The sequence below is a fragment of the Scyliorhinus torazame genome, chromosome 4 (assembly GCF_047496885.1).
Source record: "Scyliorhinus torazame isolate Kashiwa2021f chromosome 4, sScyTor2.1, whole genome shotgun sequence".
Classification (NCBI taxonomy): domain Eukaryota; kingdom Metazoa; phylum Chordata; class Chondrichthyes; order Carcharhiniformes; family Scyliorhinidae; genus Scyliorhinus; species Scyliorhinus torazame.
In genome coordinates this window covers 176,566,418-176,842,160 of record NC_092710.1, presented here as the reverse complement: position 1 = coordinate 176,842,160, position 275,743 = coordinate 176,566,418, and the positions used below count along the sequence as shown (strand labels likewise).

General features: G+C 48.9%; 1 protein-coding gene across 3 annotated transcripts; it reads left to right on the top strand.

The window, feature by feature from the left end:
- The first annotated feature begins 41,448 nt into the window (after positions 1 to 41,448).
- On the top strand, positions 41,449 to 235,320 carry LOC140410610 (cytosolic 5'-nucleotidase 1A-like). 3 transcript variants are annotated; one of them, XM_072498912.1, is made up of 6 exons: positions 41,449 to 41,784; positions 41,876 to 42,043; positions 56,481 to 56,610; positions 80,078 to 80,200; positions 89,226 to 89,401; positions 234,936 to 235,320. In XM_072498912.1, exons 1-6 carry the CDS (start codon positions 41,629 to 41,631, stop codon positions 235,251 to 235,253), a joined length of 1,071 nt encoding a protein of 356 aa, XP_072355013.1. In that variant the 5' UTR covers positions 41,449 to 41,628; the 3' UTR covers positions 235,254 to 235,320. The 3 variants fall into 3 exon arrangements, with proteins under 3 accessions (XP_072355013.1, XP_072355015.1, XP_072355014.1); XM_072498914.1 differs by lacking the exon at positions 234,936 to 235,320 and adding an exon at positions 93,649 to 93,796 and having other exon boundaries at positions 41,454 to 41,784; XM_072498913.1 differs by lacking the exon at positions 234,936 to 235,320 and adding an exon at positions 168,373 to 168,766 and having other exon boundaries at positions 41,455 to 41,784.
- The last annotated feature ends 40,423 nt before the right edge of the window (positions 235,321 to 275,743 follow it).

Here is a 275,743-nt window from a genome sequence, read left to right as displayed (position 1 = left end):
GTATTTTTAGGACACAGTGGTAATAAGCATTCAAATCTTGCGACAAGCAGTGGCCATGATGCATGATGGGATTTAAGCGAGCGAACGTGCCCATGTTTTTCAGACAAACAGAATATAAAAAAGTAGTGTTGTCAGCAATACCATTCTCAGTTGAGTAACAGTTCTCATCAGTGTCCCCAATGACAATCCATGGTGTAAATACGAACCAACTTTGGCATCCTGCCCCTGGATGAACAATGAGGGAGGCAGGAACTGGCTGCGACACGTAATATGGGAAAGTCAGAAAAACAACTTTATAATGGACACAGGATCCCAGTAAACAACAGGTGACAGGATGGGTTAAATCATGAGCTGATCACAGTCATAATTTTGCTTAGAGTAAATTTTACTGGTCAATATAAAAGTGACAGCTTTAAGAATTGGATCAAGTCCCACTGGGGTGGGCTATTGATTTTTGGAAGACCTATAATCGGTGTGTTTGTACCAGTGTCAGGCAGAGTGATTTTGGCATTGATCCAGATCTCTCTCTCATGTAGATGTACCAAGCTTGGAATAATAAGAGGACTTCCGGTTGCGGCGATGCGGAGCTAAGCCGCATATTTCGGCAGCTCCCGCGACAACGGACTTTCGGGCTCTCCAGAGGAGCCCCAACTGAACTTTTTTGAATTGATCCCGTGTGGGAAGGTGCAGTAAGGTCCCCCCTTACGACATATGGCCGAGATCAGCGGTGGAGCGGCGAAAAAAGAGGCTCTGGAGCAGCGGCAAAATCGAGGGGGAAAAGCAGGAGGGCGGAGAGCAAGCAGCATGGGGGCCGGACCAGCAGGAGTTCCTTAAGCACAGGGTGGAGGAGCTGGAAAAGGAGGTGCTGGTGCCAATGCTGTTGGCGATCGAGGGGCTGAAGGAGACCCAGAAGACCCAGGCGGTGGAGCTTCGTGAGGTGAAAGATAAAATGAATGACAATGAGGACGAGATCCTGGGCCTGGCAGTAAAAATGGAGGTGCATGAGGCGGTGCACAGGAGGTGGGCCGAGAGAATGGAGGTCCTGGAGAACAGGTCAAGGAGGAAGAATCTCCGGATTCTGGGTCTTCCCAAAGGAGTGGAGGGAGCTGATGCCGGGGCGTATGTGATACGATGCTCCATGTGCTGATTAAAGCGGAGGCCTCTCCGATCCCCCTGGAGCTGGAAGGGGCTCACTGGGTCCTGGCGAGGAGACCCAAGGCTGACGAGCCGCCAAGGGCGATAGTGGCAAGGTTCCATCGCTTCGCGGACAAAGAAAGTGTGCTGAGATGGGCCAAGAAGGTGCGGAGCAGTAGATGGGAGAACGTGGTGATCCGAGTTTACCAGGATTGGAGCGCGGAGGTGGCAAGGAGGAGAGCTGGCTTCAATCGGGCCAAGGCGGTGCTGCATAAAAAAAGAGGTTCGGCATGCTGCAGCCTGCGTGACTGGGTTCCTTATCAGGACCGACACCTTTATTTTGAAACGCCAGAAGAGGCTTGGACCTTTATTCAGACGGAAAAACTATACTCGAGCTGAGGGGATGTGGTTGTAGGGGGAGATGTTGGTTGTATATGGGGTTGTAAATATGGGTAAAGAATAATTCATGGGTGGGATGATGGATGGGGATGTGGGTAGAGTTCTGGTTCAAATTCCTAAAATTTCCCTTTTTTTTTCTTCTGTAGACGAGATGATGATGATGATGGGGAATGTGGGCGTCGGTGCTGGAGGGAGGTGAGACGCCTGGGGGACTGAAGGGTGCGGGAGACGCGAGCACGGGACTGGCCTAAGATAGGAGATGGCTAGTCGGTGGGAGGATAACCCCCCCAATCCGGCTGATCACGTGAAATGTGAGAGGCCTAAATGGGCCGGTTAAGAGGGCCTGAGTGTTCGCGCACCTAAAGGGACTGAAGGCAGACGTGGTCATGCTTCAGGAGATGCATCTGAAGGTGGCAGACCAGGTCAGGTTAAGGAAGGGATGGGTGGGACAGGTGTTCCATTCGGGGCTGGGTGCGAAAAATACAGGGGTGGCAATACTGGTGGGAAAGCGGGTGTCGTTTGAGGCCAAGAACATAGTAGCGGATAAGGGAGGCCGATACGTGATGGTGAGTGGTAGGTTGCAGGGGACGGAGGTGGTACTGGTCAATGTATATGCCCCGAACTGGGACAATGCTGGATTCATGAAATGGATGTTGGGGCGTATTCCAGACCTGCAGGTAGGGAGCTTGATAATGGGTGGGGATTTTAACACGGTGCTGGACCCAGCATTAGATCGCTCCAGATCTAGGACGGGGAAGGGGCCGGCTGCGGCCAAGGTGCTTAGGGGGTTTATGGACCAGATGGGGGGAGTAGATCCGTAGAGATTTGCCAGGCCTTTGGCCAGAGAATTTTCTTCTTTCTCCCACGTACATAAGGCCTACTCCCGGATAGATTTTTTTGTTCTGGGCAGGGCATTGATCCCGAAAGTGGAGGGAATGGAGTATCGGCCATAGCCATTTCAGACCATGCCCCGCATTTGGTGGAGTTAGAGCTGGGGGAGGAGATGGACCAACGCCCGTTGTGGAGGTTGGATGTGGGACTGCTGGCAGACGAGGAAGGGTGCGGGGGTGCATCGAAAGGTACCTGGAGGCCAACGACAATGGGGAGGTGCAGGTGGGAGTAGTATGGGAGGCGCTGAAGGCGGTGGTCAGGGGATAGTTAATCTCCATCAGGGCTCATAGGGTGAAGAGAGAGGGCAGGGAAAGGGAGAGGTTAGTGGGGGAGATTTTAAGGGTGGACAGGAGCTATGCAGAGGTTCATGATGAGGGACTACTCAGGGAGGGACGAAGTCTCCAGACGGAGTTCGACCTGTTGACCACAGGGAAGGCAGAGGCACAGTGGAGGAAGGCACAGGGGGCGATATATGAATATGGGGAAAAGGCGAGCCGGATGCTGACACATCAGCTCCGTAAGAGGATGGCAGCGAGGGAAATAGGCGGAGTCAAAGATGGCAGGGGAGCTACGGTGCGGAGTGCGGGAAAAGTGAATGAGGCTTTTAAGGCCTTTTACGAGGAACTGTAAGGTCCCAGCCCCCAGGGGGAAAAGAGGGGATGCGGTGATTCTTGGACCAATTGAGGTTCCCAAGGGTGGAGGAGCAGGAGGTGGCTGGTTTGGGAGCGCCAATTGGGGTGGAGGAGCTGGTTAGAGGACTGGGGAGCATGCAGGCAGGGAATGCCCCGGGGCCGGATGGGTTCCTGGTGGAGTTTTATAGGAAGTATGTAGACCTGTTAGCCCCGTTGCTGGTAAGGACCTTCAATGAAGCAAGGGAGGGGGGGACCCTGCCCCCGACAATGTCGGAGGCGACAATCTCTTTGATCTTGAAGCGGGATAAGGACCCACTGCAATGTGGGTCGTAGAGACCGATCTCGCTCCTTAATGTAGATGCTAAGTTGCTGGCAAAAATGTTGGCCACGAGGATTGAGGACTGTGTCCCGGGGGTGATTCACGAGGACCAGACGGGATTCGTAAAGGGTAGGCAGTTAAATACTAATGTGCGAAGGCTCCTAAATGTGATAATTATGCCATCGGTGGAGGGAGAGGCGGAGATTGTGGCAGCCATGGACGCGGAGAAGGCATTTGACCGGGTAGAGTGGGAGTATCTCTGGGAAGTGTTGAGGAGGTTTGGGTTCAGGGGAGGGTTTATTGGTTGGGTTAAGCTCCTGTATAAAGCCCCGATGGCGAGTGTGGTCACGAACTGGCGGAGGTCGGTGTATTTCCGGCTGTATCGAGGGACGAGGAAGGGGTGTCCCCTGTCCCCTCTGCTGTTTGCATTAGCAATTGAACCTTTGGCCATGGCGTTAAGGGTGTCGGGGAAATGGAAGGGGGTGGTTTGAGGGGGAAAGGAACATTGAGTGTCGCTGTCTGCAGACGACCTGTTGCTGTATGTGACGGATCCAGTGGAGGGGATGGTGGAGGTAATGCAGATCCTACGGGAGTTTGGAGATTTTTCGGGCTATAAGCTCAATGTGGGAAAGAGCGAGCTCTTTGTGATCCATCCGGGGGACCAGGCAAGAGGGATAGACGACCTACCGTTGAGGAGGGCGGAAAGGAGCTTTCGATACTTGGGGATTCAGGTAGCTAGGAGCTGGGGGGCACTGCACAAACTTAATTTGACGCAGTTGGTGGAACAGATGGAGGAGGATTTTAAAAGATGGGACATGTTGCCACTCTCGCTGGCGGGTAGGGTACAGTCGGTTAAAATGGTGGTCCTCCCGAGATTTCTTTTTGTATTCCAATGCCTCCCAATGATGATTACTAAGGCCTTCTTTAAGAGGGTAAGCAGAAGCATTATGGGATTTGCATGGGCGAGCAAGACCCCGAGGGTAAGGAGGGGGTTCCTGGAGCGTAGCAGAGATAGAGGAGCATTGGCGTTGCCGAATTTGGCTGGTTACTATTGGGCAGCCAACGTGGCAATGATCCGTAAGTGGGTGATGGAGGGAGAGGGGGCGGCGTGGAAGAGGTTGGAGATGGCGTCCTGCAAGGGAAAGAGTCTGGGGGCGCTGGTGACGGCACCGCTGCCGCTCTCGCCGACAAAGTACACCACGAGCCCGGTGGAGCCGGCAACGCTAAAGATCTGGGGGCAGTGGAGACGGCACAGAGGTGCGACGGGAGCCTCGGTGTGGTCCCCAATCAGAGACAACCATCGGTTTGTCCCAGGAAGGATAGACGGGGGGTTTCAGAGCTGGCATCGGGTAGGGATCAGAAGAATGGGGGACCTATTCATTGACGGGACATTTGCGAGCTTAGGGGCGCTGGAGGAGACGTTTGGGCTATCCCCGGGAAACGCTTTCAGGTACATGCAAGTGAGGGCGTTTGTGAGGCGGCAAGTGAGGGAATTTCCGCTACTCCCGGCACAGGGGATCCAAGATAGGGTGGTTTCGGGCGTATGGGTCGGAGAGGGCAAGGTGTCGGCGAGAAACCAGGAGATGAAAGAAGAGGGGGAGGCTTTGGTAGAGGAGCTGAAGGGTAAATGGGAAGAGGAGCTGGGGAGGAGATTGAGGAGGGGCTATGGGCTGATGCTCTAAGTAGGGTTAATTCCTCTTCCTCGTGTGCCAGGGTTAGCCTGATACAATTTAAGGTGGTTCATAGAGCGCATATGACGGGGGCGAGGCTGAGTAGGTTCTTTGGGGTGGAGGACAGATGTGGGAGGTGTTCAGGAAGTCCGGCGAACCATGTCCATATGTTTTGGTCATGCCCGGCACTGGAGGAGTTCTGGAGGGGAGTGGCGGGAACAATATCTAAGGTGGTGAAAGTCCGGGTCAAGCCAAGCTGGGGGCTAGCACTATTTGGAGTAGTGGACGAGCCGGGAGTGCAGGAGGCGAAAGAGGCCGGCATTCTGGCCTTTGCGTCCCTAGTAGCCCGGCGAAGGATCTTGCTAATGTGGAAGGAGGCGAAGCCCCCTAGCGTGGAGGCCTGGATAAATGATATGGCTGGGTTTCTGAAGTTGGAAAGGATAAAGTTTGTCTTGAGAGGGTCTGCACAGGGTTCTACAGGCGGTGGCAACCGTTCCTAGATTATCTCACGGAGCGTTAGATGAAGGTCGGACAACAGCAACCCAGGGGGGGAAGGGGGGTTTCTCTGGGGGGGCATTTGAGCAAGAAAACACATGAATGATCCGGAAACTGACATGTACAGGAAGAATCCAATGTACAAAGTTCTGTATCTTATTGACTTGCCATGTTCATGTCTTGCCACGCGAGTTCTCTTTCTCTTTCTTTTCTTTGTTACGGGGTGGGGGGGGGGGGTTGTTTGTAAGGGGGAAAGTATTGTTGAAAAATTCTTAATAAAAACATATTTGAAAAAAAAGCTTGGAATAATAAAGCCGTCTTAACCAGGTTGATGTGTGTCTGCAGATCTGTGTGTTCAGCTGAGCTGTAACTGAGGGAGGAACCCCATGTAAAAGCTAGCTCAATACTCGGGGCTTGGAAACACTCCTACAACCACCCTCTTGGGGCAGCACGGTAGCACAGTGGGTAGCACAGTTGCTTCAAACCTCCAGGGTCCCAGGTTCGATTCCTGGCTTGGGTCACAGTCTGTGCGAAGTCTGCACCTTCTCCCCGTGTGGGCGTGGGTTTCCTCCGGGTGCACCGGTTTCCTCCCACAGTCCAAAAATGTGCAGGTTAGGTAGACTGGCCATGCTAAATTGCCCTTAGTGTCCAAAAAGGTTAGCTGGGGTTACGGGGTTAGGGTGGATGCGTGGGCTTAAGTAGGGTGCTCTTTCCGAGAGCCAGTGCTGACTTGATGGGCTGAACAGCCTCCTGCACTGTAAATTCTATGAAAAAACCTGCATAGATCAAACTTCTACCCTCTAATAAGAGTCGCTGTATCATTGATACTATTTAAAAATGTTTTCTGCCATGTGAAAGAAAATGCAATACGTATAATCATGTTAGCTCAGGGTTTTTCAAATTCAGGGCCACGATCCGCAGACGGATTGTGCGGCGTGTGTGGGAGCGATCAGTACTGATGTTGCCGTGGTTGTCCAGATCCATGGGACAAGCGCCAAACAGCTGATATTGGGTTTTACATCAAGAATTATTGAATGGAGACACATTAGAGTATATGTAGTCTTCCGGCCAGTAGTGGCAGCAGAGAGCAGGTCACACACCCTGGATGTAGAATTGACATGAAGTGCCATCTCGGTATGTGCTTTTAGGGTCAAAGCAAGGAGCAGAGTTTCAATTTTTCAGCTGCTGGCAAGCAGCGCAAGTGAACGGTGAAGATCAATGGTTTCTTAAAAGTAAGAGACAGCCAGAGATTCAAATAGGCAATTCACTTATTGGACAGGATCTCACAACCTCATCTGCTGGAGAGAGCTGCGCAGCAGAGTCCAAGGCAGGACCGAGCAGTGGTAGCTTTAGAGCTCCAGAGCCTTTGGTTGACAGTCCTAAAAAATAAGCGTAACTTGGAACAAAGATGTATAAAGATGGGTTTCTTGAGGTATGTTTTTTCCAAGTGTGACAATACAAAAAAGGAGGCAAAGTCCATGTGTGTTCTATGCAAGGAAGCAAATGAGAGAAGTTTCAGAATTTGGAAGAGAACCGGTGTATGAAAAATTCCTTTCAGGTTGAGACCACAGAGTCAGTTGTTAACTTAGAACTGACTCCAAATTAAAAGACTATGCTGCTGCAGCTTACCTGGAATACCACATAAAAAATGTGCCAAAAGCCCATGAGGTTGTCAGCATTCTGGTGTAGCATCTTGCAGGAGTTTCCAGTGCTGAGTCAAACACACATTTTGGTGCTATTTCCCTTCATGCCAAAATGTGAGAGATTGGATTTTCTGTTGTCATAAAGATGAAGATGGCAAAAAGAACCTGGCTGAACTCTGCACCTGATATGCGCACTTTTGAACTGGATTCAAGGAGATCATGAGGACAAAGCAGGCTCCCCTTTCACATTAAAGAGTAAGCGAACATAGCATGTGTCGCAAAGGTCAGTCAGCATATGTAGCGAAGGTTGGCCAGTTGCCAAAGGTGAGTTCCAGGAAATAAAGTTTGAAAAACACAACTTGTTACAACAAACCAGAAACCACATTAAAGAGACAACCTGCTATTACAGGTTCTTGAAATTGTCATTCATTCTCACCTGAATGGAAGAGCTACTGTGTTGAAACTCAGCCAAGCATTGATAATGGCCACCGCTGTCCAAACAATAGATTGCTCTCTGTAAGGAAAGAGCAGCAGGTGTCCATTTCAATTTCAAAGCACAATGCTTGTCCATCATTGTAAGGGAGCATATGTTAAATCTTTCCCAGGTATAGGGTTTCTCCACATCCCCTCCAAGTGTTTATTTTATTCCCCCAAGTGTAAGGTTCCCCTCCCAGTGTAATTGATTTTCTCCAAGTGTACTTTTTTGCTCGAAATCTAGGCTTCTCTCTCCAAAGTATTGTCTTTTCCAGTGTAGATACTTTTCAGTGCAGATTATTTTTCAAGTGTCAAAATGAGTTCAAAAAAAACATTTAGAGCAATTAAAATCACAGTAGAAAGGGTGACAACAAAGGCTGACACAACATATCTTTTTACATGTAGAGAAATACATCACTGTGGTCAATGGAAAGGACAAATCACCTTTAAAAGACAGATCCCCAATGGTGAATCACGGCATTAAAACACATCTAAACTACACCACTTAATAGTGACATTTGGAGTTGTGAAAATACTCCACACTTATCTTCTTGAATATTCCAGATTCCTAAACAGACTTTCTATTTTCTTCAAGAACTCTCAAACCAACTACGCTTTTAAATCTTTGCACCATTAGACAAAAGAAAGGCTGAGAGAGGAAATCTGACTTCCAGATCTCAGTGGGGCAAGTGTGTGTATTGCACAGTGGTCATTAATTTCTCACAAAAATGCCAGAGGAAAATGTTGTGTTATGTACTCTGGGGTAACACAGGCTGCAACTGGATGCAGCTTTAACCAAAAGATACTCCAGACCTTGAAGTTGGTTCAATCTGATTTATTGAACCAGTGACACAGTTAGCACAGTTCTCTATGAGTTAGACTCTCTGCTAACCTAAGTGTGGTTACTCTGTCAGACTGAACCAGACTAGCTCTTAGCCACGTGCTGGAGGTGTGATACTGTACATACACCCTGACTCACTCTGTAGATGTTCATCAGTGGTAAGAGGCGGAGTGTGAGTGCCTCGTGCCTTTTATAGTGAGATACCACCCCTGAGTGTCCTGCCTGCTCATTGGTCATGTCCTATTCTCTGTGTTCATTAGCTGCCTGTCTGTGCCTGTCTGTATATTATTATCTGCATGTCTGCATATCATGACATAGAATCATAGAAGTTTACAGCATGGAAACAGGCCCTTCGGCCCAACCAGTCCATGCCGCCCAGTTTTTACCATTAAGCTAGTCCCAGTTGCCCGCACTTGGCCCATAACCCTCTATACCCATCTTACCCATGTAACTATCTAAATGTTTTTTAAAAGACACAATTGTACCCGCCTCTACTACTACCTCTGGCAGCCCATTCCAGACACTCACTACCCTCTGAGTGAAGAAATTACCCCTCTGGGCCCTTCTGAATCTCTCCCCTCTCACCTTAAACCTATGCCCTCTAGTTTTAGACTCCCTACCTTTGGGAAAAGATGTTGACTATCTACCTTATCTATGCCCCTCATTATTTTATAGACCTCTATAAGATCACCCCTAAGCCTCCTACGCTCCAAGGAAAAAAGTCCCAGTCTATCCAGCCTCTCCTTATAACTCAAACCATCAAGTCCCGGCAACATCCTAGTAAATCTTTTCTGCACTCTTTCCAGTTTAATAATATCCTTTCTATAATAGGGTGACCAGAACTGCACACAGTATTCCAAGTGTGGCCGTACCAATGTCTTGTACAACTTCAACAAGACGTCCCAACTCCTGTATTCAATGTTCTGACCAATGAAACCAAGCATGCCGAATGCCTTCTTCACCACCCTGTCCACCTGCGACTCAACCTTCAAGGAGCAATGAACCTGTACTCCTAGATCTCTTTGTTCTATAACTCTCCCCAACGCCATACCATTAACTGAGTAGGTCCTGGCCTGATTCGATCTGCCAAAATGCATCACCTCACATTTATCTAAATTAAACTCCATCTGCCATTCGTCGGCCCACTGGCCTAATTGATCAAGATCCCGTTGCAATCCTAGATAACCTTCTTCACTATCCACTGTGCCACCAATCTTGGTGTCATCTGCAAACTTACTAACCATGCCTCCTAAATTCTCATCCAAATCATTAATATAAATCACAAATAACAGTGGACCCAGCACCGATCCCTGAGGCACACCACTGGTCACAGGCCTCCAGTTTGAAAAACAACCCTCTACAACCACCCTCTGTCTTCTGTCGTCCAGCCAATTTTGAATCCAATTGGCAACCTCACCCTGGATCCCGTGAGCTTTAACCTTCTGCAACCACCTACCATGCGGTACCTTGTCAAAGGCTTTGCTAAAGTCCATGTAGACAACGTCTACTGCACTGCCCTCATCTACCTTCTTGGTCAACCCCTCAAAAAACTCAATCAAATTTGTGAGACATGATTTTCCACGCACAAAGCCATGCTGACTGCCCCGAATCAGTCCTTGCCTCTCTAAATGCTTGTAGATCCTGTCTCTCAGAATACCTTCTAGCAACTTACCCACTACAGACGTTAGGCTCACCGGTCTGTAGTTCCCAGGCTTTTCCCTGCTGCCCTTCTTAAACAAGGGCACAACATTCGCCACTCTCCAATCTTCAGGCACCTCACCTGTGGCTGCCGATGATTCAAATATCTCTGTTAGGGGACCCGCAATTTCCTCCCTAGCCTCCCACAATATCCTGTGATACATTTCATCAGGTCCCGGGGATTTATCTACCTTGATGCGCTTTAAGACTTCCAGCACCTCCTCCTCTGTAATATGCACACTTCTCAAGACATCACTATTTATTTCCCTTAGTTTCCTAACATCCATGCCTTTCTCCACCGTGAATACCGATGAGAAATATTCATTCAGGATCTCACCCAACTCTTGTGGCTCTGCACATAGATGCCCTTGTTGATCCTTAAGAGGCCCTACTCTGTCCCTAGTTACTCTTTTCCCCTTTATGTATTTGTAGAATCTCTTTGGATTCTCCCTTGCATTATTTGCCAAAGCAATTTCATGTCCCCTTTTTGCCCTCCTGATTTCCCTCTTAACTCTATTTCGACAATCTCTATACTCTTCAAGGGATCCACTTGATCCCAGTTGCTTATGTACGTCATTTGCCTCCTTCTTCTTTTTGACCAGAGTCTCAATATCTCGAGTCATCCAGGGTTCCCTACTTCTACCAGCCTTGCCCTTCACTCTAAAGGGAATGTGCTTACCCTGCACCCTGGTTAACACATTTTTAAAAGCCTCCCATTTACCTGCCAACAGTCTCCCCCAATCTACCTCTGCAAGTTCCTGTCTGATACCATCAAAATTGGCCTTGCCACAATTAAGAATTTTAACTCTTGGGCCAGACCTATCATTCTCCATAGCTATCTTAAAACTAATGGAGTTATGGTCACTTGTCCCAAAGTGATCTCTCACTAGCACTTCTGTCACTTGCCCTTCCTTATTTCCCAAGACGAGGTCAAGTTTTGCCCCCTCTCTAGTCGGTCCATCCACATACTGAATGAGAAATTCCTCTTGAATACACTCAACAAATTTCCCTCCATCCAAGCCCCTAATGCTATGGCTGTCCCAGTCAATGTTGGGAAAGTTAAAGTCCCCTACTACTACCACCCTATTATTCTTGCAGCTATCTGTAATCTCCTTACATATTTGCTCCTCAATTTCCCGCTGACTATTTGGGGGCCTGTAGTACAGTCCTACCAAGGTGATCTCTCCCTTCTTATTTTTCAGTTCCACCCATATGGACTCAGTAGGCGAACCCTCGGATATATCCCCTCTAAGTACTGCCGTGATGTTCTCCCTAATCAAAAACGCCACTCCCCCTCCTCTCTTACCTCCTGTTCTATCCTTTCTATAGCATCTGTACCCCGGAACATTGAGCTGCCAGTCCTGCCCCTCCCTTAGCCATGTTTCAGTCATAGCTATAATATCCCAGTCCCACGTGCCCGTCCATGCCCTGAGTTCATCCGCTTTGCCCGTCAGGCCCCTTGCATTGAAATAAATGCAGTTTAATGTAGACCTTCCTTGCTCTCTGCCCTGCTTTCTCAGGTCATGCTTTACACACTCTCCCTTCCTGCCTTTTGTTTCTGTCCCCACTGACTTCCTACATCGGTTCCCATCCCCCTGCCACATTAGTTTAAACCCTCCCCAACTGCACTAGCAAACACACCCCCGAGAACATTAGTTCCGGTCCCACCCAGATGCAGACCGTCCGATTTGTACAGGTCCCACCTCCCCCAGAACCGGTCCCAATGTCCCAGGAATTTGAAACCCTCCCTCTTGCACCATCTCTCAAGCCACGTATTCGTCCTAGCTATCCTGTCATTCCTACTCTGACTATCACGTGGCACTGGTAGCAATCCTGAGATTACTACCTTTGAGGTCCTACTTTTTAGTTTAACTCCTAACTCCCTAAATTCAGCTTGTAGGACCTCATCCCGTTATTTACCTATATCGTTGGTGCCTATATGCACCACGACAGCTGGCTGTTCACCCTCCCCCCCCAGAATGCCCTGCAGCCGCTCCGAGACATCCTTGACCCTTGCACCAGGGAGGCAACATACCAACCTGGATTCTCGTTTGCGTCCACAGAAACGCCTGTCTATTCCCCTTACAATTGAATCCCCTATCACTATAGCTCTGCCACTCTTTTTCCCGCCCTTCTGTGCAGCAGAGCCAGCCACTGTGCCATGAACCTGGCTGCTGCCACCTTCCCCTGGTGAGCCATCTCCCCCAACAGTTTCCAAAACGGTAAATCTGTTTTGGAGGGAGATGACCGCAGGGGATCCCTGCACTGCCTTCCTACTCTTCCTCTGTCTGTTGGTCACCCATTCCCTATCTGCCTCAGTAATTTTAATCTGCGGTGTGACCAACTCACTGAATGTGCTATCCACAACTTCCTCGGCATCGCGGATGCTCCAAAGTGAGTCCATCCGCAGCTCCAGAGCCGTCAAGCGGTCTAACAGGAGCTGCAGTTGGACACACTTCTTGCAGATGAAGTAGTCAGGGACACCAGAAGGGTCCCTGACTTGCCACATCTCACAAGAGGAGCATGACACGGGACATCTCCCCTTTTAAAAAATATTTTGTTGGCACATGGGAACATACTTACATGTGGTGGCATATATTAACATATTTACATGCGGTGGCATATGTGAACATATTTACATGTGAAGACAGCTGTCTAATGTGAGAAAACAGAACATAGCAAACAAAACAAATGTTCATAAGTCCAGTCTCTGGGACTTGCTTCTGATCCTTGTCGACTGCCGGCGAGGTGGTGGTGGGGACAATGGCGCCTTGACAGGTGGGATGGAAGCCTGGCTGGTGGACTTGCAGTTCGAGGTATCAGGAGGTGGCAAAACAACGTATGGAAACGGAGAAGAAAGTGGTTGCGGGCAGGCAACCTTGCGCAGTGCCCGTCTGTTTCGTCACGCAACAGAACCATCAGCCATACGTACAACATACGAGCGGGGCTCAGCCTGTCGAACAATGACAGCTGGAGCAGACCAGCCACCATCCGGTATCTTGATCCTGACAGTGTCTGCCGGGGCTAACATGGGCAAATCAGTGGCATGAGCATCATAGCCCTGCTTTTGCTGGTTTCGGAGCTGCTGCACCTTCTGCAACACCGGGAGGTGATCCAGGTTGGGCAAGTGTATGGCTGGAAGTGTTGTCCGCAGGTCCCTGTTCATCAGGAGTTGAGCCGGCGACATGCCAGTAGACAGTGGGGTCGCCCTGTACGCAAGCAGCACGAGGTAGATGTCAGAAGCAGAATCCGCGGCCTTGCAGATGAGCTGTTTCACAATGTGCACCCCTTTTTCAATCTTCCCATTGGACTGCGGATAGTGTGGGCTGGAAGTGACATGTTTGAAATGGTAGGACTTGGCAAACATAGACCCCTCGTGGCTGTTGAAGCACGGGCCATTGTCATCCATGACAGTGATTTGAATACCATGCCTGGAGAACGTCTCCTTACAGGCCTTGATGGAGGTCCGAGATATGAGGTCTGAGAGCTTCACGACTTCAGGGTAATTGGAGAAATAGTCAATAATCAACACGTAGTCATGACCATTCACACGAAAGAGGTCGATGCCAACCTTGGATCACAGGGAGGTCTCGATTTCATGCTGCTGGAGCGTCTCCTTGCTATGCGCTAGCTGGAAGTGTTGACAGGTCGCACAGTTGAGGACCATATTCGAGATGTTCTGGCTAATACCGGCCAGTAGACAGCCTGCCTGGCTCTGCGTCTGCACTTCTCGATGCCCAGGTGTCCCTCATGGATTTGGCGGAGCACCAAGCTCTGGAGATTGAGTGGAATGACAATCCGGTCCAGCTGGAGGAGGAGACCATCAATCACCGTCAGGTCGTCCTTTACATTGTAAAATTGAGGGCACTGCCCTTTCTGCCAGCCATTGGCGAGGTGGTGCAGGACACGCTGCAAGAGGGGGTCTTTGGCTGTCTTCTTGCAGATACGAACCACCTTCTCATCAGACGCCGGGAGGGTGCTAGCACACAGCTGCACCTGTGATTCAATCTGCCAGATGATTTCCAGTGGTTCACTAGGCAATGTGATGGAGCGGGACAATGCATCAGCAATGATGAGCTCCTTGCCAGACGTGTACACTAAGTCAAAGTCGTACCCTCTGAGTTTGAGGAGGATGCGCTGCAACCGAGGCGTCATGTCGTTCAGGTTCTTGTGGATGATGTGGACCAGAGGCCTATGACCCGTCTCGACAGTGAATGTCGGCAGGCTGTAGACCGAGTCGTGAAACTTGAGAATGCCAGTGAGAAGACCCAGGCATTCCTTCTCTATTTGCGCATACCTTGTTTCGGTGGGTGTCATGGCCCTCGATGCGTAGGCTACCGGTGCCCAGGATGAAGTGTCATCGTGTTGAAGCAGCACCGCACCGATGCCATCCTGTTGAGATCTTCGTCTCCCTGTCTGGGTCGAAAGATGCCAAGACGGGTGCAGTGGTGAGCTTGGCTTTCAGCTCCAACCACTCTGCCTGATGTGCTGCCTTCCACTCAAAGGCAGTGGACTTTTTTACCAGGTTTCGTAGGGCCGGGGTGTGTGAGGCCAGGTTTGGGATGAACGTGCCCAGAAAATTGACCATGCCCAGGAAGCGCAGCACCGCCTTCTTGTCTTCAGGGACCTTCATGGCTTCGATGGCCTTGACCTTGTCTGTGTCCGGGCGCACGCCCTGCTGAGAGATCTTGTCACTTAGGAACTTGAGTGTCGACATGCCAAAGCAACATTTGGACCTGTTCAGCTTCAGCCATTGGCATGGACACGGCGGAATGCCTGCTGGAGACGGGAAACATGCTCTTCAGGGGTCGTGGACCATATGATGATGTCGTCCATGTACACACAAACCACTTCAATGCCCTCCATCATCTGCTCCATGATGCGATGGAAGATCTCCGATGCATGGAGCCCCGGGAACAGCGCGCAAAATGGCCACTTTCATCACTGCTGCATCCGGGAAATGGCCTGCACACCCTCTGCCTTGTGGGAGGCAAGTTTCTAATTTTCAGCCGATTTGTACTGGGCATAGCGATTTCTGGCGTGCTCATGCACTGTGCATGTTTCAATCGTAACTGGCAGGGTCATATGCTTGATTTTCAGTAGATGCTCTCTCAGAGAATCAGAGTGAACTCCAAAAACGATTTGGTCGCTTATGGCGTCAGTAATATCACCAAAGTTGCAGGACAGCACTAGCAGGTGGAGGTTAGTTAGGAAGGAGTTGCAAGATTCACCTTTACCTTGTAGACGCTGTTTGAATATGTAGCGCTCGAAGATTTCATTGGTGTCCACTTCATTGTGACTGTCTAACTTGTCCAGGATGGTCTGAAACTTTGTCTTGTCCTGGCCTTCGGTGAAGTGAAAAGAGTTGAAGAGTTTGATGGCTTGATCACCCGCTGTTGAGAGGAGAAGGGCGATCTTCCTTGCATCGGACGCACCCATGAGGTCTGAAGCTTTGATGTACAGCAGAAACATTTGTTTGAATGTCCGCCAGTTGGCACTGAGATTGCCAGAGGTCCTGAGCCGGTGAGGAGCCTGAATCTTCTCCATGGTGCCGGGATACATTTGCTGGTCATCACGGAACGGACTGAGGTAAACCACCAAGATTAAGCAATCTCCTGTTGTGTTATGTTCTCTGGGATAACACAGGCTGCAACTGGATGCAGCTTTAACCAAAAGATACTCCAGACCTTGAAGTTAGTTCAATCTGATTTATTGAACCAGTGACACAGTTAGCACAGTTCTCTATGAGTTCGACTCTCTGCTAACCTAAGTGTGGTTACTCTGTCTGACTGAGCCAGACTAGCTCTTAGCCATGTGCTGGAGGTGTGATACTGTACATACACCCTGACTCACTCTGTAGATGTTCATCAGTGGAAAGAGGTGGAGTGTGAGTGCCTCGTGCCTTTTATAGTGAGATACCACCCCTGAGTGTCCTGCCTGCTCATTGGTCATGTCCTATTCTCTGTGTTCATTAGCTGCCTGTCTGTGCCTGTCTGTATATCATTATCTGCATGTCTGCATATCTTGACAGAAAATGACGCAGAATTAGTAATACAGGCGAACATTGAATTTCCTCCAAAAGCATGGCTATAAATATGCCTCCGTACCCAGATGAAAATTCTGTGAGTTGCATTAGAAGAAGCAAAAACCCTGCCAGTAGAATGGGTTATCAAGGACTCCCAATGGTGTGCTTGATAAGGACTTTGCTGCAACTCAGTTAATCCACCAAAAGGGAGGGATAGGGGACTACCATATAGAAATGGAGTCATGGTAAATGGCAAGGAAACAGGTACAAACTTTCAAGGTGTAGCAGACTCCTTTGTGAACCATGTATTTTTAAAAATTACTTCAGCAGAGAGCGTGTGGACAGGGCAAACCCCTAATCCAGCTCCTTGCCTGCTCCAAAAACCAATTCAAATTGAATCCAATTGATTCAGGAGGCTTGTCTGCATTGGATGCAGTCAATAACACTCTGGCCTTGGAAACAGAACCCTAGCCTGCTGTTTCCACTTGTCCATGGCAGCACGGTAGCACAGTGGTTAGCACTGTTGCTTCACAGCACCAGGGTCCCAGGTTTGATTATTGGCTTGGGTCACTGTCTCCGTACAGTTTGCACATTCTCCACGAGTCTGCGTAGGTTTCCTTCACGTGCTCCAGTTTCCTCCCACAAGTCCCAAAAGACGTGCCATTAGGTAATTTGGACATTCTGAATTCTCCCTCTGTGTACCCTCACAGGCGACAGAATGTGGCGACTAGGGGTTTTTCACAGTAACTCCAATGCAGTGTTAATGTAAGCCTACTTGTGACAATGAAGATTATTATTATTATTATGAGGAAAGTGGTTGAGCAAACTCAGCATTAGTCTCCTGCTAAATGCAGGCATGAACTGCAGGACTATCCCGATGATAGTTCAGCCCTTTGCTTCTATGCCACTAGCTCCTTCAGATTATAAATGGAAATGTAGTGTGTGTTGAAGACTGTTGCAAGAGATAACATGACTCTGACAGGACTGGGTGGCGGGGAGTGCTACAGGTATAAGAATCAGGCCTCTCAGTAACCAACACACAATATGGGAGAGGAGCCATGATGGCCATGCTTCTAGCTTTTGCTGCTCAGGATCAGCTGACATCCAGATACAATGGAAATCAACCAACAACTGATAACTATAGCGTCAGAATAATGATTTGTATATGGCAAGACACAAGGATCCAATGGCAACCATCAACACAATAAAGAATAGGACAAAGGCATGCCAAGATAGTTACTCGGTCTGCGTTCAATGATTTGATTGCTGTGTTCTGGAGCATGGCCTGCATCACTTTTAATTGTTTATATTGACAAATGACTGCCAGTAAACTAGCTTTAATAATATCAGTCTATTTTCAACAAACATCATTTCAACCACATGTTGTCTCGATCCTGTACTTCCTATTTGGAGGATAAAAATACCTGCAAAACAGACCTCCTGTCTGCTTTCATATCCATTTATACCCTTAGCTAGTAAAAAATCTATTGACCAAGGTTTAAATTAATAGAGCTAACATCTACTGTTCTTTTTTTAATGGGAAAGAAGTCCAAACTTTTACCAACCTTTGTGTGAAGTGTTCCTAATGTTTCCTCTGAATACCTTAGCTTCAGTTTAAAGTTTTGTCCTTTCATCTGAGACTTTTCCCGACTGATAAAAGTCTCCCTATTTATCAAATTCCTAAACCTGTTAAAATAAAATTGCTTTGACCTTTTTACAATCCAATGTATGCAAGTCTAGTCTGTGTAATCAATACTTTTCCTCGTAATAGTTTTCTTTTCATTTGCAATTCTATCCCTCTGTTTGATGAGACTCCATTACCCTGGACAATCCTTTTTCCTCTAACATTGTTGCAACTTTGATATCCCTTGCAAGTTTCTCTCCACAGTCCGATTTTCAGTTCCTATCATTTTCTCATCTTCCTTTGCATTTCTCCTGTAGCCATGTAAAATGGCCACCTGCAAAGGACCATGGGAATTGCGGTCAATTTGGGACACAGACAGGTACACAGCCTCGGTGTATTGTGCAAAGAAACCAGACTTGGCTGAAACTTGTATCCATTAAGAATCGATCACCATTTCTCCCAGGACAATAGAGTTTGAATCAAGGAGCTACAACAATAGAAGACTAACCAGCGCCACCCCCCCCCCCCTTATTTGGAAAGGCCTATGTGCCTGCCTGGGACAATGATAGCTGGGTCCTGCAGTAAGGACCGCCCAAAAGGGCACGAAAGAGACAAAGGATAAAAAGCCCTGCGCACTAGAGATCTGTCTCTTTTGGGGCCGGCCTGTGCGAGACCAACTGCAGAACAACCAAGTTCAAGGACCCGCGACCATTCCTGAATGACGAGCCCAGCTGAGACGAACCCAACAACTTCCAACCGACCACGTGGACCCGGATAAAGGCCTTATCTCGCACAATGCTGGTCACTCGAAGTTAAGTCAAGGTCATCTTCGTCGTCAAGTATAGTTTAGTACAGAACCGCGTGTATTATTGCATAGAGACACAAATCTTGTGTTATTAATAAACTGTGTTTTTGAACTAACATTCTGGTTGTGTGGTCATTTGGTCAATATAAGAAACAGCTTATAGTTCACATAAAGGGTAAGAAAAGGCAACATTTATTGGCGACTCTGATGGGACCTCGCTTAGAAGTGACTCTGTTGACTTCCGGTAGCGGCCATGACCTGCTAGGTAACGCGGATGGCAGCTCCCGCCGGGATCGGTGTTTCGGGCCACTAAAAGGAGTGGCGGCTGCAGTTAACAGGAGGGACCGGCGTGGGAACAGACGTGGGAGAGCCCCCCACCGCTGGTGCATGGAGAGGACCAGGAGCGGAGCCGGCAGACGCGCGAACCCGGGGAAGAAGGTCGAGAAGGTCCGGGAGGACAAAATGGCGGCCAGAGACGATCGGGAGGTGAGTGCCCAGTGGGCCAGAGAACAGCAGGAGCTCCTTAAAAACTGCTTCATGGAGCTGAAAACGGAGATGCTGGCCTCCATGGAGAGAATGGTGGTGACCAAAAGGCGCAGGAGAAGGAGATCAAGGAGGTGAGGAGGAAGGTGGCGGAGAACGAGGATGAGATCCTGGGCGTGGCGGTGAAAGTGGAGGCGCATGAGGCGCTCCATAAGAGATGGCAGGAGAGGCTGGATGACCTTGAGTGCAGATCTCGGAGCCACAATCTGCAGATCCTGGGCCTTCCTGAAGAAGCGGAGGGGGCGGACGCGAGCACGTACGTGGCCACAATGTTGGGGACGCTGATGGGCGCAGGGGCCTTCCCGCGGCCCTTGAGCTGGATGGGGCGCACAAGGTTCTCGCCAGAAAGCCGAGGGTAAACGAGCCACCGAGGGCGATGGTGATACGGTTTCAGCGCTTGGCAGACAGGGAGCGAGTCCTGCGGTGGGTGAAGAAAGATCGGAGCAGTAAGTGGGAGAATGGTGAGATCCGAATTTATCAGGACCTGGGAGCTGAGCTGGCGAGGAGGCGTGCAGGTTTTAACCGGGCGAAGGCGGTCCTCCACGGTAAAGGGGTGACGTTTGGGCTCCTGCGCCCGGCGAGACTGTGGGTAACATACCAGGACAGGCACCACAGGAGAAGCTGGACCTGAAGTAAGGGACTGTTGTATGGGGGTGAAATGTGCGGGTGGGGAGGGACCGAGGGGAGGACGGCGGGTAAAGCATAAGTTTATGGGCATGTCTGCCCTAGTTTGGTTGGGGGTTTTGTTGTTTGTTTTGCTTGTTTCCAGGTGTTTTGTTTTCCAGGTGTGCGGTGCTAGGGGGTGGGACGGGCTGTCCGGTGCACGGGGAAGCCCCAGATGGCGCTTGCCCCTCTACCCTGTGGGGGCGGGAGGGTAGGATGGCCCGAAGGAGGCAACAAGTTAAGGGTTGGTAGATAGAGGCGGGAGCGGCCAGGGTCAGCATGGGTGAGCTGACTCACGGAAGCACAATGGGGGGGGGGGGGGAAACCAGAGCTAAGCAGAATCTTGGCTGGGAGGGGGGGGGAGGAGGGGTGCTGCTTTGCTGACTGAAGGGGAGCCAGGTGAGGGGTATGAATGGAGAGGCGGGCGAGGGGGCCACCGGGGGGAGAGCTGGAGGAGGGAGGCGGGGGCACGCGGTTGGCCGAAAAAGGGAGATGGCTAGTCGGCGGGATGGGGGGGTGGTTACCCCCCCGACCAGGCTGATCACATGGAACGTGAGGGGCCTGAATGGGCCGGTCAAGCGGTCCCGTGTGTTCTTGCATTTAAAGGGGTTGAAGGCAGACGTGGCCATGTTGCAAGAGACAGGAGGGCTAGAAGGGGTCACGAAAAGTCTTGGCAAAGAGGGTTCAGGAAAATTCCAAGGCTTTTTACGCGTACATAAAAAGCAAGAGGGTAGCCAGGGAAAGGGTTGGCCCACTGAAGGATAGGCAAGGGAATCTATGTGTGGAGCCAGAGGAAATGGGCGAGGTACTAAATAAATACTTTGCATCAGTATTCACCAAAGAGAAGAAATTGGTAGATGTTGAGTCTGGAGAAGGGTGTGTAGATAGCCTGGGTCACATTGAGATCCAAAAAGACGAGGTGTTGGGTGTCTTAAAAAATATTAAGGTAGATAAGTCCCCAGGGCCTGATGGGATCTACCCCAGAATACTGAAGGAGGCTGGAGAGGAAATTGCTGAGGCCTTGACAGAAATCTTTGGATCCTCACTGTCTTCAGGGGATGTCCCGGAGGACTGGAGAATAGCCAATGTTGTTCCTCTGTTTAAGAAGGGTAGCAAGGATAATCCAGGGAACTACAGGTCGGTGAGCCTTACTTCAGTGGTAGGGAAATTACTGGAGAGAATTCTTCGAGACAGGATCTACTCCCATTTGGAAGCAAATGGACGTATTAGTGAGAGGCTGCATGGTTTTGCGAAGGGGAGGTCGTGTCTCACTAACTTGATCGAGTTTTTCGAGGAGGTCACTAAGATGATTGATGCAGGTAGGGCAGTGGATGTTGGCTATATGGACTTCAGTAAGGCCTTTGACAAGGTCCCTCATGGTAGACTAGTACAAAAGGTGAAGTCACACGGGATCAGGGGTGAGCTTGCAAGGTGGATACAGAACTGGCTAGGTCATAGAAGGCAGAGAGTAGCAATGGAAGGATGCTTTTCTAATTGGAGGGCTGTGACCAGTGGTGTTCCACAGGGATCAGTGCTGGGACCTTTGCTGTTTGTAGTATATATAAATGATTTGGAGGAAAATGTAACTGGTCTGATTAGTAAGTTTACAGACGACACAAAGGTTGGTGGAATTGCGGATAGCGATGAGGACTGTCAGAGGATACAGCAGGATTTAGATTGTTTGGAGACTTGGGCGGAGAGATGGCAGATGGAGTTTAATCCGGACAAATGTGAGGTAATGCATTTTGGAAGGTCTAATGCAGGTAGGGAATGGTAGAACCCTCAAGAGTATTGAAAGTCAAAGAGATCTAGGAGTACAGGTCCACAGGTCACTGAAAGGGGCAACACAGGTGGAGAAGGTAGTCAAGAAGGCATACGGCATGCTTGCCTTCATTGGCCGGGGCATTGAGTATAAGAATTGGCAAGTCATGTTGCAGCTGTATAGAACCTTAGGTAGGTCACATTTGGAGTATAGTGTTCAATTCTGGTTGCCACACTACCAGAAGGATGTGGAGGCTTTAGAGAGGGTGCAGAAGAGATTTACCAGAATGTTGCCTGGTATAGAGGGCATTAGCTATGAGGAGCAGTTGAATAAACTCGGTTTGTTCTCACTGGAATGAAGGAGGTTGAGGGGCGACCTGATAGAGGTCTACAAAATTATGAGGGGCATAGACAGAGTGGATAGTCAGAGGCTTTTCCCCGGGATAGAGGGGTCAATTACTAGGGGGCATAGGTTTAAGGTGAGAGGGGCAAGGTTTAGAGTAGATGTACGAGGCAATTTTTTTACCCAGAGGGTAGTGGGTGCCTGGAACTCGCTACCGGAGCAGGTGGTGGAAGCAGGGACGATAGTGACATTTAAGGGGCATCTTGACAAATACATGAATAGGATAGGAATAGAGGGATACGGACCCAGGAAGTGTAGAAGATTGTAGTTTAGTCGGGCAGCATGGTCGGCACGGGCTTCGAGGGCCGAAGGGCCTGTTCCTGTGCTGTACATTTCTTTGTTCTTTGAGACGCACTTAAAGCTCGCCGACCAGACGAGGCTCAGGAAAGGATGGGTGGGACAGGTGATTCACTCGGGGTTAGACTCAAAGACCAGAGGATTGGCTATTTTGGTCAGTAAACGAGTGGCATTTGAGGCAGGGAGCATCATGGCGGATAAGGGGGGCAGGTATATCATGGTGAGTGGCAAGCTGCAGGGGGCCCGGGTGGTGTTAGTGAATTTATATTCCCCGAACTGGGACGATGCGGACTTCATGAGGCGCGTGTTGGGTAGGATCCCGGACTTGGAGATAAGTCACCTGATTATGGGAGGGGACTTTAATACGGTCTTGGATCTGAGCTTGGATCGTTCCAAGTCCAGAACGGGAAAGAGGCCGGCGGCGGCCACGGCCTTGTGGGAGTTCATGGGCCAGATGGGGGGAGTAGAGCCCTGGAGGTTTATGCGGCCAAGGACAAAGGAGTTTTCCTTTTTCTCCCAATGTCCATAAAGTCTAGAATAGACTTCTTTGTGTTGAGTAGAGCGTTAATCCCGAGGGTGGAGGGGATAGAACACTCGGCCATTGCGGTCTCGGACCATGCCCCGCACTGGGTGGACCTACGACTGGGGGCGGAACAGGGTCAGCGCCCTCTCTGGCGACTGGATCTGGGGCTGCTGGCGGACAAAGAGGTGTGAGGGCGGATAAGGAGGAGTATTGAGAATTATGTGGGAACGAACAACACAGGAGAGGTGACGTCACGGTGGCAGTGGTTTGGGAGGCTCTGAAGGCGGTCATTAGGGGAGAGTTAATCTCCATTAGGTCCCATAGAGAGAAGAAGGGGAGGGCGGAGAGGGAGAGACTGGTGGGAGAGATACTTGGGGTAGACAGGGAGGTACACGGAGGCCCCAGAGGGGGCGCTGTTGAACGAGCGCTGGAGTTTGACCTGCTGTCCACGGGGAAGGCGGAGGCGTAGCTGAGGAACGCGAAGGGGGCAGTTTATGAGTATGGGGAGAAGGCGAGTAGGATGCTGGCACACCAGCTGCGCAGGAGGGAGGCGGCCAGAGAGATTGGGGGAGTGCGGAATAGGGAAGGCAACATGGTGCTGAGCCCAGAGAGGGTCAATTAAGTCTTCAGGGAGTTCGACGGAAGGTTATACAAGTCGGAACCCCCCGGGGAGGGGGAAGGGATGAGGCGGTTCATGGACCGGTTCAGGTTCCCAAGGGTGGAAGCAGAGCGGGTGCAGTGACTGGGGGCCCCGATTGGGTTGGAGGACGTAGTCAGGGGGCTGGCAGGCATGCAGACGGGCAAGGCCCCGGGCCCGGACGGCTTCCCCGTAGAATTTTATAAGAAGTTCTCGGAGCTGTTGAGCCCGCTCCTGATGAGAACCTTCAATGAGGCAAAGGAGAACGGGACCCTCCCTCTGACAATGTCGCAGGCATTGATCTCGCTTATCCTGAAGAAGGAGAAGGATCTGCTTCAGTGTGGGTCCTACAGGCCGATATCGCTCCTGAACGTGACTGCCAAGCTGTTGGCAAAAATTCTGGCAGCCAGAATAGAGGACTGTGTCGCAGGAGTGATTGGGGAGGACCAGACGGGTTTTGTTAAGGGCAGGCAGCTGAACGTGAATGTGAGGAGGCTCTTGAATATTATCATGATGCCCTCGGAGGGGGAGGGGGGGCTGCGATGGACGCGGAGAAGGCCTTTGACAGGGTGGAGTGGGAGTATCTGTGGGAGGCGCTAGGCAGGTTTGAATTTGGGGAGGGATTTATAGGGTGGGCCAAGCTGCTGTATCAGGCCCCTGTAGCGAGCGTGTCCACAAACCGGCTAAGGTCGGAATATTTCAACCTGCACCGGGGGACGAGACAGGGGTGTCCTTTGTCCCCGTTGTTGTTTGCCCTGGCAATTGAGCCGTTGGCCATTGCGCTCAGGACTTCGGGGGATTGGAGGGGACGAGTGCACGGAGGGGAGGAGCACCTCTACGCGGATGACCTGCTGTTGTATATTTTGGACCCGTTAGAGGGGTTGGGGGAGGTCATGCGGATCCTGGGGGACTTTGAGAGGTACTCGAGGTATAAGTTGAACGTGGGGAAAAGTGAGCTGTTCGTGGTCCACGGTAGGGGCCAGGAGGAGAGACTGAGGGAGCTCCCGCTCAGGATAGTGGAGAGGAGCTTTTGGTACTTGGGGTTACAAGTGGCCAGGAACTGGGATGCCCTGCACAGGCTCACTTAACCCGGCTGGTGGAGCAGATGGAGGGAGAGTTTAAAAGGTGGGATATGCTCCCGCTTTCCTTGGCGGGACGGGTGCAGACTGTGAAGATGACGGTTCTCCCCAGGTTCCTCTTCGTATTTCAGTGCCTCCCCATTTTCGTCCCCAAGTCCTTCTTTAAGCGGGTGAATAGGATTGTGACGGGATTTGTGTGGGCGAATAAAACCCCGTGAGTCAAAAGGGTATTCTTGGAGCGTAGCCGGTGGGCGGGGGGGGGGGGGGGGGGGGGGGGGGTGATGTGGCCATGATCAGGAAATGGATGATGGAGGAGGGGGCGGCGTGGGGGCCGTTGGAGGCGGCGTCGTGTAGAGGCACCAGTCTAGGGGCACTTGTTACGGATCCGCTGCCGTTCTCGCTGGCGCGATACACTACTAGTCCGGTGGTGACGGCGGCACTGAGGATCTGGGGGCAGTGGAGGAGACACAGGGGAGAGGAGGGGGCCTCGGTGTGGACCCTGATTCGGAATATCCACAGATTTGCTCTGGGTAGGTTGGCTGGGGGATACCAAGACTGGTATAGGACAGGTATTAGGAGGATGGGGGACCTGTTTATAGACGAGACTTTCCCTAGCGTGCAGACGCTGGAGTAGAAGTTCGGCCTATCCCCGGCGAATGTGTTCAGGTACCTCCAGGTTCGGGACTTTCTTAGAAAACAGGTGGGGACATTTCCACTGCTACCCCCGCATAGGATTCAGGACATGGTGGTGTCTGGCATCTGGGTAGGGGAGGGGAAGGTGTTGGACATATATCAGGAGGGGCAGGAGGTGGAGGAAGCCTCAGTAGAGGAGTTGAAGGGCAAGTGGGAGGAGGAGCTGGATGAGGAGCTGGATGAGGGCCTGTGGACCGACGCCCTGGGCAGGGTGAACTCCTCCTCATCATGTGCCAGGCTCAGTTTAATTCAGTTTAAGGTGGTGCATCGGGCGCATATAACGGCGGCAAGAATGAGTAAGTTTTTTGGGGTGGAGGACAGGTGCCCGAGATGTGCAGGGAGTCCGGCGAACCATGCCCATATGTTTTGGGCATGCCCGCCGCTTAAAGGACTCTGGCAGGGGTTTGCGAGGGTGATGTCCAGGATTTTGGACACTCGGGTGAAGGCGAGCCCAGCGGTAGCGATATTTGGGGTGTCGGAGGATCCGGGAGTGCAGGAAGCGAAAGAGGCCGAGGTACTGGCCTTTGCCTCCCTGGTAGCCCGGAGACGGATCTTGCTAATGTGGAGGGACTCGAAACCCCCGGGTGTGGAGACCTGGGTTAGCGATATGGCGGGGTTCCTCAGCCTGGAGCGAATAAAGTTCGCCATGAAAGTGTCCTTGATGGGGTTCTCCCGGCGGTGGTAACCTTTCTTTGACTTTCTAGGGGAGCAGTAAGTGTCAGCAGCAGCAGCAACCTGGGGGGGAGGGGGGTGGGGGGTTCAGGTGGGGGTACTGTTGATATAATGTGAGTTGGGCATGGAGACAAAAACCCACCTTGTTCTGTTTTTTTAAAAAAAATTCTGTTGTGTAAGTAGTTTCACTGTAAGCTTTGGGATATGTTTATTGTTATTTTTTATTACTATCTGTATTTCTATTTTTGTTATGTAAAAACGCTCATTGAAAAAACTTTAATAAAACATTTATTAAAAAAAAAGAAGTGACTGTTACTCCGAGGGATCCCACAACTTTGAATTAAATTGGGGAACGAGAACGAACCACAAGAGTAAGTTTCATATCGACCAAATAACCGAATATCTGAAGTGTGCACGAACCTCATGCGTAACGAACAAGGAAGGGTGAGGTAAACTCGTCAGACTTGCATGCAAATCTAGAGGGATTGTGAACCGGAATATAGCCATAAGCGGTACCTGCTGTTCGATCGACTCAATATTTCCCTCTGTTCCAAATTTTAAGTAGAGAAGAGATGGCAGCGCAGATGATAGAGAAGATGATAAATCTGCAGCAGCAACCCGAGGTCGCAGTAGCCGACAAATCAGAGCAGTGCCCCATTTGGGAGGATGTGTTAAGAAAGTATTTAAAGGGGAAAGGATGGCCCCTTTGGTCGGACTTTTGTGCAAACACCGAGATAGGTCCAGAAAAGATAGGACAGACTTGGTGGGAGGATTTATGTAAGGTATATAAGAAAAATGCAGTTAAGTTCTGATAGCCAATGGCAATAGTGTGCTGCTTGGCACAGTTGCGAGGCACCGAGAAGGTCGTCAAGACGCTCCGCAGACAGTTAGTAGAAAAGGAGGAAGAGAATGAGGGAAACAGTAAAGAAAGTGAGAACATTATTGAGGAACTCCGGGAGAAGTTAGCCGCTAAGGTTAGGGAAATAACCGACGTTAAACGCGCCCACCAGTCTTGCACCTTAGCAGCTTCCAGACCCAGTACGACAAGGCCTATCAAGATACACAGCGCGCAGTCTTGATAAGAGAGGAGACCGAACACCAGGTCACCCAATTAACAAAAAAATGCGCCAATTTACAGGCAGCTTTAAGAGCGCTCCACCAGTCCACTAAAGAACAAAGACACAGCACCATTGACCACGTTAAATGCCAGCGGAAGATAGATAAGCTCCAGTTATTACTTTCAGTTCAGAATGGTTTTATGTGTGCCTTCGGGACAGACGAGACAGGTGAGGAAGAGAAGGCAGATTGGGAAGCGTTAACTGAAAGCGCGCAAATGTATGTTAAAGGAACGGAAAGTCAAAAACAGCCGCCACGCATCCCAAAAAAAAAGGCACCGGCAGCTCCGGCTGCACAGGTCGCACCAACCCCCACAGCTGCCCCGACACCCATGAATCTGGTTACTACAAAGAGAAGGATTAGAAACCAAGCAGGTCAAGATATCACCTACATCACCCCACTTTCGGTAACTCAGTTAATGGACGCTTGCAGTAAAATTACTCCATTTCAGCCCACCGCAGACCCGCATAGTTTCTTTGAGGAGGTGCGCCAACAAAAGGTGATGTACGGATTAGATGAGAGGGGGGAAGTTAAATTGATAGTAATGAGCCTCAGCCAGTCGGTAAGATCAGCTTTGCCTGACCCCCAAAATGTAGGAGGAGGAACCCTAGAGGAAATGAAGGCCGCAATATTAGATGCTATCGGATATAACAAAGGGGAACCGGTAGAGGGTTTGAACAAATGCAGGCAAAAGAAAGGGGAACATCCGACCGCCTTTGCCGGTCGCCTCTGGATACATTTCAAGGCAGTATACGGAAACTTAGACCGCGCTCACCTCGATGAGGAAGACACCACTAAATGGTCCCGTACATTAGTTTCACATGTCACTGAAGCAGGTAAAAGGGCTTGCGCGAATTATGACCTGGCAGATACCACGCATAATGAGATTTGGGTATTTAGATGCCTATCCATGGCATGGGAACAGTTACTTCAGGATCAGATGGACCAGAACAGAGGCCACAATGTACCCAGTCAGAACTAGCCAGGAAACCGCATAGATAAATGAAAGTAGAAGAGAGGAACATTACCCCAGAGAACAGTACCCCAGAGCATAAGCCCCAGCCCACACACCACGAGGTTCATGTTACAATTGTAGACAAGTAGGACATTTTGCCCGCGATTGCAGACAAAAATCCCCCACACCACCAACGACCCCAACAGCCCAACCCCCCACCCAGAAACAATAGGCCAGACCACGATCGCCAGCCGCGACAGCTAGAAGGCAACACTTGCCACATGCATAACATAAACGCCCGTTCAGATAACCTTGCTTATAACTCCCTAGATTGACGGTGTCCAGAGTCTCCAACATGGGTCTGTGACATGTGCTGGGATAATGTCGGAAGACCAGTAGTCACAGGCACAGTCCGGGGACAAGCAGTTGAATTTATTTGGGACACAGGAAGATCCCGAACCACACTAAACTCTGCAAACCTATTCCAAAAAACACCCTGGCCCACCATAGATACCATCACACTCAGTGGATTCACAGGCCACAGGCAAGAGGGATACATCACAGCCCCTATATCCGTCCAAAGAGGAAACGTAACCACTACCCACCCCGTTGTTCCAGTAGACCTACCCCCGACTGCGGAAATATCCTAGTGTTATGGGCCAGGTTTAGTGAACCCCAAAGTGTATCATGGAGTTCACCTGACCCACAACTTTTAATAGGTTGTGGTATGGGGAGCACACGGCCCACTCTACAGGTGTGGTACAGCAGAAATGGAAAAGTATTTTCTAAAGCAAAATAATGTTTATTCTATGAACTCAAGTTAACCTTTTTAAAACATAGTGAACATCTTAGCAACAAATAATTCAAATACAACCCCCAAAGAATACAATTGTAATCCTTAATAACTTCCCAAACATCCAGAAGACAGAAAAAACACATTTTAACAGAAGTACATTAGGTTTAGATTCTCTACTGTGAGCACTTATTAGTTATAAATCACCAAAAGATCGATTTACGTTCTTTAGATTACAAAGGGAGACTCTAATACCCCTTCTGGCTGTGACTGCAGCTATCCAGCTCTGAAAACAAAACTAAAACACACCCTGCAGCAAACAGCCTAAAACAAAAGTAAAATGCTGACAGACAGCCCAGCTCCACCCCCTCTCTGACATCACTGCAGTAATAAACACCCATTTTTAAAGGTACTCTCACTACAGATACTTATATACACACCCATTTATAAACACCCATTTCTTAAAGGTGCTCTCACATGACACTAGGCATAGACTTTATGAACTCACATAACCTCTCCTTCGACCCCATAAACAAGTGTGTCTGGCAAATGTCCAAGATAGCTAGAGCCCCCGCCACGCTCTCAGTAGGAGATTACAAAAACAGGATTTGCTCAGTTTGGGACTATTGGTTTAACCCTTCAGCAATTAGCACAGACGACACCATTAGATGGGTATTAGCCACACACAAAGGTGTGTTTGCCCAACACAAGGACGACTACGGGCACATTCCAGGTACGATTATGATCTCAGGTCCCGACCCCAAACCACAGAAACAGTATGGATTTCCACAGCAGGCTGCGGGCAAAATTTTAAAGGTAATTAACAGTCTGTTAAAACAAGGAGTGATTCGACCCATAGCTTCCACTAATAATGCCCCGATTTGGCCCGTAAAGAAACTCACCATTGACTACCGCGAACTAAACAAAGTTACCACTTTAGCAGCACCCACCGTTGCCACGAGTCCCGCGATCATGCTTAAGCAGGGAGTGCAAGCAAAGTATTTCACCGTGCTGGATATCAGCAATGGTTTTTGGTCCATTCCCCTAGAACGAGTTTGCCAGGATAAATTCGCATTGACTTTTCAAGGACAACAGTACATGTGAACATGTCTCCCCCAAGGCTTCCATAATTTCCCCTCCATTTTCCACAGACAGCTAGCTGCTGGTCTTTCCAACTCCTCCCGCTCCGAATGCCTAATTCAGTATGTAGACGACCTGCTCCTGCAAACCGATACCAGGAAAGAGCACGTAGCTCTATTGGCCGAATTACTAACCTTGCTCCAGTCCATTGGATGTAAGGTAAACCCCAAAAAGGCACAGTTATTGAGGGAAAAGGCACTTTATTTAGGCACTACTATGACACATGGCAAACGTGAAATTGAACAAAATTGACTCCATTGTGAACTTGCCCCTGCCCCGTAATGTAAGTGCCCTCTGCTCATTTCTAGGTTTAGTGGGATACTGCAGAAATTATATAGATAGTTTTGCCACCAATGCCGCCCCACTCTCAGAGCTTCTGAAAAAGAACACCCCATGGAATTGGCTTCCCCAGCACACAGACGCCATAGACGATTTAAAACTCGCCCTAGGTACAGCTCCCGCTTTACAAGTCCCCGACCCCGCCTTGCCCTACGCCATAGAAGTAGCAACTACCGACCGAACCCTCTCAGCAGTGCTCCTGCAGGAACGCCACGACCGATTAGGACCGGTAGCCTATGCCTCTAGAGTTTTAGACCCCGTAGAACAAGGATTTTCTGTCTGTGAATGACACTTGCTTGCAGTCTTCTGGGCAGACCAGTACTTTGCCTACATTACAGGCCTCAACCCAGTCACGATATTAACTGAGCATACTCCCACCCAACTGTTGTTAGACGGCAAACTAAAGGATGGCTCTGTTAGCCAGACCAGAGCAGCTCGCTGAACAGTCTTATTACAAGGCAGGGACATTTCAGTGAAACGCACCAAGACCCACACGTTCTTAGCAGACAATTTACAATATGCAGGGACCCCACACGAATGCCAGATAATTGCAGCCACACAACCCACAGGAACCTTTGATCCCAAATCATCACAGCCACATGTAAACAGTGAGACACAAAGTTCCCAAGACACAGAGGACACGGTAAAGATCTATGTAGATGGCTTCTCCACTGGTGAGGATGGAGTAAGAATCAGAGGATGCGGGATTTACATGGAGGACTCACCGGGACGCTCACTAGAAGAGGTATCTTTGAAATTACCCGGCCAATTTGGTTCGCAGGCAGCCAAACTGGCAGCCATAGCTTATGTAATTGATCAGCCAGACTCCTTTCCAACACCTGCGGACATACACTCTGACAGCTTGTATGTTTGCAACAGTCTAACAGAAATCCTTCCCCTATGGGCATCTCGAGGTTTTGTATCTGCCGACTGAAAACCCCTGCCCTCCGCCTTTCTCCTGAAACATATTCTTAAAAAAGCCACCGGTCGCACATACGGCATCATTAAAGTAAAGAGCCATCACCGCACCATCACCCCACCCCCCCAACCCCTTCCCCGGGATCACAAGGTCGACACCTTAGCTAAAGCTGGATCACGCACTGGTCACTTCTGGCTACCCCCGAGTGTGAACAAATACATTCAATCCAGGTCTCCCAAACCAATATTGAGGATTTATCTCAGGCACAGAAAGCAGACGACTCCCTCAAACAGATACTGAACGGCACCTACCCAGCCCCCTATATTAAATGGAAGGACACACTCACAATACAGGACGGAATAGTGTTGAAGGACGGAATTTATGTGGTCCCCACCCAAAACAGAAACCAGTTAATCTACCAATTCCATGACAGACACGGACATCAGGGAATAGACACAACCATTGTCCATTTAAGACCCTTGTGCTGGTGGCCCGAATTAAAAAGCGATGTCACACATTATGTTGAGAATTACCTCATTTGCGCCCAGAACAATCCAGAACATTATGCAAAGAAGGGGCAATCAAGACACACCCGACCTGTAGAAGGCCCCTGGACAAATCTGCAAATTGATTACTTTGGTCCCCCCCCCCCCAGAAAAGGTTTCAAGTACGTGCTAGTCGTCACAGATACATTTACAAAATGGGTCGAAGCATTCCCCACACGTTCAAACACAGCAAAGGCCACCGCTAAAATTTTGACCCAACAGATCTTTACGCGCTGGGATCTTCCACGCAGCATTGAGTCAAATCAAGGTTCCCACTTCACCGGCAGAGGAATGCAAAACGTTATGACCATTTTCGGTATCAAACAGAAATTCCACATAGCCTACCACACCCAGTCCAGCGGCATACGCGCATGAACCGCACTTTAAAAACGACCATTCGGAAGACGGTACTGAAGAGCAATTCCACTTGGGACATGGTACTACCCTTTTGATGCACAATCAATTACTCTCGAGACAAGGTGAGTCATAACTAATAGGCTTTAATCAGCTAGAACTGTTCCCAGCAGCTTCGATACAGAAAGTGAAGGCTGCTGGGACGGCATTGGTTCTTATACCCCACCTCTCAGGGCAGAGCTATGTACGTTAGCCAATGGTAGACTCCTAGGTCTAGCCAATGGTCATCCACCTCTCAGGTACTGCAATACCTGGTATTATCACATTCACCCCCTGTTAAATAAGAACCCAGCGGGGTGTTGGCCAGCATTACTGTCGCCTTTTGCATGGTAGGACCAGGTATGGAGGTACCGTGATGTTGAGGGTAACAGAAGAAGTGTTTATGGTGCAGCAATCAGACGATCGGGTGGCCTGGTCGTCCTTCTGGAGTGTCTGGGCATCGGCGATGATCCTGGTGGGGGCCCCGGCGGTTGTGGCTCCGGGAACGTGGTGTCTTCCTCCCAGGCAGCTTCGTCACCCCTAGGCGGCGCTGTTGGGGCGAAAAGTGGGCAGGGGGAGGGGCGCCTGTAGGGGGCGTTGGTGCCTGTTCTGCGTTGGGTAGGGGCGGCGGCAGTACTGAACCTCCGGTCAGGTGCTGCGTGGAGCGTGGGGGTGGGGGCAATGGTGCGGGTGCGCGTGGGGCTCCGGCGGGCGCCAGGTCCCGAAGGGAGACCGTGTCTTGACGGCCGTCGGGGAATGCTACATAGGCACACTGGGGGTTGGCATGCAGCAGGTGGACCCTCTCGACCAACGGGTCCGACTTGTGCGCCCTCACATGTTTCCGCAGCAGGACGGATCTGGGTGTCGCTAGCCAAGTTGGGAGCGAGGTCCCGGAGGAGGACTTCCTGGGGAAAACAAGGAGACGTTCGTGAGGTGTCTGGTTTGTGGTAGTACAGAGCAGCGGCCGGATTGAGTGAAGGGCCACTGGGAGGACTTCTTGCCATCGGGAGACTGGGAGATTACTGGACCGAAGGGCCAGCAGGACGGTCTTCCAGACCGTTCCGTTCTCCCTTTCCACCTGCCCGTTTCCCCGGGGGTTGTAACTGGTCGTTGTGCTGGAGGCGATGCCTTTGCTGAGCAGGAATTGACGCAGTTCGTCGCTCATAAAGGAGGACCCCCTATCACTGTGAATGTATGCGGGGAAACCGAACAGTGTAAAAATACTGTGGAGGGCCTTGATGACGGTGGTCGTGGTCATGTCCGGGCAGGGGATGGCGAATGGGAACGGGGAGTATTCGTCAATCACGTTCAGGAAGTACGTGTTGCGGTCAGTGGAGGGGAGGGGGCCTTTGAAATCCATGCTGAGGCGTTCAAACGGACGGAAAGCCTTTATCAGATGTGCTCTCTCTGGCCGGTAGAAGTGCAGTTTGCACTCCGCGCAGATTTGGCAGTCCCTGGTGACTGTCCTGACCTCCTCGATGGAGTACGGCAGGTTGCGGGTCTTAATGAAATGAAAGAAACGAGTGACCTCCTGGTGGCGTCAGGTTTGCAATCCGGGGTGAGGTTCGCAAACAGGGAAGGCGGGTCGACCTTAAGGGTCGCGATGCCGCAGACAGTAAGGGGGGGTATAGGGCTGCCAAATTTAAAGGGCAGGTTTTGTAGGTGGCACTGGAAATCCAGCCCAAGAAGGGTGGCTGCGCAGAGGTGCGGCAGAACGTACAGGCAGAAATTGCGGAATTCCCTGCCTTGGACAGTGAGGTTCGCTAGGCAGAACCTATTTATCACCACTGCGTGTGACTCGGAGGCCAGGGAGATCCGTTGGTTTACGGGATGGGTGACAAGAGAACAGCGCCTTATCGTGTCGGGGGTGGACAAAGCTTTCCGTGCTCCCGGAGTCGATCAGGCATGACGTCACGTGGCCGTTGATGGCGATCGTCGTGGTGGCTTTCGCTAGCGTCCGGGACTGACTCTGGTCCAGGGTAACGGAGGCCAGCTGCAGCAAGGGGGTGTTCTGGTCGGGCAGCGTGGAGTCGGATGTGTTGGGGGCTTGAGGCCCCATCCAAGATGGCGTCAGCCAAGGGTCGCACATGGAGTCCGGGGATGCCGAAGATGGCGGCGGCGAGGGACAAAATGGCGGCACCCACCCATCCAGCGTGGTGGCCGGGGTCAAAATGGCCACGGCCGTGGGTCGCACGTTGCCCGGGGATAGAAGGGCGGCGGTGGGCCTTGGATGGCCGGGACCTGAAAAAAAGGCTGCCGATAGTCGCCGGAGACCGCTGCCACGGCGCGGGCCTGGCAGACCGCGACATAGTGGCCTTTCTTGCCGCACCCTTCGTAGGTGGCGGTGAGGGCCGGGCAGGGCGCGCAGGGATGATTCACCTGGCCGCAGAAGAAGCAGCGTTGGCCGGCGGTGAAAACGGGCCGCCTTGCCGCGCAGGCCTGCGGGGTTAGCGGGAAAGTCTGGGGGGCTGCCACGACGGGGTGCCTCGCAGCCCAGGGGGGCGCCGTGCATCCGGGAGCAAATGCCAGTTCGTTTTTGTACACAACGTCCATGGACCCTGCCAGGGCCCGTGCCTCAGTGAGGCCCAGTGTGTCCATTTGAAGGAGCCTTCTGCGGATGTCGGGGGAAGTCATACCTGCCACAAAAGCGTCCCGAATTAAAAGTTCCGTGTGCTCGTTCCCCGTAACTGCTGGGCAGCCACAGTTTCGGCCCAGCACTAGTCGTGCCCGATAGAAGTCTTCCAGTGTTTCTTCTGGGCTCTGCCTTCTAGTTGCCAGCAGGTGACGGGCGTAGACCTGGTTCAGAGGATGGATGTAATGTCCTTCTAGCAGCTCCATAGCTGCAGCATAGTTCGCCGCCTCTTCGATCAGAGGGTAGATCGCAGGGCTGACCCACGAGCGTAGAAGGTGCATTTTCTGCCTTTCCGTGGGGGTGACGGCGGCCGTGTCGAGGTAGCCCTTAAAACACGCCAGCCAATGCTTGATAATAGCAGCGGAGTTGTCTGCGTGGGGGCTGAGCTGAAGGCACTCCGGCTTGATGCGGAGATCCATCCTTTCAGAAGTAATAGCTGATTAAATTGATGCACAATCAATTACTCTCGAGACAAGGTGAGTCATAACTAATAGGCTTTAATCAGCTAGAACTGTACCCAGCAGCTTCGATACAGAAAGTGAAGGCTGCTGGGACGGCATTGGTTCTTATACCCTGCCTCTCAGGGTGGAGCTATGTACGTTAGCCAATGGTAGACTCCTAGGTCTAGCAAATGATCATCCACCTCTCAGGTACTGCAATACCTGGTATTACCACACCTTTGCTCTCATGATTATCAGGAACACAGTTTCCAGTTTCACAGGTTTCACCCCCCACACCCTTATGACAGGGAGACCCATGAAAGGCATTGAATATTTATTAGGGCTCAATTTGGCGGATCCCGCAGTAACTGCTCACCCACGAAAAAGCAGTCCAACAGGTCACAGTAAACATTAAAGCTACACAACTAGCTGTTGCTGTCCGACTAGGCGCTAGGAAAAAGCAGAGTAAAGCCAGCTTTGACAAAATGGTTCATCCCACAGAGTATGCAGTCGGCCAGCAAGTTATGATCTCGTTGTACAACTCCAGCTCCTTCCTAGCCCCTAAATTCGCAGACCCCTACTCCATCTCTGACAAAGTAAGCCCCGATGTGTACAAGATAGCGTACCCCAATGGTAAGACTGGTTGGTTCCACATCAACCAACTCAAACTCTACGGATCACAATGTAGTCACGCCCATGACTTAGCCTTGGTGATGGGAGAGGATGACGCTCTGCCCACTGACGACTCAGCCCAATGCCCACTCCAACCCTCCCCCCGTCAGGACGACATTCTCCCCTCGACTCTGCCCATAATCACAGGTTACAACCTCGAACTTGACTCTGATGAGAGCCTCCCGGATTTGATTGCCATCCCTAGCGACCCCCCCGCCATCAGCTACCCTAGCCCCCGGAATGACGCCTTGGGTTTTCTCGACCTCTTGTATGACCGTCCCCGCCCAACGACTCTTCCTACACCCGCTCCCAGCAACTTTGCTTCCACTTCCAGTTCCCGACTACCCACCACCACACAACAACCCCGATACTCCCTTTTGGCACCGTGACAATTCCTACAGGTTGGTAAGACATAACGATTCGGACCACCAACAGGCCTACGCTACTACCGCCTGGAATCTGCAGACACGAGTATGGCAACCAGGAGAAGGTGGTGATTTAAGCGATGAGCCCCTTCTGGGAAATGATTTAACCGAACTGATGCACGCAAATATTTGAGGTGTCCAGGTGATGAGAAATGGACACTGCCTAAGAATTAAGGTGTCCACATTTCTGATGGAGCCTGCCTGTCTTCTTGTTTTTAACCTCCTCTTCTTTCCAACACATGGTTTTAATCTATGTCGGCCCGACACTCGGTTATGCAGTTGTAATTACTCCTCTGATTCAACCGTCAGACACGGTCTACTGACCAATGGCAGTTGAAGGCACTACAATATGACTACAAATTCTTCCTGTTCATCCCGGTCACCCAGGTGGGGAGTCACGGCACTGATCCCCGCCCTACCTGAGGGTCCCAAAATTAACCGGTCAATAAGGCTCGGGAATAATGGCACTAATCCCTGCCCTACTTGGGGATCCCACCCATTCTTCTCCCGCAGCGGCCCACAGGCACCCCACGTTTTTCATCAGGCTCTCTGGAATGGTTTACTACACCCTTTGCTGCTTTGGGCAGGTCTTGAATCTTCCTTTCCGCTCCAAATCTAAACCCTTCTTTCTTCCACTGTTCTTTCAGGCACCTTCGGGTCACTTCCTAAGCCACTGGGACAAAACTCTATACAACTGGCCACCCTGAAATTCAGCTGGTTAAGCAAAGCCTCAACCTCCCATGGTTGCTAGTAAATATGGAGAATGGGCGAAGAAAGCATCCACCCACTCCTCGCATCGACCAGACAAGCTGTGAGACACTTGAATACTTGAATTTAGACACTTGCATTTGTACCTCTCCAAATTTAAAAAAAAATGGGGGAGTCACACACAGCAACAATCATAAAGGGAAATTGGAACTAAGAGAGAGAGACTAACACACACAGATATTACCCAATGATACTGACATGACACTATGCTTGATTCCCTAGGATTACATGGAAACCAGACACCGCAGGATGAACCCAGCCCCCATGATCTCCGTCTGGATAATTGCCGTACTTACCGGACTCCGAGCACAAGATACCCAAGACTTTCCACAGCCCGGCGGTCTGTGGTATCGTCCCCCAGATGCAGGGGAATGTGAGAGTGGCACCCTATGCGTGCGTAAGAACACAAGCATCATATTTGGGTGCAATAACCAACGGACAATTTACAGAAAGCCCAATGGGTCCACATCAGAATGTTACATTCGCACAACTGGGAAAGGAGATTGGTGGGAACCAACTAATGAAGGGTGCCCCAAATAAATTGGATGTTTAAAGAGAAGTGCAGGGAATACATTCGGAATTGGACAAAATTGCCCCGGGGCACCCACTAAAGGTAATTTGGCAATATACATAATTAGAGTAGGAACTAAGCCAGCCCCGAGCGACACCACCCCACAGACCACCTTCAGTCAGGTTACCACAAAACAACTGTTAGAGATAGAGACCGAAACCCCCACTTGGTGGGAAGGCATTGCAAAATGGAACCCACTCTCATACATAATAGAGACCCTCCTCCTGATTTCAGTAATCTATAGTGTAGTCCTCACATTCAAACTCTGTAAATGGAAGGCAAAAGCATCCCGGTCCCCTTATATACACAGTTCAACCCCCCTTCTTTGGACTTCGATAAAGCTGTCATAAGAATGTACAACTTACAAAAACTGTGATAACCGCTGCTAAATGGACCCTTTGTACTTCTGTGCTGATGAAATGTGATAGGAGGAAAGAATGTGGTGCTGCGGTTTACGTTTGTAGATTTTGTGTTATAGATAATTCTTTAGGTAAAACCAGCAGCATGAATGTAGCATAGAAAGTTTAGTTAGCAACCAACCGTTTAGTATGAATTTAAGTTCAATTAATTTATATGAATTTAATTTGGATATATAATAGTCAGTTATAGTGAATTGTTTTAATGAATGTATGTAATATTAATGAATTAGGTAAAATTGTGCAATACATTTAGGACAGAGTAGAGTAGGACCTGAACTGACTGACCAGTGGCCGGCTTGATAAGGTAGACTACAGGATCAAGACTGTGGTCCACCACGCTTCGCATTCAGGATCAAGAGGACGGAGTGCAACCAGGTAAAATGGCCACCTGCAAAGGACCATGGGAATTGTGGTCAATTTGGGACACAAACAGATACACAGCCTCTGTGTATTGTGCAAAGAAACCAGACTTGGCTGAAACTTGTATCCATTAAGAGTCGATCACCATTTCCCCCAGGACAATAGAGTTTGAATCAAGGAGTTACAAAAGTAGCAGACTAACCAGTGCCACCCCCACCTTATTTGGAAAGGCCTACGTGCTTGGGACAATGATTGCTGGGACCCGCCCAGCTATTGTGGTATTGCCCCCTAATTGGCTGAGATCGATGAGGGTGATTGAAAACCCTATCAATCCATTGGACCTGGAGTAAGGACCACCCAAAAGGACGTGAAAGAGACAAAGGATAAAAAGCCCTGCGCACTAGAGAACATGTCTCTTTTGGGACCAGCCTGTGCGCGACCAACTGTAGCAGAACAACCAAGTTCAAGGACCCGCGACCATTCCTTAAGGACGAGCCCAGCTGAGACGAACCCAACAACTTCCAACCGACCACGTGGACCCGGATAAAGGCCTTATCTCGCACAGTGTCGGTCACTCGAAGTTAAGTAAAGGTCAGCTCAATAGTTTAATACGGAGCCGCGTGTATTATTGCATAGAGATACAAGTCTTGTGTTATTAATAAACTGTGTTTTTGAGCTAACATACTGGTTGTGTGGTCATTTGGTCAATATAAGAAACAGCTTGTGGTTCACATAAAGGGTAAGAAACAGCAACACTGCCAAGGGCGTGGAGCTTTTTTTGCTCACTCTGAAATGAAAGGCATTTGAGAATGCTTCTGCTTGGTTTTGAGCAGGGTGAGGCAAATGCAATAACCATTACACTACAGATGCACTGCGCTCCCAAGGAGTGGAAGGTAGACTGGGGTAAACTGGATTAATGATATCAATTACCATGGGTTTCTGAGATGTGTTTGAACCCTTTTCAGGTCAACTAATTTTTAAAAGGTCACTCCTTAAAGGGGCACTGACTGAAACAAGGAGCAAAGGAAACTTAAAAACTCAAACTGTGATTAAAAGGGCCCATAAAAGCACAGATTTTCTTCTTAAATTGGCTTAATTGTCTTTGCCTCTAACTGGAGGTTGTTTGGAATAACGAGAGCTCCATTATATAGGTACACTGCATTCTATCAAGATACCACAGGGATCAGTGTTGGGACCTTTGCTGTTTGTAGTATATATAAATGATTTGGAGGAAAATGTAACTGGTCTGATTAGTAAGTTTGCAGACGACACAAAGGTTGGTGGAATTGCGGATAGCGATGAGGACTGTCTGAGGATACAGCAGGATTTAGATTGTCTGGAGACTTGGGTGGAGAGATGGCAGATGGAGTTTAATCCGGACAAATGTGAGGTAATGCATTTTGGAAGGGCTAATGCAGGTAGGGAATATACAGTGAATGGTAGAACCCTCAAGAGTATTGAAAGTCAAAGAGATCTAGGAGTACAGGTCCACAGGTCATTGAAAGGGGCAACACAGGTGGAGAAGGTAGTCAAGAAGGCATACGGCATGCTTGCCTTCATTGGCCGGGGCATTGAGTATAAGAATTGGCAAGTCATGTTGCAGCTGTATAGAACCTTAATTAGGCCACACTTGGAGTATAGTGTTCAATTCTGGTCGCCACACTACCAGAAGGATGTGGAGGCTTTAGAGAGGGTGCAGAAGAGATTTACCAGAATGTTGCCTGGTATGGAGGGCATAAGCTATGAGGAGCGATTGAATAAACTCGGTTTGTTCTCACTGGAACGAAGGAGGTTGAGGGGCGACCTGATAGAGGTATACAAAATTATGAGGGGCATAGACAGAGTGGATAGTCAGAGGCTTTTCCCCAGGGTAGAGGGGTCAATTACTAGGGGGCATAGGTTTAAGGTGAGAGGGGCAAGGTTTAGAGTAGATGTACGAGGCAAGTTTTTTACGCAGAGGGTAGTGGGTGCCTGGAACTCACTACCGGAGGAGGTAGTGGAAGCAGGGACGATAGGGACATTTAAGGGGCATCTTGACAAATATATGAATAGGATGGGAATAGAAGGATACGGACCCAGGAAGTGTAGAAGATTGTAGTTTAGTCGGGCAGTATGGTCGGCACGGGCTTGGAGGGCCGAAGGGCCTGTTCCTGTGCTGTACATTTCTTTGTTCTTTGTTCTTTTGTTTGACAGACTTGATGAAGCAGCTGGTTTATTTGCTCCTACTGTCCTTAATCACCCCTCAGCACACTAACATTCCAAATCATTTATGTGAGTCTAAACAAAGTGCACCGCGGAGGAAATTTAATAAACTGATTCAGTTAATAGTTTTCTGTTGGAAGTACAGTAGAGTTCAGTGAATTAATCCCTTTAATTCCTGAATCAAACATTAAGAGATACGTTTCAACAAATGATTGGACGCAACAAAAAAAAACGTTTTACCACAGATTAAATCCTTGTACTGGTTACTCACTTGAGCCAGTTATATCATAAAATGGTTAAAACAATAATTATTTTAAAAAGACAATTATGCATTCGACCACCAGCCCTCTCAATGCACTTTAGAGGCAATTAAGTACTTGTGAAGTGCAGTCACCCTTACTCCCACATGATGTCATTGGGTAGTACAATCATAATCAGATAATTTGTGTGGGATAAATATTGGCCAGGACACGATGATTAACCCCCTTACTCTTTGTGGAATATAGTGCCATGGGATAGTTTCCATCCACTCCAGCAATGCAGTCCAGATACAAAACGTTGGATGCGAAAAATGAAAGTATTTTATTGAAAAATGGAGGTATAATTCTATAAGTATAAGCAATGAATACAAAACACATAAAAGTAACTTATCATTGGCGAATTTCCAATCATTTTCATGAATAAAGAATGTATGGACGCTGACGGTACATTCCAGGAGTAAGGCTTGCAATGGTCAGAGGCAGATAGCCGGGTGAATCACACAGCCCCACACTCTTACCCAGTGACTCGGAGTTACAGACGTGTCCACCGCCTTTTCTTGTGACAGGGGCAAGTGTTTGTGACGCCGCCGTGTGTAACTTGTTGGAGGAGCGGCTGGGTGGGGAGGCACAAGCCAAAAATTCACCCCTGACACACGCGTTTCCGACGTTAACACGACTCTGCTCCATCCAGCCGCCTTCACTACAACTGCAGCGCCTCGGTTGATGACTTGGGAGGCAACAAGGGGAAGCGAGTTAAGATGAGTGACACAGGCCTCTACGCTCTTGACGACTTAAACATTTGCGCCGTACCCATACCAGAAGGATCCTCGTCAACGAAAAGGACCCGAGGAGCAAATGCATCGACCAAGCCACCGTCCGATCGGGACAGAAATCAACTGCAAGTACAGTTAGAGGTGGGGCAAAGTAGCTGTTAGATACGTGTGTACAACTGGGGGGGAAATAAAAGAGTTGAGAGAAACATCTAAACCGGTTTCTTGTTTTCAGAGCAAGCCTCACCAGGCCATCACCATCGCAGTGTCCTCCAGGACACTCTTTAACATGGCTGATGAAAGGGCCATCTATGAGTCTGACGGGCTGGAGTCTTATGTGAAATACCAACTGGACCACGAAAACGAACCACTCAAGAAAGGATTAGCCTTCGCCTTAATGAAGGTAGGACTCCAGCGTCCTCTTAGGACCCATCCTGGTGCTGAGCATCCCCTATTGCTGAATCAGTTTGATACATTGTAAGTAGATCATTGGAAACAAATATTACTCAGTAACAACTTTCCTCCTTGCCAGCACAACGTGCATTTTTAGCTCCGTGAAGAAAGCTTTCAGAAACAGGTTGAGCATATTTTGTGGGCCTGTGGTGCCTTTGACAGTCATTGACTTTGCATAGCGTCCAAGATTATATTTAATCTGGACTCCAGATTAAGTATAATCTTCATCTCAAGGTGGGTGAGAGGGCTATGGTGATCAGACATAACTCCATTCCCATTTCAAAATCATACATCCTGTCCTTTGGATTATTCATAGTTAACATGCAAAGTCTGCATTAATTTTGGAAGCATAGAAATACCGAGATTGTTATAGAAATCAGGTCGTGGACTCTGCAGTTCTTCTCCAATCACATGATACCACAATAATGAGGTTGTTAACAAAACATTGCAATCAACCTTTCCTCAAATAAGAGGACCAAAAATGTGCATAATACTCCAGGTGTGGTCTCGCAATGCCTTGTATAGTTGCAACAACACTTCCTTACCTTTCTACTCTATTCCTTTAGCTATAAATGCCAATATTTAATTTGCTTTCTTTATTATCTCCTGTACTTGTATGCTCTTTTTCTGTGACTCATGTCCCTCTGCAACGGAGCACCCCGAAATCGCTCCCCTTTTAAATAATCTGTTGCTTCCCATTTTTCCGACCAAAATGCATGACCTCATACTTGTCCACGTTAAACTCCATCTACCACATTTTGGCCCACTCTCCTAATCTATTTATATCCATTTGTCAGGTTCGTAATTCCTCTGCGACGTATTGTCCCATATATTTTTGTGTCATCTGCAATTTGGCTATAGAACCTTCTATCACTGTATCCAAGTCGTTTATATAGATTATAGATAGCTGAGGCCCAAGGGATCAAAACCTGTGGCACTCCACTTCTTACATCTTGCCATCCAGAAAAAGACCCGTTTATCCCAGCTCGCTGTCTTCCGTTCGTCAGCCAGTCTTCTAGCCAAGCTAATAAATTCCCCCTAATCCCATGAGATCTAAACTTGTGAATTAAACTTCTGTGCAGCACCTTATGAAATGCCTTTCAGAAGTCCTGATATACTACATCTACAGGATCCCCATTATCCACTTTGCCTGTTACATCTTTGAAGAACACTGACAAATTTGTCAACCATGATTTGCCCTTCATAAATTCATGCTGACTGATGGATAGCATTTTCACTTTCCAAATGTCTTGACATTATTTCCTTAATAAATGATTCTAACAATTTCCCAACAACAGATGTTAAACTAACTAGTCTCTAATTTCCCACATTCTGCCTCCCTCCCTTTTTGAATAAGAGCGTTACATTAGTATTTTTCCAATCTAGTGGAACCTCCCCCGTGTCCAGGGAATTTTGGAATATTATAACCAATAGATCCACAGTCTCCACTGCCACTTCCTGCAACACCCTAGGATGTAGGCCATCAGGCCCGGGGGACTTGTCTGTCCTCAATCCCAATAGTTTGTTGGGTACCGTTTCTGTATTGATGTTAATTGTTCTAAGTTCCACCATTTCTATTACCTATATGAATGGTATTCGTGTCCCCCACCGTGAAAACTGAGGCAAAATATTGATTTAACATCTTTGCCATTTCTGTGTTCCCCACTATTAACTCTCCGGTTTCATCTAACAAAGGACCAACATTCACTTTAGCAACTCGCTTCGTTTTCTGTGCTTATAGAAGCTTTTGCTATCCTTTTTGGATATTTTGCACTAGTTTTCTTTTGTAATTTACCTTAGCTCTTTTTATCACATTTTTAGTATCAGTTTATGTTTGAAAGTTTCCCAATATTCCAGCCTGCAACTGGTCTTTGCAATATGATATACCTTAGTTTTTATCTTTATATTGTCCTTGACCTCCTTGTTTGGCCATGGATGTTTTTACCCCTCTTACCATCTTTCTTCCTCACTGGCATATATTTTAGTTGTGAGAAATTGATTATCTCCTTGAACAACTGCCACTGGTCATCAGCTGTCCTATCTTTTAGCCTTTCTGTCCACTGTACTCGGGCCAAACTTGTCCTCATACCTATGAAATTTCCTTTGTTTAATTCCAGAACGCAAGTGGAGGACCCCACTTTCTCACCCCCAAACTGAATTTTGAATTCTACCATACTATGGTCACTACTCCCTAGAGGATCCTTAACTATGAGGTCATTAATTAAACCCTCCTCATTACACAATTAAATTTAGTTTTCTGGGTTTCTTTGCAGGTCCACTATGCCCATCAAAGTCAACCCCCCCCCCCCCTCGCCCCAACCTTCCTCACAAGGTCACACTTCCCCTTTATGCTTTCCCCGGCCCCGCAAACAAGGCCCTCAACCCCACCACCCTCTTCGCCAGAGCCTGCCAACTTGACCCTGGCAAAATCTCTTTCCCCTACCCTCCCAAACTTGGTGTCCAATCTCAGCGATGATTTCCACTGCGGACTACCTGCAGTCCCAACAGTGGCCACTGCTCCTGCCTGGCCTGATGAGGCCAGCAGGTCCCTGAAGCAGAACTTCCAGTTCCTAAGGTGTAGAAATCTGGCTCTTCCAGCATAAAACAGCTAGTTGACAGTCAGATGGCAGCAGGGCAGCCAATTCTTCCCTGGGTAACCTTTGTTCCAATTTTTTACCAGGAGTGGAGGTACTCTGAGAATCTGAGGGATCAGGGTGTGAATCTCAAAAGGCGAGTATGCAGATACAGAAAGTAATGAAGAAAGCTAATAGAGTGTTACCATTTATTGCAAGAGGAATTGAATACAAAAGTAGATAGGTTATACATTAGTTATACAGGGCATTGTTGAGACCACACCTGGAGTACTAAGTTTCGAAGAATGAAAGGAGATCTTATTGAGGTCCGTAAGATGGTAAAGTGGATTGACTGGGCTGATGTAGAGTGGATGTTTCCCCTTTTGGACCATCTAGAACAAGAGGCTATTGTTTTAAGCTAAAGGCTGGCAGATTTAAAACAGAAATGAGGAGGAATTACTGCACTCAAAGAGTCGTGAATCTGTGGCATTCTCTACCCCAGAGTGTAGTGGATGTTGGAACACTAAACAAATTAAAAGTAGCAAATTTGCATAGTCATAGCAACATAGAAAATAGGAGCAGGAGCAGGCCATTTGGCCCTTTGAACCTGCTCCACCATTCATTATGATCTTGGTTGATCATCCAACTCCATAACCTGTTCCCACTTTCCCCCGTATCTTTTGACCCCCTTCACCCCAAGTGCTCTATCTAACTCATTCTTGAAAACATACAATATTTTGGCCTGAACTACTTTCCATAGTAGCGAATTCCACAGGCTCACCAATCTCTGGGTGCAGACATTTCTCCTCCTATCAGTCCTAAATGGTCTACCCCGTATCCTCGTACTGTGATCCCTGATTCTGGGCTTCCCTACCATTGGAAACATCCTTCCTACATCTACCCTGTTAGAATTGTATAGGTTTCTATGAGATCCCCCTCGTCCTTCTGAATTCCAGCAAATAAAGTCCTAACCGACTCAATCTCTGCTCACCGGTCAGTCCCCACATCCCTGGAATCAGTCTGGTGAACGTTAGCTGCACTCCCTTTAAAGCAAAAAAATTCTTCCTCAGATAAGGAGACCAAACATCACACAATATTTCAGGTGCACTTTTTATACACTAAGGCCCTGTATAATTGCAGCAAGGCATCCCTGCTCCTGTGTACCCGAATCCTCTTGCTATGAAGGCCAACATACCATTAGCTTTCTTTACCGCCTGCTGCACCTGAGTGCTTACTTTCAGTGACTAGTGTACGAGGACACCCAGGTCTCGTTGCACATTCAGATAATCCGCCTTCCTGTTTTTTCTACCAAAGTGGATAACCTTCAATATCCACATTATACTGCATCTGCCATTCATTGGCTCACTCACTCAACTTGTACAAATCACACTGAAGCATCTCTGCATCCTCCTCAAAGCTCACCCTCCCACCCAGCTTTGTGTCATCTACAAATTTGGAGATATTGTGTTTAGTTCCTGCATCTAAATCATTAATACATATTGGGAATAGCTGGGGTCCGAGCACTAGACACTGCCTGCCATCATAAAAAGACCCGTTTATTCCTGCTCTTTGTTTCCTGTCTGCCAACCAGTTTCTATCCTCCCGATACACAAATCCAATATGTTTAATTTTACATGCAGATCTCTTATGTGGGACTTTGTCGATAGCCTTCTGAAAGCCCAAATAAACTATATCAATTGTACCCCCTCATCAACTCTACTAGTTACATCCTTGAAGAATTCCAGTAAATCTGTCAACCATGATTTCCCTTTAGTAAATCTATGCTGATTCTGTCCAATCCTGCCACTGTTTTCCAAGAGTTCTGCTATTAAATGTTTTATAATGGACTAATCTAGCATTTCCCCCACTACTGACAAAGGCTTACTGGCCTATAATTCCCTGTTTTATCTCTAATACCCTTTTTAAATAGTGAGGTTATATTAGCTACCCTCCAATCTGGAGGAACTGTTCCAGAGTCTATAGACTCTTGGAAGATGACCACCAATGCATCCACCATTTCTCGGGCCACTTCCTTAAGTACTCTGGGGTATAGATTATCAGGCCCTGGGGATTTATCGGTCTTCAATCCCATCAATTTCCCCAGTACCATTTCCCTATGAATATTAATTCCTGCCAGTTTCTCCCTCTCACTAAACCCTGTGTTCCCCAACATTTCTGGTATGTTATTTGTGTTCTCCTTTGGTGAAGACAGAACAAAAGTAGGTATTCAGTTGAACCATTTCTTTGTTCCGCATTATAAATTCCTCTGTTTCTGACCATAGGGGATCTACATATGTCTTCACTAATCTTTTTCTTTTCACATATGTATAGAAACTTTAACAGTCAGTTTTTGTATTCCCCGCAAGATTTACTTGTAGTCTTTTCCCCTTCTTAATCAATACCTTGGTCCTCCTTTGCTGAATTCTAGTCTGCTCCCAATCCTCAGGTCTGTTATTTTGAATGCCGCTTCCTTGGATCCAATACTATCTCTAATTTCCCTTGTAAGCCATGGTTTGGCCACCTTTCCTGGTTTACTTTTGCGCCAAATGGAAATAAACAATTCTTGCAGTTCACCCATGAGCTCTTTGAATGTTTGCCATTGCTTATCCATCTTCATCCCTTTAAGTAACGTTTCCCAATTCATCAGAGGCAATGTGCCTCGTATCATCCAAGTTTCCTTTATCAAGGTTCAGGACGCTAATCTCAGAATCAACTATGACCAAGAGCCCTAACACAACTAGATAGCCAATTATTACTTTCTTATTACACAATACCCAGTCTAGGATGGCCCGTTCTTTAGTTGGTTCCTGAATGTATTGGTCCAGAAAACCATCCCATATACATTCCAGGAATTCCTCCACTATATTATTATTATTACTAATTTAATTTGCCCAATCTTTCTGCACATCAATGTCACCCATAATTCCAGATGTTCCTTTATCAATTGCATTTCTAATTTCATGGTAAATGCCATTCCCAACATCACCACGACAGTTTGGGGATCTATATACAACCTCCACTAATCTGTTTTGTTTCTTTTGTTTTTCTCGGCTCTATCCATTCAGATTCCACATCGCTGGAGCTAATATCCTTCCTCACTATTGCACCAATTTCCTCTTTAACCAGCAATGCAACTCCATTGCCTTTTCCTAAATACTGAATACCCCTGGATGTTCAGTTCCAACTCTGGTCATCCTGCAGCCATGTCTCCATGATTCCTTCTCTATCATACCCATTTACATATATTTGTGCGACTTATTCATCCACCTTACTGCAAATGATCCGTGCTTTAAGGCACAAAGTCTTAAGGCTTGTCTTTAACATTACTTGTCCCGTTCCCACTATTTTTCACTCTGGCCCAGTTTGATTCTGGCCATTGATTACTCTGCCTTCACTTTTCTTATTCCCCTTACTGTTCTTGTCCTTGATACCCTCTCCTCTGATTCTTTGCGTAGGTTGCCAGCCCCCCTGCCATTTTAGTTTAAACCCTCCCCAACCACTCTATCAGATACTCCTCCAAGGACATCAGTCGTGGTCCTGCCCAGGTCCTCCCCCAAAATTGGCCTCAATGTCCCAGGAACCTGAACCCCTCCCCATCACACCATTTCTTTAGCCAAGTATTCATAGGATATATCCTGCTATCTCTGCTCTGACTAACACGAGGTACTGGTAGTAATCCTGAGATCACTACCTTTGATGTTCTACTTTTCAACTTACTTCGTAAATCCCTATATTCTGCTTTTAGGACTTCATCCCTTTTTTTTAACCGATGTGGTTTGTACCAATGTGTAGCACGACCATTGACTGTTCACCCTCCCCCTTCAGGATGTCCTTGTAGCTGCTCTGAGACAACCTTTCCCCAAGCACCAGGGAGGCAATACACCATGGGAAGCAATACACCATCCTAGTGTCTCCTTTAGTTTTCGGCAACATAAACTCCAATCTATTCACCATCCAATGTAATTCCCTATAGCTATTGCATCCCCACACTTTTTATTCCTCGCCTGCGCAGCAGAGCCAGCTGTGGTGAAATGAATTTGACTGTTGCTGCTCTCCCCTGAGAGGCCATCCCCCAACTGTATCCAAAGCAGTATCTGTTTTGCAGGGGAATGGCCACATGAGATTCCTGTACTATCTGCCTCATCCTCTTGATTTTCCTGAGGTTCACCCATTCCCTTCCTGGCTGTGGACTCTTAGCCTGCGCTGTGACCACCTCTCTATATGTGCTATCCACTACACTATCTACCTCACAGATACTCCGCAGTGTCTCCAGCCGCTTCTCCAGCTGCGATACCCAGAGCTGCCGCTGGAGACACTTCTGCACACATGTTGGCCCCGGGTACTTACAGTCAGTTTCCATGAGATACATGAACACAGGAATTTATATTGTTATGATCACCTAAGAGAGCAATCACATTTAAAAGATATTTGAATTCTCAGTGACCAATTTAACGGAATAGCATGACAATATTTTAAGTTTAACACTTTAACACACTAAAAGCAACAGTGAGCAAACATTGCTTAGCGGGCAACTAATACTCTAAACACCGAAAATATGTTAGTTAATGCCTTCACGTGACCAATAACTCCAATCAACATATATACTTTCCACAGATTGGCAGTCTTTTCAGGAAACAGTCCAAAGTCACTTCCAGCTTCGAATGGACTGCTCTCCATTTTACTGAGTTGTAATGTCCAGTAAAATAAGTAAAGTCGCCATAGTCCCAGATGACCATAGGCTGCTTTCCCATTTGAGAGGGAGAGCTGACTGGTGGTTATTTAACCTGAGGGTTATCACACCTCAGGCGAGGGGCAAAGTTGAGAAAGTGGGCCTTCATGAATAATCTTAGTCAGTACATGATGTGGAGATGCCGGCGTTGGACTGGTGTGGGCACAGCAAGAAGTCTTACAACACCAGGTTAAAGTCCAACAGGTTTATTTGGAATCACTAGCTTTCAGAGCGTAGCTCCGTCTTCAGGTGAGTGAAGGGGTGGGTTCCACAAACACATATAAACATATATAGACAGAGCCAATGATGCAAGATGACACTTTGGATGCAAGTCTTTGCAGGTAATTAAGTCTTTACAGGTCCAGATGGTGAGACTGGAGAGGGGAATAATCACAGGTTAAAGAGATGTAAACTGTCTCAAGCCAGAACAATTGGTAAGATTTCGCAAGCCCAGCCCGATGGTGGGAGGTGAATGTATTGAGACATGACTCCAAGGTTCCGGTTGAGGCGGTACTCATGTGTGCGGAACTTGGCTATCAGGTTCTGCTCGCCGATTCTGCATTGTCGTGCATCCTGAAGGCAGCCTTGGGGAACGCTTACCCGAAGATCAGAGGCTGAATGCCCTTGACTGCGGAAATGTTCCCCGACTGGAAGGGAACATTCCTGCCTGGTGATTGTCGCGTGATGTCCATTCATCCGTTGTCGTAGTATCTGCATGGTCTCGTCAATGTACCACGCCTCGGGACAACATTCCCTGCAGCATATGAGGTAGACAATATTGGCCGAGTTACACAAGACTTATTTACCTACAAAGATTTGCATTCAAAGTAGCATCTTGCATCATTGGCTCTGTCTATATATGTGTGGGTGTAACCTGCCTCTTCACTCACCTGATGAAGGAGCTAAGTTTCCAAAGCTAGTGTTCCAAATAAATCTGTTGGACTTTGACCTGGTGTTGTAAGACTTCTTACTTAGTCAGTACAGGAACTCAACCCATGCTTTTGGCCTCCTTGCTTTGCATCGCGAACCAGCTGGCAAGCCAACTGAGCTAAACGGCGTCCATCAAGAAGAAATCCCTCAGACTGATGAGATTTCCTGAACCGACTATCAGCAACAAGGCTCACGCTGGTGGTTCCTTCTGGCCTCTCCAGAGGAAATTTGTCAATGATATGAAATCTCTGCAATTTCTTTCCTATTATCCAGAGGTCAAGCGTTCATTAGCATGCTGCCTGGTAGCTAGCAGAGAACAGTTTTTCCCTACTTCTCACAACTGGTGCTGGTTTGCTGTCTCCCCCTGCACTGACCCGTGTCACGTGAGAGTACCCTTTAAGAAATGGGTGTTTAAGAAGTGTACCTTTAAGAAATGGAGCTGCTCATGTTACTGGAGTGATGTCAGAGTGTGGGTGGAGCTGAGCTCTACTCCTGCTTTTTTTTAGTTTCAGTTTGAGAAGAGCTTGGGTGTGTCTATGTTTCAGGGAGCTGCATCTGAAGTCTGCCATCCAAAGACCATCTTAATCATTTGGTGAATTCAGAATTCTAAATGATTTCAGTATTGAATGTAAACCCTAATGTTTAGAGGTTTGTTAAGTTTTTGGATGTTAAAAGAACAGCTTACAGATTACTTAGTATTGTATTCTTTGGAGGTGTATTTTAATTGATGGTTGCTAAGATGTTCACTGTATGTTTCAAAAAGGTTAACTTTAGTTCATAGAATAAACATTGTTTTGCTTTAAAAAATACTTTTCCATTTCTGCTGTACCACACCTGTAGAGTGGGCCGTGTGCTCCCCATACCACAATCTAGTAAAAGTTGCGGGTCAGGTGAACTCCATGATACACTTTGGGATTCTCTAAACCCTGGCCCATAACACCCGCCCCCCTCTTTCTTTGTTCCAGTTCAAAGTCTCGGAGACAGAACATCTTCACATCTTCAACAACAAGAACACCTGCTTCTGCTTTTGTTTGAGGCTTTATGCATTTCAGTAGCACCTGACCTGGGTCCCCATGGTAACAAAGCCACACAGGGTAGAACTTGTAGCAAACCGCATGACTCAATTTGTTACTCTATTTTACCATAAATTAAAGAAACCATTTGTAACATAACCCCCTTATAAAACCTAATTCGTAACAATGTGGACATTTCAAAGAAAGAATAGATGATATGATTTAAGCTGGTGACTGAATTATGTCTATACATTTTGATCCTCACTCCTGTATTATATCAACCAGGGGAAGACACATTACATGTGATATCTATCTAACTTGTCTCTCATTTCTTATGTTGCTTTTTCTCATACTATCCTTTTAAAAGTGAAATAAAGGGGAAGTTGTTCAGGTTGTTCTACAAATGTTGTAGCAAGAAATGGGAAGATGCTCACTGGATGGATATAAGAAAATGTAAAAACATGCTAATAAGTTGATTACAAAATTGAATGCGCAGAAAGAAACCGAGAAACAAATGTTGTGTTTCGGGCTATACGTTAAGTTAACTGGTGAGTTGCAGAGAAATTGTGGCTCTCAGCAGCTCTTTGCTCTCATCCCTACCTCCTTTTTTGTTTCTTTATCCTTTCATGGGATGTGGGCATCACCAGCAAGGCCAATATTTGTTGCCCATCCCTTGAACCTCTGTGGATTCAGAGTTACATGTAGGCCAGACCAACTAAGGACAGTGGACTTCCCACCCCAAAGGATGTTCATGAACCAGATAGGTTTTTACAACAATTAATATCAACTGTTAGTTCCAGATTTTTATTGTATTCAAATTTCACCATCTTCCGTGGTGGGATTCAAATCCGGGTCCCCAGGTTACTAGTCCAGTGACAATACCACTACACCACTGCCTCTCCTTACACCCACTGCAACCCTCACCCCTTCTTGCATAGAATTGGATAGAATGTTATAGCACAAAAACAGCCACTTGATCTGAAAGTCTATGCCAATGTTTATGCCCCACATAAGCTTCACTGACTCTCCAAAGGCGACATGGTGAAAGTCTAAAGGCCTTCACCCTCAACTCTCCTCTCCCATCTGTTCCCCTCCAAAGAGATTTTGGTTGCTTTCAATATTGAACTTGATTGTACTTTTAAACAATACATCATACGAAGATTCGGAAAGACAATCTATCTGTCTCTCTGCGCAAAGGTATCAGCAATTTTATTGCAATAAAATACAGTTGTAATAGCTATGGATTTTCTACTTGCTTTAAAATTGAACTACTTTTTTAAATAGAACTAATTTTGGAAAACGATACTGTGGACGAAATTTAACATCATCACACTCAGTTTTTCAGTGTTATACCAATATTGGGACGGAAGCAATTTTGTATTGTAATGTCCTTCAACCAATCTCCTTCCAAAATGCTGCCAAATTAGAAGGTGGCAATTTCTATAGACGCAGGCTACCTTCCTGAAACAGACCTGGTTAAACCACACCTGGAATACGGCAAATAGAACTGAGCAGCCGCACCTTAGGCAGGATATATTGACCTTGAAGGATTGCAGCATAGATTTGCTAGTATGATACCCGGACTCCAAAGGTTAAGCTACAAGAAGAGATTAAACAAAATAAAATTATATTCTCTAGAATTTAGAAGTTACGGGATGATTTGATTGTGGTGTTCAGAACATGAAGGAGAAAAGTTAGAATGAAATAAATTATTTTTGCTAGGTTAAAATTCTAGTACCGGAGGATAACCTAAAAAACAGAGTAAAATCTTTCATGGAGTTAAATTAGGTAAACATCTTTACGCAAAAGGTAGTGGAAATTTGGAATTCTCTTCTGCAAATGACAATTGATGATCAATTATTAATTTTGAAACTGATGTCCCATCCAGGAAACACCAGCCTGGTTACTTTATAAAACGTTGTAGCTGTTACAAGGGGGCATAACTATAAGATTCAGGGTGGGAGATATAGGAGGGATGACCGAGGTAGGTTTTTTACTCAGAGAGTGGTTAGGGTGTGGAATGGACTGCCTGCTGTGATAGTGGAGTCGGACACTTTAGGAACTTTCAAGCGGTTATTGGATAGGCACATGGAGCACACCAGAATGACAGGGAGTGTGATAGCTTGATCTTGGTTTCGGACAATGCTCGGCACAACATCGAGGACCGAAGGGCCTGTTCTGTGCTGTAATGTTCTATTCTATGTTCTACTTAAATGGACAAATGGCTGAGTTGATAAAAGGGCTGTCATTGGCCACATAGTTTCTGAGCAGTTTAAACATGAACAAAGAATAACACATAAAACTCCTGGAATGTAACACTCCTTGTATTGTATAAACATTCCAGCCAAACCAAAACAATGGATTAGAAGACAAAATGTCTGCACCAACCAGCTATGAACAAAGGCAGAGCTATTTGTGACGCCTTATCTCCAATGTTGTAATGGTTCCACAGTTACCTCCTTAAAATTCATTGGGTTTTAACAAGGGTGCCTCATTAGTTGAATAGTATAACTCAACACCACCCTGTCACATGACCGAGACAATGAGCTGTTTGAATTCCTTTAATTATACAGCTTTTGAATTTTATCTTTAGCTGTGGTTTAACCTCCAAAGAGAACTGGACTCCAGACTAACACCCTGCCTTTGAACCCCATCTCTGTAGCGATATGCATAAGCAATTGTACATGAAAAAGTTTGACCTCCAACCACTAGGTGGCAGGCAAGTCATACCTTGTGACACTGTAACCTAGGGGGAGTCTGTAGGAGAAGTCGTCGTGGTTAGTTGTGTTTGTGATTGTTCCAGTTTGTTAGTATTAGTTTCCAACCCACAGTTTGTTATACAATGATAACTTCGACTAGTCAAAATTAGATGTTCTTTGGTACGCCGACTCAATCACTTTCACAGTACTAGAACATAACAATCTCTCTCCAAGTCTGATTTCCAGAAAGAATCCTGTATTTCCTCCACAAGAGTGAATTAATTTTCAGAATACAAGAATACTTTGCTACATCTTCAACAGACTCAAACTGCACTCGAGTTGCTACAGGACCAAGACCAAGAATGCTGCCACATAAAACCACCTGAAAGAGCCTTCATTTGGCATTGACTTATTAGACTCATAACTCTTATTTTTATCACGGGCTTAATAATAATAATTTTTATTGCCACAAGTAGGCTTACATTAGCACTGCAATGAAGTTACTGTGAAAAGCCCCTAGTCGCCACATTACGGCGCCTGTTCGGGTACACACAGGGAAAATTCAGAATGTCCAAATGACCTAACAGCACGTCTTTCGAGACTTATGGGAGGAAACCGGAGCACCTGGAGGAATCCCACGCAGATACGGTGAGAACGTGCAGCCTCCACACAGACAGTGACCCAAGCCGGGAATCGAACCTGGGACCCTGGAGCTGTGAAGCAACAGTGCTAACCACTGTGCTACCATGTTGCCGCTTAGCTCTGGACTCCTGTCTTTCTCTGATCCTTCTTTTATTGTATGAATGCAAAAAGGAGCAGATGTTGTAGAAACCCTTACCCGTGCCTTGTGTGTGTGTGTATATAAAACAAACCAACGTTTTTTATTTTACCTTGTCTCAAGTTGCTGTGGGATTATTAATAGAGGATTGGATCACTCCATAGACGAAGGATTGGGGAAAATATGCCAACATTTTAAAAGGGAGCTATCAAATATCAACAATACCTTTCTGTTTGCGGATGGGTCGTGAGAGGTGAAATCTGGGCTGTTTAAATCAATTCCCCGCCTGTCCACAATACTGAGATTGATAGATTTTTGTAAACCACAGGCATTAAGGGTTGTGGGCAAAGTCGGGTTTATGGCGGTTTAGGTTACAGATTAGCCCACGCATTGACTGACAGAAAAGTTTTGGGAGACCAAATTATCTATTCCTGTTCCTGTGTTCCAGTAGGTATCTTGCCTGGGGTCCAAACACTGGTTGTAGAAATCTGTTTGAAATAGATCCATAAACGTACTTGTCCAGCACTCTCTCCTCCAAATTGCTCCAGGTCTTAAGCATCAAACAGCAGACTATAAATGGACCACAAGACACTCCTTTAAGTTAGGACTGGCTTTTCTTATAGTTTTGATTTGTGTACAAACTGGGCAGCAGTAATAGTCTTCTTGGTTCCTCAAACATACTGTGGCTGTAGCCACATTAGGCTCTCCCCGCCCTCAGTTTGACACCCTGTGCTCCCTCCTCTTCCTGCACTTCTCCAATACCTGTAGGCTGTCTTGATGCCAGGATGGCTGACTGGCAACCACAGTTCACCATTTTATGTAAATGAGACCCGAGGTTCAATTCATCTAACGTCTCCAGCTGTGTCATTTTGTGCCAGAAATTGGTTCAAGTGAATTACTCCCTCTCTATCTCTGTTAGCTTAACGTGCTTTTCAAAGTTTATAGAAAACTAAAAAAGTTGTGTAATCAGTGCACATTTTCATTATGTTTTGCACAATCATACAAAGCTTGTGAATACAAAATTTGCCTCTAGCTTTTCTTCAGATAACATGTTGGATGGAGCTTTGACATTCAAACGAAAAGCCCTCAACTCAGGCTAACTGGAGAGGGGCAAAAATATATCCTTGCCAATGAAGTTCACATCATGAGAATATGTAAGAAAAATAATCAAAACAACTTAACAAAAACCGTTGGAAGCTCAATATAAATATTTTATCTATTCAAATTTCTGCCGCTGTGGCATCTTGGGATGCTGGATAAATTTCAAATAGTCAGTTTGTAACTTCTGAATTCAGCTGATAGTGTCTTAACTCAGAGCACAATCATTGGGTCTGACTGAGATTTTAGGAGGAAGCTGTGAACTTCAAGTTAATTCCCTGATAAAGGCATCAAGAGGCACAAAGGACAACACAATTGGTAGATGGTAGAACTTTAGGGAAATAATTCAGTGTTACCGAGTGGGAGATAACTAATAAAGCAACAAGAGTCTGTGGACAGGAAAATTCATGGGAAAATGTGGATGTAAGAAATTACAGTGAGGAAAATTTGATATAAAAATGTGACTTAAAACTTGGCAGGAAACTTGTGTGAACATAAGATTTGTTATATGTATATCTGCTATCTAAATTATATTGGTATAACTGGAAACCTGTATGTTATTCCTAGGCACTGGAGACAGTTAACTTCCGATTACATGAACTTTATCCTGGCAGTGATGAAATATTTGACATAGTTCTGATGACTAATAACCATGCCCAAGTAGGAGTGAGGCTGATAAACAGCATCAATCATTATGGTATGTATACTGTAATATGCCTTTTTTACAAATAGTAACAATTAATGCCAATAGTTTTATTCTATTAACTTTGAGTAAAAACCTCAATAATAAATTGGTGGAAATTGGCTTTTCTTAAATCACATATAGATAACCTCAAGACAAGAACACAATTTATAAATGATATTCAATTTGTTAAAGCAATAACAAAAAGCAATCAGCCATTCATGACATAAACCATTATCAATTCTCAGGCAGGTGACAAACCACTTAAGTTTAAATCTTCGAAGTGTTAATGCAGCCCATGAAGAACAGAGCATCAGAAAATAATGGCAGTTCTGACAGTAGAGAAAAGTAGATATTAATGACAAATTGCTTCAAGCTTTACTCGACAATGTAATGGATTACTAGCCAATGGCATAATTTATTTGGTTGGTGGAAAATGAACCATAAATAAGCAAAGTATTGGCATTTATTGCAGTAGATTGATGAAGTATTAATCCCACACATGCAAAATGGATTAATTGGCCTCCTTCTCTGCTGGGAGACTCAAAAATTCTACTGTTAGGGTCGTAAAAATTTAGATGAGGCTAGGAAAGAGATTTTGGTCTGGGCATATAAGAAGCCAGGAGCTAAATTTAAAAAAAAAACAGAACCTCAAAGTTAATAATCTCTACCCGAGCCATGAGCAAATTGGCTTGGGTAAATGCAATTCAGGAGTTGAAGCATGGCTTCAAGGCCGATGTGGGAAGAATGGGTTTTGATTCATGGGCACTGGCATAAGTATTGGGGGAGCAGTGGAAGCTGTACCATTGGGATTGTCTTCACCTGAATCGTGCTCAGACTGGTGTTCTGCCGAGTTGTATAACTAGGATGATGGGAGACAGGTCTTGGAACTAAATATATGGGGGAAGAATCACGTGGGGGAAGATGTGGTAGATTAAGGGAAAGGCCAAGTTAATAGAATAAGATAGCAATAAAGGGTAATGATAATCAGAAGATGTCAGGAAGTTAAAGAGCATACAAACATAAAAGCGCAGCAGCAGATAAGTCCAGTATTTGCAAAAATGATAAGACAGAACTAAAAGCTCGGTATCTGAATGTGTATAGCATTTGTAATAAAACAGATGAATTGACAGCTCAAATGTAAATAAGAGTATGTACAATCTGCTAGCCATTATAGAGACAAGGCTGCCCGGTGACCAAAGCTGAAACCTACCTATTGAAGGATACTTGACATTTTTGAAGGACAGGAAGCTAGGAAAAGGTGGTGGGGTTAATTAAGGATGATATTCGCGTAACAGTGTGATATGAGCTTAGTTCTGAAGATGGAATCATAGAACTTACAGTGCAGAAGGAGGCCATACGGCCCATCGAGTCTGCACTGGCTGGGCAGCACGGTGGCGCAGAGAATAGCGCTGCTGCCTCACGGCGCCGAGGTCCCAGGTTCGATCCCGGCTCTGGGTCACTGTCCGTGTGGAGTTTGCATATTCTCCCCGTGTTTGCGTGGGTTTCGCTCCCACAACCCAAAGATGTGCAGGGTAGGTAGATTGACCATACTAAATTGCCCCTTAATTAGAAAAAATGAATTGGGTACTCTAAATTGAAAAAAAAAAGAGTCTGCACTGGCCCTTGGAAAGAGCATCCTACTTAAGCCCAGACCTTCACCATATCCCCGTCATCCAGTAACGCTACCCAACCTTTTTGGACACTTAAGGGTAATTTAGCATGGCCAATCCACCTAACCTGCACATCGTTGGACTGTGGGTGGAACACCCGGAGGAAACCCACACAGACACGGGGAGTACGTGCAGACTCTGCACAGATAGCAACACAAGTCGGGAATCAAACATGGGACCCTGCACCTGTGAAGCAACAGTGCTAACTACTGTGCTACCATGCCGTAAAATCAGTTTGGGTAGAGATAAAGAAAATAAAGGTAAAAAGTCACTTGGTGTTGTTCATTGAATACTTTCTTGTCAAATTGCTACTTCCAAAGTGTATCACCTAACACTTTACAGGGTTAAATTCCATCTGCCCATTTGACCACCCCTTCTACACCTTCCTGTAACTCAAGACATTCAATCTCACTGTTAACCACCTAGCCAATCTTTGTGAAATCTGCAAACTTACTGATCCTATCCCCCACATAGTCATCTGTCGTTTATATAAATACCGATTAATAGGAGACCGAACACAGATCCCTGTGGTACGCCATTGGACACTGGCTTCCAGTCACCAAAGCCACCTTCTGTCATCACCCTTTATCTCCTGCACCGAAGCCTATTTTGTATCCACCTTATCAAATTACCCTGTATCCCATGTGCATTTGCTTTCTTTATAAATCTCCCATGTGGGACCTTGTCAAAGGCTTTGCTGGAATCCATATAAAATACATCAGCTGCACTACCCTCATCTACACACTTGGTCACCCCCTCAAAACATTCAACCAAATTTGTTAGGCAAGACTTCCCCTCCAACAAAGCCATGCTGATTATCCCTGATCAAATCTTGCTTCTCCAAGTGGAGATAGAAAGCCTGATTGAATGCCCACTTCATGCCCAAATTGGGACGTGCTGAGGCCGTTAAATTTTGTGAGAGGCTTCTCACGAGATTTGTGATGCTTGGAACGCCTCGGAAGCTCTCATGGGATCTCGCAAAACATCGCAATCTGGATCTCACCCTCGCTGGGCGGGATCCAGATTTACATAATTAAGTGAGCAGTTAGCCTCACGGGCATCAGGAGACAGAGTAGTAGGGGAAGGGAGTTTCTCAAAATGGAGAACTGTGACCAGTGGTGATCCACAGGGATCCGTGCTGGGACCACTGTTGTTTGTGATATACATAAATGATCTTGAGGAATTGAACTAAAGAAAAGAGCATTAGACTGGGATGACCAGTTAGAATAGTGCATTCTGGACATTAATTCGGGTTGCAAGGAATGAACAAAGAGATGGGCAAAGCATGGCGAGAGGGGGAGGGGTGGCTCTCAGGACTGGCTCTTTGCACAAAGGATGCTACAAAGGATGCTGGGAGGCAGAGGCCCAGAGGAAGGAAAGGAATGTATAATGAGCCTATAGAATCAGTGGCAGTTAGATTATATGACCAGGTCAAGGAAAGGGCCTATCGGAATCTTGTATTTGTGTATGTGGAACTTGATACTGCATGAATGTGAATAAACACATGGGTTGATTCTCTTTGTTCACTCGCTCTGGAAGTTTCAAGAGACATGGGTCTCCTGCCTTCATCAGAGCAATGCAAGTTATTTGAAATAAACGAAAGGAATTTCTAAATCCGAACTCAGCTTTTGATTGAGAGCAGACTGGACAGAAAGAACTCAATTACATCATTTGGTTGTGGCGGTGGGATTTCTACAGGCGACCACCGGTCATCTGCGAAATTAGAATTAAACTGATCTCGGACGGAGAGAGAGGAAATGGGCCCACGACGTGAGTAGCTGGAAAATGACCATGTCGGTTTTCCTCTTTATCGTAGTCTGATGCCGTTTAATCACTTGCACATGGTCAGGTAAGGTCGTCTCGACGAAATCAAAGGTCAGTCTGGCGGATTAGAAAACTAATTTCAATCGATATAGGTACGATTGAGGGCTATTAAACTGAGGGAATACGAGGGGACAATTCAGCTAGGGCCTCAGGGAATGTGCCTCGTAATTCAGTTTGCATGTTGAAAATTAAAATTGGTTGTATTGAATTACACTTTAATTCAGTTAAGCACGTTAACGGGTTGAGGGAATGTCACAGACAATTCAGTTAAGACCACTGAGGGAACGTTCTGGAGACAATTCAATGCCGTACAATTAGAATTGACTAAAGTTGGATTTTGTTAGGGGGAGATATGTCTTATGAGTGAGAAAGTTGGGAGTTGAATAGCCACTAGGGGGAATCAAAGACTTGGAAATGATTAGGGAATTTCAGAATTGTGTTTTCTTGGCAAATTCAAACTTACTGTCTAGTTGGTTGAAATGAATGAAAGTATAATGATTTGAATTCCTTTCGGTTGAGTGGAGATCTCGGTGGATGAATGAGTGTGTGTGTTTAATAAGAAGTTGTGAACTTCCTCGAGTATACCTAGTTTTTAAAATGTTGTGTTTTGCAAAACGGAGTTGCACATAAATTAGGAGGTATACAGGGACAGTTAACAGTGAGATTTAAAATGGGGTAAGTATTTGAAAGTTCTTTAGAAAATCAGTAATAATGATTAACATTGTGGAAGTTATTTAGAACACAATTCTCAGGAAGTAAACAAAAAGCAAAATCAAAATGTATAAATTGGGATTTGTAAATGATTAGTTGAACTCGGCATAGTCTTGGCTGCTTAAAAAAAAAAGAGGAGAGAACAAAGGAATCTAAAATTGAAATGCGAAGACTAGGCATTCGGCGAATTGAGTCCATGTGCTCCTTTGTTAGAGGCAGCCATAATGTATCTACATTTAAAAATTTTGTTCGGTGAGTTCCAAATTTTTAGAGATTTCAGTATTTTCTCTGTAAACTCACTACACATCAGATTTAAGATTTGAGGATTTTCATATAGCAGAGACTATGGATTTTTAAACTTTATTTTAAGATTACACAGGGGGAAAGGAAGATCCCAGTAGAAAGGAAGAAGGCCATTTTAGAGATGCCCAAACCCCAAATCAGTTAAAGAGGGGTTAGGCAAGTACTGGGGACTATTTGTCTACTGTAGGGCCTTGGTGTATAAGCACTCAGAACTTGAGGGGACGCTGCAAGCACTGACCCCAGGGATGTAGGCAGTACCGAGAGCAGGTAGAATGGGGACTGTAGCAAGATAACGCTTTCAAGAAAAAATTAATTAAACCATGCCCTTGTGTTAGATATGGGATAGTGGAGAGGGGCATTGTAGCAGTAAGGGGCTAGAAACACGGGGACCAATGAGACCAGTATTAGGAGGTCGTCGGTGGAAGTGATATGGCACAGCTCCACTGGGTCCTAGTGCCCGCTGAGTTGCAAGAAAGTCACTAGCAGCAGAAATGAAGTTTAGAATGGTAACTACATTGCAGGCAGAGCTTTAGGGAATAAAGATAGGGGACCGGAGCTTAGATTAGGAGTATTACTTGCAGGATCAGGAAATGAGAATCTGATGGCAGGGAAAGATTAATAAAAATAGATGCAGAAATAAAAAAAATTAAGATATTAAAACCAATTGATAACGTAAAGGAAATAAGGAAAGCAAACCTAGCAATAGAAAGAATGACACAGGGTTAATCAGCACACAATTCCAGCACACAATCCAGGGAGACGATACAGGCCGTAAAAGAAATAGCCCTTGACCCAAGGTGCCAAATGCAAGCTGGCGATAATGATCAATGAGTTAGAACAGCACAGAATCATTCAAGAAGTCACATATGCATCAACGAATAGCCCACTTCAGGTAGTTAGCAAGCCTGCTGGTACATTTAGAATGGTAACGAATTACAAAGCATTAAATAAGATCACAAAAAGAAAAAAAGAGAAGGATAAACGGTATTTAATAAATCCACAAACTACATTGGAGAAGGTGGCAGGCAAAACTTATTTAACTAGTATAGATTTAGCCAACGGATTTGGGAGTGTTCCGTAAGACCCAGACAGCAGGGAAAAGACAGCATTTACCTTTGACACTAAACATTACGTATACTGTAAATTGCCACAAGGATATGTTAATTCCCCAGACCACTTTCAGGCAATAGTAAGGGAGTCGATTAAAGATGATTTGGCTTTAGTATATATCTTGATGATGTGTTAATTGGAGATGATGATCAGGGGGACACATGTTGAAAGAGTGACCAAAATTATTAAAACACTTAATGAAGCAGGATTTAAGATAGGGTTAAAGAAATGCCAGATTGGCAGGAGCGAAGTCGACTATCTAGGGTAGTCAGTGTCAAGGGCAGGTGGGGAAGCCAGTGTTGGGATGAGAGAGAAAGCTGCTAGAATCACAGCGTCCGTTTCACGAAACGGGGGTAAGCAAATCATGGGTATTTTGGGGTATTTGAGACCAGTAGTGGAAGACTTTAGTCTTTATGCTAGACCCATTTATGAAACTTTAAAAGGGGATTTTAGGTGGAACAGTGAAGAACAAAGAAAATTACAGCACAGGAACAGGCCCTTCGGCCCTCCCAGCCTGCACCGCATCCAGATCCTTTATCTAAACCTGTCACCTATTTTCCAAGGATCTACTTCCCTCTGTTCCCCGCTGTTCATATATCTGTCTAGATGCATCTTAAATGATGCTATCGTGCCCATCTCTACCACCTCCGCTGGCAAAGCGTTCCAGGCACCCACCACCCTCTGCGTAAAAACTTTCCACGCACATCTCCCTTAAACTTTCCCCCTCTCACCTTGAAATCGTGACCCCCTTGTAATTGACACCCCCACTCTTGGAAAAAGTTGGCTGCTATCAACCCTGTCCCTATCTCTTGAGATTTGTCCTACTTTCCCGATATTGCTCCAAAGTTTCATCAGTTTTAAGTCGCATAGATCTTATGTATGCTTCCTTTTTCACCTTAGCTAGTCTCACAATTCCACCCGCCATCCATGGTTACCAAATCTTGCCATTTCTATCCCTGATTTTCTCAGGGACATGTCTGCCCTGCACTCTAATCAACCTTTCCTTAAAAGACTCCCACATTTCAAATGTGGATTTACCCTGAAACAGCTGCTCCCAATCCACATTCCCTAGCTCCTGCCGAAGAGGAGGTTGGACCAGTTAAAAACAGCTGTAGCAACATCCGGGCCATTAGAGGAGAGACATGAAGAGGACGATTTGAGCATTAAATTTGATCTATACGCAAATGGATATGGTATGGTGCTTGTTAATCACAGTACTCAGACAGCTATCAAACATTGGCAGGAAATTGGTCAAGGGCTGAACAAAAGTTTTCGGACATCGCAAAATGTTTGGCAGCCATAACGAAAAGGATAGCAGAGACTGAAAATTTATCAGCCGGAAAGAAAATTTATGTCACAAATGAATTTTAGAATTGACAGAGTTGACCAAGAGACAGGGTTGCCAGCAAGGCACGAATACAGCTCGATGGGAAAGATGGGAAACCATTCTTTTAAACCCTGCCTTAATGTTTATTCATAACATTAAAAAGGGACAGAAACTTGATAAATCAGATAGCAGAACAGAGTTGGTAAATGCTTGGGTGGTATATACGGATGGTAGTAAAGTTAAGGAGGACGAGGGACAAGCCAGGTGGGCATCCATTTTTTTAAAATTCAGGAAAGAAAATGGTGGAGAAACAGGGAGTAAAGAAACAGGGAGTAGCGTAGAAAAAAAACTGAGACACTGGATGGAAGAATGGTCACTATAGTATGCAGGCCTTTTTCCTAGTGTAGCCATCTGGGATGGTCACGTCCCGATTACAAAATGGACACTTGCAAAGAATGCAGGGAAAATTGGACAATACTAAGAAACGAGCAAGTGCAATGTCTGTTGATTTAGAACCTTAAGCTCTCAGACAGGACAGAAACTGCTAAGCAATCTCCACACTAATGAGCCATCTCCGGGGACAAAAGGGAAACATTTAGATGCACAATGTTGAGGCAGACTCCCCGGCGCCAGAAGAGACTAAAACAAAGCAGACCAACGGTCACCTAGGACACGCCCAGCAATCGGGGAACCACCCCTCTATTGGAGGAAGATCGATACGACTGATTGGGAAAGACCCAATTAATTGAGACCAAGTTCAAGGCCCGCCCAAAGGCGCGCAAAGCCCTTTTTAGTATAAAAGGTATTCCCCAAGGGAGAATCTTTCTCCTTTGGCTTTGGCTTTCAGCGAAGAGAGAGACCAGCCTAGAAGCTGCATCAGACCAAGTAAGTTCCAAGTCAATGCACGCTACGAGATAGACGCTCCTAGTTGCTACCCTGTAAACAGCTCAAACCAGCAGCCTCAGAACCAAGCAACAGCCATTGTTCCTCTGACTGAGTGGGCACCCGAAGCTAAGTATAGGCTTTAGTAATAGTGGTAGTTTAGTTTGTAGAGTTTATGCATGAGTAGATTTGACTGTGTGTAAATAAATGAGAATTGCTTTTGAACTTACTAACTGGTGTATCGAGTCATTGATCAGTATTCGGTTCTGAACCTTGTGGCAGTGTCGAAAGATACCTGGCGACTCTTGAGCAAAGGTAATTAAACAGAGCCAAATTAAGAACAGCCAAAGTTAGCAACACTAGGAGCAGCAAAAGTAATTTGTACTTTTTAATCAAAGCTGATAGCAGCACGGGGGACGTTGAATTAGAGAATCAGTGGCATCTGGAGCAAAGGAATTGTATCAGAACTAAAACATCCGACCCAATTAAATGATAAAAGAGGGATTATTATAATCCATAGGCAACCTATCGGCAGCAAACAAAGAAATATAATTAGTAAGGAATTGAGAATATGGGATGATAGATCAAGGGCTGTTATAATGGACCCCAGTTAAAATGATTCATTGTGAACATAATGAAACATCGTGTCAAGGATGTGACATGTTCTGTAGCCCAGTAGTTTGGACAGGGAGTAATCATATAAACCTAGGAGAATGGCAGAGATAGCGTTCAGGTGAGTTGATATTTCATTTGGAACAACAGAAATGGGGAAATGCTTCGGCTCCCAGGGAAATTTGGGGAATTCAGTTGTCATAATTGTTTTGTGAAACATCAGGCAACACTGATGATCGAAGTTTGTGACCACATGATAGCTTTTGACCATGGGATGGTGTGATAATGATAATTGTAATTGCTGCAGAGAAAACCAAGCTGACGACAGAGTGATTGGAAAAGGATGTGCAGGATTGTGAAGAAGTGATAAACTTGTGGTACCAATTAGTGAGGGAGTACGTAGTTTAAGAGATGTTGGGATGACCCAGGGACGTAAAATTAACCTAACAGTGTTTAGAGACTGTATCGCTGCAATGATGCCGTGCCACAGGATAGATCATATCCCCAAACCGCTCGGACAAAGGAAAAGGAATGTTTGGTTGTGAGTGGCAGGGGATAACTGCACTTACTAGTATAATGGAATCAGTGGAGTGGGATGTCAGGGAATTGAAACCTGTTAGCAGCATCGATAGGACAGATGATAAAGTGAAAATGTCATGATTGGAAATTACTTTCATAAAAATACGGTCGTAATCAAAATTAAAGGAATTAAAGTACATGCAGTAGCAATATCCGACATGTTTCAAGGAAAGTTTTGACCCGCTTGGATCACTGAGTTAGTAAAAGAGGAGTTTGAGATTCTTCGAGTCTCACTCAGGGGTGCAATGATAGGAGGAGGCTTAACAGGCAATTATCGTATGATGTACGTACATGATCAGGAAAACAAATCAGTTAAAGAAAAAAAAGGAAATTAAATGGAAATCCGGAAGTACTGGAGAGGGCACTTCTGGAACATTCAAACAAGAATAGAAAGATACAAATTAAGGAATAGGGCCCTCTCCGCCTTTGGTTCATTTGGTTTTCAGCTGAAGCAAAAATAACACCGATGAAGAACGAGAAATACACTCCAGAGAAGAATGTTTTAGACAGTATGGGGGGGGGGGGGGGGGAAACTAATGATACAATTGGCTACATATTTGAGGGAATTAAATGACAGAGCCCAGAAGGAAAACCTTACGGGTTAGAAACAAATCAAAATATCAAAATTATTCCTCAATAGTAAAACCTCCGGTCAGACATCTCGAACTGCACGTTAGCTGATGGATGATCTGTGGTCTCCACGGGGTATGTACTATGCGGTGGAGTTATTCAGGGTCTTGGCAGATGGCAGCGACTGACGAGGAACCCCCGCATTTTAAATAACAATAGTTTAGGAATTTTGGCAGCTTGTTGCCACGGCGGGAAATTTGTAACCAATGCAGCAAACAATATGGCATTGGAGAGTATAATAGTTATTACGGACTAAATGTTCTGTAAGTTGTTAGGCACTGTTATCTATGGATTCAATTGGGTTGTAACCCCAAAAGTTGACTGTATTAATTGTGCAAGTGGTGTTATTGCAAAGTACAAAAACAAAGAAACAAATAATGGCAAGTATACACTCCATGCTGTAAGGAAAATGATAACGGACAAAAGGGATTTGAAGAAAACTGAGTATTGTCTCATGTAAACCAGGGCTGGCAGGCTACATGGTTCAGTATAATGTTAGACGTTAGTGTGAGGAAGTGAGGAATAAAAACAGGATTGATTGAAGCTGCTGCAATTCATAAAGCAAGATAATCAGTGGATAGTACATGATATCATAATTTACCATTCCAATGCGAAACGGAAAGCACTTCCTAAAAAAAAAAAATTATAATAATACCAGTGAGGGATAAAAACCTTTTTGGTCGCTGGTGGACTGAGTTGTGTGCTGTTTATAAGGGACATGAGGAAGCTTTTATGGTGCTGCTACCCCAAGGTAATCAGATGCCTTGGAGGTAGTGGAACACACGGATATAGCTATTGTGTTACCTTCCTGAGTAGCGACAGCTATGGTTCACGGTGATTGGACTTGAGGCAAGAACAATACAAAGAGTCTATCGACACTGGTCTGCGGGATGGATGAATTTACAGTTGATTTCCGTACACAGTTTACAAATCATGACATGTACACACACATGACAAGGATCGGGGATAGCTGCTGGTCAGTACAACTAGAAGGGGGATATAAACCCTACAGTAGGATTCAGCTCAGAGTCAGCTCTCATAGCTCGGTCATGGGGTTTTACCTGATGCATGGATTGATAATACTTGTTATTATAATTGTATATTGTATAATCATTGGATGCCTTAATATGTGTTGGAAGATGACTATGGGTCAGGTGATGCCGATAGACTCGGCCCATCACCACTCACCAAGATGACATCCCGTTACTGGCGACCATCAAACCAGAAGGAACCCGGACAGAGAGCCAGTGGCTGTAAAAATGTGATGAGTTTATCATAGAATTTACAGTGCAGAAGGAGGCCATTCGGCCCATCGAGTCTGTACCAGCTCTTGGAAAGAGCACCCTACCCAAGGTCAACACCTCCATCCACCCTATCCCCATAACCCAGTAACCCCACCCAACACTAAGGGCAATTTTGGACACTAAGGGCAATTTATCATGGCCAATCCACCTAACCTGCACATCTTTGGACTGTGGGAGGAAACCGGAGCACCCGGAGAAAACCCAAGCACACACGGGGAGGATGTGCAGACTCCGCACAGGCAGTGACCCAAGCCGGAATCGAACCTGGGACCCTGGAGCTGTGAAGCAATTGTGCTATCCACAATGCTACCGTGCTGCCCGAGTTGTTTATGTACGGAGTGTAATGAATTACGGGACAGTCTTTCAGACCAGACATTGAGGCAGGCTATTAACCCGGGGATGTTTATAATGGACACTGGGAGTTGTATGCCTAACCAAACTCCAAATTTGGATCGAGACAGCAACAGGACTATTGTTGGTCTGGCGAATTGTTAGCACACTTTTTGACCATTTGGGGGAATACCTACCCACACATTTCTCTAGTGATAGAGACCCTTGTGGCAGAGGTGAAAGAAAATATAACATGTCTGTTCTCCGCCTGCACGGAACGGAGGTGTAGCTTAACCCAGACATCAGGCCAATGCACCTGCCACAATGCCACCGGTGTCCCGTTGTCGGCGAGTAGCGGAAAGGAATGTTGGTTAGGAGGCGGCATAGTAGTTATCATAGAATGATAATAGGAGAGAATGAGGAATTGAACTAAAGAAAAGAGCATTAGACTGGGATGACCAGTTAGAATAGTGCATTCTGGACATTAATTCGGGTTGCAAGGAATGAACAAAGAAATGGGCAAAGCATGGCGAGAGGGGGAGGGGTGGCTCTCAGGACTGGCTCTTTGCACAAAGGATGCTACAAAGGATGCTGGGAGGCAGAGGCCCAGAGGAAGAAAAGGAATGTATAATGAGCCTATAGAATCAGTGGCAGTTAGATTATATGACCAGGTCAAGGAAATATGTATTTGTGTATGTGGAACTTGATACTGCATGAATGTGAATAAACACACATGGGTTGATTCTCTTTGTTCACTCGCTCTGGAAGTTTCAAGAGACATGGGTCTCCTGCCTTCATCAGAGGGAGTGTAAGCTTGCAAGTTATTTGAAATAAACGAAAGGAATTTCTAAATCCGAACTCAGCTTTTGATTGAGACCAGACTGGACAGAAAGAACTCAATTTCATCAATCTGGAGGAAGGTATAGATGGTCTGATTAGCAAGTTTGCAGATGACACTAAGATTGGTGGAGTAGCAGATAGTGAAGGGGACTGTCAGAGAATACAGCAGAATATAGATAGATTGGAGAGTTGGGCGGAGAAATGGCAGATGGAGTTAAATCCGGGCAAATGTAAGGTGATGTATTTTGGAAGATCCAATTCAAGAGCGAACTATACAGTAAATGGAAAAGTCCTGGGGAAAATTGATGTACAGAGAGATCTGGGTGTTCAGGTCCATTGTACCCTGAAGGTGGCTGCGCAGGTCGATAGAGTGGTCAAGAAGGCATACGGCATGCTTTCCTTCATCAGAAGGGGTATTGAGTACAAGAGTTGGCAGGTCAAGTTACAGTTGTATAAGACTTTGGTTCTGCCACACTTGGAATACTGCGTACAGTTCTGGTCGCCACATTACCAAAAGGATGTGGATGCTTTGGAGAAGGTGCAGAGGAGGTTCACCAGGATGTTGCCTGGTATGGAGGGCGCTAGCTAAGAAGAGAGGTTCAGTAGATTAGGATTATTTTCATTAGAAAGACGGATGCTGAGGGGGGACCTCATTGAGGTCTACAAAATCATGAGAGGTATCGACAGGGTGGATAGCAAGAAGCTTTTTCCCAGAGTGTGGGACTCAATTACTGGGGGTCACGAGTTCAAGGTGAGAGGGGAAAAGTTTAAGGGAGATATGCGTGGAAAGTTCTTTACGCAGAGGGTGATGGGTGCCTGGAACGCATTGCCAGCGGAGGTGGTAGAGGCGGGCACAATAGCGTCATTTAAGATGTATCTAGACAGATACATGAATGGGCAGGGAGCAGAGGGATACAGATCCTTAGAAAATAGGCGACAGTTTTAGATAGAGGATCTGGATCAGCGCAGGTTTGGAGGGCCGAAGGGCCTGTTCCTGTGCTGTAATTTTTCTTTGTTCTTCTAAAGATGTCTTTGCCGGAGTATCCCAAGGCCCAGGATCGAACAACCTCACCTGGGAGACCTTGCCGTGGCACCGTTTAGCATTGGTTGACTCAAACTTGGACCAGGCATAATGACACCTGGGGGTGGGGGGGTCATCTCCTCGACCATTGGAGGCCCCCAGGTGTACGGGCTCTAGGCAGGGTGGCACCCTGACACTGCCACCTTGGCACTGCCATGGTGCCCAATTGGCATTTCCAGGCTGCGGCACTGTAAAGGTGCAAGGCGGTGTCATAGTGTTTGGACGCCAGTTTGCCCATGCCGGGGATTAGGCCAGGGGTGCCCTGCCATTATGAGGTAGGGTGAGGGGGAGGCTCAAGGACCCCATAACATGTAAGTTGGGGGGATCCGGAGGTCGCAGTGGGGGGGGCGAAGAGATAGGGACGGCATTTATAAATGCCCCCCGATCTCTTCCTATGGCTTGTCAGTGCAGGAAATTAAGGTAGTGCGGCCTTGGCACTGCAGGTGCTGAGAAATATCCTGCTAAACATGCCCAAAATGGGACTTTGGTTCTCATCAATTCAGATGTTCTCCTTCAGAATTTTCTCCAATACTTTCCCAAGCATTGACGTGAGACTAATTCCCTGGCTTACCTCACAGGTCTGTAATTCCCTGTCTTATCAACAAAGACATATTCCATTGAGAGAGAAAGACACTGGTAGAAGGATGGACCAACTATTGGTAACTAAGGACATTAAAGATAGCATCAAATTGAAACAAAATGCAGGTAATTCTGTGAACGTTAGTGGTAGGTCAGAAGATTGGACAGTACTTAAAAAGCAGCAAAGAATTACTTTTTTAAAAGATAGGAGGTGGCTTCAAAAGGCATTCACCTGGGGAGTACCCCTCCAAGGGGAGTTCGAAATTGAGCTCAGCACTCACAGAGTGGCTCTGCGCATTCGGGGGGCGGGGGTGGCGGGGGGGGGGGGGGGGGGGGGTGGCGCAGGTACTGGGTTTTGACTGGGAGCCTACTAAACCTGACTGGGGGCCCACCAGACCTGACTTGAGGGAACAAGGACGGGGCTTGATTGGGGATAAACAGCCTTTCACTTGGGGCGACCAGGCTTTGACTCGGTGATATCAGGTTTTGACCCAGTAATACCAAGGTTTGACTCGATGATACCAGGGTTTGACTCATGGGTCCCGGGGTTTGTCTTGTGGGTACCAGAGTTTGACTGGCGGGGCGAATGGCCTTTGTCTTGAGGGAGACTGGGATAATCTAGAGGTACCGGGGGCCTAGTTTGAAATGTACCTGTGGGTTTACATGTGCTTCCCATAGACCAAATTGCACCGTGGGTCAAATCCAGTAGGTGAGGCAAATATTAAACATCCCGTGACTGTATTAGTGGAAGAAAAACAGGGACAACAATCTTGCCCCAATTAATAGTATCAAAACTGTTACTCATGTCATTCTTGTTTGCACAATTCAGCTTTGTGGTTTCATTCATTCATGGGATGTGAGCATTGCTGGCAGACCAGCATCTATTGTCCATTCCCAAAAGAAGACGATGGTGAGCTGCCCCCTTGAACTGCTGCAACCTGTGTATTGAAGATGCTTCCACATTCACGTTCGAGGATTGAGTTCCAGGATTTTGAGCCAGAAACAGCAATCTATTTCCAAGTCAGGATGATTATGGCTTCCAGGAAAACTTGCAGGTGATAGTACTCCCATTAGCCCGTCCATAATCTTCTGATTCAGAAGTACTTTGTTTTACTTGGTGATACAAGCTGCGGTAGCGAGTTAAAGCGTCTTGTATATGGTAGAAACTGCTGCAAAATGCACTCGCGGTGGAGGAAGTGAATGTTGTATCATTCTATAGTCTGATTCTTCATATTACAATCAAAGCCATCATATAAGGCCTGAAGAACAGCTAGAACATATAGAGGAGAAACATTTAACTGCACTTGAGGATGGTATGATAATATTAATCTTGGAGAATTTAGGGTCAGAGGAATTGAGGGAGAGTATGGAACTCATTCTGTAGCATTTGCTCTTCTGTTTCAATAATGGTTCGGATTTTCTGATCAATAGTATCAGCAGTGAAGATCTCTGCACTGCTTACCTTGAAATAACTGACCCACAAAGATCTAGTAAACTCTGTGGCACACAAAGTAGCGAGGATTAGTGGGAAGCAGAGGATTGGGAAGCCTTTAAAAGCGAGCAGAGGACAACTAAAAAAGCAATAAGGGGGAGAAGATAAAGTATGAGTGCAAGCTAGTTAGTAATATGAAGGAAGATAGGAAGAGTTATTTTCAATATCTAAAAGGTAACAAAGAGGCAAAAATAGACATTGAACCATTGGAAAATGTGGCTGGAGAAGTAATAGAAAACAAAGAAATGGCAGAAGAACTGAATAGTTACTTTGCATCAGTCTTCACAGTGGAAGACACTAGTGGGATGAAAGGTCTGAAGGTGGCTAAATCACCTGGACCGGATGGATTATACCCCAGGGTTCTAAAAGAGATAGCTGAAGAGATTGTGGAGGCATTGGTGGTAATCTTTCAGGAATTACTGGAGGCAGGAAGAGTCCCAGAGGACCGGAAAGTGGCTAAGTAACACCACTGTTTAAGAAGGGAGGGAGGCAGAAGGCGGGAAATTATAGGCCGGTTAGCCTGACTTCGGTCATTGGTAAGATTTTAGAGTCTATTATTAAAGATGAGATGGCGGAGCACAGCTTTGTCAAGGGAAGGTCATGTCTGACAAATCTGTTAGAGTTCTTTGAGGAAGTAACAAGGAAGTTAGACAAAGGAGAACCAGTGGACATGATTTATTTAGATTTCCAGAAGTACTTTGACAAGGTGCCGCAGAGGAGACTGTTAAATAAGTTAAGAGCCCATGGTGTTCAGGGTAAGATCCTGGCATGGATAGAGGATTGGCTGACTGGCAGAAGGCAGAGATTGGGGATAAAGGAGTCTTTTTCAGGATGGCAGCCGGTGACTAGTGGTGTACCTCAGGGGTCGGTGCTGGGACCACAACATTTCACAATATACATTAATGATCTGGACGGTTGCTAAGTTTGCAGATGATACAAAGATCTGTAGAGGAGCAGGTAGTATTAAGGAAGCAGACGGGCTTCAGAAGGACTTGGACATGCTAGGAGAGTGGGCAAAGAAGTGGCAGATGGAATACAATGTGAAAAGGTGTAGGTTATGCACTTTGGAAGGAGAAATGGAGGCACAGACTATTTTCTAAATGGGAAGATGCTTAGGAAATCAGAAGCACAAAGGGACTTGGTCCTTGGTCATGATTCTCTTAAGGTTAACGTGCAGGTTCAGTCGGCAGTTGGAAAGGCAAATGCAATGTTGGCATTCATGTCGAGAGAACTAGAATACAAGACCAGGGATGTACGTCTGAGGCTATGAGGCTCTGGTCAGACCCCATTTGGAATATTGTGAGCAGTTTTGGGCCCCGTGTCTAAGGAAGAGACACCCATGCTGGCCTTGGAAAGGGTCCGGAGGAGGTTCACAAGAATGATCCCTGGAATGAAGAGCTTGTCATTTGAGGAACGGTTGAGGACTCTGGGCCTGTACTCGTTGGAGTTCAGAAGGATGAGGGAGGATCTTATTGAAACTTACAGGATACTGCGTGGGCTGGATAGAGAGGACGTAGAGAGAATATTTCCACTTGTAAGAAAAACTAGAAGCAGAGGACACAATCTCAGACTAAAGGAATGATCCTTTAAAACAGAGATGAGGAGGAATTTCTTTAACTAGAGGGTGGTGAATCTGTGGATCTGTTTGCCGCAGAAGGCCGTGGAGGCCTTTTAAACAGAGATAGATAGGTTTTTGATTAATAAGGGGATCAGGAGTTATGGGGAGAATGCAGGAGAATGTGGATGAGAAAAATATCAGCCATGATTGAATGGCGGAGTGATTCGATGGGCCGAGTGGCCTAATACTGCTCCTATATCTTATGGTCTTATGGTCTTATTCATTTCGCTTAATGCAATGTCAGTTTCATTCTGGCACCAGTTATAGACAATCTCTGCGCTGAGGACTCGGGGTTGATCCCGGCCCCAGGTCACTCTCTGTGTGGAGTTTGCACATTCTCCCCGTGTCTCCTTGGGTTTCACCCCCACAACCCAAAGATGTGCAGGTTAGGTGGATTGGTAGGCTAAATTGCCCCTTAATTGGAAAACAAATTGGGTATTCTGAATTTATTTTAAAAAATAGACAATCTCTGGTGTCCTGGAAAAGTTAAAACATTGGCAAGCTAAGCAGCCAATGAGATTGAAGAGTTCCAATAGACAACAATCTAGGAAGTTTGATTTCTGTGCTGAATGCGTTTTTGAAGACCGTGACAGCATTTCCTATGGAAAAACACGTTCGGCCAAATGGTAACTTCTGAATTTCCCTGATTACATGCATATATGTGGATGTCAAAAGTTGCTGTCAGTTTCACAGAGTAATGACAGTGTTAGGATAATGGGCCAGACCCCAACATTTGTTTTGATACTGGACAAGAACCCAAATATTTTAAAAATTTGTAACACTATGAGAAAAGGATGCTTCATCCCAGGAGTGATGACTCTGACCAATAATATGTTAAAAAAAAGCTTTAATTTAAACACAGAATTAACCACATTAACATCAATGAAAATAGTATTACAATTATCAGTTAAATGGTTCTTAAACACAAGGAAAAACTTAAACTGACTCTCTATATCTGCTACTAACTCCAATTAAGCAATCCATTACAGTTCCAATGTCACTTCTAAATAAAGTTAGCAAACACTTGTTTTTTTGTGTAGACATTTGGAGAGAGAGATCCTTTCAGGAGCAGAACCAGTACACTTCTGCTCAACCTAGCATCATTTGGCAAAACGACTGTTCAATTTAAAATCCTTCTGTGTTGTCAGACACAAATCCTATGGCAAACTGCAAAACTGAAGGCAGACCTGGCTCCTCCAATGAATTACATAATCTATATTCTACTAAGATGTCACATGACCTGCTTAACTAGAACTAAATACAATCCATCATACACTTCAAGGAATCTCCAGCAACCATAACAATAGCCCATTTGCCCTTTATATGTGAATAAGTGAATCATTCATGACTTCAGCTTTTATGACTTCTTAATTACAGCTTTAGCAGATCAACAGTCTGGATACCTTAACTTAGGTTATTTAATAATACTGCAACAAATATATACCTTAACCCAGGTTTTTAATAACATTGCTATATAACAATTTCTACATTCATCACAGCAGCATACGCTGTTGTACTGTAATTTTTCACCACAAGTTAGGCACCAATGTGAGTTTCCACACAAAAGGGTAGGATTTTTTTGGATGCCGGGGCTCCCCAACCTGCTATGTGGAAGGGTCAGTGGGGAATGCATCCCCACTGAATCCAGCTGCCCCACAGCGTCATATAATGCTCCAAGAAGTGCTAATTGGCTGGAAACAATTTTAGCCCTCCCAGTCAGAATGAAGTCCCACCTCCGAGAGCTGCCAGCCATCAGATTATCAGCACCACCAGGGACGGTAGCCACTATTTGGCTGACTGGCAGTCCCATGAGTGTAAGTTCAGGAGCATTTGCGGCAGAGATGAAGTGGTGGCCCAAGAGAGAGGGGTTCATGATGACAAATCAGGTGGGGAGGAAGCACCCGGTGGGTATGGACAGACCTTCGGGGGCACCTGATGTGGAAAGGGAACCAGTGGGTGCAGGCACGCTGCCCTCTCTTCCCTACCAGAGGCACAAACTGGCTGGTCTATCAGGCTTTCCCCAATCCCTGAACTTGTCCCATCAGCTGAAAAATGGAAGCCAAGCAGCCTTAAGCAAATGGGCAAGTAAAATACTTCAATTAAGGTGAGGGTGTTTGTGCGGCCGAGGCTTCACCTGCCCCATGAAAAATTTCAGACCAGTCTGGCAGGAAAGCGGAAGAAAGCCCACCCAGGAAATTTTCAAGGCCCCATTCCTTCCCTACAAACATGCCAACCGGGGAGCGCTAAACTCTACCCAGTGATTGTACCCAAATGCACAAACGCTTTAAAATCCTTATACACGTCTAGCTGAATGTGCCCATGTTCTTCATGGTGGAAGAGCTCACTGGCTTTTCTAATAAGAGTTGAAAGAACCATAAACAATGAAGCACCAGCATCCCAGCACTATACATTCACAAAACGGACAGATTCAGATGGTGTCCGATATACCTTTTTGGTAATGGTGAGAGAGAACTGCAGTTGGTTCACATAATGATGGTGGTGATGAGTTACTGGGAGGAAAGAGCTGTTATAAGGCTTCTATATCACATTCGAAGTGCCTTTAATAATCGTAATATTCATCTTTATTGTCATAAGTAGCTTACATTAACACTGCAATGATGTTACTGTGAAAAGCACCTAATCGCCACATTCTGACGCCTGTTCGGGGTCACAGAGGAAGAATTCAGAATGTCCAAATTACCTAACAGCACGTCTTTCGGGGCTTGTGGGAGAAAACCGGAGCACCCGGAGGAATCCTACGCAGACACAAGAAGAACATGCAGACTCCGCACAGACAGTGACCCAAGCCGGCATACGAACCTGAGACTCTGGTGCTGTGAAACAAGAGTGCTAACCACTGTACTACTGTGCCCCCTAGAAGTGCATGAGAATGCTGGTCTTAGATGGCTTTTTTGAAACAGAGATTGGTAGGCAATTCAATGCATGAAGCAATTCTTTGGTTTTATTTCAGAAACCAGTTGGTGAAGAATAAAACAGGAGCCAAACTTTACATACTTCTATATTTATTTACAGAGGTACAAATTGCAAGAACGTGCCTCCTAACCCAACAACCATTGATTCAGTTTGGGTCTACTTACAGGGCTATGTGCATGATCTGATTGAGATGGTGTCTAGACTGTAATCTGTGATTAAGGAGGTGGTGACACAAGTGGTCTTCAGTAGGGGCTCGAGGTATGCACAAGATGGCAAAATGGGAGCATCTCTCTTGATTGCTCCTAATGTTACATGGGAGAGTTTGGATCCAAAATCCAGCGAGTTATGTTCATGGGCTTTAATTCTTTCCACAGAGATTCAGGCAACCATCAGTGAGTCATAGACTTCCTAAATGTGCAATCTTTACAATGAAGGATCATCATGAGGAAATGTTGTCTGGAAATGGTGTAAACATAGTAGCACAGCAACATTCAGTTAGCTCTTGAGTCAGCAGCAATTGTGCTATCACCTCGCCCTGCACACTGTGGCGTTAGGTACTCTTGAAAGCAATGAGCCCAAATTGTAACCAGCAATGGATAACTCTGGAACTGATGTAAATGTATCTGGACTTATCCTGAATACTAGTAGTGGATTTCCTGTAATTTGCATGTTCTGTTACTCATAGCTACTATGCTTCTAATTAAGGAAACATAACTGCAAGTAGCAACAAGAAGTTCATGATACACAGAGGATAAAACAAGATTTATTGAACCCATGTACACAAGGTTTTGAGTTTTTAGTTCAGAAATGTTCAAAGTAACAAGGTGAACAGAAAATGTGACTTTATTGGAAAAAAAGGCCCAATAATAGTTGTGAGAATGTTCTTGCCATTTATAATTTAAGTAAATATAAGTGATAATTTAGAAATGCCTGAAGTCATCATGACAACCAGGACAGATTGTTATAGCCAAGTCAGTTTGATAAATGTAATCATATTTTACGTTGGGTAAATGAATTTTTGGAGTGCACTAAATCAGGTATGCCACAAAACAAATAAATTCAGTTCTGTGGTATAAAACGAAATGCAGGATCAGGGTTAGACTAAAACGCAAGAAGAGTTAATGTAAGAGGGGGCAATGTTGTACCCTACAGATGAGAGCTGGGTATTTTATTTTGTATTATTTCACCGAATGGGCATTGCATAGGCCTGCATCCTTATTGCCTTTGAGAAGGTGATGTTGAGCTGTCTTCTTCAACCGCTGCAGTCCATATAGTGTAGGTACACCAACAGTGCTGTTCGGGTGGGAGTTCCAGGTTTTGACTTGGCGAAGGAACAGCGATATATTTCCAAGTCAGGATGGTGTGTGACTTGCAGGGGAACCTCCAGGTGGTTGCATTCCAGGTGCTGGTGTTCCCAGGTATCTACTGCCCTTGTCTTAATGGTTGTGGGTTTGGAAGGTGCTGTTGAAGGAGCTTTGTTCAGTTGCTGCAGTGCAACTTGTAGATGGTACATGCTACTGTTACTGTTCACCTGTGGTGAAGAGAGTGAATATTTATGGTGGTGGATGGGGTGCCAAGCAAGCGGGTACTTTGTCCTGGATGGTTTCAAGCTTCTCCCGTGTTGTTTGAGCTGCATTCCTCCAGTCAAGTGGAGAGTATTCCATTTTACCCATGACTTATGCTTGTAGATGGTGGACAGGCTTTGGGGAGTTACTCATGGCGGAATTCTCATCAACTGGCCCAGTTCAGTTTCTGGTCAATAGTAACCTGTGGGAAGTTGATAGTTAGAGATTCAGCAATGGTAATGCCATTGAATTTCAAGGGTTAGAATCTCTTGTTGGAGATGGTCACTGTCAGGCAGTTGTGTTGCATGAATGTTACTTGCCACTCATTCACCTAAACATAAATGTTGTCCAGTTTCTGCTGCAACCAGGTGTGAACTGCTTCAGCATCTGAATAGCCACAAATGGTGCTGAACATTGTGCAATCATCAGTGAACATTGCTAATAATGACTTAAGGATGGAGGGAAGATCATTGATGAAGCAACGGAAGATTGTTGGGCCTAGGGACACTATCCTGAGGAACATAGAATCATAGAATTTACAGTGCAGAAGGAGGCCATTCAGCCCATTGAGTCTGCACCAGCCCTTGGAAAGAGCACCCTACCCAAGCCCACACCTCCATCCTATCCCCGTAATGCAGTAACCCCACCCCACCTTTTTATTTTGGACAATAAGGGCAATTTAGCATGGCCTAACCTGCACATCTTTGGATTGTGGGAGGAAACTGGAGCACCTGGAGGAAACCCACTCAGACATGGAGAGAACATGCAGGCTCTGCACAGACAGTGACCCAAGCCGGGAATCGAACCTGGGACCCTGGAGCTGTGAAACAACTGTGCTACCCACTGTGCTACCGTGCTGCCCGTAAACTCCTGCAGCCATGTCCCAGAACTGAATGATTGATCTCCATCTACCACAACTATCTTCCTTTGTGCTAGATATGGCACCAACCAGTGGAGCACTTTTCCCCAATTCCCGTTAGCTCCAGTTTTGCTAGGGCTCCTTGATACCATACTCAATCAAATGCTGCCTCAATGTCAAAGGCAGTCGCTCTCAACTCAACCCTGGGGGTCAGTTGATTTGTCCCTGTTTGAACCAAGCCTGTAATGAGGTCAGGAGCTGAGGGCACTGGTGGAACCCAAACTGAGAGTCAGTGAGTAGGTTATTGCCAATTAACATTGTCGACAACACCTTACATCACTCTACTGATGATCAAGAGTCGACGAATGGGGCAACAAATGGCCAGGTTGGATTTGCCCTACTTTTTGTACCCGGATATTTTTCCACATTGTCTTTTAGATACCAATGTTGTAGCTGTACTGAAACAACTTGTCTAGGGGCTAGCTAGCTCTGGACTATATGTCTTCAGTAATACCGAAATGTTGTCAGGGCTCATAGCTTTTGCAGTATCCAATGACTTCAGCCGTTTCTTGAAATCATGTGGACTGAATTGAATAGGCTGAAGACTGGCATCTGTGATGCTGGGGACCTCTGGAGGAAGCCGAGAAAGATCATCTGGACTTTTTGAGTGCAGGGGGACAATCTTAACAATACAAAGTAGCAAGCAGTCACGAGGGCTTCGGAAGATGAAACAAAAACATAGATTAGCAGAATTAGCAGACACATGTCAGGTACAATTTAATTTGTTTAAGTGTAAAATAATACATTTTGGGAGAAAAGGAAGTAACAGGAATGTGCACTTAATAAAAATGTTTTGACAGGTGCAGATGCAATAAAGGATTACATTCCATTTGCCTTCCTAATAACTTGCTGTACCTGCCTGCTAACCTTTTTTGCTTCATGTACGAGGATCCCAGATCTCTCGGTACTGCACCATTCTGTAGTCTGTCTCCATTTAAGTAATACTTTGCTTTTCATTCATTGCATGAGTTATTTATTTCGATATGTGCAGCTTGTTTATTGAAGAAATATTGCAATAACGTATGAAGGAGAAATTTCACTTCTTGGTTATTTTATGAAAGATTTGACATATAGGAATGTGATAACACTGGAGGCACTTATTAATTTATTGAACAATTGAAAATAAAGATACAGTTTTAAATGTTTTTTTTAAAATCACTTTATTTCAGGCTTGTCAATTGAAAGATTTTGTATGACTGGTGGAACAAGTCCTATCAATTATCTAAAGGCATATCATACCAACTTATACCTCTCATCAGATCCTATGAAAGTTGCAAACGCATTAAGTGAAGGTAAGGACGGTGAAACAAATGCATCGCAGAAATATAAGTTGTATTTGTACATCGCAAACTTTCAATGCAAAACAACCTATAGCATGAATGTTAAAGAACAACAACCATCATCATTAATCCTTGGAGATCAAAATGATATACAGAAAATACATGGTAGGGCTAGGTGTTATGCAGAATCAACTGTTAGGCCTGAATTTTAGTGGAGTCTGGCCAGGAGGGAGGCTTAAGGGACCCAATTCTAGTGATTCCTCCCTCATTCCCATTTCTGACAATTTTTGCCAGTGCGAATAAGGGCTTGGGTAACTAGCCCGCATGCAGCAATTGGTCCTTGCCTGCACCATTGAGGGGGTGGCCAGAGAGTCATAGATGTTTACAGCATGGAAACAGGCACTTTGGCCCAGCTTGTCCATGCCGCCCAGTTTCTATTACTGTTAGTCTCACTTGCCCGCATTTGGCCCATATTCCTCTATACCCATCCTGCCCATGTAACCGTCTAACTTTTTAAAAGGAAAACATTGTATCCGCCTCTACCACTGCCTCTGGCTGCTCATTCCAGATGCTCACCACCCTCTGTGTGAAGGAATTTCCCTTTTTTTATCTCTCCCCTCTCAACTTAAATCTATGCACTCTGCCCTCTAGTTCTAGACTTCTCTACCTTTGGGAAAATATGTTGACTTACCTTATCTATGCCCCTCATTATTTTATAAACCTCTATAAGTTCACCCCTAAGCCTCCTAAGCTCCAGAGAAAAAAGTCCCAGCCTATCCAGCCTCTCCTTATAACTCAGACCATCAAGTCCTTGTTGCATCCTCGTAAATCTCTTCTGCACTCTTTCTAGTTTAACAATATCCTTCCTATAATAGGGGACCAGAACTGTACACAGTGTTCTATGTGTGGTCTTACTAATGTCTTGTACAACTTCAACAAGACGTCCCAACTTCTGTATTCAATATTCTGACCACTAAAACCTAGCATGCTGAATGCCTTCTTCACCACCCTGTCCACCTGCGACTCCACTTTCAAGGAGATATGAACCTGTACTCCCAGATCTCTTTGTTCTGTAACTCTCCCCAACTCCCTCCCATTAACTGAGAAGGTCCTGCCCTGATTTGATCTACCAAAATGCATCACCTCACATTTATCCAAATTAAACTCCATCTGCCATTCATCGGCCCACTGGCCCAATTGATCAAAATCCTGTTGCCATCTTATATAACCTTCTTCACTATCCACTATGCCACCAATCTTGGTGTCATTTACAAACTTACTAACCATGCCTCATACATTCTCATCAAATCATTAATATAAATAACAAATAACAGTGAACCCAGCACCGATCCCTGAGGCACACCGCTGGTCGCAGGCCTCCAGATTGAAAAAGAACCCTCCACAACCACCACCCTTTGGCTTTGGTCGCCAAGAAAAGTTTGTATCCAATTGGCTACCTCACCCTGGATCCCGTGAGATTTAACCTTTTGCAACAACCTGCCATGTGGTACCTTGTCAAAGGCCTTGCTAAAGTCCATGTAGACAACGTCGACCGCACTGCCCTCACCTACCTTCTTGGTTACCCCTTCAAAAAACTCAATCAAATTGGTGAGACATGACTCCCCTGAGACAGCCATGCTGACTTTCCCTAATTAGCCATTACCTGTCTAAATGCCTGTAGATCCTGTCCCTCAGAATACCTTCTAGCAATTCAACTCTTGTCCTCTGAGATCTGGATTCTCCACTGCGCTCTCTGTCTCCAATATCAACTCTTGTCAGTGATATATGGGACACCATATGATAACCCATCTACCTGTGTTACCGGCCCCAGGAAGGTGTATGCATGTGTGTGTGAGTGTGTGTGTGGTGTGTGTATGTGTGTGTGTGTGTATGAGCTGGTGGATGGCCTGAATGGGTCATATGATAGTGCATCCTTAGTGTCTTTGTACTCCCCCTGCACATAATAGTGCATCCTTGGTGTCTTGTCCTCCTTCTGCACCACCTCCTGTGGGACAGTGGGCCCATGGGAGATTAAAACATGATTTAGAGCTCTAAAGATTGGAAGATCTTAACTGGACATTGTGCATATGATCATATTTTTCTGGCTGCAGACATTAGGTCAGCATGTCTGAGTGTTGCATACCATATGGCTGTGCAATATTTAATTCCATTACAGTTTATGATGAGTACTTTCTGCCTGTAGATGAAAGAATCAAGATGGCAGGTGTGTCACTGCTAGTTCCATTGGTATTTGACAAGGTGTTTATTAAAAGTCACTTTCACAGCCATATTTTTTCCTCAGTCACTGTCTCCGTCTCACCTCACGTGGATTCCAACTGAAGTTCCATCCCTCATATTTCAAAACCACCCAGGATCGCAGGTATTTCCATGACATACAACAGTCCTCGGGCTGTTGTTTCCGCCGCATTCTGAAATCCATAATCGACCCTCTCTCAAGGGTGTCCATGTCCCGAGTTGCTTTTAATTCTTTGTCCCATCTAATGCCCTTAACAAGAGCTTTTTCTCTTCCTTTCAGGTATTAAGGAATGCAAGCTCCAGGAACCGACTGACACAAATGCCCATCTGGATCCTGCACATATTCCTGTCCCACTGACCCCATTCTTCTAATCCCAGTTCATACCATGAGCGGGATTCTCCGAACCCCCGCCGAGTCGGAGAATCGCCGGGGGGCAGCGTGAATCCCGCCCCCGCCAGCTGCCGAATTCTCCAGCGCCGGAGAATTGGCGGGGACGGGAATCGCGGCGCGTCGGTCGGCGGCCGCTGGCAGCGGCCCCCCTTGCGATTCTCCGGCCCGCGATGGGCCAAAGTCCCGCACGTTCTATGCCGGTCCCGCCGGCGTACATTGGAGTTGGTCCCTTACCGGCGGGACCTGGTGGCGCAGGCGGGCTCCGGGGTTCTTGGGGGGTCACGGGGGGATCTGGCCCAGGGAGGTGCCCCCACGGTGGACTGGCCCGCAGTCGGGGCCCACTGATCCACGGGCGAGCCTGTGCCATGGGGGCACACTATTCCTACGCGTCGGCCGTGTAAGCCTCCGCAATGACTGGGGCGAAGGTGAATCCCTCTGCGCATGCGCGGGAATAACGTCAGCAGACGCTGACGCTCCCGTGCATGCGTGGACCCGCGCCGGCCAGCGTAGTCCCTTCGGCCCTGGCTGGCGTGGCGCCAAAGGTCTTCCACGCCGGCCGGCGGGGCGCAAACCACTCCGGCGCCGACCTAGCCCCTGAAGTTACGGAGGATTCTGCACCTTTGGGGCGGGCCGACGCCGGAGTGGTTCCGCCACCCCACTGCGCCGTTTCTGCCTGCCCCACCAATTCCTGGAGAACCCCACCCCATGTATTCAGAATAACCTCTGAACTTACCCTCTGCTGCTGAACATTCTGTACTTAGCAAAGGACTCAGTCCCATCCCCTTACACCCTCACCTCAATGAATTTCAGGCGATGCATGATGCTAAACTCTTCTTCTATCGGGTTTATCTCCGTGCTCACTAACTTGGACAGGATTCCTCCTCTTGTTCAATTGGTCCTTTCATGCTCCTCCAGTATTTTCCCTTCCTATGGGCCCCTCACTCTGGCCTCCTACCTGTGATTTCTTTTCATTGAAAACTTTGGCTGTCTCAATTTTTCTGTTCCTCTCACCCACTCCAACCTCTCTCCTTCTGAATGTGCTGCACTCAGTTCTCTCAAGTCCAATCCTGTCTTTGTTGTCAAACCTGCTGACAAGGGTGGTGGTGTTGCTGTTGTCTGGCGTACTGACCTCTACCTCACTGAGGCTGACTGCCAGCTTCCAGACACTTCCTCCTACCTCCACCTGGACAATGGCCCCACCACCAAACATCAAGCCATTGTTTCAAGGACTGACACTGACTTCGTCGCCTCTGTAGAACTTCCCTCCACAGCTTCCAACCTCATAGTCCCCCAACCCCACACAGCCTACTTCTACCTCCTTTCAAAAACCACAAACAGGACTGTCGTGGTAAACCCATTATATCAGAATGTTCCTGCCCCATGGAACTCCATTCTTCCTCTCTTGAATCCATTCTCCCTCCCCTTGCCCAGTCTCTTCCCACCTATGTTTGTGATTCCTCTGATGTCCTATGCCATATCAACAATTTCCAATTTCCCGACCCGATCCACCTCATCTTCACCATGGATGTCCAATTCCTCTACACCTCCATTCCCCACCATGGAGGTCTGAGGGCTCTCCACTTCTCCCTTGAACAGAGTATCTAACAATCCCCATCCACCACCACTTTCCTGGCTGGCTGAACTTGTTCTGTCATTCAACAATTTCTCCTTTAAATTGTCTCACTTCCTGCAACTAAACGGTTTGGCTATGGGCACCCGCATGGTCCCCAGTTTTGCCTGTTGTTTGCAGGGTATGTGGGAATAGACTAACCACCAATATTTATTAAAAGCCTACCGTCTCCGGCAGATACTTCGACTCCAGCTTCCTGTGAGGACTCCAACTCATTCTCCCAGTTTCTCTGCCTCCGTTGCATCTGTTCCGATAATGTCGCCTTCGAAAACGCGCTTCTGACATGTGTGCCTTTTTCCTCAACTGAGGGTCCTCCCCACTTTGGTGGCACTCAGCCATGTCCGATCCATCTCCTGCACCTCTGTCCTCACCCCTTCCCACCCCCCCTGCCCCCCCTTCCCCACTAGCCACTGCATTCAAAGGATCATTCTCCATTTTCGCAGACGCCGAGACACCTTCCCCTTTAACTCTTACCTCCTCACTGTCCAAGACCTTAAATACTCCTTTCATGTGAAGCAACATTTTACCTGCACCTCCTTCACTTTGGTCTAATGCATTCGCTGCTCCCAAAGCGGTTTCCTCTACATTATGGAGACGAAATGCAGACTGGGTGACCGCTTTGCGGAATACCTTCACTCAGTCTTCAAGCATGACCCAACCTTCCTGTCATTTGCCATTTCAACTTGACATCATGCTCTCATGCTTGCATGTCCATACGAGGCTGGCTGCAATGTTCCAGTTCAACCCAACGTAAACTGGAGGAACAGCACTTCATCTTCTGATAAGGCACTTTACAGCCTTCTGGACTCAACAATCTTGATTGAGTATTTTAAACCTCCTAACATTCCTAACATTAGGAATGATAGTAAAAGTTTCTTTAAAGACATTAAAAACAAACGGGAGGCAAAAGTAGACATTGGGCCGTTCCAAAATGACGCTGGTAATCTAGTGATGGGAGACAAGGAAATAGCTGAGGAACTAAATAAGTACTTTGCGTCAGTCTTCACAGTAGAAGACATGAGTAATATCCCAACAATTCCGGAGAGTCAGGGGGCAGAGTTGAATATGGTAGCCATCACAAAGGAGAAAGTGCTAGAGAAACTAAAAGGTCTAAAAATTGATAAATCTCCGGGCCCAGATGGGCTACATCCTAGAGTTCTAAAGGAGATAGCTGAAGAAATAGTGGAGGCGTTAGTTATGATCTTTCAAAAGTCACTGGAGTCAGGGAAAGTCCCAGAGGATTGGAAAATCGCTGTTGTAACCCCCCTGTTCAAGAAGGGAACAAGGAAAAAGATGGAAAATTATAGGCCAATTAGCCTAACCTCGGTTGTTGGCAAGATTCTAGAATCCATTGTTAAGGATGAGATTTCTAAATTCTTGGAAGTGCAGGGTCGGATTAGGACAAGTCAGCATGGATTTAGTAAGGGGAGGTCGTGCCTGACAAACCTGTTAGAGTTCTTTGAAGAGATAACGAATAGGTTAGACCAAGGAGAGCCAATGGATGTTATCTATCTTGACTTCCAAAAGGCCTTTGATAAGGTGCCTCACGGGAGACTGCTGAGTAAAATAAGGGCCCATGGTATTCGAGGCAAGGTACTAACATGGATTGACGATTGGCTGTCAGGCAGAAGGCAGAGAGTTGGGATAAAAGGTTCTTTTTCGGAATGGCAACCGGGGTCGAGTGGTGTCCCGCAGGGTTCAGTGTTGGGGCCACAGCTGTTCTCTTTATAAATTAACGATCTAGATGACGGGACTGGGGGCATTCTGGCTATGTTCGCCGATGATACAAAGATAGGTGGAGGGGCAGGTAGTATTGAGGAGGTGGGGAGGCTGTAGAAAGTTTTAGACAGTTTAGAAGAGTGGTCCACGAAATGGCTGATGAAATTCAACGTGGGCAAGTGTGAGCACTTGCACTTTGGAAAGAAGAATAGAGGCGTGGACTATTTTCTAAACGGTGACAAAATTCATAATGCTGAAGTGCAAAGGGACTTGGGAGTCCTAGTCCAGGATTCTCTAAAGGTAAACTTGCAGGTTGAGTCCGTAATTAAGAAAGCAAATGCAATGTTGTCATTTATCTCAAGAGGCTTGGAATATAAAAGCAGGGATGTACTTCTGAAGCTTTATAAAGCACTAGTTAGGCCCCATTTAGAATACTGTGAGCAATTTTGGGCCCCACACCTCAGGAAGGACACACTGGCACTGGTTGAGGGGAGATATGATAGAAACATACAAGATAATGAATGGCTTAGATAGGGCGGACCTAGGGAAGTTGTTTCCATTAGCAGGAGAGACTGGGACCCGGGGGCACAGCCTTAGAATAAAAGGGAGTCACTTTAGAACAGAGATGAGGAGAAATTTCTTCAGCCAGAGAGTGGTGGGCCTGTGGAATGCATTGCCACAGAGGGCAGTGGAGGCCGGGACGTTGAGTGTCTTTAAGACAGAAGTTGATAAATTCTTGATTTCTCGAGGAATTAAGGGCTATGGAGGGAGAGCGGGTAAATGGAGTTGAAATCAGCCATGATTGAATGGTGGAGTGGACTCGATGGGCCGAATGGCCTTACATCCGCTCCTATGTCTTATGGTTCTTCATGTTAGGAGGAACATGAAGCACAAACAACAAAACATCTCACAAGTTGTATTAACGTATGGAAATCTTGAAACACACTTTAATAATTATCCAGGATGCATGTTTGCATTTTGCATGACAGTATTGAAGGAAATCATATCAAATATTGACTTAACTCAGACACAGGAGAAGAATATGAGTCAGAGCAACTTACTGACCGCGATTTATTGGCCTCATTGCGCCCGGCTTGGTGTTGCGATGAACCCATTGAGATTCGAGACGTCTCGCGAGATTCAACCAAAACTTGCCAGACATCGTGATCTGGATTTTGCCAGTGCTGGACAAGATCCAGGTCAGCATATGGCTCATTTAAATATGAATGCGCCAGATTGTCCCAATGCCCAGGAACTAACGGCCTCCTCAGCGAGGCCTCGACTGGGCGCCGGTTAGTACTGGCCCATACAAACGTGGACAGTGCAACAGCACCTGCAGCATCTCCCAGGCTATTGGAAGAGGCAATTGGGTGGTCAGCGAGAGGGCAGAGTGGCAACCTGGCTCTCCCTTTGACACCCGGGCACCTCGGCAATGCCACCCTGGGTGGCGTGAAAGGCGGGTGTGAAAGGGCCTCATAAAGATTGGGGGATGAAAGATGGAGGTCCTGAAAGGAGGGGTGGGGGGCCTGACAATGGTAGTGGATAGGCCTGAAAAAGGGGAGCTCTCAGTAACCCCGGAGTGGTGGGTCCTCACTTGGGGGTGGGGGGGTAATGCCCATGTGTGCGGGGGTTGTCATTGTCCGTGGGTGGGGGGGATGAGGGGACCCTCAAGCTCACTTTGACATTGGGGCACCCTTTCAAAATGGTGGCCCGATCTCACCAGCGAGTTCAGCTCCCCATTGCTGAAAACATTTCTGTGTGGGCTTGATGGGGGAAAAACTCCCCAAGGCCCCAAAAGATGTCCCAGTGTAGTTGAATACCAATGTGATTCTCGCCCAAAAAGCTGGCAGGAAGCACCCTGCCAACCTCGCCAAAATGACACAGACATTTTATCGTTAAATTGTGCCCATTATTGTGCAGCACAGAAAATATCAAAGCTCGAAAGGGAAATCTTCTAGTTAATTTCGTGCCAGTCTTGTGATCTATTATAAGTTTTGATGATTCCTCTGCATGACAGAGATTGCACATTCTACTAAAATAAGCCTTACAGTTGCCTGTAGAACAGCATTCTTCAAATTTGGGATATAAATTATCGGGTGCAGTAAACATGCAGTATCAGTCACCATTGCATTCATTTCACAAAAGAAGAGGGGCCTGAAATTCCACATCTGACATACTCCCACCACGGATCCGGTCGCAGTGTTGTGATGTCCTGGGACTCTGTCTCACAGCTGAATTCCTGCTTTCAGTACCAGTTTTCACAGGATCCTGGTCGGTATGTCCAATGAAAAGGAACAAACTGACTGCAGCAGGGGGAAAAATATAGGACTTTCTAAGGGTCGAGGCCTGGATTGTAGCCTTGGCTCTGGAAAAATGATTTTTGTCTGTGATTTTATTGGCCCCCTTGATAAGGGAGCTGATGGGAAACCTCGTGGCATATTTTGTGAAGTAAAGGAAGCTGTCGGTGTGACTCGCAAAAAGTTAAAAGGGGTCCTACTGAATGGAATTCATAGATCATAGATTATCATAGAATTTACAGTGCCGAAGGAGGCCATCCGGCCCATCGAGTCTGCACCGGCGCTTGGAAAGAGCACCCTACCCAAGGTCAACATCTCCATCCTATCCCCAACACCCAGTAACCACACCCAACACCCAAGGGCAATTTTGGACACTAAGGGCAATTTATCATGGCCAATCCACCTAATCAGCACATCTTTGGACTGTGAGAGGAAACCGGAGCACCCGGAGGAAACCCATGCACACACGGGGAGGATGTGCAGACTCCGCACAGACAGTGACCCAAGCCGGAATCGTACCTGGGACCCTGGAGCTGTGAAGCAATTGTGTTATCCACAATGCTACCGTGCTGCCCATTGATTTTCTATTCTGCCACACTGCCCATCAATCATTTCTCATCTTTTAAGCACTGTTCACAAATGACAGGGAGGGGAGACAGTTTGAGTTTTGTCCGATGCAGCCATTTGTATGGGTGAGAAGCACTAAATTCACAAAGCTGAACAGCTTTTTTTCTGTAATTTCAGGAATTGCAGCAGCAACAATGTGCCATCTTGACAAAGATGCTCAGCTTTCTGAGAAGCAACTAAGAGTGGCGTTTGATGGAGACTCCTTTATTCAGCAAGAACAGGAAGATAAATCTATGAAAGGTTATATGCTGTCAGATTCAACCTCTGATCATGAGGCCAAGTCAGCATCCCAGGTATGGATCACTGTTAAACCAGAATTTTTTAGTTGATGAGGGAACTGGGTGATTTGCATAAAACGTGCAAATTTATAACCTGTGGCATTTTAACTTCAAAATTAATTTAAAGGGCTGACTTTATAAGTGTTAGCAGCGAGCCTTTCTTGAACGTTGCATATATCAGGAAATCACAGACAGGCAATACACAATTTTCTGCCCATATTAATGGAGGGTTACAGTTTCCATTTAGAATTATAATCTCATAAAATTGGCTCTCAATTGTCAAAGAATGAAACCAGTATCCATTGTGATTGGGATTATCTGCATAGATGTTTCGATACTTGCACACCAAGGAATGTGACAGTACATATTTAGATTCTGGCGTGTCTGAACTTAGCAAAAAAAAAATTTGCAATATTTCTTGATGATAAATTGATGAGAACATGTTGAGAAAAGTGCATTTCTTATACTTTGAATTTTATGATCATCTTATCAGCAGTTAGCAGTTTATGCATCACATTTTCTACAGCAGCCTTGAGGTAATGGGATGATAACCGAACAGTTAGTGCATTTGAAGTTCCCCTCTACCATTGGAGCCCATTTAAAGTGACAGGAAGTCCATTGCTTTATGTTCATATTGTCATGTGAGAACACCTTTAAGAAATGGATGTTTAAGCAATGTACCTTTAAGAAATGGAGCTGATCATATTACTGAAGTGATGTTAGAGTGTGGGGGGGAGCTGAGCTCACTTCTGCTTTTGGAGTTTCAGTTTGAGAACGCAGCTGGGAGTGCCTGTGTGTTTTGCTGTGAGCTGCAGGAAGAAACACAGAGCTGGTCTGTTGATTTCTGCAATCCAAAGACTATAAACATATTGAATGTCACCTAATGGGCTCCTATTTTTGAAGGTTTGAAGTCTTTTGGATGTTTAAAGGAACAGTTTGAAGGATTATTTAGTGTTGTAGTCTTTTGGGGTTATCTTTGAAGTAATGGGTGTTAAGACATTCAATGTTTGTTTTAAAAGGGTTAACTTGAGTTCATAGAATAAACATTGTTTTGTTTTAAAAACCACTCGTCCATTTCTGCTGCATCACACCTGGTGAGTACGCCTTGTGCTTCCCACACCACAATCTATTACACGTTGTGGGTCAGTTGAGCTCCATGAACCACTTTGGGGTTCTGTAAACCCGGACCCATAACAATATCCGCGGCAGGATTTGAAGGTAAATACATTCATAAACCATTGAAGGTAAATAACTTTGCTCTTGTTCAGGGAACTTAGCTTATGGCTTGATTATAACGATCTCAGTGGTCATTGCAATCTGAATAATTTATCTATGATCAATCATTAGGGCAAATAGTCAGCTATCTTTCACATCTAATATTAATTAGATCAGAGACTGAACCGATTTCAAGTCCAAATTTTAGGAACCATTTCAAAAACTATGAATATTCAATAAAAGCCAAGGGATTTGTCAGAAATATAATTTTCCCTTTCAGTTTTCATTTTTGCTGCTTCCATTCGTGATTGAGTATTTTTCTTTGTCAGTATTTTCTACATTTTTTTCAATTTTCATAACTCCTGATTTCCTTTCCTTTGACCTACAGACCAAACTATGTTTCTAACTAACATGGCGGGATTTTCCGATCTTGCCCGCCACGGGACCAGAAATTCCCGCCCAAAGCCAGCAGACGTTTTGCTGTCACATTTTCTATCCAGCCACAACGATTCCCATGCTGGGCAGGACCAAAAAAATCCTGCTCCATATGTAATCACCAGCACCAAAGCTCAATTATTCTTTTCTGTATCTCTTCTATGCTTTTTGAGTTATTTCTTCTATATTATCTATCACTGCCCTGCTCCTCTTATTTAATATATGCATGATGCGCTTACAAATGGGATGTGACGATTGCCATATATACTAAAATAGCATTGTGAAGTAGAAACATGGGAGCTTTTAAAGGATTCTTATTTAGCTGTATTTTTGAAATCTATTTGAAGTTTAAAATAAAACAGCGATAATTTTCTGATTGTTACCTATGCCATGAATGAACTGGTAGATCAGGTGAAGACTGAGCTTGGTGTCAAGGAAGGGACATTTCATTTCCCTTAATGTTTTTTTTTAACCTGTCCTGAGTTTAACGTTGCTGCTGAAGATGAGATTTCGGAAACATAGAGAAAATTTGTTTTTTACTTATAAGGATAGTCATAGATTTCTTGAGGAAATGAAAGAGAAAATATATATGATTTAACAATGGGTGTCACTTTTGGGGGATGTACGTGCATGCTGTAAGGCAGTATATGTCATGCTTGAAAACAGTATATGTTATCTCAATATTGAAAGGGTAGCAAAGCGGATCAATGCATAATTAACCATATTTGTGTGGGTATAAATGCTTTGAGAATATTATGCAGGATGCGATTGATGCTCATCCAAAGAGCACATTCACCAATAGGATCTAAAAGCAGAAAGTCATATTGTAAATCGGATGGATTTAATTGAGAAGATTTGGGGGGGGGGGGGTGTTTGGCACTTGAGAAAGTTCCATCTTTAAGACTTAAAACACCCCAAAGATTATGGAATTAGTGGCGCATTGACTAACCAGTTTGAAAACTGGCTCAGCAATGAGAAGCTTGTGTTTATAATAAATGGAGAAATCTCTGGGATAAAGACAAATAGAGTTCCACAGGGTGTGGTCTGGATCCCTGCTCTCTATTTATTATTCCTACATGTTTTAGAATGTTTCTGACATTATGACATTGACTACACTTATATACATATCATATAAAGGAGTCTTCCTTTTTCTTTCATGATTTAGAGAAGATTATTTTTGTAATGTTATAACATTTGCTGATATCAAGATATCTGGTAATATCATGAGAATAAATAACATAATAACATTTCACAAATAACATACATAAATATGCAGCATCCAAAAATCATCTGCACCAATTAAATAAGAGATGAAGAAAAGAAAATGTAGATAAATGTACAGTGCTCCATAATGGGGGCTGGTGTAGCTCAATTGGCTGGATAGTTGTTTTGTGATGCAGAGCAAGGCCAACAGCGCAGATCCAATTCCTGTACTGGCTGAGGTTATTCATGAAGGACTCTCTTTCTCAACTTTGCCACTTGCCTGAGGTGAGGTGATCCACGGGTTAAATCACCACCAGTCAGCTTTCCCCCTCAAAGGAAAAAGCAGCCTATGGTCACCTGGGACTATGACGACTTTACTAACTTACTGCATATCGGGTGGGATTCTCCCATTGGGCGGCTAAGTGCCGATGCCGGCGTAAAAACGGGCGTCGGTGCCCGTTCCGGGACCCCATTCTCCGGCCCACGCTGCTCCAGCTGCCGATCCCGGTATGAACGTGGTGCTGCGGGGTCCGCGCATGCGCGGTTAGGCCGGCGCCAGCTAGCACATGCGCAGTGCCCTTCTTCCCCGCGCCGGTCCCGACGCCAACTGGCGCAGGGCTACAGGAGCCGGCGTGGAGGAAAGGAGGCCCCCAGCCAGAGAGGCCGGCCCACCGATCGGTGGGCCCCGATCGCGGGCCAGGCCACTAAGGAGGCCCCCTACCCCTCCCCGGGGCCGGATACCCCCTCCCCTCCCCCCCTCAGGCTGCCCCCGACCCCTTCAACGGCGAGGTCCTGCCGGCTCAGAGGATGTTAGAACGGCGCCGGCGGGACTCGGATTTTTTGTGATGGTCACTCAGCCCATCCGGGCCGGAGAATCGCCACACCGGCCTGTGCCGGAGGGTTGATGCATACCCCGACCAGCGCCGCGCCGACCCCACCGGTGCCGATGGAGCCGATTCTCCGCTCCGCAGAGCATTGCGTCCCGGTGTCAGGGCGTGGCGCGATTCGCGCGGCGGGGCGCTGATTCTCCGACCCGGCAGTGGGTCGGAGAATTCCGCCCATCAAATAAACACAATGAAAGGATGTTTTTGAGCAATTGTAGAAAAGATTTGAGATGTAATTATTGGATCTTCTGGCTGTTACTGTTCATTGCAATGTATTCCAATGACCAGGTTGAAGGAATTGACTGTAAAATAATAAATTAGAGAAACAGATGATGCAATAAAAGCTGACCAAGCAATAATTAGATTAACTATGTCATTGGGTAGAAAGATACATTGGGAATTATTTTTAATACTGATAAGTACACATTTAACATTGGCTGAAAGTGTGAGACATAAATGGGACGAGAAACCTTAGAAACAAGTGCTGGAGCCGTGGTAACTAAATTCTTTTTACTGTTCACACAGAGCTGTTCTGTTTTTGGATTTTATGGGACCAGCATTATCAGCAAGTCACATGAGTATACTTTTATTCCTCATGCATCAGAATACATCTTTAGTTACTGAGTATTTGGGTACTCAGGAATGGCACCTAAGGATCAGACAGAAAGCTCTACCATCAGCTTACTCACCTTCATTAAATCACCGTGTACCATCAGATATGTCTCATGATGAACTCTGGGCTTTTAGCTGCTCTCCTCACTAATGTGTCCACTACCTAGCGAAAGTGATCATTCATAGAAATGTTTTACTCCACCCACTGCTGTGTATCACCAACGTAGCCATCTAACATCAACCCGATGACATACTTGAATTGAAAAGTTCCATTCTATCAGGCTTGTAAGTATTGTTGGACCACAAAACCAGAATTATTCCAGTAACTACAGAATACTACAACTGCAGCCACAGTACCTGTACCTTGCACTTATTCATTGTGCCCACACTATTAGAAGGGGCAGACTGTTTGAAAAGCAGCTGTTTAGGGGTTGGAACTACCTTCCCCCGTGCCCCTAGTCATTCACACCAGTCTATGGCAAAGTGAAAAAAAAGGCAATCATCCTCTTTGTAAATTCTTCTGAATGGTTGGCATGTTGGAACTGTCTGATTTCTGGATAGATTAGGTGCAAGGAACCCAAGGAAGGCTGTCAACATTGTTTATATTCGGGGCAGCATGGTGGCGCAGTGGTTAGCACTGCTGCCTCACGGCGCCGAGGTCACAGGTTCGATCCCGGCTCTGGGTCACTGTCCGTGTGGAGTTTGCACATACTCCCCGTGTTTGAGTGGGTTTTGCCCCCACAACCCAAAGATGTGCAGGGTAGGTGGATTGGCCACGCTAAATTGTCCCTCAATTGGAGAAAATGAATTGGGTACTCTAATTTTTTTAATTGTTCGTATTCAATGTATGCTGCACTACTTTGGTCTTCTGAGTACAATGACGATCAAGGAAAATCACCCTGCATTCTTATAGGAGGAGTAGAAGGAATCTGAATAAATGGCCACAGTCAAGAAAGCTAGTCCACTTGTCCCCAGGACTTTCTTGTAAACGTTTCACTTACTGCTCTACATAACAGGAATTACATTAATTATTATTAATTATTGAAAGCTAAAGTATTTTCCGGCTCTGGCATCATTTTTGCAGCTTGGGGTTTCCCTGATGTCTTGCATGGCAGGGCGGGTTGGATGGCACATGCCCCCGCTATCCGATCAAGGTGTCACATCCACTGTCAAAACAAAGAACGGAAATGTCAAGAAGGGGAGGTGAAGGTCTAGCTCTGAAGTTAGGCAACGCCTTGCTGCACGTCCGCCTGAACCATGACGAGGTCTGAAGGGATATAATGCACACGGCTGATGGGAGGAGGAGACCCAGCATAGAAACAAACCCTGAATGGATGCAATGGCTGATGCCATCAGTGCCCAGGCTGTACAGAAGAGGTCAACAACACATTGGCGCAAAATGATGAATGACCTAAGTCGCTCAGCCAAGGTAAGCAAAGCCTCGGCTGGCCATGAAAACCACAACGAGACCAATAAGTCAGGGTACATGGACCTCAGTGACAACAGTATAGTCATGCCTCAGAACCGCAGTGCAGTGCATCCACTCTGTGGTGGAGTTCCCACTGTGCCTCCTTCATTCCTTCACCTTTAAACATACAAAGAACACTGTATGAAAAGGAAGATGAAGGAAATTGGCTTAGGCGTAAAGGGAGCCAAGTAACTCTGCACATCTGAGCCGCCTTCTTGCATTTGGATGGACTCAGCGCTCTGGAGGGAGCTGACCCACAACACTTTACAGCAATTAGCAGCATGGTTATGCCATGCCACACAACAGTGGGCTATCTTAAGAATGTAAGTATGAGAATTGAACTAAATTGCAATGTAGAAATGGATGCAAGATACAACTCCTCTCAAATCCATCTTCCTTTTGTCTTTGAGCAGGAGAACGTGAGGCACAACCACTGAGAATAGAAGAGAGGAGTGGGTTGTGCTCACATCTGAGGCCTCTCCTGGGTGGAGTTCGAAGACAGGGCAGCTCAGCTGGTTGGCATGGAATGGAACTGGGTAATTGGCGATGAGAAGCTTGGACATTGGCATCTACCCAGTAAGGATCCATCCATGTTTCTGAAATCTGAGGATCAAATGTCCTTCCATGTTGGAGGCAGCTCATGCTGCCTTGCTCGCTCCTTGCTCATCTCCAGCTGCCTCCAGGAAGAGACCAAGGCCTGAGGATGAGGACTCTATGTCAGGCCTCAACAGACTCCCGAGACCAGAGAGAAGTAAGAGAGAGTGAAGAGGAGAGATTCTCACCGACAGAGCCATTGCAGCCGATACCCACTTTCCAGCAGCCCAGGGTGGATATTAGGCAGAGTCTCACATTCTGGTGGTCACTGTACAGAAAGTGCAGCAGGAGGAAGCAGGGTCAGCCAAGCTCCCCAACAATCAGAGGACTGCTGGGGAAGAGGCATCTGCGAGGCCCAAATCCGATGACGAGCCTCTGGAATTGGCCTTCCATCTAATGGTGGTGAGTCAGCAAGAGGCTGAGCAACACGGTAGCATAGTGGTTAGCACAATTGCATCACAGCTCCAGGGTTCGATTCCTGACTTGGGTCACTGTCTGAGCGGAGTCTGCATATTCTCCCTGTGTCTGCGCTGGTTTCCTCCGGGTGCTCCGGTTTCCTCCCACAGTCCAAAGATGTGCAGGTTAGGTGGATTGGCCATGCTAAATTGCCCTTAGGGTCCAAAATTGCCCTTAGTGTTGGGTGGGGTTACTGGGTTATGGAGATAGGGTGGAGACGTGGACCTTGGGTAGGGTGCTCTTTCCAAGAGCCGGTGCAGACTCGATGGGCCGAATGGCCTCCTTCTGCACTATAAATTCTATGATCTATGATAATATGAGGCAGAGGTGTTGGAGTACGTCAATAGAGTGGTGCAAGAGTCGGAGAAGTCTTTCTGCCTGCTCTCTGATAAAGTAGTATCCACATGTGCACAAATTGAGATCTCCATGGGGACCCATGGTGGACGTCCTAGTCCAGCAGAATGCCCAGTTTCTGCCGGAGGTGCATGCAGACCTGCACTCCATCGCTGTAGCCAGGAGTGAGCATCCCCTCAAGGAGCCAGGCTGCGGCCTTCAGGTACCTGAAGTGAGGAGCAGCAGCCATTGGACATCTTCGGGTCATTCTCTCAGGGTTATCAGATGTTATCTGCACCCTCCCAATCCCTTCAGCCGGTAACTGCTCCAATGTCGTCCTCGCCACAGAGGGCGCAGCGGGCCCACAGGAGGACAGCCAAAGGAACCAGGGGGCCCTTCAGACCTGAGCTCTCCAGGGGGCCACCGCCAAATCATCAGTGACAACAGGGAAAACTGGTCATCGGGTTGCCTCCATTGCTGCTACGGATATTGGGGGAGCACATAGAAGGGGTAGGCCACTGAAAATAAAGCAGGATTCTGTAGTGAATGGGAGATTTGGCTGAGCGCCAAATTCTCCGTCCTCACTGGCAGCTGCATTCTCACCCTCCCATCATACCTTTAGCCCCTGTCACTTTGACCATTCCCTTCAACCACGCACACCCTGCGTTCTCTGCCCAGGAGTTAGGGCTGACTCTACCAAACTTTTTCCGTGAGCCCCTTCACCTGGACAGTACCCCCACTTCACGCACCTGGACAGTATCACCTCTGCTTCACACACCTGGATAGTATCATCTCCCCTTCACACACCAGGACAGTACCCACCCCTTTGCATACCTGGACAGTATCACCTCTGCTTCATACACCTGGACAGTATTACCTCCGCTTCACACACCTGGACAATACCCATCCCTTCACAAACCCCCCCCCCACCACAGTAACCCTCTCCCCCACCACACACACACACACATACACCACCTGGACAGTACCCTCCCCCTCAAACACTTGGACAGTACCACCTCACTTTCACAAAGCTGGACAATATACCTCATTACACACCGGGATAGTATCACCTCCCTTTCACACACCCGGACAGCATCACTTCTCTTTCACACACCTGGGCATAGCCGTCCCTTTAAAAGCTGTACCCCACCGTTCACACACCTGGACAGTGTCAATACCCCTTCACACACCTGGACAGTGTGCTCCTCTTTCACACACCTGGATAGTACCCGCCCCCTTCACACATCTAAAGAGTGACACCTCCCTTCACACACCTGGAGAGTGCCACCTCCCCTTCACACACCTGGAGAGTGACACCTCACAGAGCTGGGCAGCACCTACTCCTTTGCATACCTGGACAGTAGCACCTCTGCTTCACGCACCTGGAGAGTGAGCCTCCCCCCCCACCCCCATGCCCCCACACCACCTGGACTGCACCCACGCCCGTTCACATTTGCACAGTACCCACCCCCTACACAGACCTGGAAGTGTCATAATATACACCAGTATATCATGGTGCAGACACACACACTGATGGACACACAGCAAGACCAATCAATACACACAACACCACAGCCAATCACCAGTTAGAGCACACTCACTACAAAGACAGGGGGCATCAGAGTTCCCGCTCATTCGGGATGCAGCCCCCTACAAGGACAGAGCTCACAGCTTACAGCACAGATCCTCACCATGTGCTGAGTGCATAGACTGGTTAGGACAGGCATAGGTCTTTAGTTTAATCTAACATCATGTTAACTCACAGTGAAAGTATGTTCAACAGTTTTTAACTTAATAAAATAGTGTTGTACTATTTTAAGTGTTGGTAGCCCGTATGTGTTCCACGGATCCAGAGCACCCAACACTTCAGGAAGTACCCACCTTTGTATGCCTGGCCAGTACCGACGCCCCCCCCCCCCCCCCCCCCCCCAACCACCTGGACAGGACACGCCCCTTCACACACCTGGGCAGTCCTGCCCAACCCCTTCACACAGCTGGGCAGTGTCTGCCCCCCTTCACACAGCTGGGCAGTGTCTGCCCCCCTTCACACAGCTGGGCAGTGTCTGCCCCCCTTCATACAGCTGGGCAGTGTCTGCCCCCCTTCACACAGCTGGGCAGTGTCTGCCTGCCTTCACACAGCTGGGCAGTGTCTGCCTGCCTTCACACAGTTGGGCAGTGTCTGTCTGCCTTCACACAGCTGGGCAGTGTTTGCCCCCCTTCACACAGCTGGGCAGTGTCTGCCCCCCTTCACACAGCTGGGCAGTGTCTGCCGCCCTTCACACAGCTGGGCAGTGTCTGCCCCCCTTCATACAGCTGGGCAGTGTCTGCCCCCCTTCACACAGCTGGGCAGTGTCTGCCTGCCTTCACACAGCTGGGCAGTGTTTGCCCCCCTTCACACAGCTGGGCAGTGTCTGCCCCCCTTCACACAGCTGGGCAGTGTCTGCCCTCCTTCACACAGCTGGGCAGTGTCTGCCTGCCTTCACACAGCTGGGTAGTACCTGCCCACTCTCCTTCACACAGCTGGGTAGTACCTGCCCACTCTCCTTCACACAGCTGGGCATTGTCTGCCTCCCTTCACACAGCTGGGCAGTGTCTGCCCCCCTTCACACAGCTGGGCAGTGTCTGCCCCCCTTCACACAGCTGGGCAGTGTCTGCCTGCCTTCACACAGCTGGGCAGTGTCTGCCCCCCTTCACACAGCTGGGCAGTGTCTGCCTGCCTTCACACAGCTGGGTAGTACCTGCCCACTCCCCTTCACACAGCTGGACGGTACCTGCCCACCCCCTTCACACAATTGGATAGTACCTACCCCATCCCGTTCAGACACATGGACCCTCCCCCTCCCTTCAGATGCCTGGACAGTGCTTGACCCCCCCTTCATACACCTGGTTATTAATCCCCCTCCTTCACAAACCTGGACATTAATACCCTCCTTCATATACCTGGAAAATATCCTCTCTCTTTCCCCTACCGTCCCTTCCCACATCTCACAATCTAAAACATGTCTGATAATGTAACACAGGAATATTTAATACAGTAAACAAATTATTGAAAATAATTTTGAGTCACGGAACTCTACATAAAAATATATTCTGCTTCAAGATTGTAAATGACAAGTTCTGCATATGTGGACAACTGTGTAAGAAACCTGAAGTATCAATAAATTATGAAGTAAGTGTAAATTGTTACTTTTGTTATTCCTCTAAAGGCAGGGACTATGTTGAAATAATAGTCGCTTATAATAGTCGCTTATTGTCACAAGTAGGCTTCAATGAAATTACTGTGAAAAGCCCCTAGTCGCCACAATCCGGCGTCTGTTCGGGGAGGCCGGTACAGGAATTGAACCCGTGCTGCTGCCTTGTTCTGCATTACAAGCCAGCTATTTAGCCCACTGTGCTAAACTAGCCCCTGGTCATGTGTCACCGTATGTTTATTTCTGAATAGTAAATAAGGGGACATTGTTCATTTTGAAGTGGGAGCTCAGATTTTCTCTGGGGGCAACTTCCTTGTTCGCAGTGTGGTGGTACAGTATAGGACATCTGCTCATCCATGTGTAATAAGGCTGATACTGCAGTAATTCCAAAGCTGCATTTGAATTATTTGATGTGCTTCAAATGTTGGTGCTACTAAGTGTTTGAAGATCACCAATTTTAGTAATGGGAAGTAACACTACTGCAGGATTTATTTCAAAAACAGAGAATGCTGGATAAACTCAGCAGGTCTTAGTCATCCAGACTCGAAACGATACCTCGGTTTTCTCTCTCTATAGATGCTGCCAAACCTGCTGCATTTTTCCAGCATTTCATGTTTTTGTTTCAGAATCCAACATCCATAGCATTTTGCTTTTATTACAGGATTTTATTGTCAGCCTTGGCCTTTAGTACTCTCACTTCCAGGTCAGAAGTTTGTGGATTCAAGCTTCATTCAGGAAGCCATAGTACATTGTCTAGACTGAATATCAGTTCAGTACAGACAAGTGCTGCACTGCTGAATGTGTGTTACCTTTCAGATAAAGCTGAGGTATGTGTGAAATATTCCATGGCTGTGGTAGTCACCACTGTTTGTATAATAGTTGTATTAGAGGTAATACGGTAAGGCTCCTGTACTACAGGTACGGGGGTAGATCCCTGCCTGCTGGCTCCGCCCAGTAGGCAGAGTATAAATGTGTGTGCACACCAAGCTGCTCTCATTTCTGGAAGCAGCTGCATGAGGCCACACATCTCTGCTTAATAAAGCCTCGATTACTCTCTACTCTCGTCTCGTCGTAATTGATAGTGCATCAATTTATTAAGCAGAGATATTACAGCGATGGAACTATGCATCAAGTCAGATCACCTACAGCTGCACCCTCAAGCAGCCAAAGCCACGTCGGCCTTTGACCACTGGCTCGCTTGCTTCGAAAGCTACCTCGGATCAGCGACTGAACAACCCTCGGACGCATAGAAACTCCAGATCCTGTACTCATGGGTGAGCTCCGAGATTTTTGCTTTTATCCGGGATGCATCCACTTACCCTGAAGCTATGGAGCTTCTGAAAGGACACTATATCCGGCCGATCAACAAACTCTACGCCAGGCACCTCCTGTCCACGCGGCAGCAACTCCACGGTGAGACATTAGACGATTTCTGGCATGCCCTGCACATCCTGGCGAGGAACTGCGACTGCCAGGCAGTTGCGGCCACTGAACATACAGAACTCTTAATCAGGGACGCTTTTGTTACGGGCATGGGGGTCGGCGTACATCCGGCAGCGCCTATTAGAAGGGGGTACGCTCGACCTCGCGATGACCAGGCAACTCGCAAACTCGCTAACGGTAGCCTTCCGTAATGTACAGTCGTACGCCCCCGACCACACGGCACCCTCATGGACATCGTGGGCCCCACCAGCGGCCGCTCCCAGCCAACCCCAAGCCTGCGCCGCGCGGCAGCCAGCCAACCCCGTGGGGCCCAAATGCTATTTCTGCGGGCAGGCAAAGCACCCCCGGCAGCACTGCCCGGCACGGAGTGCAATCTGCAAGACCTGCGGGAAGAAAGGACATTTCGCTGCTGTGTGCCAGGCCCGGCCGATCGTTGCTGTATCTAGGCCCAGTGTTCCTGCACCCCCCGCGTGCGGCCCGTGGGCCCCACCATCTTCCTCCCAGCAGACCATGTGCAGCCCGTGGGCACCGCCATCTTTAACACCGCCCGCCATGTGCGCCTCGTGGGCGTCGCCATCTACGGCGCCATTTTGGACGGCGCCTCAAGCCCCCAGCTCGTCGGGCACTTCATCTGGCCGCTCATCGCCTGCCACCGCCGCCGACCAGCCTGGGGCCTACCAACACCAACCGCAGCTCGCCTCCATCATGCTCGACCAGTCCCCGCCGCACAACCTCGCAACCGTGACAATGACCGTGAAACTCGATGTCCACAAGACATCCTGCCTTCTTGAATCCGGGAGCACAGAGAGGTTCAACTACCCCGCTACGGTAAGGCGCTGCTCCCTCACAGTACACCCCATTACCCAAAGAATCTCCCTGGCCTCCGGATCCCATTCCGTGGAAATCCGGGGGGGACTGCATCGCCACCCTCACCGTCCAGGACGTAGAGTTCAGCAACTTCCGGCTCTACATCCTCCCCAACCTCTGCGCTGCCCTGTTACTCAGCCTGGACATCCAGTGCAACCTCCAAAGTCTAACTCTAAAATTCAGCGGACCCCTACCACCCCTTACCGTTTGCGGCCTCACGACCCTTAAGGTCGACCCACCTTCCCTGTTTGCAAAGCTCACCCCGGATTGCAAACCCGTCGCCACCAGGAGCAGACGGTACAGTGCCCAGGACAGGACCTTTATCAGGTCGGAGGTCCAGCGTCTACTGCGGGAAGGCATCATTGCCAGCAACAGCTCCTGGAGAGCCCAAGTGGTAGTAGTAAAGATTGGGGAGAAACACAGGATGGTCATTGACTACAGGCAGACCATCAATCAGTACACGCAGCTCGACGCGTGCCCCCTCCCACGCATCTCTGATATGGTCAATCAGATTGCACAGTACTGGGTCTTTTCTACAGTGGACCTGAAATCTGCCTACCACCAGCTCCCCATCCGCAAGGCAGACCGCCAATATACGGCGTTCGAAGGAGACGGCCGCCTTTACCACTTCCTTAGGGTTCCCTTCGGCGTCACTAACGGGGCTTCGGTCTTCCAACGTGAAATGGACCGAATGGTTGACCGGCATGGGCTGAGGGCCACCTTCCCGTACCTCGATAACGTCACCATCTGCGGCCATGACCAGCAGGACCACGACGCCAACCTTTTCAAATTTCTCCACACCGCCAAACTCCTGAACCTCATGTACAATAAGGAGAAGCGCGTGTTCCGCACCAACCGCTTAGCCATCCTTGGCTATGTTGTGGAAAATGGAGTTCTAGGGCCCTACCCCGACCGCATGCGCCTCCTCATGGAACTCCCACTCCCCCACTGCCCCAAGGCCCTGAAACGATGCCTGGGTTTTTTCTCCTATTGTGCCCAATGGGTCCCTAACTATGCGGACAAGGCCCGCCCACTCATCCACTTCCCAGTTTTCCCCCTGACGGCTGAGGCCCGCCAGGCCTTCAGCCGTATCAAGGCTGACATCGCCAAGGCCACGATGCACGCGGTCGACGAGACCCTCCCCTTTCAGGTCGAGAGAGATGCATCGGACGTCGCTCTGGCCGCCACCCTCAACCAGGCAGGCAGGCCCGTGGCATTCTTTTCCCGCATCCTCCATGCCCCTATATTCGGCACTCCTCTGTCGAAAAGGAGGCCCAAGCCATCGTAGAAGCTGTGCAGCATTGGACGCATTACCTGGCCGGCAGGAGATTCACTCTCCTCACTGACGAACAGTTGGTTGCCTTCATGTTTGATAATACACAGCGGGGCAAGATCAAAAATGATAAAATTTTAAGGTGGAGGATCGAGCTCTCCACCTACAATTACGAGATTTTGTATCGCCCCGGGAAGCTCAACGAGCCCCCAATGCCCTATCCCGAGGTACATGTGCCAGCGCAAAAGTGGACCGACTCCGGGCCCTACACGATGGTCTCTGTCACCCAGGGGTCACCCGGTTCTTTCACTTCATAAAGGCCCGCAACCTGCCCTACTCCATTGCGGAGGTCAGGGCTGTCACCAGAGACTGTCAGGTCTGCGCAGAGTGCAAACCGCACTTCTACCGGCCAGACCGAGCGCACCTGGTAAAGGTCTCCCGCCCCTTTGAACGCCTCAGCGTGGACTTCAAAGGGCCCCTCCCCTCCACCGACCAAAACACGTACTTCCTGAACGTGGTCGATGAATACTCCAGATTCCCCTTCGCCATTCCATGCCCCGATATGACATCTGCCACGGTCATTAAAGCACTCAACACCATCTTCGTCCTGTTCGGTTTCCCCGCTTACGTCCACAGCGACCGGGGTTCCTCCTTTATGAGTGATGAGCTGCGTCAGTTCCCGCTCAGCAAGGGCATTGCCTCGAGCAGGACGACCAGCTACAACCCCCGAGGAAACGGGCAGGTGGAGAGGGAGAATGGGATGGTCTGGAGGGCTGTCCTGCTGACCCCGCGGTCTAAAAATCTCCCAGTCTCCCGCTGGCAGGAGGTCCTCCCCGATACGCTCCACTCCATCCGATCACTACTCTGCACTGCGACTAATGAAACCCTCCATGAACGTCTCCTTGCCTTCCCTAGGAAGTCCACCTCCGGGGTTTCGCTCCCAACGTGGCTGGCAGCTCCAGGAGCTGTCCTCCTCCGCAAACACATGCGGCTCCACAAGGCGGACCCGTTGGTCGAAAGGGTACAACTGCTGCATGCGAACCCGCAGTACGCCTACGTGGAGTACCCCGACGGCCGCCAGGATACAGTCTCCCTCAGGGACCTGGCACCAGCTGCATACCCACCCACGGCTCATCACCACCCGATTCCCCCTCCGATTGCCCCAGCGCCATCCCCCCTCCCCCCAGCGCACCTCACTACAGCCCCCACCCCAGGATGATCCGTCCTCCCACTGGTTCCACTCGGGGATGAAGATGAGGACATCAAGCTCCCGGAGTCACAGGCGACCAAGTCGGCGCCTGCATCACCACCGGGACCGAGGCGCTCACAGCGGAGGATCAAGGCACCTGACCTGCTAAATTTGTAAATTTTCACCAGACTCTAACCTTTAAATCCTCACAAACCTGTAAATAGTTTTCCACCACCCCCGCTGGACTCTTTTTTAACAGTGGGTGAATGTGGTAGTCGCCACTGGTTGTATAATAGTTGTATAATAGTCTGCCACGGTCATTAAAGCACTCAACACCATCTTCGCCCTGTTCGGTTTCCCCGCTTACGTCCACAGCGACCGGTAAGGCTCCTGTACTACAGGTACGGGGGTAGATCCCTGCCTGCTGGCTCCACCCAGTAGGCGGAGTATAAATGTGTGTGCACACCGAGCTGCTCCCATTTCTGGTAGCAGCTGCAGAAGGCTTAATAAAGCCTTGATTACTCTCTACTCTCGTCTCGTCATAATTGATAGTGCATCAATGGCACTATTTGAAGCAGAGTTGGGGAGCTCTCTGCGTCCTGATATCTTGCCAATTATCTTATTACTGTTTGTGAGATCAGGGCAACCTGATAATGTGAAAGATCCAAAATAAAGGTAAAACCCACAGCCTTTCTTAAACACATACAGCAGCTTAAAGTTCTGAGTATTAGCAGAAAACTTTGTGCTGGTGATCATAAATATCTGCTTCGTACTATGTCTATCACACTCCCAATCCCCATCATTATTTATGTTGCCTAGTGCAGATCTGGGTTACTCCTGCAAAAGTTCAGGGGAATAAATCCCTTCTTGGAATGGAGATACAGAGTACACTGAAGTGAGTAACTTGGAGCTGGAAGAGATAGTTGTCAAGGTGATGAGTGCAACCTCCACAACTCACTCACTGCTACTCAGCACAGGAAGAAGTTTAATGATGTTATCAGATTAGACAAGTTGAGAGAAATCATTCATGATTCTTAAGAATATATTTTACTAAGCAGGTTGATTACAATGACCTCCACCCACGCTCTATTGGTATACTTCTACCGTGTCCATGCCTCTGCGGGAGCGTAGTACTGCAGCCTTTATCTGCAAATGTTCCTTCACTCACAACGTTACAGATTTTTACTAAGTTAAGAATTGCTAGTAGACTTTTCAGTGGAAACCACACAGTCTTGAGGCACACCGAATAGATCATCTTCTTACTCCTTCAGTTCTCTGTTCTTGACAATTATTCACTAAAGCACAGCAAAGTGCCAGGGGTTGAGAGAAGGGGCAGGCCTTGAGTCTACCTCTGCTGGAATATGGAGTGAGGCCCGTGTAGTTGTCATTAATCTGATCCACATGCCAGCCATAAGCCAACCAAGCTAACTAGTCCACTGTCATTTGCATCGTTACATGCATGCACCCCCTTTTGCATGGAAACTAATTGCTTGTTGCAATTATGGACAACAGGCTGATATCAGAACTTCATATTCTGGTAACTGGAAGTCGTTTAGCCCTTTTACTTGGACTGAATAAAAATTAACACTAGGGGGAGTAGAGTCTAACAGCTTTACTTACCTCAACAAAGCTTAGATTTAAAACAAAGCCAGCTTGAATAAAAAAAACTAAAAAATTATTTTATCTGAAGATATTGAAGAGTTCAGCACCAGTGGATTCCTGGAAATATGTCTGCTGTCTTCTGCCCATTAGTTGATGTTGAACTTATTGAATATTATTTTGACCAGATATGGCGTGAGACAAAAGTATTGTAAATGCATGAGGGGACAAATTCAGGTAACTATATTACTCAATGTAACCAAAGGTGTACATGAGAGGTGGTGCTCCTGCATATGTTTATTCATTCCATGAGACGAACGTATATTTAGCTGGCCTAGATGAATAGTTTTGAAGGAGATTTGCCTTTATTTTGGATCTTTCACATTATCAGGAGGTCCAAACTGTGGCAGCTCAGTTCTGTTATTCTCTGTAAACCATGGTGGATGTGTGTTCAGTGCTGCAGTCAACTCGGAAGCATGTGGCAACTCCAAAATGAGCTGCCTTGCTTCTTCTGTCCACCATCAAGGAATGCAGTGGAATGCAGTCACATTTTCCACCTTGTTATTATCAATGGTTGCTGCCACAGTTGCCTTGGATGTCAGATTAGTCGGGGCGGTTCTTCAGGCCCACATGAGGCTGGAGCTGGAATACAGCCAAATGTCTCTCATTGCTTCAATGATTAGATTGATGTTATTTGAGCAGCTGTCCAGCAACTAAGCGGTGGACACAATACATAGCCTTGCAGGTGTGTGCTGCAATTTTGACAATATTAGTGCCCTGTTGCAATCCCCCTTAAGTGCCTGCATGTCTGACAGTGATTTGCAATATCTTAGGTATTTTTTGTTTATTCGGATTGCACTTTTGTTCACCTGGAATTGATGCATTTCTACCCTACTATTCAGGATAGTTTGAATCAGCCTGTTTTTGTTTGGAGCACAAAACATGCGGATAAGTGATTTGGCAACTCCTTTTGTGTATACCCAACAGGCAGCTGATGTGTTCTCTGTCGGGTCAATGAATTCATAACTTTTCCAAATGATGGGAAAGACACTTAATTTTTCCGAGCAGTTTCACTGGAATCCTTTCAACAGCATGGGCTCCGTTCAACAACATGTTTGCTTTTGTAAACAGAAAGTGGTTCCATTCTATAAACCTGCAACTTGTATGTAACCACCATCAGATTTGCATCGAGCGGGATAAATACCAAAAAATTGGAAGCTGCCACCATCCATTCATGTTGCATTCTCTGTATTTTTATGTGTGCCTGGAAAGGGACCCCATGGAGCAGGAGCAAGTGAAAGGATCATTAATAAATATGCAGGAAATGAGACTGAACCTCAGCATCTGCCAGTTTCACTTAGAGCATCAACATGGTTTGAAAATCCTCCAGTGGATACTTCAGAATCAAGTCTCAACAGTTTGAAACCTTCACCCCAACTATTTGTACATATGTTTTCCTCGGACCAGTCCTACCTAACATAATAATATTAAAACTGTATCTTACCTATTCAATCATCCTGAGGCAGGAAAGTCCAACAACACTAAGAAAATCTAAACATTGAGTTCAAGTGAAAACACACATAACTTGTTCACAAAAAATAAATGCTTTTTCTGTGGTTTCTTCCCCTTGATGACGATGTAAGATGAGGTCCTGTTTCTAATTTCTGAGTGTTCTTTCCAAACGATAATAGAAGAAGGAAGTGAAGAGGCTGTCTTTTTCCCGAGGGTCTGCAAGAAGCAGAAGGTGGGAGGATGGGGCACAGTGATTCCTACATCCTTCAGCATGCTGGAAGATTTTCCGCTGGCTGAATATGCCAGTAATGTTTTTGTGATAGCTGGCTCGTGCTGTTCATCTTCTGGTCTTTTGAGGGAAGTGTTTGTGCGGTATGGACAATGTGTTATCATGGGAAATTACTTCACAACGTGCCTGTATTCGCTTATCATGCTGCCAATGTTGAGTAGTCGCTCAGTGACCACAAGGTTGCTGTTGTAGAATTCCTGTGCCAGCGTACATTTCTAAAGATTCCCCAGCATGGAGAATCCAACAAACAGTTGTCTTATGGTAGATGCCACATGCTCCTTGGCTGACTCCAGCTCTGTGAAGCAATCAAACAACATTACACAAATATAGTAGTGGACTCCTCCATTCTCGCCAGCTGATGCAGCAAAGATTTTTTGCACCCTCAATGAAGTAATTGAGCCGAAAAGAAAACTTCACTCACTAGGATACCCATCCACCTACAGGCAACAAGATCGAACACCACGACATGCCTGGTTTGTTAATGAGCGTGAGGAAGTGGAGGGCGTGCAGCAGTAGCTCATACAGGGGACCCCTTACTGCAGAGTGGAATGGCATGATGGGAATTTCCACGAGGAGCTCAGGTTGTGGGCTGAGGTTCCTGAGGGAGGTTTTGGAGTCCTCGGCCAATCTGAAGTTCCATCTGAATGGGGGTCAGTTCCGATGGTCAGGTGATAGTTAATGCACCTGGCGGAAGGAATACTTCGCTAGTGTATACCATCTGAGAAGGGGCTAAACGTAAAGATATCTCTGAAGAGTCTGAAGGTGGAAAGTCACCACATGGGAGTGAAGGCACATCACGTACCTGACTGTCCTTCCTAAGTGGGCTGGCTCTCTTTATATGTGCTCTTAGTTCTTAATCAGACAATGCATATCATCCATGTGTATTTTTAACAACCTAATCAACCGACATTAACAGGGTCCACCATTTACAAAGCTGAAATTGTTTTGTGTGATGAAATACTCACCATCTTTCTGTATTGGTGCAGGTGCGATAACAGTCAACAAGCTTCGCACCATCCAGAATCAAGCAGAGTACTTGACTGGCACCCTTACCAACCAACTCTTACCAACTAACTCTTATGAACCACCCTTAGCAACCACCACTTGAATACTGTGGCTATATTAAGTGGGAGGACAGACACACCAACATCAGTGCCCTCTCACAAGCAGCCATCACAAGCATTGAGGCTATGACCATCTGCCATTAGCTTTGTTGGGTTGGTCACAAAGTTCCGATTTCAGATTCCAGGCTCCCAAAGCAGGTCTTCTGTCAGCTCAGTCAGTGCAGATGGACCAGAGGAGGACAGAAGAATCGCTTCAAGGGTGTGCTGAAATCGAACGTGAAGAAATACATCACTGACAACAATTCCCAGATTGAACCCGATGGCAGCAGAGTCTGTGGGAAGGATCCCAGCATTTTGAGACTCAATGATGGCAAAATAAAGAGGAAAATGAGAGTGGTGAAATGAATACGGCATGAACTGATGATACACAACCAGGCATCTCACATTATAACATATACCCAATATACCAATAATATACTATATACCAATCCTAAATTGGCCTCACCTTTGGACACATGGGAGATAATCAACCTCACTTGCAAGTAGTAGCTAATACTGTTGGAATAGTAGTTATTATCTGCATTACTGCTGTAATTCACCAGTCTTACTTCAAAAATACTTCTCACAACCACAAACTCTTACCACCAAGAAGGATAAGAGCTACAGGATCATGGGGACATCAGCAAGTTCCCCTTCAAGTCATATCCCACCCAGACTTGCACAAATAGCGTTTTGTTTTCTACATCATCAGGTCAAAATCTGGAATTCGCTACACAAGTCTTTTGAGAGCAGCACCAGCACAGGATTGCAGCAATTTGAAGAAAAGTTCCATCATTATCTTCCCAGAACATAATTTGAAAACAGCGGGCCCACCCATCAGCAGTATGTAAATGAAGGAACTTTGGAAGACGTGGGCAGATACCAATTCCATGCAGAAAGTTGGAGTGCGCCAGGGCTAATGCTGTCACATCCTATTACAGAATTTCAGATCCTTTCTAACTTTCAGCAGCTCCTACTGGATCAATCTTATTAAACTCCAAGGAGCCCTGACATAGAGAACAATCCCAAATCATTTCTGTCTGCTTGACTGTTTCTGAATATTTAGGTTTTCCTCTTCTGTTTTCTCACTGACATCTGGCAAATTTAAAATCCCCACGATAATATATTCTACATGTACAGATCTCCATTTGTGAAAACGTTTCCCTGTTTATTCTTTCCTCCTGTTTAGGACATCTGTAACAACAATCTTCTTTCCTTTATTATCCTCAATGGTAATCCACATTTATTCCTGTATTATTCTTTCTGTGTATGTTAACTCTCCTGTTACTTTGTAATGCCTGTCCCTTCTGTAGACTCTGGTATTTTAATCTCCCTGTTAGACCTTTTGGTTCCCCTTGGTTAATCCAATTGAAACATACTCTGCTTTTAGCAAATATATTGTCAAGCCTGGTTTTATGGCCAGGATTAAATGGAGACTGCTGGATTGGATAGGTGAGCGACCAGTTTGGGGGATTGTGGGGCCCATGTCTGCCGATTGGAAAACCGACACCCATTTAGTCAGTGGTGGGAATGTGCTGATGCAGGGAACATGCCTGCTGGCTAATTAGTCTTATTAACAAGTCACTTAAAGGATGTTATCACTGAACCCACCAGGAATTAGCAGTGGCTCAGGGATTCTTCCAAAATCTCACAGAATCACCTGTGCCTCCTGACTATCAGATTTGCCAGTGCTCTCTCGGGAGGTTGGAGGGGCCGGGGCGTCCATCTTTCAAAAGCATGCAGTATCCAATCAAGGGACCCAGCATCGGGAAGGGAAGTGTCTTCTCAGAGTCACCCGCCAAGTCTTGCATTTTTTTAATCTTCATTTTTATGTGATAGAGACTTCATTGACAAGGCCAGCATTTGTTGCTCATCCCTAATTTCCCTTGAGCAGGTGGTAGTGATCTGCCTTCTTGAACCCCTCTGCAGTTCATGCCGCGTAGTTACACCCACAGTGCTGTTAGGGAGAGAGTTCCAGGATTTTGACCCAGCAACAATGAAGGAAGGGCAATATTTTACCAAGTCAGGATGGTCAGTCACTTGGAGGGGAACATCCAAGTGGTGGTGTTCCTCTGTTTCTGATGTCCTTGTCCTTTGAGATGACAGTGGTTGTAGGTTTAGAAGGTACTGCCGAAGAGACTTTGGTGGGTTCCGGCAATGCATCTTGTACACACTGCTATCTCTGCGTCGGTGGTGGAGGGAGTGAATGTTTGTGGAAGGGGCGTCAATCAAGCTGGGCTGCTTTATCCTGGATGGTGTTGAACCTCTTGAGTGTTGTTGAAGCAGCACTCACCCAGGCAAGTGGGGAGTATTCCTTTATACTCCTGGCTTGTGCCATGTAGATGCCATGTGGATAGGCTTTGGGGGGTCAGGAGGTGAGTTACTCGCCGCAGGATTCCTAGTCTCTGACCTGCTCTTGTAGCCACAGTATTTGTATGGCTAGTCCAGTTCAGTTTCTAGTCAATGGTCACCTCCAGGATATTGATAGTGGGGGATTCAGTGGTTGTAATACTATTAAATGTCAAGAGATGATGAGTTGATTCTTTTTTATGAGAGATGGTCATTGCCTGGCACATTTTTGATGCCAGGTGTGTGATACTTGTCAGCCCTAACCTCGATATTAGACCAGGTCTTGCTGCATTTGCATATGAACTGCTTCAGTGTCTGAGGAGTTGTGAATGGTGCTGAACATTGTACAGTCATCAAAGAATATTCCTCCATCTGGTCTTATGTTGGAAAGAAGGTAATTGTTAAAGGTGATTGTGCCTAGGATACTACCTTGAGGAACTCTTGCAGTGGTGTCCCAGGTCTGAGATGACTGACCTCCAACAACCACAACCATCATCCTTTGTGCTAGGTATGACTCCAATCAGTGGAGAATTTTCCCCCTGATTTTTATTGACTCCAGTTTTGCTTAGGCTTCTTACAGCTGCCTCTGGAGTTCAAATCTTTTGTCTGGGATTGGAGCAGGCTGTAATGAGGTCAGGAGCTGAGTGACCCTGACGCAACCCAAACTGAGCATCATGAGCAGGTTATTGCTAAGTAAGTGCTGCTTGATAGCATGGTTAACATCATGTTCATATTCAGCTCTGAATCCACTAGATAGCTTTCACCAGCCCCTCAGATGACATTTTGTTCCTCCAGAACCAGAACTTTGCTTGGTGGCAGCTCCAAGCTTACTCCTCAGTCAGGAAGTGGACACCATCCCTTCATAACTCCCGGAGCGGCGTCCGCTGCTCCGGCACTCGAAACACGGCACGCCACGGCCGGCGCGGGTCCGCGCATGCGCCTGGGTTGCCGTCTCTGCACCGGCCCCTGGGCAATATGGCGGAGTCCTACAAGGGCCCGGCGTGGAGGAATATAGGCCCCTCCCCCAGGAATTAGCCCGCCCATGATCGGTAGGCCCTGATCGCGGGCCTGGCCACCGTGGAGGCCCTCCCCAGAGTCGGATCCCCCCCGCTCCCCCACCAGGAAGGCCCCCGCAGCCAGAACTCCGAAGTCCCCGCCAGGTAGGATCATACGTAACCCATGCCGGCGGGACTTGGTGGAACTCGGCGGGCCTTCGGCCCTTCGAGGTGCGGAGAATCGCCGGGGGTGGCGCCTTCAACGACCCCCGGTGCGGTGGCGACCCCGGGGGCACAATTGCCGACGATTCACCGGTCGCCGGAGAATCGGCGGCCCGGCATCAGAGCGGCGTGGCACGATTCTCGCGCCCCCCCGGGCGATTCTCCGACCCACTGCATTTCACTCCATTGACTGTATATCCTTACATTATCTTTGTCTAACAGACACTTCATGCTGGTCCATACTCAAACCTATCACACTCATAGAGTACAACAGTGTTGAGCACTGTCATTATTTACTGATTTCCTTCATCATGTGAATGTTTCCCAAACCTTCAGTACATTGCTTCACAGTTTTATTTGGCAGGCAGTTCATTGCAGAAATCAGCCTCACCCTTCCATAGCACTGAGTACAGTACAAATGTTTATTCGATTCCATGAGTTCTCTGTTCAAAGGTAGGTGCATGCTCAGTGTCTTCTAATGCTTCATCCTGATCCAATTTATAGGCAGTGTTTGTCAGTGATGGTTTTCCACTACCTTCCACTCTCAGAGATAGGGTGAGAAGGCAGGCCCTAAATCTACCTCAGCCTGAATCGAGATCGAGCCCACGTTGTTGATATTGTTCTGAGGCACACACTAGCCAACAGAGCTAATCACCTCTCTCCCCTATCGTCACAGAGAGATAATGGGATTTATTTCATCCTATGTGCTATGCCACTGTAGCTCTGATTTTAAAGCAGTCACTATTTTTAAAAAAAACCTTTTGCTTTGTTAAAATTGATCTAACAAGGAACAAGTTAATTATGAAAACTCCCCTTCCAGCCTGAGTCTTCCTATAAAATTGTTTAAAATCAACACTAAAGAATATGAAGCAAAATAAACCTGACAAAACTCTCTGTTTTAGGGGGTGGGGGGTACAGGGCCGTGGGGGGGAGGTGAGGCGAGATCAGCATTTTCTAGTTATGAGCATTTGTGGTGAACTATTAAAAAATGTCATTTATCTGCATAATATTTTCCCTGATGATTCTGCATTGGGGTAGACAGATAGAAAATTGTACACAAGGGAAAAATAGCACTTTTCTCCATATTTGGTTATTTCCATCCATGGGTGGCCTGGTCTACGGGTTTGCTTCTGTTGCCAGAATGGAACAAACAGCTTCTTTTTGTCAGAAGTATCCCTTGAAACCACCTTAAAACCTTGGTATGACTTTAATGGAGATTTATTTTCTGAGATATGGTGCATTTTATAATAGTCAGTAATTTTGGTACGTGGGTGGCCTTGTCTGTTTGCTATGTTTTGACATTCAGTGGGAAGCAACCAGCTTTTTCTTGTTAAAAAACATCTCTTGAAGACCAATCAGTATACACAACTATAGTCTGCTAAACTAGTTATTGGGGTCACTGTAAGGGCTACGTTTGATTTTATATGTGAAATCTTTTCATTGGATGAATTTCATGAACTGTTATCTGTTAAATCACTATTTTACTCTATTTAAAATAGTTGAGTCTGATTTTTATTAGGTAGCTACAAATGAATAAATATCGCAATGGCTTATAAAGCTATATTTATGTTTAATCGTAGTCCAATCTATTTGCAGCAGTTTCACATCCAAAGGTGAAAGGTTTCTGGAAGTCTTGATTAAAGAGCTAGTTATATATGCTATCTTTCTTTCATAAAGGATAGTTAATCTCTTTTGACGTTGCACATGAAGGGATAGATTGTGACTTTGTGCAAATGGTGTAGAAAATGTTATTGAGAAATTTTCAACCCATTTTATATCTCTCGCAAATTTTATTTTGATTAATTTTTAAAAGAAATAAAAACTGGGGGAGGACATTTAAATTAAACATTGATACACTATCAACCACTTTATGCTATTGTACTTCCGAGTGTCAATTCAAACTGTAGCCTTCAGGTGAAGCAAGCAAGGCTAGAGGATAGGAAATACTGGGACTTGGGGTGTACAGGAGCAGTTTTGTCTCTGTCCTTGCTTTCACAATTTATGGTAAATGCCTCTATTTTCACCATGAATTGTCTGTGCAAATTTTTCATTCAGTAAATATACCCCCATTCAGAGTGGTAAGCATTGCAGCATATAAATTGTGGTGGGACGATGAGATTTGCTTTTTTGGTAATTTAAGGGACCATGGAAAGAGGCATAGCAATGGAGTGTATCTGGGACCTTGAGCAGTGTCGCAGTGCTGATACTGTTCTGGAAAACTCTTTAAAGCATAGAAAGGCAACAGCTAGGGCAACTAACTGTCTTGTACTTGTCCCCAAGACTGTCACGCTACTTGGGGGACACAATTTCAGGTATAGTTCAGCAACTGAGTTTTGCAGTGGTCATCCAAACAGTATGGAGGGAGGTGGTGTTACTTGGAAAAAGCAGCGAATGACAGTAGGGGTCACACATAAGTGAAAGTGTGTGGTCAAATCACATTATAATACTTCAGAAAGTGAAATTTTAAAATGCTTTAAATGAAACTTTCTTTGACTTTGAAAAGGACTGTGAAATGCCAGCCTCTACATCTAAGAGTACTTCATTTTTAATTTCTTCAAATGTTAATAAATGATCAAACAGACCACTTTGACATGGATGGTACTGAACTTCTTGAGTATTCTTGGAGCTATACTCATCCAGACAAATGGAGAATCTTTCAATACACGCATTGGAGAGGGGATTCCCTGGGACTGCTAGCTAGCAGTGGGATTCATGAAGACCCATTGAATCAGTCATTGGGCAAAAACGAGTTTCACGCCGCCCATCAAGCTTGTTACGAGTCACCCGGCGTGCCCAGCTGGACACGATGGGTTTCCCGCCTGCACCTGGCATAAAAATACAAATACGTCATTAAACCTAATTTTAATATCATTATCATGCAAGACTCTTGATTTGCCTGCCTCCTGGAATGCTCCTGAGTGCAAGTCCTGAGAAACAGGTAACTGGTGGCTGGCACTCTGAGGGAGCACAAGGGGGTGAATACTCTCCCTACACTTGCTTCCAGGGTGCCGAGGAGGATCGGGGGAGGGGGGGGGGGGGGGGGGGGGGGGCTGGACGGGCTCAGGTTGAGGGTCAATTTACTTAGCAACTTACAGGGTGTGTAGCAATTTTCAGGATGTATCAAAATGTTTCACCGCCTATAGATTCCTTTTGCAATACGCTTGTTATATGGGTGAACTTTGCAGTCAATTTGCATGCAGCAAGAGTACCCACACACAAGTGACCAGCAAATTTGTTTCTGCTGGTGTTAGTTGAAGGATGACTGTTAGCTGAGACTATTGGAGAACGTTCTCAAAAACATACCCTGGAGCTTTTCTGATAATCCAAAAGCGCAGGCAGAGTCTCAGTTCAACTCAGAGTGCAATGAAGCATAAAACTTACCCTGAGACATTCTGTCACTATGTCACACCAATTCCAGATTCAACTATGGGAAGTGACAGAGGGAAACATTGAAACAGTTCTGTATATACCAGCAGGGGCAGTCAAATGCTGAGCCTTCCTCGGGTGTTGAATGTTGTTCTGGGAGGAGGCGGGGTGGGTAGAAGTGCTCCTTAAATTATGAAGTTAAAAGCCAATGAAACTAATTGCATAGGATTAGGCCAGGAGTAAAGTCTAAAACTGTATGGTATGAAATGAGTCTCACAAAGTGATTGTATGCCTAAAAACGTTGAATCATAAACTGCTTGGTTTTGGGTGCAAGACTTCACTTGTGTAAAACTGGCAAGAAGAGGACACCCAAGCAGATTCCTGATGGAAACTGAGGAAATGTTGTCTCAGATGATGATTTTCCAACAAGATATGAAGACAGGTGTTAGGACCCAGATTCTGGGCATATTTAAGGAACCTTAGGCTAAAGATTGGCCTGTACATGTTTTGGGTGTTGCCAGGGAGGTAGGTGTGGTGATGTGCATCAAGGTAAATGCATGTAGGCTAGCTAGACACTAGAGGGAGCACCAGAAACATCACACAGACACACACTCAACCAATAGATCAGTTAGATGGGACACGACCAATGGACATTCACGATACACACGGAGGTGAAACGACCACAAGAGGGCATTACACCAACCCATATATAAAGGACACCACACACATGATCTGCCTCTTTTCAGTGGAGACAGTCAGTGAGTAGAGACACAGGGTTGATTCAATATTACACCCACCACGTGGATTGCAGCAACTGGTTAGTCAGTCTGGGTAGCTATAGTAGGATTAGCAGTAGTGTCGAGTAATAGAAGTGTAAATAGTTTAATAAACGTGTTGAAGTTATCTCCACGTCTGAACCTTCCTTTGTCAAGTGCACCACAAGGAAGCCACTTATGTTACACCGACAACATAACAAATCATGGTACCAGGACTGAACTGTTTCAATCCATATAGCCATACCTCAGCGTACAGTGACAACCAGCAACAATACCCAGGCAAGATGTTTGAGATCTGGGTTCCGCAGCAGCTCCAGTGCCATGGCGATCTCCGCGAAAACTGGCGGGTATTCCGGCAAATGTTTGAATTCTTCGTGGTAGCAGCTGACCGAGAAGACTTGGCCGATGCGGAAAAGACAGAGCTTCTCCTCACCATCGCCGGTGCCAGAGCAGAAGAAATCTTTTAAAAATTCAAGTTCTCCAAGGGGCAAAACAGGAGCGACTTCCAGGCAGTCCTGGACAAATTCGGCAAATACTGTGAGGAAAACACACTCCAACCAGCAACAAAAGGTAAGAGAAGCGCCAGTACTCACCACGAGGCCGAGATCCCGGAGTAGAGAACAGTTTTGATCGGCGGCCATCTTTCTAATGTGACTGCACTTGCACAGTTGCGCGAGAAGCGCACAGAACGGGAAGATCCGTTTGCGCATGCGCGAGATGGCGCATGCGCAATCACGAAAAAGGCCCAAAGTACAGGAACAGCGATCTGCGCATGCGCAATCGCTTCCTACGCGCTACGTCACATGCGTCATGACGTCAGAGGCCCCGGACCACGCCCATTTAAAGGGGAAACGACCCAAATCAATGAAGACATCTTTTAAAGCCGTAACACAACCTTCTTTCACCTAGAATGATAGCACAATGCCTCAAATTGAACCAGGAAATGAAATTAACCTCCGAAGAACCCTGCAACAAGCAGTTACCTATGCTCAAACCGATGATTCCGACCTTGAAAAGTTCAAAACCGACCTTTACATTTTCTCTGGACCTCGCGAGCCCAATGCCAGATCCGACGTAAACAGTGATGATATGGTCCTAGAAGACAATGACTCAGATGGACCTTTCACCTTGGGAGGCTACCCCAGTACCAAATCTGAAACGCAACTAGACGTGTTGTACATTGGCGACCCCCGTACTGAATCCGGCGCAGACGCGGATTCGTTCTTCTGATTTGAGGATCTTCAGCCCAGCAGATATGACATCCCGACTCGTGAGTGCAGTATTATGCTGCGGCCTGAAACCAAGAGACAGAGAGCGGTACAAGCCCACAGAGAGCGGCCTGCTGCCACACAAAGCATGGTCCACGCACCGCTCAGGGTTCCTGACTCTATGAAAGAAGACACGCAAGACTCCACAACGCAGTCCTTGCATGAACAAGAAGTGACTCCAGTGTCACAAGCCTCCACAGTGAGCTCGTGGACAGACTCCACGATAGAAGAAATGCAAGACTCCAGAGCGCAGTCCTTGCACACACAAGTCGTGACTCCAGTGTCACAAGCCTCCTCAGCGAGCTTGTGGACAGCCTCCACGATAGAAGCAACGCAAGACTCCGCCACGCAGTCCTTGCAGGAACAAGACCATGAGGGTCTAGCAACCTCCTCTGACCAACTAGCGGCAGACGATGCAAGTCTGCCATGCTCAAGTAAACAGCAAGAAGACTATGACAGTCTACCACGCTCCAGTGCACAGCAGGACAACCATGACGGTCTATCATGCTACAGTGAAGAACAAAGCGACTGTTGTAGTCAATATTTTCCTGCTTCTGTAGTAGAAAGATTGTTGAGACAAAATAACGACTGCATGCAGGAATGGCTGAAACTTGAGGTCAGAGAGCAGTTAGTGAAACTTGCTTATATTTTAATTATATTATTATTATATTCCTTCTCAAGTCCGCCCTTTTACAGAAAATCAGTTCAGTATTTATACATTATCATTATCAAGATTGCGTGACTACAGCTTAGTCAGGAATTTGATCGGAATTAGAAACCGAAGCAGTGCCTGCTGACCTTATTGGGCTCTTTGTCGCATCACTCATACCATTATCGTGTCCTTGGAGGGGCCATTGAGAGGTCGGAGGAGACTTATTTCTTCCTGACCTTATCTTGTCTTATTCCTATGGCCCTGGGTTATGACGAGTTAGTCTTATCAGGAGTTGCCGAGGTCCGGTATTTTGGAATGGCTTGACCTTCTCTGATCTTGTACATACTTCAAGTTATGCAGAGTTGGGCTTATTAGCCTTACAGGGGTCTGAAATGGCTAGGGCAGCATTTCTTACATTGTATTAAATATTTTGACCAGTCTTCCCATTGACCAGTTTTCCCATCATGCCATTACTTTATTCATACCATATCTCATTCCCTCCATTTATCATATCATGACAACTAGTTAAATAGGTATATCCATGACTCGATTGAAAATGCATTTACACAAGCAACCAAGCAATCCTATCCCTACTAACAGAAGTAGTAACAGCATGAAGGACTTAACGATCCAGTCAAATAATCCGTGACCCAACCCCCCTAGCCAACCCGGCGGGTTATACTCATGAAATTCACTGCCACTCTCTTGAATTTGAGCAGCCTGTCTCTTAATATGGTCGGCCAGGTTAGTGATATTTTCAGAGCCATCTGGAATATAAGTACAGCACTCCTGACCTACGATAGTGCACGTTCCTCCCTGCGAGGCTAACAGATAATCCAAAGCCAGTCGATTTTGTAATGCCACGGTCCGGACAGCCACTAGCTCAGCTGAGACCTCAGCCAGTGCCTGTCCAGTTTCCCTGGCTTCTGCTGCCGTTACGTTCGCCAGTTCCAATGCTGAGGCCATGTTGATCAGTTCGTTGTCTGCCTTGCCCGTTCCATACAAGGGAAAGGCCATCATAAAGAACTGTTCCGTTTTAGAAATAGTCCTTTTTGCTCGCGAGGGGGAGGGCTTAAGGGTGGGTAGGTGACGCATTTGAGGTACGGCATATCCCAAAAAGCAGGATCCTGTCCAATCAATGGGGAGCCACGGATATGCTTTAGTGCCGCATATGAAATAGGTTCCATTATAGGCCGTAAAATCACCAGCTAATGTAATCCAGGGGATTGGGGATGTCAGTCCCCATAAATTGTTAGAGGTTATATTCCACACCCTGGACCAATCACAGTTAAACATGCCCTTGCTGGATATACCTGGTACTGGTCCTTGCCAGTCAACTGTAAGGTTGCACCTACTTTGCCCCATTAACTTTCCTTTCCCTGATTTATTAAAACACATGGAACCTTGAACATTATACGAGTGGACAGTGAGGGAGGGTGGAGTCAAGGCATGATTATAGGTAGGTTGATACGAAGCTGAAAATTTAGTCACGCCACAGCCAACAGATTTCGATATTTCCATATCCCCCCTATCTCCCCTGCTCCCTGTTTGATTTTGTCGTAAAATCCATTCAACCGTCTCTGCGATATGAAAGGGGAGGGATTGGAGAGGTATTCCTTCCCTCGAATGGACGGGGATGTGGGTACAAATCCAACACTTGCTTACGTTCAATTTTTCGGCATAAAGATATGACATATACAAATAGGTATTGGAAGGCAGGTCTCGTTTAGTTTGTTTCTTTATTACCAAGTGGCCATTAAGGCTAAATAGTCCAGAGAGTCCAAAAATTATACTGAAGATCTTCATCCTGTGTTCTCGTCTGGGTTGGAGACTATCTTCTTGCAATCGGATAGATGTATCCAGCTTGACGGATGTCGGTGTAGTCAGTAGTACGAGGAAGAGTCCGCTCCAGCGTTGTCCTAGTTTCTTTCTGTCCCAGTTTTCACCAACACGTGGGGCGGGATTCTCCGAACCCCCGCCGGGGCTGGCGTGAATCCTGCCCTCGCCGGTTGCCGAATTCTCCGGCATCGGATATTCGGCGGGGGTGGGAATCGCGCCGCGCCGGTTGGCGGTGCCCCCCCCCCCGGCGATTCTCCGGCCCGCGATGGGCCGAAGTCCCGCTGCTGGAATGCCTGTACTGCCGGCGAGAATCAAACCACCTCTCTTACCGGCGGGACAAAGTGGCGTGGGCGGGCTCCGGGGTCCTGGGGGGGCGTGGGGCGATCTGGCCCCGGGGGTGCCCCCACGGTGGCCTGGCCCGCGATCGGGGCCCACCGATCCGCGGGCGGACCTGTGCCGTGGGGGCACTCTTTTCCTTCCGCCTTCGCCATGGTCTCCACTATGGCGGAGGCGGAAGAGACCCCCTCCACTGCGCATGCGCGGGGATGCCGTGAGCGGCCGCTGACGCTCCCGCGGATGCGCCGCACGCAAAATCATTTCCGCGCCAGCTGGCGGGGCACCAAAGGCCTTTCTCGCCAGCTGGCGGGGCGGAAATGAGTCCGGCGCCGGCCTAGCCCCTCAAGGTGAGGGCTCGGCCCCTCAAGATGCGGAGAATTCTGCGCCTTTATGGCGGCGCGATGCCGGACTGAATCGCGCCGTTTCTGGCGCCGGTCGGCGGACATCGCGCCGATTGCGGAGAATCCCGCCCATGGTCTCCGGGTTTGATCACTGGATATCGAGGGACGGCTGTCCCTGCTGTTACTGTGAGATGTGCCTGTTTCACCTATCAGTGGAGAAAGTTCAGAGAAAGTGTTAATTGCTTTAAATAGTTCTACATTTGTTCCCCCATCACATGGAGGTCTACTCCCTCTAGGGGGTTTTCATTGGCATCCCAGGGAGTCCTCATTGGCTGACCATAGACTATCTCTGCAGCTGACAGTCCGGTCCGCGAATGGGGAGTCTCTCGCATGTGAAACAGTGCCAAGGGTAATACTGTTAGCCAATTTAACCCAGTTTCTTCAGTTAATTTAGATAATTTTTCTTTTAAAGTCCCGTTGGCCCTTTCCACAATTCCTGCTGCCTGCGGGTGACACGCGCAGTGCAGTTGCTGTTTAATTACGAGTGCTTCGCACAATTCAGTATTGATCTGAGCCACAAAATGTGGTCCATTGTCTGAGCTCACCATTTTGGGTACCTCAAAATGAGGAATGACTTCCGTTAACAACAACTTCACCACCATATGTGCCGTACAATTAGTGGTGGGGAAGGCTTAAATCCATTTACTAAACACATTGATTATTACTAAACAATATTTATAGCACTGTGCTTTTGGCAATTCGATAAAATCAAGCTGTATGCAGGCAAAAGGACCATCTGGCAAGGGAGTGGTTCCTGGAGGGCATTTAATGCCTTTACCCTTTTTATGTTTCATGCAAATGACGCATCGATCCAGCCACGTTTGCGCTGCTGTATTCAAATCTAGGTGCCACCAAGTTTTCAGGAGTAGCTGTACCATTCCCTCCTTGCCAAGATGGGTACAGGAATGCAAAAATCAATAAGTACCGGCAATAAAGAATTCGGAATACAAACTTGACCAACGGGAGTAAGCCAGAGGTCTTGTGTCAAGGAGTGTGAACACCCCATTGACTTCCATAGTGTGCGCTCAGAATCAGAGGCGGCCCTCTGTAAATTTTGGACTTCAGTTATCTCTGGCATGCCCTTCATTCCCAATGCAGGTACCTGGTTTCGAGCCTGATTAGTCCCACTGGGAACAATCAGAGCGGCTGATATAGCCGCAGCCTTAGCAGCCGAATCAGCACGGGCATTTCCTAATTGAACAGGAGTGTCCCCCTTTGTGTGCGCAGCACATTTAATAATTGCCAATTGATGGGGAAGCTGAATAGCATCGACGAGATTTTTAACCCAAAGAGCATTTTGAATGGGAGCTCCCGCAGAGGTGAGAAAGCCTCGCTGTTGCCAGAGGCGGCCAAAATCATGGGTCACGCCAAAGGCATACCTAGAATCAGTGTAAACATTAGTACTTTTATCTGTGGCCAAAATACATGCTCGAGTAAGGGCGAATAGCTCGGCTTTTTGTGCAGAGACAGGGGTCTGGAAGGCTGCTGCTTCCTGCACGTCAGTGTCGGTTACCACGGCATATCCCGCTGTGGGATGCCAGTGAGAGAAATGGAGGAACTGCCATCAACATGAAAAATTAGATCTGGATTATCAATAGGCCGGTCCATTAAATCTGGGAGAGGTGCGGTAAGGAAGTGATTCCGAAGCAAACAATCGTGTGGCGGGTCCGCCAGGTAACCGGGGGGCTGATCGAGGAACACAGCAGGATTTAAGATAGAACAGTAATGAAAAGAGAGGTAGGGGTTTTGCAATAGTGAAACCTCATAGTGGCTCAAGCGGGCTTGAGTCAGATGCTGGGTTTGCTGAGACGTTAGGAGAGCCACAATAGAGTGCGAGGTATGCACTTGTACTGGCTGGTGAAGGGTCAGATTAGAGGCTGCCTGTGCTAACAAATGGACAGCCGTGAGAATTTGGGTGCAGGGAGGTAGACCGCAAGCTACAGGATCCAATTTAGTAGAATAGTAGGCGACTGGGCGACGCCGGTCACCGTGTTCGTGTGTAAGAACACCAGTGGCACATTCATCAAGAACATTAACGTACAACTGAAAGGGTCTGTCATACATAGGTCGTCCTAGTGCTGGGGCGGTAGCCAGGGCGTTTTTGAGAGTAACAAAGGATTGTTTTGCTGAATCAGGAAGTTCAAACTTAAGAGGAGCATTTTGAGAGGAGTACGGAGTTAAATGTTTAGTATGGACAGTAACAATCGGAATCCATTGTCTGCAAAAGTTCACCGATCCTAAAAAGGCTCGCACCTGCTTGGGCGATGTAGGAAATGGGGTCTGAAGTACAGGAGTAATGTGTTCCTGAGTAAGGGAGCGATCCGTAGCACTTATTAGGACACCCAAAAATTTGACCTGCCGTTGGCCTTTATGAACTTTAGCAGGCGGGATCACATATCCCCATGAATGGAGACGGATGGGCAGGTAAACGGTGTCACGCTGGTTAGCGTCGGAGTCAGGGCTGGCAAGGAGTAAGTCATCAACATATTGGATGATGGTGGAGCCACCAGGAGGTGCTAATGTCGCTAACTGGGAGTGCAATGCTTGTGAGAAAAGGGTTGGAGAATGAATGAAGCCCTGTGGGAGCCTAGTCCAAGTGTATTGGTTGCCCTTAAATGTAAAGGCAAACAAATACTGTGAATCAGGGGCGAGGGGTATCGCAAAAAAGGCATGTTGTAAATCAACAAGGGTGAAAACAGTCGGTTCCAGTGGGACATTACTAAGGATTGTCGCCGGGTTTGGGACAATAGGGTGTAAGGGTTCCACTATCTGATTAATATGTCGGAGGTCTTGGACCAAACGCCATTCGGATGGTCTTCCTATCTTAGGAACTGGAAGAATCTGGGTGTTACAGGTCGATTGGCATGGTACCACAATTCCCTGTTGAAGGGACGATTGAATCATGACCGAGACTCCTTCTTCAGCCTCGGGGCGCAAAGGGTACTGTGAAATCGAGGCAAGGGCATGTCAGGTTTAACTTTAATAACAACGGGAGGGACATTAGTGAGACCAACTTCGTGTTTGGAGGCCGCCCATAAATCTGCGGGTAGCTCAGAAGTCGTAGATTGGACTGAACGATGGTGGTGCAGTGTGCCAATGAGGACAAATGGGCGTTGAAAATATTCTAAAGTGCCTGCTGGTAGGGTTTGACTTCCATTAAAGAAAGGATCAGCTTGTCCTCGTAGTGCAGCTGCCAGAAATCCCAAGGACTTGGCACTGTAGCCTTTGTTGACAGAAAGGGTCACGTGGGGTGACACAAGTCCCGACTGACGCCAGAGGCCGTGGGGTGAATCGACAAGAAAGGCAGACCCTTCTTTTCTCTTAGCAAGGCCAACAAAGGAAACTGATTGTAGAGAACCGAGGGCGTCTTGGTAAATGCTCTCCAAATCAGGCGAGCATCCTGTATGATCGTAGCAAAGAGTCACATGTGGATCGGGAATATCTAAGGGAGGTGAAAAGTGTGAGGGATCAAAATCAATCGACCACCACTGTGGAGTAGTGAAAAGGGGAAGATTTCAAAGCTGGGCCTGTGGGACAGCTGATATTGTAATGCCGTTATCAAGACAAACAATTTCCACCTGCAAGGGACACAGCAAATCACGTCCGGCCAGGTTGACACAGAGGACGCGGGTAACCGTGAAAGGGATGCAACATTCCCTGCCCTCAAATTGAACAGTGAGCGGCTTCGTAAGCGGATAAACAGCACCTTCCCCCATGAAACCAGCAAGGTCCACATGCTTATCAGAGAGGGGAAAGCAATGTTTCTGAATTAATGTCCAGTCTAGCGTAGAATGAGTCACGCCGGTGTCAATCAGGAAGGGGAGAGGCACGCCCTCTATGTAAATCGTAGCGGTAGGCTCGTCAGAGTGGTCTGTTCAGAGGACCGGAAAGTTTGATCGGGCTAGTCAGTAGGGGTTTGAGGTAGTGAAGGGTGTCTGCTGACGGGGTTGAAATCTACCTTGTCGTCGGGGTGCTGGACAATCCCTAGCGTAGTGCCCTGTCCGTTGACAGTTGCAGCAAGTGATATTATACTTGGCAGGAGGACGACGTGGAGGAGCGCTGTCGAAATCCTCCGTGTCTGGAGTGAAGGGGTAAGGACCCTGTGGGCGGTAACCAAATTCAGGAGGGTCCGTGCAATCTGGCGATAGTAACGTGAATCTGTCTGAGAGTTCTGACCTTTAGGAGCTCTTCTTTGAGAGGGACGTTGGATGAATTCGGATTTAATTCTGGGCAAAGTTTCTTTGTAACAGGTCTCACGGTTGCGGCCATTGCTCCAATAATAGGACGATGACAGTGCAAGCCCAAATGAAGGACAATAGCAAGACAATGACAGTCCACCCACATTGCTTACCCAACCCAAGTGAACAACAAGCAGCTACTGAGCATCTACCCACGGTATGTGAGACGAGTGACGACAGCATCCCACTTCCCATGCAAGATGTGCAAAGTGACAGACCTCAGCTAGTGTGTACAGAGGCACTCGATGATCACTGTGAGACCACTGGTGACTCAGGTGACACCATGATACTTCCACCCTCATTCGCTCGAACCTCTCCACAAGTCAATGCATTCCTGCATGTTCCGACTCCAGACGTGCAGCTTCAAGAAATCTCAGCTGACTCCAGTGAACCTGCTAAGACTCCGGACGGGGAGCATCAACAAACCAACACTGACTCAGTTAAAACAGACCAGACTCCAGATGGGGAGCAACCAAATGCCGACTCTGATTCACATAAGCCGGACTTTACTCCAGACAGGGAGTGCCACAACCTCAGTGATGGCACGCTCAGGGTGACACACATTTGTTCCACACCAGCAGTGCAGCCAATGACAGCTCATGCAGGACAAACCCAGTATTCAGGCATGCAGCAGCCAGCAGTCTATGCAGCATATTCTCAAACAGGCCAGCACTACAGATTGCCCACTAATGGAATCAAGACCGAAGGAGGACTACTGCAAGCACGATCTGCACTACAGACTGGATGCCTTAGTTACAGCCCAGGATTTGCTGCACCCCAGCCTGGCCAGACGGCATATTCCTATCAGATGCAAAGTTCTAGTTTCACACCATCACCAGGTATTTACGCGAGCAGCAATTCTGTTTCCAATTTGACAAGCTTCAACGGTTCTCAGCAGGATCATCCTCCCAGCACAGCATGTGGCCAGAATCAGTATGTACAGTCTTATCCAACTTCAACATATGGCACATCCATGACCTCGAATGATACTGTTGGTGGTACCTCTTCAACGTCAACGCCTTATCAGCTACAAGATGCCGTCCAACAGCACCATCGCAAACATCGAAAAAAGAAAGGGACTCCAAATCAGTCAGCGAAGTGATTTGACCACTTCTTGGTTCCTGTGGCACAGGGACGTTGATGGCGTTCATAACCAAGAGAGACATTTGACCATGATGATTGATGGTTATTGGACTCACACGAATGATTTGGACTTATTGTTTAATCACTGTTCCCATGACTTTTATATACCTTACCTTATCTACCTGTACTTTGTTCAATTTTCTCAAAGTGTACAGAAAATATGTAACATATAAAAAAGGGGGGATGTGGTGATATGCATCAATGTAAATGCATATAGGCTATCTAGACACTAGAGGGAGCACCAGGAACATCACAAACACACACTCAATCAATAGATCAGTTAGATGGGACACGACCAATGGACATTCACGATACACACAGAGGTGACATGACCACAAGAGGGCATTACACCAACCCATATATAAAGGACACCACACACATGATCTGTCTCTTTCCAGTGGAGACAGTCAGTGAGTAGAGACACAGGGTTGATTCAATATTACACCCACCACCTGGATTGCAGCAACTGGTTAGTCAGTCTGGGTAGCTATAGTAGGATTAGCAGTAGTGTCGAACCCGAGTAATAGAAGTGTAAATAGTTTAATAAACGTGTTGAAGTTATCTCCACGTCTGAACCTTCCTTTGTCAAGTGCACCACAAGGAAGCCGCTTATGTTACACCTACAACATAACAAATCAGTAGGCAACTCTCAAACTTGATGCTGCTTCCTCATTTGCCTGATTGTGACATTCTTCCAAACAGTGTCTGGGTGGCTGGCTGCCTTAGTGCTCAACAAGGTTTGAGCTCCCTGCACAGATAGCATGCAGATGGTCTGTCACTCTTAAAGGCAGTCAACCCATCTTAATGGAAGAGAACAGCTGCAGAGTGTGATAGACTTGGAAAGAAGAAAAAACATAGTCAATGGAGGTCTTGGGAAGAGAGGGCTCCTAGGGTTATGTGCATGGCTCTGGAGGCCTTGGTAGTGGAGATGCACAAGAGGAGAGAAGCCATTGTCCTGAAGGGGCCAGGAGGGCCTCACGCAACTCCCTCTGAAGGGTATGGGAGTAGGTGGCCAGAGTCAGAGTCTGTAGATCAAGCAGTAGGGCCACAAGAAAGTTAATGAGCTCACAGAGCTGATCATGGTTTTTAAATGCATCTTTACATGATATCTCAGCAAGCTTTCATGCTGCTCAATGCACCACAGCCCATCACTCACCTAGCAGCAATCTGTGGCACTCAGGTATATTATTACATCTCCTTCACACAGTCTCAGTCTTCTCAGTCCCTGCATCCACACACCTCCGGCTACTCAACTATGATAGGCAAGACATCAAAGCATAGTACAACATAACCACTAGCATCCTGCCCTCGTTCTTCTATGGCAAAGTGTCTATAATCTCGATAAGAGGAGCAGAACTGCATCTCTTGAACCCTTCAGTGGAGGTGACTTTCAATATGATGGGGCCGCATGCAACAGAGCCCTTGGCATCTGGTGTCACTGAGAGCATTGTGGATGACGGGTTCTTTCTGCCCCATGTTCCTACTGGCAGCAAATCCTCAATTTTTTATATGGTGAAATGAATAAGCTCCAGATATGATGATTTCCAACCCATAATTCATCCCTCACCTCAACCTTCCCTTTCTGAGTTTGTGCTTTCAGACGCCCAAGAACTTTTGCCTGCCCAGCCAGAGGAGCCCCTAGAAAAAGGAGAGAGAAAAACAACACAGTATTGATGAAGAGGCTGTGTCATTTAATCTGACACTTACAGCCTGCAGTTCAGATAGAAGCATGGCACAGTTTCGAGGTTGGTATAGAGTAGGATTCATATATGATGAGTGACCAGACATGAGTGAGCTGCAGTCAGACCAAGTAAAAAGATAATTCTTTTCCCAGCTCATTGGAGATTGGATTCTGCTAAATGGGCCTCAGGTGAACACCTGGATGAGGCAGCAGATGAGAGAACAAAGAACAAAGAAACAAAGAAATGTAGGCTGATTGGGAAACACATTGAGATTCTTGGTGCGTTGGGTGAGATCTTAAAGGCCTCATCTGCCTGTTTCGGTGAATATAAAAGATCTTGTGGCACTATTTCAAACAAGAGCAAGGAAATTTCTCCTGGTGGGTGGAATTCTCACAAAAAATGAAGTAATTTTGGATGGGAAATCGGTGCGAAACGCTCCAACTGCTCCGGCGCAATTCCTATTGTGTTCTTCCCATGGAGCCAAAGGTGAATCACAATGAAAATATGATGTGTGGGATCCGAAGATGCCGGCATGGACGGATCCTCAGAGGTTGATCTCAGGATAATCTGATAGCCCCCTTCTCGTAAGACTCTCCCACTTTCCCGCTGGCAAAGATCTCCCCACTGTCATCAGGCGCCCCCCACCAGTGAGTGACACTCTGCAACAGAGTTGCCAAAGGGCCCCCAACCTTCAGTTGCCTCCCCCCCTTTAAGGGCCCCCCTTCAGGCCTCACCCCTTGACAGTGTCAAGTTGACACAACCAGGGAGCGAGGGGGTGTGCAAGTGCACTGTCCAACCGTGTCCCTGGCCACCCGAGGGCTACAAAGAACTCCGAGTTCCCCGGCATGGTCATTACGTCTATCCCGAGAATTCAATAGTGACTGTGAGACGGTCCTTATTGAGGAATCCTTGCATTTTAAATATCTGAGTGTTGCCAACTGCGTCTATGGTGGAAATGTGCCTCCAGTGCAGTTGCTTTTCAAGCATTAGAGGTTCAAAAAGTTCCAGTCCAGAAAAGTTACTGTCTGACAGAGCACCTGGGCTTTCTGGGAAGCACTTCAGAAGTAGAAAAAATTCCATTATAGAAAAAAAAGAGGAAATCCTTCAGAGTTAATGGACAATGAAGTGCTATAAAAACAAACAAATCTAATCCCTCCCTTGCGAAAGCCTTTAGCTGTGAATCAAGAGGCTTGAAGGGTGTGAAACACCTGGATAGTCAGAAGCCTTTTCTCAGGGTGGAAGAGTCAATTACTAGAGGGCATAGGTTTAAGGTGCGAGGGGCAAGATTTAAAGGAGATGTACGAGGCAAGTTTTTTACACAGAGGGAAGTGGGAGCCTGTAACTCGCTGCCGGGGGAGGTAGTGGCAGCAGATACGATAGTGACTTTTAAGGGATGTCTTGACAAATACATTAATAGTATGGGAATAGAGGGATCTGAGGCGTCATTCTCCGACCCCCCAGAGGGTCGGAGAATGGCCGTTGGCCGCCGTGAATCCCGCCCCCGCCGGTTGCCGAAGTCTCCGAAGGGAGAAAAGTCGGCGGGGCGTTAATGTCGCCGCTGCCGTCGGAGAATGGCACGGGTCTGCGCAAGGCAGCCGATTTTCGGCCTGCCGATATTCTCCCTTCCGGATGGGCCGAAGTCCCGTCGACGTGATGACCGTTCACGTCGACGTAAATTAAACCTCCTTTTCATCGGCGTGACCCTGTGCTCCAGGTTCACGCCGACCAGCGTGGAGGTGAGTGACGGCCTGGGGGGTTGGCTCTGGGCAGGCGATGGCGTGGCCGCAGTCTGATTGCGTGAGGAGAGGTGTGTCTCGGGTTGTGTGTGTGTGTGTGCGGCGGGGGGTGGGGGGGGTGGTTAGAGTGGGCTGGGCTCCGGGGGAGTGCCGGGAGGGGGATGGGGGGGTCCGTGCCGGGGAGGGGGATGGGGGTCCTTGCCGGGGAGGGGGATGGGGGGGTCCGTGCCGGGGAGGGGGATGGGGGGTCCGTGCCGGGTTGGAGGTTGGGGGGGGGGTCCGTGCCGGGGTGGAGGTTGGGGGGGGGTCCGTGTCAGGGTGGAGGTTGGGAGGGGGGTCCGTGCCGGGGTGGAGGTGGGGGGTCCGTGCCGGGGTGGGGCATGGGGGGGGTCCGTGCCGGGGAGGGGGATGGGGGGGTCCGTGCCGGGGAGGGGGATGGGGGGGTCCGTGCCGGGGAGGGGGATGGGGGGTCCGTGCCGGGGTGGAGGTTGGGGGGGGTCCGTGCCGGGGAGGGGGATGGGGGGGGGGGGTCCGTGCCGGGGCGGAGGTTGGGGGGGGTCCGTGCCGGGGTGGAGGTTGGGGGGGGGTCCGTGCCGGGGTTGTGGTTGGGTGGGCTCCGTGCCGGGGTGGAGGTTGGGGGGGTCCGTGCTGGGGAGGGGGATGGGGGGTCCGTGCCGGGGTGGAGGTTGGGGAGGGTCCGTGCTGGGGTGGGGGATGGGGGGTCTGTGCCGGGGTGCAGGTTGGAGGGGGGTCCATGCCGGGGTGGAGTTGGGGGGGGGGGTCCGTGCCGGGGTGGTGGTTGGGGGGGGGGGTCCGTGCCGGGGTGGGGGATGCGAGGGCAAGTGAGTTGGTCCACCTGGCCAGATGCCAGCCTCCAACAGTTGGACCCATGCGGTCCATGCCACCTGGCTGGGGGGAGGAGGGGATTTGGGCAATGATGACATGTCGTCGTTCCCCTCCCCCCCACCAGGCCGTCATGTTTTCCGATCATCCAGCGATGTTGGCCGCCGTGGCGGCGGCCGCTAATGTTTATGTTGCCCTGGATGAGGAGGAGGAGGAGGAGCGTGCCAGAGAGGCGGCGCAGGCTGCCGCAGAGGGGCAGGCGGCAGCCGCCCAGGCTGGAGGGACACCTGACCGACAGGACGAGGAGGGGGAGGAGGACGTCGCGGCCCCACGGCAACGGAGGCACCCGAGGGCGCCCCGTGTGTACCGGCCCCGGCAGTCATACCAGGACCTCACAGACCGGGAATGCAGGAGGAGACTCCGGATGAGGTGGGAAACCGTGGCACACATCTGCCACCTGCTGGCACACCTGTCACCGCGTGGCACTGGCGGGGGACACCCTCTCCTCGTCCTGATAGCCGCCCGCTTCACTGACTAAATGGGCGTGGGAATCGGGTAGAATGGCCACAGGCTGCACACCATGGCAACAGCCGACCACCCACACCTCCCACCCATCCACCCACCCCTCCCCAACCCCACCCACCCCACCCGCATGCACACCACCCCCCCCCCCCCCCCCCCATTACCGATCCACCTGCGGCACAACGGCCGGGCTCACACAGTTGCGGGTGGACGCGTGTCTATTGCAGGCCATGGAGGATGATGACAACCCGCCCTGCGGTGAGCTCCTGGCTCCACATCGTTGGACTATGTCTGACCCATGGCCACAGTACCACCATCCACCCGGACCATCCCTGCATGCGGCTGTGACACTGCAGCGCACGGTCCCGTCCTCTGCCCGGGGGGGATGTTGATGGCGGCCCAGGGGGAAGGGGGCAGACTCACCTGGGGCTGAGGTAAGACCACCCCTCACACACACACTTGCGCTCAACGTACATGACACCCCCGCACGCTTTGGACAGAGCACAAAGGCAGCTTCTGTAGGTGTAAATTGACTTTAATAACCAAAGGAGTTCATGCACGTGCCCTTGCCCCTAAAACTCATCTGTGCCCTGCACCCGTGCCAACTTACTCAGTGTCTAATTGTTTGGCCTTACGGGCCCTTTGACTACGTCTACGTGGTTCCCCAGACGGTACAGCAGAACTGGAGGTGGATGGCCGTTTCCTTGGGCGTCCTGGTCTAGATGAGCCAGGCTGCGGCCTGGGCGACTGGGATGGCGAGCTGCCAGCCTGTCCTGCCCGTTGCACCTGGGATGGAAGGGGGGGAGTCCGAAGTGTTGCGGTGTTCCCGGACCTCCCCTACAGGGGGAGCCGGGACGGACCACACCACCTCCTCCTCCCTCGGGGTGCCCGATGGCCCCCAGGCCTCTACATGGGTGGGGGATGCGAACGGACTGGCCATCCGACGCCCCCCCGACATCTGGCGCTGCCAGTCCTGGAGGCCCGTGCTGGTATCGACAGGGGTTTGCAGCCATGGAGCCCAGGGGGTTGGCAAACCCTGTCTGTGACAGTGCGACGCCGGCTCGCACATGGCCACTGGCGCCGATGCCCTCAGCGATGGCCTGCAGAGACTGGGCCCTGGCCTGCTGAGACTGGGCCATGGCCTGCTGAGACTGGGCCTTGACCTGCAGAGACTGGGCGATGGCATTCAGCGCCTCTGCCATCTGGCACTGGCACTGGCTCATGGCCTCCTGTGAGGGGGCAGCCATGTCCTGCGCCACAGACGCCGCCTGCATGGAAAGCCCCAGGCCTCGCAAACCGTTCCCCATGTCTGACACCGTCGCACCCATTGCCCCCACTGCGGACGCCACCCGTGCGGTGTCAGCCTGGGTGGCACGCATGACCGGCACCACTCCCAGATCCTGGACGCGGGTGGACTCCTCCACCTGCGACTGCAGCCGCTGCAAGCCTCCCGTCACCCTCTTCGCTCGTCTACGGGTCGGTGGTTGCATCGGATCTATGTGTGGGTGTGGTAACTCCAGGAACACAGGATCCATCTGGGCGGCAGATGTTCGCTTGGGCTGGGCTGCCCTCCGACCGCCTGGTCCCTCTGCTGCTCCTACCTCCACCTGCTGTACCGGGACGGCTGTGTTGTGTGCACCAGTGAGTGTACCAGACGCCTCATCACTAAAGTGCCCAACCGAGGTGAGTGTTTCTGCGATGATGGAGGGTGTTGGTGACAGCAGTGGCGTTGTGTCGTGCTCTTCGTCCCACTCTGAGTCCATGGCACTTTGGGGTGGGGGTTCGTCTCCACCCATCCACGCTGAGTCACTGTCCGGTATTTCGTCTTCCTGGGTAGTGCTGTCCCGGGTAGGGGTGTCCTGGGCAGTGCTGTCCCGGGTAGTGGTGTCCCGGGTAGTGGTGTCCCGGGTAGTGGTGTCCTGGGTAGTGGTGTCCTGGGTAGTGGTGTCCTGGGTAGTGGTGTCCTGGCTCGGATGTGACGGGGGCCTCTGGCTGCCCCCCTCGTCGCTGGGTGGTCGCTCCCGCACGTGACGGGGGTGTCATCTCCCTGGTGCTCCAGGTCTCTCCGTCTCCCGTGGTGTGCGAGGGGCATCCTGCGGGCGTCGCATGCTGGAGGGTCCGGGTCTCTCCGTCTCCCGTGGCCTCCGAGGGGCATCCTGCGGGCGCCGCATGCTGGAGGGTCCGTGTCTCTCCATCTCCCGTGGTGTGCGAGGGGCATCCTGCGGGCGTCGCATGCTGGAGGGTGCGGGTCTCTCCGTCTCCCGTGGTGTGCGAGGGGCATCCTGCGGGCGTCGCATGCTGGAGGGTCCGTGTCTCTCCATCTCCCGTGGTGTGCGAGGGGCATCCTGCGGGCGTCGCATGCTGGAGGTTGCGGGTCTCTCCGTCTCCCGTGGTGTGCGAGGGGCATCCTGCGGGCGTCGCATGCTGGAGGGTGCGGGTCTCTCCGTCTCCCATGGTGTGCGAGGGGCATCCTGCAGGCGTCGCATGCTGGAGGGTCCGGGTCTCCCCGTCTCCCGTGGCCTCCGAGGGGCATCCTGCGGGCGTCGCATGCTGGAGGGTCCGTGTCTCTCCGTCTCCAGTGGCCTTCGAGGGGCATCCTGCGGGCGGTCTGCATCTGTGGGGATGGGTGCCTGGACGTTTGGTCCTGCGATACACAATGAAGCATGCATGGTTAGACATCAGGCAGTGATCAGGTGATATGGGGGAGGGGGATATAGGGGAGGGGGGATATGGGGACGGGCTGTCGCTGGCTCACTTGCTAGTACGCCCCCGACCTCTACATCAGCAACCTCCCGGTCGACAGGTCCGCCAGCCAGTTCCAGGGCCCTTTCCTCGTGTTCGGTCAGTGGCCTCTCATCAGCGGACCTGACGACCGGGGCCTCCTCCAGTCCTCACATGCTCCCTATTGTTGTGTGCGCACTTCTCCTGTGGGTGGGGGGGGCAGGGGTAAAAGGCAACAGTGTTAGGCAGGTATATGAATGCACGCCATTGGTTGCGCGTGCATTGCAGAGGTTAAGTTTAGGGCTGGATTCACTTGGGGATATGGGGGAGGGGGGATATGGGGGAGGGGGGATATGGGGGAGGGGGGATATGGGGGAAGGGGGATATGGGGGAGGGGGGGATATGGGCGATATGAGGGAGGGGGGATATGGGGGAGGGGGGTATGGGGCGGGGGGATGTGGGGGTGGGGGGGGATGTGAGGGAGGGGGGTATGGGGGAGGGGGGTATGGGGGAGGGGGGATGTGGGGGAGGGGGGGATATGGGGGAGGGGGGATATGGGGGAGGGGGGATATGGGGAGGGGGATATGGGGGAGGGGGGATATGGGGGATATGGGGGAGGGGGGATATGGGGGATATGCGGGAGGGGGGATATGGGGGAAGGGGGGATATGGGGAGGGGGGATATGGGGAGGGGGGATATTGGGGAGGGGGTTATGGGGGAAGGGGGGATATGGGGGAGGGGGAATATGGGGGATATTGGGGAGGGGGTTATGGGGGAAGGGGGATATGGGGGAGGGGGGATATGGGGGAGGGGGGTATGGGGGGAGGGGGGATATGGGGGGAGGGGGGATATGGGGGAGGGGGGATATGGGGGATATGGGGGAGGGGGGATATGGGGAGGGGGTGATATGGGGAGGCTCACCCTGCCTGCTCTGACGAGGTCGTTCACCTTCTTGTGGCACTGGGTGCCTGTCCGTGGTGTCAGGGCCGCAGCGGTGACGGCCTCTGCCACTTCTCTCCACAGACGCCGGCTGTGGCGTGGGGCAACTCTGCGGCCGTGCCCAGGATACAGTGCGTCCCTCCTCTGCTCCACTGCGTCCAGGAGCGCCTCCACATCGCGTGACTCGAACGTCGGGGCTGAGCGGCGGCCAGCCATCCAGTCGGGTGTTGCGGTCGGGTGTTCCGGTCGGGTGGGGGGGAGCAGTGCGGCCTTATGAGCCGTCACGCCGTGCGGCGCGTATGACGCTGCACGGCGTGAACCACGTGCGCAAGCGCGGATCCCGTTACGTCGCTGCTAGCCCATTTCGGGCCGGAGACATTCGACCCATTTTTCCGACGTGACGCAAGTCGGATTTGCGCCGGTTTTTGCGCCGATCGGCGGACTTTCCGCCGATAACGGAGAATTTCGCCCATGGTCTCCGGAAGAGTTGGGGATTTTAGTTCAGCCAGGCATGTGGTTGGTGCAGGCTTGGTGGGCTGAAGGGCTTTCTCCTGTGTTGTAATTTTCTTTGTTCTTTGTTCTTTATACAAAGGGATAAAGTCAGACACACTGCAACACTGAAACTGCAGAGCCTATTGAAACCTCAAGGGGTTTGAAATGGTACATAAACAACCAAGAACAAAGGGATAAAAGAAGGCGTACAGCAACAGTGAACATTTGAGGGCAGTGAAATGCTTGTCCAAGAAACAAGCTGCTGAATGCTCAGTCGTGTGAGAAAATTTCAGGACAGACAGGCTGCAGCTATGCTTTGCCCTGTATGGGGTATTAAACATGAAAGAAAAACAGGCTTCAAGGCTTCACAGACATAAAGCGGCCCCCATCCCCGGGAGACCCCAACCTGGCTCCCTCTAGCCCAGACCAAGCACACCAACTCTCCCCGCTCCCGCAACCAGCTCCTTGAAGGAGCCCCCATAGCACCTAGCAAGGCGTTACTGTGGTCTTCTGCTCATTGGAGTAAGTGAAGACAGGTACACACCCATTGCTCCCCCTCAGAGTCCATGGCACTTGGTCCTTACTTTAAAGGACCAGTAGTTATTCCGTTAGGGTGACTTCCCACTTGGGGGTGCGGGAGAATACCGAGAGCCCGCTGCATTCAACTCTAACCTCACTAATGAGATTAAAATGAATGCAAATTAGCTGTGATCAGTTACTCGTCATTTCTGGATGAGATCCTGATCACGCCAGCTCCAACGGGCCAGGGGAATCGGAAAGTGTTTTGAGCCTGACACAAGTCCCGTTTAGGGGCTCTCCCGTAATTCTCCAGACATAGCAGGGTTTACGCCAGGAGCAATGCGGCCGGAGAATAGCCCGAGGTGTTTTGGCCAATATTTATCTCTCAATCAAGATCACAAAAACTGATAATCTAGTCATTATCACCTTACTGTTGGTGCGATTTGCTTGTGCAAATTGGCTTCCATGTCTACAACAGTAGATTAATTTCAAAAGTACTTTGTTGCTGCAGGGTGATTTGAGATGATCTGAGATCGGCAAAGCACTATATAAATAAATGCAGGACTTCTGCATTTCAGATTCTTTTTGAATATACTTATGTATTGTGAATACTAGCTTTCCTCTACAATTATCTAAATATGCTCTTCATAACTGGCATAAGGCTGTTACGTGCATTTTCCAGATATTTGCTAACAGAAAAAGGTGATAACTCTTCATAACACATAACATTTTGTAATGTTTGAATTGTCGAATTAGCAGAATTGCTGTTGATCTGATTCGTAGAATAGAAGAAGCGAGTGTTTGGGTCGGGATCAGTTTCACATTTTTAAAAATTGAAAATTGTCCTCTATAACTCAGATCTATTTAAGTTTTAAGAATCTTTTGACTAAATGGAACAAATAAAAAGCTTAATGCACAAACAAAAGACAGTGCTTGCTTTTTATGAATCAAATGTTACTTTCCACTCTGGCTTTGGCGAAACCTATTTGGCAGATTTCTGCTGGCTTCTGGGGCTGGATTCTCTGCACCCCGACGCCGAAATCACGCCCGGCACCGGGGCGGAGAATCTAGTTCCACACATGGAATCAGGACCAGCCCCGGTTCCTCGATTCTCCGGCCTCTGAAAAGCAGCGTACCCGGGAAGTATGCCGCGTATCCCGCAATTCCAGAGGCCCGCCCCGCTATTCTCTACCCCCGACTGGCCGAAGTCCCGACGGCGTGGATCTAATATGGTCCCAGCCGTTCGGGAAACTCGCGAGGTGGCTGCGGCTCAGTTCACGGCCGCCATGGCTGGGGAGGGCCCATCGGAGGGCAGGGGAGGCCTCATTCTGGACTAGGGTATTTTTTAGAATGCGGTCCGGGTCGGGCGCGTGGCTGTTCAGGGGCACCGTTTATGTGGTCCAGCTCCGTAGTCTGAGTCCGCCACGGAGCACAGCGCGGCCACTAGAGGTCACCGCCATGTGCATGCGCAGACTCTGACCCGGAAATGTGGGGGCCCATATCTGCAGCTGGAGCTACGAGCTTCACGACGGGTCCCTGCTAGCCCCATGCAGGGCTGTGAATATGTGAACTTTTGACGCCAGTTTTTCTGGCGTGAAAGGCCACAGTTTTCACGATGACGTGGGGCATAGTTCCTGAAACAGAGAATCCAGCCCCTGGTATCCTTCAATCACTTGAATAATTTCTGTTGTAAAATATGCCATTAGGTACAAATCCAAATTCATAAAGCACAGACTATTATTCTGATAAATGAGGTTCTGAATTCTATGATGACATTTATTTGAAAAACACCATATGGGACGGGATCCTCCGACCACTCGCCGGTTCAGAGAATCGCCGGGGGGGTGGGGGGGGGGCGGGGGGGGGGGGGGGGGCGGCGTGAATCCCGCCCGTCGCCCCGACGGCGGCAGCCGAATTCTCCGGCGCCAATTTTTTGGCTGGGGCGGGAATCGCGTTGCGCCGGTCAGGGGCCGTTGGCAGCGCCCCCCCCCCCCCGGCGATTCTTCGGCGGGTCCCACCGATGTAAATCAAACCAGGGGCGGGATTCTCCGACCCCCCCGCAGGGTCGGAGAATCGCCGGGGGCTGGCGTGAATCCCGCCCCCGCCGGTTGCAGAATTCTCCGGCACCGGATATTCGTCGGGGGCGTGAATCGCGCCGCACCGGTTGGCGGGCCCCCCCCTGGCGATTCTCCGGCCCGTGATGGGCCGAAGTCCCGCTGCTGGAATGCCTGTCCCGCCTGCGAGAATCAAACCACCTCTCTTACCGGCGGGACAAGGCGGCGCGGGCAGGCTCCGGGGTCCTGGGGGGGGCGCGGGGCGATCTGGCCCCGGGGGGTGCCCTCCCGGTGGCCTGGCCCGCGATCGGGGCCCACCGATCCGTGGGCGGGCCTGTGCCGTGGGGGCACTCTTTTCCTTCCGGCTTCGCCATGGTCTCCACTATGGCGGAGGCGGAAGAGACCCCCTCCACTGCGCATGCGCGGGGATGCCGTGAGCGGCCGCTGATGCTCCTGCGCATGCGCCGCACGGCAAAGTCATTTCCGCGCCAGCTGGCGGGGCACCAAAGGCCTTTCTCGTCAGCTGGCGGGGCGGAAACCAGTCCGGCGCGGGCCTAGCTCCTCAAGGTGAGGGCTCGGACCCCCAAGATGCGCCGTTTTTGGCGCCGGTCGGCGGACATTGCGCCGATTGCGGAGAATCCCGCCCCAGGTTCTTACCGACGGGACCTGGCTCTGCGGGCGGCCTGCAGAGTCCTCGGGGGGGTGTGGAGGCTTCTGGCCCCGGGGGAGTGGGGCCCCCACGCTGGCCTGGCCCACGATCGGGGCCCACAGATCCGCGGGCGGGCCTGTGCCGTGGGGACACTCTTTCCCTCCGCACTGGCCTCTGTCAACCTCCGCCATGGCCGGCGCAGAGAAGAACCCCCACTGCACACGCGCTTGCTGGCGCTCCCATGCATGCGCCAACTCGCGCCAGCCGGCGGAGGCCCTTCCGCGTCAGTTAGCGCGGCGCCAAACCTGCCGGCGCCGGCCTATCCCCTGAAGGTGTGGAGGATTCTGCACCTTCCGGATTGCCCGACGCCGGAGTGGTTCACGCCACTCCTCGGCGCCGGTGCGGCCCGCCCCGCCGGATACCGGAGAATCCCGGCCCATAAGTTGCCTCATCGAAAAGTGAGAAAGAGGAAATGGGAGGTGATGGCCTCTAAAGCAAATGTCAGGTCCAGAGGAACTAACAAGGGCTGTCAGATGCCACCTGCAGGCACGAGAACTACTGGCTTTTTTTATAGGAAAAGAACTGCAGGGAAAATGAAGGCACTATTTCCAGACAACCTCATCTCAGAACCCATGATCTCTTCTGCTTCCTGATTTGGTGGTTTGTGGTGTGTCGGGATGTCATCACAGCATTCAAAGACGAGGCCAGTACACAGGTTAGTCATAAATTATTTTAGCCATAGTTCACTTTCAAGTGAATGCCATCAATCCTCTTCACAGAAAGTTGAATCCCACCCCTAACCTTTTCTGACATTGAAATGGGTCTGTTTCCCTGCTGTAAACATCTGTGACTGTGACAGTAAATTTTCTATACTTTCCTACCAGATTTTCCTTAAATCGTATAATTTGAAACTCAAAGCATATAGGGCAGATGTAGCAAGTAGTTTTTTTAGTACAATGCTGTGCGCAATCTGCAATATTAATTGAATGTCAGTCAGATATAAGTAGCTACAAAATCTGAACATACCTTGAGAATTTAACTGTATTGCGAAGTTAGTTATGTTCTAATCCAACAAATTGATTTCTCCTATAAATCTGTCAACAGATGGTTGAATATTAATTGATCATCACATTCTCAGTGTCAGCATTTGGGAGTCATGTGCTATCAACAGAGAATTGTCAGGAGGACAATTGAGAATTCTGGGACTCAACTGAAGAAGTTGGTGGGGACAATGATAGTGTTGGAAGAACAAGAGCACCAGGGCGAATATACTTAAAGCCTATACCTTAGGAGAAGACAAAAAAGGCCATCACTGCATCCTCACTGTTACCTTCCAGACTGTTTCCTTATATTATCAGATATCCAAAATAAAGGAATATAATGAGCCCAGGAAGCCATAAACTGCAGCCAATTTACTCTATATACAATCTAGAATTTCAAGCCAAATTGGCTAACTTGAGTAACTAACCTGGGGCGAAATTCTCCCCAAACGGCGCGATGTCCGCCGACTGGCGCCCAAAACGGCACCAATCAGACGGGCATCGCGCCGCCCCAAAGGTGCGGAATGCTCCGCATCTTTGGGGGCCGAGCCCCAACATTGAGGGGTTAGGCCGGCACCGGAGGGATTTCCGCCCCGCCAGCTGGCGGAAACAGCCTTTGTTGCCCCGCCAGCTGGCGCGGAAATTACATGTCGGGGCGGCGCATGCGCGGGAGCGTCAGCGGCCACTGACAGTTTCCTGCGCATCCGCAGTGGGGAGAGTCTCTTCCGCCTCCGCCATGGTGGAGACCGTGGCGGAGGCGGAAGGGAAAGAGTGCCCCCACGGCACAGGCCCGCCCGCGGATCGGTGGGCCCCGATCGCGGGCCAGGCCACCGTGGGGGCATCCCCCGGGGTCAGATCTCCCCGCGCCCCCCCCAGGACCCCGGAGCCCGCCCACGCCGCCTTGTCCCGCCGGTAAATAGGTACTCTAATTTACGCCGGCGGGACAGGCAATTTATCGGCGGGACTTCGGCCCATTCGGGCCGGAGAATTGAGCGGGGGGGCCCGCCAACTGGCGCGGCCCGATTCCCGCCCCCGCCGAATATCCGGTACCGGAGACTTTGGCAACCGGCGGGATTCACGGCGGCCAACGGCCATTCTCCGACCCGCTGGGGGGTTGGAGAATGACGCCCCATGAACTTAAAAATGATGCACTTCTAAATTCTTACTTCAACAATAGAAGTGGAGGAGAAAACATTTGGTAATTTTTTATTGGTGCTTCTTTAACTTCTTCCATAAATGCCAATCAATGCTTCACAATTTTATTCAGATGTTAAGATCTTTTTCAAGGGTAAGATGTATGTATGTGGAAATTTTCTCAAAGACTGTTAGATTAATGAATTATCCGCTTATTCAGTACTTATATATATCTCAATATCTCATCAATATAAAGCCTGACAGAGAAAAAAAATTCAATAATAAAAGCAAATTACTGCGGATGCTGGAATCTGAAACCAAAAGAGAAAATGCTGGAAAATCTCAGCAAGTCTGGCAGCATCTGTAGGGAGAGAAAAGAGCTAATGTTTCGAGTCCAGGGGCGTCATTCTCCGACCCCCCAGCGGGTCGGAGAATGGCCGTTGGCCGCCGTGAATCCCGCCCCCGCCGGTTGCCGAGGTCTCCGAAGGGAGAAAAGTCGGCGGGGCGTTAATAGCGCCGCTGACGTCGGAGAATGGCACGGGTCTGCGCAAGGCAGCCGATTTTGGGTCTGCCGATATTCTCCCTTCCGGATGGGCCGAAGTCCCGTCGACGTGATGACCGTTCACGTCGACGTAAATCAAACCTCCTTTTCATCGGCGTGAACCTGTGCTCCAGGTTCACGCCGACCAGCGTGGAGGTGAGTGACGGCCTGGGGGGTTGGCCGCTGGGCAGGCGATGGCGTGGCCGCAGTCTGAATGTGTGGGGAGAGGTGTGTCTCGGGTTGTGTGTGTGTGTGTGCGGCGGGGGGGGTGGTTAGAGTGGGCTGGGCTCCGGGGGAGTTCCGGGAGGGGGGTCCGTGCCAGGGAGGAGGATGCGGGGTCCGTGCCGGGGAGGAGGTTGGGGTCCGTGCCGGGGAGGGGGATCGGGGGGGGGGGGGGGGTCAGTGCCGGGGAGGAGGATGGGGGATCCGTGCCGGGGAGGGGGATGGGGGTCCGTGCCGGGGAGGGGGATGGGGGGGGTCCGTGCCGGGGAGGAGGTTGGGGTCCGTGCCGGGTAGGAGGATGGGGGGGTCCGTGCCGGGGAGGGGGATGGGGGGACCGTGCCGGGGAGGGGGATGGGGGGGTCCGTGCCGGGGAGGGGGATGGGGGGTCCGTGCCGGGGAGGGGGTTGGGGGTGGTCCGTGCCGGGGAGGTGGATGGGGGGGTCCGTGCCGGGGAGGGGGATGGGGGCGTCCATGCCGGGGAGGGGGATGGGGGGTCCGTGCCGGGGAGGGGGATGGGGGGGGTGTCCGTGCCGGGGAGGAGGTTGGGGTCCGTGCCGGGGAGGAGGTTGGGGTCCGTGCCGGGGAGGAGGATGGGGGGGGGTCCGTGCCAGGGAGGAGGTTGGAGTCCGTGCCGGGTAGGAGGATGGGGGGGTCCGTGCCGGGGAGGAGGATGGGGGGTCCGTGCCGGGGAGGGTGATGGGGGGTCCGTGCCGGGGACGGGGATGGGGGGGTCCGTGCCGGGGAGGGGGATGGGGGGGGGGGTCCGTGCTGGGGAGGAGGTTGGGGTCCGTGCCAGGGAGGAGGATGGGGGGGGCGGGAGCCCGTGCCGGTGAGGGGGATGAGGGGGGGGCCGTGCCGGGGAGGAGGATAGGGGGTCCTTGCCGGGGAGGAGGATGGGGGGGGGCCCGTGCCGGGGAGGGGGATGGGGGGGTGGGGGGCCCGTGCCTGGGAGGAGGTTGGGGTCCGTGCCGGGTAGGAGGATGGGGGGGTTCCGTGCCGGGGAGGAGGTTGGGGGGGGGCCCGTGCCGGGGAGGGGGATAGGGAGTCCATGCCGGGGAGGGGGATGGGGGCCAAGTGAGCTGGTCCACCTGGCCAGGTGCCAGCCTCCAACAGTTGGACCCATGCGGTCCATGCCACCTGGCTGGGGGGAAGGAGGGAATATGGGCAATGATGACATGTTGTTGTTCACCCCCCGCCCACCAGGCCGTCATGTTTTCCGATCATCCAGCGATGTTTGCCGCCGTGGCGGCAGCCGCTAATGTCCATGTTGTCCTGGATGAGGAGGAGGAGCGTGCCAGAGAGGCAGCGCAGGCTGCCGCAGAGGGGCAAGCGGCAGCCGCCCAGGCTGGAGGGACACCTGACCGACAGGACGAGGAGGGGGAGGAGGACGTCGCTGCCCCACGGCAACGGAGGCACCCGAGGGCGCCCCGTGTGTACCGGCCCCGGCAGTTATACCAGGACCTCACGGACCGGGAATGCATGAGGAGACTCCGGATGAGGCGGGAAACCGTGGCACACATCTGCCACCTGCTGGCACACCTGTCACCGCGTGGCACTGGCGGGGGACACCCTCTCCCCGTGTCCGTCACGTTTACGGTTGCCCTGAACTTTTATGCAACGGGGTCATTCCAGGCACCAAGTGGGGACCTGTCCGGCATATCGCAGACATCGGTGCATCGGTGCATCCGGGCAGTGACAAATGCCCTATATGCCATGGCGCACCACTACATCCGCTTCCCTGTGGACCGGGCCAGCCAAGATGGGCTTCTCTGCCGTGGCCGGGTTCCCCATGGTCCAGGGCGCGATTGATGGGATGCACGTCGCCGTGCGGCCACCTGCAGATAACAGGGCCATGTTCACCAATAGGAAGGGGACCTATTCGATGAATATACAGGTGGTCAGCGACCACCGCATGATGATCCTGCAAGTCTGCGTCCGTTACCCAGGCAGTGTACAAGACTCATACGTGTTGTCGCGGTCATCCATCCCCGGCATGTACGAGAGACGCCATCCCCGGCTGAAGGGCTGGTTGCTGGGCGACAGGGGCTACCCATTGCGATCGTGGCTGATGACGCCTGTACGGAGGCCACGCAATGAGGCGGAGAACCGCTACAATGATGCCCATGTAGCGACAAGGGGAGTGATAGAGAGGGGCTTTGGCGTGCTGAAGATGCGTTTCAGGTGCCTGGACCTCTCTGGGGGCGCCCTCCAGTATCAGTCAGATAGGGTCGGCCGCATCATTGTGGTGTGCTGCGTCCTGCACAACATAGCCCATCAGAGGGGCGATGTGCCGCAGGCAGAGGAGGGCGGAGTGGAGGAGCAGCAGGAAGAGGCGCAGTCCTCCCCAGATGAGGGGGATGGGGGCAATGGTCAGGGCAGACGGGCTAGGCACAGGCGGGTGGCTGTCCACCATTACCGGCTGGCCCAACGGGCACGGGACAGACTGATAGCCGCCCGCTTCACTGACTAGATGGGCGTGGGAATCGGGTAGTATGGCCACGACCGCACACCATGGCAACAGCCGACCACCCACACCCCCCACCCATCCACCCACCCAGCACCCTCACCCCCCTCCCCAACCCCACCCACATGCACACCACCCCCCCCCATTGCCGATCCACCTGCGGCACAACGGCCGTGCTCACACAGTTGTGGGTGGACGCATGTCTATTGCAGGCCATGGAGAATGATGACAACCCGCCCTGCGGTGAGCTCCTGGCTCCACATCGTTGGACTATGTCTGACCCATGGCCACAGTACAACCATCCACCCGGACCACCCATGCATGCGGCTGTGACACTGCAGCGCACGGTCCCGTCCTCTGCCCGGGGGGATGTTGATGGCGGCCCAGGGGGAAGGGGGCAGACTCACCTGGGGCTGAGATAAGACCACCCCTCACACACACACTTGCGCTCAACGTACATGACACCCCCGCACGCTTTGGACAGAGCACAAAGGCAGCTTCTGTAGGTGTAACATTGACTTTAATAACCAAACGAGTTCATGCACGTGCCCTAGCCCCTAAAACTCATCTGTGCCCTGCACCCGTGCCAACTTACTCAGTGTCTAATTGTTTGGCCTTACGGGCCCTTTGACTACGTCTACGTGGTTCCCCAGACGGTACAGCAGAACTGGAGGTGGACTCCTGTGATTCCTGCCCTCTGACACGGGATCCCTTTGGCGGCCGTTTCCTTGGGCGTCCTGGTCTAGATGGGCCAGGCTGCGGCCCGGGCGACTGGGATGGCGAGCTGCCAGCCTGTCCTGCCCGTTGCCCACCCAATGCACCTGGGATGGAAGGGGGGGAGTCCGAGGTGTCGCGGTGTTCCCGGACCTCCCCTACAGGGGGAGCCGGGACGGACCACACCACCTCCTCCTCCCTCGGGGTGCCCGATGGCCCCCAGGCCTCTACATGGGTTGGGGATGCGAACGGACTAGCCATCCGACGCCCCCCCGGCATCTGGCGCTGCCAGTCCTGGAGGCCCGTGCTGGTATCGACAGGGGTCTGCAGGTTTGCAGCCATGGAGCCCAGGGGGTTGGCAAACCCTGTCTGTGACAGTGCGACGCCGGCTCGCACATGGCCACTGGCGCCGATGCCCTCAGCGATGGCCTGCAGAGACTGGGCCATGGCCTGCAGAGACTGGGCCATGGCCTGCTGAGACTGGGCCATGGCCTGCAGAGACTGGGCCATGGCCTGCAGAGACTGGCCTGTGGTGTTGAGCGCCTCTGCCTCTGCCATCTGGCGCTGGCACTGGCTCATGGCCTCCTGTGAGAGGGCAGCCATGTCCTGGGCCACAGACGCCGCCTGCACGGAAAGCCCCAGGCCTCGCAAACCGTTCCCCATGTCTGACACCGTCGCGCCCATTGCCTCCACCGCGGACGCCACCCGTGCGGTGTCGGCCTGGGTGGCACGCATGACCGGCACCACTTCCAGCTCCTGGACGCGGGTGGACTCCTCCACCTGCGACTGCAGCCGCCGCAAGCCGCCCGTCACCCTCTTCGCTCGTCTCCGGGTTGGTGGTTGCATCGGATCTATGTGTGGGTGTGGAAACTCCAGGAACCCGGGATCCATCTGGGCGGCAGATGTTCGCTTGGGCTGGGCTGCCCTCTGACCGCCCGGCCCCTCTGCTGCTCCTACCTCCACCTGCTGTACCGGGACGGCTGTGTTGTGCGCACCAGTGAGTGTACCAGACGCCTCATCACTAAAGTGCCCAACCGTGGTGAGTGTTTCTGCGTTGGTGGAGGGTGTTGTTGACAGCAGTGGCGTTGTGTCGTGCTCTTCGTCCCACTCTGAGTCCATGGCACTTTGGGGTGGGGGGTTCGCCTCCACCGATCCACTCTGAGTCACTGTCCGGTATTTCGTCTTCCTGGGTAGTGCTGTCCCGGGTAGGGGTGTCCTGGGTAGTGCTGTCCCGGATAGGGGTATCCTGGGTAGTGGTGTCTTGGGTAGTGGTGTCCTGGGTAGTGGTGACCTGGGTAGTGGTGACCTGGGTAGTGGTGACCTGAGTAGTGGTGTCCTGGGTAGTGGTGTCCTGGGTAGTGGTGTCCTGGGTAGTGGTGTCCTGGCTCGGATGTGACGGGGGCCTGTGGCTGCCCCCCTCGTCGCTGGGTGGCACACGCCTGCGTCGTCGCTCCCGCACGTGACGGGGGTGTCGTCTCCCTGTTGCTCCAGGTCTCTCTGTCTCCCATGGTGTGCGAGGGGCATCCTGCGGGCGTCGCATGCCGGAGGGTCGGGGTCTCTCCGTCTCCCGTGGTGTGCGAGGGGCATCCTGCGGGCGTCGCATGCCGGAGGGTCCGGGTCTGTCCGTCTCCCGTGGTGTGCGAGGGGCATCCTGCGGGCGTCGCATGCCGGAGGGTCCGGGTCCCTCCGTCTCCCGCGGTGTGCGAGGGGCATCCTGCGGGCGTCGCATGCCGGAGGGTCCGGGTCTCTCCGTCTCCCGTGGCCTCCGAGGGGCATCCTGCAGGCGGTCTGCATCTGCGGGGATGGGTGCCTCGACGTTTGCTCCTGTGATACACAATGAAGCATGCATGGTTAGACATCAGGCAGTGATCAGGTGATACGGGGGAGGGGGGATATGGGGGAGCGGGGAATATGGGGACGGGCTGTCGGTGGCTCACTTGCGAGTACGCCCCCGACCTCTTCATCAGCAACCTCCCGGTCCTCAGGTCCGCCAGCCAGTTCCAGGGCTCTTTCCTCGTGTTCGGTCAGTGGCCTCTCATCAGCGGGGCCTCCTCCAGTCCTCACATGCTCCCTATTGTTGTGTGCGCGCTTCTCCTGTGGCGGGGGGGTGGGTGGGGGTGGTGGCAGGGGTAAAAGGCAACAGTGTTAGGCAGGTATATGAATGCACGCCATCGGTTGCGCGTGCATTGCGGAGGTTAAGGTTAGGGCTGGATTCACTTGGGGATATGGGGGATATGGGGGAAGGGGTTATGGGAGAGGGGGGATATGGGGGAGGGGGGATATGGGGGAGTGGGGATATGGGGGAGGGGGGATATGGGGAGGGGGGTATGGGGAGGGGGGATATGGGGAGGGGAGATATGGGGAGGGGGATATGGGGATGGAGGATATGGGGGTAGGGGGGATATGGGGAGGGAGGATATGGGGAGGGGAGATTTGGGGGAGGGAGGATATGGGGGATGGGGGATATGGATATCGGGCAGTGGGGGAGGCTCACCCTGGCTGCTCTGACGTGGTTGTTCACCTTCTTGTGGCACTGGGTGCCTGTCCGTGGTGTCAGGGCCGCAGCGGTGACAGCCTCTGCCACTTCCCTCCACAGACGCCGGCTGTGGCGTGGGGCAACTCTGCGGCCGTGCCCGGGATACAGGGCGTCCCTCCTCTGCTCCACTGCGTCCAGGAGCGCCTCCACATCGCGTGACTCGAACCTCGGGGCTGAGCAGCCGCCAGCCATCCAGTCGGGTGTTCCGGTCGGGTGTTCCGGTCGGGTGGGGGGAGCAGTGCGGCCTTATGAGCCGTCACGCCGTGCGACGCGTATGACGCTGCACGGCGTGAACCACTGCGCAAGCGCGGATCCCATTACGTCGCTGCTAGCCCATTTCGGGCCGGAGACTTTTGAACCATTTTTCCGACGTGACGCAAGTCGGATTTGCGCCGTTTTTTGCCCCGATCAGCGGACTTTGCGCCGATAACGGAGAATTTCGCCCCTGACGACCCTTTGTCTAAGCTAAAAGACAGAGAAAGTGGGAAATATTTATACTGTGGAATAAGGGAATGAAAGTTGAATCATAGCCACAGAAACCAAGGGAAATGAATGCTCATAGCCACAGACACCAAGGGAAATGAATGCTAATAGCCACAGACACCAAGGGAAAAGAGTGCTAATGGCAGTCCTCAGAGAGAACAAAAAGTGCGAAAGACCAAACAGCAGAGAAACTAAAATCAGAGGGTAAGATGTGACAGATGTAGATGTGGGGGGGAGGGAGGACATGGGTGGGAGAGAGAGGAAGGGGGAAGCAAAGGGGAGAAAAGGTAAGGAAAGGGGATAAGATAGGGGGATATATATAAAGAAAGAAAGAAATGGTAAAAGACAGTTAAAATGAAATCGGATGGAAACATGGAATGAAAGAAAATTATGTCCTTTGGCTGAGATGTTAAACTAAAGTTTGTTCTGCCCTGTTAGCTGTAAAAGATCCCATGGCATCATCTGAAGAAGTGAAAGGGAGTTCGACCAGTGCCCTGGTCAATGTATATATCTCAACCAACATCACTTTCCTGCTGTGTGTGGGACCTTGCTATGCACAATTACATGTTGATTGCACTGCAAGTAATTAATTAGCTATAATATGCCTTCGGACATCCTGAGGTTGAAAAAGGTGCTACATAAATGCAAGTTTTTTTCTTTCAGTTCAGCTAGTCATGAATTGAATAGGAAATTAAATATTAGTTTGATTTTAAGATTGTCATTCATAGGGCGGCATGTGGCACAGTGGTTAGCACTGCAGCCTAAGGTACTGAGGACCCAGGTATAAATCGCGGCCCTGGGTCACTGTCCGTGTGGAGTTTGCACATTCTACCTGTGTCTGCGTGGGTTTCACCCACACAACTCAAAGATGTGCAGGATAGGTGGATTGGCCACGCTAAATTGCCCCTTAATTGGAAAAAATAATTGGGTACTCTAAATTTATAAAAAGAAAAAAAGATTGTCATTCCTTGCGATTTTTAAAATAACTTGATTGTACATCATCTTGCTGATTCCCATTGATTGAATAACGAGGTTTACTGAGTTAGTCTACACGAGCATGTCAAGCATATAATTGAAATGTACTACCTGATAGGGCAGTGGATACATATTCAAAAGTTGCCTTCAAAAGAAATTTAAATAAATACTTAAAGGAGAAAAAAATTGCAGTAGTTTGGAAAAACAGCCAGGATGGGAGGCTGGGGCTAACTAGAGTGCACTTTGAAAGAGCTGGTACTTATTCCGTGAGTGCCTTTACAGCATTGCTTGTGGGCCAGGAGGAGCAGGAGTGTTCTTCCAGGCTTAACAAAGTATGAAAAAATCCTCACACCAATTACTTGTCTGCGCACTGCCGCCAGCCCCTTCCTCTGTGTCATGTTAGGTTCCATTCTTCCACACCATCAGATATCCCTGTCCACCTTGAGACATCCCGATCCACCTTCAGACATCCTTGTCCACCTTCAGATATCCCTGTCCACCTTCAGACATCCCTGTCCACCTTCAGACATCCTTATCCACCTTCAGACATCCCTGTCCATCTTCAGACATCCCCATTCAATTTCAGACATCCCTGTCCAACTTCAGATATCCCTGTCCACCTTCAGCCATCCCTGTCCATCTTCAGACATCCCTGCCCACCTTCAGACATTCCCGTCCACCTTCAGACATCCTTATCCACCTTCAGACATCCCTGTCAATCTTCAGACATCCCCGTCCAATTTCAGACATCCCCGTCCAATTTCAGACATCCCTGTCCACCTTCAGATATCCCTGTCCACCTTCAGCCATCCCTGTCCATCTTCAGACATCCCGATCCACCTTCAGACATCCTTGTCCAACTTCAGATATCCCTGTCCACCTTCAGATATCCCTGTCCACCTTCAGACATCCCTGTCCACCTTCAGACATCCCTGTCCAACTTCAGATATCCCTGTCCACCTTCAGACATCCCTGTCCACCTTCAGACATCCCTGTCTACCTTCAGAAATCCCGATCCACCTTCAGGCATCCTTGTCCACCTTCAGATATCCCTGTCCACCTTCAGCCATCCCTGTCCATCTTCAGACATCCCTGCCCACCTTCAGACATTCCCGTCCAACTTCAGACATCCCCGTCCACCATCACACATCCCTGTCCACCTTCAGACATCCCTGTCCACCTTCAGACATCCCTGTCCACCTTCAGACATCCCTGTCCACCTTCAGACACCCCTGTCCACCTTCAGACATCCTTATCCACCTTCAGACATCCCTGTCCATCTTCAGACATCCCCATTCAATTTCAGACATCCCTGTCCAACTTCAGATATCCCTGTCCACCTTCAGCCATCCCTGTCCATCTTCAGACATCCCTGTCCATCTTCAGACATCCCTGCCCACCTTCAGACATCCCCGTCCAATTTCAGACATCCCTGTCCACCTTCAGATATCCCTGTCCACCTTCAGACAGCCCTGTCCACCATCAGACATCTTAGTCCACCATCAGACATCTTTTTCCACCTTCAGACATCCCTGTCCACCTTCAGATATCCCTGTCCACCTTCAGCCATCCCTGTCCATCTTCAGACATCCCTGCCCACCTTCAGACATTCCCGTCCAACTTCAGACATCCCCGTCCACCATCACACATCCCTGTCCACTTTCAGACATCCCTGTCCTCCTTCAGACATCCTTATCCACCTTCAGACATCCTTGTCCACCTTCAGACATCCTTATCCACCTTCAGACATCCCTGTCTATCTTCAGACATCCCCGTCCAATTTCAGACATCCCTGTCCACCTTCAGCCATCCCTGTCCACCTTCAGCCATCCCTGTCCACCTTCAGCCATCCCTGTCCATCTTCAGACAGCCCTGCCCACCTTCAGACATTCCCGTCCACCTTCAGACATCCCTGCCCACCTTCAGACATACTTATCCACCTTCAGACATCCCTGTCCACCTTCAGCCATTCCCGTCCAACTTTAGACATCCCCGTCCACCATCAGACATCCCTGTCCACCTTCAGACATCCCGGTCCATCTTCAGACATCCCGATCAACCATCAGACATAACTATTCACCATCAGACATCTCTGTCCACCTTCAGACATCCTCGTCCACCATCAGACATCCCTGTCCACCTTCAGACATCCTTATCCACCTTCAGACATCCCCGTCCACCATCAGACATCGCTGTCCACCTTCAGACATCCCTGTCCACCTTCAGACATCCTTATCCACCTTCAGACATCCTTATCCACCTTCAGACATCCCTGTCCGCCTTCAGACATCCCTGTCCACCTTCAGACATCCTTATCCACCTTCAAACATCCTTATCCACCTTCAGACATCCCTATCCACCTTCAGACACCCTTATCCACCTTCAGACATCCCTATCCACCCTCAGACATCCTTATCCACCTTCAGACATCCTTATCCACCATCAGACATCCCTGTCCACCTTCAGACATCCCTGTCCACCTTCAGACATCCTTATCCACCTTCAGACATCTCTGTCCACCATCAGACATCCCCATCCACCATCAGACATCCCCGTCCACCATCAGACATCCTCGTCCACCATCAGACATCCCTGTCCACCTTCAGACATCCTTATCCACCTTCAGACATCCTTATCCACCATCAGACATCCCCGTCCACCATCAGACATCCCTGTCCACCATCAGACATCCCTGTCCACCTTCAGACATCCCTGTCCACCTTCAGACATCCTTATCCACCTTCAGACATCCTTATCCACCTTCAGACATCCCTGTCCACCTTCAGACATCCCTGTCCACCTTCAGACATCCTTATCCACCTTCAAACATCCTTATCCACCTTCAGACATCCCTATCCAACTTCAGACACCCTTATCCACCTTCAGACATCCCTATCCACCCCCAGACATCCTTATCCACCTTCAGACATCCTTATCCACCATCAGACATCCCTGTCCACCTTCAGACATCCCTGTCCACCTTCAGACATCCTTATCCACCTTCAGACATCTCTGTCCACCATCAGACATCCCCGTCCACCATCAGACATCCCCGTCCACCATCAGGCATCCCTGTCCACCTTCAGACATCCCCGTCCACCATCAGACACCCCCGTCCAGCATCAGACATCCCCGTCCACCATCAAACATCCTCGTCCACCATCAGACATCCCTGTCCAACTTCTGACATCCCTGTCCACCTTCAGACGTCCACGGCCACCATCAGACATCCTTATCCACCTTCAGACATCCCTGTCCCCCTTCAGACATCCCCGTCCACCATCCGACATCCTAATCCACCTTCAGACACCCCAGTCCACCATCAGACATACCTGTCCACCTTCAGACCACCTTCTGACATCCCAGTATATTATCAGACATCCCTGTCCACCATCAGACATCCCTGTCCACCATCAGACATCCCTGTCCACCTTCAGACATCCCTGTCCACCTTCAGACATCCTTATCCACCTTCAGACATCTCTGTCCACCATCAGACATCCCCGTCCACCATCAGACATCCCCGTCCACCATCAGACATCCTCGTCCACCATCAGACAACCCTGTCCACCTTCAGACATTCTTATCCACCTTCAGACATCCCCGTCCACCATCAGACATCCCTGTCCACCTTCAGACATCCCTGTCCACCTTCAGACATCCTTATCCACCTTCAGACATCCTTATCCACCTTCAGACATCCCTGTCCACCTTCAGACATCCCTGTCCACCTTCAGACATCCCTATCCACCCTCAGACATCCTTATCCACCTTCAGACATCCCTATCCACCCTCAGACATCCTTATCCACCTTCAGACATCCTTATCCACCATCAGACATCCCTGTCCACCTTCAGACACCCTTATCCACCTTCAGACATCCCTATCCACCCTCAGACATCCTTATCCACCTTCAGACATCCTTATCCACCATCAGACATCCCTGTCCACCTTCAGACATCCCTGTCCACCTTCAGACATCCTTATCCACCTTCAGACATCTCTGTCCACCATCAGACATCCCCGTCCACCATCAGACATCCCCGTCCACCATCAGACATCCCTGTCCACCATCAGACATCCCTGTCCACCATCAGACATCCCGGTCCACCATCAGACATCCCTGTCCACCATCATACATCCCTGTCCAACTTTAGACATCCTCGTCCACCATCATACATCCCTGTCCACCATCAGACATCCTCGTCCACCATCAGACATCCCTGTCCAACTTCAGACATCCATATCCACCTTCAGACATCCCTGTCCCCCTTCAGACATCCTTATCCACCTTCAGACATCCCTGTCCCCCTTCAGACATCCCTGTCCACCATCCGACATCCTAATCCACCTTCAGACACCCCAGTCCACCATCAGAGATACCTGTCCACCTTCATACCACCTTCTGACATCCCAGTATATTATCAGACATCCCTGTCCACCATCAGACATCCCTGTCCACCATCAGACATCCCTGTCCAACTTCAGTCATCCTCGTCCACCATCGGACATCCTTATCCACCTTCAGACATCCCTGTCCACCTTCAGACATCCCCGTCCACCATCAGACACCCCTGTCCATCTTCAGACATCCCTGTCCACCTTCAGACATCCCTGTCCACCTTCAGACATCCCTGTCCACCTTCAGATATCCCTGTCCATCTTCAGACATCCTTATCCACCTTCAGACATCCTTGTCCACCTTCAGACATCCCCAGCCACCTTCAGACATCCCCGTCCACCATCAGACATCCTTATCCACCTTCAGACATCTCTGTCCACCATCAGACATCCCTGTCCATCTTCAGACATCCTTATCCACCATCAGACATCTCTGTCCACCTTCAGACATCCTTATCCACCTTCAGACATCCTTATCCACCTTCAGACATCCTTATCCACCTTCAGACACCCCAGTCCACCATCGACATACCTGTCCACCTTCAGACCATCTTCTGACATCCCAGTATATTATCAGACAACCCTGTCCACCTTCAGACATCCCGGTCCACCATCAGACATCCCCGTCCACCTTCAGACATCCCGGTCCACCATCAGACATCCCTGATTATTGTTTAAAAGTCTGGCACATAAAGGGTTAAAGATGGACTGAGTATGTTACCGCCCACACACTGATGTAACAGAACACATGCTCCACAGCTGAGGGTCAGTGTAGTATTGGACAGTCGTGTGTAAAAGCAAGCATGGTGACAGCTCTGAGCTTGGACCTTTGCTGTACAAATGGACATCGTTCCTAGTAGTTAAATACATATTGTTGAACTGTGTAAAACTACAAATACCTTAATAAGACCTACCAAACTACTCTCAACTCATTACAATGTTGACCGCCATTAGATTCTTGTAGCCCTCCCACCTCACAATCAGAACCCTACCTTGGTGATAGTACATTCTTGCCACACCCTACATTCGATCTGCCTTGTGCTGAAGAATTTTACAGCCAACAAAGCTCAGAAAGACTGGCTATGGTTGGAAAACAAACAGAAAAAAAACCTTAAACGTGGTTCTTTGATGACCTCAAAACAGATGTGCCTCCAAATTAAAATCCAGCTGTGATTAAAAATGTTGATTACTGCTTAGAGGCCTGAGATTTCACAGTTCCACTGTTCCCTTTCCATGCCTTCAAGGTTGAGCAGCATGTCAGGACCATTTTTCTAAATGTATTCTTTTACACAAGCTGGACATTCCTGGCATGGCCATTTAATGTCCATCCCTAATTGCCCTGGAACTGAGAGGCTTGCTTGACTATTTCAGAGGGAAATTAAACGTCAGCCACATTTCTGCGGATCTGGAGTCACAAGTAAGGTTGACAGGTTTTCTTCCCGAAAGAACATTAGTGGACCAGATGAGATTTTACAACAATTGATGGTAGTTCCATGGTCACCATTACTGAGACCAGCTTTTATTAATTAAGTTTAAATTCCACCACTTGCAATGGCAGTTGAACCCATATTTGCAGAACTTTAGGATTGGTTTCTGGGTTACGAGCCCAGTGACACTACAATTATATCATCATTTCCCACTCGCCAATCTGAAGGCCTGAATAATGTCAATGCTCATGGCAGGATGCTAGTTCTTTTGGATTTGGTTGGGCCAATGACAGAGCAAACTGTCCAGTGATTTGTGGTGAACCAGAACTCATGGTGTACCTTCACTTTGCCAATTGCTGGGTTTTATAAGCAATAATAATGGCACATGCCATTTGATTTGATTTGATTTGATGTCACATGTACCGAAGTACAGTGCAAAGTATTTTCTGCGGCCGAGGAACGTACACGGTACGTATATAGTAGACACAAGAATAACAACAGGGAACATGAGCTCATCATTATTTTTCAAGCAATTTCTGGGCCTTCATATTTCAGCTCCTATACGTTTAATTTAAGCCAAAAAATAAAGGAATATACAAACAAATTTGCAACAGTAATCTCATGGAAAATATGTGAAAACTCGAAGACTTGCTGTTTAGGCTTCGGGTGGGTGGAAACCAGAGACAATATTTAATGCAGGCGATGAGAGTTTCACCCACGTGGCTATTTTAGGGCGGGTCACTGAACCACTGCCATTCAACTACTTGACTGGCCAAAAGCAGGCTTTCTCTGGGATCAACGACCCTAGGGGGCAGTCATGCCCACTGAGAGCTGCTGACCGATTAGAGGCCAGCAGGTCTATTGAATGGCAGCTTCACCAGGGAGTCAGTGGCTGCTGCCAGTTCTATACAAACCCAAGACGTAGGGTTGGGGATGGACCCAGGCCACGACTGAGTGAAGGCATGAGAGGGTTTGGGGGTGGGGTTCAGAGCGGGAATAGTGTTACAGGGGTGAGCTGCAAGGGCAGGGGTTGACTTCCCCTTTTCCAATGCCAGGTCCCTCCTGACACTGATCTTCTAAATTCCAGTGGGAGGTGTATATTTTATACATATATATATATTTTTTTCCTTCCTCCTCAATGTCAAGGTAAAAGTTATCTGGCTATGGTTTCTTCTTTTTTCAAAATAAATTTAGAGTACCCAATTATTTTTTCCAATTAAGGGGCAATTTAGCGTGGCCAATCCACCTACCCTGCACATCTTCCGGTTGTGGAGGTGAAATCCATACAGACACGGAGAGAATGTGCAAACTCCACACGTACAGTGACCCAAGGCTGGGATTCGAACCCGGGTCCTCAGCGCCATAGGCAGTAGTGCTAACCACTGTGCCACACTAGCTACGCACCCCCCCCCCTCCCCTCCCCATGGTTGGGTTGTGCTCTGGCATCAGTCAGTCGATTGGGTAATCTGTCTTTGCAAGTGTTCCTACCCGAGTAAACAAGTTGCCAAGATTTAGGGCTGGTCTTGCAACTTTAGCTCCAGGCAGCCGGGGGTTATTTTCCACCCTACTGGTTTAGCTGGTTTAGCACAGGGCTAAAGAGCTGGCTTTTAAAGCAGACCAAGGCAGGCCAGCAGCACGGTTCAATTCCCGTATCAGCCTCCCCGAACAGGCGCCGGAATGTGGCGACTAGGGGCTTTTCACAGTAACTTCATTTGAAGCATACTTGTGACAATAAGCGATTTTCATTTCATTTCATTACTGCTCTGGTGGAGTGGCACTGATTAATTTCAGGGCCAAAATATTATTTCGCATCTACTAGTAGTTAAAGTTGTGAACAGTACCTGTCTCCATCTCCATAGCAGCACAGAATGCTGCACAAATTGTGACTTCTATATTATGTGCCATCTTCTGTTGTTGAAGTATCAGGGGCAAAATTCTCCGGTATCGGCGCGATGTCCACCGACCGGCGCCAAAAACAGCGCAAATCAGTCGGGCATCGCGCCGCCCCAAAGGTGCGGAATCCTCCGCATTTTGGGGGGCCGAGCCCTAACCTTGAGCGGCTAGGCCTGCGCCGGACTGATTTCCGCCCCACCAGCTGGCAGAAGTGCCCCGCCAGCTGGCGCGGAAATGACATTGCCGGGCGGCGCATGCGCGGGTGTGTCAGCGGCCGCTCACGGCATCCCCGCGCATGCGCTGTGGAGGGAGTCTCTTTCGCCTCCGCCATGGTGGAGACCGTGGCGAAGGCGGAAGGAAAAGAGTGCCCACACGGCACAGGCCCGCCCGCGGATCAGTGGGCCCCGATCGCGGGCCAGGCCACAGTGGGGGCACCCCCCGGGGCCAGATTGCCCCGCGCCCCCCCCCAGGACCCCGGAGCTGCCCGCGCTGCCTTGTCCCGCCGGTAAGGTAGGTGGTTTAATCCACGCCGGCGGGACAGGCATTCTAGCAGCGGGACTACGGCCCATCCGGGCCGGAGAATCGCGGGGGGGGGGGCCCGCCAACCGGCGTGGCGCGATTCCCGCCCCCGCCGAATTCGGCAACCGGCGGGGGCGGGATTCACGCCAGCCCCCGGCGATTCTCCGACCAGGCGGGGGGGTCGGAGAATCTCGCCCCAGTTCTTCCATTCTTCTATTTTCTGAACTAATCTCTGATTCAGCCCTGAGTAGGGAATATGGGTTTTGCAATGAGCAAAGGGAAATTAAAATTATTTTTGAAGTTTAAATAGTGGTTAGCACTGCTGTGGCACAACGCCAGGGACTCGGGTTCAAATACGGCCTTGGATGACGGTGTGGAGTTTGCACTTTCTCCCCGAGACTGCGTGGGTTTCCTCCCACAGTCCAAACATATAATAATAATCTTTACTGTCACAAGTAGGCTTACATTAACACTGCAATTAAATTACTGTGAAAAGCCCCTAGTCGCCACATTCCGGCACCTGTTCGGGTGAATTCAGAATGTCCAAGTCACCTAACAGCACATCGTTCGAGACTAGTTGGAAGGAAACCGGAGCACCCGGAGGAAACCCATGCAGACACAGGGAGAACGTGCAGACTTCACACAGACAGTGACCCAAGGCGGGAATCAAACCTGGGATCCTGGAGCTGTGAAGCTACTGTGCAACCCACTGTGCTACCATGATTACCTACATGTGCAAGTTAGATGGGGTCATGGGGAGAGGGTGAAGGGGAGTGGGCCTAGGAAGGGTGCTCTTTCAAAGGGATGACGCAGACTCGATGCGCCTGAATGGTCACCTTCTGCACTGTCGGAATTCTGTGATAAAGGAAAACCTATGTGATGGGTGCAGTTGAATGGGCTGTATGTGCTTTTATTTTTATGCACGTAAATTCCCCTCAGATATGGCCTTTACAGCATTTCCAGATTTTATCTGGATTGTAGAATTGAAAGTATTTTGTTTCAACTGGGAAACATAGATTCTGATTATTAAAACTTTGAAGTGCACTTAAAGCTGGAATATCTGGCGTCTTGACGATACATTTACAAGATAACGTTATGTCTTGTGGTTCCCAAAAAATTGAAATAGCCACACTTTTCGACACATATGCTAGAATTGACATTAAATGCATTTCACAGGTCACAGCATGTGCTGCTGAGTGGTACATTTTTAGTTCGGTGTATGGACTGTAGTGCAGTAATAAGTGATGTGCTATCCTGGATACTTATGTATGCAGAATAATATTGATTGTAACTTTTTGAAGAATATACTAACCTCCTTTGTCTGTACGCCTCTCAATATCAATGTAACTATTCCAATCATTACCGTTTCATGTTATGTCTAAACTCTTTATGTCTAAAGAGATTTAACAATCGACTCATGATTAAACTGAACAACTTAAGAGTTTTGTATTGCTTGTTTCCTTTCCTCAAAAACATTTTTCACGGTATTGCTCAGCTGGTAGAAAGTTATGTATCCAAAGAATCTTAGAACCCTTAGAGTGCAGAGGAAGGCCATTCGGCCCATCGGGTCTGCATCCACCATCTTGTGGATTTGGCTGTCATCACTCAGTAACATGCTGGCAATGTTGTGTGTTGCTTCTGGTGTCGGAGTGTGTTTGCTAATGTTGTGGGGCTTGTTAATGACGTTAATGTTGCACTGCTTGGTGGTGTTGTTGATCTTGTCTCGCTTGTCAATGATGTTGCTATGTTGTTGACGCTGCTGTTTCTGCTGTTGATGATGATGTTGCTGGTGTGTTGATGATGCTGCTGGTGTTGATGCTGCTGGTGTCGTTGATGATGCTGCTGCTGTTGTTGATGATGATGCTGCTGATGTTGATGATGCTGCTGGTATTGCTGCTGGTGTTGATGAAGCTGCTGGTATTGATGCTGCTGGTGTTGTTGATGATGCTGTTGATGAAACTGCTGGTATTGATACTGCTGGTGTTGTTGATGATGCTGCTGGTGTTGTTGATGATGCTGCTGATGTTGTTGATGATGATGATGCTGCTGGGATTGTTGATGATGTTGCTGGTATTGCTGTTGATGTCATCTTGTTTGTTGATGTTGCTGGTGTTGATGATGTTGTCGCACTTGTTGATGATGTTGCTTGTGGTGCTGTTGCTGGTGGTGTTGTTCTGGTAGTGTTGTTGCTGGTGGTGTTGTTGCTGGTATTGTTGTTGCTGATGCTGGTATTGTTGCTGGTGAATTTGCTGATGCTGATGCTGGTGAAGTTGTTGTTGGAAATGTTGATTATGTTCCTGGTGTTGTTGATGTTTCTGGTGTTGTTAATGATTTTTTCCGCTTTTCCAGCTCTGATTTCCTCTTATTTTCTTAGCAGATTCAGTCTAACTGATGTAAAACCTCAGAGTCTCTGCTTTTGCTGGGTTCCAGGTTCTCAGGATAGGGGGCGAGATTCTCCGACCCCCCGCCGGGTCGGAGAATCGCCGGGGGCTGGCGTGAATCCCGCCCCCGCCGGTTTCTGAATTCTCTGGCACCGGATATTCGGCGGGGGCGGGAATCGCACCGCGCCGGTTGGCGGGCCCCCCCCCCCCACGATTCTCCGGCCCGGATGGGCCGAAGTCCCACTGCTAAAATGCCTGTCCCGCCGGTGTAGATTAAACCACCTACCCGCCGGCGGGACAAGGCGGCGCGGGCGGGCTCCGGGGTCCTGGGGGGGGCGCGGGGCGATCGGGCCCCGGGGGGGGCACCCACACGGTGGCCTGGCCCGCAATCGGGGCCCGCCGATCCGCGGGCAGGCCTGTGCCGTGGGGGCACTCTTTTCCTTCCGCCCTCACCACAGTCTCCACTGTGGCGGAGGCGGAAGAGACTCCCTCCACTGCGCATGCGCGGGAATGTCGTCAGCGGCCGCTAACTCTCCCGCGCATGCGCCGCCCGGAGATGTCATTTCTGCGCCAGCTGGCGGGGCACCAAAGGCCTTTTCCACCAGCTGGCGGGGCGGAAATTCGTCCGCCGCGGGCCTAGCCCCTTAAGGTTGGAACTCGGCCCCCCAAGATGCGGAGCATTCCGCACCTTTGGGGCGGCGTGATGCCCGACTGATTTGTGTCGTTTTGGGCGCCAGTCGGCCGACATCGCGCCGATACCGGAGAATTTCGCCCAGGATGCTATACATGTACAGTTTGTTCTCTCACAACTCGGGCGAGGGTTTGGCATGCTTGTTGAAGTGTTGAATTCTTTCTACCTGTGCATTAGTGAGTTGATGTCTTACTTCATCCTGGCCATTTGGGGGATGTATTTTGCTTGGCAAAGTTGTCTTGTACTTTCTGTCATTGAGTAGCTCGGCAGGCGATATCATGTCAACTTTTGAGAGTTATAAATTGGAATGACGATAAGGCAAGGATTGGATCATCCTTAGCATTTCAGCATTTCCCCCATGGGACCCATGTAAGAGGGGGACCTGCCCCCCCCGCCCTCCCCCACAGAGACCCCTGTATTAGTGGGACCTCCCCACGATACCCCTTTAATAGGTGGACCCCCCGAGGGACCCCAATCATCGGGGAACCCTCCCCATCGGAACGTGCAATATGGACCCCCAGGGACCCCCTTAATAGGAGGACCCCTCTTAGGGACCCTGATAATAGGGGGCCCTCACAAGGTCCCTCCCGGATGGTTATAAGAGGGGCACAGGGATTCCTTCCCTAAAGGAATCCCATCTACAGACGGCCCCCCGCACACAGACACCTCCCCACCCACACCACACAAAACCTCCCCCGCCTCCCCAGAAAAGGGACCCTGTCTAGAAGCTAGAGAACAGTCCATACAGCTGTAATATTTACCTTGCAGCTCCATGTGTCTATTCCTCAAAGGAGAGCAGCTGTGCCTGTGTCTGGTTCCCACTGATCCACTGTCTGCAATCTATTCATGACTTTTGAGTCGTGGTTTGTGATGGCAGCTAGTAATAAACATCAGCATCTTTGATCCATTCATATCCCTTCACTTGAATAATAAAGGTGGGATGCATAATCTTTATAATACAATTAAATGTCTAACTGCAGTTAGTGATTTAACAAGTAAAGTTAACGAATAAATGTCTCAGTATTATGTGACGAACTCTCAAGAAAAATAATACTTTGGGTTTCGATCAGAGTTTGGGACTTACAGTTTCCCGAGGCCTCAGGATTGCCATCAGCGAAAAGGCTACAGATGCACAAATGCGTTTTTACATTCTTCAGATGGAAACCAGCCCTGCACACATTTGCACATCATTTTGTAATTGCTTTAGATCGGGAAACCAGCCTTGTGAACCTGCATGGAGAAAGAAAGTGGAAAAGCACAAAACTAGAGGTCAGGCGAACTCAAGAAGAGCACCATGCAGAGAAGGTGTCCCACAGAGCAGGGCAGGGGAAAGGGAGAAGGTCCCACACAAAAGAGGAAGATCCAAAAACAAGGGGCGGAATTCTCCACAATCGCCGCGATGTCCGCCGACCGACGCCAAAAATGGCGCGAATCAGTCCGGCATCGCGCCGCCCCAAAGGTGCGGAATCCTCCGCATCTTCGGCGGGATTCTCCACTCCCGCGCCGAAGTGCCCACGCGTTGTGAACGCTGTCGAGGTTCACGACGGCGCAAAACGGCCCCTATCCTGACCGATTCACGGCCCAACCCGCGCATGCGTGGTTGCCGTCCTCTCAGAGTCTGCCCCGCAAGAAGATGGCAGACGGATCTTGCGGGGCCGCGGAAGGAAGGAGGTCCTCCTTCAGAGAGGATGGCCCGACGATCGGTGGGCACCGATCGCGGGCCATCCCACATTTGAGGTACCCCCCGGTGCAGGATCCCCCCTCCCCCTCCCCGCAGGCTGCCCCCCCAGCGTTCCAGCGCTGTTCCCGACGGCAGTGACCAGGTGTGGACGGTGCCGGGGGGAACCCGCCGTTTTGGCCTGGCCGCTTGGCCCATCGGGCCTGAGAATATCGGGGGTGCCGGAGAACCGCCATTTTGGGTGTCTCCGGTGATTCTCCGGCCTGCGGCCCGCAGAACCCGACGGGGCCGTTCCCGCCGCTTGGGAGAATTGCGGAGGGCGTCGGACCGGCGTCCCGGGAAATTTTGGCGGCCCAGGCAATTCTTCCAACTGGCGCGGGAGTGGAGAATCTCGCCCCGTGCGCGGCCGAGCCCTAACCTTGAGGGGCTAGGCCAGCGCCGGACTGATTTCCGCCCCGTCAGCGGGCGGGAAAGGCCTTTGGTGCCCCGCCAGCTGGCGCGGAAATGACTTTGCCGGGCGGCGCATGCGCGGGAGGGTCATCGGGTGCTCACAGCATCCCCGCGCATGCGCGGTGGAGGGGGTCTCCTCCGCCATGGTGGAGACCGTGGCGAAGGCGGAAGGAAAAGAGTGCCCCACGGCACAGGCCCGCCCGCGGATCGGTGGGCCCCGATCGCAGGCCAGGCCACTGGGGGCCCACCCCGGGGCCAGATCGCCCCGCGCTCCCCCCAGAGCCCGCCCGCGCCGCCTTGTCCCGCCGGTAAGAGAGATGTTTTAATCCACGCCGGCGGGACAGGCATTCTAGCAGCGGGACTTCGGCCCATCCGGGCCGGTGAATCGCTGGGCGGATCCCGCCAACCGGCGCGGCGCTATTCCCGCCCCCGCCGAATATCCGGTGCCGGAGAATTCGGCAACCGTCGGGGGCGGGATTCACGCCAGCCCCCGGCGATTCTCCGACCCGGCGGAGGGTCGGAGTATCTCGCCCCAGAAGTGGGACAGAAACAGGTCCCAGAAGAAAGTCACCATAAGGGACAAGGACAGGGATCAAGAACTGATCCTGTAAAACAAAGTTGAGGAAGGAGCAGAGCAATTGGCCCTAATAAAGAAAGTGAGAGCTGCAGGGAGCAGACTTGGAGCCATATAGGCTCGAGAGAAGCTTGAACGTCTGACAGGGCAGCTGTGAACGTTGGTTACTCACTAGAGGGGCCTTTGAAGCATTGGCATTCGGCTTGATTGTATTGTATTGGATTTGTTTATTGTCACGTGTACTGAGTACAGTGAAAAGTATTTTTCTGCGATCAGCTCAACAGATCATTTAGTACAAGAAAAGAAAAGAAAAGAAAATACATAATAGGGCAATACAACGCTGCGACAACGAATGAACGGACATCGCGCGACAATCACCAGGCAGGAATGTTCCCTTCCAGTCGGGGAACACTTCAGCAGTCAAGGGCATTCAGCTTCTGATCTCCGGGTAAGCGTTCTCCAAGGCGGCCTTCAGGACGCGCGACAACGCAGAATCGCTGAGCAGAAGCTTAGAGCCAAGTTCCGCACACATGAGTGCGGCCTCAACCGGGACCTGGGATTCATGTCGCACTACATTCATCCCCCACCATCTGGCCTGCGAAATCCTACCAACTGTCCTGGCTTGACACAATTCACACCTCTTTACCCTGAGGTTACCCCATCTCTGGATTTGTAAAGATTTAATCACCTGCTAATGCTCGCATTCCAAGCATTGTTTGGCATCTTTGAATTTGTCTATATATGTTTCTGGAACATACCTCTTCATTCACCTGAGGAAGGAGCAGCGCTCCGAAAGCTAGTGACATTGAAACAAACCTGTTGGACTTTAACCTGGTGTTGTAAGACTTCTTACTATAAATAAAACGGAATTGTGTTTAAATTTACAAATGTGATGCCTTTAATTATTGGACAGCAAAGAGCCAATTATTTCAGGTATTTTTCGAAGAATTATTGGTTAATTCAATTGCGATGCGACTCCGGGTGAAGTGGGGCTGGAATTGACTGCGCACTAGCCCAGGATGTCTTAACAGGCCATCAGCATAAGAAAACTTATTCATGGCAAAAGGAACACTCAGGGTTACTAACTAGGGTTAGATTTTCACTATGTATGGCCAACTCTAGAGACCTTTAAAACTGGTGTGCCTGAGCTGGTGGCAGAGATCCTGCAACCTTTTCCAACAATTCCCATTTTTGCCGAGAGGGCACGGGAGATGGTGAATGAATCACATAGGTGGGAAATCCAAACTCATGACTATTTCAATTTGGTACTGAGTTTAAACAGACACAAGCCCACAGTCAGAATTTTGATAGTGAACCCTAACTTAAATAAACATAATGGCTTTGAATTTACAATTAGAATAGTGGTTGAGACTATTAGCACACACCTTTAATATGGATTAGAATGGGTAGCCACTGGAGTCTGCATTTGATCTGTTAAAGGTGGAAATCAGAAGATTTCTCATTTGTTATCCTGCTCTACAAGCTTGAGTACAGTGGTACCTTGTTGAGAGATTTGGCATTAAAACATGAGAAAGATGTAAAGTTTCTGTATTAATCCATCAGGTACCCACTAATAGTTTGTACTTGCCCATTCAAATTAAAATGGATTTTTAACAGTGTGTTAAATCTTAATTATTGACAAACAATTCCTCTGGCGTTGAAAATTAGCTTTTATAATTGTGGTATGTAATGCCTTCAGATTTAAATTATTGTTGGTGATTTAAAAATATATATCTACTGAAATTGTTTTACTTTGTCACTTTTTTATTTCTTTCTCTTAATCCCATCTTTCTTTCCTCTCTCTCTATTGTTGGTTCTGCACATGATTTTACATTGAGTTAAATATTCTAACTGACAATTTCTGGTTCAAATCCTCAGTAAGGATTCTTCCACCTGACTAGATGAAGAGATGGATTTTTGCTTGCCACTTCACACAGTTTCAAATTCCACTCTGCTGAAATGGATCCTTAAGTAACAAAGTTGCCATGCAAAAATCCATAGCAAGCCTATGGATAGCTATGAGTGTAACACGCAGTGAATTTCATTCATATGCCACTAATTGCTAAATCTGAGGCATGCAGATAGCATGGCCTCATTATTTTTACTAATATTCGGGCCAGTTGTGGGTGAGTCAGGATTTCAGCAGAGGATGTGGCCATGCCATTTCTCTGCCCCAAAGTGGAGATGGCCAAGCATTCCTATGAAGCAGGACAAGTCAAAGGTTACATGCCCCTTTATAATACTGGCTGAGGTACAAGAGAACCTGCCAGATTTTCCATTTCTTTCCAAAGTCCCAATTGAACTAGGTGTCAATGAGATACCAGCATTAATTCATTTTTGAAGATGTTTGGGACTCACAAGAGCCATTCTTAAGCCCCATGCTTCATGCATAAATAAAAGTGATTTGTGATCTAATTTCTAGACCATTATATCTGTTGCTGCATGCTGATAGAAAATGCCCTCAGAACTTATAGCTTTGTTTTCCTTTGGATAGTTGACAGTGTATTTCAGCAGCAGTGCTGGAGGTCCCTAGGATTATGTCAATATAGTGTAGGAATCCGCTGGGGTCATAGAATCATAGAACTTACAGTGCAGAAGGAGGCCATTCGGCCCATCGAGTCTGCACTGGCCCTTGGAAAGAGCACCATACCAATGCCCACACGTCCACCCTATCCCCGTAACCCAGTAATCCCACCCAACCTTTTTTGGACACTAAGGGCAATCTGGCACGGTCAATCCACCTAACCTGCACATCTTTGGACTGTGGGAGGAAACCGGAGCACCCGGAGAAAACCCACGCAGACATGGGGAGAATATGCAGACTCCGCACAGACAGTGACCCAAGCGGGAATCGAACCTGGGACCCTGGAGCAATGAAGGAACAGTGCTAACCACTGTGCTACCGTGCCGCACCAATGTAAGGTGTTTCAATGTAAGCAGCCTGCCTTCTATGCAAAAATAAAACTCTTGAAAATCTCTACCTTTCAATTAGCTGGTGTGACTAAACACAGCCTGCATCAGTAGAATGTGAGGTAACAACTTTGGGTGTATGATATTTCTAGATTTCAATTTGAAGAATTAAACACCACTAACAGAATCCCTTGTGTGCAATTTAAAAGTGTATTATACTAAATATTAAATTGAAAAATATTGTTGAAAAATTGTTAGAACATGAAGATAATGAACCACGGTGTGTAAATTAGAAAAAGATAAAGTTGTTTCAAAGAATAAAGAGCAGTACAGCACAGGAACAGGCCCTTCAGCCCTCCAAGCCTGCGCCAACCATTCTGTCTGTCTAACCTAAAACCTTCTCCACTTCCGGGGTTCATATCTCTCTATTCCCATCCTATTCATGTATTTGTCACTAAATGTCACGATCGCATCTGCTTCCATCACCTCCTCCGACAGCAAGTTCCAGGCACCCACTATCCTCTGTATAAAATATTTCCACGCACATCTCCCCCAAACTTGGCCCTTCGTACCTTAAACCTATGTCCCCTAGTAATTGATGCTTCCATCCTCGACCTGTACACCCAAATCCCTCTGCCTGTAAACCCTTAAGGTATCCACCATTGACTGTATATTTCCCATCTCTATTAGACCTTCCAAAATGTATTATCTCACATTTGTCCGGATTAAACTCCATCTGCCATCTCTCTACCAAAGACTCCAACCAAACTATATCCTGCTGTATCCTCTGACAGTCCTCATCACTATCTGCAATTCCATCAACCTTTGTGTCATCCGCAAACTTATAAATCAGACTAGTTACATTTTCCTCCAAATCATTTATATATACTACAAACAGCAAAGATCCCTGTGGAATACCACTAGTCATAGCCCTCTATTCAGAAAAACACCCTTCCACTGCTGTCTTCTATGACCGAGCCAGCTCACCTCTGATCCAGTTTAACTTTACCTACTGCACCAGTCTGCCTTGAGGGACCTTGTCAAAGGTCTTTCTGATGTCCATGTGGACAACACCCACAGCCCTACCTTCATCAATCACCTTCGACACTTCCTCGAAAAACTTGATCAATTTAGTGAGACACCACCTCCTCTTCACAAAACCATGCTGCCTCTCACTAATACATCCATTTGCTTCCAAATGGTAGTAAATCCTGCCTTGAAGAATCTTCTCCAATAATTTCCCTACCACTGATGTAAGGCTCCCCAGCCTGTAATTTCCTAGATTATTCTTGCTACCCTTCTTAAACAAAGAGACAACATTAGATATTCTCCAGTCCTCTGGGACCTCACCTTTAGCCAGTGGGGATACAAAGATCTCTGTCAAGGCCCCAGCAATTTCCTCCCTTGCCTCCCTCATTTATGGGGTAATTCCCATCAATTGATTATATTTAGATGTTTTAACTCAAATTTAAAAAAAAAAACTAGGCCAAGGTTTAAGAGCACTATCTCGTAGGCAGAAGTTCAACAGAATGGGTAAAAGTGATGATGAATTGAATGCCCGGTAGGGTTGGGAAGAGAACATGAAAACTGGCATTGGAAAGCTTCTCATTAACTAGTTTCTCCACATTGTCCATTCCCTTGACCCAACCCCATCATCCTTGACCAACTGTCATTCACCCGAGAGCTTTCCCTCATCACCATCGATCAGTCCTCCAGCACATTGGAACTGCCCCCTGTTACCCTCCACCTGCCATCTATCATCCTCGACCTTCTGTCTATCATCCTTGATTTCCATTGGCGCCGACTCTCCTGACCTCACACTTCGACCTCTCCTGTATTGTCCAGACAGGGGGTCAGACATGCTTGACCCCCTGTCTGTAGAACTCATAGTCCAGCTTCCTCCCGTTGTTTCCCATGAGCCTTCATAAGGTTGTCACCTCTGTCCCTCAGGCAGCCATGCCCCATCTGATCTCAATGCATCAATGTCTCCTTTCCCCTGCTTCAAGAAAAGCTGCTCCAACTCAGCCAAAATCTACCAGGAAGATGGCCTCTCCTGCTGTATGCAACCATTAACCAGTCTGAATCTGAAGCCATGTATTTCCCATTTATTGCAGCCTTAATTCCAAAAGTACAATTTAATCTTGCAAGGTTGTGTTTCAATGAACATGCACATTATGCTAATATATTAAAAATAAGTTCCCATTGCTTGTCATTGGAAATCACAATCCGTCCTCAATCCACTACCAACTTATTAACTTTCACCCCATCATCGAGAAGCTGACGTTTTGCTTCCCCCTCAATTAAGTGCCCCCATCCATGTTGTTTCCCACTCCTGGGAGCTTGACACGATTCTGTCTAATGTGTGATTTAGGATTACCTAAAAGTTGGAGACACAATATATAAACTGAAAGATGGGTTGCCTTTGGAGTTGATTCTCTAAAATGACAGTGTATAAAATTTGCAACAATTGAAGTGTATGATCAGATTTTGGAAAATGTTGCACGCAAATTGTTTCTGAAGTTGTAATTCACCTTTTCACAAATAGGCCACCCTCGTAGGATTTCTGGAATCACTCGGAAGACTCCAGAAAAAGTTCTATGCCAAAAATGAACGTTTGAATTGCCCAATCCGAATATACTTGATCGTAAAAAAGGGCGGTTCAGCTGCTGGATTAAAAGCTTTGAAGACAATTCGTTCCTGGGGGCTGGATGTTGACGAGGCATTCATTCTTTCTGGCTTACCGGCAAATGAACTTTTAAACAAAATAGCCCCTCATATTTACTTTGACGAGCAGACACTCCAGCCAACAAGCTCAACAGCCATCGCACAATGCAAGTCACTTTAAGGGGTGGGATGATCCTTTTAAAAGTCATTGCTGTAGTTTTTAACAATGTCAACTGTAAACTGCAAGGAAAATTAAAGTTACATTACGGAAATAATAGCTATGTGTTTTATTATGAATTATATCTGACTATAGTGAAATCCTTTGAGCAAAATAAAACAGCAAGTAACAATATTCATTTGGAAGGATGTGATCTTCAATAACTCTTAGCTTTATTATTTAAAATATTTTATCAGTTTATTTGCATTTCTCATTTGCTAGATGGTTATTCCTAAAGTGTAAGGCAAATCTTACTTTAATCACCATTTATAAGGTCTAGATTAAACCATTGTTTCTGAAATTATTAGAAAAATTACTTTCATGCAAAATGTTAATATCGATCATTTTAATCTTAAAACCAAATATTAAGTAACATCAACGGGTTTTTTTGCCAAAATTAGATTTACTGTAACCGACTCCCAAATGTCAGGACATGTGTTTATGTTTTTTTTAATGTTCAGTGGGTAACTGGCGGCGGTTTGCATTTATCAGGTGGGAAGAGGGAAGTTTTGACTGTTAAAGCAAACTAAATTATCTTCTAAGTTATCACAGTTTCACTCAAATGATGGTAAGTTACATTATTTTCAAGTGTAGATTTCCTTCAAGAATTACATTTTGCATTCTTGAGCTTGCAAAGATTGAAGAGTCACTTAAATATAATGTGCATTACAAATTTGGTCTCTGCACGCCAATCGTGTCATGGCCAAATTTCAACAAAATGCTATAGCTTCAAGCTATACGATAACTTATTCTGCAGTAATTTCAAAAAAATATATCTTTCCAGCTCTTCAGGAGAAATAGCAAGGCATACTGATATAATTATATTTGAAATGTACTTAGTAACACAATGATCATTGTTGTAAAAATAAAGATTATATAGAAATTGACTGAAAAAGGTATGGTGGAACTTGTTGCTATTCTCTTGATTGTTACAATTATGGGGTTTATAAGGCAGTTAGGTTTTGGGACTGTGGGTGGGATTTTCCAGCCCTCTCACTGGTGGAATCTTGCAGTCCTCCCAAAGCCCCCCCCCCCCCGGCATGGTGGGACAGGCGAGCCATATAAAACTGCTTTGATATCAGCGGGACTGGAAGATACCAACAGCAGCCAATGGCGGATCATCCCCACCACTGGAACAAAAAGTAAAGGGGAGCTGGAAAATGCCACCCTGTATCTTTAAAATGTGACCTGATCTGAAGTCTGCCAAACAGCAAGGCAAGGTGGTTTGATTGTTAAAGATTAAATAAAGGTCCAGATTGTTTTACTGGGAAGAAGATTTAATGTGCTCAGACTTGGAGACAATGGTAGCAGCATTTATAGTGATTAGTCTGGTAGTCTCTAAAGTACCAAAGGAAGGTGTTGAGAATAATTGTTTGTAAACAGTTATGCTTCAAGCTATACATTTAATTCCAAGTTAGAATTCAATTGGGGGTTAAAGAATTGCTAATCAATATTTCTACTTGGATACACAAGATTATTGTTGCCGTGGAGATGGGCGTTACAAGGGTAGTGTTCCTCAGATATCGAGAGTAAGCAGCTGCAGGTTGAAAGATTCTATGGTTCACAGCGCAGGAAAGTGGGTGGGAGATAGCACTCAAATTGGAAAAACCAAATTCATGAGGAGTTAAACAAGGCTGGAAGATTTGCCTAGCATTAGCTAGAGGGAAAACTCTCTAGCAGAACTTACACCATGAAAAACAATTTTGGAGTTAAAATTTTCCAGTCTGGGAATGGAAAAGATTGGGAGAAATCCCTCTGGAGTTAAAATCATTTTGGACTGGTTCTGGAAAAATTGAATGTCTCCATAAAGGACAGTGTAATGCACACTCGATTGTGGGATTTTTCAGTTAAACGTTCTGTGGCGGGATTCTCCGATGTTCGACGCCGATATCGTAATTGGCTATAGGGCAGAGAATCTTTTCCGACGCCCAAATCGTGGATGGCGGCGGTTTGACACCGGTTTTCGAGTCTCCGCCCCATCTGAAATGGCATCATCGCATCTCGTGCTGTATGCCGTTGGAATGGTGTTGCCGCAGCATCAGAAGGCACTCCCCCAATGCTCCCCCTCAATGGGTCGTGTTCCTGACCACGCGGTTGACGTGTGGTCTGAGCGATTAGGAACCCAGTGTGGTGGTCGCGGACTGTGTCCAGCACCATCACAGTCGGTCGGGAGCCATTCCGCTGCCGGGGAAGGGGGGCTTCAGCGAGGGATGCCGGGACTGATGGAGGGTGGCCAGGGTGTGGCCTGTGGGGCCTCACTTGGCAGGTCGGGTCCGCGTATGGCCGGCGCCTTGTTGTATGCCGCGACCACTGCAGTTCATCGCTGTGCGCATGCAGGGCCATGAACCCGGACATTCTCCAGCCGTTTTTGGCACAGGAGCTGGGAGCTACTAGCACCTCACTGGTCATGGAATCGGTGATGGTTCGGCGCTGATTTTTGAGTCATAAAACGCCCGGGAATTCTCCATTTCAGCGGCTAAGTCCCTGGGAACTTCCCCTGTCCTTTTGTTTAAAATATAATTTGCATACAAAAATAATATTTAGTCAACAGTGCTTTGAGTCTGTTAAAGTAAACATCTTAAAATGCACTGTTGTAATCCAAATTGTGGCCTGTAACTGGCATTTGGATTATAATGTGCACAAATTAGGAGCCTAATGTGTATTTCAAGTCCCTTTGCCAAATTGGATTTTGCTGTGCACATTATGGCTAGTTTCTTCACATGCTGAAGGATTACTGGAGGCTGCATCCAAAACCTGGGGCGGGATTCTCCGAAAACTGGAGTGATGTCCGGGACCCGGCGCCAAAAACGGCGCGGATCATTCCGGCGTCGGGCCCCCCAAACAACGCAAATTCTCCAGCCCCGAATGGGCTAGCAGCGGCGTGACGCCATCGCGTGGACGGTGACGCCAATGATGCCGCATTGTGTGATGGCTCAAAAGACGCGCCCCCCTCACCCCGGAAGACCCGACAAGATGGCCGCCCGCCGCGCAGCCCCGAGGTTCCAGGACCGCGACATCGAGGCGCTCCTGGACGCAGTGGAGGAGAAGAGAGAGTCCCTGTACCCCGGACACGGCCGCAGAGTTGCCCCACGCCTCAGCCGGCGTCTGTGGAGGGAAGTGGCAGAGGCCGTCAGCGCTGTGGCTCTGACACCACGGACAGGCACCCAGTGCCACAAGAAGGTGAACGACCTCGTCAGGGCAGCCAGGGTGAGTGCCCCCCCCTCCCTGCCTGATGTGCGGCACACCCCCAGGTGAAACCAACCCTAACCCTAACCTCTGCACTATACACGCAACCGATGGCGTGCATTCATATACCTGTCTAACACTGTTGCCTTTTACCCCTGCCACCCACCTGCCCCCCACAGGAGAAGCGCGCACACAACAATAGGGAGCATGAGGTGACTGGAGGGGGCCCAGCTGATGACAGGCCACTCACCGATCATGAAGAAAGGGCCCTGGAACTGGCTGGCGGACCTGAGGACCAGGAGATTGCCGATGCAGGGGCCCACCAGCAAGTGAGCCACCGACAGCCCGTCCCCATATCCCCTCTCCCCCATATCCCCCCTCACCCATATCTCCCATATCACCCCTCCCCCTTATCCCCATATCCCCCCTCCCCCATATCCCCCATATCCACCCTCCCCGTATCCCCCATATCCTCCTCCCCATATCCCCCCTCCCCATATCCCCCATATCCACCCTCCCCCGTATTCCCCATATCCCCCTCCCCATGTCCCTCATATCCGCCCTCCCCGTATCCCCCCTCCCCATACCCCCCTTCTCCCATATCCCCCTCCCCCATATCCCCCATGTCCCCCCTCCCCCATATCACCTGATCACCGCCTGCGTGTCTAACCATGCATGCTTCATTGTGTATCGCAGGAGCAAACGTCGAGACACCCATCCCCGCAGATGCCGACCGCCCGCAGGATGCCCCAGGGCGACCACAGGAGACGGAGAGACCCGGACCCTCCGGTATGCGACGCCTGCAGGATGTCCCTCGGAGACCACTGGAGACGGAGAGACCTGGAGCAATAGGGAGACGATGCCCCAGGCGTGTGCCACCCAGCGACGAGGAGGGCAGCCACAGGCCCCCATCGCAGCCGAGCCACGAAACCACTTCCCAGGACAGCTCTACCCAGGACAGCCCTACCCACAACACCACTACCCAGGAGACCCCTACCCAGGACACCCCTACCCAGCAGACCCCTATCCAGGAAACCGAAATGCAGGACAGTGACACAGAGTGGATGGGCGGAAAGGAACCGCCACCCCAAAGTACCCCAAAGAGTCGGACGATGCGCACGACACAACACCACTGCTGTCTCCAACACACTCCACCATCGCAGAGACACTCACCTCGGTTGGGCACTTTAGTGATGAGGCGTCTGGCACACACACTGGTGCGCACAACACAGCCGTCCCAGTACAGCAGGTGGAGGTAGGAGCAGCAGAGGGGCCAGGCGGTCGGAGGGCATCCTAGCGCAAGCGAACATCTGCCGCCCAGATGGATCCCGGGTTCCTGGAGTTACCACACCCACACATAGCCCCGATGCAACCACCAAACCTGGGACGAGCGAAGAGGGTGACGGCCGGCTTGCAGCGGTTGCAGTCGCAGGTGGAGGAGTGCACCCGCGTCCAGGAGCTGGGAGTGGTGCCGGTCATGCATGCCACCCAGGCCGACACCGCACGGGTGGCGTCCGCGGTGGAGGCAATAGGTGCAACGGTGTCAGACATGGGGAGCAGTATGCGAGGCCTGGGGCTTTCCGTGCAGGCGGCGTCTGTGGCCCAGGTCATGGCTGCCCTCTCACAGGAGGCCATGAGCGAGCGCCAGCGGCAGATGGAGAGGCGCTCAACGCCGTGGCCCTGTCTCAGCAGGCCATGGCCCAGTCTCAGCAGGCAATGGCCCAATCCCTGCAGGCCATGGCCCAATCCCTGCAGGCCATGGCCCAGTCTCAGCAGGCCATCGCTGAGGGCATCGGCGCCATTGCCCATGTGCTAGCCGGCGTCGCACAGTCACAGACAGGGATGGCTAACTCCCTGAGCTCCATGGCTGCAAACCTGCAGACCCTTGTCGATACCAGCACGGGCCTCCAGGTCTGGCAGCGCCAGGTGTCGGAGGGGCATCGGATGGCCGGTCCATTCGCCCCGCCGACACATGTAGAGGCCTGGAGGCCATTGGGCACCCCGAGGGAGGAGGAGTTGTTGCGCCCGTCCCTGGTCCCCCTGTAGGGGAGGTCCAGGAACACTGCAGCACCTCGGACTCCCCCCCTTCCGTCCCAGGTGCATCGGGTGGGCAACAGGCAGGACAGGCTGGCAGCTCGCCATCCCAGTCGCCCGGGCTGCAGCCCGGCCCATCTAGGCCAGGACGCCCCAGGAAACGGCCGCCAAAGGGATCTCGTGTCAGAGGGCAGGAATCACAGGAGTAAGTTGGCACGGGTGCAGGGCACAGACGAGTTTTAGGGGCTATGCACTATTTGTTATTAGAATCACTTTAACACCTAGAGAAGCTGCCTTTGTGCTCTGTCCGAAACTTGCCGGGGTGTCATGTACGTTCAGCACCAGTGTGTGTGTGTGAGGGGTGGTCTTACGTCGGCCTCAGGTGAGTCTGCCCCCATCCCCCTGGGCCATCCTCATCATCCCCCCGGGCAGAGGACGGGACCGTGCGCTGCAGTGTCACAGCCGCATGCAGGGATGGTCCGGGTGGATGGTGGTACTGTGGCCATGGGTCAGACATCGTCCAACGATGTGGAGCCAGGAGCTGATTGCAGAGCGGGTTGTCATCATCCTCCATGGCCTGCAATAGACACGCGTCCACCCGCAACTGTGTGAGCCAACCGTTGTGCCGCAGGTGGATCTGCAATGGAGGGGTGGTGTGCATGCGGGTGGGGTGGGTGTGGTTGGGGGGGGGTGAGGGTTTTCGGGTGTTGCCATGGTGTGCGGTATGTGGCCATACTCGCCGATTCCCACATCCTCTAGTCAGTGAAGCGGGCGGCTATCAGCCTGTCCTGTGCCCGCTGGCGCAGCCGGTAACGGTGGACAGCCATCCGCCCATGTCTAGCCCGTCTGCCCTGACCATTGCCCCCATCCCCCTCATCTGGGGTGGACTGCGCCTCTTCCTGCTGCTCCTCCACTCCACCCTCCTCTGCCTGCAGAACATTGTCCCTCTGCTGGGCTATGCTGTGCAGGACGCAGCACACCACAATGATGCGGCCGACCCTATCTGACGGATACTGGAGGGCGCCCCCAGAGAGGTCCAGGCACCTGAAACGCATTTTGAGCACGCCAAAGCACCTCTCTAGCACACTCCTTGTCGCTACATGGGCATCATTGTAGCGGTTCTCCGCGTCATTCTGTGGCCTCCGTATAGGCGTCATCAGCCACGACCGCAACGGGTAACCCCTGTCGCTCAGCAACAGCCCCTCAGCCGAGGGTGGCGTCCCTCGTACATGCCGGGGATGTAAGACCGCGACAACATGTATGAGTCATGTACACTTCCCGGGTACCGGGCGCAGACGTGCAAAATAAACATGCGGTGATCGCAGACCACCTGGATGTTCATGGAATAGGTCCTCTTCCTATTGGTGACCACGGCCCTGTTATCTGCAGCTGGCCCCACGGCGACGCGCATCCCATCGATCGCGTCCTGGACCATAGGAAATCCGGCCACGGCAGAGAAGCCCACAGCCGGGGCATCATGGCTGGCCCGGTCCACAGGGAAGCGGATGCAGCGGTCCGCAATGGCATATAGGACTTCTGTCACTGCCCGGATGCACTGGTGCACCGATGTCTGCGAGATGCCGGACAGGCCCCCACCTGGCTTCTGGAATGACCCCGTGGCATAAAGGTTTAGGGCCGCCGTAACCTTGACGAACATGGGGAGAGGGTGTTGCCCCTCGCTCCCAGTGCCACGCGGTGCCAGGTGTGCCAGCAGGTGGCAGATGTGTGCCATGGTTCCCCGCCTCATCCGGAGTCTCCTCCTGCATTCCCGGTCCGTGAGGTCCTGGTACGACAGCCGGGGCCGGTACACACGGGGCCTCCTCGGGTGCCTCCGTTGTCGTGGTGCCGCGACGTCCTCGTGTTCCTCTTCCACTACGTGCTCCCCTTGCTCCTCCTCCTCGTCATGTCGGGCGGGTGTCCCTCCAGCCTAGGCGGCTGTCGCCTGCCCCCCTGCGACATGCTCCTCTGCGGCAGCCTGCGCCGCCTCTCTGGCACGCTCCTCCTCCTCCTCCTCCAGGGCAACATGGAGAATAGCGGCTGTCGCCACGGCGGCCAACATCGCTGGCTGATCAGAAAATATGACGGCCTGCCGGGGGGAGGGGGGTGGTGGTGGTGGGGAACGATGACATGCCATCATTGCCCGTACCCCTCCTCCCCCCAGCCAGGTGGCATGGGTTGCATGGGCGCGACTGTTGGAGGATGGCAGCAGGCCAGGCGGACAAACTCCCTTGCCCTCGCACCCCCGTCCCCGGCACTCATACCCCCCCATCCCCCTCGCCGGCACTCACCCCCACGTCCCCGGCACTCACCCCTCCTACCCGGCACGCATCTCCCCATACCCAGCACTCATCCCCCCCCTACCCGGCACTCACCCCCCCCTACCCGGCACTCATCCCCCCGTACCCGGCACTCACCCCCCATACCCGGCACTCATCCCCCCGTACCCGGCACTCACCTCCCCCCGTACCCAGCACAGCCCCTCGTACCCGGCACTCACCCCCCCCCGTACCCGGCACTCATCCCCCCGTACCCGGCACTCACCCCCCCGTCCCCGGCACTCATCCCCTCCTCCCCGGCACTCATCCCCCCATACCCAGCACTCATCCCCCCCTACCCGGCACTCATCCCCCCGTACCCGGCACTCACCACCCCCCCCCCCGTACCCGGCACTCATCCCCCCGTACCCGGCACTCACCCCCCCGTACCCGGCACTCATCCCCCCCATACCCGGCACTCATCCCCCCGTCCTCGGCACTCACCCTGCCCCCCCCCCCGGCACTCCCCCCCCCCCTCCCCGGCACTCATCCCCCCGTACCCGGCACTCACCCCCCCGTACCCGGCACTCATCCCCCCCATACCCGGCACTCATCCCCCCGTCCCCGGCACTCACCCCCCCCCCCCCCCCACCACTCCCCCCCCCTCCCCGGCACTCATCCCCCCATACCCGGCACTCACCCCCCCGTACCTGGCACTCACCTCCCCCCGTACCCGGCACAGCCCCTCGTACCCGGCACTCAGCCCCTCCCCCCGTACCCGGCACTCATCCCCCCGTACCCAGCACTCACCCCCCGTACCCGGCACTCATCCTCCCGTACCCGGCACTCATCACCCCCCGTACCCGGCACTCATCCCCCCGTCCCCCTCGTCGCCGCTCACCCCCCCCCTTCCCCGGCACTCCCCCGAAGCCCACCCCGCCACCCCCCGCCGCACCCACGCACACCTCTCCCCACACACACAGACTGTGGCCGCGCCATCACCTCTCCTGCGGCCACCCCCCAGGCCGTGACCTACCTCCACGCTGGACAGTGTCAACCATCAGCACTGGTTGACGCCACTAAAAAGGTGTTTTGATTTACGCCGACGTGACCATCCGGCCGGGAGAATATGGGCAGCCCTGGAGTCCATTGTCTCGCGCCCGCCCCTGCCATTCTCCGAGGCGGGCGGCGCGATTGACGCCCCGCCGAATTTTCACCCTTCAGAGAATTCGGCGGGCGGCGGGGACAGGATTTCCCCGACCCCCCCAGCGGGGGGTCGGAGAATCCCGCCCAAGTCTATTCTTAACTTAGTTTATTGTGCTAATACAAAGAGCAGTAATGCCCCTTCCAAGCTTCACATTTAAACTTTGCGACTGGCCAATTCTTGCTCCTGTCCTTAATTACCTCCAACCTGTTATATATTACTCTTTGAACCAGCCAAGTTAATGAAATAACCAATAGTCTTCTTTGAAAGATTAACTATTTTAATGAATAATATAAATAATATTATGTGAGTCCTTCGTACTTGATACTCAACTAGTAAAAGAAATAAAATACAATAAAGAAAACGAACTAACTATACAATGTAATAATGAAATAACTTATAACTTTTCTCTTTCCAGCTAATATAAGTCTTGTTTGTTCATTCTCCTGGAGCACACTCTCTCAGAAAGAGCAAGAAAGTCGTTCTTATACCATCTAATAATGAGACATCTAGTGTTGAAATTATTGTACTACATTTATATACATTGATCATGCATATTCATATACAGAGATCACTACATCACCCTTTTTTTTAACATTTTCTTGGAAATATTAAAAGAAAATTTAGTTACATGTGAAATGCAGTGTCCCTGCCGCCCGCCGAATTCTCTGAAGGGTGAAAAGTCGGCGGGGCGTCAATCGCGCTGCCCGCCTCGGAGAATGGCAGGGGCGGGCGCGAGACAATGGACTCCGGGGCTGCCCATATTCTCCCGGCCGGATGGTCACTTCGGCGTAAATCAAAACACCTTTTTAGCGGCGTCAACCAGTACAGTAATCACTAGAATCATGGAAAATAAAGTTCACAAATTCAGACGATTGGGTCTTATTCTTCTCCTTGTCGATCTTCTTAACGTCAAAGATGATGAAGAAGTCTTACTGTCTTTATTGATCATGAAATTTGAATGCATTTGCTGTTCAATTTGTTTTGAGATAGTCTGGTCCAAATCAAGATTAGGAAAAATCTTCGCAGAATCTGTGACTTGAAGTAGATCTCTTCTGTTTCTTCTCAGAATGTTTCCTTCTGAAGTTCTTATCAGATAAGATCTTGGAGAAAATTGCCTAATTATGCGAGCAATGTCAGACCAACCTCCTTCAGGAAGTCGTAATCTAACAGTATCATTCTCAGATAGAGTAGACAATTCTTTTGAATGTTGATCAAAGTAGCTTTTCTGCTTCATTTTCTGCTTTGAATTTTCTTCACAGTGCAGCGTTGTTCAGGACCAGGAAAATGTAACAGGTAAAGTGGTCCTCAAAATTCTGATATACAACATTTGAGATGGAGATAATCCTGTAGATAAAGGTGATGTTCTGTAATTGAGTAAAGCGAGATAAAAATCAGATTGAGAATCTTTGGATTTAGTAAGTAGTTGTTTCATAATGTGAACACCTTTTCTGCTTTGCCATTGGACTGTGGAAAATTAGGGCTTGAAGTCACATGTTCAAAATTGTACTTCAATGAAAATTCTTGCCATTCATGACTTGAGAAACATGGGCCATTGTCAGACATGATGATACGAGGAGTACCATGCCTGGCAAATATTTCCTTGCATGCTTTTATGACAGTACTGGATGTGATGTTGTTCAATTTCACTAGTTCAGGAAAATTGGAAAAATAGTCAGCGACTACGAGATAGTCCTTACCAAATAAGTGAAAGAGATGAGCATCAACCTTGATCCATGGTAATGTTACAAGATCATGTGGTTCTTTGTATTGCTGCTTTTGATGTGACTGGCATGTTGAACACGTTGATATCACATCCGAGATAGCATTGTTGATACCTGGCCATTAGGTTGACTGTCTGGCACGACATTTACATTTTTTAATGCCTAAGTGTCCCTCATGAAGTCTTGACAGCATTTCAGACCTCATGCGTTGTGGAGTCACAATGCGATCTTGTCTCAGCAGTATACCATCTACAACATTTAGTTCTGACTGAATGCTTTGGTATTGCGGACAATTACCTTTAGGCCATCCTTGTTGAAGATGATGCATTACTTTCATCAACATAGCATCTTTCAATGTTTCAATGCAAATTTGTTGAAATTTGACAACAGAAACAGGAAGTAGTTCTCTGAATAACTGCAGTTAAGAATCAACATCATTTGTCGATTCTTCTTGGAGAATATCAGCGTTGACTGATCTAGGTGTCAGCAATTACTAATTCTTTGCCTGGTTTGTATTTCAGTGTGAAATCATGGGCGTCATTCTCTGCCGGCGGGAGTCTCCGTTTTGCCATTGACCGGCCGGTGTAACGGAGCTTCCCGCCGGCGGGTCGGGGCAGAAATGTGGCGGGGCGGGATGGAGAATTTCGCTCCTGATCTTCTTAATTTCATCATCAGACGTTGAAGTCTGGGTGTCATATCATTCAAGTTTTGTTCAATGATATGTATAAGTGTGCGATGGTCAGTTTCCACCGTGAACTTGGGTAGACCATAAACATAGTTGTGGAATTTGGAAATCCCAGTAACTAACCTGAGACACTCCTTTTGAATTTGGGTGTACCTATACTCAGTCTCAGTCATGGATCTTGACGCATAGGCAATAGGAACCCAATTATTGAAATGGTCTTGTTGAAGTAAAACAGCACCAATGCCGTTTTTACTAGCATCCGTTGAGATTTTAGTAGATCTGGTAGGATCAAAAAAATGATAAACATGGAGCTTGTATCAATTGTTGTTTTAAATCAGTCTATTCTTCAGTATGCTTTTTAGTCCAGATGAAATCTGTGTTCTTTCTAATCAGTTGACGTAGAGCAGTTGTTCTGTTTGCTAGATTTGAAATAAACTTTCCAAGTTGACAAATCAAAGAAAGCGTAAGACTGCCTTCTTGTCTTGAGGAATTTGCATTTCGTTGATAGCTTGCACTTTTTCTTGATCGGGCTTTATTCCTTCAGCTGTGATATCACCTAAACAATTCAGAAAGGAGGAATACTTCCCGAAGACCTTTCATATGCTCTTCAGGCGTTGTTGACCAGACGATGATGTCGTCAACATAAACCCGAACACCTTCTATGTTCTCAGTCATTTGTTCCATCGTCTTTCCGAAGCTGAGATAATTCCAAAGGGTATCCTGTTAAAACAGTACCTTTCGAAAGGTGTCTTAAAAGTACAGAGAAGTTTACTGGAGTCTTCTAGTTGCATCTGCCAATAACCTTGAGAGGCATCAAGTTTGGTAAAAATTCTGGCACTGGCCATCTCTGCAGTAATATCTTCCTTCTTAGGTATTGGATAATGCTCTCTTTTGATGTTGCGATTGAGATCCTTCGGATCCATACAGATTCTTATCTCACCTGTCGGTTTTTTCACACAGACTAGGGTGTTAATCCAGTCAGTAGGTTGAGTAATATTTGATATGATACCTTGAACTTGTAATCTTGAATGTTCAGCCTTTAGTCTGTGTTTAAGAGGAGCAGGTACACGTCTAGGTGGATGGATTATCGATTTGGCATCCTTTTTCAGCTGAATTTTGTACTGAAAAGGTAACCTACCCATACCTTGAAATACATCAGGATATTTCTTTAAGAGTTGTTGAATGTCATCATTGAGCGTAGTCGACTGACAGGTATTCAAAAAAATTCTTTTAATGAGCTCCAAATCTTTGCACACTTGAGCTCCAAGTAAAGATCAACAAGTATTGACAATTTTGAATCTTACTTCTTTTTGAACGTCCCTGTTTGTGACACTCAGGTAGCATGAACCATGTGAGAAAATGGGATTACCATTATAGTCTCGCAATGAGCATTCTGGAGGTATCATTTCATAATGACTTTGTATCCTGGACAAGTCCTTGGAATTCAAAAGATTTGCCGAGGCACCTGTGTCCAGTTTGAAAGTAATTGGAATTGTGTTAATGTACACAGTAGTCATCCACACGTTGCTAACGATGTTGATGCTTTGACCTTTCGTTGCTTGAAGATCATGTACATTTTCTTGATGAGCTGGCTTCCCACTTTAAAATGATGCTTGCTTGCTTGCAGATCATTCTTGATGGACGATTCAACCACACCAACGACGAAAGTATTTTCTAATGAGAAAATTTCATTATCTTCCGTGAAGTCTTCTTGTGTGTTGATTTCTTCTTGTTTGTCCACAGCTCTCACTTTGTAATATATTTTCTGTGCAGGAGGAATGTAACTTGCGGATGATTGACACTGAGAGACATAATGGTTTCACTTCTGACATCTTAAACAGCGTTTACCAAAAGCAGGGCAGTTTCCCTTTAATTCGGTGTTGCCACACCTGTGACACGTAATGACTTTGTCGTCATGACGTGTTTGTGATGTACGCGCATGCGCAGACCTCTTTTTCGACGTCTCGCATTTCTGTGCGTAGTGCGCATGTGCAGAGCCCGAAAATGCGTCTGAAGGATAGCTTCTGTTCCTCACAGTCTTCTGCTTTGCATGCGACACCATTTTGATTTTCTCTGCCTCGTGGTAGAGATTTGCGCTTTTTTCTTCAGGGTAAAATGCTAAATACTGACTTTTGGTCTGTTCAACGGAGATGCACTTATCAATCGCGATTTGTAATGTTAAATCATTTTGCCGAATTAATGCTTCTCTGACTGTATCATCAAGTGTACCATATACAATCTGGTCTCTTACAAGTGAATCATGTAAATCTGTATAGTTACACATTTTAGCTAAGAGTTTGAGATCAGTGATAAAATTATTCACTGGTTCACCAACTTTTTGAACTCTGTGAAATTTTAAACACTCTAAAATTTCAGTGGTCTGCATTTTGCAATGTTCATCGAACTTCGCTATAACTTGATCAAATTTTGTTTTATCTTCACCAGCTTTAAAATTAAAGGAATTGAAGAGTTGGATTGTTTGCTGTCCTGCCAGGGACAGAAGTAAAGCAATTCTTCTAGCTTCTGGTGCAGCACTTAAGTCACTAGCTTCAAAATAAAGTTGAAACTGTTGTTTAAACAATTTCCAGTACAGATTTAAATTACCAGCGGTCTTGAGATGTCTTGGTGCTTGAGCTTGGTCCATTGAAAAGGTTTTTTTGTCGAAGTTTCCGATGTTGCGATGACTTCTGTAGTCGAATAGTTGATTCCGATTTTTGTTTTTCTTTTGATTCTGAATATTCACTAGTCTTTCTTAAAAGCTTTACTCACTCTGGTACCATGTTATATTTCTTTACGTAATATACATATTACTCTTTGAACCAGCCGAATTGATGAAATAACCAATAGTCTTCTTTGAAAGATTAACTAATTTAATGAGTAATATAAATAATATTGTGTGAATCCTTTGTACTTAATACTCAGCTAGTAAAAGAAACAAAATACAATAAAGATAACTAACTAACTATACAATTTAATAATGAAATAACTTATAACTTGTCTCTCTCTAACTAATATAGGTCTTGTCTGTTCACTCTCCTGATGCACACTCTCTCAGAAAGAGCGGGAAAATTGTTCTTATACCATCTGATAGTGAGACAACTAGTGTTGAAATTACTGTACTACATTTACATACATTGATCATGTATATTCATATACAGAGATCATGACACAACCCTGTCCTCGAACACTTCTGATTGGCCAATCTTGCTTTGCACACAAATGAACAAAAACACACAATTACAGGGGCAGGATTCTCCGCAATCGGCGTGATGTCCGCCGACTGGCGCCAAAAACGGCGCAAGTCAGTCCGGCATCGCGCCACCCCAAAGGTGCGGAATTCTCCACATCTTGAGGGGCCGAGCCCTCACCTTGAGGGGCTAGGCCCGTGCCGGAGTGATTTCCGCCCCGCTGGCTGGTGGGAAAGGCCTTTGGCGCCCCGCCAGCTGGCGCGGAAATGACTTTGCCATGCGGCGCCTGCGCGGGAGCATCAGCGGCCGCTCACGGCATCCCCGCGCATACGCAGTGGAGGGGGTTCTTACGCCTTCGCCATAGTGAAGACCATGGCGAAGGCTGGCGTGGGTCGGCAGCGGCGGGACTTCGGCCCATCGCAGACCGGAGAATTGCCGGGGGTGGGCCCGCCGACCGGCGCGATTCCCGCCCCCGCCGAATCTCTGGTGGCGGGATCGGAGAATCGCGCCCCAGGTTTCAGTTCATTTTGATCATGATGCCAGAGAGGTTGCAGCTCGGCACTTTTCCTTAACATGTATTATTCATAAGTTTTCTTTTAAATTGTGCAACATGTCTTAGTTTATTTCCTTGTACTGGAGCAAAATATTCTGTTAAAGTGACAGCAAGGCTAATTACGTTTATGTTGTTAGCGGGGGACATATAGAAATTTCACACGCATTGCAGATGCGCTGTTATATATAAATATTCAGAAGTTTTTATCCCATTTTCGCCACTGCTTGATTAGCTTCACAAAAATGACATTTTCTGCCCTTATTTTTAAGATTATTAGCCTAAAAACTGCCCATCAATTACACAGGAATGTAATTTCTGCAGTTATAAATATAGGTAACCTTTTAATAATGCAACTTCTTTGGCACCAAAAATTAACTATTATATGTGCGGAGTCTCATTCTATTAGGTTTTGAATGCTTAGGGAAGATTTTTTTTTAAATATCAAGTTTTATTTATTTTTCCTTTCTGTCTTTATATCCGCCTCCCTACTGTTTCCCTCGATGTGCCACTAGTAGCTCCCATTTACAGCAACTTTGTGGGCAACATCTTTTTAGCTGAACTGCTAGTCTTAACAAATGGCGGACAGATGCCTGGTTACAAAAGTTTCTGATCAATTAATAATAAATCTGCTGGCTGAGCACTGAAATTCTGAGGTGGCTACAGGATCCTGTGAAAAGAACTTGTCCAAAACTTAAACCAGCTTTACTACATAAATCCCACTGCTGCAAGTTCACCAATTGCAAGCTTTTTGAATCTGACACGAAAATAAGTTAATTCAGGAAATTTGCTGCTGCCATTGATGTTAGTGAGTAGGAGTGGCGGTAGTATTACAATCATTTCTTACAGTTTGTGGTGAAGGATGTTGCAAGCAGTGTAACCCAGAACATTATGACTAGACGTAAGCAATATAATTTCCTCCAAAACTTCTCCTTTCTCTTGTGCCATACAAACTCTCCATGACATTGATGCAGCGTTACAATGGCACATTACTCCAAGAATTTCGAAAAGAAAAGATGAACAAGGGGGTGAAAGGTTATTGGGAGTAGGCAGGGATGTGGGGTTAAGGTTATAATCAGATAATCCATGATCTTATTGAACGGCAGGAGAAGTTTCGAGTGACCGAGTGGCCTACTCCGGCTCCTAACTCGTATGGAACTCAAAAGCAGTATCAGCAATTCGTAAAAAGAATTTCTGGGCTTCATGCCATTAAGTTTTTGTCATTTTAATTTCTTCTCTGTAATTATTTCTCTTTGTTCATCGACCTTCTAGATTCAGCATTGACATTGGCTTGCTAATAACCTTTTCACAAAATTGCCAACCACATGCACTGAATTGAATAGAAGACACCATTCTTGTATTGCTTTCAAATCTAATTTGAAGGGCTGGATTTACCGACTATTCACGCCGGCAGGATATTTTGGTCCCACGATGATAGTTTCCCGGTGACAAGGGATACTGTCAACTGTAAATCCCATTGAAAACGGCAGGACCAGTAAATCCTGTTGGTGGGTTGCCTCCGCCGCTGAAAAACACATAGTATTCACAACAATTCATGCATTTGTGACCCATTTGGGGTGGCACAGTGGTTAGCATTGCTGCCAACACAGCTTCAGGGTCCCGGGTTAAATTCCGGCCTCGAGTTTGCACTTTCTCCCAGTACCTGCGTGGGTTTCCTCCGGGTGCTCTGGTTTCCTCCCACAGTCCAAAGATGTGCAGGTTAGGTGGATTGGCTATGCTAAATTGCACCTTAGTGAACACAAGGTTAGATGAGGTTACTGGGTTACGGGGATAGGGTCGATGCAGGGTGCTCTTTTCAAGGGTCGGTGCAGACTCGATGGGCCGAATGGTCTCTTTCTGCACTGTAGAGATTCTATGATTCTATGATTTATACAACACAGGGCGCGATTTAACTGAAAGGTTTCTAGAAATAATTTCAGGCAGGTTTGGCCAAGAGTTTCTCCCCGGCTCTGTCGGCAACTTTTACACCGCTATCTAACCATACTTGGTCATTTTTTGGGGCCCTGGGGGGGTTTCTCTCCCGTTAGCCCATAATTAGAATTTTTTGCTGAACTCACTGGCCAAACCGACTCCTCAGAGTTTGGGCCACCATTTTGAATGGGTGTCCTGATCTCTAAGTGAGCTTGAGGGTCACCCACAGCCCCCACCCACAGGAAATGTCACCCCCCACACACATGGACATTACCCTCCCAAGTTAGGACACGCCACTATGAGGGCTCCCCCTTTTCAGGCCTTCCCATGCCCCAAGTGACGTGTTGGGTGCTTTGGATCCGTGGAACACATACAGGCTACCAACACTTAAAATAGAACAACACTATTTTATTAAGCTAGAAACTGTTGAACATACTTTCACTGTGGGTTAACACGATGTTAAATTAAACTAAAGACCTGTGCTGTAAGCTGTAAGCTCTGTCCTTCTGAGAGGCTGCATCCCGAATGACTGGGAAAACTGATGCCCTCTGTCTTGGTAGTGAGTGTGCTCTAACTGGTGATTGGCTGAGGTGTTGTGTGTATTGATTGGTCTTGCTGTGTGTCCATCAGTGTATGTGTCTGCACCATGATATACTGGTGTATATTATGACATCCCCCACTTTTATTAAAAAATGTATGTGTGTGGCAATAAATAATGTGTGGTGATAATGTTCCGAACTACGTGTGGGGTGCAAAGACATATTTACAGGACTATATACATGAGAACTAAGCTATTTACATGGGAAGGTGTCTCGTGCAGAGAAGCAGTATGCAACAAGAGTAACAAGATCAACACTATATACAAACCAGGGAAACGATCAAACAAAGCAACGAAACAATTCAGAGAGTCCATAAATTCGAAAAGTTCATAAATTTAGTCTCTGAGGTGGGTGACGAATTCTGGTTGACCGCCTCAAGGGTGGGTCGAGAGCCGCCGGTTCAGGAGCGGGCTGGACTGCGTCAATGTCAGGGGGAGGCAGAGTGACAGGGAGCTCTGCATAGTCCGTGGCTGGGTCAGCAGGAGGGCGAGGCGACACTGGAGGATTACGGGGCGAGTATGGAACATGACGAAGGGCGCGCCGATTGCGGCGCAGAATAGAGCCATCCGGTAGACGAACCAGGAACGAGCGGGGGGCCACCTGCCGAAGGCCAACAGCGGTTGCAGACCAGCAACCATCCGGAAGATGGACGCGGGCGTTGTCATCTGGAGCCAGAGCAGGGAGATCAGCTGCACGGGAGTCATGAGCCGCCTTGTGCTGTGCACGAGACAGCTGCATCCGACGAAGGACCGGAACGTGGTCGAGGTCTGCGACGTGGATGGATGGCACCGTCGTACTCAGGGTGCGACCCATGAGTAACTGGGCTGGCGACAGGCCAGTGGACAGTGGGGCGGAGCGATAGGCCAGAAAGGCACGGTAGAAATCAGACTCAGCATCGGCAGCCTTGCACAGGAGCCATTTGACAATATGTACGCCCTTCTCTGCTTTGCTGTTGGATTGGGGGTACAGGGGACTGGACGTCACATGGGCAAAATTGTACCGCCTGGCAAAGTTGGACCATTCTTGGCTGGCGAAGCAGGGGCCATTGTCCGACATAACCGTGAGCGGGATGCCGTGTCGAGCAAAGGTTTCTTTACATGCACGACTGACTGCAGACGAGGTGAGGTCGTGCAACCGTATCACCTCCAGGTAATTCGAAAAGTAGTCCACGATCAGGACATAGTCTCTACCCAGCGCGTGGAACAGGTCGATGCCCACCTTGGTCCATGGTGACATGACCAACTCATGGGGCTGCAGGGTCTCACGCGGTTGGGCCGGCTGGAAGAGCTGACAAGTGGGGCAGTTGAGCACTGTGTTGGCTATGTCCTCATTAATGCCGGGTCAGTACACTGCCTCTAGGGCCCGTCAGCGGCACTTTTCCACGCCATGGTGGCCCTCGTGTAGTTGTTCCAGGACAAGCTGGTGCATGCTATGCGGGATGACAATGCGGTCCAGTTTTAGAAGAAACCCGCAGACAAATCCCACTGGGTCACATGGAGTGTTGACTGCCCTGGAGAGAGTGTCAGCAATAATGAGATCCTTGCCTGGGGTGTATAGCAGCTGGAAGTCGTATCACCGGAGCTTGAGAAGAATACGCTGGAGTCGAGGCGTCATGTCGTCCAAGTCTTTCTGTATTATATTGACCAGCGGGTGATGGACGGTGAATTGAGGAAGTCCGTAGACATAATCGTGAAATTTAACAACACCGGTCAGAAGGCCCAGGCACTCCTTTTCTATCTGCGCATAGCGCTGCTCCATGGGGGTCATCGCACGTGACTCATATGCAACGGGGGCCCATGATGAGACCTCATCACGTTGAAGGAGCACTGCCCCAATGCCGGATTGACTGGCATCGGTCGAAATATTGGTCTCCTTTGCTGTATCAAAGGAGGCTAAGACTGGGGCATGGTCAGTTTTGCCTTGAGTTCTCTCCATTCGCGCTCGTGGGCAGGGAACCATTGGAAGTCTGTCGTCTTCCTGACCAGGTTCCTGAGAGCCGTGGTATGAGAGGCGAGGTTAGGGATGAATTTCCCTAAGAAATTGACCATGCCCAGAAATTGGAGGAACGCCTTCTTGTCCTCTGGTGTTTTCATAGCTGTGATGGCATCTACTTTGTCCGCATCCGGCTGCACACCCAATTGGGAGATGTGGTCCCCGAGGAACTTAATCTCTGTCTGACCAAAAGAGCATTTGGCTCTGTTCAGGCGGAGGCCATGCTCATGTATACATCTGAATACGCGCTGGAGGAGACTAACATGCTCCTGCGGGGTGGTGGACCAAATGATTATGTCATCGACATAGACGCAAACTGACCCAGTCGGTCGGTTCCGTGACTTTGGAAATAACTCCTTGGTTCTGGAGGTCCTGCAGCTGCTGCTTGAGGCGGTCCTTAAGGGTGCTGGGACCTGCGAGGTGCGTGCACCACAGGCGTGGCATTCGGTTATAATAAAATCTTGTAGGTGTACGGGAGCGTGCCCATGCCCTCGAAGACGTCGTGGTACTGTTGATAATGGCGTCAAGCTGCGCCCTGAAGTCAGTGTCCTGACAGGCAGACGTGTCAGCAGGAGAGAGAGTGAACTCTCTGAACTAGGTTCAACAGCTTGCATGCCTGCGCGCCAAGCAGGGAGGCTTTCGAGGAGCCCACAATTTCAAAGGGAAGGATGGCTTTGCGTGACCTGTGTGTCACTTCAAGTTGGCATGAGCCACTGGCAGCAATGGCATTGCCATTATTATCTAATAGCTGGCAGGCTGACGGCAGGATGGCTGGTTTGACACGAAGGCTTTGGAGGTCAGACCGCGCAATGAGATTGGCGGAGGCACCGGTGTCCAGGCGGAATCGTATTTGGGACCGGTTGACTGTAAAGGTGGCACACCACTCATCGTCCGGATCGATGCTGTATACCGATAGAGGCTGGATTCTTTGCTTCGGGGACGCCCTGTTTTTTGTAATGATAACGACTCAAAACGGCGCCTTCAGGTCCTTGGTGTCAATATCGGGTAGCAGGTCCGAATCGGGCTCGGTGACCGTGGGTTGAATGGCCCGGACGTTCCTGCGAGGCTGGCTGGAGCGACGAGATTTGGCAGGCTGAGCTGATCTGCATAAAGAAGCATAGTGGCCAAGTTTGCCACATCTCAGGCATCGTCGGGATTTGGTTAGGCATTGCCACTTTAAGTGGGCGGAGCCACAGTTGACGCACATTGTAGCGTCAGTACGTTCGCTGCGCCACCGCGCATTTGCGGTGCGGTCGTACGTGGTGCGTGCCTGCGCAGTACGTTCGTCGACGTCGCTGTCCCCTCGTTTGGTGCACACAAGCGCTCGAGTCTGCGAATGGCGCGCAAAATGGCCGCCCTTATCCAGGCTGAGACCCTGGAGTTGCTCGATTGCTTGGACCCGTTCTGCCTCGTGGGGACCTTGCCGCGCCGTTTCAGCCGCTTGGATGTGGGAATACCGACTATTGGCGTGTTCATGTAACACGCAGGTCTCGATGGCAATCGCTAGGGTGAGCTGCTTTACCTTGAGGAGCTGCTGGCGTAGGGGATCCGACTGAACACTGAAAATGATCTGGGCACGTATCATGGAGTTGGAGGTGGGCCAGTAATTACAGGACTGCGCAAGGATGCGGAGGTGGGTGAGAAAGGACTGGAAAGGTTCATCCTTACCCTGCAAACGCTGTTAGAATACATAGCGCTCAAAACTTTAATTCACCTCGATGTCGCAGTGACTGTCAAACTTGAGGAGGACCATCTTGAATTTTGATTTGTCTTCACCATCAGCAAAGGTGAGAGAATTGAAAATGTGGAAGGCATGGTGCCCGGCCGTGGATAGGAAGAGAGCGATCTTCCTGGTGTCTGAGGCAGCTTCCTGGTCTGTGGCTTCAAGGTAGAGCTGGAAGTGTTGTTTGAATATCTTCCAGTTGGCCCCTAGGTTACCAGTGATGCGGAGCGGCGGCGGCGGGCGGACGCTGTCCATTTTGCAGGATGGCTGTATGCTGGTGGAAGGCAGATCACTTGCAGGTAGGTCTAAGAAGTTCTAACATCCTTCAACTACGTGTACCATGATGTGTTGGGTGCTTTGGATCCGTGGAACTCATACAGGCCACCAACACTTAAATTAGAACAACACTATTTTATTAAGCTAGAAACTGTTGAACATACTTTCACTGTGGGTTAACACGATGTTAGATTAAACTAAAGACCTATGCCTATCCTAACCAATCTATGCACTCAGCACATGGTGAAGATCTGTGCTGTAAGCTGTAAGCTCTGTCCTTCTGAGTGGCTGCATCCCGAATGAGCGGGAAAACTGATGCCCTCTGACTTTATAGTGAGTGTGTTCTAACTGGTGATTGGCTGCAGTGTGTGTGTTGATTGGTCTTGCTGTGTGTCCATCAGTGTGTGAGTCTGCACCATGATATACTGGTACATATTTTGACACCAAGTGCTAACCTTTCTGGACCCTCACTCTTCGCCCACCCAACCTTCTGGAGGCCTCTTAGTATCAACCTTCACCACCTACCTTCATACCCCTCCTCATCCCTCCTTTCATGGGCATGGCCCCCCTCAGGCCCCGATGCTTGGCAGTGCCACCCTGGCACACAGGCATCTGGCACTGCCACCCTGGAACCTTGACAGTACTATCAGCCTGAGAGTTTCACCTGGGCAACTTGGCAGTGCCAGGGTGGCTGTGCCAAGGTGCCCTGGTGCCAGGCGGAGACCCAAGGTGCCTCCCTACCCTGTCCCTGACCACCCAGTGGCCCTCAATGGCCCCAGGTGCTGTTAAATGTGAACTAGTACTAATCGGCGTTCAGCTGGGGTCACCTTGGGGAGGCCGATAGCTGCCGGGAGCCAATTAGATCCGGTTCAGCAAGGTTCTTAAACCCACTTAACCATGTGAGACTTGGTCCCGCCTAACCAGATCTCGCGAGGCATTGCGGCCATCGGGTATCCTGGGGAAGGCCTCTCTCAGCATGTGTTAGCCACGTCTCGCTTGTGGCTGGTATATTGCATCCTCAGGAATTATTGGGGAACTATTTATTTCCAAAAAGCTCCCAAGCTTATTTTATAATTAAATTCCTTGTATAACTAACTGGATGACCACTTTTAATGACAAACATGTCCCAGACATGAGGGCCATCAACATCAACCATGACAATGGGAAATGCTGGCATGCAAATACAACACCACCTGTGGGTGGGAATTTACCTCTGCAATGGCATTTGGTTTCAAAAGCTTCAAAGAAGTTGCCAGCACTGCAAACAAGGCATCAGCAGAGATCATCCTGCACTGCCACTTGTGGCAGACTTTACCGTTCCAGAATCAACTCTTTCAGCCATCAAAAGAAGTGCAGCGGATGATCTCACCAAAGCTCTGAGGCTGCATTCTCATCATCTGTCAAAAGCCAACCAAACCCAGACACAGAGGGCATGGTAGCACAGTGGTTGGCACTGTTGCTTCACAGCGCCAGGGACATGAGTTCAATTCCCGGCTTGGGTCACTGTGCGGAGTCTGAACGTTTTCCCTGTGTCTGCGTTTGTTTCCTCCGGATGCTCCAGGTTTGTCTCCCAAATCCCGAAAGGCGTACTTGTTAGGTAATTTGGACATTCTGAATTCTCCCTCAGTGTACCAAACAGGTGCCGGAGTGTGGCGACTAGGGGATTATCACGGTAACTTCATTGCAGTGTTAATGTAAGCCTACTTGTGGCACTAATAAAAATTATTATTATTACAAAACTCTTTCAATGCTAGCTAAGTTTGTTAGAATTAGACAGAGTTTTGCCTTTATTTTGGAAATTCAGTTTAACCTTTAGAAAACCTGTGGGCTGGATTTTTCAAGGGGCCACAGTATTTGCCCCCCTCCCCACCCCCTCTCCTCAACCACCCAAGAGGCTGGGGCAAAGGATAAAAATGGGGATGACTTTTGTGGGAGGTGCCTCGGCTGGATCTGCAAAAGGAGATCCCACCACCCCCCTCCCCTCCCCTTAAAACGTCTCTGCCCACTCACAAATTGTAGACAGTTTAGGATTGGGTGGACAGGTAGTGGGAAGCTTATCTACTCTATTTAACATGCCCTTGCCTTCAAACCTGTTGGAAAGGAGCATAAAATCCAGCCATTGACAATTATTTCCACTAAATTGTTTTCTTTCCCTTTTCAATTACCTTCTGAGCCTGTTGAAGTTAAATTAAATTGTGAGTATATCGAACCAACCTTTAGATTACCTTTTAGTTACTTCCCCTCTCCCTTTTCAAAGACTGAAATTATTGTATTACAGACTGATAAACTCTACACGTTTGACACTTTACACACTTCTTTGGCTCGGGAGTCTTCCTTCAAAAGCTCTCTGGCATCTGCCAAAACCCTTCTGAAACTTCACACAATCCTTCCAGGCAAAGCGTTCATGACCCCCCTCTCCCTCCCTGTTTTTGGATGTCAAAAGTACTAATCTCTATGAACAGCTAAGGTGCAGAGCCCTACCATGTGAGTTACTTTATATGTCTTTCACAACCATTTGGTGCTTGTCAGGGTCTGATCTGAAAGACAGGCTATCAGGCAAGATTCTCAACTCCTTTTCTTTTTCTCAATCTTTCATCACCACTTAGAGGAATTTGGTTCACTCAGTTGGCTGAAGGCTGGCTCATGATGTGGAGCAACGCTAACCATGCAGGTTTTATTCCTGTACCGACTTGAGGTTGTTCGTGAAGGCCCTGTCTTCTCAACCATGCCCCTTGCCTAAGGTGTGGTGACCCTCAGGTTAAATCACCACAAATCAGTTCTCAAAGGGGAGAGCAGACTATGGTCTTCTGGGACTGTGGCAACATTTTATTTACATATTTATTATCTAAAAGACCTTCCTCAAGAAAATGTACAAATATAGTTATCTGGCAAGATAGGATGCCTATCTGTGCAAAGGCCTTGACAGATTGGCACCAACCAGCAACTTGAGCTGCCATCTGCTTCTGACAAGATGTTCATTTGTCTGACATTGTCTGAAGTTGTAAGAAGGAACAAACTTAGAACATAGAACATAGAACATTACAGCGCAGGACAGGCCCTTCGGCCCTCGATGTTGCGCCGACTTGTGAAACCAATCTAAAGCCCATCTACACAATTCCCTTATCATCCATATGTTTATCCAATGACCATTTAAATGCCCTTAATGTTGGCGAGTCCACTACTGTTGCAGGCAGGGCATTCCACACCCTTACTACTCTCTGAGTAAAGAACCTACCTCTGACATCTGTCCTATATCTATCTCCCCTCAATTTAAAGCTATGTCCCCTCATGCTAGCCATCACCATCCGAGGAAAAAGGCTCTCACTGTCCACCCTATCTAATCCTCTGATCGTCTTGTATGCCTCTATTAAGTCACCTCTTAACCATCTTCTCTCCAACGAAAACAGTCTCAGGTCCCTCAGCCTTTCCTCATAAGATCTTCCCTCCATACCAGGCAACATCCTAGTAAATTTCCTCTGCACCTTTTCCAATGCTTCCACATCCTTCCTATAATGTGGCGAACAGAACTGCACGCAATAATCCAAATGCGACCGCACCAGAGTTTTGTCCAGCCGCAACATGACCTCATGGCTCCGAAACTCAATCCCTCTACCAATAAAAGCTAACACACCGTACGCCTTCTTAACAACCCTATCAACCTGGGTGGCAACTTTCAGGGATCTATGTACATGGACACCGAGATCTCTTTGCTCATCCACACTACCAAAAATCTTACCATTAGCCCATTCCTCTGTATCCCTGTTACTCCTTCCAAAATGAATCACCTTACACTATTTTGCATTAAACTCCATTTGCCACTTCTCAGCCCAGCTCTGCAGCTTATCTATGACCCTCTATAACCTGCAACATCCTTCCGCACTGTCCACAACTCCACCGACTTTAATGTCTTCCGCAAATTTACTCACCCATCCTTCTACCCACTCCTCCAGGTCATTTATAAAAATAACAAACAGCAGTGGCCCCAAAACAGATCCTTGTAGTACACCACTAGTAACTGAACTCCAGGCTGAACATTTCCCATCAACCACCACCCTCTGTCTTCTTACAGCTAGCCAATTTCTGATCCAAACCGCTAAATCGCCCACAATCCCATGCCTCCGTATTTTCTGCAATAGCCTACCGTGGGGAACCTTATCAAACGCTTTACTGAAATCCATATACACCACATCAACTGCTTTACCCTCATCCACCTGTTTGGACACCTTCTCAAAGAACTTAATAAGGTTTGTGAAGCACGACCTACCCTTCACAAAACCGTGTTGACTATCCCTATTCAAATTATTCCTTTCTAGATGATTATAAATCCTATCTCTTATAATCCTTTCCAAGACTTCGCCCACAACAGAAGTAAGGCTCACTGGTCTATAGTTACCGGGGTTGTCTCTACTCCCCTTCTTGAACAAGGGGACAACATTTGCTATCTTCCAGTCTTCTGGCACTATTCCTGTAGAAAATGATGATATAAAGATCAAAGCCAAAGGCTCTGCAATCTCCTCCCTAGCTTCCCAGAGAATCGTAGGATAAATCCCATCCGGCGCAGGGGACTTATCTGTTTTCACACTTTCCAGAATTGCTAACACCTCCTCCTTATGAACCTCAATCCCATCTACTCTAGTAGCCTGAATCTCAGTATTCTCCTCGACAACATTGTCTTTTTCCTGTGTGAATACTGACAAAAAATATTCATTTAGCGCCTCTCCTATCTCCTCAGACTCGACGCACAACTTCTCACTACTGTCCTTGACTGGCCCTACTCTTACCCTAGTCATGCATTTAAATAGCATCTTTTGAGATTTCAAAATCCCAAAGTGCTTGACAGAAAAGCATGTAATTTTGAAGTGTTCACTCTTGTAATGCAGCAAATATGACAGCCATTTTGCACACAGCAGGATGCCACAAACAGCAGAGACATAATGGCCAAATAACATGTTGCAGAGGGATAAATATTAGCCAGAACTTGCAGCGAATTCTAATATTATCCCTTTTGGGGTTTCAGAATTCAGCATTGTGGTTAATGAAAGCAATGGTTTGGATACGAGCTTTTGAAATCATGATTCAGTATTTGCATTTATGCAGACAAAGAGATATTTTGTAGAAAGGTTTGTAGTTTGCCAGTTTGGATATTTTCTATTTATTCCACAGAGAATCATCAGCAACAGCCAAACTTGTGGCCCCACGGTTGGTTCTGCTGCAGAGGGGAGGGTTGATAAGTGTGACAGTGCAATAGTTATAGGGGATTCAATTGTAAGGGGAATAGACAGGCGTTTCTGTGGCCGCAAACGAGACTCCAGGATGGTATGTTGCCTCCCTGGTGCTAGGGTCAAGGATGTCTCGGAGCGGGTACAGGACATTCTGGAGGGGGAGGGTGAACAGCCAGTGGTCTTGGTACACATCGGTACTAACGACATAGGTAAAAAAAAAGGCATGAGGTCCTAAAAGCAGAATACAGGGAGCTAGGAAGGAAGTTAAGAAATCGGACCTCGAAGGTAGTGATCTCAGGATTACTACCGATGCCGCGTGCTAGTCAGAGTAGAAATGACAGGAAATATAGGATGAATACGTGGCTGAAGGGATGGTGTCAGGGGGAGGGTGTCAGATTGCTGGGGCATTGGGACCGGTTTTGGGGGAGGTGGGACCTGTACAAACTGGACGGGTTACACCTGGGCAGGACTGCAACTGATGTCTTAGGGGGGCTATTTGCTAGAGCGGTTGGTGTGTGTTTAAACTAATGTGGCAGGGGGATAGGAAACGATGCAGGAAGTCAGAAGATAGTAAAACAGGGACAGAAACAAAAGGCAGTAAGGGGGAAAGTATAAGGCAGAGAAGCCATAGTCAAATATCAAAAAGGGCGACAGTACAAGGTACAGTGACTGAGGGGAGCTCAGTGTTAAAAGGAATAAAATGGGAAGTAAAAACATAAATGGTAAGCGACGCGGCAGGTTGTTACATGAAGATATGGGTTCAACGATTCAAAACAGAGGTATAAAAGCCAACATAAGTGTACTTTACCTGAATGCTCGTAGTATTCGGAATAAGGTAAATGAGTTGATGGCGCAAATCATCGTGAATGACTGTGATTTAGTGGCCATTACTGAAACACGGTTTAAGGATGGTCACGATTGGGAGTTAAATATCCAAGGATCTCAAACTATTCGGAAAGACAGAGTGGCTCGTAAAGGAGGTGGTGTAGCTCTGTTATTTAAGGATGACATCCGGGCAATAGTAAGGGATGACATCGGTGCTGTGGAGGATAAGGTTGAATCCATTTGGGTGGAAATCAGGAATAGTAAGGCAAAAAAGTCACTGACAGGAGTAGTCTATAGGCCACCAAATAGTAACATTATGGTGGGACAGGCAATAAACAAAGAACTAACTGATGCATGGAGAAATGGTACAGCAGTTATCATGGGGGATTTTAATCTACATGTCGATTGGTTTAACCAGGTTGGCCAAGGCAGCCCTGAGGAGGAGTTTATAGAGTGTATCCGTGATAGTTTCCTAGAACAGTATATAATGGAACCTACGAGGGAACAGGCGGTTCTAGATCTGATCCTGTGTAATGAGACAGGATTGATGAATGATCTCATAGTTAGGGATCCTCTCGGAAGGAGCAATCATAATATGGTGGAATTTAAAGTACAGAAGGAGGGTGAGAAGGTAAAAACAAACACTAGTGTTTTGTGCTTAAACAAATGACATTACAATGGGATGAGAGAAGAGCTAGCTAAGGTAGACAGGGAGCAAAGACTTTATGGTAAAACAGTTCAGGAACAGTGGAGAACCTTCCAAGCGATTTTTCATAGTGCTTAGCAAAGGTTTATACCAACAAAAAGGAAGGACGGTAGAAAGAGGGAAAATCGACCATGGATATCTAAGGAAATAAGGGAGAGTATCAAATTGAAGGAAAATGCATACAAAATGGCAAAGATTATTGGGAGACATGGGGCGAAATTCTCCGGAAACGGCGCAATGTCCGCCGACTGGCGCCCAAAACGTCACAAATCAGACAGGCATCGCGCCGCCCCAAAGGTGCGGAATGCTCTGCATCTTTGGGGGCCGAGCCCCAACCTTAAGGGGCTAGGTCGGCGCCGGACGAATTTCCGCCCCGCCAGCAGGTGGAAAAGGCCTTTGGTGCCCCGCCAGCTGGCACGGAAATGACATCTCCAGGCGGCGCATGCGCGGGAGCGTTAGCGGCTGCTGACAGCATTCCCGTGCATGCGCTGTGGAGGGAGTCTCTTTCGCCTCCGCCATGGTGGAGACCGTGGCGAAGGCGGAAGGAAAAGAGTGCCCACACGGCACAGGCCCGCCCGCGGATCAGTGGGCCCCGATCGCGGGCCAGGCCACCGTGGGGGCACCCCCCAGGGCCAGATCGCCCCGCGCACCCCCCAGGACCCCGGAGCCCGCCCGCGCCGCCTTGTCCCGCCTGTAAGGTAGGTGGTTTAATTTACGCCGGCGGGGCAGGCATTTTAGCGGCGGTACTTCGGCCCATCCAGGGGGGCCCGCCAACCGGCGCGGCGTGATTCCCGCCCCCGCCGAATTTCCGGTGCGGGAGACTTCAGAAACCGGTGGGGGTGGGATTCACGCCAGCCCCGGGCGATTCTCCGACCCGGCGGGGGGTCGGAGAATCTCGCCCTGGAGGATTGGGAAATCTTTAGGGGGCAACAGAAAGCTACTAAAAAAGCTATAAAGAAGAGTAAGATAGATATGAGAGTAAACTTGCTCAGAATATAAAAACAGATAGTAAAAGTTTCTATAAATATATAAAACAAAAAAGAGTGGCTAAGGTAAATATTGGTCCTTTGGAGGATGAGAAGGGAGGTTTAATAATGGGAGATGAGGAAATGGCTGAGGAACTGAACAGGTTTTTTGGGTCGGTCTTCACAGTGGAAGGCACAAATAACATGCCAGTGACTGATGGAAATGAGGCTATGACAGGTGAGGACTTTGAGATGATTGTTATCACTAAGGAAGTAGTGATGGGCAAGCTAATGGGGCTAAAGGTAGACAAATCTCCTGGCCCTGATGGAATGCATACCAGAGTGCTAAAATTGATGGCTAGGGAAATTGCAAATGCACTAGTGATAATTTACCAAACTTCACTAGACTCTGGGATGGTCCTAGCAGATTGTAAATTAGCAAACGTGACACCTCTGCTTAAAAAAGGAGGTAGGCAGAAAGTGGGTAATTATAGGCCAGTTAGCTTAACTTCAGTAATAGGGAAGATGCTGGAATCTATCATTAAGGAAGAAGTAGCGAGGCATCTGGATGGAAATTGTCCTATTGGGCAGACACAGCATGGGTTCATAAAGGGCAGGTCGTGCCTAACTAACTTAGTGGAATTATTTGAGGACATTACCAGTGCGGTAGATAACGGGGAGCCAATGGATGTGGTATATCTGGATTTCCAGAAAGCTTTTGACCACGTGCCACACAAAAGATTGCTGCATAAGATAAAGATGCATGGCATTAAGGGTAAAGTACTGGCATGGATAGAGGATTGGTTAATTAATAGAAAGCAAAGAGTGGGGATTAATGGGTGTTTCTCTGGTTCGCAATCAGTAGCTAGTGGTGTCCCTCAGGGATTAGTGTTGGGCCCACAATTGTTCACAATTTACATAGGCTGCAGGGTTGCTGGGAGAGGTGAGTGCATATTTAAAAGAGACTTCAGTTCCTGGAGCAGGCCACAGGCTGCAGGGTTGCTGGGAGAGGTGAGTGCATATTTAAAAGAGACTTCAGTTCCTGGAGCAGGCCACAGGCTGCAGGGTTGCTGGGAGAGGTGAGTGCATATTTAAAAGAGACTTCAGTTCCTGGAGCAGGCCATAGGCTGCAGATTTGCTGGGAGAGGTGAGTGCATATTTAAAAGAGACTTCAGTTCCTGGAGCAGGCCACAGGCTGCAGGGTTGCTGGGAGAGGCGAGTGCATATTTAAAAGTGCTTAGTTTACAGGTCGAGTGGCAGTTGGAGACTTCAGTTCCTGGAGCGGGCCTATTGGCTCATTGGAAATCAGGCAGGGTACAAAAGGTGTGGCAGAAGTGCCTTTAGACACGGAGTGCTGATTGAAACAGAGTGCATCTGAGTTTAGGTGAGTGACTGAGTGCTGATTGGAACAGAGTGCATCTGCGTTTAGGTGAGCGACTGAGTGCTGATTGGAACAGAGTGCATCTGAGTTTAGGTGAGTGACTGACTTCGGGTTAGTGGCGAGAGAGGGCTGTGTTTTTGTTGGTGTTCGGGTTTATCCTTGAGGTTCTATAAAAAAAAAATTATTTAAATTAATTAACTAGTTGAATATGGCTGGACAGGTGATGTGCTGTTGCTGTATGATGATGGAACTGGTGGATCCCATTGAGACCGTCAGTGACCACATCTGCAGCAAGTGCTGGCCGCTCGAGGAACTTCGGCTCAGAATTGATGAGCTGGAGACCGAGCTGCACACACTGCGGCACATCAGGGAGGGGGAAAATTACCTGGACGCTTTGTTTCAGGAGGCAGTCACACCCGGTAGAATAAGTACTGTTAATTCGGTCAGTGGTCAGGGACAGAGTGGTGTGACTGCAAGGGAGGCAGGTAGGGGGATCCTGAGGTTAGGAGTTGAGGAGCCTCAGCCCTTGACCTTGTCCAACAGGTATGAGGTACTTGCTCGCTATGTGGATGAGGAAGAGGGCTGTAGAGAGGATGCGTTGACTGACCACTGCACCGTGGTACAGGAAGCCATTCAAGAGGGGGGAGCAAAAAGACAAGTGGTAGTTGTAGGGGATTCTATAATTAGGGGGATTGATGGCATCCTTTGTAAGCCAGATCGTGAGTCCCGCATGGTATGTTGCCTGCCCGGTGCCAGGGTGAGGGACATCTCTGATCGGCTTGAAAGGATTTTGGAGAGGGAGGGGGAGGATCCACGTTGGGACTAACAACATAGGTAAGACTAGGAAAGAGGACCTGTTTGGGGATTATCAAACACTAGGGACTAAATTAAAGAACAGGTCCTCCAGGGTTATAATCTCTGGATTACTACCCGAGCCACGTGCCAATTGGCATAGGGTTGAGAAAATTAGGGAAGTTAACACATGGCTAAAGGAGTGGTGCGGGAAAGAGGGATTCCATTTCATGGGGCATTGGCATCAGTACTGGGGCAGGAGGGACCTGTACCGTTGGGACGGTCTTCACCTGAACCATTCTGGGACCAGTGTTCGAGCGAATAGGATAAATAGGTTGGTCACAAGGACTTTAAACTAGCAAGTTGGGGGGAAGGGAAGGGTAAAGCTATGGACAGTATAATGGTTAATGGAGAGCAAGGCAGCAGGTTACGTGACAGGTTATTATGTAGAGATATGGGTTCAAAGACAAGGAAAATTAGGAGAAAGGGTAAGAGGAAAAATAATTTGCGAAAAGTTACTGATCAAGGTGTTAGGATTCATAACAAAGACATAAAAAACAGCATAAGTGTACTTTACCTGAATGCTCGTAGTATACGAAATAAGGTAAATGAGTTGATGGCGCAAATCATCGTGAATGACTATGATTTAGTGGCCATTACTGAAACATGGTTAAAAGATGGTCACGACTGGGAGTTAAATATCCAAGGGTATCAGACTATACGAAAGGATAGAATGGACGGTAAGGGCGGTGGTGTAGCTTTGTTGTTTAAGGATGGCATCCGGGCAATAGTAAGGAATGATATTGGTGCTATGGAGGACAAGGTTGAATCAATTTGGGTGAAAATCAGGAATAGTAAGGCGAAAAGGTCACTGATAGGAGTAGTCTATAGGCCACCAAATAGTAACAGGATGATAGGGCAGGCAATAAGCAAAGAAATAACGGATGCATGTAGAAATAGTACAGCGGTTATCATGGGAGATTTTAATCTGCATGTTGATTGGTTTAACCAGGTTGGTAAAGGCAGCCTTGAGGAGGAGTTTATAGAATGTGTCCGGGATAATTTCCTGGAACAGTATGTAATGGAACCTACAAGGGAACAAGCGGTCCTAGATCTGGTCCTATGTAATGAGGCAGGATTGATTAATGATCTCATAGTTCGGGATCCTCTTGGAAGGAGCGACCACAATATGGTGGAATTTAAAATACAGTTGGAGGATGACAAGGTAAAATCAAACACGAGTGTTTTGTGCTTAAACAAAGGCGATTACAATGGGATGAGAGAAGAACTAGCTAAGGTAGACTGAGAGCAAAGACTTCATGGTGAAGCAGTTGAGGAACAGTGGAGAACCTTCCGAGCGATCTTTCACAGTGTTCAGGAAAGGTTCATACCGACAAAAAAGAAAGACGGTAGAAATGTGCAGAGGATACCGGAAGTCTGCAGAGGGATTTGGATAGGTTAGGTGAATGGGCTAGGGTCTGGCAGATGGAATTCAATGTTGCCAAGTGTGAGGCTATCCATTTTGGGAGGAATAACAGCAGAATGGATTATTATTTAAACGGTAAGATGTTAAAACATGCTGCTGTGCAGAGGGACCTGGGTGTGCTGGTGCACGAGTCGCAAAAAGTTGGTGTGCAGGAGCAACAGGTGATTAAGAAGGCTAATTGAGTTTTATCTTTCATTGCTAGATGGATGGAGTTCAAGACTAGGGAGGTTATGCTGCAATTGTATAAGGTGTTGGTGAGGCCACATCTGGAGTATTGTGTTCAGTTTTGGCCTCCTTACCTGAGAAAGGCCATATTGGCACTGGAGGGAGTGCAGAGGAGATTCACTCGGTTGATCCCAGAGTTGAGGGGATTATATTATGACGAGAGGTTGAGTAGACTGGGACTGTACTCATTGGAGTTTAGAAGGATGCGGGGGGATCTGATTGAAACATTTACAATTATGAAGGGAATAGATAGGATAGATGCGGGCAGGTTGTTTCCACTGGTCGGGGAAAGCAGAACTAGGGGGCATAGCCTCAAAATAAGGGGAAGTAGATTTAGGACCGAGTTTTGGAGGAACTTCTTCACCCAAAGGGTTGTGAATCTCTGGAATTCCTTGCCCAGTGAAGCAGTTGAGGCTCCTTCTTTAAATATTTTTAAGAAAAAGATAGATACCTTTCTAAAGAATAAAGGGATTCGGGGATATGGTGTACGGGCCGGAGCGTGGAGCTGAGTCCACAAAGATCAGCCATGATCTCATTGAATGGGGGAGCAGGCTCGAGGGGCCAGATGGCCTACTCCTGTTCCTAGTTCTTATGTTCTTATGATTTGGAGTTGGGGACCAAGTGCAATGTGTCCACGTTTGCAGACGACACTAAGATGAGTGGTAAAGCAAAAATTGCAGAGGATACCGGAAGTCTGCAGAGGGATTTGGATTGGTTAAGTGAATGGTCTAGAGTCTGGCAGATGGAATACAATGTTGACAAATGTAAGGTTATCTATTTTGGCAGGAATAATAGCAAAAGGGTTATTATTTAAATGATAAAATATTAAAACATGCCGCTGTGCAGAGAGACCTGGGTGTGCTGGTGCATGAGTTGCAAAAAGTTGGTTTACAGGTGCAACAGGTGATTAAGAAAGCAAATGGAGTTTTGTCCTTCATTGCTAGAGGGGTGGAGTTTAAGACTAGGGAGGTTATGCTGCAATTGTATCAGGTGTTAGTTTGGCCACACCTGGAGTATTGTGTTCAGTTTTGGTCTCCTTATCTGAGAAAGGACGAACTGGTGCTGGAGGGTGTGCAGAGGAGATTCACTAGGTTAATCTCAGAATTGAAGGGCTTGGATTATGAGGAGAGGTTGAGTAGACTGGGACAGTACTCGTTAGAATTTAGGATGCGGGGGATCTTATAGAAACATATAAAATTATGAAGGGAATAGATAGAATGGATGCGGGCAGGTTGTTTCCACTGGCGGGTGAAAACAGAACTATGGGGCATAGCCTCAAAATAAGGGGAATTAGATTTAGGACTGAGTTTAGAAGGAATTTCTTCACCCGTCTATGGAATTCCTTGCCCAGTGAAGCAGCTGAGGCTCCTTCATTAAATCTTTTTAAGATAAAGATAGATAGTTTTTTGAAGAATAAAGGGATTAAGGGTTATGGTGGTCGGGCCGGAAAGTGGAACTGAGTCCACAAAAGATCAGCCATGATCTCATTGAATGGTAGAGCAGGCTCGAGGGGCCAGATGGCCTACCCCTGCTCCTAGGTCTTATGTTCTTATCAAATATGCTATACATTTCCAAATGTCAAGAAACAATTACAAGCAACTAATTTAAGACATATAAATGTATACAATACTATTGGAGTTCTATTTAGCAATGTTGTGACATAATTTGGGGGAGTGCAATTAAAAGACAGTTGAAGGAGTTCAAACTTCATCAGTTTTCATCTGATTGTGCAATTAATACTCCACTGGCGATATTTTTTAAAAATGTGTTTACAGTGTTACGATTCCCTGGGCCAGTGAATGGTCAGTCACAGCTCCACAGACCCCAGAGTGAATGAACCAATAATTTATGAATTTTCCTGAGATCTTTAACCCTTGACTGCTCCAATGAGCTGTAGGCTCCAGATTTATAAGTGAAACATTAATAAGCTGTTGATTCAAAACAAGAGTTAAAAGATGAACATAGAACGGAAATAATGGAACAATGGTCTACTCGTCTACCTATTCCCAAAACTCGGTCCCAACCTCCACCCAGACACACACAAGACAAACATACGGTAAGGGTTAAACATACGAAAGGATTAAAAATAACAGTGATTAAAAGGGTATGAGATATTTGAGGATCTTCGCTGCTGAGGTTGATGTCCTTGTAGCTGGTGACCTCTTCAAATTGCAATATGTTGCAAACCATCTCTTAGTTCAGATCTTTTAAGGACTACCATCCATTAGAACTTCCAGACTGTAAGTCTTCCTCTGGGGAATCACCTTCATGCAAGAGATTCCGGTCTGTGCAATTCTATCATGCCACCACCAGAGGGACTCTCAGTCTCCCTGAGATATTATTGGAGTTTTCTACCTGAGAGTTTACAGCAGATTTTACAGCCACAATGCCGTTCAACTGCTTGTCTGATCTCTGCAGAGATTCTGGCTGTATCCTGAAGAGAGTTTTCAGACTGGTCTTTTCCCAGCCATTCAGACAGAGGATAAACTGTTACACACCTGGTGTGAGAACCTGAATGCAGCCTTTCAAACCAGTTGTCCCCTTCACAGGTCTGGCTACTGCCAACAGTCTTTTATATAGAAGTGCCTTCCACAGGTATGGCTGGGAGCCTCTTAAATCGCCTGGCAGAGAGAGAGCTGAGAGAGAATGCCTTAAAGCTACTTCGGGCTTGAAATTTCCACAGAACTGACAACATGGATCTTGCTTCTTCTGTTCCAGAAGTTTCTGAAAAACTCCACCGATCCCAAACGAGAATTTGGGTTGAACAAGAGGGAAGTTTTTTAAATAGAGAGGTTTAGGGAGGAAATTCTAGAGCTTAGAGCCTTGGCAGCTGAAGATAAGGCAGTCAGTGGTTGAGCAGTAAAAACTTGGGATGGTCAAGAGGCCAGCATTGGAAACTAGCTGTGAGTGCAATCAATGAAGAAAATAAGAATATTCTGGAGGTGAATTGTGATTCATTTGTTTTCCTGGGGGTAATATCTGAAGTAGTCCAACTCTTTAACAGATGGAGATTGTCAAATGCCGCCAATATAATGCACAAGAAAATATTCTTGTCTTGGAATGTACAGAGGTGAGTTGGGTCTCATATGTTTCAGATATTCAAACTGAGAACAATCTTCTATCAATCAGGAAATAAGAGAAGATAAAGTTAATGCCCTCCTGAAAGTGGGCTGAGATGTAGAGGATGCCATATAATGGGGCAGAAAGGCTTTGAGTAGAGAACCCATCATCTTCCCGAATTCCTGCTAATTAAGTCTGAGATGGGAAGGGTCAAGAAAAGCTTTCCAGTAAGGAGGCCAGTTGAGGACCTCTTGACGTTCTCATCCTGCTGCCCCAGGTATTCTTCCAGCGGTGGGTGGGAACCGTGCCATGTGGACAAGCTGCTCGGTAAACCTCTAAGGAGGGGTTCCACATCCTCGGGCACCCTGTCAACTGAATGCCTTGCCAGCAGCATGGGCTGTCCCACAGGAAGACGCCCTCTGTCTTTTACAGCATCTTTTTTGTTTTAAAAGATCTCAGTACTCACATCGTTGTAGAATTCTCAAAGTGTAAAGTCTCAGGCAAGCAAACACTCAGAAGCAATGACTGTGGAAAAGTTTTGATTTTTTCTCCTTAATATTTTCACCCACTCCCCGAAGGGTCCCCCCGCACCTGACCGACACCCAGGCCGGTGTATTTATGTTCCAGCACTCCCATGAAAAAGGGGGGTAAACCCACCCCCCCCCCTCATCTGGGTAAATCGTACTTAGGTGAGGCGACAGGGTCTCTGAGGTTGCAAATCCCTGGGCCTCCTGTTGGGTTATAACACCCCTCCCCACCCCCACCCCCAAGTCAGATACGTCATCCATTTCAACGAGAGGGGGAAATAATTTGCCCTCTTCACATGGGGTTGTCTATCCAGCGTTCGTTGTTCCAGGCCCAGAGGGGTATAACAGACCAGGGAGCGCCGTTTCTGGTTGAACGTCTCGGCGGTTCCTCCATCCCTTGTCAGTGATCACCCCTGGACCTCTGTCAACATCCATGGGCAAAAACCCCATGTCCGACGCCTGGTCGATTGGTTGATTGGTCGACCTCCTGCCTCCTCGCTGGGCATCACTGGCAGCTGTTCAGAAAGGAGGGGCACCACTGGCTTCGGTGGCCTTGGTCAGTCCTTGGCACATGTTCCACCCGGCTTCAGAGGTGGTCCGCGTGTCGGTTGGTGTCTTTACCTTGTACCCGCACCATATACGAGACCGGCCCAGACTGTTTTATTACCATTCTCGGAATCCATAACGCCACGTCTACTAAATTCCAGATGTAACCTGCGTCACTTACAACAAATTCTCTGATGTGCGTGGTTTGCTTTGCTCCGACCTGTTCCTGCTGGTCGCGGATCCTATCCCAAATGTCCAGCGAAATGAGGCTCAATCGTGTGTGCAAGCGATGTCCCATCAAAGCTTCCACTGGCGCCACCCCAGTGGTAATGTGCAACGTGGTCCTATAGTAGAACAGGAAACGGGCAAGGCTGGTTTTTGGGGAGCCTAAGGTCTGTTTGCATCCTGAATTTGAATGTCTGCGCATTTTTACGTTCTCAGGTGCGGTATGGACATGATGGACCCCATTTTGTTTCAGAAAATCCACAAACTCTGAACTTGTAAAAGTGGTGCCATTGTCTGATACATGTACCTCGGGGAGACGGTGAGCACTAAAGGTTTGCCTGAGCCGCTCGGTAGTAGTCTTCGTCATCCGGTGTACATCCATCCATTTGGAATGCTCATCTACTATAATTAGGTATATCGCCCCCTGAAAGACCCCCGCAAAATCAACATGGCGGCGGGTCCATGGCCGGCTCGGACATTCCCACGGGTGAAGTGGGGCTGCCAGGGGGAGCTTTTGGTGCTCCTGGCACCATCTACACTGTTTTGCCAACTTCTCGATATCTGCATCTATGCCGACTCACTACACATACCTTTAGCCAACGTTTTCATTTTAGGGAACCCCTGGTGTCCGCTATGGAGATCTTACAAAATTGCTCCTGGCCGTACTTGGGGATGACCACTCGGGAATCCCACAGAAGATGCTGTCCACCACGCTGAGTTCTGCCACTTTTTGTGGTAAAAGCCCTTACTAGGTGTCCATGTACATAGATCCCTGAAAGTTGCCACCCAGGTTGATAGGGTTGTGAAGAAGGCCTATGGAGTGTTGGCCTTTATTGGTAGAGGGATTGAGTTCCGGAGTCGGGAGGTCATGTTGCAGCTGTACAGAACTCTGGTCCGGCCGCATTTGGAGTATTGCGTACAGTTCTGGTCACCGCATTATAGGAAGGACGTGGAGGCTTTGGAGCGGGTGCAGAGGAGATTTACCAGGATGTTGCCTGGTATGGAGGGAAAATCTTATGAGGAAAGGCTGACGGACTTGAGGTTGTTTTCGTTGGAGAGAAGAAGGTTAAGAGGAGACTTAATAGAGGCATACAAAATGATCAGGGGGTTGGATAGGGTGGACAGTGAGAGCCTTCTCCCGCGGATGGATATGGCTGGCACGAGGGGACATAACTTTAAACTGAGGGGTAATAGATATAGGACAGAGGTCAGAGGCAGGTTCTTTACGCAAAGAGTAGTGAGGCCGTGGAATGCCCTACCTGCTACAGTAGTGAACTCGCCAACATTGAGGGCATTTAAAAGTTTATTGGATAAACATATGGATGATAATGGCATAGTGTAGGTTAGATGGCTTTTGTTTTCGGTGCAACATCGTGGGCCGAAGGGCCTGTACTGCGCTGTATTGTTCTATGTTCTATGTATCCTCTGGCAGTGCAGGGTTTTGGGCCCCGTCTAGCACTATGTGGCAGACCCTGGCCAGCAGCCGGTTTGCCTGTCTGTCCACCCCTTTACTATGGCCGCAGTCACAGTTAAAGAGTCCATAAAATGTAAGGTTGCAACTACTTCGTCTGGTGCCATCGGCGTTGGCGTACTGGTGGGTAACGGGAGGTGGCTGATGGCTTCCGCGCAGGGGTTTTGCGTCCCTGGGCGATGTTCCAAAACATACTCTTTGCCGTCAAGAAGAGAGCCCAACGCTGAATGCGGGCAGACGCCACTGGGGGAATTGCCTTATCCTCCTTGAACAACCCCATGGTCTGTATATGCTGTGAACACTTGCCCATAGACATACGAATCGAACCATTTTACACTGAACACAAGCGCCAAACCTTCTTTTTCTATCTGAGTGTAATTCCGCTCTGTGACCACCAAAGTATGGGAAGCGATCGCAATGAGTCGCTCGGTACCATTGTCCTGATTCTGTCGGGTGAGCCATCACATGTGATCAAGAAAAGTTTTGATGGGTCGAAGTGAGTCAGCAGATGTGGGGACAGTCATAGTTTCACTTCATCAAAAGCAGTCTGCTGCTGCGGGTTCTAAAACAACCGCTGGCCCTCCTTGAACAACCAGTGCAGTGAGGCCAACACAATCACCAAGTTTGGGGTGAACTTCCCGTAATAGTTTATAAGGCGCAAGAACGAGCGGAGTACTGTGGGATTCTTTAGTATGGGCGCCTGCCAAATGGCCTATACCTTATCATCTACTGGGTGTAGTCTGTGCCCCTCTACCGTGTAGCCTAAATAGACTACCTGCTGCACATGGAAAACACACTTTTCACTCTGCAGGCAGACCCCAGCTGCCTCGAACTGACGTAGCCTGTTCTCTAGATTTTTCAGGTGCTCCCGGTTGGAGGAAGGGGTAATCAGCACATCATCCAGGTACCTGTGTCAATTCTCGGAGGTTCAAGACAGCCCTCCCTTGGAGCTCCTGGACATTGCGTTCTACACCCTCTTGCGACAAATTATCTTGGTCACTTTCTTCAGGTCCTGATTAGTTTTACCCAACAAATGGTCTTGGGTCGCCCCACCTCTGATCCCGCTAACCAAAAGGCCTCGGAGTGCCTCAGAAATTGTCGGGCCGAACTCACAGAACTTGGCGGGTTTTTGCAAATCGCCCAGAAATTCCGTTACTGGTTCACCCAGGTGTTGAGAAGCCATGTGGAAATGAAAATGAAAACGGCGAACGATGAGCGACTGTTTCGCGTCAAAATGGCTGCCGACCAGTGTAACAGGCTCCGCAAACTGGCAGACGTCAGGTGAGTTGGGAAAAGTTAAATTTTTGATAATGCTGTAAGTCTTGCGTCGCAAACCGCGAGGAGGGTTATCCTCTGTCTCCTGTACCCGAAAATAGCGCATTCGCTCCATGTACTGGGTCCAATCTCCCGTCTTGGGGTCGAACGCCTCTAGCTTACCGATGAGTGGCAAATCTGTTGCCTGAATGGAGGCCTCCTGAGGCCTAATCGAGGTGGGTCTGGTCCAGAGGAAATGGCTCCTCCTGCAGATCCACTTAATCCTTGTCACCAGTGTAAAGTCTCAGGCAAGCGACCACTCGGAAGCGATGACGGTAGAAAAGTTTTGAATTTTTCTCTTTACTATCTACACCTCCTCCTCCCCAAAGGGTCTCCCCACACCCGATCCACACCCAAGCCGGGGTATTTATGTCACAACCATGCCAGGAAAAGGGGGAGTAGCACCGCCCCCCTCATCTGGGTAATTCGTACTCAGGTGAGGCCACAGGAACTCTGAGATTGCAGATCCTTGGGCCTCCTATAGGGCTACAACAGGAAGGGGTCAGGATTAAAATCTATTCTGGTTTAAAGTGTAGATGAAGTCCAAAGATGTGCAGGTTAGGTGGATTGGCCATGATAAAATTGCCCCTTAATGTCCAGGGATGTGCAGGTTAGGCTGTGTTGCGGGGATAGGGTGGGGGAGAGGGCTTAGGTAGTGTGCTCTTTCAGAGGGTCAGGGCAGACCTGATGGGCCGAATGGCCTCCTTCTGCACTGTAGGGATTCTATGGTTCTACGATTGGATCTATCAGATTTGTTCAAGGTATATATCCCTGGGCTACTGTACTGAATTATTTTCTTTCATTCATTCATGGGATGTGGGAATCACTGGCTAGGCCAGCATTCATTGCCCATCCCTTATGGCCCATGAGAAAGAGCTACCTTCTTGAGCCGCTGCAGTCCCTGTGGTGTAGGTACACCCACAGTGTTGTTTGCGAGGGAGTTCCAGGATTTTGAAACCGCAACAGTGAAGGAACGGTGATATATTTCTAAGGCAGGATGGAAAGTGGCTTGGAGAGGAACTTCCAGGTGTTGCTGTTCCCAAGGATCTGCTGCTATTTTCCTTCTAGGTGGTCTTGGTCGTGGGTCAGGAAGGAGCTGCCGAAGGTTTGCGGAAGTGATACCAAACAAGCGGGCTGCTTTGTCCTGGATGGTGTTGAGCTTTTGAGAGTTGAAGCTGCACTCATCCAGGTAAATGGAGAGTATTCCATCACACTCCTGACTTGCGCCTTGCAGATTGTGGACAGGCTTTGCAGATTTAAGAGGCGAGTTGCTCACTGCAGGATTCTAGCCTCTGAACTGCTCTTGTAGCCACAGTATTTATATGGCTAGTCCATTCATTGCTGGCAATGGTAAGCTCGAGGACGTTGATAGTGGGGGATTCAGTGATGGTGATGCCATTGAATGTCAGGTGGCAATAGTTAGATTCTTTCTTGTTGGATATAGTTATCACCTGGCACTTCTGTGGCATGAATGTAGCTTTCCAGTTGTCAGCCCAGGCCTGGATATTATTCAGGTTTTGTTGCATTTAGGCATGGACTGCTGCAGTATCTGAGGAGCCGTGAAAGGTATTGAACATTGTGTAGTCATCAGTGAACATCCCCACTTTTGAATTTATGAAGTCATTTATGAAGCAGCTAAAGATGGTTGGGCCTGGCACACTCCCCTGAGGAATTCCTGTACACATTGCTGTACACATGCATTTAATTCAGAGTTTTTGGCCTACAGCATCTGCCAAAGATATCGCCAAAGGGCAAAAAAAGCCTTCGGACTTGTAAGAAGAAAGAAAATAGATGTTAATTTTGATAATGGTAGCATATAAATTCTGGCACTAACACTGTTTTACTCCATTATTTCATCAAATCATAAATTTGAATAGTCATAAATTTAAGAATGCAAGATTAAATATTTCTGAATGAATAGTCATATTTTATTGATGAGTGTAGTATAATGCATAAACAAAAACTCTTGTTTATATTATATGTCAATGCCAAACTAGATGAAGTGCATCTCCACAGATTTCAGTGTTAGTCGGTAAATAGATATATCATTGTAAATCCAAATATAATCTCTTAGCTTCTTAGGTTGGTCAGCTAAAATATAACAGTAAATGGGAAGAAATTAATTTCAGGCACTAGCTCAAAATGATCAGATTGATTGCCCGCGATCCAGTTCCATTGGCTAAAATCCAGCGATCACAAGATAGACCCATTCTCAGCAATCTACTCTTCAGACTCCCGAAGATTCAAACTCCGGACACCCCTGTCAGATCTCCAAACCTTCCCATCTCACAACACCAATGATCTCCAATACCTAAGCACAGTGGTCTCCATAGTCCAGCAATCTTTACTGCCCACCTGCACTCCAAAAAATCTCTCCCCTTCATGTAACCTCTTCCCCAACCCCAATGTGGCCTCTCCGTGCCTCCCTCCCTTGCATTCTCCAGCTGATTCCTTGATTTGCAGCCTTACTCACCCAACATCAGCCAGCAGTGACAAACATCTCCTGCTCCCTGTGTGCCTGTAAATGTGAAAACCCTGGTATAATTTTATTCTTAAGAGTTTAGAAGTATTTTACAGAAACATAACTCAAGAAGTATCATTTGTGTTCCTTATTCTAGCTGTAAATGCAAAAAAGAAAAAATCTGAAATATTGTATTACCTCACTCACCTCCCCTTTCCTCCTCTCTCTCCCATCCTTCTCAGCCTTCTTCTCCTGAAAATTCCCACACTCTCAATGGCCCTTCCCTTCCCATCCAATCTCCCCTGAAGCAGTTTCCTCCTCTACTTTTTGCTTGTTCTCTTTCTGCTTTACTTTGTTTCCTTTACATCCACACCCATCTTTCCTCAGTTTCTAAATCTTCCCTGCCTTTCTCTGATCCACACAGTTGTACCATTGCATTATCCACCCCATTCTATCTTCACTCTTCTGCTCCAAATACCCACAAAGCCCAACTATTTGGTCTGGACATTCCTATGCAGTCGTATTTGGGAAGTTATGTCTGGAATTCTACCCATTCATTCACCATTTTTTCAAAGTTTATTTGTGCCTAAATTTCCTGCTATTCTTATTAGAATTTTGCTGGACTAGAGAAATCAATATAAGTCAGTATTAAAATGAGAAACTGAGGAAAACTGAAACGCACACTGTGGTGATATGCATCACTGTATATACACAAGGGGTTAATGTAAATACACTACAACTAAGTAACCACTAGAGGGAGCACCAGAGATGCCATGACATGCAGACATACAGCCAATGGGTCGTTACAACAGGACACAACCAATGGGTAATCAGGACATCCAGAGGTGGCATTACCACAAGGAGGCACTTCACAACCCATATAAAAGGACAGGGCACACATGCTCTGCCTCTTTCCACAGACAGACATCTAGAGAGTACATCAGGGTTGATTAACAGCATCACACCCAGCACGTGGCTTAAAGCAGGCTGGTAAAGATAGACTGAGTTACTACAGCTAGATTAGCAGAGAGTCGAACTCATTTAAGAACTGTGTTAATAGTTCAATAAACACATTGAACTCATTTCACAGTCTGGAGCTTCCTTTGTCAAAGCATACATCAAGGAAGCAGCTTATGCTACACAAAGCAGCATAACGCAACACACACCATTTATTACTTCTTTGGGCATAATTTATTTTTATTGTTTCAAGGGGTGTGGTCATCTCTGGCAAGCCAGTCCTTATCGCTCATTGCTCTCTGTTCTTGAGAAGGTGATAGAGAGCCCCTTCTTGAACCGTTGCAGTCCACGTGTTGTAGTTTTACCCACAGTACTGTTTGGAAGGATTCCAGGATTTTAACGCAGTGACAGTGAAGGAATAGTGATATTGTTCCAAATGAGGATGGTATGTGGCTGGAGAGGAACTTAAAAGTGGTGATGTTCTGATATGTCTGCTGCCTTTGTCCTTCTAGGTGGTAGAGGATGAGGGCCAGCTAGATGCTATCAAAGGAGTCTTGGTGAGTTGCTACAGTGCATTTTGTAGACAGTACGCACTGCAAGGACAGTGCACCAATAGTGGAAGAAGTGAATGTTGATGCAATTCAAGCAGACTGCTTTGTCCGAAATCGAACTATTTGAGTGTTTTGGAGATGCACGCATTCAGTCTAGTGGAGAGTATTCCATCACACTCCTGCATTGTGCCTAAATGCTTTGGGGAGTAAGGAAGTGAGTTACTCACTGCAGAATTGCAAGCCTGTAACTTATGCTTGTAGCCACAATATTTAGTTGGCTGGTCCAGTTAAATTTGTGGTCAATTGTGATCCTCAGGATGTTGATGTTGAACTCTGTGCAGACATCAGCAAATATCTTTCCTTATAACTTTATGCTTGAGGGAAGATCAATGATGAAACATATGAAAATAGTTGGGCCTCCAATAATGCCCTGAGGAACTCCTGATGAGAGGTGCTGGAGCTGAAATAAATGGCTTCCAACACTTCATCCAATACCCTTTTTTGTAGGGTATAACTCCAGGCAGTGGAAAGCTTTCATTTTACCAGGGTTCCTTGATGCTACACTTAGCCAAATGCTGCCTAGTTGCAAAGTGCAGTCATTTTCACCTCATTTCTGGAATTCAGTTATTTTCTATATATTTGGACCGAGGCTGTAGTGGCGCCTGGAGCCAAATGACTCTGACAGAACCCAAACTGAGCATCAGTGAGTAGGCTTTTGGTGAGTAAGTGCCTCATGATGGCACCGTCAACCACATCTTCGATTATTTTGCTAATAATTGATCTATTACTTTGCTGATATTTGAGAGTAGACTGATGGCAACTGATTAGCTTTGTTCTGCATTTTGGACATATCTGGTCAATTTCCCACATTGTTGAATGGATGCCAGTTTTGTAGTTTTAATGGAGCAGCTTGACTTGGCACTGCAGCTGGAATGTTCTTGGAATCCTTGGACTTTGCTGTATCCAGTGTGCTCAAATGTTTCTCAATATGATGTTCAAGTCATTTAACCATCATTCATGCACATTAAGCACTGCATATTTAAGAAATACAATTGTGGAAACATTTTTTCCACCTCTACCTTGTTAAACACAGACCTAATTTCAAAGACCATGATCAGGTCATTTCAGTGTCTTCTCTTTCTGAGAGAAAATTGCTTCAATCCGTTCAATCTTTCCTGATAGCTGCAATCTCTGTTCTGGCATCATCCTTGTAAATCTTCTTTGCACTTATTCAAGTGTTTCAATGTCCATTCCGCAACACTTCGTTAACATTTTGAATTACTTTGTTGGCCTGCAATGCTGCTTTTGATGATTTTTTTCACCTCGATTTCTTTGATCTTCTATTGCATGTTTTTTTCTTATTTCCTGAGGTGATGTTTCTGTTTTTCTTACCAAAATGTAACATTTATCATATTTATCCGTTAAAGTGGTGGATGGCGGTTAGCTCAGTCGCCCAGACAGCTAGTGCGTGTTTCAGAATAATGCCAACAGTGCAGGTTCTGGTCCCTGTTCCAACTGAGATAAACTTGGGCCCTGCCTCCTCATCTTGTCCACAGTAAAATCACGACACAAGCCATGGTTCAGCAACCTTTGAATCAAGGATGGTACCTGGAGAAGATATAGATGATCTGTTAAAAGTTCATTTGTTATTTAACTACTTACTCTGCAAGTTTTTAATGGCCTGAATATTTCACACGTCCGGCAAACGGAAGCAGGCGGGAAACGTGTTCCCGGCCTCAGTCAGCAGGGGCGCAATTTCATGTTGGCTGATCAATTTATGGCCTTCCAGCACAAAATGCACTCTGTGAAAAGTTTCGCGCTGCTGGGGAGGATGGAAAGAAGACGGGTGCTGAGAAAAGGGAGGGTGAGGATTGGTGCTTCTTTGTGCTCCCTCAGGTGTACAGTCTCTGTGGAACTGTCTCACGAAGCTGCTGACGTGTGAAAATAAACAGCAACAGGAAACAAAAACTAGACTGGGCAGCACATCCAAACAGACACCTCAGTGCCCAGACAACTTTAAAAATGTTATTTCAGCCCTGACAATTCTTCCTGTCCTGGATTGAGATTGAAGCTAAAATGTAAAGGCCGTCTAGCCAATTGGCCTGCCCACCAACCGTAAAAGCAGTTGGGTTACGTAAAATAGCATACCATTAGACCCTTTTTTAAAAATATATTTTTATTCTGGTATTTGCAAGTTTTTATAATAATGACAATAACAGCTACACAAACATGGTACAATAAACATTTCCACCCCATCACAATTTTCACACACCCCAACCATAAAACAACAGTCGTGTCCCGTCCCCCCCCCCACCCCACACGCCTTTGGAATTCTGCTTCTGCTGACATTTTAATTTTCCCCGAGAAAGTCGACAAACGGCTACCACCTCCGGATGAACCCGACCATTGACCCTCTTAAGGCAAACTTTGTTTTCTCGAGACTGAGAAACCCAGCCATGTCACTAATCCAAGTCTCTACACTTGGGGGCTTTGAGTCCCTCCACATTAACAAGATCCGTCTCCGGGCTTCCAGGGAGGCAAAGGCCAAGACGTCAGCCTCTTTCACCCCCTGAGCTCCCGGATCTTCCGACACTCCAAAGATCGCCACCTCCGGACTCGGCACCACCTGTGTTTTGAGTACCGTGTACATTGCCTTAGCGAAACCCTGCCAAAACCCTCTGAGCTTCGGGCATGCCCAAAACACGTGGACATGATTTGCTGGGCTTCCCGCGCATCTCGCACACATGTCCTCTACCCCAAAAAACTTACTCATCCGGGCCACCGTCATGTGTGCCCGGTGGACTACGTTGAATTGTATAAGGCTAAGCCTGGCACATGATGAGGATGTATTAACCCTGCGTAGGGCATCCGCCCACAGACCCGCCTCTATCTCTCCTCCTAGCTCGTCCTCCCACTTCCCCTTAAGCTCCTCCACCGGAGTTTCCTCCGCATCCAAAAGTTCCTGGTAAATATCTGATAGCTTCCCCTCTCTCACCCAGGTACTGGAAACTACTCTGTCCTGTATCCCCCATGGCAGCAGCAGCGGGAAGGCCGGAACCTGCCTTCTCAAGAAGTCTCGCACCTGCAAATACCTAAACCCATTCCCTGCTGGCAATTCAAATTTATCCTCCAAGGCTTTCAAGCCGGGGATCTATAAATAGATTATGCCCGATGTCTTCTCACCAAAGCCTTGTACAATTGTACCAAGACATCTTTAGCATGGAAGCAGAACCATTATAATGAACCCAATGCATTTGAGCCATTTCTAGGGCATCACTGGTGATTGACCTGAGCAGTTAGAAAAGATATCCGCTGTGAATGGAAGATTTGGCTGAGCACTAAATTCTCCGTCCTTACTAGTAGCAGTAATAGGGTGGACTCGCAACAGAGAATCCCAACCTGATATCACTACAGTTTGGACTGGCCAGTGATGCTCCTTGCTTAGAGCAATACACTGTACTACTAAGCAAGATTTTAACTATATGATCATGTTCTAGTAAATGTTGCACAATTGGTTGTTTCTCAGATTGTAATTGACCCTGTTTCACAAATAGGAGCCTGTCAAAAAATTTCTGGAACTACTTGGAGGAGTCCAGCGAGAGTTCTTTGCCAAAAATGAACGCTTGAAATGCCCAATCCGAATATACTTAATCATGGTCAGAAGTCCCACAAGCACTGAAGCAAGAGTTTTGCAGGAAATTCGTAAATTGGGCCTGGAGGTTGATGAAGCACTCACCTATGCTGGTTCAATGAAAGAATCAATCTTAAAAAGCGTCCAACCTCATTTTATATTTAATGTCGCATCGATCTTGAAAAGTGCAATTATTCGTTAGTAAAGAGTGCTATCATGCACTACCAAAATGGGCGAGGGAGTGAAAAAGTCCTTACATTAATGCCTGCAGCTCTGAATAACAACAAAAGCTGTGCATGTCAAAAGCAATTAAAGGGATGGATCCTAACTATTCTTTTCACTGTTACCCACTGACATTATATTCTCTGGGAAAAAGCCTTGATTGCAAACTGTTTTAACATAATATCACTTTGCACCAGTTCAATACTGGCAGCTCTTTTTAAAAATCTTTTTATCTGTACATTAAAAACTGATTGAAACTTGACTGTGCTCACTGACTGGATACTTGTTATCAAATGCCGGTTACATTTTCATTTGCAATGTTACTTGATGAACTATGGTAGTTGGACCTGCTTTTTGCACAAGGAATAACGGAGAGGCCAACAGCGCTCACCATACTATTATGAAGGAGTAAATCGGATCACACATGGCCAGTTGAATGCAGAATTCAGGTCAGTGCTGTCAGAGGTGTCCTGCACCACTGAGACACTCGAGATTGAAACATATGGAATGTTCTCAGGTTGGGATACTTAGGAGATAGATAACCCTTAAACTGCCAGAGAAATGTACAGCTTGCCTGCTCCAGTGTAAATGAATTTTTAATAGTAGGATAGGTAGTAACTAACCTTTCTAGCACTGAAGTGTTCAAGTGTGGAATCCTTCAGATTTTAATTCATTTTTGAGTTTTAAAAAAATTTACAAATTTAACAGAGGACTTAGGAGAAGGAATAGGTCATTTAGCTTTTTGAGTCTGCTCCACTTTCCCCAGAACCCTTGACCTGCTTATATATTGATAATCTATCCAACACAGCCATGAATAAATTCAATGGCCCCACTGCTTCTGGGGAAGAGAATTCCAAATGCTAACAACCCTCTGTTAGAAAAATAGTGGGCTGGATTCTCCATTATTGAGACTTATGTTCACATGCCGGCGTCAAAACGGTGCAGTTTTACTCCTGTAATTCCTGGATCCAAGGGACACAAATTCCCAGCCCTGCAGGGGGCTAGCAGGGATCCGGAGTAAATCTCCCAGATTTTGCTGCATATACGGGCCCCCGCACGTCCGGGTCCGGGCCCCCGCACGTCCGCGCATGCACACGATGGCGGCCTCCAGCGGCTGCGCCGTACTCCATGGCGGACTCGGAATGCGCAGCCAGACCCGAAAAAGAGACCCCTGATCAGCCACACGCCTGATCCTCAAACCCCGCACAATCACTCCCTGGCCGCCTATAAGGCCCCCCTGGCCTCCGATCGGCCTGTCCCAGACCAGGGCGACCGCGGACTAAGTCTGCAGCCACCACCTGAGTATCCCAACCGGCAATACCAGGTTAGTTCCACGCCGTCGGGAACTCGGCTGGGCGGGGACGGAGGTTGTCGGAGCCGACCTCTGGCAATGGTCCCCGGCGACACGGCGTACTCCCCGGTGACGCCTCTTTGCGGTGCCTGGAGAATCGCCGAACCACGCTGATCTCGATTAAGGCGTTAAACTGGATTCTGCGCCCTTGCGCTGGCTGCGATTTCGCCGTCGGGGTGTGGAGAATCCAGCCTAATATCTTCTCATCTCTATCTTTGAAGGGAGACCTCTCGGGCGAAATTCTCCAGAAACGGCACGATGTCCGCCAACTGGCGCCCAAAACGGCGCAAATCAGTCGGGAATCGCGCCGCCCCAAAGGTGCGGAATGCTCCGCATCTTTGGGGGCCGAGCCCCAACCTTAAGGGGCTAGGCCCGCGCCGGACGAATTTCCGCCCCGCCAGCTGGCGGAAAAGGCCTTTCGTGCCCCGCCAGCTGGCGCGGAAATGACATCTCCGGGAGCGTCAGCGGCCGCTGACGGCATTCCCGCGCATGCGCAGTGGAGAGAGCCTCTTCCGCCTCCGCCATGGTGGAGACCGTGGCGAAGGCGGAAGGGAAAGAGTGCCCCCACGGCACAGGCCCGCCCGTGGATCGGTGGGCCCCGATCGCAGGCCAGGCCACCGTGGGGGCACCCCGGGGCCAGATCGCCCCACGCCCCCTCGAGGACCCCGGAGACCGCCCGCGCCGCCTTGTCCCGCCGGTAAGGTAGGTGGTTTAATCTACGCCGGCGGGACAGGCATTTTAGTGGCGGGACTTTGGCCCATCCGGGCCGGAGAATCGCGGGGGGTGGCCCGCCAACCGACGCGCCGCGATTCCCGCCCCCGCTGAATATCCGGTGGTGGAGAATTCGGCAACCGGCGGTGGCGGGATTCACGCCAGCCCCCGGCGATTCTCCGACCCGGCGGGGGGTCGGAGAATCTCGCCCCTGATTTTTGAATTGCGTCCCTCAGTTCTAGTCTCCGCACAAGAGGAGACACGCTCCTGGTATCCACCCTACCAAGTCGCCTCAGCATTGTATATATTTCAGTAAGGTCATGTCTCATTCTTCCAAAGTCAAATGGGCCTATAGACCCAACCTGCGCACCCTTTCTTCAACCTTCATCTCATGAATGAGTTGAGTGAACTTTCGTTGAACTACGTGGGGCAGCACGGTAGCACAAGTGATTAGCACTGTGGCTTCACAGCGCCAGGGTCCGAGGTTCGATTCCCTGCTGGGTCACTGTCTGTGCGGAGTCTGCACGTTCTCCCCATGTCTGCGTGGGTTTCCTCCGGGTGCTCCGGTTTCCTCCCACAGTCCAAAGACGTGCAGGTTAGGTGGATTGGCCATGATAAATTGCACCTAGTGACCAAAAAAGATTAGATGTGGTTATTGGGTTATGGGGATGGGGCTTAAGTGGGTCGGTGCAGGCTCGATGGGCCGAATGGCCTCCTCCTCCACTGTATGTTCTCTGTTCCTAATGCATTGTAACATCTTTAAATGAGAAGACCAAAACTGTACACAATGCTCCAGATGTAGTCTCACCAAGGCCCTGTACAGCTACAATCAAACTTCCCTTTTGTCGTATCCCCTTGGAATAAATGCCAACATTCCTTTTTCAAAGTTTTCCATTCTGATTCTTTTATATGTCATTGTCCTATTGCTTTCCCTCTCTATTTCTTTCCGTGTATGTATGACTTTATATAAAATTACGCACTGTAAATTACACTTGCTGGTTTAGACTCCCCATGTACATTAACCAATCATCAATTTGATTGACAGAGGCCCCCAACCCCCTGTAGATGGAGCCACACTTTTTAAACTTCTAATTTTAGCCAGTGCCAGTACGAAAGCCCACTTGAAATCTGTGGGCGAGTGTAAGTGCCATCAACAGTGAATACTGTTCATTCATTGTTGATTATGAAGTTTGGGCATTATCAACTGGACCATAACTGGGCTATCGATATCTTTGTAAAATATAGGTACTGAGATGCTCTTTGGAACAAGTGCAATTTTAAAAATAATCAAATTCTTTTGCTCCAAATTTTAGTTTATTTGAAGATTTATTTGAGTTTATCATTTTAATCTATTTGTATGCGCAGGAACATCAATCTGTCTTCAGTACCTGTATAAAGTCTATCAAACTTGTTAACAAGTGCATGTGACCTATATAGAATTTTAAAACTCCAAAATGGACATTGGTAGCATCCAAGGAGGGAAATTGAAATTTAAGAAATTCTCATGATGAACAGCCAGGTTTTTCCTGACCACTGCCCACTCACTAGGCTCTGTGGGCTGAATTTTCCCAGAATTGTACAGAGTGCTGGACCCGACGAGGAGAGCTGTCTGAAACTCACTGATTTCACAAATGCCTTTCCTCACCTGATTAAACTGCACTCTGTGCAATTTTAGAGTGCCATCGAGGATTACACAGCCAGCTTGGAGGGGGGGGGGGGGGGGGGGGAGGGGACGCTGCAAAGCCAGGATATTGAGATCGAGGCACCCCAATCTCAAAGTTCCAATAAGATCGGGACCCTCCTCCCCTCAAGGAGATCGGGAATCCCGGCGCACAAGGCTAACACCCCCACACACAGAACAACACGCCATCACCACGCAAAGAATGGGGCAACCCCCCCACCCCACACCATGCAGGAATTGTGGGCATTCATCCGCCTTTCCCTGTCACTGGCGTCATCCCTACCTTCCTCCAAAGTCTTCACCCCCCCAATACATGCACAACACCCCACTCCAAAAAACCATCACCCCCCCCTTCCCACACACACATTAGGGAATTTTGCAATGGGGCTCCCAAGAGGGCCACCCACTGGCAGTGCCAACTTGGTACCATCCTTGACACCCTGGCAGTGCGAACCTTAAAGAAACCTTTAAATTACTGCCATTGAAAGCTTTTCTTCATTCAAAAGAATGGATGAGCAGCACGGTAGCACAGTGGTTAGCACTGTTGCTTCACAGCTTCAGGGTCCCTGGTTTGATTCCCGGCTTGGGTCACTGTGCGGAGTCTGTACATTCTCCCCGTGTGTGCGTGGGTTTCCTCCGGTTGCTCCAGTTCCCTCCCACAGTCCAAAGATGTGCAGGTTAGGTGGATTGGCCATGATCAATTGTCCTTAGTGTCCAAAAAAGGTTAGGTTGGGTTACGGGAATGGGATAGGCTTAAATGGGGTGCTCTTTCCAAGGGCCAGTGCAGACTCGATGGGCCAAAGGGCCTCCTTCTGCACTGTAAATTCTAGGATAAGCCCTTAATTTTTACGCCACGGGGTCCTTCCAGATGCCGAGAGGGGACCTCTCCAGGATCTCACAGAGCTCGCTGCACAGGTGCATCCGTGCTGTCACAGAGGCCCTATATGCCCAGTCAGCACAATACATCCATTTTAATATGGACCGAGCCCACCAGGATGCCTGGGCATCATGGTTCGCTGCCATCATCGAGGGGGTGATCGACGGGATGCATGTCCTCCTACGAACACCTGCAGATAACAGGCCGTTCTAAACAAACTGAAAGGGGTTCCACTTAATGAGCGTACAGCTGATATGTGACCATTGTTATGGGTCAGGGTTTAGAGAACCCCAAAGTGTATCATGGAGTTCACCTGACCCACAACTTTTACTAGATTGTGGTATGGGGAGCACACGGCTCACTCTACAGGTGTACAGCAGAAATGGAAAAATATTTTTTAAAGCAAAACAATGTTTATTCTATGAACTCAAGTTCACCTTTTTAAAACATACAGTGAACATCTTAGCAACCATTAATTCAAATACAACCCCCAAAGAATGCAACAGGAAGTAATCCTTTAAGCTTTCCTTTTAACATCCATAAGACTTGAAACACCTTTTACCAGAAGCACATCAGGTTAAAGTCACTACTGTTATTAGTTTTAAATCACCAGGATCGATTTACAGTCTTTAGGTTACAGAGAGAGACTCTAATACCCCTTCAGGCTGTGACTGCAGCTATCCAGCTCTGAAAACAAAACTAAAACACACCCTGCAGCAAACAGCCTAAAACGAAAGTAAAAAGCTGACAGACAGCCCAACTCCACCCACTCTCTGACATCACTGCAGTAATAAACACCCATTTCTTAAAGGTACTCTCACATGACACCATCAGGTGCACATCATGCATGTCTGCACCCGATACCCAGGGGGTATGTGTGACGCTTTCATCCTGGCACGCTCGACAATTCCCGGTCTCTTCGAGGTGCACCCTCAACTGGGGGGTTGGCTCCTGGGTGACAGGAGTTATCCACTGCAATCGTGGCTGATGAGACCTATCCGGAGGCGACAGACAGGAAAAGGGGGGCCAGGCAGGCACAACATGTGCGCCAGGGCCAACGCGCACTGGATGCTCTGATTCACCCACTAGGTGGAGACTGGCCAGGGGCACCACATCCAACACGCCAACACCCTCCGGCCAACCTCCCCACACACCCACCCCCCCATATCCATCCCCGCCTGCAACCCCCTCCGTGATACATACCTGCCGCACTACAGGGTGCAGGCCCTGGGTTGGCAGTAACAGCCGGTCTGTTTCATGGGATGGAGGATGATGATGACAATCTGCTTTGCGATGAGCTCTGGTGCTCCGCATCATTTCGCAATGTCTGACTCCTGCCCACAGTACCACTTTCCACTGTCCACCTGGTCATCCCTGCATGCAAATCACACAGTCCCATCAAACCCCTGTGGGGATGGTGGGGGTGAGGGTGCTGTGGGGGTGGTGTTGGAGGGTGGGGGGGTTGGCACACACGGCACGGGGAAACGCAACTCATCAGGGTCTCGCTTCCTTGCCCGAAGCCAAACTTTACCCCGGCAAGTGCCCTTTCTTCAGGGCGGCTGACCAGGTCCAGGGGCCGCTGCTCTGCCAGGGCAAGGGGCCGCAGGCCCAGAGGTTCCCCCCTCCAGTCATTTCCCGCTCCCGGCAGTTATTGGCGGCCTTCTCCTGGCTGGGGGGGGGCAGTGGGGAAACAGAAAATGCACAGTGTTAGGCAGTCTGATGCATGCAGCCCAGGGAATGGGTAGCTGGTGGCTAGAGTTGCCAGGGCACCCAGCCATGGCGGACGGTATGACGCCAGGGTATATGGTCGCCCGCCTTTCCTGCACAGCATCTAGCAGGGTCTCAAGCTCGGAGTCTGCAAAATGGGGTGCTGCTCTCCTCGCTGCTATCTTGTTGGCTGGGATGGTGTGTGTGGGGAGTGAAGTGTGAATATGCGGCTTGTCGGCCTCCTGATTGTCAATCGTGAATCTGGCGAATTTGGCACCGTTTCTCATTGGAATCGATTGTGTTCCATGTGGCCATATCGGACATTGAATTGGCCCAGGTGCGGCGCCAGTTTTGCTGTCGTAGAAGTTCACAAATCCTGCTCCGGCATCGAAAGGGCTGGATTCTCCGCTTGCTAATGCCTAAATTGTGTTTGCCGATTGCCGGAGAATCCGTTTTTATGTCGAAATCGGGGGCGGTGCCGTTTTCTGGACGCTCCGCCCCCTCAAAAACGGCATAATCGCTGAGTACGCCGCACACCCGAGTCCCTCCCCCGATGCTCCACCCCTGATGGGTCGACTTCCTGACGGCGTCGGCCGCGAGTCCTCTCAATTTTCGGGGACCTCGCGTGGCGACTGTGGACTGCATGCAGCACCGCCACAGTCGGGCGGGGGGGGGGGGGGAGCCATTCCGCTGGTCTGGGGGCTTCAGCAGCAGCTGGGGGGACTGGTGAGGGTTGGTCCGGGGGTGTTACGGGGAGGCACTATCTGGCAGGCTGGTTCCGCGCCCGGCCGGCACCATGTTGTATGGTGCGGCTGCCACAGGTCACTGCCGTGCACATGCACAGCCACGTTCCCTGCCATTTTCCGTCCATATCTGCAGATATGTGGCGCTCCTGCTATCCCCTCACCAGGCGGAGGATCGGTGCGGGGGTGCCTTTGACTTGTTGGTCGTAAGACCAGACGCTTCCTCCGGATATAGCAGCAAAATCGGAGCATCCAGCCCTTAGTCTCAGGAACGGAGAAATCCGCCGACGGTATTTTGAGCCAGGGTTCCATTTCCGAATCTCCCCTGACAGTTATAACATCATCTAGTATCGTAACAGCCATTTTTAAAATACGTCCAAGAGCATAACTGCAGCAAGAGGGTGCTGTGGGGGTGGTGTTGGGGGTACGAGTAGCTGGTGGAGAGACAGAGATACTAATCTGCTGCTACTAAATTGGCAATGACAGCATTGTAAGAAGCAAGCAGCTTGGAAGATATGTCCAAACAAAGAAGATTGGGCTGGATTCTCCGATTTTGGGGCTGTGTCAGGAGGATCCGTGGCGTTTAAGTGGGAAAAATTAGCGAGGCCCCAGTATCGATCCTCCGACCGGTGAGGGGCTAGCAGGCACGCCATGTAAAACGCACGGCCTTCCCGATATAAACGGCCGGGGAATTGCCGGGTCCGGGGAACGACCTGCAGCGGTCGTGCCGTACATCATGCGCCAGCCACCCGCGGACCCAACCTGCCAGATAGTGTCCTCATGGACACCCCCCCCCCCCCCCTGCCCCCCCCGCCAACCCCAGGCCAGTCCCACAGCCCTCGCCCAAGCCGAAGCTTCCGAAAACATGCAGCGTCCCTGATTCAGTCATAAAAGGGGATTCTCTGCTTGATCGCTGATTACGAAATGGGCGTCGGGAGACTAAGGGAAGTGGTGTAGAATAGGATCAAAGATTTAGCACAAGTATGGATAGAATCTATCTTCCTAATTCTGTCCTCTCTCCTGATGACAGCTCATGTGACCTTTCCAGCCAGTTGTCTGAGATATCTGCTCAGCTATTAAAGATTGAGATTCCAGTCACGTGATCCACCATTTTAGTCTTCCAGAAATCTGCAAATATCACCTCCACCAGCATTGTGTTCAGAGGCATGTGCATCATGCTGTGTGGTACAAAACCTTACAGACCAAGAATGTATCATATTTGAACTGTGCTAATGAATAAACTACAGAAACATTGGGAACCTGAACCAATATTGGTCATTCGTTGCCTGATTTCAAGTTCTGATTTTACTTCTGAGAATATTTGGTATTGTAGATATAGAGCTATTTTCCCCAACTGTCGAGTTGTTCCTGCGCAGGGATCAAATGTGAGTTGCACCCCATGCGAACAGACAGCCAATTAAAAGGCCATCGACCTGAAGATAGCAGCTCCACCCCTCAGAACTGCCAGTCCAATCAGAAGGCCAGCAGCTCAGCAGCCTCGGCAGCACCGCTGATAGAGGTGGCCACTGCTGAGGGTGCAGCAAGAGGCAGAGCATGGCTGTCTAATGAGCCATCCTCGAAGGCCAAGTCATTCTTTTTTTCAAATTTAATGTGCCAGAGCCACGCAGGCAAGATGTAGTGATCAGAGGGGTGAATTTTCCAGTGGTGGCACTGGGGCTGCAGAGATTGTCACCAAGGGCCCCACCATGGACCCCACCATGGATTCTGGGGAAGTCCACAACCGACTGGGGGGCTGCCACGACTTACCTGGCACTGTTAGCAGAGCAGCAGGTGGTCTTTAATTGGCCTATTGACTGGTTTAATAGGTGACTGGCCTCCAGACTCACAACACTCCAAAAGCCAGTGGGGTATTCTGAGCATACAAAGACACCAAACAAGCCTTTTAAAGCCTTATGGTCCTCTCTGTGACTAAACTGATAGTGGACTTATCCCACTGTAATGGTCCTCAGCTGCTATTCGTGCAAATTTTATCCACTGGAGCAGGCAGTACACCTGGTCACTCATCTGTTAACTCTGCTCTTTGAAGTGGGGCGGAATTTCTAAGGATGAAGACATGGCAACGTCCAACACATCTGCAATTAGTGTGACAGATTCTTTACAACTGCTAACACTCAATCTGAATATTCAGTGACTTACACCTTGATGCACGATCAATTACACTCAAGACGAAGTGATTTCATAACTGAAGGCTTTAATCGACCAAAACTGTTTCCCAGCAGCTTCAGTACAGAAAGGGAAGGCTGCTGGGACGGTATTGGTTCTTATACTCCGCCTGTCAGGGCGGAGCTACGTATCAACAGCCAATGGTAAACTCCTAGGTTTAACCAATGGTCATCAGCCTCTTAGGTACCGCAATACCTGATACTACCACATTCACCGCCTGTTAAAAAAGAGTCCGGCGGGGGTGGTGGCCAGTGGTAACAATCTCAGTTAACATGGTATGATCAGATATGGAGGTACCGTGATACCTCCTTACAGAGCTGTCGAGAATATTTATAAAGTGTTCGTTCATGGTTAAAGTTACAGCGAAGCAATCAATCGGTCGGGTGGCCTGGCCGTCCTCCTGGATCGTCTGGGCTTTGGTGGTGATTCTGGTGGGGGTCCAGGTGGTTGCGACTCCGGGAGCGTGGTTTCGGCCTCCATGGCAGCTTCGTCACCCCTAGGTGGCGCTATTGGGGCAAACGGTTGACCCAGCGGGTCGGAGAATGGCCGTTGGCCGCCGTGAATCCCGCCCCCGCCGGTTGCCGAAGTCTCCGAAGGGAGAAAAGTCGGCGGGGCGTTAATGGCGCCGCTGACGTCGGAGAATGGCACGGGTCTGCACAAGGCAGCCCATTTTCGGCCTGCCGATATTCTCCCTTCCGGATGGGCCGAAGTCCCGTAACGTGATGACCGTTCACGTCGACGTAAATCAAACCTCCTTTTCATCGGCGTGAACCTGTGCTCCAGGTTCACGCCGACCAGCGTGGAGGTGAGTGACGGCCTGGGGGGTTGGCCGCTGGGCAGGCGATGGCGTGGCCGCAGTCTGAATGTGTGGGGAGAGGTGTGTCTCGGGTTGTGTGTGTGTGCGTGCGGCGGGGGGGGGGTGGTTAGAGTGGGCTGGGCTCCGGGGGAGTGCCGGGAGGGGGGGTCCGTGCCGGGGAGGAGGATGGGGGGTCCGTGCCGGGGAGGAGGTTGGGGTCCGTGCTGGGGAGGAGGATGGGGGGGGTCCGCGCCGGCGAGGGGGATGGGGGGTCCGTGCCGGGGAGGAGGTTGGGGGGTCCGTGCCGGGGAGGAGGTTGGGGTCCGTGCCGGGGAGGAGGATTGGGGGGGGGTCCGTGCCGGGGAGGGGGATGGGGGGTCCGTGCCGGGGAGGAGGATGGGGGGGTCCGTGCCGGGGAGGGGGATGGGGGGTCCGTGCCGGGGAGGAGGATGGGGGGGTCCGTGCCGGGGAGGGGGATGGGGGGTCTGTGCCGGGGAGGAGGTTGGGGTCCGTGCCGGGGAGGAGGATGGGAGGTTGGGGTCTGTGCCGGTGAGGAGGATGGGAGGTTGGGGTCCGTGCCGGGGAGGAGGTTGGGGTCCGTGCCGGGGAGGAGGATGGGGGGGTCCGTGCCGGGGAGGAGGATGGGAGGTTGGGGTCCGTGCCGGGGAGGGGGATGGGGGGTCCGTGCCGGGGAGGAGGTTGGGTCCGTGCCGGGGAGGAGGATGGGGGGGTCCGTGCCGGGGAGGAGGATAGGAGGTTGGGGTCCGTGCCGGGGAGGAGGATGGGGGGGTCTGTGCAGGGGAGGAGGTTGGGGTCCGTGCCGGGGAGGAGGATGGGGGGGTCCGTGCCGGGGAGGAAGATGGGAGGTTGGGGTCCGTGCCGGGGAGGGGGATGGGGGGTCCGTGCCGGGGAGGAGGTTAGGGTCCGTGCCGGGGAGGAGGATGGGGGGGTCCGTGCCGGGGAGGAGGATGGGAGGTTGGGGTCCGTGCCGGGGAGGAGGATGGGGGGGTCCGTGCCGGGGAGGAGGATGGGAGGTTGGGGTCCGTGCCGGGGAGGGAGATGGGGGGGGGGGGGTCCGTGCCGGGGAGGGGGATGGGGGGTCTGTGCAGGGGAGGAGGTTGTGATCCGTGCCGGGGAGGAGGATGGGGGGGCAAGTGAGTTGGTCCACCTGGCCAGGTGCCTGCCTCCAACAGTTGGACCTATGCGGTCCATGCCACCTGGCTGGGGGGAAGGAGGCGATATGGGCAATGATGACATGTCGTCATTCCCCCCCCCCCACCATGCCGTCATGTTTTCCGATCATCCAGCGATGTTGGCCACCGTGGCGGCAGCCGCTAATGTCCATGTTGCCCTGGATGAGGAGGAGCGTGCCAGAGAGGCGGCGCAGGCTGCCGCAGAGGGGCAGGCGGCAGCCGCCCAGGCTGGAGGGACACCTGACCGACAGGACGAGGAGGGGTAGGAGGACATCGCGGCCCCACGGCAATGGAGGCACCCGAGGGCGCCCCGTGTGTACCGGCCCCGGCAGTCATACCAGGCCCTCACGGACCGGGAATGCAGGAGGAGACTCCGGATGAGGCGGGAAACCGTGGCACACATCTGCCACCTGCTGGCACACCTGTCACCGCGTGGCACTGGCGGGGGACACCCTCTCCCCGTGTCCGTCAAGGTTACGGTTGCCCTGAACTTTTATGCAACGGGGTCATTCCAGGCACCGGGTGGGGACCTGTCCGGCATATCGCAGACATTGCGTGGATGGATGGAGGGGTGCATCCGGGCAGTGACAGATGCCCAATATGCCATGGCGCACCGCTACATCCGCTTCCCTGTGGACCGGTCCAGCCAAGATGCCCGGGCCGTGGGCTTCTGTGCCGTGGCCGGGTTCCCCATGGTCCAGGGCGCGATCGATGGGATGCACGTCGCCGTGCGGCCACCTGCAGATAACAGGGCCGAGTTCACCAATAGGAAGGGGACCTATTCGATGAATATACAGGTGGTCTGCGACCACCGCATGATGATCCTGCACGTCTGCGCCCGTTACCCAGGCAGTGTACACGACTCATACACGACGTGTTGTCGCGGTCATCCATCCCCGGCATGTACGAGGGACGCCATCCCCGGCTGAGGGGCTGGTTGCTGGGCGACAGGGGCTACCCATTGCGATCGTGGCTGATGACGCCTGTACGGAGGTCACGCAATGAGGCGGAGAACCGCTACAATGATGCCCATGTAGCGACAAGGGGAGTGATAGAGAGGTGCTTTGGCGTGCTGAAGATGCGTTTCAGGTGCCTGGACCTCTCTGGGGGCGCCCTCCAGTATCGGTCAGATAGGGTCGGCCGCATCATTGTGGTGTGCTGCGTCCTGCACAACATAGACCAACAGAGGGGCGATGTGCTGCAGGCAGAGGAGGGCGGAGTGGAGGAGCAGCAGGAAGAGGCGCAGTCCTCCCCAGATGAGGGGGATGGGGGCAATGGTCAGGGCAGACAGGCTAGACACAGGCGGGTGGCTGTCCACCGTTACCGGCTGGCCCAGCGGGCATGGGGCAGACTGATAGCCGCCCGCTTCACTGACTAGATGGGCGTGAGAATCGGGTAGTATGGCCACAGACCGCACACCATGGCAACAGCCGACCATCCACACCTCCCACCCATCCACCCACCCAGCACCCTCACCCCCCTCCCCAACCCCACCCATCCCACCCGCATGCACACCAACCCCCCCATTGCCGATCCACCTGCGGCACAACGGCCGGGCTCACACAGTTGCGGGTGGACGCGTGTCTATTGCAGGCCATGAAGGATGATGACAACCCGCCCTGCGGTGAGCTCCTGGCTCCACATCGTTGGACTATGTCTGACCCATGGCCACAGTACCACCATCCACCCGGACCATCCCTGCATGCGGCTGTGACACTGCAGCGCACGGTCCCGTCCTCTGCCCGGGGGGATGTTGATGGCGGCCCAGGGGGAAGGGGGCAGACTCACCTGGGGCTGAGGTAAGACCACCCCTCACACACACACTTGCGCTCAACGTACATGACACCCCCGCACGCTTTGGACAGAGCACAAAGGCAGCTTCTGTAGGTGTAACATTGACTTTAATAACCAAACGAGTTCATGCACGTGCCCTAGCCCCTAAAACTCATCTGTGCCCTGCACCCGTGCCAACTTACTCAGTGTCTAATTGTTTGGCCTTACGGGCCCTTTGACTACGTCCACGTGGTTCCCCAGACGGTACAGCAGAACTGGAGGTGGACTCCTGTGATTCCTGCCCTCTGACACTGGATCCCTTTGGCGGCCGTTTCCTGGGGCGTCCTGGCCTAGATGGGCCAGGCTGCGGCCCGGGCGACTGGGATGGCGAGCTGCCAGCCTGTCCTGCCCGTTGCCCACCCGATGCACCTGGGACGGAAGGGGGGGAGTCCGAGGTGTCGCGGTGTACCGGGATCTCCCCTACAGAGGGAGCCGGGACGGACCACACCACCTCCTCCTCCCTCGGGGTGCCCGATGGCCCCCAGGCCTCTACATGGGTGGGGGATGCGAACGGACTGGCCATCCGACGCCCCCCCGACATCTGGCGCTGCCAGTCCTGGAGGCCCGTGCTGGTATCGACAGGGGTCTGCAGGTTTACAGCCATGGAGCCCAGGGGGTTGGCAAACCCTGTCTGTGACAGTACGACGCCGGCTCGCACATGGCCACTGGCGCCGATGCCCTCAGCGATGGCCTGCAGAGACTGGGCCATGGCCTGCTGAGACTGGGCCATGGCCTGCAGAGACTGGGCTATGGACTGCTGAGACTGGGCCATGGCGTTGAGCGCCTCTGCCATCTGGCGCTGGCACTGGCTCATGGCCTCCTGTGAGAGGGCAGCCATGTCCTGGGCCACAGACGCCGCTTGCACGGAAAGCCCCAGGCCTCGCAAACCGTTCCCCATGTCTGACACCGTCGCACCCATTGCCTCCACCGCGGACGCCACCCGTGCGGTGTCGGCCTGGGTGGCACGCATGACCGGCACCACTTCCAGCTCCTGGACGCGGGTGGACTCCTCCACCTGCGACTGCAGCCGCCGCAAGTCGGCCGTCACCCTCTTCGCTCGTCTCCAGGTCGGTGGTTGCATCGGATCTATGGGTGGGTGTGGTAACTCCAGAAACCCGGGATCCATCTGGGCGGCAGATGTTCGCTTGGGCTGGGCTGCCCTCCGACCGCCCGGCCCCTCTGCTGCTCCTACCTCCACCTGCTGTACCGGGACGGCTGTGTTGTGCGCACCAGTGAGTGTACCAGACGCCTCATCACTAAAGTGCCCAACCGAGGTGAGTGTTTCTGCGATGGTGGAGGGTGTTGGTGACAGCAGTGGCGTTGTGTCGTGCTCTTCGTCCCACTCTGAGTCCATGGCAGTTTGGGGTGAGGGTTCGTCTCCACCCATCCACTCTGAGTCACTGTCCGGTATTTCGTCTTCCTGGGTAGTGCTGTCCCGGGTAGGGGTGTCCTGGGCAGTGCTGTCCTGGGTAGTGGTGTCCTGGGTAGTGGTGTCCTGGCTCGGATGTGACGGGGGCCTGTGGCTGCCCCCCTCGTCGCTGGGTGGCACACGCCTGCCTCGTCGCTCCCGCACGTGATGGGGGTGTCGTCTCCCTGTTGCTCCAGGTCTCTCCGTCTCCCGTGGTGTGCGAGGGGCATCCTGCGGGCATCGCATGCCGGAGGGTCCGGGTCTCTCCGTCTCCCGTGGAGTGCGAGGGGCATCCTGCCGGCGTCGCATGCCGGAGGGTCCGGGTCTCTCCGTCTCCCGTGGCCTCCGAGGGGCATCCTGCGGGCAGTCTGCATCTGCGGGGATGGGTGCCTCGACGTTTGCTCCTGCGATACACAATGCAGCATGCATGGTTAGACACGCAGGCAGTGATCAAGTGATATGGGGGAGGGGGGATATGGGGGAGGGGGGATATGGGGACGGGCTGTCGGTGGCTCACTTGCTAGTACGCCCCCGACCTCTGCATCAGCAACCTCCCGGTCGTCAGGTCCGCCAGCCAGTTCCAGGGCCCTTTCGTTGTGTTCGGTCAGTGGCCTCTCATCAGCGGGGCCTCCTCCAGTCCTCATATGCTCCCTATTGTTGTGTGCGTGCTTCTCCTGTGGCGTGGGGGTGGTGGCAGGGGTAAAAGGCAACACTGTTAGGCAGGTATATGAATGCACGCCATCGGTTGCGCGTGCATTGCAGAGGTTAAGGTTAGGGCTGGATTCACTTGGGGATATGGGGGATATGGGGAGGGGGGATATGGGGGAGGGGGGATATGGGGGAGGGGGGATATGGGGGAGGGGGGATATGGGGGATATGGGGGAGAGGGGATATGGGGGAGGGGGGATATGGGGGAGGGGGGTTATGGGGGAGGGGGGATATGGATATGGGGAGGCTCACCCTGCCTGCTCTGACGAGGTCGTTCACCTTCTTGTGGCACTGAGTGCCTGTCCGTGGTGTCAGGGCCGCAGCGGTGACGACCTCTGCCACCTCCCTCCACAGACACCGGCTGTGGCGTGGGGCAACTCTGCGGCCGTGCCCGGGATACAGGGCGTCCCTCCTCTGCTCCACTGCGTCCAGGAGCGCCTCCACATCCCGTGACTCGAACCTCGGGGCTGAGCGGCGGCCAGCCATCCAGTCGGGTGTTCCGGTCGGGTGGGGGGGAGCAGCGCGGCCTTATGAGCAGTCACGCCGTGCGGTGTGTATGACGCTGCACAGCGTGAACCACGTGCGCAAGCGCGGATCCCGTCACGTCGCTGCTAGCCCATTTCAGGCCAGAGACTTTTGACCCATTTTTCCGACGCGACGCAAGTTGGATTTGCGCCGATCGGCGGACTTTGCGCCGATAACGGAGAATTTCGCCCCAGATATCAGTGAGAAATATTAAAGCTTATGGTATTGGGTGTAATGTATTGACGTGGTTAGAGAACTGGTTGGTAGACAGGAAGCAGAGAGTGGGAATAAATGGGTACTTTTCAGAGTGCCAGGCAGTGACTCGTGGGGTACCACAGGGTTAAGTGCTGGGACCATAGCAATTCACAATATACACAATGATTTGAACGAAGGAATTGTATGCAATATCTCCAAACTTGCAGACGACACTAAGCTGGGTGGCAGTGTGTGCTGTGAGGAGGATGCAAAGAGGCTGCAGGGTGACTTTGATAGGCTGACTGATTGGACAAATACCTTGCAAATACAATATAATGTGAGTAAATGTGAGGCTATCCACTTTGGTGGCAAAAAACAGGAAGGCAGATTATTATCTGAATGGTGGCAGTTTAGGAAAAGGGGAAGTGCAATGAGACCTGGGTGTCATGGTGGAACAGTCACTGAAGGTTGGCATACAGGTACAGGAGACGGTGAGGAAAGCTAATGGCATGCTGGCCTTCATAGTGAGAGGATTTGCATATGGGAGTAGGGATGTCCTGCTGCAATTAAGCAGGGTCTTGGTGAGGCCACACCTTAAATATTGTATGCAGTTTTGGTCTCCTAGTTTGAGGAAGGACATTCTTGCTATTGAGGATGTCCAGCGAAGGTTCACCTGACTAATTCCCGGGATGGCAGGACTGACATATGTAGAAAGACTTGATTGACTGGGCTTGTACTCACTGAGAAGAATGAGAAGGGATCTCATTGAAACCTATAAAATCCTGATGGGACTGGAAGGCTAGAAGAATGTTCCCGATGTTGGGGACATCCAGAACCAGGGGTCACAGCCAAAGAATAAGGGATAAGCCATTCAGGACTGAGATGAAGAAGAACGTCTTCTCTCAGAGAGGTTGTGAACTTGTGGAATTCTCTACCACAGAAAGCTGCTTGGGCCAGTTCTTTGAATATTTTCAAGAGGGTGTTGGACGTGGCCCTCATAGCTAAAGGGATCAAGGGATATGGAGAGAAAGCTGGAGTGGGATACTGAATTTGCATGATCAGCCATGATCATATTGAATGGTGGTGCAGGTTCAAAGGGCCGAATGGCCTACTCCTGCACCTAGTTTTTATGTTTCTTTGTTTCTATGTAAGCCAGGCATCCATCTTTAAATGTTAGAAAAAAGTCTGAACAATGGTACAATGGATGTTGCACAAAATGCAGCTCCTTCCTTCTACATACACAGGTATTTTAATTAAGAACACAATAAACAACATTGGAACATCAACAGCAATTTAATCCCTTCAGTTCACCCCATGATTCTGGCACGGTAAAGGAATTTTATTTGGCAAATTTACATGTTTTTGTCGTCTGCAAATCCATGTTCCCTGTACTTGCTGCTGAACAAGGAGCTTGCTAACTGCTTTTGTATTTCAATTGTATTAACCCTCAGGTATGAATCCAGCTCATGCCCGTGGGCCACCTCTTTGTTTATCTCTCGGCACTAAACAACGAACAGGGGAGGCAGTGACATAGTGGTATTATTGCTGGAACCAGTAACCCAGGTTAATGCTCTGGGACCTGCTTTTGAATCCCGCCATGGCAGATGGTGAAATTTGAATTCAATTCAAATCTGGAATTAAAAGTCTATGATAATGATGAAACCATTGTTGTAAAAACCCCGATTCAATATTTTTGTCCATTACAAAACATTTTCTAAAGTGTGAATAATGAAAGTAAACGTGACTCTAGAGGCATTCCAGTTTTAAGGAAACAAGAATATATGATTAAAGAATACTGGATACTCACGGCAAAAGGGCAGTGGGAATTGTAAAGGCTCAGTTGACATCATGGGGGTAATTTTCTAACCAGACACTACCGGTCGGGTGGCTCACACACTGAGAACAGAGATTGGAAATCCGACTGTGCAATGATTCTCCAATCATTTAAAATAACGGTGGAAAGCCATGCACAGTGCTGTGATAGAATTTCAGATATGTGATCCTGGCAGGAAAAGCTCCCCGCTGCAAGCACAAAATCAGCAAATTGTTCTTGACAACCTTGTGGTCAGAATGCAAAGGTTGTTTTCAAATATTATCCAAACTTTGGAATTGTGTTATGTAGCCCTTTGTTTTCTCTCAAGTGTCTGTAAATACAATTGGCTCTTTTAAAAAGATGGAGTGGCGAAGATAGTAAAAGTGAAAATAAAGTTTTTTTCACACTGTTGTTAGATTTAGATTTTAGCATAACTGGGACATTGAGAAGATTGAGCCAATTGCTTCTTTTGAATTGGTCTTTGGCACTAATTAGCTGAAATAAAAGAATAAGGATTTTTAAAAAATTGTATTCAGTGTTACAGAACAACTATTTCTGAAGCTGTAATTTGCCTGTTTCACAAACAGAACCAAATCAAAGGATTCATTGAATCACTGGGAAAAATCCAAAGAAAGTTCTTTGCCAAAAATGAACACTTGGAATGTCCTATCCGCACATACTTAATCACAGGAACAGAAACCACAAAGTCTGTGGGAAGAATTTTGAAGAAAATTAGCGACTATGGCCTGGAGATTAATGAAACCCTCTATCTTGCTGGTTCACCAAAAAAACCCGTTTTAGACATCGTGCAACCTCATATTTTCTTTGATTATCAGCTGAGCTCAAACAGTTTCTCTTCTCACAATACCTCGGCACTTCACAGGTTAAATTATACTGAAGTTTAAATAGTGTCTTATGTAGAACAATGCAAGATGTATGTGATAATGATAATTAAAAGACTTTACTGACAGATTTCAGAGCTGTACTTGTTATTGTAAATATCTGCAGATTTGAAATGCTATTTTCTGAATGAAAAGTTAAGACTAAAAACATTATTTGTTGACCCTGCATGTCCAATACCTTTTAACATAACTTTGGGCTGAACAGTAGGTCCACTTGGAGGGTGGAATTTGAGTAGGAGGGGCATGGAAAATAGAGTGGGTGCACTTTCCCATCCACCCGCAAGCTCACCCCCATAATGCAGGGGTGAGTTGGTGCTGAATCTGACAGCCCACCTGCTATATTTAAATATATAATCTAGAGCCAATTAATCTTGTGACCAATCTAATTGGCCCTGATAATACACTGCCGATGCCATAAAACAGTTGGCATAGGTGGTCGGGCGAGAATGGGCAGCTCAATTTTTAAAATAAATTCTTTATAGATCAGGAAGGAGCTGTTCATTGGACAGACAAAAAGGAAAAGGCGGAGTTGTATTGCTGATTTCAGAGGGAACGAATGCAATAATGAGGAAATATATTGGGCTGAATTCTCCATTTGGGAGACTATGGGCTCAAAACACCGTTTTTGAGCCTACGTGCGGAGGATCTGTGGCGTTTTACATCAAAACAATCGGCACCGATCCTGCGACCAGTGACGGGTTAGCAGCGCGCCGCGTAAAACGCCCGGCTCCCACGATAAAAACAGCTGGAGAATAGCCGGGTCCATGGCCGTGCATGAGCAGTGCGACGACCTGCAGCTGTCGCGCCGTAAAACATAGCGCCGGATGTGTGCACACCCGACCTGCTAGATAATGCCCCCCTGACCAGCCCCCACGAATCCCCCCAGCCCTCGCCGAAGGCCCCCAGCCAGCAGCATGGCTCCCACCAGCCTGTGGCGGCGCTGGACACAGTCTGCAGCTGCCACGCCGTGTTCCCGACTGCTGAGATCATACGTCAACCGTGCGGTCGGGAACTCGGCCCATCATTGGCGGAGTATCGGGGGAGGGCCTTCAGGTGACACGCTAACGCCGTCCCAACGGCGTGCCGCGTGCGATGCGATGATGACATTTCGGAGGGTCGGAGGATAGAAAACAGGCAGCACCCCCGATTTCGGTGTCAGAAGGGTTCCTCCGCCCGATCGCCGATTACAAAATCATTGTCGGAGAACGGTGAATCCCGCCCTATGTTCTCGCACCGGAGGTGAATTGCAATTGGTTTGCGATGCCCTGGGATTGCAAGCCGGAAAGCAATTTTGTATTCTTTGCCGTGCAAATTTATGCATGGTGTGGAATACAAGGGATTCCCAGGGGAATCCCGGTATCGAGCCGCTACTTTGAGCAGATGGCCCAAGTGAGGTACTGCGGCTGGCCACCCCCACACTGCAATGGAGCCCTGACCCCCTCTCCCACACTGCATAGCAGCCCCCCCCCCCACCTGAATGCTTGGATGCCCCCCCCAAGTATGTGGATGACCGACCTGCCCCCCCCCTCCCCACCACGCAGGACTGCTAAAATAGGGAGACCCCACCCCAGAGACCCCTTCAATAAGAGAAGGCCCACAAGGACCCCAAACCAAAGGGATTCCTCACAGGGACCCCTGTAATTGACAGACCCCCACAGGGACCACTGAAATAGAGGGACCCCCACAGGGACCACTGAAATAGAGGGACCCCACATGGACCCTGTGGTAGAAAGCCCCCAGGAACGCCCTGACCAAAGAGACCCCAGGGACCTTAATATGGAGACCCACCCAGGAACCGCGTTATCCAAAGGGACCCCCCACAGTGACCTCCTACCTTGGACCCCCTCACAGACCCCACTCACACAAATCCCCCCTCCTACAGAAAAGAGACCTCTGACTGAAAGCTTTCAGTACAGGCAAGGACAGTGAGAAGAATTACCACTGTAAAACTTATCTTGAAGCTCCATATGTCCATCCCTCGAAGGAATACAGCTGTAGTCTGTGCCTTGTTCCCACAGATCCATTAGCTTCAAGCCATTCATAGCTTGTAGTGGTCTGTGATTGAGTTTCTACAAACCATCTGCAGCTTTGATTTATTCATCTCCCTTCATGGTTCAGTGGTCTAAGTCATGAAACCCCAATACAACAAAGTGAGGTAAGTGCATTCCAAGCACTACGTGCATTCTAATCACTCAAGAGTGTGATTGCACTGCACTGTCTGCTCTCAAGCTTCCAGACAAGATCTCTTTTTGGTGGGGGAGAGTCTGGATGTGTGTGTGTGTGTGTGTGTGTGTGCTGGGGCAGGGGCTATGGGGGAGTTCCTGTGGAGGTGTCCCTATTACAGGGGACCCTGTGGGGCATTAAGACCTATTTGCATTTATTTAAATGCTCCCGCTGATGTGTGGCGTAGACCTCGTTCCCGCAGCCAGCGAGAAGTTGGGACATCGTGAACAGGTTGGCAACCGGCGTCGATCCCAATTTTGCTCTGACGCCCAATTCTCGGTCCCATCGGGGAATGCAATCCGGATGTCCCGGGACCAAGATTCCTGTCTGTTTGCTGTGACGGTGTGGAATTTGAATCAGTAGAATTGATGTTGATGGGGTTGTATACCAACCCCCAAACTGTCGTATTGATGTTGAGAATGGCATTAAACAGAAAATTAGAGATGCATGCAATAAGGGAACATCTGTAATTATGGGTGACTTTAATCTGCATATAGTTTGGGCAAATCAAATTAGTTACAATTTTGGAGCGGAGGAATATGAGATGGTTTTCTGGAACAATATGTTGAGGAATGAACTAGTGAACAGATCATCCTAGACTGTGTAATGAGTAATGAGAAAGGAATAATTGGCAATCTAGTTGTGTGAGAACACTTGGGGATGAGCGAACATAATACGATCAAATTTTTCATCAAGGTGACATAGTTGATTTTGAGGCTAGAGTCCTGAATCGTAACAAAGGAAACTACAATGGCATGAGGTATACGGTGGTTATGATGGATTGGTAAACGTTCGTTAAAGAGATGACAGTGGATAGGCAATGACAAACATTCAAAGAGCGCATGGGTGAATTGCAACAATTGTTCATTCCTGTTCGGTGCAAAAGTAAAACAGGAAAGGTGGCCAAACCATGGTTCACAAGGGAAATTGGAGATAGTGTTAGATTCAAGGAAGAGACATGCAAATTGGCAAAGAAAAATAACAGACCTCACTATTGGGAGCAGTTTAAAATTCAGCAAAGGAGGTCCAAGGGATTGGTTAAGAAGGGGAAAATAGACTATGAGAGTAAGCTTGCAGGGAACACAAAAACTGATTTTAAAAGTTTCTATAGGTATGTGAAGAGAAACATATTGGTGAGGGTCCCTTACAGTCAAAAACCTAGAAATTTAGAATGGGGAACAAAGAAATGGCTGACCAACAAAATACATACTTTGGTTCTGTCTTCACAAAGGTGGACAAAAATAACATACCAGAAATGTTGGGGAACATGGGGTTTAGTGAAGGAAATCAGTTTGAGTAGAGAAATGGTGTTGGGGAAATTGATGGGATTAAAGGCCGATAAATCTCCAGGGCCTGATGATTTACATCCAAGAGCACTTAAGAAAGTGGACCTAGAATTAGTGGATGTATTGGTGATCATCTTCCAAGATTCTATAGACTCTACAGATTTCTACAGCATGGAGGGCAGCTAATGTAACCCCACTAGTTAAAAAAGGAGATAGAAAGAAAGCAGGGAATTCTAGACCAGTAAGTGACATCAGGGGCGAAATTCTCCCCCAACGGCGCGATGTCCGCCGACTGGCGCCCAAATCGGCGCCAGTCAGATGGGCATCGCGCCACCCCAAAGGTGCGGAATGCTCCGCATCGTTGGCGGCCTAGCCCCAACATTGTGGGGCTAGGCCGGCGGCGGAGGGATTTCCGCCCCGCCAGCTGGTGGAAGTGGTGTTTGTTGCCCCGCCAGCTGGCGCGGAAATGCGGCACATGCGCGGGAGCGTCAGCGGCCGCTGACAGTTTCCCGCGCATGCGCAGTGGGGAGAGTCACTTCCGCCTCCGCCATGGTGGAGGCCGTGGCGGAGGCGGAAAGGAAAGAGTGCCCCCACGGCACAGGCCCACCCGCGGATCGGTGGGCCCCGATCGCGGGCCAGGCCACCGTGGGGGCATCCCCCGGGGTCATATCGCCCCGCGCCCCCCCCAGGACCCCGGAGCCCGCCCACGCCACCCGGTCCCGCCGGTAAATACCAGGTTTAATTTAAGCCGGCGGGACAGGCAATTTCTGGGCGGGACTTCAGCCCATCCGGGCCGGAGAATTGAGCGGGGGGTCCCGCCAACCAGCGCGGCCCGATTCCCGCCCCCGCCCAATCTCCGGTACCGGGGACTTCGGCGGGTGCGGGGGCGGGATTCACGGCGGCCAACGGCCATTCTCCGACCCGGCGGGGGGTCGGAGAATGACGCCCATGTAGTGGAAAAATCCTAGAGTCCATTATCAAAGTTTTTATAGCAGAACACTAAGAAAACAGTGGTGGAATCAGAGAGTCAGCATGGATTTATGAAAGGGAAATCACGCTTGATAAATCCACTAGAATTATTTGAGGATGTAGTTTATTTGAACTTTCAGAAGACTTTTGATGATGTCCCAGGTGAGAGATTAGTGTGTAAAATGAAAGCACATCAGATTGGGGTAGTGTATTGGGATGGATAGAAAACCGGTTGGCACACAGGAAACAAAGAGTAGGAATAAATAGTTCTTTCGAATGGCAGGCAATAACTAGTGGTGTACCACAGAGATCAGTGCTAGGACCCCAGTTATTCACAATATATATTAATGAGTTAGATGAGGGAATTAAATGTAATGGATTCTCCATTGGCGGGATCCTCCGTTTCACCAGCAGTGCACTCATTTCCTGCTGCCGTGAGGGTGCCCAGAATGGGAAACCCCATTGGCCAACTGCCGGGACGGAGAATCCCGCTGCTGCCAGGGACATGCAGCACCAGAAAATGTGTGCAGCGGGACGGAGAATCCTGCCCAATATAGCCAAATTTGCAGATAGTAAAAAGCTGGGTGGGAGATTGGGCTGTGAGGAGGATGTAGAGATGCTTCAGTGTGATTTGGACAAGCTGGGCTGGATTCTCCGCTTTCGGGATGCTCCATTTTTCCGGCAGCCTGGGTGTTTCCCGACGGCGTGGGGCTGCCCCACAATGGAAAACCCCATTGACCAGCGAAATGGAGCATCCCACCTGCCTGCCGCACGAGAAATCTGGCGAGGCGGGACAGAGAATCCAGCCCAAAAGAAAAAATGCTGGAAAATCTCAGCAGGTCTGGCAGCATCAGTAGGGAGAGAAAAGAGCTAACTTTTCGAGTCCAATGACTCTTTGTCAGAGCTTTGACCTGCTGAGAATTTCCAGCATTTTCTCTTTGGTTTCAGATTTCAGCATCAGCAGTAATTTGCTTATATCCAGAGAATCCAGCCCGCTGAGTGCATGGACTAATGCATGGCAGATGTAGCAGAATGTGGATAAATGTGAGGTCACTTTGGTAGCAAAAACTGGAACGCAGATTATCTGAATGGCTATATATTGAAAGAGGAGAATGTGCAACAAGGCCTGCGTGTCCTCATATACCAGTCACTGAAAGTAAGCATGCAGGTATAGCAGACAGTAAAGAAGGCAAGTGGCATGTTGGCCTTATTATGGGCCAGAGTTTAGAGAACACCAAAGTATATCATGGAGTTCACTTGACCCACAACCTTGAATAGATTTTGGTTATGGGGAGCACAAGGGCCCACTTTACATGTGTGATGCAACAGAGATCTAAAGTATTTTTCAAACAAAACAATGTTTATTTTATGAATCCAATTAACATTTTATAAACACACAGTAAACGTCTTATCAACTGCCAACACTGATACCCCCCCACCCCACCCCCCAAAGATACAGTACTTTATAGATAACCCTTAGTAACTTTCCTAACAACATCCATACACCAAAACCCTTTTTAACAAAGACAGTAGGTTTGCATTCCTTACAGAAACAGGTATTACTTTGAAACCATCAAGTGATCTGGAAACAATCTTTAGCATGCAGGGAGAGACCCAAAATACACCTCCTTGGTTTGAATGCAGCCCTCCAGCTGAAAACAAAACTAAAACTCAGAGCCAAAAACAGCTTCCATCTCGAAACGAAAGTAAAAAGCAGAACCAGAGCCCAGTTCCACCCACACAATGACACCACTGCAGCCACTTGAGAAGACAAACATTTCTTAAAGTGACATTCCCATGAGAGCCTTCAGAGAGGATTGGGGTGTTGAGGATTAGGGATGTCTTGCTGCAGTTGTATAGGGCCTTGGTGATACCACTCATGGAATATTGTGTGCAGTTTTGGTCTGCTTATCTGTGGAAGGATGTTCTTGCTATTGAAGGAGTGCAGAGAAGGTTTACCAGACTGATTCCTGGGATGGCAGGACTGACGTATGAGGAGAAATTGAGTTGGTTAGGATTATAACAAAGAACAAAGAACAAAGAAATGTACAGCACAGGAACAGGCCCTTCGGCCCTCCAAGCCCGTGCCGACCATACTGCCCGACTAAACTACAATCTTCTACACTTCCTGGGTCCGTATCCTTCTATTCCCATCCTATTCATATATTTGTCAAGATGCCCCTTAAATGTCCCTATCGTCCCTGCCTCCACTACCTCCTCCGGTAGTGAGTTCCAGGCACCCACTACCCTCTGCGTAAAAAACTTGCCTCGTACATCTACTCTAAACTTTGCCCCTCTCACCTTAAACCTATGCCCCCTAGTAATTGACCCCTCTACCCTGGGGAAAAGCCTCTGACTATCCACTCTGTCTATGCCCCTCATAATTTTGTATACCTCTATCAGGTCGCCCCTCAACCTCCTTCGTTCCAGTGAGAACAAACCGAGTTTATTCAATCGCTCCTCATAGCTTATGCCCTCCATACCAGGCAACATTCTGGTAAATCTCTTCTGCACCCTCTCTAAAGCCTCCACATCCTTCTGGTAGTGTGGCGACCAGAATTGAACACTATACTCCAAGTGTAGCCTAACTAAGGTTCTATACAGCTGCAACATGACTTGCCAATTCTTATACTCAATGCCCCGGCCAATGAAGGCAAGCATGCCGTATGCCTTCTTGACTACCTTCTCCACCTGTGTAGCCCCTTTCAGTAATCTGTGGACCTGTACTCCTAGATCTCTTTGACTTTCAATACTCTTGAGGGTTCTACCATTCACTGTATATTCCCTACCTGCATTAGCCCTTCCAAAATGCATTACCTCACATTTGTCCAGGTTAAACTCCATCTGCCATCTCTCCGCCCAAGTCTCCAGACAATCTAAATCCTGCTGTATCCTCAGACAGTCCTCATCGCTATCCGCAATTCCACCAACCTTTGTGTCGTCTGCAAACTTACTAATCAGACCAGTTACATTTTCCTCCAAATCATTTATATATACTACAAAGAGCAAAGGTCCCAGCACTGATCCCTGTGGAACACCACTGGTCACAGCCCTCCAATTAGAAAAGCATCCCTCCATTGCTACCCTCTGCCTTCTATGGCCTAGCCAGTTCTGTATCCACCTTGCCAGTTCACCCCTGATTCCGTGTGACTTCACCTTTTGTACTAGTCTACCATGAGGGACCTTGTCAAAGGCCTTACTGAAGTCCATATAGACAACATCTACTGCCCTACCTGCATCAATCATCTTAGTGACCTCCTCGAAAAACTCTATCAAGTTAGTGAGACACGACCTCCCCTTCACAAAACCGTGCTGCCTCTCACTAATACGTCCATTTGCTTCCAAATGGGAGTAGATCCTGTCTCGAAGAATTCTCTCCAGTAATTTCCCTACCACTGAAGTAACTCTCACCGGCCTGTAGTTCCCGGGATTATCCCTGCCACCCTTCTTAAACAGAGGAACAACATTGGCTATTCTCCAGTCCTCCGGGACATCCCCTGAAGACAGCGAGGATCCAAAGATTTCTGTCAAGGCCTCAGCAATTTCCTCTCCAGCCTCCTTCAGTATTCTGGGGTAGATCCCATCCGGCCCTGGGGACTTATCTACCTTAATATTTTTTAAGACACCCAACACCTCGTCTTTTTGGATCACAATGTGACCCAGGCTATCTACACCCCCTTCTCCAAACTCAACATCTACCAATTCCTTCTCTTTGGTGAATACTGATGCAAAGTATTCATTTAGTACCTCGCCCATTTCCTCTGGCTCCACACATAGATTCCCTTGCCTATCCTTCAGTGGGCCAACCCTTTCCCTGGCTACCCTCTTGCTTTTTATGTAAGTGTAAAAAGCCTTGGGATTTTCCTTAACCCTATTTGCCAATGCCTTTTCATGACCCCTTCTAGCCCTCCTGACTCCTTGCTTAAGTTCCTTCCTACTTTCCTTATATGCCACACAGGCTTCGTCTGTTCCCAGCCTTTTAGCCCTGACAAATGCCTCCTTTTTCTTTTTGACGAGGCCTACAATATCACTCGTCATCCAAGGTTCCCGAAAATTGCCGTATTTATCTTTCTTCCTCACAGGAACATGCCTGTCCTGTATTCCTTTCAACTGACACTTGAAAGCCTCCCACATGTCAGATGTTGATTTGCCCTCAAACATCCGCCCCCAATCTATGTTCTTCAGTTCCCGCCTAATATTGTTATAATTAGCCTTCCCCCAATTTAGCACATTCATCCTCGGACCACTCTTATCCTTGTCCACCAGTACTTTAAAACTTACTGAATTGTGGTCACTGTTACCGAAATGCTCCCCTACTGAAACATCTACCACCTGGCCGGGCTCATTCCCCAATACCAGGTCCAGTACCGCCCCTTCCCTAGTTGGACTGTTTACATATTGTTTTAAGAAGCCCTCCTGGATGCTCCTTACAAACTCTGCCCCGTCTAAGCCCCTGGCACTAAGTGAGTCCCAGTCAATATTGGGGAAGTTGAAGTCTCCCATCACCACAACCCTGTTGTTTTTACTCTTTTCCAAAATCTGTCTACCTATCTGCTCCTCTATCTCCCGCTGGCTGTTGGGAGGCCTGTAGTATACCCCCAACATTGTGACTGCACCCTTCTTATTCCTGATCTCTACCCATATAGCCTCACTGCCCTCTGAGGTGTCCTCTCGCTGTATAGCTGTGATACTCTCCTGAACAAGTAGCGCAACTCCGCCTCCCCTTTTACATCCCCCTCTATCCCGCCTGAAACATCTAAATCCTGGAACGTTTAGCTGCCAATCCTGCCCTTCCCTCAACCAGGTCTCTGTAATGGCAACAACATCATAGTTCCAAGTAGTAATCCAAGCTCTAAGTTCATCTGCCTTACCCGTAATGCTCCTTGCATTAAAACATATGCACTTCAGGCCACCAGACCCGCTGTGTTCAGCAACTTCTCCCCGTCTGCTCTGCCTCAGAGCCACACTGTCCCTATTCCCTAGTTCTCCCTCAATGCTCTCACCTTCTGACCTATTGCTCCCGTGCCCACCCCCCGCCATACTAGTTTAAACCCTCCCGTGTGACACTAGCAAATCTCGCGGCCAGGATATTTATGCCTCTCCGGTTTAGATGCAACCCGTCCATCTTATACAGGTCACACCTGCCCCGGAAGAGCTCCCAGTGGTCCAGATAACAGAAACCCTCCCTCCTACACCAGCTGTTTAGCCACGTGTTTGTCTGCTCTATCTTCCTATTTCTAGCCTCACTGGCACGTGGCACAGGGAGTAATCCCGAGATTACAACCCTCGAGGTCCTGTCTTTTAACTTTCTGCCTAGCTCCCTGAACTCCTGCTGCAGGACCTCATGCCCCTTCCTGCCTATGTCGTTAGTACCAATATGTACAACGACCTCTGCCTGTTTGCCCTCCCCCTTCAGGATTCCCTCTACCCGTTCGGAGACATCCTGGACCCTGGCACCAGGGAGGCAACATACCATCCTGGAGTCTCTTTCACGTCCACAGAAGCGCCTATCTGTGCCCCTGACTATAGAGTCCCCTATAACTATTACTCTTCTGCGCTTTGACCCTCCCTTCTGAACATCAGAGCCAGCCGTGGTGCCACTGCGCTGGCTGCTGCTGTTTTCCCCTGATAGGCTATCCCCCCCGACAGTATCCAAAGGGGTATATCTGTTCGAGAGGGGGACAACCACAGGGGATTCCTGCACTGACTGCCTGCCCTTTCTGGTGGTCACCCATTTCTCTGCCTGCACCTTGGGTGTGACCACACTTACATAACTGCGATCTATGACGCTTTCCGCCACCTGCATGCTCCTAAGTGCATCCAATTGCTGCTCCAACCGAACCATGCGGTCTGTGAGGAGCTGCAGTTGGGTGCACTTTCTGCAGATGAAGCCATCCGGGACGCTGGAAGCCTCCCGGACCTGCCACATCTCACAGTCAGAGCACAGCACCCCTCTAACTGACATTGCGTCAATTAATTAAAATTAAAATTTGTCTTTTTTTTTTTTAAATACTTTTTTTTTTTAATTACAAAGTTACTGTCAACTATCTGTTTCCTAGCACTAGATTTCTAATAGAAATGCGATAGCCAACTATAATATTCTCCGATCTCTGGCTTAGATATCCTCTAAATTATAATTAAGTTATTATGTTTAATTAGTTCCCAAATACTCAAAAAAATTTAGGTTAGAATCCCAACCAGCCACTCAGGTCACAGCTTTTCTGTGATGTCACTTCAGTTTCCCCCCGACACACACAATTTGAAAAAAAGGTATAAAAGTAAAAATCACTTGCTTACCTTCTGAGATGTTCTCAGGTTCTCTCGCTGACAGAGACTGCTCCTCCACCTCCAATCCTTGACCTGCACAATGCTAATAATATAATAATATAATATGGCACTTACCTTACACCAATGGGTCTTATTATTAGGTTAGAGGAGGAGGGCGGGTGGGAGACACTACACGTGTAGTGTCTCGGGTTTCCTCTCCACCAGAATTTATTGGTTGGGGGGGGGGAAACTTGCCAGAGGTCGAACTTCCGGTTCCCGCCGAAATCCAAAGGGCTGCTCCTGTAAAGGTAAGGTTTTTAAACACACTACTCACCTCCCAGAAGGCCCCTGCGCACCGCTGCCGCCGAAATCCAAAGGGCTGCTCCTGTAAAGGTAAGTGGTTTTAAACTCACTACTCACCTCCAAGAAGGCCCCTGCGCACCGCTGCCGCCGAAATCCAAAGGGCTGCTCCTGTAAAGGTAAGGCTTTTTAAAGTAAGTACTCACCTCCCAGAAGGCCCCTGCGCACCGCTGCCGCCGAAATCCAAAGGGCTGCTCCTGTAAAGGTAAGTGGTTTTAAACTCACTACTCACCTCCAAGAAGGCCCCTGCGCACCGCTGCCGCCGAAATCCAAAGGGCTGCTCCTGTAAAGGTAAGGCTTTTTAAAGTAAGTACTCACCTCCCAGAAGGCCCCTGCGCACCGCTGCCGCCGAAATCCAAAGGGCTGCTCCTGTAAAGGTAAGTGGTTTTAAACTCACTACTCACCTCCAAGAAGGCCCCTGCGCACCGCTGCCGCCGAAATCCAAAGGGCTGCTCCTGTAAAGGTAAGGCTATTTAAAGTAAGTACTCACCTCCCAGAAGGCCCCTGCGCACCGCTGCCGCCGAAATCCAAAGGGCTGCTCCTGTAAAGGTAAGTGGTTTTAAACTCACTACTCACCTCCCAGAAGGCCCCTGCGCACCGCTGCCGCCGAAATCCAAAGGGCTGCTCCTGTAAAGGTAAGGTTTTTAAACACACTACTCACCTCCCAGAAGGCCCCTGCGCACCGCTGCCGCCGAAATCCAAAGGGCTGCTCCTGTAAAGGTAAGGCTTTTTAAAGTAAGTACTCACCTCCCAGAAGGCCCCTGCGCACCGCTGCCGCCGAAATCCAAAGGGCTGCTCCTGTAAAGGTAAGGTTTTTAAACACACTACTCACCTCCCAGAAGGCCCCTGCGCACCGCTGCCGCCGAAATCCAAAGGGCTGCTCCTGTAAAGGTAAGGTTTTTAAACACACTACTCACCTCCCAGAAGGCCCCTGCGCACCGCTGCCGCCGAAATCCAAAGGGCAGCTCCTGTAAAGGTAAGGCTTTTTAAAGTAAGTACTCACCTCCCAGAAGGCCCCTGCGCACCGCTGCCGCCGAAATCCAAAGGGCTGCTCCTGTAAAGGTAAGTGGTTTTAAACTCACTACTCACCTCCAAGAAGGCCCCTGCGCACCGCTGCCGCCGAAATCCAAAGGGCTGCTCCTGTAAAGGTAAGGCTTTTTAAAGTAAGTACTCACCTCCCAGAAGGCCCCTGCGCACCGCTGCCGCCGAAATCCAAAGGGCTGCTCCTGTAAAGGTAAGTGGTGTTAAACTCACTACTCACCTCCCAGAAGGCCCCTGCGCACCGCTGCCGCCGAAATCCAAAGGGCTGCTCCTGTAAAGGTAAGGTTTTTAAACACACTACTCACCTCCCAGAAGGCCCCTGCGCACCGCTGCCGCCGAAGTCCAAAGGGCTGCTCCTGTAAAGGTAAGGCTTTTTAAAGTAAGTACTCACCTCCCAGAAGGCCCCTGCGCACCGCTGCCGCCGAAATCCAAAGGGCTGCTCCTGTAAAGGTAAGTGGTTTTAAACTCACTACTCACCTCCCAGAAGGCCCCTGCGCACCGCTGCCGCCGAAATCCAAAGGGCTGCTCCTGTAAAGGTAAGGTTTTTAAACACACTACTCACCTCCCAGAAGGCCCCTGCGCACCGCTGCCGCCGAAATCCAAAGGGCTGCTCCTGTAAAGGTAAGGCTTTTTAAAGTAAGTACTCACCTCCCAGAAGGCCCCTGCGCACCGCTGCCGCCGAAATCCAAAGGGCTGCTCCTGTAAAGGTAAGTGGTTTTAAACTCACTACTCACCTCCAAGAAGGCCCCTGCGCACCGCTGCCGCCGAAATCCAAAGGGCTGCTCCTGTAAAGGTAAGGCTTTTTAAAGTAAGTACTCACCTCCCAGAAGGCCCCTGCGCACCGCTGCCGCCGAAATCCAAAGGGCTGCTCCTGTATATTCGCTGGAGTTCAGAAGAATCAGGCGGATCTCATAGAAACCTATAAAATTCGAACATGATTAGACAGGGCCAATTCAGGAAAGATATTCCCAATGGTGGTGGTGTCCAGAACCAGGGGTAATAATCTAAGGATACAGAGTAAACCATTTAGGACTGAGATGAGGAGAGATTTCTTCATCAGTGTGTGGTAAGCCTGTGGAATTTGTTACCACAGGAAGCCAAACAGTGTATGTTTTCAAGAAGGTGTTAGATATAGCTCTTGGGGTGAAGGGGCTCAAAGGATATAGGGGGAAGGCTATTGAGTTTATGATCAGCCATGATCATAATGAATGGCAGAGCAGGCTTGAAGAGCCGACTTCCTGTTCCTATTTTCTATGTTTCAATGTTTGTGGATTGTGTGTGTGTGTGTGTGTGTGGGGGGCGGGGGGGGGGGGGGGGGGGTAATCGCTCCCATTTTCTTCCTACACACCTTTCTAACCTGTCGAAACCCAACCCGACCAGGACCCTGGATTTTCCTGTTCCCGGAGATCCATTGATTCTTTTTTAAAAATTCATTTACAGGATGTGAGCGTCGCTGGTTAGGCCAGCATTTATTGCCCATCCCTAGGTGGTGGTGAGTTGCCTTCATGAACCACTGCAGTCCTTGAGGTGTGGGTACACCCACTGTGCTGTTAGGGAGGGAGTCACAGGATGTTGCCCCAGCGGTAGTGAAGGAGCAACAATATATTTCTTGTTCTCTGTCACTGTCCTGGCAGCTCCCATGAACATGCTCTTGGCACTGCCATGTCTAATGGAGCTGCCAGGTTTTTCATGAATCAATCAACAATAGAACAATACAGAGTTTCTCCGATTATGACTTCCATCATATGTCAGATGATCATGAATTGAAGATGAGGGTCACTTTGGAAAGCATCAACAAGGTAAGAACTTGTGCTTAGGAATGTTGGAGGTGTTTTGCGAAAAGGTTATTTGCGAGACAATTACTAAATTGTTAAATTGTGCCCAGAATTGTGAAACATTCACTAGAACTGTAAGTAAAACTGGTAGCAATAATATATCCACCGTGTTGCTTGTTAATTTGTTTTTAAATCATCGATTCAAACTATTGGATTTTTCTACTCATTAAAAGATCTTGTGACTACCTCTTCTTAAAGGGACACACACTAAATGAACTGTTTTTAAATTTTGAAGCACCTCGCTCTGATGCTCACAAGACATGGAAAGCTTCAAGCATACCTGCATACAATGGATGCTCCCTCCCGAAAGACCATCTGGATGCAGACATACCCATGCAAGAGAGTCAGACAGTCAGATCAAACAACCGTGTTGGACCTCATGATGACTGCACAGGAGCAGTCCCAGGAGGAAGTCCTGCCATCTGCTTGCACTCCTTAAATATGGTGATCACGGTCTGAAGTGCAGCCAAAAATTAAGCAGGAGTTCCCTAAAATAATGAAAGAGGGTGGGCAGCAAACAGAGTAATTTTGATAGGTGGATAAGGGTGTTGAAAATAGACAAAACGTATGAAGCTGTCCGAGAGAACTCATGTGGAAGAGCAGATGAATTAGTTCATAGAGGGATAGAAATTGGGGACATGAGAAAAACTCAAGTGGTAGAGGCAAAGGTGATCTGATGGGAGATAATGAGAGTGTATCTCAGATTAAAAAAGAAATCCAGGAGGGTGGAAAAGAAATGAAAAGTTTCAAATGTTTTCACTGTAATAAACTAGGCCATGTAAAGTCACAGTGTTGGTGGTTGAAGGAAAGTACTGGGAAGGCTGATGTGGAAAAACAGGATAACACGGTGGGGTTTGTTAAAGTGGTAAAGTAAAGCCCAAGTGAAGCGAAGGGGGTGCAAAAGATTGTACAGCCTGATCAAGAGGTGATTGATAAGAAGGTGCCAGATGTCTATAAAGAATTTACTTGTGTGGGTAAAGGTTACTCATGTGTATCAGGAGGAGCAGGTTAAGAAGTCACAATTTAAGAAATGCGGGCGCTAGTCAATCTTTAATGGTAAGAGATGATGAGTTATGTAGTTTGGGAAGAATATTGCCAGTAAAGGTGGTAATATGTGGAATTATCAGAAACGATTTTTGATCAGATTGTTGAAAAAGAACAAGAACAGGTGGAGGATGAGACGGATATTTTTAGTTCAGGAAAATTAGCGGAGTTACAACAGAAAGATGTAGAAATAAAACCGATGTATCAGAAAGCATATACGGAAGAGGAATCTGAGTGTATACCAGAGTGTTATTACCATAAAAGTGATGTCTTGATGAGAAAATGGTGACCTTTACATATGCAGGTGGAAGAAAAGTGGGCAGAAGTTCATCAAGTAGTATTGCTGGTAGGGTCTAGAAAGGAGATGTGGCGGGTTGCACATGAGGTACCAGTGGGAGGTCATTTGGGAGTAAGGAAGACTCAAGCTAAAATCCAAAAACATTTTTATTGGCCTGGACTACAAAAAGATGTAGCTAAATTTTGTCAATCATTTCACACATGTCAAGTGATAGGGAAACCTCAAGCAGTGATAAAACCAGCACCCTTAATACCCATTCCAGCATTTGAAGAACCTTTTACAAGGGTCCTAATTGATTGCGTAGGACCGCTTCCTAAAACAAAAAGTGGGAATCAATATCTTTTGACTATAATGGATGTGTCTACTAAGTTTCCAGAGGCCATTCCAGTATGTAATATTACAGCTAAAAAGATTGTGGACGAGTTACTTAAATTCTTTACCAGATATGGAATAACCACAGAAATACAAACGGCTCAAGGATTGGATTTTACCTCAAGGTTATTCAAAAAAGTTATGGATAGCTTAGGAATAAAACAATTTGAATCAACTGCGTACCATCCAGAATTGCAGGGAGTGTTAGAAAGGTGGCATCGGGCATTAAAGACAATGTTGAGGGCTTATTGTCACGATTATCCAGAGGATTGGGATAAAGGAATTACATTTGTACTGTTTGCAATTAGGGATACACCTAATGAGTCAACCAAATGCAGTCCTTTTGAACTAATTTTTGGTCATGAGGTAAGAGGACCACTTAAATTGATTAAGGAACATTGGTGAGTGAGAAATCAGAACTTACATTATTGGATTACGTGTCAAATTTTAGGGAACAATTAAATAGAGCAGGTCAATTGGCTAGACAACATTTAAAAGTTGCACAAAATGTGATGAATCGGGTAGCGGACAAGGAATCCAAAGTTCGTAGTTTTGCCAGTGGAGATAAAGGTTTTAGTATTGTTACCAGGGTTTAAAAACAAGGTTTTCTGGACCTTATCAAATTGAAAGGAAATTAAGTGAAGTGAATTATGTGGTAATAACACCAGATAGAAGGAAGACTCACCGAGTGTGTCATGTGAATATGCATAAAAGGTACTTTGAAAGGGAAGGAGAGAAAAAGGAGGCGGTTTTAATTATTCTAACAAAGTGATGAACCAAATCCAGATGACTGTGAATTTGACATACCTCAAACTAAATTGGAAAACGAGGATGCTCTTAAAAATTGTGATAAATTGTTGAGTTACCTTCCAGAGGCAAAACGGACTGACCTGAAAGAGTTATTGATAACACGTGGGCAAGTTTGTGGAGATAAATTGGGAAGTACTAAAATGGCTATACATGATGTAGATGTGGGAAATGCTGTTCCAATCAAACAACATCCATATAGACTTAACCTTTTAAAATTGGCACAGGTTAACAAAGAGATTGAGAGTATGCTTAAAAATGGCATAATTGAAGTGGGTTGCAGCCAATGGAGCTCACCCATATTGATAGTACCAAACCAGACGGTACCCAACGGTTGTGTGTGGACTATAGAAAGGTTAATGCAGTTACAAGAATGGACTCCTATCCTATCCCACGTTTGGAGGATTGCATTGAGAAAGTCGGACAATCAGCTTTTATTTCCAAACTGGATTTACTTAAAGGTTACTAGCAGGTACCTTTATCCGAAAGGGCGAAGGAGATTTCAGCTTTTGTGACTCCATATGGTATATACCAATTCAAAGTTATGCCATTTGGCATGAAAAATGCCCCAGCCACATTTCTTTTTTTTTTAAATTATTTTTATTCAGGTTTTTATTAACATTATTTTTTTAAAAAGAATATGCAGTAAGTAAACGTTTCCCCACTTTCCCCCGCGGCGCCCCCCCCCCCCCCCCCCCGGATTGCTGTTGTCATTTTAATGCTCTCCTAGAAAGCCGAGGAACGGCTGCCAGCTCCGAGAGAACCCTGTCATGGACCCTCTCAAGGCAAACTTTATTTTCTCAAGACTGAGAAACCCAGCCATGTCACCAACCCAGGTCTCCACACTCGGGGGCTTCGAGTCCCTCCACATTAACAAGATCGATCTCCGGGCTACCAGGGAGGCAAAGGCCAAAACCTCGTCCTCTTTCGCTTCCTGAACTCCCGGATCGCCTGACACATCAAAGATCGCTATCTCTGGACTCGGCACCACCCGCGTGTCTAAGATCTTGGATATTGCCTTAGCAAATCCCTGACAGAATCCTTTGAGAGCCGGACATGCCCCGAACATATGGACATGGTTGGCTGGGCTTCCCGCACATCTCGCACATCTATCCTCAACCCCAAAGAACTTGCTCATTCTCGCTGCCATCATGTGTGCCCGATGGACCACCTTAAACTGAATTAAGCTAAGCCTGGCACATAATGAGGAGGAATTAACCCTGCTTAGGGCATCAGCCCACAGACCCACATCCAGCTCCTCGCCCAGCTCCTCCTCCCACTTGCCCTTAAGTTCCACCACTGGGGCTTCCTCTGCCTCCTGTAGTTCTTGGTAGATGTCCGACACCTTCCCCTCCCCTACCCAGGTGGCAGAGACTACCCTATCCGGTATCCTACGTGGGGATAGCAATGGAAATGCCACCACCTGTTTTTTTCGAAAGGCGTGTACCTGAAGGTATCGGAGAGCATTTCCAGGGGGCAGATTAAATTTCTCCTCCAACGCCTTCAAGCTTTGCCCATACAAGTATTTGCCCATACAAATCCTGAAATGATCTTGTTCACCCACTTAAAAAAGGACTAAGGGATGAAGATGGGAAGGCACTGGAAGACAAACAAAGATCTGGGGAGGACCGTCTTCTTAATGGTCTGCACCCTCCCCGCTAGAGAAAGCGGGAGCATGTCCCACCTTTTAAAGTCCCCCTCCATCTGCTCTACCAGCCGGGATAAGATAAGCTTATGCAGGACATCCCAGTTTCGAGCCACCTGTATGCCTAGGTACCGAAAGCTGTTCTCCACCATCTTAAGCGGAAGCTCTCCCAGTCTCTTCTGCCCTTTAGCTTGGATGACGAACATCTCGCTTTTCCCCTCGTTTAATTTGTACCCCGAAAAGTTACTGATGTCCCTCAGAATCTGCATGACCTCCTCCATCCCCTCGAGTGGGTCTGAAATATACAGGAGCAGATCATCCACGTAGAGCGAGACCCGATGCTCCTCCCCCCCCCGAACCAACCCCTGCCAGTTCTTTGAAGCCCGCGGCGCTATGGCCAACGGCTCTATTGCAAGAGCAAATAGTAACGGGGAGAGGGGGCACCCCTGCCTCGTCCCTCGGTAAAGCCTAAAATACTCCGACCTCACCCGGTTCGTGCATACACTTGCTACGGGGGCCTGATAAAGTAGTTTGATCCACCCTATGAATCCCTCACCGAATCCAAACCTTCTTAGCGTTCCCCAAAGGTACACCCATTCCACCTGGTTAAAGGCTTTCTCTGCATCCATCGCAGCCACTACTTCTGCCTCCCCTTCTTCTGAGGGCATCCGTACATTGGTGATCAGTTGCCTGCCCTTAACGAAGCCTGCCTGATCCTCCCCTATCACTCCTGAGACACAGTCCTCTATTCTAGTGGCCAAAATCGTGGCCAGCAATTTGGCATCTACGTTCAAAATCAATATCGGCCTGTAGGACCCACATTGTAGCGGATCTTTCCCAATATTGACTGGGACTCACTTAGTGCCAGGGGCTTAGACGGGGCAGAGTTTGTAAGGAGCATCCAGGAGGGCTTCTTAAAACAATATGTAAACAGTCCAACTAGGGAAGGGGCGGTACTGGACCTGGTATTGGGGAATGAGCCCGGCCAGGTGGTAGATGTTTCAGTAGGGGAGCATTTCGGTAACAGTGACCACAATTCAGTAAGTTTTAAAGTACTGGTGGACAAGGATAAGAGTGGTCCGAGGATGAATGTGCTAAATTGGGGGAAGGCTAATTATAACAATATTAGGCGGGAACTGAAGAACATAGATTGGGGGCGGATGTTTGAGGGCAAATCAACATCTGACATGTGGGAGGCTTTCAAGTGTCAGTTGAAAGGAATACAGGACAGGCATGTTCCTGTGAGGAAGAAAGATAAATACGGCAATTTTCGGGAACCTTGGATGACGAGTGATATTGTAGGCCTCGTCAAAAAGAAAAAGGAGGCATTTGTCAGGGCTAAAAGGCTGGGAACAGACGAAGCCTGTGTGGCATATAAGGAAAGTAGGAAGGAACTTAAGCAAGGAGTCAGGAGGGCTAGAAGGGGTCATGAAAAGGCATTGGCAAATAGGGTTAAGGAAAATCCCAAGGCTTTTTACACTTACATAAAAAGTAAGAGGGTAGCCAGGGAAAGGGTTGGCCCACTGAAGGATAGGCAAGGGAATCTATGTGTGGAGCCAGAGGAAATGGGCGAGGTACTAAATGAATACTTTGCATCAGTATTCACCAAAGAGAAGGAATTGGTAGATGTTGAGTCTGGAGAAGGGGGTGTAGATAGCCTGGGTCACATTGTGATCCAAAAAGACGAGGTGTTGGGTGTCTTAAAAAATATTAAGGTAGATAAGTCCCCAGGGCCGGATGGGATCTACCCCAGAATACTGAAGGAGGCTGGAGAGGAAATTGCTGAGGCCTTGACAGAAATCTTTGGATCCTCGCTGTCTTCAGGGGATGTCCCGGAGGACTGGAGAATAGCCAATGTTGTTCCTCTGTTTAAGAAGGGTGGCAGGGATAATCCCGGGAACTACAGGCCGGTGAGCCTTACTTCAGTGGTAGGGAAATTACTGGAGAGAATTCTTCGAGACAGGATCTACTCCCATTTGGAAGCAAATGGACGTATTAGTGAGAGGCAGCACGGTTTTGTGAAGGGGAGGTCGTGTCTCACTAACTTGATAGAGTTTTTCGAGGAGGTCACTAAGATGATTGATGCAGGTAGGGCAGTAGATGTTGTCTATATGGACTTCAGTAAGGCCTTTGACAAGGTCCCTCATGGTAGACTAGTACAAAAGGTGAAGTCACACGGGATCAGGGGTGAACTGGCAAGGTGGATACAGAACTGGCTAGGCCATAGAAGGCAGAGGGTAGCAATGGAGGGATGCTTTTCTAATTGGAGGGCTGTGACCAGTGGTGTTCCACAGGGATCAGTGCTGGGACCTTTGCTCTTTGTAGTATATATAAATGATTTGGAGGAAAATGTAACTGGTCTGATTAGTAAGTTTGCAGACGACACAAAGGTTGGTGGAATTGCGGATAGCGATGAGGACTGTCTGAGGATACAGCAGGATTTAGATTGTCTGGAGACTTGGGCGGAGAGATGGCAGATGGAGTTTAACCTGGACAAATGTGAGGTAATGCATTTTGGAAGGGCTAATGCAGGTAGGGAATATACAGTGAATGGTAGAACCCTCAAGAGTATTGAAAGTCAAAGAGATCTAGGAGTACAGGTCCACAGATCACTGAAAGGGGCTACACAGGTGGAGAAGGTAGTCAAGAAGGCATACGGCATGCTTGCCTTCATTGGCCGGGGCATTGAGTATAAGAATTGGCAAGTCATGTTGCAGCTGTATAGAACCTTAGTTAGGCCACACTTGGAGTATAGTGTTCAATTCTGGTCGCCACACTACCAGAAGGATGTGGAGGCTTTAGAGAGGGTGCAGAAGAGATTTACCAGAATGTTGCCTGGTATGGAGGGCATAAGCTATGAGGAGCGATTGAATAAACTCGGTTTGTTCTCACTGGAACGAAGGAGGTTGAGGGGCGACCTGATAGAGGTATACAAAATTATGAGGGGCATAGACAGAGTGGATAGTCAGAGGCTTTTCCCCAGGGTAGAGGGGTCAATTACTAGGGGGCATAGGTTTAAGGTGAGAGGGGCAAAGTTTAGAGTAGATGTACGAGGCAAGTTTTTTACGCAGAGGGTAGTGGGTGCCTGGAACTCACTACCGGAGGAGGTAGTGGAGGCAGGGACGATAGGGACATTTAAGGGGCATCTTGACAAATATATGAATAGGATGGGAATAGAAGGATACGGACCCAGGAAGTGTAGAAGATTGTAGTTTAGTCGGGCAGTATGGTCGGCACGGGCTTGGAGGGCCGAAGGGCCTGTTCCTGTGCTGTACATTTCTTTGTTCTTTGTTCTTTGTTCTTTCTCCCGTTTGAGAATGAGTGAGATCGAGGCCTGTGAGATTGTTGGGGGGAGGGTTCCTCTCTCTTTAGCCTCGTTAAAGGTCCTTAGCAGGAGTGGACTCAACAGTTCCGAAAATTTCTTGTAGAATTCTACAGGATAGCCATCCGGCCCCGGGGCCTTGCCTGACTGCATACTCCCTAGGCCCTTAACAATCTCCTTCAACTCTATCGGCGCCCCCAGTCCCTCCACCAGATCCTCTTCCACCTTTGGAAACCTCAATTGGTCCATGAATTGCTTCATCCCTTCCCCTCCCGCCGGGGGTTCTGACTCGTACAGTTTATCATAAAACACTCTAAAGACTTTGTTCACCTCCTCTGGGTCCTAGACCGTGTTACCTTCCTTATCCCTAACTCCCCAAATTTCCCTGGCCGCCTCCCTCCTACGAGGTTGGTGCGCCAGCATTCTACTCGCTTTCTCCCCATATTCATAGACTGCCCTTTTTGCCTTCCTCAGCTGTGCTACCGCTTTCCCTGTGGTCAGCAGATCAAACTCCGCCTGCAGTCTCCGGCGCTCCTTCAGTAGCCCCGTCTCGGGGGTCTCCGCGTAACTCCTGTCTACTCTGAGTATCTCTTTGACTAGCTTTCTCGCTCCGCTCTTTCTTTCTTCTCCCTATGGGATCTGATAGAAATTACCTCTAATAACTGCCTTCAGAGCCTCCCAAACCGTAGTCGCTGGTACCTCTCCCGTATCGATTGTTTCCAAGTAGTTTTGGACGTTCCTATTTATCCGCCCGCAAACCTCGTCATCCGCTAGCAATCCCACATCTAGCCTCCAGAGTGGCGCTGCCCTCTCTCTTCACCAAGTCGCAAGTCTACCCAGTGCGGAGCATGGTCAGAGACTGCAATGGCCGAGTATTCCGTCCCCTCCACCCTTGGGATTAACGCCCTGCTCACAACAAAAAAATCTATACGAGAATAAACTTTGTGGATGTGGGAGAAAAAAGAGAACTTCGCCCTAAATCCGGAATTTTACCCAGTATGCGTCTCATGAATTCCACGTCATCCCAGTTTGGGGCGTAGACGTTCACTAGCACCACCCGGGTCCCCTGCAGCTTCCCACTCACCATTATGCATCTGCCCCCTTTGTCCGCCACAATACACCCTGCCTCGAATGCCACCCGTTTACTGACCAGAATTGCTACCCCTCTGGTCTTTGAATCCAGCCCCGAATGGAACACCTGGCCCACCACCCCTTTCTCAATCTTGTTTGATCTGAGAGTTTTAGATGCGTCTCCTGTAGCATGGCTACGTCAGCCTTTAACCCCTTTAGATGCGAGAACACGCGAGCCCTCATGACCGGCCCATTCAGACCCCTCACATTCCACGTGATCAGCCTGGACGGGAGGTTAACCCCCCCCCGCCCCTCCCCTGCCAACTAGCCATCCCCCTTTTTCAACCAGCCACGAGCCCGCGCCCCCCGCTTACTCGAGCCCTCCCACTGGATGCCCCCCCGACTCTCCATCTGTTCCCCAAAGTTGACTCCTCTTCCGTCAGCAAAGCAGCATCCCACCCCCCCTCCCCCCAGCAGCCCAATCCCCCAAGTCAAGCACCAGCTTAACACTAACTCTCTCCCCATTACACTTCCGTGAGTCAGCTGACCCATGGTGACCCCGGACGCTCCCGCCTCTGTCTCCGAGCATCCTGTTGTCTCGTTATTTGGGCCCCTCTCTTTCCATGGAAAGCCCAATTTAACTGCCTTTACAGCCCCCAAAGAATCCCCCCCCCCCCCCCCCCCCCCCGCCCCCAGTGAAACAATAAACAAACCCCGGGCGTTAACCCGGCCCCATAAAAGAAACGGCTCCAGATGCCTGAGGAGCAGCCCTAAGTATAGGGCCCCTCTCCCACCTCTGTGGCTGAACTCCGCAAACACAGAGAGCATGGCCAGAGAAACAGGGAACAAAAAGGGAAACAACATAACATAGCTCCCTCCAGCTACCTCCCCATCCCCTCAAACATTTAACATTACTCCCAATCTTATGTTAGGACAACATCATGCTACACATCCCCACCAGAGTGTTTCATCAAAGTGTGGCTGTCCTTTAGCTCGAGTCCAACTTTTCCTGTTTGATAAATGTCCACGCCTCGTCCGGTGTAACGAAGTAGTGATGCCGGTCTTGATACGTGACCCAAAACCTCGCCGGTTGCAGCAGGCCGAACTTCACCCTTTTGTTGTGGAGGGCCGTCTTAGCACGGTTGAATCCAGCGTGCCTCTTGCCCAGTTCTACTCCCAGGTCCTGGTATATGCGAATTACACTGTTCTCCCATTTGCTGCTCCGCTCCTTTTTGGCCCACCACAAGACACGTTCCTTGTTTAAAAAGCGGTGAAATCGTACCACCATAGCCCTCGGCGGTTCGTTAGTGTTGGGCTTCCGTGCAAGGACTCTGTGCACCCCGTCCAGTTCCAGAGGCCAAGGAAATGCCCCCGTCCCCATCAGAGTCCCCAGCAATGTGGTCACAAATGCACTCGCATCCGACCCCTCCGCACCCTCAGGGAGGCCCAAAATTTGCAGCTTTTGTCTCCTGGACGTGTTTTCAAGGTCTTCCAATCTCTCCTGCCATCTCTTATGCAAGGCATCATGCGCCTCCACTCTGACGGCCAGACCAAGTATCTCATCCTCGTTATCAGAGACCTTTTTCTCAATCTCCTAAATCGCCTTTTCCTGTATCTTCTGGGTCTGAACCATCTTTTCCATTGAGGCTTCATCGGGGCCAGCATCTCCATTTTTAACTCTGCAAAGCAGTTTGTGAGGAAGACCTGCTGTTCCCGCGACCACTGGGCCCACGCTGCCTGATCCGAGCCGGCCGCCATTTTGTGCTCCCGCTCCTGTTCCACCCGCTTCTCCACAATCTCTCGCTTCGCAGGCCTACTTCTGGTCCACTCCTTACACCGATGCGGGGAACCTTTCCAGCGTTGCTTGCCCCGTCGAGTTTCACCAAGAGAGAGCCGCTAAAGCTCCTAAAAAGGGCCCGTAAGTCCGTTCGCGGCGGTACTGCCGTATTCGCGACCTACTCTCGCATGGCCGCCACCGGAAGACCCCACCCACATTTCAACGGTTAACTAACAAAGTCGTTTCAGGATTATCCAATTGTGCGGTATACATCGACGATCTGGTAATTTTCAGCCAGACATGGAAAGAACATTTAAAACATCTGATGGAGTTATTCGATTGACTTCAGGAGGTGGGTCTGGTGATAAACCTAGCCAAAAGTGAATTTGGAAAAGCCCAAGTCACTTTCCTTGACCATACAAACGGACAGGGTCGAATGGTCACACGGGATGTGAAGACAACAGTTATTGAGGAGTTTCCAATCCCCTCGACACAATGGGAAATAATGCGATTTCTTGGCATGAGTGGATTTGATCGAACATTTGAGCCAAATTTTTGTAGCGTGGTTGCTCCACTGGTGGACTTGCTGAAGAAACGTTGAAAATTTCAGTGGGCAGCAGTGTTTCGAGAGGAATTTGACTGCCTGAAAGCTGTGATAACCAATGCTCCCGTGTTGGAGAATACAAGGGACTCTGTGATCAGATTGAACTAAAGTATTTGACTTTAAAGAGAAATGTCAAAGTGTAGAGAAATGGATGGATCATGCAGAGACCTTCTTGTCCAAAGAGACTGTCAATCGAGAGAGGTCCAGTTGGAGGAAGAAGAACAAAAAACAAATGGACTATATTATTATACCTGTTTGCGTTGTTGCTCTGTTTACTTGCTATAAACATGGTGGTTAATAAGGTCGCCTTTCTTAATCCTAATTATGAGTATACTTTCAGAGTCGCCAGGTACCTCTCGATACCGCCACAAGGTTCAACCCGAATACCGATCAAAGAGCCAATACACCAGTTAGTTAGTTCAAAGTCAATGGTATTTATTTACACACAGTATGATTTACTCATGCACAATAATACAAGCTGAACTATCTCTATCGCTAACACCTATACTTAACTTCGGGTGCCCACTTAGGTCAGAGGAACAATGGCCGTTGTTCGGATCTGAGGCTGTTGGGTTCAAAGAGGTAACAGTAGTACAGCTAAAGTCGTCCGTCTGGTAGCGAGCGTTGACCTTGAACTTACTTGCTTCTGGTGATGCTGGTGGAAGGGTCTCTCCGCTTGAGAGCCAAATCCAAGAGAATGAACCTTTGGCGGGGGTTCCTTCTTATACTCGGAGGGGCTTTGTGCGCTTTTAGGCGGGCCTTAAACTTGGTCCCAATTAATTGGGCAGCTTCTTGATCATTGTCATCGATCTGAGCCAATAAAGGGGCGAGTGCCTTGATGGCTGGGCATGTCCTAGGTGGCCGTTGGCCTTGCTTTGTTTGTGTCCTTTGGTTGGGGTAGTGGTGCCGGAATGTCTGAGACAGTATCGGCTACCTGAGTATTAATCCTTTGTTCCTCGGAGATGGGCCATCAATATGTAAATCGACCCAGAGTTTCGATTCCGTCTGCAAACTGCCTTCCAAATATACATTCAGGCTCTGTGCCTGCTTGTTGCTTTGTATTGTCCATTTTCCCTGTATGCTCTGTGAGTGTCCATTTTATACTGTAAGTGGCCATTCCAGATGGCTACAGCGTCTGTTGTGTTTTGAAACAAAAAAGTATATTTGCTGTGTGCATTTCTTAAAGGATAGTGAAAAGGTGAAAAATGAAACCATCTTGAAGTTGATGGGTTTTTTTTTTTTCTTGGGGAGATGGTGTCATGAGAATGTCGCTTTAAGAAATGTTTGGCTGCTCATGTCACTGCAATGATGTCAGAGTGTGGGTGGAGCTGAGCTCTGGCTCTGCTTTTTAGTTTCACTTTGTTTTGTATCAGTGTTGGAGCTGAAGCCAGTCAAAGCAGGTGTACTGTTGTTCTCTCTGCCATGAAAAGACTATCTCTTGATCGTCTGGTGAATTCAGAATTATAAATGTTCTCAGTAGTGAATTTAAACCTGATGTGCTTCTGTTAAAAGGTGTTTCTTTTGTCTTCTGGATGTTGTTTGGGAATTTATTAAGGGTTACTTAATGTTGTATTCTTTGGGGTTGTATTTGAATTAATGGTTGCTAAGATGTTCACTGTATGTTTTAAAAAGGTTAACTTGACTTCATAGAAGAAACATTGTTTTTCTTTAAAAAATACGTTTCCATTTCTGCTGTGCCACACCTGTAGAGTGGGCCGTGTGCTCCCCATACCACAATCTACTAAAACTTGTGGGTCAGGTGATACACTTTGGGGTTCTCTAAACCCTGGCCCATAACAAGGGTAAATTTGTGTTGTAATTACCCTCAAGTTAAGAATAAAATATGTGGATGGGAATGAAACTCAAATATTACTCCAAAGCATCACTAGAGCCAGCGATACAGAAACTGGAGGCCACCAATTGGATTGTGCAGTACCTTCAGCCCGCATAGCACCCCATGCTAGGGAGGGTACTCACACAGGCATGCTGAGTGTACACCAGATGCTTCCCAACTGACCACAGATTATTGATTTAGCACATGTATTCTGAACCTGGAACTAACCAATATTCACAAGTTTGTTACTGTAGAACTTGCTTTCAGCTGCAAGAGGGAATGACCGTTAGTGTTATTTAAATGAGGCACCCAATTTGCAGATAAGGTGATTTATATTAACCTCTGACATTGTAAAATGGCTGGAATGGCTATGAGTATTATTGGACGGGTTGCGGTGGGCAGAGAGTGTGACTTCACCCTCATATGGTGGGCAAAGAATTTGATTCCCTCTCCACTCGTGCCTGGTGACTCACTATGTGCTGATCCCAACCCAACCGTGGCCTCTTGTTGCTGGTGGCTGCAAGTGTCTGATCAAGTGATGGGGGCTTCTTCAACTCCTGTGGCTGAGCAGGTGGAAGTTCTTGGTGGCTCTGGAAACAAGAAATCAAAAAGGAGTAGGTTGGAGTGAGATAGCATTGAAAGCAAGATGTCTATGCAACTTCACATCATGTCAGAATGGTGAGCTGGGAGTTAAGACAGAATATAAAACAATGAGATACAGTTATCCTTAACATTCTCAATAAGGCTGGGTATAACAAGCTCAATCGCCATCAATCCCATGATGTGAAACCCCATCTCCTCCAGAAGGTTCAGGCGATGCAGGCGTTCTTGTCCCACACTAATTCTGCTCTGCCTTGTTCTATTGTGCCCCATCTTGGATAGCAAGAGAGATAGCAGAATGTCAGTGATTTTGTTGCACTCTATTTAGGTGATGTGCCTGCCACCACCGAATAGCTGTGGGTATGTGAATAAAGTGAGGGCTGTGAGGCTGGCATCATTAGTATGTCTATGAGGGTAAGGCAAAGATTTTGGATGTTAGGCATGAGTTCTGCGTGCTACAGAGTGCTGATGGACAAGTGGTGGAAATGTGGTATATAAAGCAGTGTGAGAGGTTGGTGGTGCAGTGGATGCCGAGGTTATATGAAGATGCCTTCACATCCTTGACCACTACAATTCTTCTGAACCTCTGCTTGTGACCAGATTCATCACATTAGTCTCCCAGATCATCTGCTGTCACTCCATTCAAAAAGTGTTCTTTGAGGGGGCCTCCTGCATCCTCTGTGGAAACATGTAGCATCTCCCCTCCTAACCCCCTCTACCATTCGGGCCTTGAATGTTCCAACTATGGACCTAGGAGACCTGGTGCTCCAGATTTGGCCAGCTCCTACGTGTAGTCCGTCACCATACAGACAAACTGCAGCAACTTCCTTCCACAGAGTGCTATCCCCTTTAAGAAGTACACACTGCCTTTAAGAGCAACAGGCTGGCTGCATCACATGCTATCGTAAGCTCTGCTCCGCATTCAGACAGCCAATTGCAGGGGCACCTCCCAGATCAATTTGCAGTCATGTAAAGGAGGGGACAGAACTATGTTTGCATTCTGCCTGCCTCAATGGCAACATGCTCACCAACCTCTTACATTGCTCAATGCATCTTACCACCGATCACCAGTATCTGATTCTCAGATCCCATATCTAACTTTGAAATACTCCATCTCACTCACATACATATTCCAATGATGCCAAACTGCGTCTAAAATCGGGCTATAACCAATTATTACCTCATGTACTCCTTGTAAACTTGTGGCCTTCCTTTTATGGTACCTGCAATATTGGTAGAAGGCCATTTTTCACCTTTAGATTTTTAAATCCATTAGAGGACGCTGAAGGCAGAATCAGAACAAAAAGTTCTTCTGTCAGACAGCAGGGGGCAACATCAGAAGGAATGTGACCAGTGATTTGTAATATAGAGCTGGAATTCTCAGTTTGGGAGACTTTGTGCATGACCTCCCCACCGCATTGTGCCCTGCACCGATACTGGCACACCGGGAGCATTGTGTGGGCAGCACTGTGCCCCTGCCACTACCTCCTTCCAACACAACCATACCCCACTCCTCCCCCCACCAGGAGGGCACCCGAACCCCCACCCTAGACCACATGCCAGCACCCATCCCGCCACATGGCTGGGTGCCCTGGCCACTGAAGCCACCAGCTACCCACCCCTTGGGCTGCATTCTCTGGACTGTCTAAGACTGTGTATTATCTGTTTCCACATTCCCACCCCTCCTCCTCCCAAGAGAAGGCCGCGGGAGCGGGAGAAGACCAGAGGGGAACCACCAGACCTGTGGCCTCTCGCTACAGCAGAGCATTGGGCACTGGTCGTGGTTGGCAGGCCCGAGGAAAGTACAGTCACAGTTGCAGGGGCAGAGGACGGCATCGGGGGAGGGAGTGAGACCCCTGCTGAGGTACGGTTCCCCATGGCACATGAGATGACACTGATTTCACGTCACAGCTGTCTCCAACACCCTCCACCATCCCAGAGACACTCACCTTGGTTGGGCTTTTTAGTGAAGGGGCTCCTGGGGGTGGGTAGCTGGTGGCTTCAGTGGCCAGGGCACCCAGCCATGGCAGTGGGTATTGGTGCCTCCATCTGGGGTTCGCCCGCCCTCCAGGTGAGGGGGTGGGGGGAGTGGGGTTACGGTTGTGTTGGACGGAGGTTAGTGCCAGGGGCACAGTGCTGCCCATACAATGCTCCCGGTGCACAAGTTTCGGACTGCACACATGCTCCAGTGCAGCACATGGAGGTAGGAACTCCCGAGGGTGCGGACGGTCAGAGGGCGGGGCGGACGGTCAGAGGGCGGGCCGACCCCAAGAACTAACTGTCATCCAGAAGGGTTTCAGGCTTCTGGAACGGATGGTCCCATCGATTGTGGAGACGTAGTCGCAGAGCCATAAGGGGTTGTCGGCGAACTTCCAGCACCTTCAGGTGCAGTTGGAGGAGTCCAATCTCATGCAGGAGCAAGAGGTGGTGCCAACCATGCGTGCCACCCAGACCAACATCGCTAGGGTGGCGTCCACTGTGGAGGCCTTGGGGATGAAGGTTTCGGCCATGGGTAAAGATGTCCATGCCTGGGACATTCTGTGCAGGTGGTGGCCAAGGCCCAGGACAGGGCTGCCCTATCACGGGCATGCCCTAGCCATGTGCCAGAGCCACCTGGACATTGCAGTGGCGCTCCTAAGCATGGCCCAGTCACAGTAGGCCATAGTTGAGAGCATCGGCGGCATTGCCCAGGCGCTGACCAACATGGCGCAGGCACAGAGGGAGGTGGCCCAGTCCCAGAGGGAAATGGCGCTGGTTTAGCACACTGGGCTAAATAGCTGGCTTTTAAAGCAGATCAAGGCAGGCCAGCAGCACGGTTCGATTCCCCATACCTGCCTCCCCGAACAGGCGCCGGAATGTGGTGACCAGGGACTTTTCACAGGAACTTCATTTGAAGCCTTGTGACAATAAGCGAATTTCATTTTATTTCATTTTCAAATGATATAGTCACTGGCTGCTGTGGCACAGACGGTGAGCAGCACGGTAGTACAGTGGTTAGCGCTGTTGCTTCACAGTGCTAGGGACCTGGGTTCGATTCACTGGTTTCCTCCGGGTGCTCCGGTTTCCTCCCACAGACCAAAGGTGTGCAAGTTAGGTGGATTGGCCATGATAAATTGCCCTTTTTGCCAGAAATGTTAGATGGGGTTACGGGAATGAGGTGGAGGTGTGGACTTAAGTAGGGTGCTCTTTCCAAGGGCTGGTGCAGAGTCGATGGGCTGAATGGCCTCCTTCTGCACTGTAAATTCTATGAATAACTATTCTATCTATGAATGTGATGGAATAGTCAGCTCGCTTGCAGAGATCATCCAGGTGGACGGTGGAAAATGCTCCCGTGGGCAAGAATCATACGTTGTCAAATAAGCGGAGCCTCAGAGCTCATCGCAGAGTGGGTTGCCATCTTCCTTCATCCCATGGACCATATCCGCTGTCACTGCCAACCCAGAACCCACACCCCGTATTGCAGCAAGTAGATAGTACGGAGGGAGTTGCAAGCAGGTGGGTGGGGGGAGGGGTTATGGAGGTATGATGCAGTGTCCATGCCCCTGGCCAGTTCCCCTCTCCCCCTCCTTTTGTCAGTGAGGCTGGAGGCGATCAGAGCATCTCATTTGCGTTGGCCCTGGCGCATACGTTGTAAGGGCTCCAGTGTCTGCCTGGTCCCCATGTCCTGCCCGTGCCCGCGCTCCCCCGGCATCCTCCTTAGTGCCATGCTCCTCCTCCAGCACATTGCTCCTCTGCTGCGCGATTTTGTGGAGGACGCAGCAGGCCACCACGATATGGGTGACCATTCCAGAGCTATACAGGAGAGCCCCTCCAGAGCATTCCAGGCATTTTCAAAATGCCAAAGCACCGCTCAATACTGCCCCTGGTCGCGGCATGGGCATCGTTGTACCGATTCTCCGCTTGGGTCTGTGGCCTCTGGATAAGTGTCATCAGCCACGACCGTAGTAGATAACCCCTGTCACCCAGGAGCCAGCCTCCCAGTTGGGTGTGCACCTCAAAGAGGCTGGGAAGCATCAGGTGTGCCAGGATAAGGCGTTGTGTACACTGCACGGGTATCAGGTGCAGACCTGTAGTTTCGGCATCTGATGGTCACACACCAGCTGTACATTCATCGATTGGAACTCCTTTCAGTTTGTGAAGATCGGCCTGTTATCTGCAGGGGCTACTTAGCACAGGGCTAAATCGCTGGCTTTGAAAGCAGACCAAGGCAGGCCAGCAGCAGGGTTCAATTCCCGTAACAGCCTCTCCGAACAGGCGTCGGACTGTGGCGACTAGGGGCTTTTCACAGTAACTTCATTTGAAGCCTACTTGTGACAATAAGCGATTTTCATTTCATTTCATTTCTTAGGGCGTCATGCATCCTGTCGATCACTCCCTGGACCTGGGGCATCCCGGCGACAGCGGCGAACCCTGTTTCTCAGGCATCCTGGTGGGCTTGGTCCACATAGAAGTGGATGTATTGTGCCGACTGGGAATACAGGGACTCCATGATGGCGCAGATTCACATGTGCACCAAGGTCTGTGAGATACCAGCCAGGTCCCCACTCGGCATCTGGAAGGACCCCGTGGCGTAGAGGTTCAGGGCAACTGCCACCTTGACACGCACCAGGAGCGGGTGTCCTCCCCCATTCCCCCGCGGTGCCAGGTGCGCCATGAGTCAGCAGATATATCACACGGTCCCCCTGCTCAGCCGGAGTCTTCGACGGCATGCCCGGTCCAGCAGGTTCTCGAATAACAGACACTTCAGGTACACACAAGGCCTCAAGCGGCATCTCCTTTGCACCTCCTCCACCTCCCTGGCCTGTTGGGTGGCTGGCTTTCAATCTTCACCAGCTGCCTTTTGTTCCTCTGGGGCAAGCTCTGCTGCTGTAGCCTCCTATTCATCGAGCAGCTCCAACTCGTACAGCCGCATCCCTGGGCATTGTCAGCTGGTGGCGGCTACTTGGGGGTTGGTATGATGGAGAGTGGGATGCGGAGGTGGGGGCTGGGGTACGGGGGTTGTGGGGTGGAGGGTGGGAGCTGGGGTGGGCAGAATGGTGACAAGCAAAGGGCCAGTGACACTCTGCAGAACCAGGGGCTGCAGTGATGTGCATAAGCAGTTGTACATGTAAATATGTTTGACCTCTGAACACTAGGTGGCAGGCAAGTTATACCATGTGGCACTGTAACCTAGGGGGAGTCTGTTGGATAATTTGTCGTGGTTAGTTATGTTTATGATTTTCCCAGTTTGTTAGTATTAGCTTCCAACCCACAGTTTGATATAAAATGATAAATTTGACTAGTCTAGAACTAGATGTTCTTTGGTACACCGACTTAGTCATTGTCTCCGTACCAGAACATAACATGGTACCAGAAGTTGAGATCAAAAACTGAAGACATGAAGTGTGAACATTTGAAAGACACAGGGCTGGATTCTCCAATTCTGGGTCAATGTCCCCACGCCGGTGGCCACGTCATGCTACATGGCGAAGGCTGCTCGCGAACCCGGCCCGCGAAATAGTGCCCCGCCTTTGGCCGGCTTGCGCGCTCCGGACCACCCCCCAAAGAGCCCCCAGCCCCGAATAATGTCCTCTCATGCCCACGGATCGGTCCTCCCCCGACTGTGGCGGGGTTGGACTGAGTCCACAGTTGCCACGCCGAGTTCCCGACAGGCTGGGACCACACTCAGCCCACGCAGTTGGGAGCTTGGTTGTCGGCTATTCGTAGAGGTACGCCACTTTGGAGGGGGCGGAGCATCGCAAAAGCGGCGCAGTCCCCGATTTGGTCGGGAACATGGAATCTCCGACCGATCGCCGAACGCAATTACAGCATTGCCGACCGGAGAAACCAGCCCACAGTCTTTAAATTTGGAAACGTGCTGAGAAAACCAAACAAGGAACATTGAAAGTAATCTCTGAAAACACCAAATCAGTAAAAGAAGGTGGAAAGTTTGAAAACGCCTCAATATTTTCTGGAAACCGGTAATGTAGATGGCAATTGCATGCAGTTGAGCAACAGTTCACGCTGTATGTGGCAGCCTTAGGACTACAAACTCAGCCAGATGAACGAAAAATAGCCTTATTGCGAACTGTAGCAAGCCCCCAGGCAATAGAATACTTTTATTTTTGGATGGAAGGAAGATAGTAAAAGCTTTGATGCCATCATTAATAAGTTTGATGAGCATTGTACTCCAAAAAAGGAATGAGACTTTTGACCGGTACATATTTAGAACGTGCATGCAGAAGGCAGCGAGTTCTTTGATAGCTCAAGTTGAAAGCACAAACTTGTAACTTCACGATGTTAAATTCCTCAATGATTCGAGATCAGATTGTCTTCAGAATTAATAATGATAATGTTCGTGAAAGTCTCTTACGGGAGAATGAGCTTCAGTTAGAAGACGCAATTAAGATTTGCCATGCTAGTGAACTAGCTGAGCAGCATATAAACACATTGAGTGCATGGAGTTTTGGCGCGAAAATTGGGAGCAATGCAGACGGCATAGATGTTGTGACGCATTCGTAAATAAAACATGGTCTCAGCAGCTGTGCCCATTTTATTGTCTTATTTCTCGAGGAATTAAGGGCGATGGAGAGAGAGCGGGTAAATAGAGTTGAAATCAGCCATGATTGAATGGTGAAGTGGACTCGATGGGCCGAATGGCCTTACTTCCGCTCCTATGTCTTATGGTCTTATGGTCTAAACACTTGCCAGAAGCAGCCATTACTTGTAAAAGATGTGGAAACAGGCACCTACTGAGGCAATGTCCAGCATATGGAAAGGTTTGCACAAAGTGCAAAGGTAAAAAACATTTTGCCAAACAATGTTTTACAAACAACAAAGTTAACCTAGAAAAGTCCATCAATACTATTGATGACATTAACTTAGAAGGCACATTTTTCATTGATGTAGTCTCGAATGAAGACAGGGCCGACAAAGCCAAACCAAGTAAAATGTCGCTTACAGAAACAAAAGGTTATAAGAATGATATTTCAACAGTAACTAAAGACAACTGGACAGTTTTCTTTGTTAATAAATAAATCACTCATCAATGTTAAATTATACAGAGGAGTAAGAGCAAACCTCATAAGCATCAGTGATATTGAAGCTCTGAAAATAAAACCAAGAATATTAAACAAGCCAGTCTTCTTGAAGGACTATACTGGTCAGAAGATCGACACATTGGGGATGTGTGAACATAATGTCCAAGTAAAAGATAAAGTTCACAAAGTCAAATTCTCCATTGTCGCTAAATATTGTGAGTCGCTGCTAGGTGTTGAAGCATGTGAAGCACTGGAACTGGTAAAAAGAGTTTATAGCACTGACTGTGCACTGAGCACACACAGTGGATTGGTGGAGTCCATCGTGCAGGTTTTTTTAGATGTTTTCCAGGGCTTTAGTGTTTTGTCTTTCACCTACAGGATTCAGCTATAAAATGATGCTGAACCAGTGATAAATGCTCCAAGAAGAGTTCTAGCACCATTACGTGACCGTCTAAAAGCTGAATTGGAGAGAATGATACATCTTGGTGTTATCAAAAAGATTGAAGAGCCGACAGATTAGGTCAATTCATGGTGTGTGTAAAAAAAACTAAATGATGATCTTAGGATATGCATGGAACCTAGAGATCTAAATGCAAGTATAAAAAGGGAACACTATCCGATACCTAAGCAGGTGGAGATCACAAGTGAGATGTCTGATGCAACATGTTTCAGCAAACTTGATGCTTTGCAAGGATTCTGGCAGCTCAAGCTAGATGAAGGAAGTATGTTCAACACTCCGTTTGGTAGATATTATTTTCTTCGTATATCTCAGCATCAGAAATGTTCCACAGATCGATGGAACACATTGTTGAATGCATTCAGGATGTTCGAGTACATATTGATGACATGATCATTTGGGTTCCACTCAAGAGGAAAACAATGACAGGCTCATTAGGGTATTGCAAAATATCAGAAGAAATGGGCTACGACTCAGAAGGCCAAATGTCTGTTTGGTGTGAAGGAAATAACGTTCCCAGGAAACAGGTTGTAAACCTGTTAAAGGTTTAAAGCCTGATGACATGAAGGTACAAGTCATTATGAATATGCTTCGACCAACAGACAAACAGGGAGGACTAAGAATACTGGGCATGATTAATTTTATTGGTAAAATTGGTAAAATCAGCGAAGACAGCATGTCTTAGAGAAGCCCCGAAAAGAGTGAATAACTTCACTTGGAAAGACAAACGTGAACAAGAGTGGATCACATTAAAGAGAGCACTAACGACTACTCCAGTTCTGACATTTTTCTATCCAACAAAGAATAACAAGATTTCGACAGATGCATTGAAGGGTGGTCTCGGTGCAGTTCTGCTGTAACAGGAAAATGGTAGTGATTGGAAACCAGTAGCATATGCATCCAGATCAATGACAGAGTCTGAATGTCATTATGCTCAAATAGAAAAAGAATGTCGAGGGTGAACATTGTAGTAGCCGATACGCTATCCAGAGCGACAGCCGCGCTGGATGACTATTCTGTGGGAGAGGGATGTGCAAGTGCATGTAGATATGATCACAGAGACACTACCAGTGTCAGATGCAAAGTCAAAACAGATTGTTGCAGGAACGGACAAAGAAGAAGTTCTGCAAATGGTGATACATAATCTCAACAATGGATGGCCGAAAGGTTCATGCTCCAATTATCATAATATACGATCAGAGCTAGGTGCTGCAAATGGTTGGTTACTAAGACAACAGAGAATCGTTATTCCACAGTCTCTGCACAACAAAATACTGCAAAAGATTCATGAGGGTCACCTTGGGATCGAGAAATGCAAGAGAAGAGCGCGAGATACTCTATATTGGCCAGGAATAAATAAAGATATACAGACAATGGTGGAAAGTGTACCACTTGTTAAAGATACCAATATCGACAAGCAAAGGAGATACAGATGGGTGAAATTGTGCAGAACTAGAGGGCATAGCCTCAAAATAAGGGGAAGTAGATTTAGGACGGAGTGTAGGAGGAACTTCTTCACCCAAAGGGTTGTGAATCTCTGGAATTCCTTGCTCAGTGAAGCAGTTGAGGCTCCTTCTTTAAACGTTTTTAAGAAAAAGATAGATACCTTTCTAAAGAATAAAGGGATTCGGGGATATGGTGTACGGGCCGGAGAGTGGAGCTGAGTCCACAAAGATCAGCCATGATCTCATTAAATGGCGGAGCAGGCTCGAGGGGCCAGATGGCCTACTCCTGTTCCTAGTTCTTATGTTCTTATGTAAAAGGTGGGGCTAGATTATTCTTGCTTGATGGTAAAGAATATTTGCTAGTAGTGGACTACTATTCAAACTATCCAGAAGTGGCACAGTTCATAATATTTACAGTGCAGAAGGCGGCCATTCGGCCCATCGAGTCTGCACCGGCTCTTGGAAAGAGCACCCTACCCAAGCCCACACCTCAACCCTATCCCCATAACCCAGTAACCCCATCCAACACGAAGGGCAATTTTTGGATACTAAGGGCAATTTAGCATAGCCAATCCACCTAACCTGCACATCTTTGGACTGTGGGAGGAAACCGGAGCACCCAGAGGAAACCCACGCAGACCCAAGCCAGGAATCGAACCTGGGACCCTGGAGCTGTGAAGCAATTATGCGAACCACTATGCTACCGTGCTGCCACGAGTTGTAAAGCTCATCAGCCAATTGTGTTACTATGCACACAAAAGCAATATTTGAAGATCATGGCATTCCTCAGATTGTCAGGAGCGACAATAGTCCGTATTTCAATTGTAATGAATGGAAGGCATTTACACAGCATTATGACTTCAGACATGTAACATTGAGTCCATTGTATCCTCAATCTTAATGGAAAGGCAGAAAAAGGTGTTCAGATAGTTAAACAACTACTGAAAAAATCCATGGATAGTCAAGATGCTATCGAGCATCACCTTTAAGTACTGGTTTGTTGCCATCAGAACTGTTAATGACTAGAAAGTTAAGAACAACTCTGGCATGCCATACCAAACAGCAAGTAAATGACAAGATATGGAATCAGCTGCAATCTCAAAAGAAGAAGCAGAAGAGGTACTCTGACAAGTCACCCAAGGCTCTGAAACCTTTAAATCCGAATGATCGAGTGAGAATGGACGATCCTGATGGCTGGTCAAAATGTGCAACAGCATTACAGAAAATAGGTTGAAGATTCTACACAGTAATCACGGAGCAGGGACAGGTACTAAGGAGAAATAGATGAGCACTCCTAAAAGTTAAACAACCTGTTGCTGAACTGCAAGCGGATAATGGGCTGGATTCGACATTTCAGCGGCTGAAATGGAGAATACCCGGGCGGCAAAATTGGCGCAGAACCCTCACCGATTCAGGGACCGGTGAGGGGCTAGTAGCGGAGCTGGGTAAAACTCCCGGTTCCCGCGCCAAAAACAACCGGAGTGGTCGCGCCGTACAACATGGCACTGGCCGTGCGCCGACCCGACCTGCCAAATACGACCCCACAAGATGTTGCCTTTTCTATGGCTCTGCTGTAACTACGGCAATCAGTGAGTTTGCCCTCCTTTCTTTTGGTATCTATATTCTAATGCTCAGAGTCGCCAGGTATCAAATGATACCACCACAAGGTTCAACCGGCTATTGATCAAAGAGCCAAACAGCAGTTAGTTAGTTCAAGGTCAAGGGTACTTTATTTACACACAATTAGTCATGCAACATAAACACTACTAGTTAACTACACCTATCGACTAAGACAACCTGAACTTAACTTCATGCACCCAGCTTAGGTCAGAGGAACAGTGGCCGCTGTTTGATTCTGGATCTATCGAGCCTGGAGAAGTAACTGCTGCTCAACTAGGCTCATCCGTCTGGTTGTGGGCGTTGACCTTGGACTTGCTTCTGGTGGTGCTGCGATTGGAGATGGTCGTAGCCGCGGCGCCAGGTCCAAAAGAGGACGAACATATGGTGGACTCTCTTCTTATGCTTGGGGGTTTTCGCTCTTTTTTGGGCGGTCCTTCAGTTTGGACCCCACTAATTGGGTGATCCCTGATCACTATGTTTGATTTCTAACCAATAAATGGGCGGGTGTCTGGATGGCTGGGCGTGTCCCAAGCGTAGGTGGGGGGGATAGCAACCGAAGGGTCGCCGGAGAGGGCAAAAGTTGTGGCAAAGTGCATTCTTTAAACCACAGACATGAAAAAGAACAGCAAAAGAATTTTGAAAACAATTCTCCGAATGGGGTGCGTATGATCCGCGGCAGGGCAAGAATGGGGTGGAATCCCCGGGTAGGGCGGTGATCAGTGCCATTACTCCACTACCTGAGCTTGGCTGACCAAATGTATAGGGGGTCCTCAGGCAGGGCGGGGATAAGTGCCGTTACCCCACTGCCTGAGTGACCCTCCAAGAGCTGTAAAAATTTGGAAATATATGGGCTCCAACAAACTTGTTTCTTTAACTGCCATGTGGCGTCAGAAGAGTAGTTATTACTGTATCAAGAAATTATCCATGAGGCCGACACACTAATCGTACAAGAGAGAATGTACAACATTTAAAACAAACTAAAGAAGAAAAGCGGGCAGGTTCCATCAGAGTGTAGGACACCGTAAATCTCAATCGGTTCCTGACTCTCATCATCTGGACACCTCAAGGTTCCATTCCGAAAAGAATCTCAAAGGGGTTACCATGGTGGGAGTCAGACTCAGAGTCATCACCATCTCCCGGATGCCAAACGCGTGCCTGGAGTTTGCGTGCCAATGTGACGTGTGCCGATGTGGGGTCCATTTCGTCATTCCGTGTCAGACGACAGGAATTATCATGGTGCCAGTGTTTCATGTTCCGAAGGTCGGTCGGGTCAAGGGGGGTGTCGCTATCGTCAGGTGGTGGGTCAGGTTCTGGTGAGGACAAATAAATTGTCTCTAAGCGGCTGAACATATGATGGTCGGTGTCACTGGGGCTGGAGTGACTGGGGCCTGGTCTGTGTGTCCATTATTCGGGTCTCTCAGGGGCGTCAGTTGTGCTATCGCTGTCGCGAGCAGCCGAATCAAGCGTTGCGGTGAAATTTGATCCAGGGGCGGGGTCAAGAACGTGTCTGTGGACATGCTGTAGCTGCTGGGGGAAGGTGGGATCGTGTTGTCAGTGGGCAACAGAGAGGTTGTGCGAGTGGCTGCACTGCATTCCATAAAACCGATTTACATGGAACCATCCTGACTTTCCATTCGGATATGTGATTTTATAAACTGAGTGACTTACCTTGTCCGAGATTGAATAGGATCCTGCAAATTTAGGGGAGAGGAATGAGCTGGGGTTGTATAAGGAGATCATGACTTGCTGTCCGACTGCATACTCTGTTGGGTGTACTGTTTTATCAAAGCAGGCCTTACTCTGCTTTCGTTTAGCGCCAAGTCGAACAGCTGCAGCGAGCTGTGCTGCTTTAATATTGTCTAACATGTGCTGGACGAGGTGATGGAGCGCGACAGGGCATCCGCAATGATTAGCTCCTTGCCCGGTGTATATACCAACTCAAAATCATACCTGCGGAGTCGAAGGAGAATGCGCTGAAGCCTAGGCGTCATGTCATTCAAGTCCTTGAGAATGATATGGACCAAGGGTCTGTGGTCAGTCTCTACTGTGAAAGTTGGTAGACCGTAGATGTAGTCATGGAACTTTACAATGCCGGTTAGGAGGCCCAGGCACACCTTTTCTATCTGAGCATACCTCTGTTCGGGCGGAGTCATTGCCCTGGACACATAGGCCACTGGAGCCCAGGACGAGGAGTCATCCATCTGGAGGAGCACTGCACCAATGCTGTCCTGGCTTGCGTCCGTGGACGTCCCTCTCTGGGTCAAAAAACGCTCGTACTGGAGCAGTGGTGAGCTTTGCCTTTAATTCGAGCCACTCTGCTTGATGTGTGGGTAGCCACTGGAATACAGTGGACTTCTTTACCAGGTGCCTGAGAATGTGATGCGAGGTTGGGAATGAACTTTCCCAAGAAGTTAACCATACCGAGGAAGCGTAGTACCGCCTTTTTGTCTTCCGGTGTCTTCCTGGTGTTGATGGCCTTGACCTTGTCCGAATTTGGTTGCACACCCTGCTGGGATATTTGATCGCCCAAAAACTTGATGGATAACATGCTAAAGGAGCACTTGGCCTTGTTTAACTTGAGGCCGTTTGCATGGATG

Coding starts and splice junctions, on each gene's coding strand:
- LOC140410610 (XM_072498912.1), top strand. CDS start 41,629: ATGAGTGACACAGGCCTCTACGCTCTTGACGACTTAAACATTTGCGCC. Junction 42,044..56,480: donor TAGCCTTCGCCTTAATGAAG/GTAGGACTCCAG, acceptor TGTTATTCCTAG/GCACTGGAGACAGTTAACTT. Junction 89,402..234,935: donor AGGCCAAGTCAGCATCCCAG/GTATGGATCACT, acceptor TTTCACAAACAG/AACCAAATCAAAGGATTCAT.